The sequence below is a fragment of the Caretta caretta genome, chromosome 12 (genome assembly GCF_965140235.1).
Source record: "Caretta caretta isolate rCarCar2 chromosome 12, rCarCar1.hap1, whole genome shotgun sequence".
Lineage (NCBI taxonomy): Eukaryota > Metazoa > Chordata > Testudines > Cheloniidae > Caretta > Caretta caretta.
The window spans coordinates 33,028,373-33,268,390 of record NC_134217.1 but is presented as its reverse complement, the minus strand read 5'-3'; the positions used below and the strand labels follow the sequence as shown (position 1 = coordinate 33,268,390).

At 43.4% G+C, this 240,018-nt stretch overlaps 6 protein-coding genes and 1 long non-coding RNA gene across 11 annotated transcripts; 4 read left to right on the top strand and 3 right to left on the bottom strand.

The window, feature by feature from the left end:
• Nucleotides 1-14,268: 14,268 nt before the first annotated feature.
• BCO1 (beta-carotene oxygenase 1) lies at nt 14,269-160,044 on the bottom strand. 3 transcript variants are annotated; one of them, XM_048816584.2, is made up of 14 exons: nt 159,942-160,044; nt 86,732-86,804; nt 73,099-73,343; nt 53,065-54,244; nt 32,639-32,767; nt 28,777-28,906; nt 27,700-27,847; nt 26,495-26,642; nt 25,092-25,312; nt 23,885-24,142; nt 22,043-22,148; nt 20,875-20,969; nt 18,624-18,735; nt 14,269-16,066 (listed from the first exon to the last, which is right to left on the bottom strand). In XM_048816584.2, the coding sequence occupies exons 4-14, from the start codon at nt 53,126-53,128 to the stop codon at nt 15,894-15,896; spliced, it is 1,584 nt and encodes a 527-aa protein (XP_048672541.1). In that variant the 5' UTR covers nt 53,129-54,244; nt 73,099-73,343; nt 86,732-86,804; nt 159,942-160,044; the 3' UTR covers nt 14,269-15,893. The 3 variants fall into 3 exon arrangements, with proteins under 3 accessions (XP_048672541.1, XP_074974539.1, XP_074974540.1); XM_075118438.1 differs by lacking the exon at nt 86,732-86,804 and having other exon boundaries at nt 159,942-160,029; XM_075118439.1 differs by lacking the exons at nt 73,099-73,343; nt 86,732-86,804; nt 159,942-160,044 and adding an exon at nt 50,295-50,452 and having other exon boundaries at nt 53,065-53,081.
• PKD1L3 (polycystin 1 like 3, transient receptor potential channel interacting) lies at nt 83,110-155,703 on the top strand. Its single transcript, XM_075118447.1, has 43 exons — nt 83,110-83,418; nt 87,544-87,705; nt 92,291-92,476; nt 94,778-94,888; nt 97,207-97,354; nt 99,685-99,905; nt 101,224-101,628; nt 103,452-103,550; nt 104,908-104,975; nt 107,515-107,632; nt 108,356-108,563; nt 110,990-111,110; nt 111,555-111,696; nt 116,363-116,563; nt 117,132-117,277; nt 118,138-118,332; nt 119,554-119,679; nt 122,254-122,436; nt 124,054-124,178; nt 125,065-125,191; nt 126,869-127,003; nt 128,116-128,341; nt 128,923-129,116; nt 129,580-129,810; nt 130,645-130,746; nt 131,452-131,630; nt 131,906-132,052; nt 132,641-132,840; nt 133,021-133,247; nt 134,309-134,525; nt 135,263-135,491; nt 136,462-136,693; nt 137,285-137,381; nt 142,003-142,143; nt 142,882-143,067; nt 144,118-144,445; nt 146,289-146,422; nt 146,543-146,670; nt 147,286-147,446; nt 148,641-148,851; nt 150,587-150,688; nt 154,231-154,362; nt 155,285-155,703. Exons 1-43 carry the CDS (start codon nt 83,118-83,120, stop codon nt 155,408-155,410), a joined length of 7,458 nt encoding a protein of 2,485 aa, XP_074974548.1. The 5' UTR covers nt 83,110-83,117; the 3' UTR covers nt 155,411-155,703.
• An 8-nt stretch (nt 160,045-160,052) lies between the features above and the next one.
• Nucleotides 160,053-171,771, top strand: GCSH (glycine cleavage system protein H). The gene is made up of 5 exons (XM_048816757.2): nt 160,053-160,191; nt 163,570-163,649; nt 165,058-165,121; nt 169,633-169,764; nt 171,082-171,771. The coding sequence occupies exons 1-5, from the start codon at nt 160,053-160,055 to the stop codon at nt 171,177-171,179; spliced, it is 513 nt and encodes a 170-aa protein (XP_048672714.1). The 3' UTR covers nt 171,180-171,771.
• Nucleotides 171,772-175,545: 3,774 nt separating this feature from the next.
• LOC125645264 (uncharacterized) lies at nt 175,546-222,161 on the bottom strand. Its single transcript, XR_007359268.2, has 3 exons — nt 221,667-222,161; nt 179,881-180,326; nt 175,546-176,981 (listed from the first exon to the last, which is right to left on the bottom strand). It is a non-coding gene; the product is annotated as an uncharacterized LOC125645264 (long non-coding RNA).
• Nucleotides 193,918-203,979, bottom strand: LOC125645265 (protein phosphatase 1 regulatory subunit 3E). Its single transcript, XM_048870562.2, has one exon. The coding sequence runs from the start codon at nt 203,382-203,384 to the stop codon at nt 202,431-202,433; it is 954 nt and encodes a 317-aa protein (XP_048726519.1). The 5' UTR covers nt 203,385-203,979; the 3' UTR covers nt 193,918-202,430.
• Nucleotides 213,623-215,521, top strand: LOC125645266 (uncharacterized). Its single transcript, XM_048870563.2, has 2 exons — nt 213,623-214,374; nt 214,964-215,521. Exons 1-2 carry the CDS (start codon nt 213,969-213,971, stop codon nt 215,464-215,466), a joined length of 909 nt encoding a protein of 302 aa, XP_048726520.2. The 5' UTR covers nt 213,623-213,968; the 3' UTR covers nt 215,467-215,521.
• C12H16orf46 (chromosome 12 C16orf46 homolog) lies at nt 220,377-236,751 on the top strand. Of its 3 annotated transcripts, XM_048870557.2 has the most exons (4): nt 220,377-220,524; nt 220,862-221,101; nt 224,486-225,502; nt 230,598-236,751. In XM_048870557.2, exons 2-4 carry the CDS (start codon nt 220,895-220,897, stop codon nt 231,240-231,242), a joined length of 1,869 nt encoding a protein of 622 aa, XP_048726514.2. In that variant the 5' UTR covers nt 220,377-220,524; nt 220,862-220,894; the 3' UTR covers nt 231,243-236,751. The 3 variants fall into 3 exon arrangements, with proteins under 3 accessions (XP_048726514.2, XP_048726516.2, XP_048726517.2); XM_048870559.2 differs by lacking the exons at nt 220,377-220,524; nt 220,862-221,101 and adding an exon at nt 222,163-222,287; XM_048870560.2 differs by lacking the exons at nt 220,377-220,524; nt 220,862-221,101 and adding an exon at nt 222,207-222,306.
• Nucleotides 236,752-240,018: the final 3,267 nt, after the last annotated feature.

The window sequence follows — 240,018 nt, the reverse complement described above, 5'->3', positions numbered from 1 at the left end:
CTCAGGCCCTGGCTCTGGGGCTGCGCTGTGGGGTGGGGCGGGGCGGGGCCGAGGCGTGTTGTGATTTAGGTACGAGCCCTGTTGGTTTGCTGTGTGGGAGCCGCGCGAGCCATGGGCCCGAGTTAGAAGGGCTGCATAGTGCCGTGTGGATGTGTTAGCACCTCAGACTCAGGTGTAAACACAGGTTTACAGGGCAGCGTGGGTGCTCCAGCATGGGCTTGGAAACCGTGACTCTGCAAGCCCAGGTCCCATAGACCTGGCATTACAATGTAGTGCAGTGTAGACATGCCCTCTGAGGCCTCCCCTGAGCCCCACTGTAGGGCCTAGGAAGCAGGGACCTTCCCGCTGGCACAGGCCCTTGTAACTGCTCTGACATGGGAAGGAAAGTGATTCCCGAGGCTAGGGACTGACCATCTTACGGATCTCTGCCAAGGGCAATTCTGAATTCATGTAGCTGGTCTCATGGCCTTCCGGATGTTTGGGTGCAAGGTGCCTTGGCCTAGACAAACTGGAGAACCGTTTATTTTTGAAAATTTAGGGGGGAAGCATCATCACTTTTGCTTTTTTGACATTATCAAAGGGATGGGACTGGATGCAAAGCATTATCCATATGGGTTTGGTCTTCCCGGAAGATTGGAAAAGGGCTAATGTAGTACCCATCTTTAAAAAAGGAAAGGAGGAGGATCCAGGGAACTACAGGCCAGTCAGCCTCACCTCAGTCCCTGTAAAAATTATGGAGCAGGTCCTCAAGGAATCCATTCTGAAGCACTTAGAGGAGAGGAAAGTGATCAGGAACAGTCAGCATGGATTCACCAAGGGCAAGTCATGCCTGACTAACCTAATTGATTTCTATGACAAGATTACTGGCTCTGTGGATGCAGGGAAAGCAGTGGATGTGTTATTCCTTGACTTTACAAAGCTTTTGATACAGTCTCCCACAGTATTCTTGCCAGCAAGTTAACGTAGTATGGGCTGGATGAATGGACTATAAGGTGGATAGAAAGTTGGCTAGATCATCGGGCTCAAGGGGTAGGGATCAATGGCTCCATGTCTAGTTAGCAGCCGGTATCAAGCGGAGTGCCCCAAGGGTCGGTCCTGGGGCCGGTTTTGTTCAGTATCTTCATTAATGATCTGGAGGATGGCATGGACTGCACCCTCAGCAAGTTTGCAGATGACACTAAACTGGGAGGATTGGTAGATACGCTGGAAGGTAGGGATAGGATACAGAGGGCCCTAGACAAATTAGAGGATTGGGCCAAAAGAAATCTGATGGAATTCAACAAGGACAAGTGCAGAGTCCTGCACTTAGGACAGAAGAATCCCATGCACTGCTACAGACTAGGGACCGAATGGGTAGGCAGCACTTCTGCAGAAAAGGACCGAGGGCTTACAGTGGAGGAGAAGCTGGATATGAGTCAACAGTGTGCCGTTGTTACCAAGAAGGCCAAGGGCATTTTGGGATGTATAAGTAGGGGCATTGCCAGCAGATCGAGGGACTTGATCGTTCCCCTCTATTCGACATTGGTGAGGCCTCTTCTGGAGTACTGTGTCCAGTTTTGGGCCCCACACTACAAGAAGGATGTGGAAAAATTGGAAAGAGTCCAGCAGAGGGCAACAAAAATTATTAGGGGGCTGGAACACATGACTTATGAGGAGAGGCTGAGGGAACTGGGATTGCTTAGGCTGTAGAAGAAAAGAATGAGGGGTGATTTCATAGCTGCTTTCAACTACCTGAAGGACGGTTCCAAAGAGGATGGATCTAGACTGTTCTCAGTGGTAGCAGATGACAGAACAAGGAGTAATGGTCTCAAGTTGCAGTAGGGGAGGTTTAGGTTGGATGTTAGGAAAAACTTTTTCTCTAGGTGGGTGGTGAAGCTCTGGAATGGTTACCTAGGGAGGTGGTGGAATCTTCTTCTTTAGAGGTTTTCAAGGTCAGGCTTGACAAAGCCCTGGCTGGGATGATTTAGTTGGGGATTGGTCCTGCTTTGAGCAGGGGGTTGGAGTAGATGACCTGAGGTCCCTTCCAACCCTGATATTTTATGATTCTCTGAAATGAAAAGTTGTACTTGTTTAACTAAAGATGTGATATTGCACTGATGGGAGAGACCCGGGGAAGCCTACATACCAAATTGTGGCCCCAATTTAAGGTGTGAGAGGGACATAGATGACTATCTCACTGCCTTTGAGAAGGCTTGCAGTTTGAACTAGGTTGATCCTGTGGACCGGCACCACTGTTGTCACCCCCGTACTTGCTCCCAAGGTGATAGAGGCATATAGCCAGATGGATGGAGGTGATATTGGGGACTATGAACAGTTCAAAAAGGCTCTACTGACTAAGCTTGAATTGACACCTGAGGCTCAAAGGAAAAGGTTTCTGGGTCTGCAAAACACCAAAGGTGTGACACCCTGCAGGGATCAGTTCTGGGTCTGGTTCTGTTCAATATCTTCCTTAGCGATTTAGATAATGGCGAGTATACTTATAAAATTTGCATATGATACCAAGCTGGGAGGGACTGTAAGTGCTTTGGAGGATAGGTGATAGTAAATGGGGAGATATTCATGTGGTAGAGAGATTCTGGGGGAGAGAACTCTTGGCAAACCCTGTGTGGTAAAACTCCATTAAACGCTGAAGGGATGTACAACTCGGAGTAAGATTCCAAATGTGAAGCCATGTGCCCTGCCTGCAGCTTGCATCCCTGTACAGACACAGGAGTGATTGGTAGCAGGGTTCTTCATGATCTCGCCTTTGACATCCTCCTTAGGAATGACTGTATCACTTTAAGACAAAACGCAGCCAAGGGCTTGAACCAGGCACTGACAGGGAGCCAGACAGCTGCACAGAAGGTGTTAGCCAAAATGCAAATGGAGTGGCTGGCAGGGAGCAGGAGGGGTTTTCCCCCTTTATGGTAACACAAGGGAAAGGCTTTTAAGCTCAGGATACCTTCCTGTCTGTAAGCACACACCTGAAATTGAGTGGGGTGGTGGGAGGAAGAGCTCCCACGCATCTCCACACTGGAGGTGTGAGTCACCCTGGAGCTAAGGAGTGACCCCCCTGGAGCCCAATGCTATGACCAAAGGAGCAAGCTCACTGCCTATCCTTACACAGAAGCAGAGGAAGAGCTGAGCCCTGGGTGGCTGAGACCCCAGCTGAGTACAAGGAGACACATGCAGGGAAGGAGGACTGCCAAACATGTTTGCCCTGTCTTGGCATGAGAGAAGCCCCAGAGAAAAGTAAAGCAACCAGAATACTGCTGCTAGTAAAAGAAGCATAGTCATGTGGTGGCTATAGACATGGTGGGTTCTCTTAACCAAGAGATCCCCAAATCACTTCCTACCGGGAGGGGGCAACAGGTTGATTTCCAAAAGGGGAAATGTGTTCCTCCCATATGCACAGTCCTGGGGTGAAGACATAACTCGGGGGGGGGGGGGAGGGGAGATCTGTCAGTGCTGGGGAGCACCATGCTATCCAATTTCCAGAGTCCCAGAAATACAGCTAGGTTAAGATGAGCTTTCCAGGTGAATAAACCTATCTAGATCCCCCCAAATGCTCAAGAGGGGGGTCATTTCCTACCCCCACTAGAGCTAAGGACACCCCAGGCTGCAGCCAAGATGGCTGACACATGGAGGAATGTGGGATCACTGCCCTCCTCACCCTCTGGAAGGCGAGTGGGCAGAGGTGATGGCAGGATCCCATTCCAGTTTCAATGCTAAACTGGAAGGTGTTGGGATGGCAAAAGAGCAGAGGGATACATAAAACTCCCCATGTGCACACTACTAGTGTCATCTCAGACAAGTCCTAGGGGGAGGATGTGGAACTGCTCCGTACTGTGCTATGAAAACTGTGCTGTACATAAGAATCTTGAAAGTGCCCCATAGGATAGCTACCAGGCGGATGGGAACTATGGTGTAACATCTATGAATAATGACTGGAGGTTCAAACTTCCCTAGGTTACTGGTTAAAGTGACCCCACTCCGTTTGCTCTCAAAGGGGGAAGAGATGTGACACAGTGGGAATTTTTAATAATATTTTAAAGAATAATATGCATGCCAGTAGTAATTTGACTGGAGATTGCTATCCATTGGGTGCAGAAGGCAGAGCTGGAGACCTGAGGGAGGATGTGTGTCACAGAATCATCTGGGGTGATATGAAAGGGTCATTAGAGGACTGGCTGAAACTGACCCATATCAGTGGAGGATCAGGAAAGACAATGGAGCCCCAAGGACTGAACAGTTTGCACCTAACAACAGGAAACTCCATCAAGCAGGTGAACCCACTGTGGTCCTGCAGAAGGACAATGGGCTGAAAGGCATCAGGTGGCTTTTGGAAAAACTCAGCAGCTCTCACCTTGGACTGACAAAGAGCAATCTGGAGAGAGCCAAAATGGATTGTATAGCTGCTTGGCTACACTAGGGGCAGTTATACCACTTCAATCATACCATTACAACTTTTGTGTATAGACAAGGCCTTACATTGGTTTAGTTTGCCCCAGGACACTATCACACCTCTAGCTAAAGCATCCCCCAGAACATGTATACCTTCAATAATAGAATGTAGGGTTTGAAAGATATGCACTCAGCCCTTTCCAAACTCTGCATTCTATTATTGAAGGAATACATGTCCTGGGGGATGCTTTAGCTAGCTAGAAGCACACCACTTCTGTATATGGCTCTGGCGTGCAATGCCATGAAGGCAAATTCTATAGATCACAAACTGCTTTAAAGGGTTATTATCAGGTCACTTTCAGCCCAATGTTCAATTTGGGGAGTTGTGGGGGGAAGGATTGTGTATGTGTGTCTTGTTGTGTGTTGTTTTCCAGTATACAAACATTTCTATTGGTCTTTAGGGTTGTAAAAGTTTAAAAAAAAAAACAAAGTTAAAATGGCCAAAGTTCCCCTCGCAGAATCTCCAACCAAACAATGCCACATCCTATCTAGTGCATGAGTCCCAAAGAAGAAACTGACTCACCTACCTTGCTGAAGCGGAAAAGAATGGAAAGCAGAGTGAAGAAAATTTAGATATAAGTACTCTTCCAGGTCTAATCAAAGTGTTGTTTGCAACATAGGTGAGGAAATAGTTTAGTAAAATAAAAATAATTTTGGCCTGTATTCCTTTAAAGTGAATTTGGCTTTGAAAAAGGTGACAGTCTGTTTGACCATCGTTGAGAGACACAGGAGAAACGTGGCAGCATGACTGGGTTAGAGATCGAAGAATTCAGCTTCAGAACAGCTACAGCACAGGCACTGCTGGGCAAGCTTCACTAAATGTTCCTGCCAATGTGCCTCAACTTTGAGCTGGATCTGTCTGTTCAGTCTCTTTGCTCATACCATTCAATTCTTGCTCTTAATGCTGAAATTTGCCAAAAATGGGGAAGGGATGGAGCGTTATGGTAGTTTTTGTGCTGAGGGCGAAGTCTTAAACCACCAGTGAATTTCACACCATCCAATGCCCAATGTGAAATATATTGGTGGTTTTAGTCTAGCTTAATTTTTATTTGGGAAATGAAATGGTGGGTTTAGTCCAGCTTCAATGGACTTGTGTTCTCTGCTCAAAAGTTAAAATATAATTCCACCTCTTCCTCCTCATTGATAATCTCAGGAGAACCCCCAGGGTTTGATGTCAATGAGAATTTATATCAACACGTGAGATTGGACCTTCAGTTCTTTTCTATCAGAGCTATTGGATAGTGGAAATCCCTGAAGGCAGTATTGCTAGGGTACTTTTAAAATGGAGGGGCAATAAACTGAGGCAAAAATAAAATAAGGCTGGTGAGTCAGTTTTTCCTTTTGGGGGGGTTCAGGAAATCAGTCGCCCAAATTCAGGTTCACATCTTCAGTCTTTTTTTATTCTGCTTTTTACAATATTTATGTTTTTTCCTATAAAATCTGACACTTGTTAGAAAGACATCATCTTTTCACATTAAGAGAAACTAAAGACTAACCATTAACAAGAAAAAAATTAAGAAAATAAGAAATAAATAAAGCAAGATTTATTTGGATTCATTCATTCTTTTCAGAGCCGCAGCTGCCAGCTAAAGTAACATTCCCAGAAGGGAACCAGAAGCTGGCCCTTTTCCAGTTAGAGAGACTTTATTTAAAAAAGGACTCTACACAAGATTTTTAGGCCATATATTTAACATGCCTTCATTGCACATTAGGAAATGGCCTGATTCCAGCTGATTCTCCTTTCCTTAATAGCATTCAGTGTTTAAGTGATATCAAAATTACAATTTGGCACTGAATAAAAATGTCTTAACAACTGTGATGCTACTCTATCAAAGTTACAGTGTGTCTGATCCCCTTATATACCAGCTCAGATGCATATTTTTGTTACTCGCTTTTCTTTAAAGCGGAGATATCAGAAATTATTTTAACAACAAAAATATACTTGAAATCAGGAGGACATAAATGTATACTATCTTTTATCATATGTTAAATGTATGGCTTAAACAGCTTGATGGTGTCTTGTTCAATAGTCCTGCTACCGGAAGAATCAAAATGTAATAGCCTTAAATAAAATTTTAACATGAGAAATAATGAGTGGTTTTGCAAAGGCAACTTTCTCTTCTCCGAGCCACACAGCATCCCTAGACTATGATATTTTGCTCTTCATGAAGGCAGATCTAGTGATGGCGCTGGGAGATCTGCACCATAGGCCCTGATACAGCAAGGCACTGAAGCAAGTACTTAGCTTTTAAATATGTGAATAGGCTCATTGAAGCCAAAACTTACAGTTAGACACTTGTTCATGTGCTTTGCTGAATGGGTGTCACAGAACAAAAATATCATGCTCCAGGTTTGTTGTGCACATCTGAAAAAGAATGTTGACAGACATTGAGTATGTGCTTAATGTCCTTGTACAACATAAAAGAAAGAAACCACAAAAATAGAGGGGACTATGTGACTTAGAACCCCAGCAGTGAAATACTTTCCACTACATGGTCAGTGTGATATAAAACATGGATAAATATATATTTTTAAATATCAGCAGGCTAAATCTTCTGCTTTGGGTGCAAGTTACTGGGTGGGGCTGGGCTGGGCTGGGGAGACCCCAGGAGGTGCCAATGCCCCTCAACTGTTGAGGTGGGTGGGAGTTGCAAGCACACTTGCAGTATATATTGAAAGGGACATTATTACTCATACTTTGGGGCTTGCACAACCAAGGGAGTAGTGCTTTGAATAAATTAGTTTGAAAGCTGTCATTAAGTGGCCTGATTTATTCAAAAACAAGTAAGTTGTTATGTTTCTACTGCCACCGGCGTGGGTTATTATGTAGGGAAAACATGGTTGTGTGTCTGGTTTTCCTTCAAATTAGTAAACCATGACTTAGTTCCTCATATAGTATATGTAGGTCAATAAGGGAAGGTGTAACAAATAATACACAGTTTTAGTAGGACAAAATAATTGTCCTGCTTTGCTATTTGGGCCATTTAATGAAACGTTTGGGTTAGTTGATAAAGATCACATGAGAACTGGTACCAGTTAGAGGGCCAATGGTCACATCTTTGGAGTAATTATATCCTGACTGGCCTGATTCTGCTGCACGATAATTTCTTGTTTTTTAAATTCAATTGGGGCCAGTTAAACTACATTACTACAGTTCAAAGGCACCAGGCTAGATTCTCTCTGACTTACACTGGTAGTCTCTTGATCTATATTGGTGCAAGAGGAGAATGAAGCCTTTCAGTTTTGTTCATAGTGAAGAATGGCAGGAGTCCAAGTCATTGTGAAATACATCTGATTACCACATATCCTTTCCACAGGCATAGATTTATGCCAAGTTGCCACACCAGAGTAATCAGTGAGCCCTGTCCCAGTCTGCAAAAACACACACCCCTTGATATTTTCAGCCTAAAAGTGACAGTATTGTCATAATCAGCCACAAATTACATCTTAAAAGAAGAAACTTCTTCCAAAATTCTGCTGGAGCAACTTTTTGGGTTATTTTATTCTTGATTCCAAAGGGATCAATTTGGATGGGTAGGCTAGGAATTTAAAGAGTTGTGGCCTGTCAAGGTTCCTCCCCCACTCTGAACTCTAGGGTACAGATGTGGGGACCTGCATGAAAACCTCCGAAGCTTACTTTTATCAGCTTAGGTTAAAACTTCCCCAAGGTACAAATTAATTTTATCCTTTGTCCTTGGAATAACCACTGCCACCACCAAACTAACTAGGTTTACTGGGAAATGTAGTTTGGACACGTCTTTCCCCCAAAAATCCTCCCAACCCTTGCACCCCACTTCCTGGGAAAGGTTTGGTAAAAATCCTCATCAATTTGCATAGGTGACCACAGACCCAAACCCTTGGATCTGAGAACAATGAAAAAAGCATTCAGTTTTCTTACAAGAAGATTTTTAATAGAAATAGAAGTAAATAAGAAATAAGCAAGAAGGGTTTCTTCAGGTATGTTGGCAACAAGAAGAAAGCCAAGGAAAGTGTGGGCCCCTTACTGAATGAGGGAGGCAACCTAGTGACAGAGGATGTGGAAAAAGCTAATGTACTCAATGCTTTTTTTGCCTCTGTTTTCACTAACAAGGTCAGCTCCCAGACTGCTGCGCTGGGCATCGCAAAATGGGGAAGAGATGGCCAGCCCTCTGTGGAGATAGAGGTGGTTAGGGACTATTTAGAAAAGATGGACGTGCACAAGTCCTTGGGGCCGGACGAGTTGCATCCGAGAGTGCTGAAGGAATTGGCGGCTGTGATTGCAGAGCCATTGGCCATTATCTTTGAAAACTCGTGGTGAACGGGGGAAGTCCCGGATGACTGGAAAAAGGCTAATGTAGTGCCAATCTTTAAAAAAGGGAAGAAGGAGGATCCTGGGAACTACAGGCCAGTCAGCCTCACCTCAGTCCCTGGAAAAATCATGGAGCAGGTCCTCAAAGAATCAATCCTGAAGCACTTGCATGAGAGGAAAGCGATCAGGAACAGCCAGCATGGATTCACCAAGGGAAGGTCATGCCTGACTAATCTAATCGCCTTTTATGATGAGATTACTGGTTCTGTGGATGAAGGGAAAGCAGTGGATGTTTTGTTTCTTGACTTTAGCAAAGCTTTTGACACGGTCTCCCACAGTATTCTTGTCAGCAAGTTAAGGAAGTATGGGCTGGAAGAATGCACTATAAGGTGGGTAGAAAGCTGGCTAGATTGTCAGGCTCAACGGGTAGTGATCAATGGCTCCATGTCTAGTTGGCAGCCGGTATCAAGTGGAGTGCCCCAAGGGTCGGTCCTGGGGCCGGTTTTGTTCAATATCTTCATAAATGATCTGGAGGATGGTGTGGATTGCACTCTCAGCAAATTTGCGGATGATACTAAACTGGGAGGAGTGGTAGATACGCTGGAGGGGAGGGATAGGATACAGAAGGACCTAGACAAATTGGAGGATTGGGCCAAAAGAAATCTGATGAGGTTCAATAAGGATAAGTGCAGGGTCCTGCACTTAGGACGGAAGAACCCAATGCACAGCTACAGACTAGGGACCGAATGGCTAGGCAGCAGTTCTGCGGAAAAGGACCTAGGGGTGACAGTGGACGAGAAGCTGGATATGAGTCAGCAGTGTGCCCTTGTTGCCAAGAAGGCCAATGGCATTTTGGGATGTATAAGTAGGGGCATAGCGAGCAGATCGAGGGACGTGATCGTTCCCCTCTATTCGACATTGGTGAGGTCTCATCTGGAGTACTGTGTCCAGTTTTGGGCCCCACACTTCAAGAAGGATGTGGATAAATTGGAGAGAGTCCAGCGAAGGGCAACAAAAATGATTAGGGGTCTGGAACACATGAGTTATGAGGAGAGGCTGAGGGAGCTGGGATTGTTTAGTCTGCAGAAGAGAAGAATGAGGGGGGATTTGATAGCTGCTTTCAACTACCTGAAAGGGGGTTCCAAAGAGGATGGCTCTAGACTGTTCTCAATGGTAGCAGATGACAGAACGAGGAGTAATGGTCTCAAGTTGCAGTGGGGGAGGTTTAGATTGGATATTAGGAAAAACTTTTTCACTAAGAGGGTGGTGAAACACTGGAATGTGTTACCTAGGGAGGTGGTAGAATCTCCTTCCTTAGAGGTTTTTAAGGTCAGGCTTGACAAAGCCCTGGCTGGGATGATTTAACTGGGAATTGGTCCTGCTTCGAGCAGGGGGTTGGACTAGATGACCTTCTGGGGTCCCTTCCAACCCTTATATTCTATGATTCTATGAAATAGGAGTAAAGGAATCACCCCTGTAAAATCAGGATGGTCGGTACCTTACAGGGTAATTAGATTCAAAACATAGAGAATCCCTCTAGGCAAAACCTTAAGTTACAAAAAAGACACACAGACAGAAATAATCATTCTATTCAGCACAATTCTTTTCTCAGCCATTTAAAGAAATCATAATCTAACGCATACCTAGCTAGATTACTTACTAAAAGTTCTAAGACTCCATTCCTGTTCTGTCCCTGGCAAAAACAGCATACAGAGACACACAAACCCTTTGTTTCTCTCCCTCCTCCCAGCTTTTGAAAGTATCTTGTCTCCTCATTGGTCATTTTGGTCAGGTGCCAATGAGGGTACCTTTAGCGTCTTAACCCTTTACAGGTGAGAGGATTTTTCCTCTGGCCAGGAGGGATTTTAAAGGGGTTTACCCTTCCCTTTACATTTATGACATGGCCCAAACCATCTTGCTTTCAAGTCAATGGGACCTGGAGTACACTTTTGGGTTGGTAAGTGGCTTTTAGTTAAATCTGAAAATTTTCTTCATTTGTACTGTTTCTCTCTTACTTCAATCAGACAGTAGAAATCATGTTAACATGCCCTGCATTACATAGCCCAACTATGTATGGAGCAGCTCAGGAATAATAAAGCGATGAATAAAGAAAATAAGTCTTACAATGATTTTTGACTGTTTTTCTACCTTCAACATAAATCCCAAATACTTATTTAGAAATTAGTAGACAGATCTGAATTATTCTTGGAAAACATTTTCCTGTACCACATTTTATGTCTACCAGTGTCAGAAAGTCCCAAAGCTGACTAGGTTAAAGAAGTTGACTGGGTTAAGAATCACATTTGCTCTACATAATTACCATAGACTTGGTAGTCAAATATGAACAATGAGTTTTCTACTACAGATGGAGTCCACACCCCACATCGTTACTAAAGGGAAGCCTGCAGTGGTGGTTAAACACCTGTCTTTTTACTTGAAGGCTGAAGCCTAACAAGTTTTAAAGGTGAGAGCTATTTTACATGAATGTTTGCAGATAAAGGACAGTAGGCTGGCTTTCTTTTAAAATGGCACTCTCCAAAGAATGGAAGTAATTGCTCTTATTTTAAGTGTAGTTTTCCACACTGGTGGTGTTACTGGGTTACTTATAAAATGTGTGGCAAATTGCCAGTACGATTATGATGGGTCCCGCATTTCCTCTTCTTGTGGGGGGTGGGTGTTCAGGCACAGTTTCCTGCCCCTGAACTAGCATATTTACTGTCCCACTTGTAACCCAGAGAAGGGTAGGGGAGAGGGAGGGTCCCAGCCCAGGGGCCCTAGGGATAGTGGTAAACCACTTGAACTAGTGCTTCCTTCCCTTGGGCTACTTCCCTCTCCTGCTCTTCAGCTTGTGGGACTTCCTGCCCCTCTCTCTCTGCACAAGCCGGGTGTCTCTTTACCTAGGGTCTTGGTCTTCTAGCCAGCCACAGCACTTCTCCAAACTCTCCTTTGCTCTAACTCCTTCCCCTGCCTGATTGAAGCAGGGATTTTTTAATCAGGTGACTAGCTTCAGGTGCTCCAACTGGCTTCAGGTGCTTTTAATTAATCTATAGAAACCCTTCTTCCCTCTACAGGGAATAAGGCTTCTCCTCATCCTGGGATTTACATATCTCTCCTGTATCACTCTCCTGCTGCCTTCTGGCCATGCTGTTTCACAAAGGGTAATCAATCTGTTCCTTAGTGGGTCAAGTTCTAGGACACTGGGAGTGGAGTGGTGTATGTGTGTCTTGAAAACCTCAAAGACTACCATTTGTGCATGCACATCACATTGTGAAATGGCTCATTAAATTTTAGGGTAGAAATCTATTCGAGGGCATGCAAATAGTTGGATGCCCAAAACTGCATGATTAATTTAGAGTCTGGCTTCAAGCCATTTTGATATTGTGGGCTAGATCCACAAGAGGATTTAGGTGCCGAACTGCCACTTTAGGTACCTAAATCCCAGAATCAGGCTCGACTGGGATTCACAAAAACATTGGCATCTACATTTTTGCAGTAAACGTTCCCTCTGTGCCTATGTTTCTGCCTCTGCATATCTGCACTGCAGCTCCATGCTAGGTGTCCGAATGCCTAGGCCCCAAAGCGATGCACAAACTAGGGGAAAGTAGGCGTTCCTTTGCCTACAGGCCTGATCCCATAAGTGTGCTCATAGCTCACTTACTGAACCAGGCCCTTATAGGCAAGCTTGCACAAAATGGAGGGAGGAAGAGGCTGAACTCCCTCATCACTTTTGGCCCAATAGTTAGGGTACTCAGCTGGGATGTAGGAGACCCCCAGTTCAAGTCCCCCTCCACCTGGGTGGGGAGAAGGACTTTGAAAAGGGATCTGCCACCTGAGTGCCCTAACACGGGGCTGTGGGATATTCTCATGTGGGGCTCCCTCAGGGGAGGCAAAAGGAGCAGGGACATTAATGCGCTGCCACGGCAAAGGACCCTGTAGCGCTTTAACGTCCCTGGCCCTTTAGCCACCCCCCACACCGCCAATGGACCTGGTGGGGGCAAAGGGAGCAGCTGTCCTGGGGCCGGCGATTTAAAAGGGCCCGGGGCTCTGGATGCCGCTGTCACTACCGCAGCAGTGGCATCTGGGGCCCCGGGCGGCAAGGGCCATACAGCAAGGAAGGGCTGGCTGGAGGATGCTGACCCTAGCCCCGCCCCTTCTGCTCGAGGCCCCGCCCCTTCTGGGGGCCAGAGGCGCCCCCCCAGCCCGTACCAGTAAGTGTCCTCAGTTAATTTCACCCCTGGCCCAGTTACAGTACAAAAATAGTCATATACTACCATGCTTGTCTGCAATGCTTTGGCACTGTTGTGCTCTAACAATTTTTTAAACTGCAAGTATGGGAGGAGACAAAAGAGTTTTCTAATCACATTAGGGAATATTTGTCCTGTCCACTGCAACAACAGCATACCCATATTAGAACACAGATGCTCCAAACTGATCATGGTGCAAATGCCTAGCCAGAGTAATGATAGACAACACCTGTTAGTGCACAGTTATACTTGCCGTGCAGATAGGCCCTAAGTTATCTCTCTTCCCCTGTGTGAAAGGAGGGGGTAAGGTAGGAGCAGTGGAAATTTACCAGATATAGAACAAAGGAGGCCAGGTGACCAGGAGGGGTTTAAAATAAAGAACACAGAGGAACAGGGGTCATATGGGAAGAGGAAACACAGTGCAGGAGAGAGTGCAAGGTCACTAGGACTGGCTCTAGGCACCAGCCAAGCAAGCACGGGCAGGGGCAGCATTCCGGTCTTCCTTTTTTTTTTTTGGCTTGGGCAGTTGCGCTCTTGGAGCTTGGGGGCGGCAAATTTTTTGCTTGGGGCGGCAAAAATCCTAGAGCCGGCCCTGAAGGTCACAAAGCTGGGTAAGGGGCACCAGGAGGGAGAGGTCACATAGCATATAGAAACTGCATGGGGCCAGGAGTCCCTGCCTGCTTTCCTGAGTTCAGATGGCCCCAGGGACTCTGGACCACCCAAAGAATGGCCTAGGGCAGGGGTCCCCAACGCGGTGCCCGCGGGTGCAATCGCGCCCGGTGGGACAGTTGTGTGCGCCCGCAGGACACCGCACCGCCGAAATGCCGCCGCCGAGAAGTGTTGCCTTTTCTCAGCGGCATTTCGGTGGCAACGCTTCTTGCCGTTGCCACTTTTTGGTGGCATGGTGTCTGGTGCCCACCACAGTCTTCTGGAAATAGGAATATGCTAGTCCCACAGAAAGGTCGGAGACCATTGGCCTAGGGTAGTGAGGAAACTGAAGCAGGGACATGCATTTGTTTTGTATGATCGGTACTTTTCTGTGCTTTGTATGATTAAGTAAAGAAAAGCATAAAGGTGTTAGACTGTGCATGGTGTGTGATCATAATTGCTGCAGGCCCCTGAGAGAGTTAAACTGTCACCTGAAACTTCACCCCTTTTGGGTGGTGTTCTAGGAGCGGGGTGTGTTTAAGTAACTGGGATAGCTTGGGGGTCAGTGCTGGTTCTGAGAACCTGGGATAGGTGCCTCATTTCCAAGAGGACGGTCCCTTGATATGCATATAACAACATTACAAGTAAAGAGACAAATCATCATTTATCTTTGAGACAATACAGTTAAATGCCATATCAGATATTCCTAAGGGAAAAACAAACATAATTACAGTGCAAGGTAAAGATTAATTTAAATACCATTAAAATATAATTAAGTGTTAATAAAAGCATACGTTCCATTTGAAATTAAGTTACTTAAGCTTCAGTTTCTTTCACAAAGCTCACCACCCGCTCCCTTTTTTTAATGCCACAAAATGATTAATACTGCAAAAGTTTTCTAGGCTCCTGATCAAAAAGCTGCAACACTTTAGACATTTCGCTTTGGTCTTACTGGAGCTTTAGAAGTCAAGCACCAAAGCAACAGATTTCTATGAATCATTACTGCCGTAGCTCATACTTAAAAATATCCCAGGAACCTATCCTTGCAACAAAGCCCATTGCCAACTGTGCCCACATATCTATTCAGGGGACACCATCACAGGGCCTAATAACATCAGCCACACTATCAGAGGCTCGTTCACCTGCACATCCACCAATGTGATATATGCCATCATGTGCCAGCAATGCCTCTCTGCCATGTACATTGGTCAAACTGGACAGTCTCTACGTAAAAGAATAAATGGACACAAATCAGATGTCAAGAATTATAACATTCATAAACCAGTCGGAGAACACTTCAATCTCTCTGGTCACGCGATTAGACATGAAAGTTGCTATATTACAACAAAAAAACTTCAAATCCAGACTCCAGCGAGAAACTGTTGATTTGGAATTCATTTGCAAATTGGATACAATTAACTTAGGCTTGAATAGAGACTGGGAGTGGCTAAGTCATTATGCAAGGTAACCTATTTCTCCTTGTTTTTTCCTACCCCCCCCTCCCAGACGTTCTTGTTAAACCCTGGATTTGTGCTGGAAATGGCCCACCTTGATTATCATACACATTGTAAGGAAAGTGGTCACTTTAGATAAGCTATTACCAGCAGAGAGTGGGGTGGGAGGAGGTATTTTTTCATGCTTTGTGTGTATAAAAAGATCTTCTACACTTTCCACAGTATGCATCCGATGAAGTGAGCTGGAGCTCACGAAAGCTTATGCTCAAATAAATTGGTTCGTCTCTAAGGTGCCACAAGTACTCCTTTTTGCGAATACAGACTAACACGGCTGTTACTCTGAAACCTTAAAAATATCAGGATTTCTGACAGGAGAGAGAGAGAGAGAGAGAGAACTTTGATCATATGCTGTCTTGAAACAATCCATGGAAGTTATACAAACTGGGCAAGCCTGACTCCTGCTGTATGCCATATTGTAAATACAGTACCTCCCCTTGCTCAGTATAGTCAGTGATGTATAGAATAAAACACAGCTCACTGCACATAGTGTATACAACCTGTAAGGTGTGATGTAAGAGAGAGGAGTGGTCAGCGTTCAGCCTTGTTTTGTATTCTGTTAAATATTGCTTTTTTGCAACAGTTACTTGCCTGTTGTGCAAATCACTATTATTTGTAATGAAAAGTAACTGTATAGATGTAGTATTTGGTTATTCTTTGCCATGACATAAGGTGGTTTGCAAATGACAAAAGGGGTATTTGCCTAGGGTCAGGAGGTGGGTTGTTGCATTTTAATGTTCATGTAGTAAGATGAGTCTTCTATTCATACTCTGTGTTCAAATCCTTCTCTGGTATGAAGAGTCCATGCAGGTCCAGATGCAAGTTTACATTAACTGTGGCCCGAGCCATCTCTGTGAATGTTTTAGCATCCAAGACGAGCAGGAAGGGTGCTTTCCTGGGATCTGATGTCACAATGGAGGATAAAATAAGACCTAAAAAAAGTATAAATAAGGAATGTATTTAAAAAGAGACAGACAGACAGACTTGCTTTCCCAAATAGAAAAGGCAACATCATCAACTGATAAGTCTGGATAACAAAGGACAGCAATGAAAACTGCTTTGTGGATCAAAAACTCTGAGGCCTGGTCTACGCTGGGCGGGGAAATCGATCTATTATTGCCATGAATAATGTAGCTGAAGTCAACGTACTTAGATCTACTTACTGCAGTGTCTTCACTGCAGTAAGTCAACAGCTGACGCTCTCCTGTCAACTCTGCCTATGCCTCTCACCCTGGGGGAGTACCGGAGTAGACAGGAGAGCACTCGGCAGTCGATATATCATGTCTAGACTAGACACAATAAATTGACCCCCGCTGGATCGATTGCTGCCTGTTGATCCAGTGGGTAATGTAGACAAGCCCTAAGAATGCTAAAACAAAACAACTAATGAATGCCTCCATCTTGTTGCTGGTCTGCCTGGTGTATGCCACAAAGAAAAGACACTGAAGCAATAGTCTCAATTACACATCACAACTGGTAACATTGTTGAGCATCTCAGCTGTGAGGCTAGGGACTTGAATGGGTCCGACTGTACTCCCCACCCACCCCTGTGGTTCCTCCAGAATAGCACTGGCAGGAGATGATGTGGGAGCTTGCAATACTACTGCATCTGTTGGACCTGGTCTGTAGTTAGACAGCTTCAAGCTTCAGACCATTCAGTCTAGCAGTTTTGAAGAATTCTTTGATGCCAACCTGATAAAAGATGGCTCCACTGGGCTACATGAAAAATCCAGTTGTTTTTAAAGTCTAGCTTGGGAGCATACACATGAGCTGATTTTGGGCCATTGTTCCTTTGCAGGAGTGGAAGGAAGCAGTCATATGCCCAACTTTGAGGAAGGGTGACACAATGAAATGTAAGAACTAGCATGTCATCTTCTTCCTCATTACAGCCTATAAAAATCTTATTTTGGATACTCTTACATAGACTTATTGCTTCAAGAGAGGAAATAGTAGGAGATGATCAGTGTGGATTCTGGAAAAACAGGTTCATTGTGGATCAAATATTTTCAATTCATACACTACTCGAGGAAAAAATGGGAATATGATCAAAATATTGTGGCAAGGCACCTTCTTGGTTGGGGTAAAACATTCCCTCTTGACTGCACAGGGGCAGTCCATCCTTCTCTCAGCCAGTGTTTTGTGCTTGTTTTTCTCCCTTATGGGAGGGAATGCAGCCTCTCTTCCTGGAGAGGATTGCTCCTCCTCCCCTACTGGTAGCTTTTTTCTCTCTCCCCCCAAAGGGGAGGGTTTAAAAAGGTTTCACACAGCCCTTAGTTGGAATCAGCTGATCCTAACTGACCTCAGGTAACTCCCTCTCAGCTGATCCTAATTATTCTCTGGTAACCCCTTTTCAGCTGAACCTGATTGACCTGTAGTCACTCCTCCCCAGTTGATAGGGAGGAGGACCTTTTAATCTTCTGGGACTGCTTTCTACCACCACCCCCCCTTTGCAGTAATTTGTCCTGAGTTTATCACAATACATACATAGTTTTTATAGACCTTATAGGAAAGCACATGATTGTATAATCACAAGATGGCCTCTGGGCCTCAAGGAAAAAATCCCTGACAAAATTATTAGGATGGTACAGCTGGTACTAGCATGATCCTCAGAATGGAAAACCCACCTTATGAGAGGAGCCTCAAGGAGCTGGGCTTGTTTAGCCTAACCAAAATAAGGTTGAGGGGAGATAGGACTGCTCTCTATAAATACATCAGAGGGATAAATACCAGGAAGAGAGAGGAGTTATTTAAGTTAAGCACCAATGTGGATCCTACAACAAATGGACGTAACTGGCCATCAACAAGTTTAGGCTTGAAATTAGGTGAAGATTTCTAACCAGAGGAGTGAAGTCCTGGAGCAGCCTCCCTGGGGAGCAGTGGTGGGCAAAAAACCTAACTGGCTTCAAGACTGACCTTGACGAGTTTATGGAGAGGCTGGTATGACAGGACTGCCCACAATGGCATAATGCCGATCTGCAACTGCTAGCAGCAAATATCGCCAATGGCTGGTAATGGGACACTAGGTGAGGAAGGTTCTGAGCGAAGCATATCTTGGAAGGATAACCTTACGGTCTTTGACCTCATGGCTCACCAAGGAGAAGATGGAAGAATAATACTGAGAAAAATCTAAGAGCGCCTAACGTGAATTACCATTAACAGAAAAAATTACCATTAATGGGGAAAATATGCCATTGAGAGAAAGAGGTTAGGGCAGATGGTGAAAGAAGTTAAGGACCTCCATCTCCATGGGCTACAGAGCGAGGGAGAAGAAGTAGCAGACATCTTTGTTTGCAGGAGCACAATGACTGGGGCTAATTTTACTTTCACTGAGCAACGGTGCCACAGGGTAAGAGATTTCATATTAAAGGTCATTGACAATAAAACAGTTAAAATTTCTGATTCTTCATTGCAAGTCATCTTGACAGCGAAGGGCTCTACATACTTATATATATGTTTATCCCCAATTTATCAGAAGAGCAGTCTTCTTACCATCATCTTCTTCTTTTAAATCAGGACTGGGAACAAAGACAGGCTCGGCTGGCCAGCAGTGCTCCTCCTCCCAGCTGAGCTTTTTCTTTGTCAGAACATCACATTTTGTTATCTAAATTATTAAGACAAAAATAATTCTTCAATCTCCATTCTAGCTCTTAATTTCACAATCGTTCTGTGTACCGTACAACAGGGTGGCTGGGTAAAAAGATGGGATCAGTACTGCAAGTCAGGAAGCAATGAGATATAATTTCTCCAGCATGCCACGGATGAAATATTTGGAAAACTTTAGGCTCCTCAGTCAGGTTTAGTGCTGTATAGTCACAGAATCTTTGTATTTAATAGGAGACAATTTCACTTTAGAGCAGAAATTGATACTGTTTTACTACATTACAACTATACCTGTCAACCAAGGATCTCAAAGCATTTCACAAATATTAGTTAGTTATTTAAGCCAGATGACATCTCTGTGTCAGGTGAGTCAATTATCCCCATTTTACAGAACATGAGCCAGAGACACAAAGTTTAAGTGACCTGTGCAAGGTCGCACAGGAAGTTTATAGCAAAGCAAGGAACAGAATTCAGAACCTCCTGATCCTTAGTCCTGTGGTTCAATCATTTTTCTTTTTGGTGTGACCTCAGTCTTCACCGAGGTAAAAAACCTTAAGTAGTTAAACAGAACAAATATTAAAACAATATCAAAGAGACAAGGTGAGTGAGGTAATATCTTTTATTGGACCAGTGTCTGTTGGTGAAAGACAAGCTTTTGTGCTTACATAAAGCAGAAGAACGCATTGTCAGCTTGAAAGCTTGTCTCTTTCACCACCAGAGGTTGGTCCAATGAAAGATATTACCTCACTCACCTTGCCTCTCTAATGTTGTGTAATCAACACAACTACAACCACACTGCAAAAAACAAAGTCAGTTCATTGTGATGGTTAAGTAGCTAGTAAACCAATGGGGCCAGGATTTCACCCATGTACTGTAAATATCTCCACATCTCACCCAACGCCCAGTATGACAGAGTTACTATTTCACATTCAGCTCCGTTATCTTCTGTTTGCATCTGCATTGCTAAAGGTAAATCACTGTTCCCCTTCTGAACCGCAAATCTGAAGAGATCCCTGAAGAGATCCCTGACTTAGAACTTAAAAGGTATTTAAATAAATTATAAGAGAAAATATACAAAACGATATCAGATGTCTCCATTGCATCTACTGCATATCACAGATGCCCAAAGGATTAGGCAATGTAAAAAAAAAAACCCACCAAAACAAATTCTAACTCAACAACTATGGTTGTATTTAAGTAATCTGTAAAGGATGATTATCTTTGTTAGAAATCACAAAATTGCTGATTTGTTTGAGTTAGTACCAGATATGCTGACAAACATTTTATTGCATCATCGACTATATAATATTACATATCCAACTTTATTTTGTAATCAGCTGGGATAATTAAAAACAGGAACAAATAGTGAGCTCTATCTGCTTGGCCTTATATTCTCAGTGTAGGTTTTAGGATAGATTGTGCTGAATGAGCAACAAGCATCAAGAGCCAGCTTGTCTACAGAACTTTCTCCTACCCTCAGTTAACAGGATTTTCTAGCTTACAGTGTACTTGTGTCCTAAGAAGTCTCTCTTTAAAAATTGGTATCATGGAGGAGTGTGGGGCTGGGGCTCTTCCAGTCTAGGGCTGGTGCTGCAACATAAGTTAAAGCTTCCTGAAAACATCAGAGGGTCAGAGTGAAGGGTGCGTGGTGATGAAATAGGCATCTCTGTTTGTGGTAATAACAACCATCCGTATTCTCAGCTGGTGTTAAGTGGACATAGCTCCATAATGAAGCTATGCGGATTTACAGCAGCTGAGAATCTGGCCCAATTGGTTTTATTTTTGTCATGTGGGCAATGTAGGACTTATGTCCTTAACTTTTCATCCTTTTGCTTTTAAGTGCCGGAGTTTGTAAATTTGATACGTAAACATATTGTTGCAACTTACTTGTTTAAGAAATGTGGATTTTTTATGTTTGGAACATTCACAGTACAGAGCAGAACCACAGGTTAGTAGTGTTCCAGTTCTGACCTCACAACCAGGCAGCTTCACTATGGTTGTATGGATGTAGGTCAGGGCATAATTTGGACCATGTAGGTTAGCTAGTGAAATAAACTGCCTTCAGTATTTGAACACAGTTTAATTTGATTTGGGTTATATGAATACAGTCATGCAATATGCAATCAGTGTTATATTATACCTTTGTGGGAACTGGACTCCACCGAACTTCTGTTGCATAGAAATATCTGTATTTTTTGCCGTTATAATCATAGTTGATGCGAGGCAGCTCTATTCCTACAGGTAAAGTGAAACATACATACTGATAACAAGGAAGAAAAATAGCACAACTGTACCCAGAATCATAGAATATCAGGGTTGGAAGGGACCTCAGGAGGTCATCTAATCCAGCCCCCTGCTCAAAGCAGGGCCAAACCCCAATTTTTGCCCCAGATCCCTAAATGGCCCCCCCTCAAGGATTGAATTCACAACCCTGGGTTTAGCAGGCCAATGCTCAAACCACTGAGCTATCCCTCTCTGTAAGACATGTTAAAAAAAAAAGTAGTAAATATCGTCAAGATCTTCACTTAACCTCTGCAATTTATATGCCTTGGCACGGTCTAAGTTAAGTTTTGCTTAGACTTTATGTACAGATATATGGATATATTTTTAAAAAACTGAAAGCTGAACAAGTATATAGGTGATACAAATTCATAAACCACTAACATTTCACTCTCATGGTTTAGCCTCAGCCTCATAATCCCCCAATGTATTTATAGCCTTACTATTCAGTTACCTTTCATTTTTCCATAAATACATAGTAATATAGTGTGTTTACCTGTGAGGTGTAATTGGAGATCTCTTCCCCAAAGTAAAAATAGATAAATGTATGCATATAGATAATCTTGCATATTTAGATCCTATGATCTCAAATCTGACCTGTAACCTTAATGTCATGATATTTTGAGCATTCATAATCTACTATTCCTTGAACAGCTATTCCTATTAGACTTGCATTAATTCTTCATTTAGCCTGGATCTAGTAGTTAGGTCACTGAGGTGAACCCATGTGGCCATGCAGAACCCCACTGTTCACCTCCAGGACCTGACTGCTAGATCAGGGCTAGATTATATAGAAGTATTTAAGAGATACAAGCAGGGTGCTGGGACAATTTTTTATAGTGGGGTGCTGAAAGCCATTGAACCAAACTGTAATCCCTGTATTTGATGGAAACCACTTCAAGCCATGGGGTGCTGCCGCATCTCCAACACCCCCACTTCGAACACCCTCGATATCACACTAGTCTGTTATTATAATGCACCTACATTTGAGAAAATACAATGGAAGATTTTTAATGAACACATCTCACCCTCACATAACATTTCAGGCTGACAATAGATGTTTCCATCTTTTTCTTTCAGAGCAGTTGCAGTAGTTGATGGAAGTTTGACTAAATTAGTACCTACTTCTGCATCCTGCAAGAGAGAGATGCTAAAAACAACAAGACATTTCAAAGGACATATTTCTAATTTAGGACCTTCATCAAGGTTGATTTTACTGTATGTAAATTGCTATTAGGTTCCATTTGGCATAAGCCAGACGATCCAACTTCAAAAGGCTGCCTTCTCAGAGGCATTTATCTTGCATTATTAAACTATGAGCATTTCCATTTAAAAGCCCTTAATTTGCAGGGGATTCTAATAAATCGGCTATAGGTCAATCTTGATAAAGGTGTCAGCCCAGATGGTATTTTTGCTTTATCACAGCAGCAGTGTAAATTCATCATGTTATTTGGAAATTAGGGCTTAAGGCTGGGATTTTCACAGGCATTTAAGGGAGTGAGGCACCTAAGTCATTAGGGCTTGGGCTCTCATATCCCTTCAACTCCTTTGAAAATCCCAGTGTATAAAAAAAATAATTGTAATGGCTTCTCATTTTAAGCGTGCGCATGTGTGTGTGTGTGTGTGTGTGTATATATATCTAGCCCATGTATTATCCTCAACAGACAATGTTAAATAGACACCATGTACATTGATGCCATTTGGTGTTTTTTAAAAAGCTTAACGCTGATATTTACTTTAATGAAAATGCCACAGAGTGTTCATATTAGTAGTTCAATGAGATTTTTCAGTATAGTGTCTTTCTGTACAATGTTGCTGAATTCTTAGATTGCAAGGTAGGAAAGCAGGACAATTTGAGCGGATCCATCATAAGAATGCAAGAACAGCCATACTGGGTCAGACCAATAGTCCATCTAGCCCAGTATCCTGTCTTCTGACAGTGGCTGGTGCCACATGCTTCAGAGGAAATTAACAGAACAGGGCAATTTCAAGTCATCCATCCCTTGTTGTGCAGTCCCAGCTTCTGGCAGTGGGAGGTTAGGAACACCCAAAGCACAGGGTTTTATCCTTGACCATCTTGGCTATTAGCCATTTATGGACCTCTTCTCCATGCATCAGATGTATCCTCCTGCATTGCTGCAGAACTGTTTTCATGGCATTAACAAGACCCAGTTTCCAGGGCGTAACAAGGCAGACAGTATCAGCCATTCCAAACTGAATCAGGCTGAAACTTGCCTGGCAAGTTGCTGAGCAGAATATGAGTTTTTCCTACAAAACAATGATGTTAAACAGATAAGCTGTTTCAAAGCTACAGAAAGGTTTGATCCTTTTCCCCACTTTAGTAAAGCTCTCATTGAAATAAAAATCCCATCATCTTCATAAAATTATTATTGAAAAGCAGCTAAGCTTTTTTTCAGGGAGGAGTTTGGTGGGTAGGTTGCGGGGGTTTTGTGTGGGGGGGGGGCGGGAATAATTTTTCATAGGCTTCCACTAACGTACATCAGATTGTATGTGTAAAAACCCATGCTTGCACCTGCCAATCAAGAGCCATATTGATACATCTGTTCATGTGGGGTAGCACCTTGCCCCACAAACAGTTTCATTGTCTTTGAAGAGACAGGTCCTATTCAACTTGACTAGTCTCCATGAACAAAGGAATCAGAAGCTGGCACCAGGTAACTGCCCATTGCTTGTGCAAATATAAATTGCCCTGTGCACACAAACAATTACATACCTCCCCAAATTTTGTGGCTATCATTTAAAAAAAAATCAGGAATTTGGACGTGGCCTGGCAAACCAATGCTTCATACGCTTTTTCATTTAGTGAGTTATTCAAAATTACTGCTCAAATACAATAGATTGAACATTACCTTGCCAAACCGCAGAGGTACCACAAATCGCTTGCAGGCTGGTATGGAAGTGAGTTTGGTGTTTTCCTCAAAGCCTTCATTCAAGTTTTTTAAATAGAACATTTGATACAGGCTATTGTCTGAATAGGAAATGACATCAATAACAACATGGCCATCCTCCTCATAAGCATTCACATGGTGAAAAAGGACCATGGCATCTGTATAAATCTTGGTGGATATATCCTTTTTGGTCTGTTTGTCTATGAGGTGAATCCAAGTCTGAAAGATGGCAAACACACTAATGTTTAATAAGCAGCGAATACTTAATTTTTTAAAAAAAAGTTATTTCATTGCAAACCAGTGTTTCTAACTCAATGATGGTACATTTGGTTTATTTATAATGATGGATTTGGAGTACTCAGGTTGTGCCATTAAGAGGCGAGATTCTGGGTAAGAGGCACAGCACAGAGCATGCAGGCTGGAGGTGGGGTGAGGCGGCGGCTCTCAATCCAGCTTTACACCCTCCCAATTCAGGGCTTCTCTGGGAGCTGAAGTGGCCCCCATAAAAAAAATTTAGGACCCCTGGGAGGTGTCTAAATTACAGTCACCTGCCTCACCTGACCGGAATCTCCACAGTGCTACATTCAGAGGCCCAACATGCCCTCTCACCCATGATTCCAACTCTGGCATACCAGGGGCATCCTCAGAAGACAGCCTGCATTTGCCTTCTCCTGTTTCTGCATTAGGAGAATTCTCCCTCAGCCGAATCCAGGGTTTTTAGAGTGCCTTTATGCCAATCTGGTCCTCTTGCCTCACATAAAGGAGCCAGAATGGGGATTGGAATCTCACCTAAAGTTTCTACACTTATTGACCTAAATGTGTATACTATTATATAATATGTTGTTTAAACTAGAGGTGATTGTACGTGGTTACTTGACATGCCAGATGAGCAGAATCTCTCTGCTGGTGTGGGATATTTCTATCCTTTTTCTCAGGTACCTTGACACCAGAGATTTACTTACTGGAATTTTAGATGGGGTGGTTTAGGAGTCTTAAGGAAAGAGCCTGCTAGCTACTGAAAATATATGTAGGAAGAGAGGGGAAAACACATTCCTCTAATGGGAAGTTACTGAACTTTTACAGCCAGGGAAGATATAGTATAGAGTGAGAGTGGTTGTGGTTATTTTCCTGGCTTCCCCCACTGCTTGGCACGTAGTAGGAAAGGTACCTTATCTTCCTTATGGAAGGAAAGGCAGGATGCCCAGTTGACACCTCTGAAGTAGGCAGTTGCCAACTTGAGAATGTCCAGTTTGAATGGCTGCTCCATGAAGATGATATAATTTTCTGTAACTCCAAAGCTGTGATAGTAGCTTGGGTGAAGGAGAGACTGGGAAGGGATAGAGCACAACACTTCCAGGTGTTTGAGACAGGACAACTTCTTTTCTTTCTCTGAACATAAATTAGAAAGATAAACTATAATTATGTACATAGTATTTGCCACCCAGATTCCTTTGCATTCTCCTCGTAGGGGCAGAGTTCCTTCCCTTCTCCAGGATTATCAGGGGAATTGGCCCCCTAGCCAACAACTCACACAGATAAGACCAGGGCCATCCATGCAGAGGACCTGAGCCTTTGCAGTTACTCCCAGCCACTGGGGAGTTACTCACAGGCCACTGCCCCTGAAGTTCCAGCATGGAGGGGGACAGAAGATAAGTACTGTACGTACTGATAGCTGTACAGAAGTGACTGTATGCCCCATGCTAGTGTAACCTCCTGGTGAGCTTATGCTTCTGGTCACCCTGTGTGCCACAGATTATTGGAGTCTATTACAACCCTACCTATAGTGCCTGGCTCTTAAATTGTAGCCGTTCATTCTTTTCACTCTGGAAGGCTCAAGTTCAGTCCTGGTGTGTTGGCCATTAGCAGCCAGGCCCTGCTCCACTGCTACATTTAACAGAAATGCACAGATAGTAGATCATCGTAAAGAAGAAAAGGGGAGCAACTATATGAGCTGCGACACGAGTGCAAAGAAACCAATGAACAGCCTTTGCTTTGGTGAGGGCTAGCATTGGCAAAGCTGGTGAGGAAACAGTTTCATGTATTGTGCCTCACTCTAACCAAACACTGTCTGTCCCCACTTTTATAGGCATTTTCACCCACTGTCCTTTTCCCTGAAAGTATATTTATAAAGAGACACATTTTACAAATTCAAATACTACATACTGGATACATTTTTTTTTCTGTGCATCATCCGCTAACATATCTCACAATGCAGAGAATGGCAAGCTAGGAGTAGGGACCAATCCTTCTGAAACAACGACATTCTTTGGTACTGAAATATGAACAGGATACAGTGATAAAGATGAACCTGTTCAAACACCAAATACCCAACTAGGCCGAGCAGCTAGTTCAGGAGTCCCATCAGTCTTTTTTCAGTGTAATTTACATGCAGTTAATTACCACCTGTCACCTTAACAGTCAAATGTCAAATGTCTTTGTACAAAGAAGTGATGTTAAAAAACAAACAGTGATTCAGTTGGTTTCTAGACCGTTTGTGGCACAGCCCTCCACCCTCAAAAGAAAACAACTAACTAACAAGGAACTCGGACACTAGCAGAAGCCATCTCTTACCTGGCACTGAGGAAGGAATCTTAAATATAACATATTTTGTCTTCCCCTTGTCAACTATAGAGGTGCCCATATTGAGAACATTTCCAGCGCTGTCATAATGGGGATGAGAAGTCGTCAGGTTCACCGCTACATATTTATTGTAGTCAACCTAACCAAGTGACAGCATAAGGATGTATAAAGAGTACGTGAAATTACTTAACCTATATCACAAAAACTCTCTCTACCTTTGGCACTAGTGGCCTTTCCACTGGCAACCCCAGCACGAGACCAAAGACTCAGGCCCTGTTTCAGGAAAGCCTTCCAATTCAGGAAACAATTTTAATTTTTAAGTCTTGAAGTTAAAAACATTGAACTCAGTGGGACTTAAGCATGTGCTAAAAGGATTTCCTTATTCTGGGCTTGAATGGGTCATGGATGCTGAGCATTTAATCCTAAAGGTCACCTCCAGGGTGAGGCACATGGGAAGAAGGTTTGTGTAACCAAAGGTAATTGCCATTGCCAATCCCTTACTGAATGGGCTTCACACAGCAAGGCTGTTAAACCAGCAGCTTTCATAAGCAAAAAGATTTCTAAGTTATTTAAAGTCGATAAACCGTATTATAGCTGGGGATAGGGACTGGGAGGTTATACATAGTAGAAAAGGTTAACTAAAAACATGTCTTAATGTATCTAGACTCACTTTTTTAGAAAATTAAAGAAATGTGTTGCATAAGGAAATTCAGATGGTCTAATGACTGAGAAAGTTGTGATATAACTGGCCTAGAGAATTAATTACACATCATATAAATTGTTGCATAATAGGGGGGATAGCTAGTAGGATCATTAATCAACCAAAAATAATCAGATGCCATAAACACAAGACCTGACATTATGCCTACAGCCAAGTAGGATTATGCACAAGTTAAAACTGCAAAAGCCAATACTTACCCTAAGACACCGGGAATTTTGTAGTTTGAAAGAAATGAAGAATAAAATATTGTAAGTTAAAATAACTGACATTGTAAGTTGGCAACAACAACCACCCCAATCTCCATGGCTCCCAAATGGCCTATTCTGACACAGGAAGCACTGGCTAAAAAAACATCTTTTCACATTTACTTATGTCAAATTTGGCCGCCTTTAACCTGACACCCCAGGCTGTAAAGGTCAGCATGACACTGTATTCATTAGCAGATAAAACATGGTATCCAACATGGATGCTTTACCTTCTCTAATGTCTCCAGGGTGTGAGGATTAATTTTCCTAATGAAGTTAGTCTCGCTTGTAGCATAATAATCCTCACCAGTTTTCATAATATTGATCAGGCAGTTGTCTGTGAACTCAGGAATGGTGTGGGACAAGTAGCAGAATGCTCTGTGGGGATGAAAATGTTATATAAATACATTAATCTTTGAGAAGTTGCTTTCGCTCTCAAATGGGACAGACGTGATCATGGCTCTGTTTGTTACTTGTTTAGTGTTATCCCCCCCGTGAGCCACACCTAGAACTGGAAGTTGTGCCTGCTATTGGAGAGCAGGATGTGACCTCTATGCGGCACAATCATTGGAAGTGGGTTTATTATTGAATTTGTACTCTCTCTGCTGGCTAGTCCTACAGCAACAGTCTTAACCCAATCTGGAAGTGTGGACACACACAACTGCTGCTTTTACATGCACAAACAGTTCATCTAATATCTGGCCCATCCTGCTCCTATTGGAATCAATGGCAAAACAACCATTGCCTTGAATGGGAGTAGACACTATCGTGTGTGTGCGTGCATGCTTCTGCATGCAGTTAGAGATCACATTTTGAAAGTCTGGCCCAGTAGGTCATAGATATTGATAACTTTTTCAATAGGCTTTGGTAAGAAAGTGGTGGATTAATACTTCCTCTGACAATACGTTTTTATTCCCAATAATATTCCCTATGGTATCACCACAGCGTTAAAATAAAGACTTTGGGCATAAACTGCTTGATTGTTTTCTGTAATTCTTGCTTAAAGAAATCAAAAGAAATAATTGGAGTACTGCAAGTAATAACTCCAGCACACAGAGGCAGGACTTAAATTTGTAGTTGTTACTTGCAATGTGCCAATAAATCCTTTGATTTCTATAAGCAAGTATTAATTTTTTTTAAAATGTATAGAAAGACTGGGAATTAGATCCCTGGCCTTGCCAATGGTGTGTCAATTCTAAACTTACATACAAACATTGGGGCTTATTTTGTATATGCAGAGGGGAAATTGAAAAGCAGTTGTGTTGGAGAAATAGATAGCAGAACCTCGTTAGAAAAACATTGCTTACTTGGCAAATAGGTTTTTGCATGGATCTGGATAAGCCATAGTTCCAAACTCTGACACCACAATTCTGTTTGCTTCTATATTACAATTGTATGCGTCACTGCGGAGGTATTTACTTCTGTAGTAAACTTCGCCTGACAAAGGGCAAACAAAATCTTTGTATTACATGCATCCTCAGAAGATATTTATTTTCCTTAGAAAATGAATATAGAACACCTGTCAGATAAAGAAATTACAGCAGAACCTCATCTGGTTGGCCTCCAGTTAAGCAGACTATGGATTGCTTTCAACCCCTAATTTTTCAGGTGGTGTTCTGGGTCTCTGAAAAAATTTCAGGGGAAAATGGGGCTGTCTGTACTTTATTCCCATTGTTTATACTTATGGGCTGTCAACATTGATAGCCCAAATTTTGACTTACCCATTTTCCTTGGTTCACAAAATGTTTAGGCAATATTTTGTGTATCGGATGTTGAGAAGGTGGTTTTAAACTAAAAATGCCAGCACTCGAAAGCAACTCTACATTAACTATCTACATGATGGAGCGGGAAGAATAAATTGTAAGTTTCAAGTTCCTAAGGAATTGTTAAAACAAACATTGAGGGAGTTCTAAATTTATGAAAGACAACATGGCTTTTTCCTTTTTAAAAATCCCACTTTACTAAATTTGACCACTTAAGCTTTAAAGGCAGTTTCTTTAAACTCTCAATGATGCTGTCACTAAAACAGTCCCCAAGAAGAATCTGTAATTTCTCTGATGATGATTACAGAGCAGGAAGAGTCCTATTAGGTCATCTAATCCACCCCTAGTCCAGAATAACCCTTTGTTACATTCCTAAAAACCTCCTCTCTAGAGCTGGAATACTTGCAGGCAGCTGTTCATGGGCATGTTTATGATACTCATCACTAACATATTTGAACACCTGTAAACAATGAATTACACCTCACAGACCCTTGTGAAGTAGGGAAGGATTATTCTCATTTTATACACTAGGAGCTATCACAGAGAGGTGAAGTGACTTGCCAGTCATCACATAAGTCTGTGGGAGAGTCACACACAGAACCCAGATCCCAGAACTCTTATTTCTGTGCTTTAATCACCAGCCCATGGTTCCTCCATCAGGAGAACAGTATGTATCCCCAGGCAATGGGGGAGGGGTGGTGGAAATTGATTTTCTTGGCAAATTTCAGTCTCCAGTATTTGTAAAAAAAACAGCACTCTTCTAGGCCTGAAGGAATGCCTGTATAGAGTAAGCCACTTCAGGCATATGGGCTTGTGTGTCTGAACAAACACAGCTCCCTTTGCTTTAGATGGTGCAATAAACTGGCGGTTTCAATGTCTGGCCATTTCTGTTTATGGCTGCATTCTTAACAGGCACTGAACTGGGCAGGCAGACAGGAAATGTGTTTCTGGAATCTCTCATCCCAACACAGCAATGGAAAATAAAAAAGAAATGGGGGCAGGGAACCCAATTCTCCTACAAAGCTAGTATATTGTGCAGCAAATAAGCACAATGAAAAACAGCCCCCATTATATTCTAAAGCAGATGAAATAATATTCTATTTCCATATTTTACGGTCAGGTTCAGATTAAAAAGAATATGGACAGAGGAAATATTGCTTCTGATCATTTCCAGCACCTTGCCTGAGGGTAGTAAGTAGGATTTGGACATTCATTTAAGTATTGTTTATATAAGCACATTAAATATACATGAGACCTGATTTGCAAGCTAAGTGGCACAGTGGCCTAGTTTCACTCTTGGCTGCTGTCTTAACTAGGTTCAAACCCTAAGAAGGGCGTTTAACCCATAATGTAAATAGGCTGTTTGCCCATGTCCAGGAAACCTCTGTACATGATGGTACTATTAGCTGATTCAGTTTGGAATCATGCAGGTGCTGTGGCTCTGGAAGGAAGCATAGTAGCAAAGTCTCTATACCTCCTGGATGCGCCATGGTTACCTTCAGCTGTGGTGGAGGCAAAAGCTGCTACGTGCTTCCAAACAGCTGCAGAATGGAAATTGTAAATGGAAATACAACTCCTATTGTGAGCTGCATTTCTTAATCCTTTACTTTAATGACAGGTTTCAGAGTAGCAGCCGTGTTAGTCTGTTAGTTGCCAACTGTGTCCACATATCTATTCAGGGGACACCATCATAGGGCCTAATCACATCAGCCACACTATCAGAGGCTCGTTCACCTGCACATCCACCAATGTGATATATGCCATCATGTGCCAGCAATGCCCCTCTGCCATGTACATTGGTCAAACTGGACAGTCTCTACGTAAAAGAATAAATGGACACAAATCAGATGTCAAGAATTATAACGTTCATAAACCAGTTGGAGAACACTTCAATCACTCTGGTCACTCGATTTCTGATCTCAAAGTGACTATCCTTCAACAAAAAAACTCCAAAAACAGACTCCAACGAGAGACTGCTGAATTGGAATTAATTTGCAAATTGGATACAATTAACATAGGCTTGAATAGAGATTGGGCGTGGTTGAGTCATTATACTAAGTAAAACTATTTCCCCTTGTTTATTCCTCTTCCCCCCTCCCCCCCACTGTTCCTCAGACGTTCTTGTTAACTCCTGGAAATGTGCTGGAAATGGCCCACCTTGATTATCACTTCAAAAGGTTTATCTCCCCCCCACCCCACAGTCCTGCTGGTAATAGCTCATCTTATGTGTATTGTTTCATGGTCTCGGTGTATATAATGTCTTCTGCAGTTTCCACAGTACGCATCCGATGAAGTGAGCTGTAGCTCACGAAAGCTTATGCTCAAATAAATTGGTTAGTCTCTAAGGTGCCACAAGTCCTCCTTTTCTCTTTACTTTAATGTCTACTCAAAACCATGGTATCTAGACCAGTCAACCAGAAATCCTGGCCTAGAGTGAAATCTTGATCCCACTGAAATCAGTGGGAGATTCGCCATTGGCTTCAGTGGAGCCAGGATTTTACCCCAGTGTAAATATTCTGTATTGCACAGCTCTACGCTTAGTACCCACAGCACAAGCCTGAGAGAGCCTCAGACGCCCCAGCTCCCATTGAAGTCAACCTCAGGAAGGGTCAAAAGACCTGGCCCTTTAATGGGTACTAACATCCTTGAGGAAAACATAATTGATTTACATTTTTAAAATATTTCAATGAGTTACTATGAGCCAGCTTTTTCTCTGCATTAGGGCAGGTTTGTCTCATGCCACCAGCATAAATCTGACCTAAAGCCAGTTTAGCTATCCCAGGGAGGGTCACCCCAGTGTAAGGGGGGGATCATCTTGTGCCACTGAGCCACTACAACAGCTCCTAGGCACCCCTTTCCCTGCAGCCAGAGAAGGGCTGTAGCTGGAAGAAAAGGGCATGGCTGGGCATTCCTGCTGCCCAGCAATCCTAAGGTTCTCGAATGGCTTTTTGGGGCCAATGGTAGCTGGTGCAAATTAGAGCAGCCTTTAGAAAGACTGATCCAGCACAGAAGCCCCAGGATGAGGGGAACATGCAAGGCTGACTTTAAGCCACCTTTGCACATTCCCCTTCTGAGGTGAGCACAGCATTTCCACCTCAGAGAAGGAAAGTCACACTGAGAAGGGCAAGACCAGCACCTGTTCTCTCTTTGGCAGCTGTGTCTGTAAGACTGCATTGACTGTCCTTCCCTTCATTTGATGCTCACTAGCTACACAAGCCCTTGTTAGTCTGATGTTTTGCAGGACTCCTAACCAGCCGTATGTCCGACAGGACCTTTAGCTAAGCATCTGAAACAATTCAATATACGAGTATTGTAAGCAGACTCCACTCACATTTATAAAACCTCACACTCCTGTTTAGAGACCAAGACTTGGTTTGGGTGCTCGCGCTATAAGGCTGCAACCTACCATTTTTAAATGTAAAACTGTGCATCAGAGCCAAGCCATCAAACCAATGATTATAGTGGGTTTCCCCCACTGTGTGCATGCCTGGACCATTGCGAAGAAGAATCCCCTGCAGCCAGCTTGGTAGCTCACCTGTAAAGAGAAAGGACACAGTTCACTTCCACTCCAAGTCAAAGGTGACCTTGTGCACTAAAGGACTAATTTCCAAAGGTAAGCAAGTCCATGGGTGATGCAAGTCAGGATTTTACAATTACGTATTTGCTCGTGCCATTTAGGTTTGCCTAACCATGTGGCCCTCATTATACGCAAACCTGAAAACATGAAATTACCTGAACATAATTTATTAATTATAAGAGATTGATGAGGGAGGAGCATTTTCTTCCTGAACTTTCATTTTAAAATTATCCATCTAATCCCATTTGCTATTCCCAGCAAAAGCCAGGCATTACCAGATATAAATTATAGGAGTTATTTACAGATCAAATGCTTCAGTGGCCAAGATGCCATTGTAAACTGAAGGCTGGTTGAATTCCAGTAACAATCCCACTAATGAAATTTCACAGTGTAATGAAGCGTTGTGATGGCAGCACTTTAGAACACTAAATGTCAATTCTCAGAGTGTAAATAAAGATTATAAATATTGTATTGATGCTACATAAGTGCTGTCCAGGGTTGAATACAAGATATAGGGATTTGGTGATTTATGACACATGAGGAATAAGAAATCAGCTAAGTTACTACATGTTATTCACAAAAGAAATCTTTGCTAAAAAAGCATTAAGGTTGCCAAGTCAAGCATTCACAAGTTAGGAAATGCCAGAATTAAGCTTGCCTGTTTTTCCTTTGTCATATGCATATGCTATTGTCTTAAATTACTTTATCACATTCTATTTTTTCCCCACAAGACCTCAGCCAGTGCACAAAATGGATGGCACTCATTTAATGAAAAGCTCTTCAATATTTTGTGTCTTCCTCATTGTTCAATGGGAGATCCCACTACACTCTGTTCAAACCCTGCTCCAAAGACAGAATTATTAATAGAGCTGATCAAAACACTTTCAATGAAATGTTTCGGAGTAGCAGCCATGTTAGTCTGTATCCTCAAAAAGAACAGGAGTACTTGTGGCACCTTAGAGACGAACAAATTTATTAGAGCCCATGAAAGCTTATGCTCTAATAAATTTGTTCGTTTCTAAGGTGCCACAAATACTCCTGTTCTTCTCTCAATGAAATGTTTGTCAAAATATCTGGGTCCATCAAAGCTGAAACATTTTGCAGGGATGTACTGATTTTGACTAAGTTTTTGATAGGAAGATTTTTGAGGTCCAGGATGGTCTTTCTGGTCACTTCCACCGAGAAGCATTCCTGATCTTTTCTATCCAAAAAATGGCTGTTTGAACACAGTTTTGGTTTGTGAAAGTGGTTGAAAGGTTCTGGTTTTGTTCCAATGCAGAATGAAAACAAATTGTGAAACCTTGAAGGTTGTCTTGAAACTGAATGGTCATCCTCTAGTCAGCTCTAATTATTCATTGCCTCATAGGCTTTTTTGTGAAATGTATTGCTCTAGTATCTGACTGCTTCATAAACATCAATTAATGTATTTTCACAACACTCCTTTGAGATGAGGAGCTATTATTATCCCTATTTTACTAATGGGAAACTGAGGCACAGAGAGTAAGGTCAAAATGATCCACCAATTTTGGGTGTCCAATTTAAGATACCTATGACCTGATTTTTCAGCATACTTAGTATTATATAGCACTTTGTTAAAAGCACAGCTCCCACTGACTTCAATTGCAGCTGTGAGTGCTCAGCATTTATTTTTCTTTAGTAGGTATAAACTTTAATTCTTTGTAGTTTAAGTAGGATCTGTTATTAACAGGCTCTAAGGCCACTGTCTCTCAGCCTTGATGCAAAGAGGAAGGTGACCCTTCACCTAATTAAGCCATTAACAACTTGTTCCCTAATTTTTTGCTGGTAAAAAGGGCAAAGGGCAGTTGAAAAGGGACCTCTAGGAGTATTTTAAGAAAGGCTAAGTGGGAATATGAGTGGGTGAAAAGCAATGGCAGTCACCACTAGGTCATAAGTCACATATAAGAATGTGTCAAGGCCCTAGTAAATTCAGGGCCATGTGCACTCCCAACTGTTACCCCCACCAGAGGAGCAGAGGGGGCTGAGATACTTCCATGAAGCAATCTCCTGCTTATCACATTTTTGGAGTAGCCTACGCTTGTGGTCTAGTCTAACACCGGTTATTAGAAGAGAACTTCCAGTTAAAGGAGGAACTTTCCAAACTGACCAAGAGCCAAGCTTGTCCATCCGTGACTGGGAGAGGACCATGTTTCTGGGTTATTAGATTTGTGGTCCCCTGATTGGCTCCAGGGAGGTGCTATAAGTTCGGACAAGCTAAAAATCACCACCATAAGGATCAAGGTAGATGTGGAGAATGGCATGTTCCTCCTACTCCACCACAATGTCAGGAAGGGCTGATGCCTTTGCTTTCTGTAGGCAAGCTCTAACGAGGAGGAGACTAAGACCACCACTGGTTACGCCAGCTTGACTAGCACAGAGAAAGCCCACCGGTCAGCATGAGATACCAACCAGAGATATCATCTGTTCCCCTGACCTGCAGCTCTGTGCTGATGCTCTGAAGGCCACGAAAGCTGAAGAGCATATCTTTTTCTTTTATTAAGAAACTTTCTTCTCCCCCCCACCCTATTTTGTTATTGGCAGGTGTCTCCATGCAATATTTCTGATTTTTCTCTAACCCTTTTAAAGGGTGTATGGTGTGCATGTGTACAAACTGTGCACATGTAAGCAAAAGCGTAAGTAACAGTATATGCCATGAATCATTTCCCAACCAACATGCTAAGTGAGTCCTCCCTTAAACCATTTTGTTACCTGGTTTGTGTCTGTATGCACCGCTCTACACTAAGAGGGGAATGGAGAGTTGCAGATCAGTTCAAAAAGCAGATCCACATGGCCTGAGCCAGGGTTTAAATTAATGAAAGGGGAGGTGAGGGACCAGCCAGCTCCCTTCATCCTAAACGAGCCCCTGAGTGCTTAGAGACTCTAAAGGGGATGGACATATGTTCCCCTCTCCTATTCAGCTGGGGCCAGCCCAATTGCCAAAGTCTCATGAAGTTTCCCACCGGGTTGAGGAGGCACATCAAGGACGGAGAAGGAAACACCACCTTCTTAAGCTTCCAGCATTTAGTATTTGAAATAATTGACCTGTTGTCTTAATTTTATGATTTGATTACTGGCAGTGTTCATTTGCTACTATAATCAATTGGTGATTCCATTCCATATCATTGTTAAGGTGCTTCATTCCAACTGTGACCTTGATGTGATAATTTGTATTGTGTGGTCTTAGTTTAGTAAAAGTTTAAATAATTACCCATAGTGAGAAGTTAGTTGACTAAGTTTGCTTGTTTATTAATTTGAAGGGGTGTGTGTGTTTTCCTCCCCGAACAACCTAAAGGGCAAAAGTAATTTCGTAGAGTATTTGAGGGCTCTTTGGCTCTGTTTCCAAATAAATATTTATCTTCCTTACAGCAGGAGGCATGGACTCTCCTGGGCTCTCAAACACCCTACTTTCAATTCCAGGGGGATCTGGACCTGACACAGCTCTCAGCAGCCCAGAGCTGCAACCTCAGGGACAATTCTGCTCAGCCCAAACTGGAACCTGCTCAGAATAGATGGAATCTTCAAGGAATCTGAATACTAAAATCCAAGTCTCTACCGAGCATGTGTGGACTCAGCTGTTTTCAAAGACTTATAACTTGGCCAAATTTGCGTGGATTTTCACAGGGATAGCAAAAGGCACATCCCTGACACAAAGGCCAAACCCCTGTCAAAGTTCAAGTCCTTGCTCCAAAGCATGGAGACAGGGAGCAGGACAGGCCTAATACAGTTTTTAAAAAAAACAAACCACCAAAATTTTTGAAAATACGCAGAACGTCTTGTCCCACCAGCCTTGTTCTCAAAACTGGCTGAACAATTCTGGCTGACATTTTTCAAAACACATTCAGCCTGAGGCAGACACCCGGCATGGAAAATTTCAGTCCAAATGGGTAAAGTTTGGCAAAGTTCTAAGCAACTGAAAACAAGCTAGTATAATGGAAAGAGTCAGGCAACCTTAATAAAAGGCGATTTTAACAGGCCCGCCTTTAATACATTCCAAGAACATTTATTTAACTAATACTGGATACACATTACTACTATTTATATTATAATCAGTCCAGTCATGGACCAGGATCCCATTGTGCTAGGCACAGTACAAACATACACACCTTCCTATGGTATTAGGTTTGCAATTCTGTGCAGAGGGAGAATAAATGGATGAAGATAACAGATGCACATTTGACTGTTCTAACAAGAGCTACAGAAGAGTCTAGACTCTGACAGCATAAAAACTCTTGTTACATGTTGTCAAGGTTCCTCCCCCACTCTGAACTCTAGGGTACAGATGTGGGGACCTGCATGAAAAACCTCCTAAGCTTATCTTTACCAGCTTAGGTCAAAACTTCCCCAAGGTACAAAATATTCCACCTGTCGTCCTTGGATTGGCCGCTACCACCACCAAACTAATACTGGTTACTGGGGAAGAGCTGTTTGGACGCGTCTTTCCCCCCAAAATACTTCCCAAAACCTTGCACCCCACTTCCTGGACAAGGTTTGGTAAAAAGCCTCACCAATTTGCCTAGGTGACTACAGACCCAGACCCTTGGATTTTAAGAACAATGAACAATCCTCCCAACACTTGCACCCCCCCTTTCCTGGGAAATGTTGGATAAAAAGCCTCACCAATTTGCATAGGTGACCACAGACCCAAACCCTTGGATCTGAGAACAATGAAAAAGCATTCAGTTTTCTACAAGAAGACTTTTAATAAAAATAGAAGTAAATAGAAATAAAGAAATCCCCCCTGTAAAATCAGGATGGTAGATATCTTACAGGGTAATTAGATTCAAAAACATAGAGAACCCCTCTAGGCAAAACCTTAAGTTACAAAAAAGATACACAGACAGAAATAGTTATTCTATTCAGCACAATTCTTTTCTCAGCCATTTAAAGAAATCATAATCTAACACATACCTAGCTAGATTACTTACTAAAAGTTCTAAGACTCCATTCCTGGTCTATCCCTGGCAGAAAACCAGCATATAGACAGACATACAGACCCTTTGTTTCTCTCCCTCCTCCCAGCTTTTGAAAGTATCTTGTCTCCTCATTGGTCATTTTGGTCAGGTGCCAGTGAGGTTACCTTTAGCTTCTTAACCCTTTACAGGTGAGAGGAGCTTTCCCCTGGCCAGGAGGGATTTCAAAGGGGTTTACCCTTCCCTTTATATTTATGACACCTGTGCAAACACAAGAGCCAGATAAGAAATCATCGCTGAAATATGAGGGGGTATATGTTATTATTCTAGTCTTCTCATGTACTTTCCTTTAGTCTGTAAGAGTTAGCCATATGAAGAAAGTGGCTCTCTTTAGTATTGCCACTAGAGGGCTGAGAGTAGATAAATAATGTATGTTTAATATATTCAAAGGGTTTTTCAGATTGCAAAAGCTTTATTTCTTGTTACATGTATAACAGAATTGCAGGGGGAAAACCACAAAAATTCACTAACTCTCTCTCTCCCTTTCCACCTCAATCCCCCCAAAAAGGATTCGTACCTGGAAGGGGGGGGGGGGGGAACAACCCTATAATCTAAACACCTTCCCTGCTCCATAAGATGCGTTCGTGCAGAGTTTCCCCAAGGCACGGGACTAGGCAGACACAGATTAAGTAGGTCTCTAACAACACATGGTGGGATTGCTTTCAGCCTTCATTAAGTGGGGCTCAGCTGGAAGACATTGTTACTGTATGTACACAATACTGTATACAATAGAAGAGTTACTCTGCACACAGTGAAAAAGACTATTTCTAACACTGATCTTGTATGTATTTTCATTCTCTTAGCGAAAACAGCTAGAATCCTAATTAAAATATTTCATCATCACTCCCATAACCGCATTGGTTGTTGGAGCACCCTATGAGCAATTAACCAATTGTCTCCTTCCCTGACAATTGTGTGTCAGTGCTTGAGTCTCTGAAGTCCATTCCTGTCCACTCTTTTATGTTGTCATTCCATCTCTTCTTCGCTTCTCCTGTACTATCCCTTGGAGGATGATCTTGCATAGGCCAGAGTATCTTGTTACATGGCCATGCCACTTCAGCTTGCGCTTCTTTACAGTCATCAGGAGGTCTTCGTATGACCTACTGCATTGGGTGATGATGTTGTGGACCTCTTCATTAGGGAGGTGGTAGAAGTAGGAGATTCCCAGGATCTTACGGAAGTATCTCATCTCTACTACTTGTATTTTCTGTTCAAGTTCTGCCATAAGGATTGTGGAAGTATAACACTGTATAAGTATAGCGTTGTATAAGGGGACATGCTGGATACATTGTATATGAGAGGGCATGCCAAAACATGTTACTAAGTATCTGAGGGAGCACATGTAGGGACAGTTAGCTTTTGAATGGAGAAGCAATTAAGATAGAGCCAGCACGTCTAAGAAGCAGGCATCAGAATGGAAGGTGTGAAGGGCAATTAGTTAAGTTAACTGGAAGCTGTTAAAGGAGATTGTTAAGGGTGGCAGGTAATTGAAGATACGTGACTGGTCTCAGGGATCTCGAAGGGTGGTGACTAAAATCTTTTTTCTTCTTTTGTCTGTAACTTCTCTGTAACTTGTTCTCCAAAAACTGTATAAATTAAGAGACACAAGCCCCACTTGGGGGGCTCACTTCTAAATGTATTAGCAGAGCAGCTTTGCTAATAAAACAGAGTGGTCTGATAAACTGTGAGTCTGAGTCAAACTTCGACAGGGTCCATGTCTCACACATGCAGAAAAATGGAGATGACCAGTGCGTGCAGCAGTTTCAGTTTGGATTCCAGGGAGATGGTCTTACTCCTCCAAATTGGCCTTAGCTTTGCCACTGCTGCTGCTGGCGCAATTCTTGCCAGAATTTCTGCTTTGGATCCTTCATCAGTGAGGACTGTCCCCAAATACTTGAACTATTTCACTGTCTCCAGCTCGTCCACCGAGTGATATGTGAGCTGATCCCATCACGTTTGTCTGTCATCAGCTTGGTTTTCTCTGCACTGATTTCCATGCCGTATTTTGAGGAGGTTTCATCCAATCGTTTCACAAGGTTGGCAAGTTCATCTTCACTGCCTGCCAGGCCATCAACGTCATCAGCGAACCGAAGATTTGAGATTGTTCTCCCCCAAGAGCTGACTGTGCATATGTGATCTTCTAGGGTATCAGTCATTATCCACTCCAAGTAGATGTTGAACAGTGTGGGCGAAAGAAGGCAGCCTTGCCGGACTCCAACGTGGTGTGAAACCACTCTCCTATTGTGCCATTGACGAGAATGGCACTGCTGGCCTTGGCACACAGTTGTCTAACGGTAAGAATAAGCTGCCACCAACATTGTACTTCATGGTTCCCAGAGAGCTTCGTGCTATACTCTGTCAAACGCCTTCTTGAAGTCAACAAAGACGTGGTTGATGTCCTGCTGGTGTTGTAAGTACTTCTCACATAGAACACGAAGGTTGAAAATCTGTTCTGTGATACTTCTTCCAGCATGAAAGCCAGCCAGTTCTTCAGTGATGATGCTCTCCGCTTGTGATTTCAATCTGTTCAATATGACTTTCAACATCACTTTGCTGGGATGGCTAATTAAGCTTATGGTCTGGTAATTTTGACAATTGCAGGTGGCCTTTCTTTGACAGAGAGATGATTAGTGACTGTGTCCACGTGGAGGGCCACTCACTGGTCTGCCAAATCTTGTTGCAGATCTTGGTGAGTATATCTATTACTATTTCTCCTCCGAATTCCATAAATCATCAAGAAAAAGAAGGGAACAGTCTTACAGAAGAAAGGGACAAACTACTGCTCTGATCTATACAACCACCAGACAAATGGAGATCCTAGTGTCTTAGGCAGCCCAGATTCGACAGAGGAGGATGACTTTCCAATACTGCATGAAGAAATGGAGACAGCTGTGAAATCACTCAAGAACGGAAAGGCTTGACAACATAATTAAAATATTTACAGACTATACAAACTTCACGGGACAAACTTCATTGGCCTTATTCACACAAGTAGTCCCAGTGGAGAGAACAGATTTACTTTTTGGAGTAAGGTGAGCAAGATTTGGCCCTAGATGCATAGAATTACCTAAAAGGTGAAGAGCACTGTAGAAGATAAATGGGGAAAGGGAAGATGATAAAGCAAGAGAGTGAACAAGAGAGTGTTCAGAGGGAGTAGTAGTACTCAAGAAATGACATATGGTAAGAGATCCAGCCTATTCAAGTTAGATACAATACAACATTTTTGCTCAGTAGTATATTTAGTTGAAGTAGCCCAGTATAAATATCTGGGAATAGGAATTTTATCTAACGCTCTTATTTGCACAACAGAACACTTCAGGTTATGCAGTCTCCAAAGACAGTCTAGGTGACTGTGGCCCTTTGTGGGCCCCTCCCAACCCTAAATGGGGCATTGGAACAGGAATCTGTGCAATGAACTTGGCCCACTGGCCATGTCCCAGCCAACCCTCATACCCCTAAGGATCAGGCTAACCTGCCTTTCCTACCATGCATCCAAAAAAAAAAAAAAAAAGGGTAGTATTTCTGCAGCATTTGGGGCTTTGTCGATCGGCAGAGGATTTGGCCTTGGTAAAGCTATGCTCTGCCCTTGGATATTTCACATAAGAAACGGCACAAAGAACATCTAGATTCAAGTTAAGAGAGAGGCCTAATTAAAACATGTTCTCACATCAGATTAAAAATACTCTAAAGATATCTGGAGAGTCAAACAACAAAGACAAAACTCTTTCAGTGGCATATATAATGGGGCAAGGATGGTTTTGTGGCTAAGGTATTGTATAAAGCTTTAGAATACCTGGTTCAATTTCTAACTCTGCCACAAACTTCCTGCATGACCTTGTACACATAACCCAGGGCCATATTTTAAAGGTATTCCGGCACCTCAAGGTGTATATAGGCACCTAAATACCTTTCAGGATCTGGATACAGCTACACTGCAAAATAAACCCATGTCAGCCCGTCTCAGAGCCTGGGTCAACTGACTCAGATTGTACGGGGAGACTTTGGCAAACCAGTAAAGTGCCTGAAACCACTATGGCTTATTGCTAAAAGCAGCCAAGTCAGCAAGCTGTAAATTGGCCATTCAGCAGTCTCAGTTTAACCAAGGCAGGAGGGGAGGGAGTTTTCTGGGTGCCACAGAGAGGACAGTATGCCCCCTGCCCCCCACCGTCCTTCCTGGTAAGAATTGTGTTGAAGTTGCTGATACAAGCATTTTAGAAGAGCAGAATGTGTCCCAGGAATGTCTATTGGGGCCTCCAGGCTTCAAACTCTGGAAAAACCCACACCTGGTTAATCGATAATCAGAAGGAACCTCTCACTTGACCATTGAAACTGCTTTCTTAACAAGTTGCTTTAAGGGACATGTCATTCTATTACTAATGTATAAATAAGGGGGAAGTTTGAGGTGGTGGGACTCTTCAGGACTGGACTCTCCCTCTGGAGGCATCTTGTGTTCCCCAGCGGCAAACAGGCTGCCGCTGTGCCACTCAAGAGCCACACTCAGCTTTGGTAATTATCAAGGGTTGGGGGTGTTGTGGACGTGTGCATAAGTGCTTGAGACTAAGTAAAGTTTAGCTTTAAGTGAAAGCACTCGTGTTGTTCTGTTTGTGCCAGCCATCTATCGGTTGGACGGCCGGCCGTGTCTCCCCTGATTTATTTCCTGACACCACCTCGCACAGAGTAAAAGTTACCAAGAGCTTTGGGTTGAAAGAACCCTGGGTAACAAGATTTGTGAGGCTTGCGCCACGGGGCTAAAAATCACAGTGTAGACATTCCTGCTCAGGCTGGAGCCCAGGCTCTGAGACCCACCCCTGAGTGGGAACATCTACACTGCTATTTTTAGTCCCCTAGAGCAAGCCCAACACAGCAACTCGCTGCCGTGGGATTTTTAACCAGTGTAGATCTATCTTAAGTCCACCCTTTTGGCACCACTTACATTTTCAGATCTGCTGCTCAGCTGCTGCCTAACCTTGTAGGTTTTTAAATTTCCACCAGTCAACATTTGCAAAGCTGCCTATGCACTGAAGCCACTCCACAGGTAACGAGCTGCTTGCAGCCCTAGCTCAAGCCAAAGCCCTGAAGCAGGATTCTCAAACTAGGCGGGGGAAAGCCTATCTTGCCAGCAAAGGCCAGTCAAGTAGGCAAGTTCTGAGTACACCTAACATTTGCTTCCTACCAGCGCCCTGCAACAGAAGGAAGCCACTGATGCATGGAGGCGCAGCAAAGCTTCTGCACAAAAGGCAGCCCGGGGCACTGGGAAACATAGGTGAGAGACAGACACAGTTTCAACTGCTAGTCCATGGGCTACATAAGCAGATGACCTGTCTTAGGCACCTAGCTCCAGGAGAGGATTCGCGGCTGAGGCTCCCAAGCAGAGGTCAGCCACTTAGGTGCCTAAGCCCCTCTTTTCTCTCTACCCCTCACCTCAGCATACCGCTCTAGGCTAGTTTAGGCAGCTTCCTGCTCAGCCGTCCAGATTCTGAAGATCCCTTCCATACACGAAACTCTCTCTCCTCATGAATTATAATCCCACAGTATTCTTACCAGCAAGTTAAAGTAGTATGGGCTGGATCAGTGGACTATAAAGTGGATAGAAAGCTGGCTAGATCGGCAGGCTTAATGGGTAGTGATCAATGGCTCCATGTCCAGTTGGCAGCCAGTATCAAGCAGAGAGCCCCAAGGGTCGGTCCTGGAGCCGGTTTTGTTCAGTACCTTCATTAATGATCTGGAGGATGGCGTGGACTGCACCCTCAGCAAGTTTGTAGATGACTCTAAACTGGGATTGGTAGCTACGCTGGAGGGTAGGGACAGAATACAGACGGACCTAGACAAACTAGAGGATTGGGCCAAAAGAAATTTGATGAGGTTCAAGAAGAACAAGTGCAGAGTCCTACACTTAGGATGGAAGAATCCCATGCACTGCTACTGACTGGGGACCGAATGGCTAGGCAGCTGTTGGACGAGAAGCTGGATATGAGTCAACAATGTGCCATTGTTGCCAAGAAGGCTAACGGCATTTTGGGATGTATACGTAGGGACATTGCCAGCAGATCAAGGGACATGATCATTCCCCTCTATATTCGACACTGGTGAGGCCTCATCTGGAGTACTGTGTCCAGTTTTGGGCCCCACACTACAAGAAGGATGTGAAAAAATTGGAAAGAGTCCATCAGAGGGCAACAAAAATGATTAGGGGGCTGGACCACATGACTTATAAGGAGAAGCTGAGGGAACTGGGATTGTTTAGTCTGCAGAAGAGAAGAATGAGGGGGGATTTGATAGCTGCTTTCAACTACTTGAAGGAGGGTTCCAAAGAGGATGGATCTAGACTATTCTCAATGGTACCAGATGACATAACAAGGAGTAATGGTCTCAAGTTGCAGTGGGGGAGGTTTAAGTTGGATGTTAGGAAAAGCTTTTTCCACTAGGAGGATGGTGAAGCACTGGAATGGGTTACCTAGCGAGGTAGCAGAATCTCCTTCCTTAGAGGTTTTCAAGGTCAGGCTTGACAAAGCCCTGGCTGGGATAATTTAGTTGGGGATTGGTCCTGCTTTGAGCAGGGGGTTGGACTTGACCTCCTGAGGTCCCTTCCAACCCTGATATTCTATGATTCTATACTAGGAGGAATGGAGCCTAACTCATGGCTGAAGATCCCACTGAGCAGCAGGTCAAACATTGCAATGCTGAGCAGAGTAATGCCTAAAGTACCCAAGGATCAGGGCCCTAGTGAGATTTTTTTTCCCCTCCATCTGCAAAGACTAGATGATATTTCTTATGTCCCCTGAGCGATGTGAAGATGAATCCATAAATGTTTGGCAAGTGATCAGACATTACAGTGGTAAAGTCATGTTAAATTAGCATGTTATTAGATAGTGTCAAAGTCAGATTCAGGACTCACATAATTTGTCAGATCACTCTGTTTATTAGCAAAGCGCTTTGCTAATGCACCCAGATGTGAGCCCCTCTCTGAGGCTCAAGATAACTTATTTATACAGCTAAGCCAAAGCCAATTTAACATAAGAGACAAAAGAAAGCAGAAACTGACAAATATACATACATATCTTATTTGCATACTAACGTTTACCAATCTCCTAGCTCAGTAAGAGCTCTAAGTAAATTAGTTTGAGGACCCATTGTCTCACACTCCTTAATGTTTCTCTTCCTGACAACTATATTTCAACAAACCCTTCAAGTAGCATTTCTTTAATGAATTATAATTTCAATATAATTCATTCTACTTTCACAATCCCTCCTTTTGGTCAAGCTATGCAATGACCAATAATGACTGGGTTCCACATATCAATCGTTCTTTATCTGTTTGTTCATCAGTGATATTTAAAATCATCAAATTAGCACTCTGGTTTGGGGCAGCTATCTGTGTAGCATGCCTGACACAATACAACAGGAAAGTAACTGAAAACATACAAAAATTATTAGGATTCCAAACAGGAGAGTTAGGGCTCCCTGAAACAACCAGTTTCCTATGCCAGAGAAATTGAAAAGGTTACTTAGCCACTTCCATAAAGAACTTGGCTCTTCGTGGGGAAGATATGCGATTTGTTCTAAGTGGCTAGCACGATCTATTACCTCATTGGTGTTGTCTGGTATACACACAGCAGTCTTTTCCAATGAGAGCACAAGTCCCTCCTTTTGCCACCAGCACTATGTCCAATGCCTGACGGTTTTGGAGGGCCATCTGTCGGATTGCCCCTGTTTCTTTGGCCAGGGCTCTTAAACTTTCTCCAGTTTCATTTGCCATTATTTCAACTACTGCTTGTAACCTAAGGAGCCTTTTTGTATGATGTATTACTCCCCCTAATGGTATGAAGGAACCGCCAGTAGCCTCTTCCCAGGTTAAGGGGCTTATGTTATTTACATACCATTGGGCATCTGTTAAGTCCCTTCGATGATTTAACTGGGAATTGGTCCTGCTTCGAGCAGGGGGTTGGACTAGATGACCTTCTGGGGTCCCTTCCAACCCTTATATTCTATGATTCTATGATTCTTTTTCGCCTGAAATTGAGGAGGCGTTCTCGAGGGAAGGTTCCTAACACTCGGAATTGTGGGAAGAGTCGGGTGGGATAACAGATTCCTGACCAATTAGCTGGTAGTGTGGTATAAGCTCTGGTCCCACACACCCAGTGGTGGCCTATTAAGGCCGGGAAGGGTCAGTTGCACCCATTTGTCATATAGGTGTTTGCAAAGGAGGAGTAGTATCCCCCAAAGGATACAGGGTAATTCTCCTTACGAGGAGTGGTGTTATTTGCATGACATTGAAAGATTGTATTGTTTTCACTAAGGTTACTGTAGGGGGAACATGAGATTGATTTCTCTGTTTGATCCCAGGTTGAGAAAAAAATTCATATCTCCATACCCGGCCCGCCACTTTTTAGTTTTGTTTGAATAATCCCATACACCATTGGCCACAATATGCTGAAGGCAAAGGCTTTTCCCCAGATCCAGCCCTGTCCGATTACACACCCAACACCAATGATCTTTTCCCTCCACCACACTTATCCATTTAGATGCATTTATTCCCACCGCTTCCCAAGTGTCACTGCTGATCCATACTTTGTTAAACTGATGAGGCCCTCCAGTGAGGTCTGGGGACTTGAGTGGGATAGCCAGGACAGGAACACCAGTTTGAGAGTGGGCTGGGATGTGGCTGCAGACCCAGCAATTAGAAATATTAAGGGTCCGAGCTATCCACACCTGCTGCTGGATAAAAGAATTGTCATTGTGGTCTCCCCAGACCGTAAGATATCAGCAGCTGAGGAATAGGCAGAGGCGCATGTTGGAGTCAAGGCTCTTCTGGTTCTGACAACCTCAACTAAGGGACTAAGGGAACCGCAGTCACAGTTTTACGCCCAGCAGGCGCTAGGCTCGATACTGCTTTTTTTTTTTTGTTCGTCATCTGCTTCTGGCAACCCTTATGAGAGCGTAGATTGTAAGGTATTGCAGACTGTTCCTCTACACCTTCTTCTGGAGTCAAAATAGACTCTGCGTTGTCCTGAGGTGATGATTGGTTCTCTGGGGATGGTGCCTTCTTACACTGTGAAGCATGTATCCACGCTGCGATGCCAGATAGTTTAACAGCCGTCTGTGTAGTAAGCAGTACCTGATGAGGACCCTTCCACCGGGGCTCCAAGGTGTGCTTTCGATGATGGCGCCGTACATAGAGACCCAATCACCTGGCTCAAGTTTGTGCAAGCGTCGGAGGTGGGTTCCGTGGGCCAGGCGGCTCGAACCTGTGAATGGAAGTGACTTACAGCTTGCATTAGTCCCTTGCAATACTGAAGGAGCGCACTGTGAGTCAAGTTCAAATCTGGAACGGGAGTAATGGTAGTCATAGCTCGCATAGGGCGTCCCATAACAATTTCAAAGGGACTTAATTTATGCCTTTGGGATGGAGTGGATCTCATGTCCATAAGGGCTACTGGCCAGCTTAATCCTGTAGAGTCACAAATTTTAGCAAGCTTATTCTTACGTACACCATTTCGTCTTTCAACTGCACCTGCACTCTCTGGGTGATAGGGACAGTGCAATAGGTGTCTGGTATGCAATATACGGTCCAGGTGTTGAACAAGTTGTCCAGTAAAATGCGTACCCCGATCACTGGACAGAGTAGCAGGAATTCCCTTTGGCAGGCATAATGAGATTTAACAAACATTTGGCAACAGACAGTGAGTCAGCCTTGCGACAAGGAGAGGCTTCAATCCAACCGGAGAATAAACATACCATAACCAATATAAATTCATATTGTTGACACTTAGGCATTTGTGCAAGAATGGTGCTTGAGGCAGGCCCCGGAACCCCTGGGCCACTTTTACAGGTTTACCAATATTATGGCTTTGGCAAATGGTACAGGCTGCACAGTGGCGGGCTGCAAAAGAGCTAAAATGGGGGGCCCACCATCCTGTCTTTGTTACAGCAGAGACCATCCCCTCCTTTCCAACATGCGAAACACCGTGTAGCAGGGCGGCCAGAGATGGGCAGAGTGAAAAGGGGGCTACAAAGGTGCCAGTAGGCGAGCGCCAAAAGGAATCGGGATGTAGAGAGCAACCCTGGGCAACCCAGGATTCTCTCTCAGTTTCTGGGGCAGAGTCTTGGAGCAGAGTGAGGTCAGCGAGGGACCAGGAGGGTAAGAGGAGAGCGGAGAACAAGGGCATCAGACATTTCTACTAGGCACGCTGCAGCAGCCACAGCACGCAGGCAGGGGGGTAAGCCTTGGGCAACAGGGTCTAAAGTGGCAGAGAAATAAGCCACTGGGCGGTTCTTTTCTCCGTGCATCCGAGTGAGAACTCCAAGTGCACACCCAGATTGTTCGTGGCAGAAAAGGGTAAAAGGCTTAGAATAGTCAGGCAGCCCTAAGGCAGGGGCAGAAGCCAAACCCTGTTTGAGGGAAACAAAGGCAGAATTGGTCTCAGGGGGCCACGGCATGGGGTCAGGCACAGAGAATCGAGTGAGCTCCTGGAGAGGTTTTGCAAGGGAGGCATATTGGGGAATCAATTGTCTGCAAAATCCAGCCATGCCTAAAAACTTCCGGACCTGGCGTGGGGAGCAGGGTCGGGGAAAGCTAAGGATAGCTTGGACGTGGGTGGGAGAAAGTGCACAGGAACCCTGGGAGAGGAGAAAGCCAAGGTATGTGACAGAAGCTTGACAGAGTTGTAGTTTAGAGCGAGAAGCTTTGTGACCCTTATTTGCTAGGGCAGTAAGGAGCACTAAAGAGTCAGTTTCAGAGGCAGACAATGAAGGGGAACAGAGGAGTAGATCATCTACATATTGGACTAGTGTGAACCTGGACGGGAAAACAAGGTCAGCAAGGTCTCAGGCTAATGCTTGGGAAAAATATGACGGGCTTTCAGTATACCCCTAGGGCAGTGTGGTCCATGTGTACTGTTGCCCCTTGTAAGAAAAGGCAAACAGGAACTGGGAGTCAGGGTGAACCAGGACAGAAAAGAAAGCAGAGCACAAATCAACAACAGTAAAATGAGTTACATCTGGTGGGATAAAAGCCAGAATCTTTGAGAGAGGCTTTGAGAGAGAAGTTTTGATTCTGTCCACCTATGATTTGCCTCTTCCCACCACTGCATGAAACAATCAACCTCTCCCTTTGCCAATTTAGTTTTAGGTTGGCTGAGTTTGTCTTTTAAGACGTCTACTCAGTCTTTGTCCCAAGATCCTAACAGTGGCTACTGAATTTTGGGATTCTCCTGAGTTAGCCTTTTGCATTCCCATACCTATCTTTCCCCCTCCCCTCCCCCCCAAGGTCAGCCTTTTGAAGCCATCCCCCACCCATGTCATGAGGTTTTCTGTTCATTAAAACACAACAATGCTAGCAACAAGACAAACACCACAGACAAACAACACAAAACCTAGATCCATGGTATTCTGAATTTTTCTTCCACTGGCGCCAGCTTGCTTGTAGAGTCTAAAAACAAAAAACAATTTCCAGCCCCCTGGTGGGGACAGATTATTGCTTCATAATAATACCACTTTCTTTTACAAATTTCCTTGCTAATTGCAGGAAAAACAGAAGAATTACCTCCAGGTTCTCCTTATTTTGTTCTATAGTCAGGCTAGTGAATTACCCCACTCACTGATCATTTATGAAATTCATGAGGTGGTGTACCTCAGTTTCCCCTCTTGTGCAACAGACCATGTTTGCAATAGTTTCTCTGCTGTACCAAGCTATAAGTTTATTCTCAGGTAATAGCTGAGACAGCTTCAGATTTTAGCACTATACACACACACAAAATTCTCTTTTGCCTAACATCCCTTGCATTGTGATTACTCTTTTACACAACTGTACCCCGATTACACTTCCATCTTGTACAACTAGACACAACCAGGAGCAGCCAAGTTAAGTTCCAATAGAAACTCCTTACATCCTTTAGTGATTTTGATTACATTACCCAATCGTCAAACAATTTTGATCAGATTCTCTCTCTGCCTGCAGCAGTCCCTTATAGACCATTTCTGTGGGAAAAGGGCCCATTTTCCCTCAGAATAGCTGTAAAGGCTTCTGGGGACAGAAGCGTAGTGGTGGTAGTAGCCACTCTACCTGACCCCCTTAGCCTAGACCATTTTTCCAGAAATTTACAGGAGTCCAGACTCTTCCTAAAATACATAAACTGAGCCGGCGTTCCTTTAGGGAACTGTCCCGACTTAGACGCCTGGTTACCCATACAGGAGGACTTTACACACCAATCACACAAGAAGGAAAGTTGGGTTCGTCAGAGCGATGCCCGGTGCAAACACAAAAGGAGCCCACAGGCTACTGCCTCAATCGCCCTTGCTTTCACACCAAGGGTTTTACCCAAGGCGCGGTGCGGCTGCGATTGTGCAGATTTCACTCACTCAGACCGTGGGGACAGGAACCCTTTGGTCAGCCGATCCCCTGACGGAGACGGCACCCAGACTCAAACACACCACAGGGAGGACGGATAGACACAGAGACAAGACAGTCCTCAGTCCGGACAAAACACAGAAATAATTACCTGACCATATTCCTGATGTCAGATCCCGGGATCCCTACCAGAACAGAGTGGGAACCAACAGGTTCGATGGTGTAGACTTCACTGTGGTCATGTACCCTTCCGTTCCGGCAGAGGACCGCTCGGGCCAAATGCCCAGGTGCCGGCTTGCTATGGCCATCCTAAGAACAGTCAGGAGTCACACAGCCCCGGAGAAGACGGTTGCCATCTCAGTGGAACCTCCAAATTGTCAAAGTCAGATTCAGGACTCACATAATTTGTCAGACCACTCTGTTTATTAGCGAAGTGCTTTGCTGATGCACCCAGATGTGAGCCCTCTCTGAGGCTCAAGATAACTTATTTATACAGCTAAGCCAAAGCCAATTTAACATAAGAGACAAAAGAAAGCAGAAACTGACAAATATACATACATATCTTATTTGCATACTAACGTTTACCAATCTCCTAGTTCAGTAGGAGCTCTAAGTTAATTAGTTTGAGGACCCATTGTCTCACACTCCTTAATGTTTCTCTTCCTGACAACTATATTTCAACAAACCCTTCAAGCAGCATTTCTTTAATGAATTATAATTTCAATATAATTCATTCTACTTTCACAATAGGATAGCACAGTGAGTTGCGAGTTAAATTCCTGGAAAGAAGGAAAGCCAAATAAAGGCCTCAGATGCAGACTGAGATCAGTACATAGAGTGAGTGATAATAGAAGCCACTGAAAAATACAGAGAAGGGGAGGTGTGCATAGCTGACTGAAAAAAATATTGAATGTTTAAAGATTTTCTTTGTTTCCTCAATCAATAAGTAACTGGACCATCATCTGTTTTAAGTGTGTTCTATTCTGAAAAGTGACTTTAAAAATCAGCATTGTGGGATTCTGTGTTCATTGTCTCTGCACCATGACCTAAACCTGGAATCTGAGAGTCAAGTTGGGTCCTCTGAGGCACTGCATCTCTACTAACAAAGATTTTGCAGGTGAGATTTTAAGCAATTCTGGTTGAGGATTGCAAGCCAGAGAACATAGAATCCAGCTCACCCCTTATCTGTGTTAGCCATGACTACAGGAGTGAAAAGCAATAAAATCTTGTTTTTGTCTCTAACATCAGACGACATGATTCTGAATTCACACCAGGGGCAGATCTGTTGATTCAGAAGGTGCCACTTTTGCCTACTTGCTGTTCTGACAACCAGCACTCTTTATAAATCATTCTTCACCTCGCTGCATCACAAAACTCTTTAGAATGAGATAAAATGTGGCAATCAAATCAAGGCAAAAATACTAACCATGGACACAGTATCTACTGAAATGACTTCTGTCATAAATATAAAGGAAAGGGTAAACACCTCCTGGCCAGAGGAAAAACCCTTTCACCTGTAAAGGGTTAAGAAGCTAGGATAACCTTGCCAGCACCTGACCAAAATGACCAATGAGGAGACAAGATACTTTCAAAGCTGGAGGGGCCGGGTGGGGGAGGGAGAGAAACAAAGGTTCTCTTGGTCTGTGTGATGCTTTTCCCAGGAACAGAAAAGGAATGGAGTCTTAGAACTTAGTAAGTAATCTAGCTAGATATGCGTTAGATTCTGTTTTGTTTAAATGGCTGATAAAATAAGCTGTGCTGAATGGAATGTATATTCCTGTTTTTGTGTCTTTTTGTAACTTAAGGTTTTGCCTAGAGGGATTCTCTATGTTTTGAATCTGATTACCCGGAAAGATATTTACCATCCTGATTTTACAGAGGTGATTCTTTTACTTTTTCTTCAATTAAAATTCTTCTTTTAAGAACCTGATTGCTTTTTCATTGTTCTTAAGATCCAAGGGTTTGGGTCTGTGTTCACCTATGCAAATTGGTGAGGATTTTTATCAAGCCTTCCCCAGGAAAGAGGGTGTAGGGTTTGGGAGGATTTGTGGGGGCGGGGAAGACGTTTCCAAGCGGGCTCTTTCCCTGTTATATATTTGTTAGATGCTTGGTGGTGGCAGCAATAAAGTCCAAGGGCAAAAGGTAAAATAGTTTGTACCTTGGGGAAGTTTTAACCTCAGCTGGTAAAAATAAGCTTAGGGGGTTTTTCATGCAGGTTACCCAAGAATTTCATGTACCCTAGAATTCAGAGTGGGGAAGGAACCTTGACCTTCACCCAAAATGCATTCTACAAATATATATATATTTTTTCATTAAATCACCCACTTAAATCACATGACTTTAAATTATCCTGACTCAGGAAAACCGTTCTTTTCTCTGGTTTGTTCTGCTCTCTTTGTAATAAAGCCACTTGGCATTAATTATGTCTGCCTTTCTATTTGTCTTTAGAAACAGTTCTACAAACTGTTACAGTGTCCCGCTCTGACTCCAGGAAGTGAAAATGACAATGTCAGCCACTTCTCTGAACTGCAACATGGAGAAAGTGACTAGAGGCTAGTGACGGACTACAGAAAGAGAGAAACTGAAAGGACAAAGAAAGGGGGGGAAGGGGGGTGGCACCAGATCTGAATCTACCTGACTTTGTCGGCAACCACCAGTTTCAGTGACTCCTTTTCAAACTTACTTACAGGAAACATACATCCAAAAATGTCCATAAAGTGAGAAAAGTCCTGCAATTAGGGGATAGAAATTCGATCTGATCTCAATCTTCTAAACAGCCATTCACCTCTCTCTCATAGTCTCCCTTTCATTAGACCCAGCAGTTCCCCTTTTCAGTGTTGTCTTGGGGAAACAAGTGCTAGATTATTAACTCATTTGAAAACACAAAAATACCCACCCAGTTTGGACGAGATTTTCCTTACCTTTCACCTCTGCCTTTATGGGCTCTGGGTGCTCCTCTTTATTTCTACCAAAGATCACATCCATGTCTGCTGCACTTAAACTTCTTGTATATCCGCTGCACAGCTGGTGTTGCTCTTGTGGTATCCCCTCTGACTGGGCTGAGAACAGTTCTTTCCTGTTATTTATAGGGCCAAAGTGCACCTCCAGCCAGCTGCTGGTGACTGATAGCACGTAATACTATAATTCTCTCCCTCCCTCTCCACACTTAACTCTTAATCTCAGCTCCTTTGATGGACAGAGAGAACTAATTCATTTGTCGTGTTGCTCATGATTGAACAAGAGATCAGTTCGGCAGGGAGTTATTGTCTGATCCCACCTGAATCCCAGGGATTCTGAGAAACTTTAGATATTGATTAGATAGGGATCCTTGCCCATATGACAATGTTGAAGGAAAGAGCAAAAGAAATCTCCACCTGCTACTATGATCCTGTTTTTAGAAGCTAATAAAAAAAAAGTCTCCAGAGTTGATCACATCCTTCTCTCTGGAATACAAGCTTGTGCCATTCTAAGAATTAGCAGAAAATGATCAGTGCAGTGCTCTGTGTTTTATTTTTTGACCAGACTGTTGGAAAGTAAGCTAAAGGGCACCTCTCTGAATGACAAATGGCTGTCTTCACAAACAAGGGTTGTAACATACATACCGTTGTGTGATTTGAGTGAAGTGGGGTTAGAGATCTTTTTTTTTAAAAGGAGTTTTAACTTCACTGCTTTTGTTTCAAGATTAGGTTCTGAGCTGATTCCAGTGTTGTTCATTTTGAAATCCTCCCGTCAAAGAATTATTTCAATATAAATCATGTGATTGCTGAGCAAACCAAGGGACTACATTTAACATGAACGATAAGACTCCTTGTACAACTGAATATTATACAACTTCATATGAGATTACCTTGGAAGTCAGAGACTTATTTGTTCCCATAATATGTATAAATCACCTCCTAATAGCTGATTAAGCAATGAAAATATTTACATGCTTATTTTACGTAAAATGTAGCTTTCATTACTTATGACAGCTCTTGCTTCCTTGTGGATATTGCTCCTTTTATCCTTACTCGCAGTCTTCCCACAGGTCTGCCTTCACACTGCACAGTTCCTCAAGGCAGTTATCACGCCTTCTTCTCCATTTGGAAGACACCTCACACACTGTGGGATCCACCAGAAATAAAGGATAATACATTAACACAAAACAGCTTCTAAATATGGAAATAAAGGTGCTTTGCTGGAGTCTGTAACATTAGTGAAGAAGCACAAGGATTTTAACAGTGAGGGCTTGAGAGGGGAGGAATCAAAGGTTGAGTAATGGGTTTGTTAGCAGTGATAGAGAATGGAGAGCATTTGGGAGGAAAGATAAGGGGCCTGATTCTCACATTACACCCATTTCCCCCTGTGCAAAGAGCCTCTCTTGCAACATAAGGCTCTCCACTGGTCCTGTTCCCTGCCCTGGTGAGGAGGGCATGGCCAGAGTATACTGCACAGGGCAAATAAGGGAGCAGGGGAAGCAGAACATAAAGCAGAGTCTGATCTAAATTACATCAGGAGCCAAACAGGTCCCTGCACAGTCCCAGAAAATGGGGAGCACAACGATGGCTTAAAACCACCTTTTCTCCTCACCTCCCAAAGGTCAGGAAGGAAGTCACTGAGAATCAGTCCCAAGGAGTCTGACGCCTTGTCAAGGTTCCTCCCCCACTCTGAACTCTAGGGTACAGATGTGGGGACCTGCATGAAAAACCTCCTAAGCTTATCTTTACCAGCTTAGGTCAAAACTTCCCCAAGGTACAAAATATTCCACCCGTTGTCCTTGGACTGGCCGCTACCACCACCAAACTAATACTGGTTACTGGGGAAGAGCTGTTTGGACGCGTCTTTCCCCCCAAAATACTTCCCAAAACCTTGCACCCCACTTCCTGGACAAGGTTTGGTAAAAAGCCTCACCAATTTGCCTAGGTGACTACAGACCCAGACCCTTGGATTTTAAGAACAATGAACAATCCTCCCAACACTTGCACCCCCCCTTTCCTGGGAAATGTTGGATAAAAAGCCTCACCAATTTGCATAGGTGACCACAGACCCAAACCCTTGGATCTGAGAACAATGAAAAAGCATTCAGTTTTCTACAAGAAGACTTTTAATAAAAATAGAAGTAAATAGAAATAAAGAAATCCCCCCTGTAAAATCAGGATGGTAGATATCTTACAGGGTAATTAGATTCAAAAACATAGAGAACCCCTCTAGGCAAAACCTTAAGTTACAAAAAAGATACACAGACAGAAATAGTTATTCTATTCAGCACAATTCTTTTCTCAGCCATTTAAAGAAATCATAATCTAACACATACCTAGCTAGATTACTTACTAAAAGTTCTAAGACTCCATTCCTGTTCTGTCCCTGGCAAGAGCAGCACACAGACAGACACAGACCCTTTGTTCCTCTCCCTCCTCCCAGCTTTTGAAAGTATCTTGTCTCCTCATTGGTCATTTTGGTCAGGTGCCAGCGAGGTTACCTTTAGCTTCTTAGCCCTTTACAGGTGAGAGGAGCTTTCCCCTGGCCAGGAGGGATTTCAAAGGGGTTTACCCTTCCCTTTATATTTATGACACGCCCCCCAAATCTCAGCTAGGGTGAAACACTGGCTGGGATTTCTTCCTGGAGCTCTAGGAAAAACAGAGTTAATAAGACACATGCATCTCTAAATATACTACGAAGTACATAAAGACTAACAATATTTTCCACATCTCAAGGACGATTTTAACCAGTTGATTCTGGGAAACTTTCACGGGAGAGTGCATCAGCCACTTTGTTAGAAGCTCCTGAGATGTGTTGGACGTCAAAATCAAAATCTTGGAGAGCTAAACTCCACCGAAGAAGTTTTTTGTTAGTTTCCTTGACGGTGTGAAGCCACTTCAGTGCAGCATGGTGAGTTTGCAGGTGGAAACGCCGTCCCCAAACATATGGGCGTAGCTTTTCCGGAGCGTAGACAATGGCGTAACATTCTTTTTCAGTGACTGACCAGTTGCTTTCCCTCTCAGACAGTTTTTTGCTGAGAAACACTACAGGGTGGAATTCTTGATCAGGTCCTTTCTGCATTAAAACTGCTCCCACACCACGCTCGGACGCATCTGTGGTTACTAGGAACGGTTTGTCAAAGTCTGGGGCCCTTAGTACAGGGTCAGACATGAGTGTCGCTTTAAGCTTGTTAAAGGCCTTCTGACACTTTCCGGTCCACTGAACAGCATTTGGCTGTTTCTTTTTGGTTAGGTCTGTCAGTGGGGCAGCGATTTGGCTGTAGTGCGGTACAAATCGTCTGTAATAACCAGCCAAGCCTAAGAAGGATTGAACCTGTTTCTTTGACTTTGGGACAGGCCACTTTTGGATAGCATCCACTTTGGCCTGTAGGGGGCTGATAGTTCCTTGACCCACCTGGTGTCCAAGGTAAGTCACTCTGTTTAGGCCTATTTGACACTTCTTAGCCTTAACAGTTAGTCCTGCCTCCCTTATGCGCTCAAGGACTTTTTGTAGATGTTCCAGGTGGTCTGCCCAGGAATCCGAAAATATGGCCACATCGTCAAGGTAGGCGACTGCATATTCTCCTAATCCCGCTAGGAGACCATCTACAAGTCTTTGGAAAGTGGCGGGTGCATTTCGCAGCCCGAAAGGGAGTACATTAAATTCATACAGCCCGAGATGTGTGATGAAGGCTGACCTTTCCTTGGCAGATTCATCTAGCGGTACCTGCCAGTACCCCTTGGTTAAGTCCAAGGTAGAGATGAACTGGGCCCGTCCCAGTTTCTCTAATAGTTCATCTGTGCGTGGCATTGGATAGTTGTCTGGGCAAGTTACAGCATTTAGCTTACGGTAGTCCACGCAAAAACGTATTTCCCCATCTGGTTTGGGAACTAGAACCACTGGAGATGCCCATGCACTTTCAGAGGGGCGGATTACACCCATCTGTAACATATCCTGGATCTCCCGTTCTATAGCAGTTTTAGCTTGAGGAGACACCCGGTAAGGTTGGACCCTAATTGGGTGAGCATTACCTGTGTCAATGGAGTGGTATGCCCGTTCAGTCAGTCCTGGGGTGGCTGAGAACGTTGGCGCGTAGCTAGTGCACAGCTCCTGGATCTGCTGTCGCTGCATACGCCCAAGGGTCATGGAGAGGTTCACCTCTTCCACACCACCAGCACATTTCCCTTCGTAGTAGACACCTTCAGGCCACTCAGCGTCGTCTCCTCCCTGGGCTGTAAACTGACAAACCTTTAATTCTCTGGAATAAAAGCGCTTTAGAGAATTAATATGGTACACCTTAGGCTTTCGGTTGGAGGTGGGGAATGCTATGAGATAATTAACAGCTCCCAGGCGCTCCTGGACCATGAATGGCCCTTCCCACGATGCTTCCATTTTATGGGCCTGGAGCACCTTTAAGACCATGACCTGGTCTCCTACTTTGAAGGAACGCTCTCTGGCATGTTTATCATACCAGGCTTTTTGCTCTTTTTGAGCATCCTGTAAGTTTTCTTTAGCAAGGGCTAAAGAGGTTCGGAGGGTGTTTTGTAGGTTGGTTACAAAGTCCAGAATGTTAGTTTCTGGAGAAGGTGTAAATCCCTCCCATTGCTGCTTCACCAACTGCAATGGCCCCTTAACCTCACGGCCATATACAAGTTCAAATGGGGAAAACCCTAAACTGGGATGTGGTACAGCTCTGTAGGCGAAGAGCAACTGCTGCAATACTAGGTCCCAATCATTGGAGTGCTCATTTACGAATTTACGTATCATGGCCCCCAAAGTTCCATTAAACTTCTCCACCATGCCATTTGTTTGATGATGGTAAGGAGTGGCAACCAAGTGATTTACCCCATGAGCTTCCCAAAGGTTTTTCATAGTTCCTGCCAGGAAATTAGTCCCTGCATCTGTGAGGATGTCGGAGGGCCAACCTACCCTGGCAAAAATGTCTGCTAGTGCCTGGCACACACTTTTAGCCCTGGTGTTGCTTAGAGCTACTGCTTCCGGCCATTGGGTGGCAAAATCCATGAAAGTCAGTATGTACTGCTTTCCTCTGGGTGTCTTTTTCGGAAAAGGACCCAGAATATCCACAGCTACTCGCTGAAATGGAACTTCAATGATGGGGAGTGGTTGTAGAGGGGCTTTGACCTGGTCTTGGGGTTTTCCCACTCTTTGGCACACCTCACAAGACTGGACATAGGTAGAAACATCCTTGCCCATTCCCTCCCAGTGGAATGACCCCCCCAAACGGTCTTTGGTCCTGTTCACCCCAGCATGGCCACTAGGGTGATCATGGGCTAAGCTCAAGAGCTTGGCCCGGTATTTAGTTGGAACTACCAACTGTCTCTGAGGATGCCAGTCTTCCTGGTGTCCCCCAGAAAGAGTTTCCTTGTATAAAAGTCCTCTTTCTATAACAAACCTGGATCGATTAGAAGAGCTGAGAGGCGGTGGGTTGCTCCGTGCCGCCGTCCAAGCTCTCTGGAGGCTTTCATCTGCTTCCTGTTCGGTCTGGAACTGTTCCCTTGATGCTGGAGACATCAGTTCCTCATGGGATTGTGGACCTAGGCTTGGTCCCTCTGGAAGCGATATAGGGGATGGAGCTGTTTCTGTTGACTGTGAACCGCTCTCCGCTGGTGCACTATGTTGGGATTCAGGCTCCGGCTGAGCCTCTTGTGTAGGGTTATCGGCTGCTGCCAGTTCAGGTTCGGTGGGGCCCTCTGGTGTTGAGGTGGCAAGTACTGGATTCAGTGCTGATACGGGGTCTGGTGTTGGTTGTTCGGCTGGTTCCGGTTCTGGGACTGGTTCCGTCTGGGTCTCTGGGACTGGATCCACGACTGCTGTTGCAGACATTGGCCTGGGGTCCAGGTCCATCACCTCTGACCAGGTCCTGATAGAAGTTTCCGGAACAGAGCTAGGCCTCACGGCTTGTTTAGCCTGGCTGCGGGTGACCATTCCCACCCTCTTGGCCTGCTTCACATGCTTGGCCAAGTCTTCCCCCAACAGCATGGGGATGGGATAATCATCATAGACTGCAAAAGTCCACATTCCTGACCAGCCCTTGTACTGGACAGGCAACTTGGCTGTAGGCAAATTGAAAGAGTTGGACTTGAAGGGTTGAATCGTCACTTGGATCTCTGGGTTGATTAAATTGGGGTCCACTAAGGAAGCATGGATAGCTGACACTTGTGCTCCGGTGTCCCTCCACGCGGTGACCTTCTTCCCGCCCACACTCACAGTTTCCCTCCGCTCCAAGGGTATCTGGGAGGTATCTGGGCCTGTGGACCTCTGGTGTGATTCCGGTGCAATGAACTGTAATCTGTTGGGGTTCTTGGGGCAGTTGGCCTTTACATGCCCCAGCTCATTACATTTAAAACATCGTCCAGCTGACGGGTCACTGGGGCGAGGAGGGTTGCTGGAGAACGGGGTGGTGGGACGATAAGGGGTCTGGAGGGTTCTTTGGGAGGTAGGTGGGGCTTTGGGCGGCCCCCGGTAATAGGGTGTGGTCTGGGGTGGTCCCTTCTGGTCTCCGCTCCAACTGCTACCAGTTTTCTTCTTCTCTGCCACCTCCACCCATCTGGCTCCAATCTCTCCTGCCTCGATTACAGTTTTGGGTTTCCCATCTAGGATGTATCTTTCTATTTCCTCAGGAACACCCTCTAAGAATTGTTCCATTTGCATTAGGAAGGGCAAATTTACTGGAGAGTCAACACTTGCTCCTGATATCCAGGCATCCCAATGTTTCACAATGTGGTAGGCATGTCGGGTAAATGACATGTCTGGTTTCCACCTTAGGGCTCTGAACCTCCAACGAGACTGCTCGGGTGTTATCCCCATTCTGACTCTCGCCTTGGATTTAAACAGTTCATACTTGTTCATGTGTTCTTTAGGCATTTCAGCTGCCACCTCAGCTAAGGGTCCACTGAGCTGCGGCCTCAGCTCTACCATGTATTGGTCAGTAGAGATGTTGTACCCAAGGCAGGCCCTTTCGAAGTTTTCTAAGAAGGCCTCAGTATCATCACCTGCCTTGTAGGTGGGGAACTTTCTGGGATGGGAAGTGGTACTTGGAGAAGGATTGCTAGGGTTTGTTGGGATATTCCGCTGAGCCTTTATCTTCTCCACCTCCTCCACATGCTTCCTCTCTTTTTCCTTCTCCTCCAGTTCTTTGGCCCTTGCTTCCATTTTCAGCCGCATGAGTTCTATCTGTCTTTCATGTTCCCTTTGTTTTTCCGCAGCCTGAAATCTGGCTAGTTCCAGCTTTTGTCAAGCCGTGGATTTTGTCATTCTAACCTCTCTGTTTTTAACTAACTTTACACCCAAGGTTTAGAAATAAACAAACAAAACTTGGCTGTAAAATTTTGCTGTGCTGGAATAGAATACCTATTCTCTGATAGTGATTGTCAGCCTACAGAAAAAGACAATTCCCTTGTCTCTGCTCTGGGCCCAAATCAAAGCAAAAAACCTCCAACTACTTGGAAACCTGCTTACCAGCAGCCAAAGGAAAAAAAAATTCCTTTTCAAACCTGTGCTCCTTGTAAAACAAAAAAATCAAAATCCAAAAAAAAAAACCCTGCCACTTTTGTCTCCAGGCAAATGGGTAGAACACACACCCCCTATTTACTTTTAGGAAGAAAAGAAAAAAGAAAACTCTGGGTTGGAAGACTGTGAATTTCCCTGCAGGAGTTAAGTACCCTGCCTCCAGGCAAAGAAAACCTGCAATTCACAAAGATAATCCCCTTTTGTCTCTGCTTGGCCACAAAGCAGAGAAAAACCAAGCTGCTTTCAGTTTCAGCTGCTTTCTGGACTTCCTTTCCAAAGGAAAAAAAAATTTCCTTTTTAAAATCTGTATTTCTAGTTCAAAAAATCTCAACTGGATCTCAAAATGATTTCAGGTTAATCCCACCACTATGCCACCATGTCAAGGTTCCTCCCCCACTCTGAACTCTAGGGTACAGATGTGGGGACCTGCATGAAAAACCTCCTAAGCTTATCTTTACCAGCTTAGGTCAAAACTTCCCCAAGGTACAAAATATTCCACCCGTTGTCCTTGGACTGGCCGCTACCACCACCAAACTAATACTGGTTACTGGGGAAGAGCTGTTTGGACGCGTCTTTCCCCCCAAAATACTTCCCAAAACCTGGCACCCCACTTCCTGGACAAGGTTTGGTAAAAAGCCTCACCAATTTGCCTGGGTGACTACAGACCCAGACCCTTGGATCTTAAGAACAATGAACAATCCTCCCAACACTTGCACCCCCCCTTTCCTGGGAAATGTTGGATAAAAAGCCTCACCAATTTGCATAGGTGACCACAGACCCAAACCCTTGGATCTGAGAACAATGAAAAAGCATTCAGTTTTTTACAAGAAGACTTTTAATAAAAAATAGAAGTAAATAGGAATAAAGAAATCCCCCCTGTAAAATCAGGATGGTAGATATCTTACAGGGTAATTAGATTCAAAAACATAGAGAACCCCTCTAGGCAAAACCTTAAGTTACAAAAAAGATACACAGACAGAAATAGTTATTCTATTCAGCACAATTCTTTTCTCAGCCATTTAAAGAAATCATAATCTAACACATACCTAGCTAGATTACTTACTAAAAGTTCTAAGACTCCATTCCTGTTCTGTCCCTGGCAAGAGCAGCACACAGACAGACACAGACCCTTTGTTTCTCTCCCTCCTCCCAGCTTTTGAAAGTATCTTGTCTCTTCATTGGTCATTTTGGTCAGGTGCCAGCGAGGTTACCTTTAGCTTCTTAACCCTTTACAGGTGAGAGGAGCTTTCCCCTGGCCAGGAGGGATTTCAAAGGGGTTTACCCTTCCCTTTATATTTATGACACACCTGGTCTACAGTACATGGTTATTTTGGAATTAGCCTAGTTAATTCAAAATAAAACTGAGTCCATCCATACAACCAAACTGGTTTTGTTGATTTAAAGGGCTCTTTAATCCGGTTTCCGTACTCCACCTCGACAAGTGGAGTAGCGCTAAAATCGAGATCACAGTTCTGGGTTACAGGTACCGTGGATGCAATTTGGCGTTATTGGCCTCCGGGAGCTATCCCAGAATGCTCCCGTGACTGCTCTGGACAACACTGTTCACTCCAATGCACTAGCCAGGTAGGCTGTAAAAGCCCCGGGAACTTTTGAATTTCAATTCCTGTTTGTCACCGTGGCGAGCTCATCAGCACAGGTGACCATCAGCACAGTCCACCATCACAGGCAACCATGCACAGTCCACCATCACAAGAGACCACGCAGTCCCAGATTTGCAGACAAGCTCCAGCATGGTCCAAACGGGAGGTACTGGATCTCATTGCATGTTGGGGAGGCTAATCTGTTATGGCAGAACTACGTTCCAAAAAAAGGAATGCAAATACATATGCTAAAGTCTCCAGGGCCATGACAGAAAGAGGTTACTCCAGGGACATAGCGCAGTCGTACAAAAATCAAGGCGCTCAGGCAAGCATACCAAAAAGCCAGGGAGGCGAATGGGTGCTCTGGGTCACAGCCCCATACATGCTGCTTCTACCGTGAGCTGCATGCAGTTATGGGGGGTGACGACACCACTACCTCACCACTGTCCGTGGACACCTGCAAGGGGGGGGAGTTGCACAGAGCGAGGAGGATGAGTTATTGGAGGACAAAGAGGAGGAGGACAGTGCAAAGGCGGCAAGTGGGGAATCCGTTTTCCCCCCTAGCCAGGAACTATTCTTAACGCCGGAGCCAATAGCCACCCCCCACTCCCAAGGCATGCTCCTGGACCATGACCCTGGAGAAAGCACTTCTGGTGAGTGTGCCTGATTGGAGCCATGCGGTGGGGGTGAGGGGAAACCCAGCCGTGCTGGGCTGTTCGCGTTTAGTTTAAAGGGTTCATCCCTGCTCAGAGCCTCATCGGAGCCATGTGGTGGGGGCGGGGGTTGTGTGAAGCAATCATCCCAGGCAGCCTGCAGGCCCTCCTTTTATATCGCAAACCCACCAGGCATTGCTTGCTATGAGAAAGGGGGCCCGGCTGTTTGAAAGCATTGAAATGAATGTGGAAGAAGCAGAACCCTGCATGCCCCTAGGGCTTACCATGACTGCCTCAAGCTGAATTCTGTTGCCCAGCTGCATGTGATGGCTTACTCAAACCAAAGTGGCAGGCACTTCAGTATAAGGAAGCAAAATACAACCTTGTACAGAAAGAACATGTGGTGTGTACTATGAATTGCCTGTTTCACTGAGAAAGAGTGTCCCCTTTGTTCTCTAAAATTTATCTTTTAAAATACTACCCTCCCTTTTCCTCCTCCCGCAAGTAAAAATGTTTCAACGCCCCTATCTACTCCGTCCCAGAGGCTGGTCCAGGTTAGAAGGTGGAAAAAATGAACTTGAGACTACATGTCTACCGAGCTCTTGCAGTCCCCCAGCAATGATAGGGCCCAGCTGAATGCGTGGAGGCAAACAATTGCCGAGTCCTATACAGCATTACATGAACATGAAGAGAGGAGGGACGCACGCGATGAGAGCAGGCAGGATGCTATGGTCAAGCTCATAGGGGAGCAAACTGACATGCTCCGCTGTATGGTGGATCTAATGCAGGAAAGGCAGCAAGACCACAGACCGCTACTGCAACCCTGTATAACCGCCCTCCCTCCTCCCCAAGTTCCATAGCATCCTCACCCAGACGCCCAAGAACACAGGGGTGGGGAAGGCTACGGCGACCCACACACTCAACCCCAGAGGATTGTACAAAGCACCAGAAGGCTGGCAAATCCTAAATTTTTATTTGGTTTCTGGACTTGCCCTTCCCTCCTCCTCCACCCCTCTAACCAAATCCCGCCCCCGCTCTACCTTCTCATTTCTCTCAATGTGTTGTGCAACAAATAATAAAGAACGGTTTTTAAACTATTGTGACTTTATTTCCTTTCATGTATCTAGCTATATAGATATAGGGGGCGGCTAACTTCAAGAGAAAAACAACTATCACACTGTACCCTGGCCAGTCATAAAACTTGCTTTCACAGCTTCTCTGATGCGCAGCGCACCCTGCTGTGCTCTTCTAATCGCCCTGTTGTCTGGCTGTGTGAAACTGGCTGTTAAGCAAGTTGCCTCAACCTCCTACCCCACCATAAATGTCTCCCCCTTACTCTCACAGATATTGTGGAGCACACAACAAGCAGCAATTACAATTGGAATATTCGTTGTGCTGAGATCTAACTGAGTCAGTAAACTGTGCCAGCGTGCTTTCAGACACCCAAAAGCACATTCTATGACCATTCTGCATTTGCTCAGCCTATAGTTGAACTGCTCCTTACTCCCGTCCAGGGTGCCTGTGTACAGCTTCAGGAGCCACGGCATTAAGGGGTAGGCTGCACCCCGAGGATAACTATAGGCATTTCATCATCCCCAACAGTAATTTACTGGTCTTGGAAGCAAGTCCCTTCCTGCAGCTGCTCAAACAGACCAGAGTTCCTGAAGATGTGAGCATCATGCACCTTTCCCAGCCATCCCACAGTGATGTCAGTGAAATGTCCCTTGTGATCCACCAGTGCTTGCAGCACCATAGAAAAGTACTCCTTGCAGTTGACGTAGAGGCTGCCCTGGTGTGCTGGGGCCAAGATAGGGATATGCTTTCCGTCTGTTACCCCGCTGCAGTTAGGGAACCCAGCGCATTAAAGCCATCCACAGTGGTCTGCACATTTCCCCATAATTACTACCCTTGATAGCAGCTGGTCAAGGATTGCGTTGGCTACTTGCAGCACAGCATCCCCCACAGTAGATTTGCCCACTCCAAACTAATTCATGACTGACTGGTAGCTGTTGGGCATTGCAAGCTTCCCCAGGGCTATGGCCACTTGCTTCTCAATTGTGAGGGCTGCTCTCATTTTGGTGTCTTTGCACTTCAGGGCAGGGGACAGCAAGTCAAAGTTCCATGAAAGTGGCCCTACGCATATGAAAGTTTCGCAGCCACTGGGAATCATCCCATACCTGCCACGCTATGTAGTCCCACCAGTCTGTGCTTGTTTCCCGGGCCCAGAATCGGCGTTCCACGGCGTTCCATGGCATGGCCCAACACCACCATGATCTCCCAATTGCCACATGCCGTGCTTCTAGGAACACCTGTGTCCATGTCGTCATCAGTATCGTAATTGCACTGTTGTCGCTTCCTCGCCCGGTTTTGCAGGAACTGCACGTACTGCTGGATAATGCGCAAGGTATTTACAATGGTGAAAACTGCAGCGGACACCTGAGCGGGCTCTATGCTTGCTGCGCTATGGCACCTGCATGGGTAATCCTGGAAAAAGGGCGCAAAACCTAGGAGAGCAGAGTGGCAGCGGAAGAGGTGCTGTTCGATTCATGATAGCCAAAAAAAAAGGCAGGAAATGGTTGTCTTCTGTAGCTTCCAAGGAGGCGGGAGCCCAGGGCAGACAACATGGAGAGGCTCGGTCGCGCAGCAAGAGCAGGAGAGCAGAGTTGGCGGCAGAAGCTGTGCTGCTTGGTTCATGATGGATGAGCAGAGTTGGCAGCAGAAGCAGTTGAAGAGAAAGAGTAGATATTATAGAGATCACATAGGAAGAGGAGAGGAAATGCGAGGTGGATTCACAGTAGCAGGAGAGCTGCGGTGCACCATACTGCACTGTCTGCTGAAAGCAGTATGGCATCTGCATACCAAAAAGGCGCGAAACGATTGTCTGCCGTAGCTTTCATGGAGGGAGGAGCGACTGATGACACACACCCAGAAACACCCGTGAGAATGGTTTTGTCCCATCATGCACTGGGAGCTTATCCCAGAATTACAATGGGCAGCGGGGACTGCAGGATAGCTACCCACAGTGCACCGCTCCGACGTTAGATGCTAGATGTGGACGCACTCCGCCGAATTCATGTGCTTAGGGGGACACACAAATCCGAATGTATAAAATCACTTCCGAAAATTCGAATAGAATAATTTTGAAATAATTTCATACTGTAGATGTACCCTGACTGTGTTGCAGTTAAGCTCATGATGTGACAGCACTAGGTTGACCAAACAGCAAGTGTGAAAAATCGGAGATGGAGGTGAGGGAATAGGCACCTATATAAGAAAAAGCCCCAAATATCGTGACTGTCCCTATAAAATCAGGACATCTGGTCACCCTAGGACAGCCTGTGATGTATATGAAGATTTGCAAATCACCAGTATGCAGTTGGCAGTGGCAATAATGAGAATAAACCAGAGAAAAGGTGTAAAGGAGGAAAAGGAGGCTGCCAAGGACAGAGCCACGTGGGAATCTCAAACCGTGGGAAAGAAGAGGACCCACTCAAAGAAATGCTGAAGGCAGAGAGGCAAGAGGAGAGCCAAGAGAGAAGAGTCATGAAGGTCAAAGGAGAGGACAACATACTGAGGAAAGTTTGAATTTTAAGAACAGGCTGGAAAAACACCTGTCAGGAATGACTTACTTTCACTTGGCACCGCTTCAGCCCAAGGGGATGATGGACTAGATGCCCTCTCAGGGTCCCTTCCAGGCCTATATTTCTACAAGTGACAATGTAAAATCAGCATAGAGATCCAGGGGCGGAGCTAGGTTTTGCAATGGGTCATTGGGCTGGAGAGCAAGCCGACCCCACACTCACCCAGCATGCAGGGCTCCAGTGCATCACAGGGCTGGGCCCAGCTCCCCACTCCACATGTTGAAACCTGGCACATGAGGTCACAGCACCTCTCAGGTTTGGCCTCGGTGCCCCTTCATTATGACTGAGGGGTGGCCAGGCCAAAGTGACCTCATGCACCACGGTGCAATGCCCAAAGCAGAGAGCCGGAGCCAGGCCCAGCCTGCAGGACAGGGCTCACTCTCCAGCCTCCAAAAGGTGCCATACATACACTAAAGGCTGCCAGGGAGCAGTCACCCCCTGGAACCAATTACCGCTGCCACTGGAAAGACCTAGGATGATGTGGATGGGGTACAGGCCTTGAGATTTGTCTAGGAAGAGCTCATGAGAAAACTTGGTGAGAGTAGTTTGAACAGAAGACCGTGCAGCTGCAGGTGCTCAGACCCTCTGAAAAATCAACCCACATGTGTATTTTGCTGCTTAGATTTAGATTTTGATAGTTAAATTTTAAAGAGCCATGTTTCAAAGTTTTGGCAAGTTTATTATAGCACTTAGCTAATACAGTATTTTCAGCCTTACAAGGGTCTATTCTACCACTTGCCTGGGGTAAGTAAGTTTTTCCATGGCAAGCTAAGTGTTTTTAGTTTGCCTTCATAGATCATAGAATATCAGGGTTGGAAGGGACCTCACAAGGTCATCTAGTCCAAACCCCTGCTCAAAGCAGGGCCAATCCCCAATTTTTGCCCCAGATCCCTAAATGGCCCCCTCAAGGACTGAACTCACAACCCTGGGTTTAGCAGGCCAATGCTCAAACCACTGAGCTATCTGTCCCCCTGTCATCCTGCCCCATCAAATTAGCCATTTGAAAAGTATCTTAAGTTAGCCAGCTTTTTGGGGTTTGCTATACTGGAGTAGCATATAAGTCAAATATTTCAATACCTTTTCCTGGTACCTGACGCTCCAGAGGAAAGAAAACCCACTAACTTCACACTATACCCGATAGTAGTGCCATGCTATACATGGGGAAATGGAGAACTCCTTCCTGAAAACAGTGAGCAATCCCCTTGCACTGCATTGGATTCAACTTCCCAGTTATATCAGCATATCGCTGTCTGAAATGATGTACATGTACAGATGACCCCAACTTCTGAGCAGCAACAGACTGACATGGGGGTTGGGAAAATGAAGGAGGTGGGAAAGGAGTTCTGCTTCTCGCTCACTAGGATCGTGTCTCTCAGAGCAATTTCAAGGCATGTGGGTGCAACATAACCTTGGGTTGCCCTTCTGTATTAAGACTTCATCATCATGCTAATGATGGCATTTGAATTTGGGGTGGTGAATTTTCATGGTATTTTTACAGAACTGTATTTTTCCTCCCTTTATGTTCAGCCAGTAATATTACATACAGTATTATTACATTTATTTTAAAATAATACTCAGTTAGCAAAGGAAGAAGGTGGGAATTGGATCAAATTTCTGATTTCCCCATCACTTAATAGATTTTCTACCTCTCTGGTAGACAGAGTCCTCCGCTTTGGGAGTTTATTCACCCTACAGCAAGTGCTTTCTAAACAGGTGTAGACAGTAGATTATTTCTTGGTTGATAGTTTTCTACAGCAAATAGTTTCTTGGCCAAATATGGATGGTGGCGGGCAGTCAGAGCATGGCAGGGTGCGATTTCAGTTTCTCTTTTGATTTATTTTGAAATTCAAAGAGAAGAGTATACAATTTTACCAATAAGATCCTCCCTGAGATCTAAGGCTGTTTGTCAGCACAAAACGGTGCATGCTCAGAGTTCCGCTGGGAGCTTGCCCTGGAAGCGTTTACACTGCTGTACTCTGGTTTTGGATCAAACTCTCTTTGTAAAATGGAAGACAAAGAACATACCACAGGACTACACCCTTGCCTGGCTCTGTGGTAGGGACACCCCGCAGCTCTCATATCTTGGTTTGTCAGAGGCAGGCGAGGGCACTGAAGTGACATGAGATCAGTACACAGGACTATAGTTGTCAGCCTCAGCAGACTTTGTAAGCCAAGGCAATCAAGTTATCACTATGTTGCACCTGGGTAGACCACGTTCTACAGCATTCATTTTAAGTCACCTTCTTTGAAGATGTAAGTGGACAGTTCACAATGCAGGGAACAGAGATAACTAATGGGTATGGAGGAGGTCCACAGGAGGAGAAAGTGAGGAAATAGAGGGTTTTTTTAACTTCAAGATAAAATAATGAATCAGGCCAGTGGTTACATATCAGCCATACCTCAGTACAGCCTGCCACTGGCAGCGTGAGCAGCCATTTTGCTGTTCCTTGAGTGGAGTGGAAAGAGGCCCATACTACTGAATGCTTGAGCTGATGTGCACAGGTTCAACAAAAGAGCCTGAAAGCAGGCTGAGCCCAGCAGGTCTCAGGGGTGGTGCTTTGGTAGCTGCATTGAGAACACTATTGCTTTGTGTTTTCTGTTCACTGTCTCTCCCAGGCCTGTGGGTACAGAAAGTTTGTATAATTTGCATAAAACCTCCATGTCCTAATTTGAATATATACATTACCTCATTTACAAAAGTTATCCTCACAAATTCTTCACTTCCTCATCTCCCACCCCTTGCCAAATCCATCCTCCCCCTCAAGTTTCTGCTCCTTCCCTTCTCCCTGGATTTCCCCAACTCACCACCCCACACTGGCTCCTGTCAAGTTTCCTCCACATCCCCCTTTTAAATTCCTTGCCCACATCATCTAGAGCCCCCACTTCAAGATTCCCCTTCAACACACTCTCTCCCTCCCCCCCCACCCCCCAGCATCCCCACTCTGCCTCTTCCCACCCCTGAGTGTCTCTCCCACCTACAGCACAGTCCCAAACTACACAGTCAAAGAGCGATGCACTACACATCACACTGCCTGGCATTGCACTCACTGTATCTCTGTGGCCATGAACAGCTGGGAGCTACACTCAAGGGGGAATCTTTAAGGCTAGTCCTGTAGGACTGCCTAGAGCAAGCTATAGCCATAGAAATGCAGCCGAGAGCTCTCCAAATGTAAACAATATTTGGGAGCCAGGTGGAAACCACTCAGTCAGATCCCTCCCAGCCAAAGGGAGGCTTTATATTTCTGAGCACTTTTCTTGGGAATAGAGTTTAGCAGACATTTAATACTCAGTTCAGTGCAGACTGTTGCCGAGGGGAGCCAGACAAATAACATACATCTATATTAGACAGTGGTGCACTTCTTTTCTAGCACTGCTGCTAATAACAGTGAAAGATACAGCACTGACAGAACTCGGGACATTTTGTGCCTGTCTCCTGTCAAGACTAGCAATGACACAGTTACTAAAAATAGTACCACTGCTGACCAATGGAAACAAAATTTTCCAGCCAAACAAGGCCTAGTCTTGTTCCTTTATTATAAAATAAATATAAAAGTCAGACTGTAAGCACGTTTGCTTTTGTGTATGGAAAAACAGTAGTGAATGTTTCACACAGTTCTCCGTATAGCTGCATGATAATAAAAACATAATGAAGCAATCTGTTTATCTTTGGACTTTGTGTGCGTGTCCTATCAGGTATAATTCGTAACAACTTGTAGTTTGTCTACTCAAGAAGTAGATTAATACCTTGCTAAGCAGATAGGCAATGATATTATTGCTTATATGTATTTTCAAACACAAGTACTTATCAAAATGACCTTTACTACTGAAGGACCTTGAAATTAAAGTGAAGTTATCATCAATGCTTGTAAGCGAAGGTACAAATTGTTGGATTCAGTTTCTATAGTACCCTGACTACATTTTCCCATCTATTATTACTTTACCAGGTATGGACTGTTATCTTACTGAAATTATATTGACTGATATCTCGCTGTGCCAGGAGATGTAAGCTGTATTTTTTTAATCTTTGTTAACGATTGCCTTGTGAACTTGATCTCCTTTTAAAAAAAAGTCAGATTTATCATCTATGAATAATTCCTATATCCAGTGTAAATACTTATAAACAATTATTGACATCTACTGATAAAATCCTTAGCTATAATATCAATAGCTAAATTATAATAATTTACTTGTTTACCAATGTTTTGACCAAAATAATTGTTTCTATAAGGAAAACTTTGTAAAAAATGATGAGACTTGTCTTTTCCTACATTCATCTTCATTCATTCTAAAGATAGATGTTATCAGCAATATTAAATTAATCATTTAAGTAAATACTACACAAAACTGTTAATTAAGGATATGTCGACACAGCAAATAAAAGGTTTATTCTTAACTCTGATTAGCTAAGCAGCCTTAGCTAACCTGGGTTAAAAACAGTGAAGATACAGCACCTCCGCTTTTAACTCAGGTTAGCGGCTCAAGCTAAGTCTTACAGGGAGTTGGGGTTGAACTCACACTGCTAACCTGAGTTAAAGGCCAGGTAGCGGTGTTTTCACTGCTATTGTAACTCAAGTTATTTGCAGCATAGACATACTGAGAATTAAGGATGCTCAAGTGGTTTCCTATCAAGGGAATTACCAATTGAGCCAACATTAATATCCACACCAACCTCAACTCTTTCAGTCATCAAAACACCCTAACATTCAATGACTGCTGATTCCACAACAGCCTCCTCCTCCTCCATTCCAGTGTGTAACCAAGTACGATCCACACTTTCACTTACTCACCATCACACTCAGCCACGTAATCGTAATGACAACGACAACACAATGGTGGAGGTATAAAGGGATCTACAGTAGGAGAGATCAATGGGATTCCACTATATTTCCTATTATCTTCTGGTTTACGTTGTTTAGTGAATTTTAAAAGCCTAAAGTGTTTTTTTTCCTTCTGTGCATTTTTAGTTTTTCACTCAGACTAATCTGCAGCTGTTTTCAGGAACCCTGCTGCCTAACCCAGTGTGGCCAAGTGGCTAGAACAGTGGACTAGGACTCAGGAGGTTTGGGTTCTCCTCTGTTCTTGGTCATGGGTCTGTTGTATGACTTTGGGCTCTGTGCCTCAGTTTCCCCATCTGTATAATGAAAATAATGATATTTATCTACTTTGCAAAGTTGCTATCTACTGATGAAACATACTGTAGAAGAGCTTTATTATATTATTATTAATGAATCCCACCTGTTGTAATCCTTTTCTCCTGTAGCAACTGACTTCCTGGCCTCATGTCAGTTGCTTTTCTCCTCTAAGCTCAGCAGCAGCTCAATAAGCAGAAGAAAAACTAAGCACTAGTTTAAACATCAGAAACAACAGGTCTGGTTCTGCTCTCACTTACACTTGTGAGAACTAGGAGTTGCAATGGCTGGACGTTCTGAATCAACCCAACTTTTTTGCAGCTCTGTCCATGCTATGGACAACTTTGTGTCCAACCATTCTTGTCCAACACTGAAAAGATAGTTAATGCTTTACCCAAGGAGGTTTAGAATGATAAAATCGCAGCCCAGGTCTCTAATTAAGATACCATCCAACTGTACCATTAGGGAGCTGTCAGGACATATCAGCAGGTATGTCATACAGCCCTTCCACATGCTATCTGAGTTCAAGACTAACCCAGATGCTCAGTGCAGGGGACATCTGACCAGCATGATCATGAGACACTCTTTGCACAGGTTTCTCCCAGTGACCTTGGCAGCAATCAAGTGTAGGAAGGGGCAAGAGATGCAGGAGTCTCAGCTGGGGAGGGAATAGAAGACTGTAGTTGAAGAAACTTGTATTACTAGACCCTAGACAATTTTTAAATTTCCTCTAAAAATATGCTGAGGGCTGAATGGAAGACGGGGAGGCCAGTCTGCCCCAGAGAGCAACAATGTCCTATTCTCCAAACTGCCCCTTGTTACAAGAGCACTCATTTAGCACTATGCAGTGTTGTAGCCACAAGGTGGGTGAGGTAATATCTTTTATTCTTTATCTGTGAAGAGCAGCTCTGTGAAACTGCAACACTTGTCTCTCTCACCAATAGCAGCTGGTCCAATAAAAGATATTCCCTCCCGCATCTAGTCTCTCATTTGGCACTCACATTTATGCTCACCCCACACAGGCCTGTTTTATTCACCTGTCTGTGATGGTTTATCACTCACTTGTAGAGATGGGTGAATAATTCCCAACAAATGATGTATCGAATGCATTGCACCTCTTTCGGTCTGCAAATTGTCCATGAGCAAATAGATTTGCTGTTTGAACTTTTTCCACCAAATACATAATTTTCATTTATGGCAAAGGGGCCTACAGCTTTTGACTTGTTTAAAAAAACAAAATAACCCCACAACTGTCAGCCAGGGACCCAGTCGGATTCTGTGCTGTGCCTCTCAGGAGGTGCAGAGACGCAAAGGAGCAGGCGGAGGGAAGGTGGCTGCAAAATGGTGTTGCTACTTCCTAATACTAGGCTGCTCTCTGGGCTGCATGGCCTTTGCACAAATTAAAGCAGCCCTAGATATTACTCTCATTTAGGGCAGCCTTACCTGGTTCCCTGTGAGCTGTTCTGTAGCCCCTCTTGCTTTCAACGTATTCCGATCTCACTCCCAGCCTGCGCCTAAGGGCAGCATAGGGCTGTCTATGTTGCCCCTGCTCCACTGGAGGTGTTCCCCAGAGGATTGCTGCAGCCCCTTCACGCCACTGAAGCAGAGTAAAGTGGATATAGCAGGGCCTCGAATCCATCTCAAGGCCTTTTCTTCGAGGTTCTTTATTGAGAACGAGAGGGTGGTGTCTAAAACAAGAATGAAAAACACTTGAAAGCCATAAAATAGACAGAAAACTGCCCAGCATGGGGTTCAACCCAGCCCTGCAACCCATGTGCGTGGAGCCTGTCTTCCCAAAGTCATTCTCCCCACCTGAGTGTACGTGGAAGGGTTGGGGGAAACTAAGCTAGAGTTAACCCCTCAGAGACCAGAGCACCACTATTCCCACTCAAACTTAGGTTACTTTGAGCCTTTTCAGGGAGCAGCTTGACCATTATTTATAGGTTGAGTCAAAAGCAGATAATATAATAGAGTTTGCTAACAAAGAAATGTGGGAAAGGCACATTTAGAAATAAGCCATCGTATCAGAAAAGCCTTGTTACTGTGTCACAAAAGTAAAGCAACTTCTCTGGCTATAGATTATGAAAGAACAAATTCTGCACATGCTAGAGTAATTCTCCCTGAACGTTTTATAAGCAAGCAGTTAAGTAGAACTTATCCTAAGTCCTGCTTAGGTATGTGAAGCTCTCATTGTCTTTAGCCTAGGTACAAGGTGAATACCATATTTTACATGCGTGAACAACAAATAGGAATCGCATTTACCAGGAACTACTTCAACTTGGTGTACATCACACCCTTGACAGTTGATATGTAGGTTGGTTTTAGAAGGTACTTGACAAATATGGCCCAAGGACCGATCCTAATAAAAAGCCTAATACTAAATTTGAGTCATCACCTTAGCTTGAGGTTTAACCCTACCCTGTTCCCAGGTTGGCCTGAACCATCCTCCCAGCATGAGCTATGGCCACAGCAGGAGGCCAAATACATCACCAAAGCAGAAAGCATTCAAATATTCACTGATTCCATGAGTCTGTGCGTGTGTCACAAATACTGACCCTTTGGTTATAGATTCAATTTATTTTAATGGGACTGTTTTTGTTCTGTGTTTGTACAGCCCCTAGCACCTTGTGGTCCTGGTCCATGACTGGGACTCACAGATGCTACAATAACACAAATAATTAAAACACAAAGCTATTCTTGAATAGACTTAGTCCCATACTGGGTCATGGGAACAAAGAGGACACCTCTTTCAGGTTAGCACTGAATTTTATTTAATTCTTTCTGCCTCCGTGGTGATGTAGCTAAGATAACATGGACACTAATCTCTTCTCTACAGCCCCTTTTCACCTACATAGGCCTTAGTGTAGAATGCATTCCAAGCCACATCAGGCAATTGCTTACAACCCAACCATTCTCCAGTGCTGCAATAATCCATAGTTAGGGCCCTACCAAATTCATGGCAATGAAACATGCATCACGGATTGTGAAATTTGGTCTCCCCCTGTGAAATCTGGTCTTGTGTGCTTTTACCCTATGCTATACAGATTTCACAAGGCAGGATGAAACCAACATTTCTCAGACTGGGGGTTCTGACCAAAAGGGAGTTGTAGGGAGGAGGGGGTCGCAAGGTTATTTTAAGGGGGTCACAGTATTGCCACCCTTGATTCTGTGCTGCCTTCAGAGCTGGTGGTTGTGGGCCGGGCGCCCAGCTCTGAAGGCAGCACCACTGCCAGCATCAGCGCAGAAGTAAGAGTAGCAGTACCGCAACCCCCCCTACGACAGCTTTGTGACCCCCAACTCCTCCTTTTGGGTCAGGAGCCCTACAGAAGGTCAGGACCCCTACAATACCGTGAAATTTCAGATTTAAAAAGCTGAAATCATGAAATTTACAATTTTTAAAATCCTATGACTGTGAAATTAACCAAAATGAACCATGAATTTGGTAGGGCCCTACCCATAGTAGAACATCATGGCTGCTCTAACCCACACTGGGGGCAAACCAGCCCATCCTGGGTTAATGGAAGCATATTTCCGCTCCTCTTGGTCCATGTAGCACAGAGATCAACTCCCCTGTAAGACTTTGGAACTGTTTTCAGCACAACTAGGAGACCAAAGTTCAAAAATATGAACCTTAAAGAACTGTAAATGCTTGGATGAGTCAAGCTTTCCTTACAGGAAAGTTTTGTAATAGAACGGAGCTCTGCAGTTGTTTGAACGTAACTCTGTGCTGTGGCTCGAGGGCAGCACATCTATTCTGAAGAGGAGTAAGGCTTACATTTTCAAACTGTGACTTCCAGTTGTGGTTGCTCAACTTGAGACCCTAGGGCCTGATTTTCATGGGGCCGAGCACCCACTGAAGTAAATAGGAGATGTGGATGCTCAGTACCTCTGAATTATCAGGCTCAATGTCAAGCTGAGGTTCCAAAAACCAACATGCATTAACCAGCCCCAAGCATGCAAAAATAAGGAGTCAAGCCACAAAGTATCAAGAGGTTGGCTTAAGTATAATGAGATTTTAAAACTAAATGTTGGGTTATTTGTGTGTGTCTTGTTTAGCCTTCAGGGATCATATGTTCAAGCTGTGCTCCAGAACCACGAGGGCTAGAAACTTTTTTTTTGGCTGGGGTGGGGCGGGGGGGGGGAATGAAAAGTAAATTGTGATGTTCTCAAAATGCCCCGACTCTAGGAACTGGGGATTTAAGTAAAACACCAAATATCACAAAACTTGTGATAAAATTGTGAGAGCAGGCACCTCTGGTCTGTCTATAATGATTGACAGTTTCTGGAAACCAAGGCCTGACTCAAGCAAAATCTCACATAGAAAATCAAGGGCAAAGTGGGGAACAGAACTCAAAAGTGCTGATCCCCAGTCAATACTCTAGCCACTAAACCACATTCCCTTTGCAGTCTCCCATGTATATTAGTTTTTTGTTTCTATGTGTTTATTGCATCAGCCTGTGGTCAGGCCCCAGTTCCAGCCCCCGCATCAAAGGTCAGCTGGGGCTTATTTGAAGCCAAAGAAAATCCTTCCTTCTTAGAAAACCATCATTTACTTTCCTGAAATGCCCCATCTCTGCCTCTGGGATGGCTTCTCAGATAAACCAACATACACAGAAAAATAAAAAGAAAAGGAGTACTTGTGGCACCTTAGAGACTAACCAATTTATTTGAGCATGAGCTTTCGTGAGCTACAGCTCACTTCATCGGATGCATACCGTGGAAACTGCAGCAGACTTTATATACACACAGAGACCATGAAACAATACCTCCTCCCACCCCACTGTCCTGCTGGTAATAGCTTATCTAAAGTGATCATCAAGTTGAGCCATTTCCAGTGCTGATAAGCTATTACCAGCAGGACAGTGGGGTGGGAGGAGGTATTGTTTCATATTCTCTGTGTGTATATAAAGTCTGCTGCAGTTTCCACGGTATGCATCTGATGAAGTGAGCTGTAGCTCATGAAAGCTCATGCTCAAATAAATTGGTTAGTCTCTAAGGTGCCACAAGTACTCCTTTTCTTTTTGCAAATACAGACTAACACGGCTGTTACTCAGAAAAATAAAATGCCACCCTGCACCTAAGCCGGTTTTCCAGGATCTACACACTGATATTCCCCACACTCTTGAAGAAATGGGAAGCGGCTTTCTTTGCCTAGGACGTTGCCCTCCATAGATAGGCCTCATTAGGCATAAAACACAGCTACCTGGGCTCCAGAGGGATCCACTTGTCCCATCTCAGCTCCCTGGAAACTCTCCTGAGGCCTAGCTGCTCCTGGAGCCTGTCTAGGCCAGTGTTGTGTCCCTTCATTACGAAAATTGGGGCAAAGGTGTGGTGACTATGTAGAACCCCTTTGGGGCCCGGAAGAGTCATGCAGCCCCTGTCCAGGTATACAGACTCATGCAGACTCAAGCTAGCATACTAAAAATAGCAGTGTGGACATTGCAGCTCAGGCTGTAGCTTGGGACCTCAAGACTAGGGGGCTGGGTGGGCTTCAAAACACAACATAACATCCACCCCATTAATTTTAGCACACTAGTTTGAGTCTGTCTATGCAGGGAGGATGGCTCCCTCCCAGAGGTAGTGTAGATATACCCAGACATTTCAGGACAGCAATTTGCTGTCAACATTTTAACACAGTATCCCTCAAAAACTTTGTGCAGCAGTCTGTGGTACGTACCCTCTCTGCAGGTGGGGCTGGAGATGTCCCTAGATTGAAGTGTTTCTATTGTACCCCATTATTGCTGACTAGTCCAGCATTTTTCTGCTGCTGAACTGGACTCATCCTTCTAACTGGTTTTCCCGGTGATGTCACAAATCCTGGACTGTGACAAGTTTCAAAGGGATGGCATCGGCAGGGATTTGATACGGCTGCTGCACATCAGATATTCTATTCTCACGTCACCTGAACTGGCCTATTGACAACATATAAAGCCATTGCCAGGAGAGTTGAGTCTGAGTTGTAGAAATTAAGACTAGCCAAATAGGGGCCAGATTAACAACCACCATCATTTAGGGGAAAAGGCCAAGATTTTCAAACACAACAAGTGATTCTGGGTGCCTCAGTTTTTGGCAACTGAACTTAAGACACCCAAAAGGGGCCTGATTTTCAGAAAGCACAGAAACCCTCTGAAAGAAAGGGCCCTTTAAAACATCACAAGCTTGGCACCCAAACTCACTTTTGAGAGTCTTGGTCATAGCTTCTGATCTCTAGAGAATGTCAAAGACTTCTCCCACTGCTGGTACACTCTCTCTTGGCTGGGTACAGCAGAGCAGGCTCATTCTCCATGTAGCACCCAACAGCCACACCAGCCCTGCCATGGTCCCTCTTCCAATAACTCATCCACATCAGCATTTAGTTGCACCCCTTTCAGAATAACAAGAAGTCCAACAGATAAGCGTCCAGTCTCTCCATCCAGCCCACAGCCCTTGATCTAGGCCCAGTGGGTCATATGCCCCTTCCTCAGGGCTTCCTGTCATCCCTTCCCTTCTCAAGGGCTTATGCCACCTCACCCATGGCAGACAGAAGAGCGCAGGTTCACCCTCAACACTGGAATCCAGTCAGGGACCTTAAGACAGACAGTCAAGGTTCAATCCCTCCAGCACCTTGCTGCTACCTTCCTAGACTTCTTCCAATCAAGCCTGCGAACAGGGCTCTCCCACAGCTTCTTCAAACTTACCCTTCCTGCAGGGGCTTGGATTCACAGGGCTCTCCTCTCAAATCTCTCAATAAATCCCCGAATAAGAGTATTAACATAACCCCTATTCTGCCCTCCTCAGGCTTGACTTTGCATCCCTCTTTTAGCCCTCAGTAGAGCACCTCCAAGGTACTTTCCACCTCTGATCCCAGAGAGAGACTGTAAAACTCCTTTGTGAGCCACACTTCCTTTCTTTATAGTAACCCCAGCTCCTCTCCCAGCTGGGATTCATCAGTAATTGGGGCTAATCAATCCTTCAGGTGAAACCAGGTACCTTAATTGAGACCTCACCTCCAGTTAACCTTTTTTGGGCCAGTGTGGTGTAAACACCCCATCACACTTCCAAACAGTCTAGCAGTTGTCTTTCAATTCAACATTTACCACCTGCAAAGGTAAAAAAGGGGAAACGTTTTGCAGGGTGCTTTTGACAATCAGGTCTTATTTCATTGTGGTTTGTACCAAGGTCTTTTCTGATGTTTCAGACAGCACAGTGATTTCCCCCAGAAAACTTCACTTGATGGCCACCATCTTGTATGAGCTATAGGACAGGTTAAGACTCTGTAAAAGAGCTGGAGGACCCCTAGACACAATTCTCAGAAAGATGATGGACTTATTCCAATAGGAGTAAGGGAGTTCACAAATGAAGTAGTTATTATATGGCATCTTGGAGTGACGGTTTGAAAATATGGGAAAGCTTTGTCACTGTTATAGTTAAAGCTACAAGACACAATCACTTTGCAAAGTCCATTTCATTTGGATTAATGTGCTTTAGATTAGCAAGTCATTGGGACAGAACACATGCTATAGGACTGGCTGGTCTCAGACAGCAGATACATTACACAACAAGGATTAACATGTTCTGCCCTTTCTTTTACATTTTTTAGAGAGTTTGTCAGAATGCCTCAGTGCTTTGCAAAAGGCAAACAAAAAACAGAGTGAATGGCTTTAGGCATACAAAAAATCCAGACATCTGAAATGCTCCATTACGGCTAATACTTTCCTGCTGAAACCAGAGTGCTGTACAGTGCTTTCAACATCTAGGGGTGATCAACTGCACATCCAACAACCTACCTGGGACAATGAGGGAGAGATTTAATTAAGCATTTTTATGTCTCCACATCAAAATATACAAATGCAGATCAAGCACTCATATGCACCAACATGATCTTTTGTATATATCAGAAGCACATGGCTATTTGAACTACTTTTGTTACCCCTATGTATCCCCATTTCATACAGTCCAGGAAAACAACAAACTATTGTATCTCGGTTCAATGAAGCCTCCATACTAACTTCTATCTTGAGGAAGCTATCTTAAATGAAGATGAGTTTATATGGTAAGAAAAATGTAAAAAATCATGTTTTTTACAAAGCATTAAATTCAAGGGGCACTTTCCACTTGAAATCTAGTCAGTTTCCAAAAATTAGTTTAAAGGAGTTTCAGGTACTGCATCTGCCCCTGAAAAAACCCCTGCTGATTTTGGTTACTTTACAGAGATATTTTGCTGTCTTTAAATGTTTTTCTCTCCTCTGTTACTGTGTGAAAGACCCACACAAATACTAGAAAAGTAACTGACTGTTCACGAGACAGTGAAATGCACAAAGTCAGCAAACTTCTCTAATCTCTTTCACTTATAGGCGTTTGACGGGTTACTCGTGGCAACAATAGATTTAAAAAAAAATCACGCAGCTGCAGAAACTGTTAGCTGGGGATTCGTCTGGAGAACCTGCTTTATTCTTTAGGCAGTTCTACTCACCACTGTGCTCTTACAGGCCTGATCCAAGGTCCACTATAGCCAAAGAAAAGACTTCCCTTGACGGCAATGGACTTTGGATCTGCCCCATCAGTTCTTCCTGTGGCATCTCTAATTCTGGCATTTCTAACAGGATCTGCATGAAACTAGATTCTCAGCTGCAGAGAAAGGATCAAAAGATATGAAAGGATAGATCCATATCTCACAAATATGGCACTGTGTATCATTTGGAGGAACCGCATATTCTCATATCACTGAGTCAGACTCACGTAATAAAGCACAGCCTTCTGTATCTGGGCCTCCTCTCTGAAACCTGTGCTCTCAGAAACAGCATCTGTTCCAGGGACTTAAATCAAGTCCAGCTTCCACAAGGCCAGCCAGATCAACAGGGTATGGGCAGATTAAAGCCCTTTCAGAGAAATGTAATTAAAATATACAGTATTGAACCAAGTAAACAATGCACACATTCAGCTCTGCGCCTCATGACAAACTTTATAGTGCATGATTTGACCTTAAAATACCTTAATTCTTCTGTGCCCTGCTGAGCTAGTTGAGTGGCTGGGAAGGGGAGTTGCAGGACAGTCTTTGAATTGGTAAAACAACAACGAGGAGTCCTTGAGGCACCTTAGAGTCTAACAAATTTATTTGGGCATAAGCTTTTGTGGGCTTTAACCCACTTCATCAGATGCATGGAGTGAAAAATACAGTAAGCAGGTATAAATATATAGCACGTGAAAAGATGGTAGTGGCCTTACCAAGTTGGGGGTCAGTGCTAATAAGGCCAATTCAATTAGGGTAGATGTGGCCCATTCCCTCCACCTGCAACAAACCCCGTTGCCAACTCTGTCCACATATCTATTCAAGGGACACCATCATAGCACCTAACCTCATCAGCCACACCATCAGGGGCTCATTCACCTGCACATCTACCAATGTGATAAATGCCATCATGTGCCAGCAATGCCCTTCTGCCATGTACATTAGCCATACTGGACAGTCTCTACGCATAAGAATAAATGGACACAAATCAGACATCAAGAATTGTAACATTCAAAAACCAGTAGGAGAGCACTTCAGTCTCCCTGGACACTCAATAACAGACTTAAAAGTGGCCATTCTTCAACAAAAAAACTTCAAAAACAGACTTCAGCGAGAAACTGCAGAACTGGAATTAATTTGCAAACTGGACACCATCAAATTAGGCCTGAATAAAGACTGGGAGTGGATGGGTCACTACAAAAAATAATTTTCCCTCTGTTGATACTCACACCTTTTTGTCAGCTGCTGGGAATGGGCCACATCCATCATGATTGAATTGGCTTCGTTAGCACCACAAAAAGTAATTTTCCCTCTGTTGATATTCACCCCTTCTTGTCAACTGTTGGAAATTGGCCACATCCACCCTAATTGAATTGGTCTCGTTAGCACTGACCCCCCCCCCCAACTTGGTAAGGCAACTCCCATCTTTTCATGTGCTGTATATTTATACCTGCCTGCTGTATTTTCACTCCATGCATCTCATGAAGTGGGTTCTAGCCCATGAAAGCTTATGCCCAAATAAATGTGTTAGTCTCTAAGGTGCCACATGGACTCCTCATTGTTTTTGCTTATACAGACTAACATGGCTACCCCTCTGAAGTCTTTGAATTGACACTCATACTGTAAGTGCTCATGGGCTTCAGTGCATATGGTTTTCTTGGTAAGAAAGGCTTGAAGCATAAGACTTAAAAGTGTCACATTTTTGTAAGACATGATTTATCATCAAACATCAGAGCCTGAATCTCCTTGCACTTACACTAGTGTAAATTGAGCAACCACACTGAATTCAGTGGAGTTACACCATGTAATACCCAGTGCAAGAGGAAAATCAGACCTGGAGACTCTAGGGTAAAAAGAGCTCTAATCCTATTGGGTATGCAGAGCCAGCAGACTTTGGGAAACCTGGAGGACATCCTTTGCATGAAAGCTCAAAAGCACGTATGCAATTTAGCTCATAAAGACTGTGGTCTAGCTTCCCAAAGGCCATCCCACTACTTCTTATTACAGTGTCAGATCCACAGGCTTACAAATGTAAACTTAAGGTCCCCAAGACATTCTGATAACCAAGGAAATATTTTAATTTGAAAAACAAGTTTGTTTTAACATTAACTCTCTCATCTACTTTCTCTTAAAGCCACAGGCAGCAATGATAGTATAAATAATGGAGTTCTGTTTAGCTTCACAGGGGATCATGCAAGCATTTTCTTTTTTGTCACCAGATATGGAATTCACCTGGGTTGTTTACTTGTTTTGAATGGAATGCATTAAAAATCCCAAAGTGAAACTTAACTGGAACAGCTGAGAGTCTCCTGGCTGTGTGTTAAAACAAGAACAGAGTGAATATCATATGATAATTATATATATCTTACACTAGCACCCCAAATCTGAAATAATAATAAGAGAAACTCAAGACAATTAGAGAATCTAGATGAGCAGCTTGGCTCTTTCCCATCTCTATAATTCCCGGTCCTCCTAAATTCTGATTTTTCTCCTTCTTCATTCATTCCTACTGATTACAGCTCTTTTTGTTGTTGCAAAGCACTCACCCACAAATGTTCAGTACAATGAATCCTTTGACGGCGAGGCATTATCTTAGCATACCATATGCCCAATGACAACATATATCAACTTTATCTTTTCCACTCATGGCTGAGGTGAAAAGTCTAATGACCACTATGCAAACCAGCTTGATTTGGAATGGGACGTTTACACAATGGTTCTCATATCGCCCACTGCAGTGACTTAGCATCAACACTTACTGCATGTAGCCCCAGACGCAATAACCTTTATTTATTAGGAGCAATCTGTTCCCCATGCTATTGCTGGTATTATGTGACAAACAGCAAGGAGGAAAAAGAAAGATTAATGGTGTAACAGGATGACAGCCCAAGCCTTTGAAGAGAGAGGGACAAAAAGGGTGGTGATGTGGTGCAAAAAACCAGTGCTATGGAGGGCTCCAATCACTAAGTTAAGAATGTGGCTTCTAATCACTGTTCTCTCCTCTCTTGTTCTCTGCTTGGCTTTGGAGAAAATTGCTCTTGAAGAGGGGATACCTTGTTCAAAGTACCAGGTGGCTTTCAACCTTTCGTGCTACGAGTTTGTGAGACTCCAGCGCACTTTCACGAGTGCCCAGAGCTGGTGCGAGAGAGGAGGGGGGCACCTCATTTTTATTGAAAATGAGGAAACTCAACAGTTCTTGCAGAAACATCTCTCCGAGGACAGGGAGTGGTGGATAGGACTGACCTCAAGTTCCCTTCAGAATGAAACTACAGAAGGTAGGTGATCTCAAAAGAGAAATAGTGCCTTCTTTTAAGTTGGGTTGCAACTTGAAAGAGATAGTACCTCACTGTAGTAATGCAAGGAAACCCTACTGTAGGGTTCTGCTGATGAGTCACTCTTTTGTTCTACTATCATCAGAGGACATCTAGGGGCATATACCGATGTATTACAGAGCTGCTTCTATTATGAGAGGCATCATGACCCTCTGGACCAGGAGTCTGGGCGTCTGGGTTCTATTCCCACCTCTGCTACTGACCTTGGACAAGTCACTTCACCTCTTTGCACTTCTTGTCCCCCTCCCACTCTTTGCCTGCCTTGTGTGTTTTGACAGTAAAATCCTTGGGGCAGAGACTGTCTTCTAAGATGTATTTGTAAAGTGAGTAGCCCAGTAGGACCCAGATCTTTGGCTGGGGCCAGTAGATACTATTGCAATACATAAAAAGAAATGGAGTACTTGTGGCACCTTAGAGACTAACAAATTTATTTGAAAATAAGCTTTCGTGAGCTACAGCTCACTTCATCGGATGCATTCAGTGGAAAATACAGTGGGGAGATTTATATACATAGAGAACATGAAACAATGGGTGTTACCATACACACTGTAACCAGAGTGCTCGCTTAAGGTGAGCTATTACCAGCAGGAGAGCAGGGGTGGGTGTGGGGGGGACCTTTTGTAGTGATAATCAAGGTGGGCCATTTCCAGCAGTTGACAAGAATGTCTGAGGAACAGTGTGCATGTGGGGGGAATAAACATGGGGAAATAGTTTTACTTTGTGTAATGACCCATCCACTCCCAGTCTTTATTCAAGCCTAAGTTAATTCTATCCAGTTTGCAAATGAATTCCAATTCAGCAGTCTCTCGTTGGAGTCTGTTTCTGAAGTCTTTTTTTTTTGAAGCATTGCCACTTTTAGGTCTGTGATCGAGTGACCAGAGAGATTGAAGTGTTCTCCAACTGGTTTTTGAATGTTATAATTCTTGACGTCTGATTTGTGTCCATTTATTCTTTTACGTAGAGACTGTCCAGTTTGACCAATGTACATGGCAGAGGGGCATTGCTGGCACATGATGGCATATATCACATTGGTAGATGTGCAGGTGAATGAGCCTCTGACAGTGTGGCTGATGTGATTAGGCCCTATGATGGGGACACCCATGTATGGTAACACCCATTGTTTCATGTTCTCTATGTATATAAATCTCCCCACTGTATTTTCCACTGAATGCATCCGATGAAGTGAGCTGTAGCTCACGAAAGCTTATGCTCAAATAAATTTGTTAGTCTCTAAGGCTCCACAAGTCCTTCTTTTCTTTTTGTGAATACAGACTAACACGGCTGCTACTCTGAAACCTGTCACATTGCAATACATATAACTACTATTGTTATATGGACCCTATTTGGAAGACCTTACTGAGGTCCTATTCAAGCTGATGGCCCATTTTAAACACGCTCACATATCCACACTCATGTAGACAAGAAAGACCATCTCAAACACAAGCCAGGACCTAATTTAATGGCTAGGGCAGGAAACTGTAAGCAAGGAAACCTGAGTTTTATTCATAGCTCTGTTACTGATTTTCTGTGTGACCAGGGGTAAAATCATTTTATCTCTCTCTGCCTTAGTTTTCCCATCTATATATTGGGGATAGAAACAATATTTAATATCTACTGTCCCAAAAGCTATAGGAATGTTATGCTTGTAACAGAAAAAAAACCCCAATGTCATGCTTGCTTTCTGCTTAACTCATCTCAAATGACTGCAGGGTTGTTCATCAGTTGTAATAATGGGCTAAATCCTGCTCTCCGTAACTCCAGTGTAAATCCATTGTAGACTTGCTCTATACTATAAAGTTAGAGAATGGAATTAGTCCATTAGTCACTGGTATAGCAGAGCAGAATTTTGCCCTTTTTTATCGATATATATACACATGATATATACATATACACACACAAACAAGGTAACTGAGTGAAATTTAAGGGCCTGTGATGTGCAGGGAATCAAATTAGATGATCAAATGGTCCCTTCTGGCCTTAAACTCAATGAATTTATGAATGAATATACATGATCCAGTACCTAAATGCGATGCAAAAGGAAACATTTCCTCAGTGAAAATCACTGAGACTTGGAAGACTCTGTTGTGAAAGGTGCTAAGCATTTAAAAATACAATTTTAAAAGAATACATCCAGAGTCTCTTTCCAGGTCTTCATCCCCCACCTCTTCCAATGGCACAAGCCGAGCTCTGTAATGTACTAACAATAAATTCCATAGGCTTTTCAGGAATAGGGTGACCAGATAGCAAGTGTGAAAAATTGGGATGGGGGTAGCAGGTAATAGGCACCTATATAAGAAAAAGCCCTAAATATTGGGACTGTCCCAATAAAATCAGGACATCCAATCACCCTATTCAGAAACTGCATATGAGCATTTCCATCAAAATGCAGCTTTATATAAGTTTGTCTGACCAATACTGGTGTTTCTCCCCTCAGTCATGTTTATGAGAATGTATTCTTATTTAAATGGCGATATAATAGACTAGAACCCCCAGTCCACCTTGTGTGTCCATGGACCCCTGAGACATAGGGATTGGCACAGGTTGAGCGGTGCATTTTTGTGGGTGTCCTATGTTAAAATGTTGGAAGCACCTCACTGTTAATATTATTATAACTCTAATCCAAGGACAATTCAGACACATCTTGCAGTGGCTTGAATTTCCATGGACTCAATACCTGCTCAGGAGGAAAACCTGAATCTCTGTCAGAACAACATGCCTACATTACTCCAGCATAAGCATTTGAGAGGATATACAATGTTGGTGATATTGACAATAGCCCACATCTCCCACGAGGTGTGGCTTGAGCCTCTTCGTTGGAACTCACTACTTGGAGTGGCTGTTCCCCTCTCCTCTTATGGTTTGGGTTCTGGGTTCTTTTTTGTGATACTTGGTTTCTCCCTCCAAGGTGACTTCCTCATTGTGCTGAGATATAAAAGGGTGCTGTCCCTTGGGAAACTGAATAAGTTGCCACTGCTGGCAAGGAGTATAAAACCCAGTATACAGGAAACAACAAAGTACATCAATATAAACCCCAGCAAAAAATGCCACCAAAACCAACAGTATAACAAAGGTGAACGTTCCTGGGAGCAGGAAATTAGGATCTGGGGAAGGAAAGTGTTAGGATTAATTAACAAGTAGTAAAAACATCACCAAATTTCTCACCTCCCACCTCTTCCCAACCCCCAGCTGCCCGCATGAGGGGTTGCTGCAGCACTGAGAATGTTGGCTGGTTTAAACAAAAAAAGGATCCTCTTACAGTGTCTTTGCCTTCAGTTGGAGCAAGGGCCTCTCCTGGCTCCCTGGGCTGCAGTCTTGTGTATGGTGACCACCTTTGTTAGATGGAGGAAAACAACAAGAAAAATAAGGCACAGTGCTTTATTTTAAGGGATATTTTAGGGAAACACCATTTCCCTTAGCATATCACAGATTTTTCTCTCAAGTGTACATTTCTACTGCCCTCAGTATGATATAATGCAATTATCATGCTTCAATTTAATGTTTAAAATGGTACTTACAATACATATCAATAAATCTTAAAATCAGTGACAGGTGGTCACCCTCAAAGGGACAAACCAATGAAATACGGGATGGTCCCTGAAAATAAGGGATGGTTGCTCAACTTACTCGGCTGGCTCTCGGTAGCCGAGTCAGGTCTCTGCCACTCAATGCTGGTCTCTGCAGGGCTGGAACTGCCTGACCCATGCCCTAGATCCCACAGAAGTTCAAAGACTCTCTTTGTGGGGAAGGGGAGTTACTCAGAGACTGATTCTGAACTGTTCTGCTTCTCTCTGAGCTGCTCCCAAACTCCAAATTGAAACAAAAACATGCCTTTATATCTCTGAGTCAGGCCGTCCTCTCCCAGAGCAGATGAGCATCCCTGACTGCTTGACCCTATCACCTCCCTACTGACCTAAGCAGGAGTTTCTAGTCCATTCTGTCCCAAATCCAGACTCTAGTAGTCTTAATTGTTGTAGTCTAGACTCTGGAGGCTCAGTCCAGAGTTCCAGGAGCTGGCTAATTCCAAGTGATGGTTACAGACATTTTTGATGTGGTTTACTTTGTTCACAGGATCATTGATTTGGTTGGACACTTCAAATATAAGCTACAGCAACTGGCACGAGGATCAGCCGTCTCTCTTAGCCAATTGTGGGTACATCCTGAAGAATGCTGGCTACGAATGGGGCATGACAGAAAACTGCAGTCAGGAGTTTGACTTCATTTGTGAATTTGGTAAGGTGCACAGCAGATGGTGCTAGAACTTAGCATGCTGCATTTCAGGCAATGTTTAATTCAGCCAGGATTCATTAAAAGTCATCATTCAGTAAATAAATATCAAGCTTATTTAAAAAAAAACATAAAACCCAGGCAGCTGTCCCCTTTGCCTATCTGCTGGCAGAGGGAAAGATCCAGAGAGGGGTTGAGCACCAGAGTCAATGGGAGTTGTGGGTACTCAGCACTTCAATGGTACAGGTTCTAATCCCGACAAAGGAAGTGGTTGTTGTATGATATGGATCTTGATTGCAACGAGGGGCAAGGATGGGACTACCCAAGTCATTTCCACATGTGCCCAAAGCGAAGAATAGAAGCAGGTTCCAGAGATGAAAGGCCACTGCATTCGCTCACTAGGCAACTAGTGACTGGTTAATTTGGTCTCTAAACTCATAGTAGTAACTGGAAATCATTATCTGAGCATGTTCCTCTTGTCTTCTCTCATACCACATCTCCTGTACAGCACTGCAGCCTGCAGTTTCCCCTAAGGTAAGGAGAGGGACTAGACCCAATAGTCCCCTCTGGCTCTCCAGCAGGAGACCAAACAAATGTAGCCTGTGGTGCCTAATATTACCACCCAGGTAAATCCTGGCTTGGATCCAGCAGCCCTGGAATGGAGTGCTGACTATACTAGTTCATCCAATATACACACCCACATATAAGGAGAATTTGTGCTTCTCATCGGTTTCATGTGAATGAGGCATTTTAAGCTGCTCATTTGCATAAACTAGAGCTAAGGTCACAGGATCTTAGTATTATTCAAGATAGTTAAGTCCAAAGCAGACTGCGAGGAGTTAGGGGGGGATCTCACAAAACTGGATGACTGGGCAACAAAATGACAGATTAAAATTCATTGATGATAAATGCAAAGTAATGATATTGGAAAAAATAATCCCAACTATACACATATAATGATGGGTTCTAAATTAGCTGTTAGCACCCAAGAAAGAGTTCTTGGAATCCCTGTGGATAGTTTTCTGAATATTTCTGCTCAGTCCACAGCAGTGGTCAAAAAGGCTAACAATGTTAGGAACTATTAGGAATGGGACAGAAAATAAGACAGAAAATATCAGAATGCCATTATATAAATCCATGGTGCACCCACACTGCTTTTGAATACTGTGTCCAGTTCTGGTTGCCCCATCTCCAAAGGATTTAATGAAACTGGGAAAAGTTCAGAGAAGTGCAACAATGATGATCAAGGTTATGGAACGGCCATAAAGGAGAGACTAAAAAGGATTAGGGCTGTTCTACTTAATAAAAGAGACAACTAAGGGGGGGTGGATTATGATACAGGCCTATAAAATCATGAATGGTGTGGAGAAAATTAATAGAGAAGTGTTATTTACCCTTTCCCACGCTACAAAAATGTAGGGTCACCCGAGGAAATTAATAGGCAGCAGGTTTAATACAAACAAAAGGAAGCATTTTTTCACACAACGCACAACTAACCTGTGGAACTCATTGCCATGGAATGTTGTGGTGGCCAAAAGCATGACTGGATTTTAAAAAGAACTGGATACGTTCATGAAGGATAGGTCCATCGACGGCGAATAGCTGAGATGGTCAGGGATGCAACCCTACGCTTAGGGCAACCCTAAACCTCTAACTATCAGAGGCTGGGAGTGGAAGACAGGGGTGGATCACTTCAGAAGTGCCCTGTTCAGTATACTCCCCCTGAAGCTCTGGGCTACTGTCACAGAAAAGATATTGGACAAGATGGTCTGACCCAGCCCGGCAGCTCTTTTGCAGCAGAGTCTGGTTGCAGGTTGACTAATATACAGTCTCTGAATCCAGTATTCAGGCAGAGGCTGCAACAAGCTCAGTATTTTATGTATTGAAAATTAAAACAGGAATTTTTATTTACAACCAGAATTATCACCTCTCTCTTTGGAAGGAAGTCACTGTTCATTACCACAGGGCCTAATCCAAAGCCCTTTAAAGTCAAAGGGACTCTTTCCACTGATTTCGCTGCAATGGGGTTTAGATCAGACCTTTAAAGAGCAATATTAGGGTTCAAAACGGATTAATAACAATGGGTTCCCTTACATTATTTGAAGCATAGAAACTCCTGGCATCAATCAACCATTTCAGAGACCGATCCAAATCACTGACTTGTTTTCAATATCTCCAGTCCATATCCACCAAGGCACAAATAAACTTCACTAATAGTTAGAGCAGGGGAGTGGGAGAGAGAACTATGTTCTTTTACCAGTTCTGCATGCTCTGAGTCTGGTCCTATGTCCACGGAGGTCAATGGCAGTCTTTTCATTGGCTACACTGGGTGTTGGCTTGAGCCCTATGTGATCTTTAGCCGCTCACATAACCGCATTGTACGTCAGTTTGCCCAGGTGTAAAACGGGAATCACAGTATTTAGTACCCGCCTCACAGGGCTATTGTACGGGTTGAATAATACTTCTAATATGCTTGAATCCTCAGCGTGAATGTCTCTAAGGTCTAACAATCTAGTATAAGTGATCCTGTGACTAGATGTTCAGATACAATGTTGGCAAGTGCAGTATAAAAGCACAGATAGATAGATGGACTTGTAACTAAGCTTTCCTCCCTTCTGTCGTTCTTCCCAGAACTTTTCATGCTTCTCTGTCTGCAGTTAGAGCTTCACAGACCTTGTGGAATTTATTCTTTCCATTTCGCTGTTAGATGCATAATAAACCATAGCACCATACTGTAGTCAAAATACACATTTCTAAACAGATTTTGAATGGATAGTGTTAGTCAATGCGTTACCTGGGGAGGTGGTGGAATCTCCTTCCTTTGAGGTTTTAAAGGTCAGGCTTGACAAAGCCCTGGCTGGGATGATTTAGTTGGGGATTGGTCCTGCTTTGAGCAGGGGGTTGGACTAGATGACCTCCTGAGGTCCCTTCCAACCCTGATATTCTATGATTCTATGAATTAATCCTACTTTTTTAAAGCATAAATGCCATGCAAAAGTTGCTGAGGGAGCAGCTATAATGACAACATTCTTTGTGGAAGGAAAAAAAAAAGCACTAGATAATAACCCCAATTAGAATTTGACAGCAAATTATGTTACAAGCTTATTTAGACAGCTCTAATCTGTAATCTGGTCATGTTGCTATAGATACAGCTAGGCTTAGATTTAGCCATTAAATAAGGATAGCATACAATTACCACAGTGTGCACACACTGGCACTGCTAATTAAGGCTTTCAAGAGGAATGGTCACAGTTCCATTGGAGAACGATGTACTTAAATCTGGGGCAATTGAAACAATGTTCTTCTGTGGCTCCCATAAGTGACACCAAGGGTTTTCAGGCATCTTCTTTCTTAAATAATTCAGGTCACTGGAAGAATCCTAGACAGTTATCATCTTGCCCCTCAAAGAATAAGGTATGTGTGTTTAGGGGCATGATCTTGCTATGTTTACTCACCCACACAGTCCCACTGAAGTCAATGGGACTTCACATGTGAGTAAGGGGTGCTCCCATGAGTAGGCTGCAGTCAAGCCCGCTATTGAATAAGTAGGCTTTTCTCCTGGGCAGCTTCCTGAGCCTAAAGCAGATCACACATCACCTCGGGGCTGTTTCTGATCTTATAAGTAGCCTGAAACCTTTAACTTTTAAATGAAAAATTTTTGAATGAATTTTTTTTCAACGTTCTTCATTTTTAATTCACTTTTAATTTTTTAAGAAATGAAGTCTGTAAAAATGTTCTTTTTTTGGTTTTCAAAACCAAAAAAAAAGATGGTTTTTGTTCTTTGCCTCCTCCCCTTTTCCTCTCATTTTCCCCATTTTCTTCTTGTTTTTCTTAGTTGTTGTCATTGTTCTACTGGGTGAGAAGAAAAAAGGGAGAGAAAGGGGGAAAACAACAAAAACTGAAAATTTTTGGTTTACTTTTTTTGTCAAAAAAACCCAGACATTTCAATAAAATGAACTCAAAACAAAAGGCATTATTCATTAAAAAAACTTGATGAAAAATTACAGCCAACTTTACCTTTTTGTTTTCTATCCCAGTGTCACTTAAACTTGTTTTTTTTAATACACACACTCTGCAGAGCCTTCCATCCCTCACTTCCTTCATATTGCAAATACAGCTTTTTGCTCATTCTAAGAGGCATTGAGGAGCCAGCATGCTAACAGTTGAGACTAGAGCAAGAGCTGATCAAAAAAGGGGGAGGGGGAGGGAACTGCAGTTTCCCCCAGCCCCCCGCCCCCATTTTTTCAGAAATTCACAGTTCTTAAACATTTCAACCAGCTCTGTAGTTGTTCAAAAATGGAGAAAGTTTCATGAAAATTCCATCTGCATTCCTCCCCTTTTTAAAAAATGTTGCAATTTTGTCAACATTTCAAAATTCAAAAAAAACCAACCCCACTTCAAAATAACTTTAGTTGAGACCCACCTTCAGGATTCACCTTGGGGGGTCTCATTTCCTGGGCAGGATAAGACAACACAGATTCCTGGTAGCGGAGAAGCTGTTCCTAGTCCCTGTGGCAGAGGATGAAAATAGGGCAGAGCCTGCACTGTATATCCTTGTCTGAGATGACATCTGCTCTTCCTTTTCCATCAGAATCTGGCCACAGCATTGCTTGTGATAATTTCAATGCCACCATGCAATGTGGATCAGGAGAAGTCATTCAGATTGCTGACAGTTTCTATGGGCGGAAGACCCCTCACTACTGTATATTGGAGACTCCCCTCCAGTTTGACATGGAAGAGGATTGTAGCTGGACCAGTGTCAAGGATGAAGTAGCAGGTAAATATCTCATTGCAGCATTTGTCAGAGTTCTACAGTAAACACTACAATGTGTGGTACCTAAAACAACTTACCTTGCTTTATTTCAATGGATGTTCATGGGTCAAATTCTGCTCACAGTAACACCAGTGCAAGGCCAGAGTTGAGTTTTATATTAGTGTTAGTGACAGCAGAATTTGGCCTATTAGTGGCAAATAAAAACTACATATATGCAAGCTTGATTCTAGCTGCCTTCTCCTATATAGCCCATTGTCCAGTGGTTTCAGCCACTAATCTAGGATTTGGGAGATCTGGATTCATGTCCCTATTCTGCCAGAGGCTTCCTGTGTGACCTTGGGCAAGTCACTTGACCTCTCTGTGCTTCAGTTTCACATTTGTAATGGTACTTTTCTGCCTCACAGAGGTGTTGTGAGGATAAATACACTAAACATTGTGAAGACCTGATGCTGTACTGATGAAAAACCTCTATACAGAAGCCAGGTGTTATTACGATTCAGCTGTGCACTTCTTATGTTTTTAGCTTTACTCGTTTTTTCACAGCATGATCAAAAGCTTTCACTGTCATTTCATTGCAGTTTTCTCAGCAGAATTTATGTTCATGCCTTGTTCCTTCTTTCTATCAGACTAAGATTTTATGGAACACATTTAATTGTTTATTGCTAAGGCAGAGCCCAGTGGCAGTTGAAGTGAAACCTCATGGAAGAAAAGTACACGTATGTAGATGAAAAAGACTGGTATTTATCCACCAGATTTTAGGCTACAAAGTCTTCTATTCACTTGGGACTTTATTCATCCATTGTTTCCTTTGCACAAATCCCATTAAAGTCAATTTCTTCCCACATTTCTCTTGTCTCTCTGGCATGGAACCTGCATAATATCATTGACTCTAATTCATTGTTACATCTTTATGTTTATCTTTCCATCCTATTTAGGATGTCAATTTCATCTACTAAATACCTAAAAATTGGGTTCTACTTTATAATTGACACAACTATAAATCCAATGCACATCCTAGTTCCTTCCACTTTTGTAATAGTAATAAGGGTTTTTTTGCTGGTCTCCATCCAAAGCATGACTGATTCAAAAATCATGCAGCTTGTCTGATCATCTGTTCCTTATAGAATCATAGAATATCAGGGTTGGAAGGGACCTCAGGAGGTCATCTAGTCCAACCCCCTGCTCAAAGCAGGACCAATCCCCACTAAATCATCCCAGCCAGGGCTTTGTCAAGCCTTAAAAACTTCTAAGGAAGGAGATTCCACCACCTCCCTAGGTAACGCATTCCAGTGTTTCACCACCCTCTTAGTGAATTTTTTTTCCCTAATATCCAACCTAAACCTCCCCCACTGCAACTTGAGACCATTACTCCTCGTTCTGTCATCTGCTACTACTGAGAACAGTCTAGAGCCATCCTCTTTGGAACCCCCTTTCAGATAGTTGAAAGCAGCTATCAAATCCCCCCCTCATTCTTCTCTTCCACAGACTAAACAATCCCAGTTCCCTCAGCCTCTCCTCATAAGTCATGTGTTCCAGTCCCGTAATCATTTTTGTTGCCCTCCACTGGATGTTTTCCAATTTTTGCACATCCTTCTTGTAGTGTGGGGCCCAAAACTGGACACAGTACTCCAGATGAGGCCTCACCAGTGTCGAATACAGGGGAACGATCACATCCCTCGATCTGCTGGCAATGCCCTACTTATACATCCCAAAATGCCATTGGCCTTCTTGGCAACAACGGCACACTGTTGACTCACATCCAGCTTCTCGTCCACTGTAACCCCTAGGTCCTTTTCTGCCCCTCTTTTCCCCATTTTTCCATTACAGAACTACGTTTGGTCATTTCCTTTCACCACTTCCACAACATGAGTGTAAGGTTCTGTCTCAGGCATTTAAAGTCCTTCTCTCTGGATTTACATATTATCTGTGTAAACTGGTTTCTGAATATGTATTAGACAGACTCTCCACTGAGTCCCTTGTTGGTCCATATAGCTATATTTTTACTAGTTGCCAATTCTAAATGTTGGGCTGTTGCTGAGATTCTGGGCCAGACAAAATCAAAACTAGTTCTATCCTTCTTAACTTTGTTTTTTGTTTGTTAAGCACTTCAGTGCTTTTGAAAAGCAGCCAGTTAACTACATAATGAAGTAAAAAGTAAAATGGGACTTTGCTCAGAAACCGATGGCATGAAAATGCCCCTTTTTTACTTCAATACCTACCTTTTCTTTGAGTTGTTGTGAAGTTTAAAGTTTCGTACTTTAATATATCAAATGCCAGTGCACATGAAACTGTGATGCCTTCCAGGGCAGTGCCACGGACTCCAGGCATGCCAGGTGGCATCAGACGGGACCTTCTTTGGAGATCCTTGTCCTACATTGGGGAGCTACTTGTCTGTTCAATATCACTGCATGGAAGGTAAGTATTAAAGTTGTAGCCATAGTGCCCATGTACAATGTTTTAACATTGTGACTGGTGACATATCTCCTTAAAATAGCTTTAGAAGTTAGAGACAGGTCTGAACCAAGAATATCAGTCATGGATCTGAAATTCCCCAGTGTCTGAGGAGGTTCAGATCCAGCATTCAGGTTGGGATCCATCACACAGAGAAAGCCCCAAGTGGAGAAGTTCAGGTCCAGACCAAAATTTCCCCCAAATCCCAGGGGTTCCAATGGTGCTGTTCCAAATTCAGGTCCAACTTTAAAGGCAGACATTTGCTTTCTTTTATAATTTAATTATATGTGTGTGAGTGAACTCAGTACTTGTGAAAGATGCTGGCATGTTAGCAGTGGATATTTTAATATATCCACATGTAACCCTTCTGCCAATGGCATCAGCACCAACAAGGGCCAGATCCTTATTTTAGGAGATTTTCAATAATTCCTTAATTCTTGGTTCAAGCCCCCATCCAGTAATCTGGGAACCTAAACCACTCTGGGGCCTTTGCTAGGCAAATCTGTACCCACGCTCAAGTACAGAGGTTTAAACAAATTAATTTTATTGGGGCCGGGGGAGAGAAAAGGAAAGTCCAGGTTGAACTAGGACAAATATTTCCAGTTCAATACCTTCCACCATCATTTACCTCAGGGTGTATAAATCACAGTCCCAAATAATTAGACCCTGAATGGTTGATGCAGTTTGTTCTGCCTCCCAGCCTCCCATCTCACTTTGTGGGTCCCCAACTTCCTCACTCATAGTTTGTGATTCCAAGAGTCCAGGAGGACAATCAGGGTCCCTATTTTGTAGGTAGCTCTCTGATTTCAGCAGCTAGGACAGGGAGACCTCACCAGAGTCACTAGGCTGACAGACTGTTACTATGAATTCCTCTGTTCCCGCTGTAGTGCATTCAACTACTCTCACTCTGTTGTGACCTACGGGGGAATGCAACTACTACTTTGCTCTGTCTGCTGCTCACGTGACCAAAACTGTTGCAGGGTTCTGACCTCTGCTTGCCACTGGCTAGACAACTGAAACCTCTGGTGATCTCTGCTCCCCTAAAGCAATTACAGCTCTTAGCTCAGCTCTTCTAGATATAAGGGGACCAGTGGTGTTATGAACCCCTCAGAATCCCTACCACTCAGGAACAATGCATTCTCTCTGCCCTTTCTCTCTGGCTTTGTCCAGGGCCTCTTACTGGACTAGGGTTGCCAACTCTGACTGAAGCTATTCTGGAAGATTTTTTCCCCCCAGCATGATGTAATGTCATTTTCTTAAAATATCCTATTAAAATCTTCTGGATTGCTTTCACTAGTCACGAGGAGATGGATACCAATTCCAGGAGACTCCAGGCCAATCCTGGAGGGTTGGCCAACTTATACCCCCACCTCAGAAAACATCACTTTCATCAGGATGACCTCATACCCAGTCATTGTCCAGGCTTTGCCCAGGGAGGCTCCCAACAGGGTAATCTCAAAAATATGGGCCCTAAGTACAAAACTTAGTCAAATTATATATCCCAGTGTCCCCAAACTACTTGCAGTTAATATGTAAATAAGATACTGCCTCGCACAGTTGACTCCCCTGGCTGTCCAGTTGATGACAGCAGAGAACAGAGTTGATAGTTAAATGAGGTACTGCCTCATTTAAACTCTCCTTGCTCTCCAGCAGATGCCATCAGAGATCTCACTCAGTTACCTCCCATCTCTGGTAGGTATCAAGCCACAGGGCTTACACAGAGAATAGGTGTAGCTGAGGCAGTAAATAGTACAAGTATCCTCAAAACTGCCTCAACAAAGTGGCTCAGCTGTGACAAAGAAGGGCTACTCCTAAATTTCCATGCCCATTCAATCCTTGGCCTCTCTGCTAAGAAGTTATCAGTTAGTGTGACACAGACACTTGTCCCCCCAGAACTGAAATGAGGCCACCAAACAGCCCTCAGATAGTCTTGAACTGGACTGGAGTAGGACCAGTGATCCAGAGGTGAATCTATAGCCTACTACCAGTGCCCTGAGCTACACAGTCCCCCAATTTTTTCTTCCTTCAGCTCCATATTCTCAAGGAAGGCTAGGCTGCAATAAGGATATGGCTAAATACAGATTAATTGCATAAGAAGAGTATGCTTAACAAGAAAGGTCACGTCAGATGACAGCTGTATAGGGCTTTGAATAAATACATATGACTAGGAATTTCAAGTATGTACAAAACACTCAAGAGTATAATTATGTTTCAACAAGAATCATGACAAGCAAAACCACGAGCAGGTGATGACGCTGTGCTCTGTGCATTATGTTTTACAGGTTTGCAGCTGGCCGTGACTGATACGTGCTTTATCTTTGAAAATATTACAGTTTCTCTGAAATGGCTACTCTCTCCCTATTCTGGCAACCTCTCCTGTATCATTAGCACTGGAGATGGACACACTATTGATCCCTATTACCCTCTAACGTAAGATGAAGATTTTGTACATGATTTTACAGAAAGGCTAAGGATTTTTTAGTTTTAGAGGTTTTGGGGGTATTTTGTGTTTCAAGTCACTTAAAATGAGACGCTGCAAATAAAGCAGTGACAGGACATGCAGGCAAGATGGGTGGATTGTGCTGTAACTTGCTTTGAAATTGTTAAAAGCAGCAATGCCTATTCTGCCAAGCTGCCAGGCATGATCTTTCATCTGCTCAGTATGAGTGAATTCCTTTTCCTTCCTAAAGTGAGCTTTAATGTAGATTCTGTACACACACAATTACTGAGAAACCTGTTGCCCTTCTAAGGAGAAACTGGCAAGGAGCTTAAGGCTAATATTTTGTTGTTTTTTTTCCAAAGAGTATTTTGCCATATTATTGAAAATGGTCCCATGGTGCTTTATTTTTCTTTATTTTTTTTCTAATTCCATGAAAACCTGGATTCTTCATTGCTGACAATTTTAAATCAAGACTGGATGTTTTTCTAAAAGCTATCCTCTAGGAATTATTTTGGGGAAGTTCAATGGCTGGGATTACACAGGAGGTTAGACTAGAGGGTCACAGTGGTCCCTTCTGGCTTTGGAATCTATGAACTTTTTCTTTTAACAACCAAATATTTTTCTGCAGTATTTGAAAATCACACCTTGCTGCATTGTTCTAGTGCAGGGAAATCCAGAGAGAGAAACAGCCTAAAAACTCATCCATCTACTTACAAATCCAAGATGAGCAAAATGAAAAAAACAAAGAGCAGAAAGGGCAAAAAGTAAAGTGGCTGTTCAATATTCTTTCAGTGTTAATAGCTTATGGTGTTATTAATGACACAGGTAAAGAGCTTTATAAAAAAAATAGTATTATTTTTAGCTTGACCGTGTCTCAGCAAGTGAACATTTTTTATTGTTACCTCATTCCCTCACTCCCCCACTAACCTGGTTTGTCTGTTTCTGCCACCCGTTGTGTCTTGTTTGACATCTAGACTGGGTGCGCTATAGGGCAGGGATTGTCTCCTAAGGCCATGTATTACTCAGAAAAAGTGGTCCAGCTGAGATTGTGCTTAACCCACCTCAGCTAATGCATGTTAGCTAAACCCTATCTAAACTCAACCTTTTTCATAGTCAAGATAAGACCTTTATTACATGTCTATACAATGCCTAACATAACTTGGCCCTGACCTTTGACTGAGCTTCCTAGGTGGTACTGTAATAAATAAATAGTTCATAAATAATGGTCCCAGGGATATTTATTTTCTGCATTTATTTGCATTCCATGGTTTATCTCACCTTCTTATTCTGCTGTGGGCTTTGAGCTGGGCTAGACAGCATGGGGAGAGATTTTCAGAAGCCCTTAAGGGAAGTAATTGGGACTTGTGATCCTAAACCCCTTAGGTGCTTTGGAGGCTCTCCCCTGTGTTATTACAAACCCCAGTGGCTACAGGAGCCTTTACTATAATAGTGTGCCTACCAATGATGCTGCTAGTAGAGCTGCAACAGTGTTAGCAATGAGGAGACATTTTTGCCAACAAATCCAAACTGTCATGAGCAGGGCATGGGCAGTCTGAGCTAGTGGCTGGAGCAGGAGTTGGGAGCAAGCTCAGGGCAGATATCAGGAGATCAGATTCCAGGGCAGACTGACAGTCAGGAGACGGGCAGGGTCAGGTTACCAGGAGATCAGAGTCAGACAGTAGGAGTAGGTAGCACCAGGGAAGCAGTCCTGGGAAGGGGAGGGGGCACTCACTTGAATGGACAACTTCCTATTCCTGGTTTAAATAGAAACAGGGAACCAATCAGGACCCCCAGCGTTCCACCAGTCAGATGGCAGCATTGGAGTCGTCTGTTGGAGTTCAGCTTTTAGTTCTGAGAACTTGTTAGCAAGTCACTGGGTGGCAGGTTGGAAGTTACTGGTGCCTGTGGACTGGGCTTCGAGACCCGCATTCCCCGACACAAGCATAGATAAGACCATGCTTAGGGAGAGAAAAATAGGCCAGCACTGGGATGATCTTGCAAGATGCTGAGTATCCTCAGCTCCCACTGACTTTAGCAGTAGGTTAAATATGGGGATGAAAAATTGGGAGGGAAGAAATGTAGTGTGACCATCCTCGACATACCGTGTTACAACATATGAGCTGGGGACAGAGAGACAAACTTAACCTTGGAATAATATGCAAGCAAAATAGGAATCGCTGTGGTTGCAGGAGATAACAATCTCCCTTAGAGCCATAATTCAGGAATGGTGGCCATTGCTTTCAGATCAGACAGCTATAAACCTCTCAATGCAACCTTCCATGACAATTGGATGTCCCGTTTGCATTTTAAGCTTGTCCAGCAATGTGACACACCAGTATATCTCTCCTGGAGAGTTTACTGTCTTCGTGGAATGCACAACCAGTGAATGGCACGTCACAGCACAAAAACTGGTGACAGTTCAGGATAAGATGGACCAGCTCAGCATTACTGGGTGCTACAGCAAGTATGAATCAGGAAACAGTTCTCACTGCAGGACCCTGTACGGGGAGATGTTATGGATCCAAGTTGAACTTAATGGAGGTGAGAGTAATCAGTTTGCACAGTTAAGTGGCAGGTTCAGTGGGTACAAGCAGAATCTCCACTAAGCAAATCTGTATTTCTTTAAATGAAAGCTTTCACTAAATGTTAACTTTTTCAAACTAACTTCACCGCATCCCCGTGCTATGGAGTCTATGTTATAGCTTCTGCAACATTTCAGATGTGAGCACAAACCTTTTTCTCTTCTGGATATGTCTGACAATCAAGGAGCACACAGGCCTAAAGAATATACCCTGCTCTTATTGGCACTGTGTTTAATAGTTAGAGCAGGGGCACTGGGAGTCCCATTCCTTGGTTTCTGGCTCTGCACAGACTCATGTGGCCTTGAGCAAGTCACATAACCTGGCTGTGCCTCAACTGCCCATCTGCATAAAAAATATAGCAATATTGACCTACCTCCGATGGAGGTTGTTAGGATTAATTCATATTTGTAAAGCATTCTGAGAACCTTGGGGAAAGCTGCTAAATAACTGCAAAGGATGATAATTATTATATATTAGAGCTGGGTGAATAATTCATTACAAATCACTTATTAGATGAATTTGTCACAAAAAGACCGATTTTTCTCAAATCATAGAATCATAGACTATCAGGGTTGGAAGGGACCTCAGGAGGTCATCTAGTCCAACCCCCTACTCAAAGCAAGACCAATCCCCAACTAAATCACGTGTTTGTTCAAAATTATTTATGGAATAATTTCTATAAATGGTTCTTGGTCTGCAGCTTGTGTTGAACATTTTCAATAATCAATATTTATGCTGTTTTGACTGGACACATAGTGCTTGATCCTGCCAGAGAGCCGGGTGAACACTCTGGCTCCAATCCAGCAAGGCACATAAGCATGTGCTTAACTTTAAGCACAAGTCCCACTGAAGTCAACAGGAATACTCAGAGCCTTAAAGTTAAGCATGTGCTTAAGTGCTTTGCTGAATCAGGGCCAAAGTGCTCAGCATCTTGCAGGATCATGCCCCATGGCACGTCTCTAGTCCTTAACTGGGTGTTCAGACCTCTTAGAATAAGGCTTCTAGTCTACATGCTCGTGATTAAGAATTCAATATTATTTGCTTGAATTTTGTTGTTTCACCTTACATTTCTTCCTTCATTTGTTAGAATAATCATAAAAAGCAACCACAAAAGGAGCACAAAAACAGATGAAGTGAATGAATTGAAAAACTGAGATGAATGTTTGCAGAACATTGTTGCAATAGTTGCCCAGCTTGGTTATTTATGCCCCTGAATGTGACACGGAACAGGTAGAGTTGGATGATCTGGGACTAAGTTCTGAAATCCTACTTTCCAGGTGCTGGAGTGACCTACACTGTAACAGCTGACAACACAACTCTGATTGACTCCAGCGCAAAGGAAGGAATTGTCCCTCACAATCTGACGCTTGATGGTACCTCTCAGCAGCTGATTGGCCCAGGGGTGCATCAACTGGAAATTCTGGCAACCAGCAACACAACAACGTCCGAGATTTCTGAAAGCATTGTTGTTCATTTAGTTGAACCTATATCCAGTCTTCAGGCTGCATTAGCCTCTCACACACTGGAAATGGGAAAAGACCTGGAAATAAATGTCTCTGTGGCTCATGGTGCACCAGATAAGCTGAAGTTTGAGGTGGTCGGGTCTAATGAAACTTACTCTCACCAGAAAGACAGCCCTAAAGGAGAACCTAGAATATACAGTATTCCTGTTCATTCTGAAGGTACAGCTCACTAGCATGTTACTTTTTCCCGTACACAAAGAGTTTGAATTTTTTTTTTTACTTTAGATTAAGGAAAGCAAGAAAGAACAAAAGTCAAAGCTCCATGCGAAAGAGCAGTGTCTGTATCTCCTTTGCAACAGGCTGCAGCAGTTCTGAGAACAAAATAGCGGCTGTCTCTGCACACAGACTAAGTTCAGATAGACGGAAAGGTGTCCTACATAGAAAACACGAGCATCGCCGTTTCAGAGCTATATAGGCCACATAGCAGATACTGTATTTTTTTCTCTCCTTTAATATTTCTTTATAATTCTTTAAGAAGGCAAATCAATAGTTACTGTCAAGTCTCAGTTTGACAAGAGGTTTATTGTGTGTCTGTAAGCAGGGTGGGACATGCAGCTTGTTGCGCTCTCTGTGTGGCTGCTGTGCAGTTACATATTTTCTGTTTTCACTTCTTTGATACAAGCAGTTATTTTTGTGCAGCCTAAAGGCTCAGGGCCAGTTCTATACCAGTGTGACTCCAATGATTTGACTGGTGTCAGGTCAATGCAAACTTGGTGTAACAAAGTGGAGAACTGGGCCTTCAGTCTTTTATTTTTCTAACAGATACAAGATCCAACACTTAGCAGCTGTGTCTGCCCATGAGCATTAGTGCCTGGTAATGACCAGAGCTGGGCTTTCTGGCATTGCAAGCCATTGTACACCAGGCTTCGTATCATGACAGTGGTAGCACAACTTTCAAACTCTTGATGTGAGTCAGTGCAGTTAAAGTGTTCTGCCTGGTACCTGGAGTTTGGAGGGGGCCCCACAGTATCTGCAAGGCAAATGAGGGGCACACACTGTGCAAGCACATTTCTCTGGGAGAGTGAGGGGACAGTCCTAACAGACTCGGAGTGAGACTTGAGGCAGAAGCCACATTGTCTGGATGGAGTTGCTCTGATGTGAGTCGTCTTGGACTGGCAATCACACTGGAAGGGTTGTTGTTGGCCCTGACTCCAGATATTCTGTCTCCCTCGTGGGGGTATTGTAAAAAGCTGCAAGTGTAACACTCACCCACTCACTGTAGTGCTCTCTCCCCCTCTAGTGGTGGCTGGGCCACGCATAGAGGTTGATAAGTCTGCCACAGCTTGGTGAACAGTAAATTTTGCCTTTTAGCTCAGGCAGGAGAAGCTTATGCTTTTTAGATTCAGAGGTCACAGGTTCAATTCCCACTGCTGCTTACTCACCCAGAGGCAAGGTGTTAACAGAACCCTAGAATCTGGGTTCAGAGTAGCAGCCGTGTTAGTCTGTATTCGCAAAAAGAAAAGGAGTACTTGTGGCACCTTAGAGACAAATAAATTGGTTAGTCTCTAAGCTGCCACAAGTACTCCTTTTCTTTCTAGAACCTGGTGGAGTTTGGGATCCAGTGAAGTTCAGTTTGGAAGCAGGCAGGTTACATTGTTCCTGGATTTGTTAACAATACCCTGGGATAGTAGGTGCTGAGCTGTTTTCTGGATTTGAAATTGGTGTAAATAAGACTGTAGTTGGAGGCTCAGAAGAGGGACAGAAGAAAGAGTTCTTTCCTCTGGAGCTAATTTGACTGAATTTTATGGGCCAATAATTGTAATTCTTGTAAAATCCCAAGAGCTCAATGATCAAATAACCCCTAAATAACTTATTTTAAAGAGGTAGTTTATTCCAGTATTGCCTAGTAATTCACAAGGGAGGAAGAGGATTTCTTCGTGAAGGCCTGGAACACAAAGTTGGAGATTATGACTCAAACATGTAGGTCTAGTGCACTGCTGCTGCTAATGCCCAATCTACGTTTGGCACCCTGTCCTTCCTAGGTACGTTTGTGGTCAAGGTGCTAGCTTTGAATGCCTTCTCGAACATGAGTCTGGAGATTGGGAGCATCACCGTATTGGCCAACAATTCTCTTAAAGAAGGTAAGAATGCTTACCTAACACTGCTGTCTGCAGTCATATTCTGTGACCCTTGCAATAAATCAGTTCACTGCACTGAGTGTTTGCATGGTCTGCACATACGACTCTAATAATTGCTTCCCTCCAGAGCCAGTGCTGATAATCCTCTTGGACACTCTGGGGAAAGAAACCAGAGCCTACATATATACTAATTATATACTAATATATATACTACATATATACTAATCTCCGTAGAGAGGCAAGAGACTGACTAGGCATGGAGAAGTAAAAACATGCTCCTCACCCAGTTCAGGTGTCCCCTTATATAGGGGAGAAGGCATGTTGGCTACGCAATACAAGGAAGCCGACACTACTCATTCTGTTATTGTCTCATTCAGCCCCAGTTGCACTACAGAACCATTGGAAGTTTTGCCACTGACTTCAGTAGAGCAGGATCAGGCCCTATGTGAGAAAATGGACTTCCAAGGACTGTCCATTTTGCACCTCTTACCAGCTCTCAATTCACTTTAAAAATAAAGTGAGAGATACAAGAATGTATAACCATTCTCAAGTCTAAAAATCCTTTAAAAAAAAAAAAAGGCCAGTAGCTTCTTATTACTTCTGCCTAATGAAGAGAGCTACCCTGGCTTTGAAGTGGTCCCAGCTTGGGGTCTCTCCACATAAGGTTACACATTGCACATGTGCTGTCTGTGCTAGAAAGAATTAGCTATAGATGTGGCCTGTGAAATACCTCCAGATGTTGTGTAATACCTGAATCTCAGCATAACGTGAACTGCTGTTGACAAATAACATGCTGCTAGATAGTTCAAGTCACAGCTACATTCCTACTAGTGTAAAGATAGTGATACATTCGATCCCATGAACAAATGGGCTATTGTAATAACACTGAGCCCTTAATTTCCACTGTTCTTTCTCAAATTGTCTTTGCACCCCCACTTAGGCTGTAAGCTCTTTGGGGCAGAGACTCTCTCCTTGCTCAATGTTTTTACTTAGCACAATGGGATCCCAGTTCATCATTAGGGCTCCTGTGGATCATAATAATACAAATAAAGTTCTGATTTTTATTTCACTTGCACCAGTTTAACTCCATCAACTTCAATGAATTTACTCCTGATTTGCCCCACTGTAAGTGAGAGGAGAATCAGGATCCTCCTCTTTATATTAGTTGCTTGTTGTTATTATTTTGTCCATTGCAACATTTCTGCTTATCATAACCAGGGAGTTTGATTCCTGTAACCCTGACTTTCAGACAGATTGCAGGCAAATCATGATTTATTTAAGTCATAATGCTCAGTCACTGCTGTCTGGCAGCCTCACAAATGGCAGTAAAACATTCTGTTGTCTTTTTTATATTTAACAGATTTGTCTCAGAACAAAGGCAAATCCAAAGCAAACAGCCGAAAGACAAATGTGAGTATTGTTCAAAAGGTATAACCTTAGGTGGAAATGCTAAGAAATACCTCTTCATTGTTAAAGTACTTCCTGAAGAACATTTGCCACGCACATAATTATGAACCCGATTTTTCATGTTGCTGAGTACTATCAACTCCTGTTGACTTATTGGGGTTAAGAACATAAGACTGGCCATACTGGGTCAGAGCAAAGGTCCATCTAGCCCAGTATCCTGTCTTCTGACAATGGCCAATGCCAGGTGCCCCAGAGGGAATGAACAGAACAGGTAATTATCAAGTGATCCATCCCCTGTCGCCCATTCCCAGCTTCTGGCAAACAGAGGCTAGGGACACCATCCCTGCCCATCCTGGCGAATAGCCATTGATGGACCTATCCTCCATGAATTTATCTAGTTCTTTTTTTAACCCTGTTATAGTCTTGCCCTTCTCAACATCCTCTGGCAAGGAGTTCCACAGGTTGTCTGTGTGTTGTGTGAAAAAATACTTCCTTTTTTTGTTTTAAACTTGCTGCCTATTAATTTAATTTGGTGGCCCCTAGTGCTTGTGTTATGAGAAGGAGTAAATAACACTTCCTTATTTACTTTCTCCACACCAGTCATGATTTTATAGACCTCTATCATATCCCAATCTTATTACTGTCTCCTTATACAGCAGCCATTTCATACCCCTAGCTATTTTTGTTGCCCTTTTCGGAACCTTTTCTAATTCCAATATATCTTTTTTGAGATGTGGCAACCACATCTGCATGCAGTATTCAAGATGTGGGCATACCATGGATTTACATAGAGGCAATATGATATTTTCTGTCTTATTATCTATCCCTTTCTTTATGATTCCTAACATTCTGTTTGCTTTTTTGACTGCCACTGCACATTGAGTGGATGTTTTCAGGGAACTATCCACAATAACTCCAAGATCCCGTTCTTGAGTGGTAACAGCTAATTTAGACCCCATCATTTTATATGTATAGTTGGGATTATGTTTTCCAGTGTGCATTACTTTGCATTTATCAACACTGAATTTCATCTGCCATTTTGTTGCCCAGTCACCCAGTTCTGAGAGATCCTTTTGTAGCTCTTTGCAGTCTGCCTGGGACTTAACTATATTCAGTAGTTTTGTATCATCTGCAAATTTTGCCACCTCACTGTTTACCCCTTTTACTAGATAATTTATGAATATGTTAAATAGGACTGGGCCCATTACAGACCCCTGGGGGACATCACTATTTACCTCTCTCCATTCTGAAAACTGACAATTTATTCCTACCCTTTGTTTCCAATCTTTTAACCAGTTACAAATCCATGAGAGAACCTTCCCTCTTATCCCATGACTGCCTACTTTGCTTAAGAGCCTCTGGTGAGGGACGTTGTCAAAGACTTTCTGAAAATCTAAATATACTATATCCACTGGATCCCCCTTGTCCACATGCTTGTTGACCCCCTCAAAGAATTCTAGTAGATTGGTGTGGCATGATTTCCCTTTACAAAAACCATGTTGACTATTCCCCAATAAATTATGTTCATCGATGTGTCTGACAATTTTGTTCTTTTGTGCTTTACTATAATTTCAGTTGAGAAGCTTAGCACATCACATGACTGGGCCCTCTAAATCTGAGGCATTGCTACCTAGAATGTTAGATTAACATAGAACCCACACTGCATATCTTTGAGGCAAATACAGTCTTTAGATCTGTTCTAAAGCTCTTAGTAAAAGCAGGCCAATAAAAATAAACAGACTAGAAAACTCATTTCTCCCAATGACTGATCATGCTTGGACTGAAACCCTCTTACAGTTTTTTAAAAAGTCAACTAAATTTTTTTTTTAAAATCCAGCTTCTGAGAAGGTATTCATTAAATAGAATGTCCCAAATTTATTTTAATGCCTTTTTACATTGTTTCTGAAGGTTTTTCTGCTCCCCTGTTGATATTTATAAGGATCTTTTCAGCAAAGGAGAAGCTAACAGTCTACTGAGAGTAAAGGATGAAATTGATGATACCCTAAGTGCAGTCAAATTCACAACATTAAATGAACTGTAAAAACTAATTAAAATAATGGTTTTGTTTTCTTTGCAGTGTAATAATCTTAAGGGTTACTTGTAACGATAGCAAGTACAGAATTTCACACGGACATGATTTTCAAGACAACAGTATCCCTTAAAAACAGACTTCACTCAAAACAGAAACTATGTCAGAAGAACAGGAGACATTACTCGTCTTTATGACTAGAGCCATTATGTGTCAGAACGCTGAGAAAAAGAAAAACCACATCATTATTCATGTGTGACCTATTGTAAGAGGAAGGATTGTCTGGTGGTTACAAGCACAAGACTAGAAGTTGTGACATCTGGGTTCTAGTCTCAGATCTCCTATAGACTTTCTGTATGATCGTGGACAAACCATTATTTAAGCTGATTGGGGCCTAATTTTTTAGCCCTGGCTCTCTCTGCTAATAGCATACTGCAAATCCCTTTTTATTATTCATTATAAAATAATGAAAGGTTAGACAGCTGTTAACACACATTGCTGCTCTAATTGGTACTTTCACTTCTTGTTTAGGATGACAAAAGGAAAAATAAAATATACATTAAACCTAGTCGCCATGTGGATCCATTCACAACAGTTACCCTTGACTGGCCAGATGACAATGATAATTCTACCTTCACCTGGGCATGTGGTATGTGCAGTGCATGTTTTGACTTTTTCCTCCCATTAGCTAGCTGCCTAATGGTAAACTCACCATCATACTGGATGTGCTGTGCCAGTCTGACTGTAAGAGGGTATAGAACCCACCTGGCTTTAAACAAAAGCTACATGCTCGTTGTACGGTCAAAATATAAACCTTCATGCTAATTCCACAATACTACTACATGGACCCCAGTCTAATCTTCTCCCTAGGGATGGTTGCTCCTTGAGCTCCATCTCTCAAGATGTGTATCCCCAGCCCTGAGCCTCCTCAGCCGTGGATCTACTTCCACCTGACCCATATTCCGAGTCTTATGAACCCGCAAAAATTAACTGGCAGATCCCAGCAGAGTTCCAACACCTGACAGCAGAGGGTCAGTGCTGCCGGAGTATGATATCCCCTTTTTACACTGAGGAGAAGCAGGCCTGCTGCATCTGAAGCTGGGGGAGGCTTCGGTTTTTCTGCAGCAATGAAAAAGCATCAAGGTTTAAAATTGGACCGGGACTCAGGAGATCTGGGTTCTTTCCTCTGCCACTGGGCAGGTGGGCCACTCTGGTTAAGTCACTTCACCGCTTTGTGCCTCAGTTTCCCCATCTGTGAAATAGGGATAAAGAAGCTTGCCTCCCTTGTGAGGCATTTTGAGATCTACGGCTGAAAATCGCTACAGAAGAGCCAGATATTATTACCAACATTAAAAAGGAAATGTTTGTGCAGGGGCTTGCTGGCCTGGGTGGCAGGAATGTGTGCAGCAGCAAGTAATCCCCACTGACCAGAGCATGGCACAGATCCCGCCTTCCTGCCTGCCCCCACCAAACTCAGCGGTGACCCTGCAAGTGATAGTCAGAAACCATGGAAAAGAAGAGAAGCAGGACGAGCAATGTCTGTACGTGACTGCCAGACAAGAACTGCACCCAGAAATCAGGTCTGCCTTGGAACCGTAGTACTTATTCCCCATTATTATTGCTACATTTCCTCTTGCAATCATTGAAATCAATGAGAGTAATGTGCCGATTTTCAAAAGCACCAAGGGGTCTATCTGCGTCTTTAGGCACCTTTGCAAATATGGCCCTTAGGAGCCCAAGTTTCATGAGACTTAGGCCTGGTCTACACTACAGACTTAGGTTAATGTAATCTGCTTCATGTCGACCTCACTGTTAGCATCTACACTAAAATGCAGCTCCCACCGATGTAACTCGCCCACTACACCAACTTAATAACTCCACCTCTGCAAGAGGCATAGCACTTAGATCGATGTAGTTAGGTCAACACAGTGACAGTGTAAACACTGCATTGTTTACATAGACTGTTGCTGCCTTTCAGAAACCGTCCCACAATGCCACACACTAGCAGTTAAATTGGTGCAAGCGCTCCTGGTGAGGACGTGCAACGCTGACCAGGAGCGTAGTGTGGACATGTAAAACCAATTCAGTTACTGCAGGGGCTGTGTATCGTTGTAACTTAGGTTGATGTAATTTTGTTGTGTAGACTTGCCCTTAGTCTTCGAAAGCCTGGTCGACACCTAAAACTTAGGTCGACTGAGCTACATTGGTCAGAGATGTGAATTTAAGCCAACAAAAGCCCCAGTGTAGACACTGCTAGGTTGAGGGAAGAATTCTTTCACTGACCTAGTGACCACCTCTTCAGGGGGTGGATTTAGTACAACAACAGAAAACCCTCTTCTGTCACTGTAGCAAGTGTCTACACTACAGCTGTGCCACTGTAGCATGTGTAGTGTAAACTAGGGCTGTCAAGCGATTAAAAAAATTAATCGCGATTAATCGCACTGTTAAACAACAATAGAATACCATTTATTTTAAATATTTTTGGATGTTTACTACATTTTCAAATATATTAATTTCAATTACAACCTAGAATACAAAGTGTACAGTGCTCACTTTATATATCCCTTCATACTTCAACCACCGTTCCAGAGGACATGCGTCCATGTTGATGATGGGTTCTGCTTGATAATGATCCAAAGCACTGCGGACTGACGCATGTTCATTTTCATCATCTGAGTCAGATGCCACCAGCAGAAGGTTCATTTTCTTTTTTGGTGATCTGAGTTCTGAAGTTTCCACATCAGAATATTGCTCTTTTAAGACGTCTAAAAGCATGCTCCACACCTTTCCCTCTCAGATTTTGGACGGCACTTCAGATTTCTTAAACCTTGGGTCGAGTGCTGTAGGTATTTTTAGAAATCTCACATTGGTACCTTCTTTACGTTTTGTCAAATCTGCTGTGAAAGTGTTAAGTGAGCTGTAGCTCACGAAAGCTTATGCTCAAATAAATTTGTTAGTCTCTAAGGTGCCACAAGTCCTCCTTTTCTTTCTGTTCTTAAAACAAACATGTGCTGGGTCATCATCCCAGACTGCTATACCATGAAACATATGCAGAATGCGGGTAAAACAGAGCAGGAGACATACAATTCTCCCCCCAAGGAGTTCAGTCACAAATTTAATTGACGCATAATTTTTTTAACGAGCATCATCAGCATGGAAGCATGTCCTCTGGAATGGCGGCCAAAGACTGGAAGGGGCATACGAATGTTTAGCATATCTGGCATGTAAATATCTTCCAATGCCGGCTACAAAAGTGCCATGCAAACGCCTGTCCTCACTTTCAGGTGACATTGTAAATAAGAAGCAGGCAGCAGTATCTCTTGTCAATGTAAATAAACTTGTTTGTCTTAGCAATTGGCAGAATAAGATGTAGAACTGAGTGGACTTGTAGGCTCTGAAGTTTTACACTGTTTTGTTTTTGAGTGCAGTTATGTAACCAAAAAAAATCTACATTTGTAAGTTACACTTTCACGATAAAAAGATTGCACTTCAGTACTTGTATGAGGTGAATTGAAAAATATGACTTCTTTTGTTTATCATTTTTACAGTGCAAATATTTGTATCAAAATAATAATATAAAGTGAGCAGTGTGCACTTTCTATTCTGTGTTGTAATTGAAATCAATATTGAAAATGTAGAAAAAGATCCAAAAATATTAAATACATTTCAGCTGGTCTTCTATTGTTATAAGTGCGATTAATCGTGATTAATTTTTTAAATCACGATTAATTTTTTGGAGTTAATTGCGTGAGTTAACTGTGATGAATTGACAGCCCTACTGTAGACACATCCTCAGTACCTCTGTTCCTTTTGAAAACAGGACATAGGCTTCAAAGTCACTTGGGAGTTTTTGAAAATGTTGCTGTTTGTGACTTCTGTGTACCACCTGCCTCATAACCCATGAGTTTGGCAGATTCCATCCAAAAGACGGAAAAAATAGGGTGGGCTTTTAGCTGGGATTACTGTCATCTGTTGGTTCATAACTATTGTCTTGCCTTCCTTTTAGGTGTGAGACAAACTGCAAGCTAGTGAATGTCACTACAGAAGTTGCTTTGAGAGCCACTGTGCAGGAAGGCTCCCAGGCCGTACAGTATAACTGGTATTTAGACAACACATTCCAGTCAAAGGTGAGATGAGTGGGTTGGTCAGGAATGCTGCACCCTCAAAAAATAAACACCCAGATTGAAAGGAAGCCCTTTGAGGTAGGGGAGGGGATGTCTCCCTAGGTACCTTTAAGGCATTTGCTGCCAGTAGAGATAATCATGGTAATTGCATGTGTAAAAGCAGGCACACAGTTGCACATGCATTTTTCAGACAGATTTCCAGCCTTATCATGTATATTCAGGTAGATGAATGTTTCACCAAATATAATTCATTCTTTGTCACTATTAGTGCACCGTACTCCCATGTATCATAGTTGGGAAAATCTCCTTCTGATGTCAACAGGTACATTTTTTGAATAAAGGCTTCAGGTCTGGGTCTATAAACAATGTAGCACACCGAACTCTCTGGATGGAAATCGCAGTAAACAGCCTCTTCTCCTTTGTTAATTTTCCTGTTGGGTTTTCCAGCCTCCCTCCCTCCCTTCAGTCTGCAATCTGAAGGGTTTCCGACAGAGCTCCTTGACTTTGCTTCAGAGCAACAGATCTACATTGGTATTGAACAGCTCCTTTCTGCAGACACACGGAGAAGCATTTCGGATTAAAGTAACAGGTGGGGAAAGCCAGAGTTTCGAAAACTCCACCAAGATACAATCTCTTTGCAATCTGGAGTCATCATAGAATCATAGAATCATAGAATATCAGGGTTGGAAGGGACCTCAGGAGGTCATCTAGTCCAACTCCCTGCTCAAAGCAGGACCAATCCCCAACTAAATCATGCCAGCCAGGGCTTTGTCAAGCCTGACCTTAAAAACTTCTAGGGTAGGAGATTCCACCACTTCCCTAGGTAACGCATTCCAGTGTTTCACCACCCTCCTAGTGAAAAAGTTTTTCCTACTATCCAACCTAAACCTCCCCCACTGCAACTTGAGACAATTACTCCTCGTTCTGTCATCTGCTACCACTGAGAACAGTCTAGATCCATCCTCTTTGGAACTCCCTTTCAGGTAGTTGAAAGCAGCTATCAAATCCCCCCTCATTCTTCTCTTCCGCAGGCTAAGCAATCCCAGTTCCCTCAGCCTCTCCTCATAAGTCATGTGTTCCAGCGCCCTAATCATTTTTGTTGCCCTCCATTCTTTTTGATTTTTGCACATCCTTCTTGTAGTGTGGGGCCCAAAACTGGACACAGTACTCCAGATGAGGCCTCACCAATGTCAAATACAGGGGAACGATCACATCCCTCGATCTGCTGGCAATGCCCCTACTTATACATCCCAAAATGCCATTGGCCTTCTTGGCAACAAAGGCACACTGCTGACTCATATCCAGCTTCTCCTCCACTGGAACCCCTCGGTCCTTTTCTGCAGAAGTGCTGCCTAGCCATTCGGTCCCTAGTCTGTAGCGGTGCATTGGATTCTTCTGTCCTAAGTGCAGGACTCTGCACTTGTCCTTGTTGAACTTCATCAGATTTCTTTTGGCCAAATCCTCTGATTTGTCTAGGTCCCTCTGTATCCTATCCCTACCCTCCAGCGTATCTACCTCTCCTCCCAGTTTAGTGTCATCTGCAAACTTGCTGAGGGTGCAACCACACCATCCTCCAGATAATTAATGAAGATATTGAACAAAACTGCCCGAGGACCGACCCTTGGGGCACTCCACTTGATAGCAGCTGCCAACTAGACATGGAGCATTGATCACTACCCATTGAGCCCGACAATCTAGCCAGCTTTCTATCCACCTTATCGTCCATTCATCCAGCCCATAGTTCTTTAACTTACTGGCAAGAATACTGTGGGAGACTGTGTCAAAAGCTTTGCTAAAGTCAAGGAACAACACGTCCACTGCTTTCCCCTCATCCACGGAGCCAGTTATCTCATCATAGAAGGCAATTAGATTACTCAGGCATGACTTGCCCTTGGTGAATCCATGCTGACTGTTCCTGATCACTTTTCTCTCCTCTAAGTGCTTCAGAATTGATTCCTTGAGGACCTGCTCCATGATTTTTCCAGGGACTGAGGTGAGGCTGACTGCCCTGTAGTTCCCAGGATCCTCCTTCTTCCCTTTTTTAAAGATGGGCACTACATTAGCCTTTTTCCAGTTGTCCGGGACCTCCCCCGATCGCCATGAATTTTCAAAGATATTGGCCAATGGCTCTACAATCACATCCGCCAACTCCTTTAGCACTCTTGGATGCAGCACATCCGGCCCCAGGGACTTGTGCTCGTCCAGCTTTTCTAAATAGTTCCGAACCACTTCTTTCTTCACAGAGGGCTGGTCACCTCCTCCCCATGCTGTGCTGCCCAGTGCAGCAGTCTGGGAGCTGACCTTGTTCGTGAAGACAGAGGCAAAAAAAGCATTGAGTACATTAGCTTTTTCCATATCCTCTGTCACTAGGTTGCCTCCCTCATTCAGTAAGGGGCCCACACTTTCTTTGACTTTCTTCTTGTTGCTAACATACCTGAAGAAACCCTTCTTTTTACTCTTAACATCTCTTGCTAGCTGCAACTCCAGGTGTGATTTGGCCTTCCTGATTTCACTCCTGCATGCCCGAGCAATATTTTTATACTCTTCCCTGGTCATTTGTCCAATCTTCCACTTCTTGTAAGCTTCTTTTTTGTGTTTAAGATCAGCAAGGATTTCGCTGTTAAGCCAAGCTAGTCGCCTGCCATATTTATTATTCTTTCTACACATCAGGATGGTTTGTCCCTGTAACCTCAATAAAGATTCTTTAAAATACAGCCAGCTCTCCTGGACTTCTTTCCCCCTCATGTTATTCTCCCAGGGGATCCTGCCCATCAGTTCCCTGAGGTTGTCAAAATCTGCTTTTCTGAAGTCCAGGGTCCATATTCTGCTGCTCTCCTTTCTTCCATGTCAGGATCCTGAACTCAACCATCTCATGGTCACTGCCTCCTAGGTTCCCATCCACTTTTGCTTCCCCTACTAATTCTTCCCAGTTTGTGAGCAGCAAGTCAAGAAGAGCTCTGCCCCTAGTTGGTTCCTCCAGCACTTGCACCAGGAAATTGTCCCCTACATTTTCCAAAAACTTCCTGGATTGCCTGTGCACCGCTGTATTGCTCTCCCAGCAGATATCAGGGTGATTGAAGTCTCCCATGAGAACCAGGGCCTGCGATCTAGTAACTTCTGCAAGTTGCCGGAAGAAAGCCTCGTTCACCTCATCCCCCCGGTCTGGTGATCTATAGTAGACTCCCACCACGACATCACCCTTGTTGCTCACACTTCTAAACTTAATCCAGAGACTCTCAGGTTTTTCTGCAGTTTCATACTTGAGCTCTGAGCAGTCATACTGCTCTCTTACATACAGTGCAACTCCCCCACCTTTTCTGCCCTTCCTGTCCTTCCTGAACAGCTTATATCCATCCATGACAGTACTCCAGTCATGTGAGTTATCTCACCAAGTCTCTGTTATTCCAATCACATCATAATTCCTTGACTGTGCCAGGACTTCCAGTTCTCCCTGCTTGTTTCCCAAGCTTCGTGCATTTGTATACAGGCACTTGAGGTAACCTGCTGATCGCCCCTCTTTCTCAGTATGAGGCAGGAGCCCTCCCCTCTCATGCGCTCCTGCTCGTGCCTCCTCCCGGTATCCCACTTCCCTCAGGGCTTTGGTCTCCTTCCCCCGGTGAACCTAGTATAAAGCTCTCCTCTCTAGGTTAGCCAGCCTGCTTGCGAAGATGCTCTTCACTCTCTTCGTTAGGTGGAGCCCGTCTCTGCCTAACACTCCTTCTTGGAACACCATGCCATGGTCAAAGAATCCAAAGCCTTCTCTCCAACACCACCTGCGTAGCCATTCGTTGACTTCCACGATTCGACGGTCTCTACCCAGGCCTTTTCCTCCTACTCGTACATAGTAGGAGAAGAAACACTGTAAAGGACAAATATACTGTTAAATAATTTGATACACTGAGTGCAATGTTTACAGTAACCCTTTTCTTTATTTTGCCAGAATATGATGTATAGTATGGTACTCACACACTCACACACACACACAAAAGCATAGAGTAGAGGTATGGCAAAGCTGCTACTGAAACACGTCCCTAGTGGCTATATGTGGTATTGCAACAGCTGTGCCTCAGTTTGTCCCGTGCCTTCTATGGCTGATTTCAGCCATTGGTGTGTTCTGGCCTTCCTGCTAAGCCAGGTAACAGAATCCAACCTTTCTCACGGCCTCAGAGTACTTCATTTAACGTCCACCAGAATGCAGCAAAACAACTGAGTCTTCAGCCCAGCTGGGCTCGACTGGTCGCCTTCTTTTCAAACCATTCCAACACCAGCCCCAGGTCCTGGATTTGACTGTTACCACTGAAGGTGGTCAGGTCGCACTCTCCCTCCACCCACGGTTTCAGGCAAGCTGCAGTCCCTGATCAGCCCCTATTTCCAGTCAGACTTCCAGCTCAGGGCTCAGCCACCCAGGCTTCTCTCAGCCCTCAAGAGAAAGCTCTCAGCTACCATTCCTCCCTGGCCCCTCCTCTGGCATACCTTTTTTCTTCCTTTATGAAGACTCAGCAACCCTAGCTGTGTTTGACCTCCAATTAGGCCAGAACCCCCTTCAGGCAGGGATGCTGGAACAATTTGCATAGTGGGGATGCTGAGAACCATTGAGCCAAACTGTAATCTCTGTATATGATGGAAACCACTTCAAGCTAGGGGGTGCCTTCAGGTGCAGCCTGGTAGGTTAATTGGCCTCTCAGGCCACTTTAACCCTTTTGTCACCTGTATAGCAGTAATTTGAGGTGAGTGAAGGCTTGTCTATATGAACACTTAGTTTGTGGCAAAATGCAGCGGGAGGGGGAAATCTACCCCACAATGGCATGCTGTGCATCAGGGGTCTATGTGGACCCTGTTGCCATGTGCTAAAAGTATCCTAGTGCACTTTAGCCTACTCCCATTTCAAAGAAGTGTAGTGCCCAGCCACAGGGTCGTTACAGACACTTAGTGCACAAAGTGTTCGAAAAGACAAGCCCTGATTCAACAACCCTAATCCAAGATTATGTTAATCATCTGATTTAGACACATCTGGAAATAGCCCTATGATGAATATTCAATTTTATAATCCAGCTTCTCTTTACAAGGGAAATAAATCTGTGTTTGCATAGTGCTGTCTATGCTATAGATTAGCCTATAAAGGTATCTCAGCTCTGGTTAGACAACATGCCATTCCCAGAGCCTGAACAAACTGCATCATTACTAGTGTATGATGCTCAGTGCTGGTGAAAGTCATCAGATGATCATCACTGATGTTTTCCCTCTGAACTTTCCAGCAATGACTCAGCATGAATATGGCGATGAAACCTACGTTGTCAGCATGGTGCCCTCACCAGTGGTCCCAGTCTGTGCTATATCCCCAGAGGAGGGATCGGTGTGCACCAGCTTCACAATCTCCTGCAGTACTGCCTGCTCAGAGGACTCCTGCCCCCCTGCACACAGCAGTCTGCTCACGTACTGCTTCTATCTGAAATCAGGTAAGTTCTGGGGCTGGTTTGTTTGACTGGCAGCTTCCCTGTGTGTGCACCCAGCCTTGTACTTCCACCACTAACGAGCAAAGGCTTAACCCACTTCCACTGCTGGCCAGATAATAACTGGACAGATTCTCATACCCTCAACTCAGACAGAGTAGCCCCTTGTTCTGCACATAGGGTTGTTCACTTTAAACTTGTGGAGTAAGATGCAGCCCTTGCTCAGCCTGGCCCTATGACAGCAGAAAGAAAAAACATGTACAAACAGGGCATATATGCATAAGAGGTCCATGAACTTTACAATAGTTTCCCTTTAGAAACTGCAGGAGATTTTTAAAGAATCCCTTTAAGGACTGTGGAATCACCTTAGGCAAGGAATCTGAATTTAAGGGTCATTATCTATTTTTCCCCAGAGGAGCTATTTTAATTTAGCAAATCAAAGCAAAGAGACATGATTCCATGGTGATAACTATAGGCCCAATCCTGTGCGGTGCTGAGTGCCTCTTTGGAGGATGCTGAGCTGCTCAGTAGGGTTTGAAGTGTATGACGGGTAACACTGTCTTTCCTCTTTCAGGTTCCCTCCTGAACTGTGGCCCACATCCTGAACTCCTGTCAGTTTATCTTCCTCTTGGAGAAGAGGAAAATAACTTTGTTTTACACATTACAATTACTGTCAGCAATAAGTTTGGTGACACGGTTCAGACTGATGCTACTGTCAAGGTACATGGAAAAATCTTTTCCCTTCTAGCCTTCTGACTGCCAAAAGCTAAACCTGTGATTCTGAGGGTTGGGCCACCTTCCAGAGCTTCCTCTCCCCATTTTATACCCATTACTCTCCTGCGATCCACAGCCACCATCCTTCTGACCAAGGAGGACTAGACAAGCTTCCTTGTAGAATCCCATGTGCAGCCAGCAGTTTCTTCCATCACAGTTTGTTCAGGCCAGAATTTAGGGAGACAGTGAACAGCACAGGCTATGTTTAGTTAGTCTTGGAGTTAAAAAAACCAGAGAAATACTGGAACCTGTCTCCAGGGGGCCCAAAAATAAATCTTCATACTTATTAAAAGAATGTGCACCATTGCTTCATTAGTGTTATTCAATGGAGTTACTCATCACTACGCTGATTACAATGGCATCATACTGGAGTCAGACTGAAATACTGCAGAGGTGAATTAGGCCCGCTCTCTCTCTTCTCTAACATGAAGGATACTACTACCTATCAGTATCTTTCTTCAGTCAGTCAGGTGGACCAAACCAGAGGCATCTCTAGAAGAGACTGTAACTGTTTTGTAAGTTAAGAGTTGGAAACTTTTGATCAAAACATTTTTTCAGATGAAAACAGAGATTTTTTTTAAACAAATGCTTCTGCAAATGTTCTTTTCTTTTTCCTGGGTGGTTCTAAAGACGGTTGGAAAATTTTATTGGAAAAAAAAGATCCTTGGAAAAAGATGGAACAAACTCAGTTTCTTTATCAGCTCTCATTATGAACATTGTTAGGATGATAACGGAGGTTGTGAAAGGGTAATAATACCAGCAAGCAGCAGTAACAATGCTCTGAGCATGTCTAATTGCATCATCAGGTTCGACGTGAAGATATGAACACTGGGAACCAGACCCTGCAGGCCACTCTGGCTGAGAAAGCTAATGCTATCCTAAAAGAAGGAAACAACAGCATGTCCCTGTTCCAGCTGTATAAGTCAGTGTCTTCAGTCCTTAATCAGGAGAGCCAGGGAGACACCTTTAATACATCTCTGCAGACTGACACCCGAAGGGAGGTCAGCCAGCTGGTTTATTTTCTTACACTACAACGATGCATTTTCCATTTTCTGTAAAGACCCTGGACCATTTCTTGAGTAGCACCAAGGGCTTACATACCTCCTTCCGAAGTCAATGGGAGTTGTAGGTTCTCAGTATCTCTCAGGATTTGGGCCAGCATTTGCCATAGGTTTCAGCTAACAAGAAGCAGCTGTTCATTTTTCACCACTGGCCCTTTTGAGTCATTGACTTTTCATCCCTTCCATGTCAACATTCTCCCTCTTGGCTATCCCAGCACCACCTCCCTGAGTGCTGCTCATGGCATTGCACTTACCCAGAGACTGACTGCGGGCAGCCAATCCCTACTAAAGCTAGGGCACTAGCCCACCAGCAGCCAGTGGGGGATGCTCAAAAGGGGTGAAATCTCTTCCCTTCCCTACCCCAGGCCCCTTAGAAATAAGAGATTCCCTCTGTGATTCTCCAAACCCTCTCCCCCTGAGCTGAGGTAATAGAGTCCCAACATCTGTCTTGCTTCTGCAATCCCTAAGTAAACTGCACACGAAAAACATCATTCATGTTGAATGTAGTGGGGATCTCTCAAGGGTGAGAGTATGGCTGGAGCAGGGCACTGGGAGTCAGGACTCCTGCATCCTATTCCCAGCTTGGCCACTATTTGTGTGGTCTTGGGCAGCAAAGCACAACCACACTGGACCTGTTTGCCTGTGTGTATTACACACCTCGCAGCAGTGGGATAAGGCTCCATTCAGGTGTGGTATGAGGCTCAATTAAATGTTTCCACTGCCTTGAGCTCCTCAGGGGGGAAAGAGGCTAGAGAAGTACAACATATCCTGAATTCATCAGCTATGATTCGTTGTTCTTCTGAACCAATCGTCTGCAATTCTGCTTTCAGTGGAGGTGGTATTTGTACACTAAGGCCTATACATTCATCCCAACGGGTAGGAATTCACACAAGTTGCTTTCATTACTGTTAATGGATGTTATATGTGTAAATCCCCTGTGTCTCAGAGTGACAAAATATCCCTGTGATTATACAGTCAATAGCTACAGAAAGTGGCAATTTGTAAGTAGAGCTAATACTAGCTTGAATTATCCATCCTGGGGAGCTTGTTTCTGCCATTAGATCTATAGCAAACTAGACTGTCAATATTCAGCACTATTTACATTTACAGTCTTAATTAACATCTTTGTTCCTGTCTCTAATTATCTCCTTTCATCCCAAGCTGAGAGAGCTGATGCTGACAACTCTGTCTGCTGTTAATGTAACATCAATACAAACTGCTCTTACGATGTCAGAGGTACTGAAAGAAACCACTTATAGGAGTGAAGAGCTCTCTTCCTCAGCACAGGTAAGCAGAGCTTTGATACACATCTTCACCCACTGAACCACACCTCCTGGCCCCTGGCCCTGGGAGAGCATCACTACTTGCAGTAGCCTGTTCTTTATTTAATGTTTCAGAGACCAGGGATCAAATCAGGAGACAGTATTGTCTAGAGTGGGAGACAGGGAATCAGGACTCATGGGTTCTATTCCTGCTCTGCCACTACCTCACCAACAGTGAATGGCCATTTGGGTTAAACTTAGTGACAAAGCTATAAAATAGGTATAATAATACTTAGCTGTTTCACAGGTGGGGTAATTCATTCATGCCTATAAGACACTTTGAGATCTTAGGATGAAAGGTATTGCTATAAATGTGCAAAGCTGAGTTATTCCAAAATCCATTTGACTTCATGCTTGTAACTTCCTGGCATTTGCCTCACTGTCATGTACATGCTCTCACTGAACTACATGTTACAAGCAACTTTCCACAAGAGGAGTTTCACAGCAGCAGTACCTGGGCATAGCTGTTCAGCTTTACCATAAGAATCCCTGAATGTTACTTGAACAACATTATATAGTCAAACAAATTTATTTGAGCATAAGCTTTCGTGACCTACAGCTCACTTCATCGGATGCATGCTGTAGCTGTAACTCACGAAATCTTATGCTCAAATAAATGTGTTAGTCTCTAAGGTGCCACAAGTACTCCCTTTCTTTTTGCGAATACAGACTAACATGGCTGCTACTCTGAAACCTGTCATTATATAGTCAGTGGATGGTGCTATTTGTTTCAATTTTCATCCCAGTGTTTTTTGTGCTGTGCTGTTAGGGAAGTGAGTCAATGGGGAAGGGACAGAATAATTCTTTTTTGCAGGCTGTGTTTTCCCAGCACACAATTTATTCACAGCACATTAGCAATAAAAAAGCAGTTTCTCCTGATTTCTGAGATTGTTTCAAATGCAGCCAGCAAATGATGATGGAATATTTCAGCAGTGGCCAGGAACCATAGTCAAGACAATGTAGTTCAGTCAGATTCATGAGCAGAAGCTTAAGATTGAAGTTGCTGGGGTAGCAGATCTGAGGGATAGGCAGCAGCTGCACTGTGTAGTAAAATTTGCACAGCCCCTTGACCACTCTGGGCCAGGCTCCTGCCCGGGTAATTATTACCTTGGTTTCATGATCACAAAATACTCAGTGTCTATACTTAGGCATAAATGGGAATGCACAACACCCTTCTATCTTCAGCATGGAGCACAGGACATGGAGAGAGGTAATATTTGTTGATAAACTGACAGTTTTCATGGAGAAAAAAATTGAAATACGTTAACTACATACACTTAACAATATAGTAGCATTTCTTGGGTACCGTGACAGGGACACTCATCTCTCGTGGGTGCTTCCTGTCACCTGGGTGGGATGCTGCAATCCCTTTTCTCCCGTGCTCTTGGCACCCCCTGTAGGTTGTTCACCTCACTGGGTGGGTCTTCAGTGGCTCAGCCCTCCAGCCAAGTCACAGTCCAACAGTGAATGGACCCCTTATGGTAGCAAAGAGTTCAACACACTGTCTGCCCTCACCAGTGTCTTCAACCCTGTCTCAGGGCCCCTTTAAATCCTGCCTTGCACTTGGGCTTCCCAGCACAGCCTTGTCCCCTTCTTGGGTCTTAGGCCACTTTGCTGGAGGGCCAGTGGAGGGGAATAGGCCTGCCCATTCATATGTGTGCTCACCCAGGGATCTTACTCAGAGCAGCCCTGTATGGCTTCCTTCAGTTTGCTGCTGCTGTTCCCTGGGCCTTTTCCCCTGTAGCCCGTTTCTCTTCACCCTGACCTCAGGGCTGAAGTTTTCAACTCTTCTTCTTCCTCGCTGAATGCAAGTACCACCAGAACCCATCTTGTGGCACTCACGTGTGCTCCTGTGACTAGACTCTGCCATTGGGCCAGGTTGTGATATGCTCTCTCACACTGAGCCATTACTTAGGTTGTAAACTGTGTGGGGCAGGGAACACCTGATTGTTCTGTGTTTGTACAGCACCTAGCACAGTGGGGGTCGATGTCCATGACCAGGGCTTAGGCATGACGGTAATACAAATACATAATGATGGCAATACAAATACATAATAACAGTAAAAATACTTTTCTCTGCAAACAGCCCCATTGGACTATTCATGTTGTTTGGCAGTGTTTCCCAAACTTGGGACGCCGTTTGTTCAGGGAAAGCCCTTGGTGGGTCGGGCCAGTTTGTTTACCTGCCGTGTCCGCAGGTTCGGCCGATCACGGCTCCCACTTGCCGCGGTTCACTGTGCCCGGCCAATGGGGGCTGCAGGAAGCGGCAGCCAATATGTCCCTTGGCCCGCACCGCTTCCCGCAGCCCCCATTGGCTGGGCACAGCGAACCACGGCCACTGGGAGCTGCATCAGCCGAACCTCTAGACGCGGCAAGTAAACAAACTGGCCCGGCCTGCCAGGGGCTTTCCCTGAACAAGCGGCGTCCCTAGTTTGGGAAACACTGCTGTAAGGGACCATATAGCGAGAACAGTGGCTTATTTTAATGCGTATTATTTTTAATACACACACACAACCATTTCCCCATATCTCCTGTTCAGGTGGAAGCCAGTAACTCTCTCAAAGATGTCAGTGAGTTCTTACTCACTGTAAGCACAGAGGACAGTGAGGATTATCAGAAGCGAAAGGATGCAGCTGGCTACCTGTTCAACGCAGTGAGCAATGTGCTCACAGCTTCCATACAAAATGGGACGGAGGACGCTTCACCGTCAGAGGCTGGACAGGTTGTTTTCATGTGGTTCAGTTTCTAATGTACAGTGTGTGTGTGTCTGCCTGGCGTAGAAGATAAAAAAAGCCCTTCTGACTTGGACATGTTTGAAAGTGGCATTGCTTAGAGTGCACGGGGGAGCTACTCAGTGCAAAGGGGTTAGGCTGAACATCAAGGTAAATAGGATGGTGAGATCTGTTAGACTATGGAATAGTCCCTTAAGGGAAGTGATAGCAGCCTCTTAAAACATTACTTGAGATATATGAAAACAGACTGGCCAGAGTAGTATATTACAGAATATACTGTAAGGAGTAATACTTCCCTTTGTGGATAAATTAGATCACCTACTGTAATAGGATTTTTCCATCTCTGATTCTATCCTTCCCTACTGAACCAAATCCTAGGAAGTTACATGTGCTCAGCACCTCTGAGGCTTTAGCTCCACTGATTTCATCAAGGGACTAAACTGAAATCAGTTACCTTACTTGAACCTTCTGAAAAGCTTCCACCTGATTTTCTATTCAGATTTATGTGGTGCGGGTTTTTCATACTTCTACGTGAATTATTTCAAATGCCTTTGTATGCTTCTTATGGGGAACAAGCATTTTAATTCCATCACTGTGAGTAGGGTGTGATATTAATCTAACCTGAGAAGTGAGGATATGAATACTTTATAGGGACAGCACAGGGTATTCAGTATAGAACATTAATACATTAATGGGAGGCTGAAGATACTAATTTTGACAGAAGGAAGACAAAGTGATCTGATGACCAACTTAAGGGGTAGAGTTCGCTAGCGGCTAGAGCACAGGCTTAGCAGTCAAAAGATCTACATTCTAATCCCAGCTCTGACACTGGTCTACTGTGTGATCTCCAGACAATTTCACTTCAACTCTCTATGCTGCAGTTTTTCCATTTGTAAATTAGGGATGATAATGCTCCCCAGGCCCAGGGTAGTGTGAAGGGTAAGCAATTGGGCCCTGATTCAACAAAGTATATAAGCATGTGCATTAAGCACAGAATACTCCCTTTGAAGTCATGTACAAAAGGAACTATTCACATACTTTGGCATAAGTAACTTCTTCTGAATCACAGCCATAAAGTTTGTGGTGCTTTGAGATCTTTGGATAGAGTAGTACATTATAAGATTATAATTACTATTATAATATTTAATTTATTCACTGTATGCATTGCTCTCATGAGAATTATGGATATGGACTACACCAAGATACCCTTTGCATGCTTTCATAATAGACTGACCTTTAAAACATCTAATCTAATCTATCTATCATTTTGCACTATTCCATCACTTTGGTATCTGAGCACCTGATACTTCACTCTTTCATTCACAATCAGTACTTTTCCAATTTCTCCAATTTTCTCCAATTTTCCAATTAACACTAAGGCATGTTAATTATTTATTAGAGTCATTTTATTGTTTATAATAACTTTATCAGAGGTTACCAAGATTATTACCCAGTCTGCTGCCTTAAAAAGAAACACTGAAAATTGGAATTAGGGAAGTATGGTTATAAATTCAGACAGATCACAAATGGAAATTAATACAAAGAATGCGTTCCCTGCTCTTTTCAAATAACAAGTGCATATCAGGAGACACCCTTGTCCTTTCCAGAGTTTGGTCTCACACCAGCTGTTGGACACAGTTGAAAACCTGCAAAGCACACTCCTGATTGGGAAGCTGCCAGATGATGAACCAATGGTACTGATCGCTCCCTCTGTTGCAATGTACATAAACAGGTAACAGTCAGCACATTTCAGTTATGGCCTGTGCGTCTACACACCTGACAATCTCCAATCATTCTCAAGGAAAATATCTATCATTTTCTCATTAAATGGAGTCACCCAACCAAATATTATACAGGTGGTAAGAAATCCATAGGTGCTGTGATGTTGTAACTGGTTATCCATTGTAAAAACAGTTTTAACTCCAACTAATTTCAGTAAGACTAGACTGAAAATTCTCATATATGATCTGTAGCCAGAGAACGATTCTCTGGGATTACATAGCTCAAGCATCACCCACTTAAATTTGTAGGTATGTGGAAAACACTTGTTGTAAAAGGCTAATTTTTCTTTCTTGCTGATGCTGCTCTAGGTAAAAAATTGTCACAGGTTTGGGCAGAAGAAAACGTGAGTTCTCAGGTCATAAAATCATCCCCAAATCTGTTTCTTAGAGCATGATTTTCAACTATGCAGATCACACTTGACATTCAATTGCTCATCTAATTTGTGCAGATGCAACAATAGTGCATAGAAATCAAGTATTTGCTCATGTAAATGGATATTTAGATGCACTTCTCTCCCAATTCACAATATGAGTATAACTGCAAGCCCAAATTAAGTGCGCAACTGCAGGTGGACATTTTTAAAAAATCATGCCCTTTAATCATTCATTACCAGTGGCATGCAGAGCGTTACAGCAAGCAGAGACAAGACCTGAAGTATTTGCCACTGGAGTTAGAAATGGTTCTCCAGCACAGTTACACTCACTCAGCCAGGAAGCCTTTCTGGATGTAACATCAACTATGCTTAGCAACCCTGCACTGGGCTATTAATACTTCTCTGTCTTTGTCTCCATCTGTTCTTATTTTCTCTGCTTGCATCTGACCCCAATTCTGGACAGGTTACAAACAGACAGTATGGACAGCACATCCATTAACATCTCCAATTCTAGCTCGGCCAGCTTTACTCTCCCCTCTGCCTCCTCTCTCAGTGTCTCAGGAGACAGTGATGAGACTGTGGATATAAGGGTAAGTGACTGTTACTCTGACTTGATGTATTCGATGAACACATTCATTCTCTTGTTCTGATGAGTTTGGAGCCTTTTCTCCTTTCACACTGATCACACTGGCACATGTGGTGTCCTGGTTCTTGGCCTTCCAATTATGTCAGCAAATTCACTTGGAATTTATCAGGCTAGAGTAGCCTTTTCCATTTTCTTATTGCATGGGATTTGGTGCAGGTAGTTGAAGGGACCTGGGAGCTTACTGGAAAGGCACCTCACATCACAGCCCCTGCCTGATTCACTGCTCTCTCGGCTGCCCACAGCAATGGACTCAATTGATAACTCTAACCCATTCACCATTTGGTTGCATTCACGGTCACGAGGAGTCAGCTGATCACAGTGTCTATACCATTATTTAACCAGCAAGCCTGAAACACTGCTTTCCCCAAGCGGCATATGAGTCAGTTGGAGCTACTCAGATCTTATAGGGGACAATAGGGGCCCAGGTTTCCTGCCAGTTGGGTGTCTTCCATTGTCTGATCTAGGACACACGCTATTCCCTAGTACATTTTTGTGTTGTTATGATATTTTTATATTCCTCTTTCTAAGGGTCTCCCAGGCTGATTCAAAACAATCAGCCTGGTGAAATCCTATATACTGCTGCAGGCTAAGTGTCTCCTTCCAATTCCCCCTCTCTATTTCAGCTCTGTTACGTCATGACCCAAAACTTACTTACATCAGTGGAAACACTCCCATTATCTTCACAGGCTTTGGATGTCCCTCCTTTTTCCCCCTGCATCTCTGTACTCATGACTCTAACATACTCTGATATGCACCCCAGGCAGTAGATTTATATATGTTGTCAACTCCAGTAATTTCAGGAGAGGCACAGCAATTTGACTTTGATGGAATAACTCTGGATTAACACTGGTGTGACTGAATTTGGCCCCAAATATCTAAATCAATGGTTCTCAACCAGGGGTACACATACACCTGGGGAAAAGCAGAGGTCTTCTAGGGTGTACATCAACTCATCTAGATATTTGGCTAGTTTTACAACAGGCTACATAAAATGCACTAGCGAAGTCAGTACAAACTAAAATTTCATACAGAAAATGACTTGTTTATACTGCTCTATATACTATACACTGAAATGTAAGTACATTTATATTCAAATTGACATTTTAAAATTATATGGTAAAAATGAGAAAGTAAGCAATTTTTCAGTAATAGCGTGCTGTCACACATTTGTATTTTTATGTCTGATTTTGTGAGCAAGTAGATTTTAGGTGAGGTAAAACTTGTGGGAACGTAAGACAAATCAGACTCCTGAAAGGGGTACAATAGTCTGGAAAGGTTGAGAGCCACTGATCTAAATGACCCATGAAGAGGATTACATATGAACGGAAAGTGATTGCTGCATGCTAGAGATACATTAGAGATGGGTCTGAGCTGCAATATTGATATGCAGATCACAATCCAAACTTTCCCACAATGTAAGGTCTGGGATTGGTCCATTATTGAGATATGGGCCAGCTTCAAACCTGGATCTGGATCTGAACTTCCCTGAAGTCCAGGGTTGTTTGGCTCTTGGGTTTGGTTCTGACTTCATCTCCAATCTACATGGAAATCTAAAAATTGTGACTATAATAAAGTATCTTGTACAACTCAAATGCTGCTTGTCATTCATGTCTCCTTGTAGATGGTGAGCTTTTCAGTGAATCCCTTTTCCTTAAGTGACACCAGTTTTGAGATCAGTGGAACCGTGGGAGGCCTAAGTCTTACTAGTGTGGATGGATTGGTCATACCAGTTAATGACCTTACTGAAAACATTGAGGTAAATCCAATCCTCTCTTTCAGTGTGAACTGGAGTCTAATTAGATCCGTGGGTGGCACGTGCTCTATAAATGTCAGTTGTGTTATCATCATCATCATCATCTCTCCAAGTAGCAAGCTCAGTAGAGAAATGGTAATGTTGTGTTTACTGCCAACACACAAAGAGAGAGCATGGTGTATGCACATGCTAGGAAGGACTACATGTGGTTTGCAGGGTGAACACAATAAGCATCCCTTTCATGAGGTCTATGTGTGGGACCCTAAAGTGCATCTTACTTGTACAAGTGATTCAGCCTTTCCTTCTCCTTCATCATGTGGATGAACAAGGAGAAACATGAGAATCCTACTGGCTAAGGAAGATGGCTGCTGGCTATGGTCAGCCTGAAACACACTGTGATGTCTAAATAATAAAACCATCATAATCCTGCCTCGGGGTAGGGCAATGGACTTAATGACCTCTTAAGGCCCCTTCCAGCCCTACATTTCTTTGATTCTATCATCCCAATATTGCATGCCCATATTACTATTTCCTAGGCCTCCTAGCCCGTGTGTAAAATCATTAAACTAATGCCTAAATCATTCAACAATGCATTTACATATCAATTTGTGTTTCAGGATGACCATAATCTCAACTCTTTAGATTTAGCAGGTATCTGTATTGTTACTCATCTGGAAGACACAGTCTGGAATCGTTTTGATGAGTAGCATGCCATTCATTTCCTAAAAACTCACATATGGAACACTTGCAAATGTACTTCAAGCCTGCCCACATTCCTCTCTAACCCATGTATGCACTCAGCAAAAAGAGCTTTGAAATGAACCAATGTAGAGTTGATATGGACTTTTCAGAAGCTTGTTCTAAGTATCAAGCAAATTGCATTTGAGCAGGCATGCAATAGGGAAGTCTTATTTACGATAGCTGTCCACCAGGATGGATTTGCTTGGGAATGCTTTCCCCACAGTATGTTTTGAAAGAAGAAATTAAACGGTTTTTAGAAATAAATCCCATAAAATGTGCTTTGATCTTAGCATGTAGCCACATCGTGTTACTATGTAATAGGATCCAGGCACTGTCATACATTTTTAGGAATGAATTTCTGTGTTCAAATATAGATAATGCTGCCAAGACTTTCAGCACCTCAGGAAGACAGAAGCCTGTTGAATCTGGGCAATTTTAGTGCTCTCCAAGTCAATGTCACCTCAGAAAATACATCTCTAGTGATCCACCTGGAAACTGAACAGGATATTCCACTAATACTGTACTTGGGATATGGCTACCATCCAAATGAGACTAACTATGATATGAAAGCTCATCTGCCCCTTAAGAAAAACACTGGAGGTAAGATCATTTACCGAGGACATTTGATTCTGGGCACTCTAGGCTCATCTGCAAACTACATGAGCACCCTTAACTCACACTTTCCAATAGAAGCTTAGCACACTCAATATGAGCTCTTAGGCCCAGATCCACAGAGGTACTTAAGCTCCTAACTTCCACTGATTCAAATGGAAATTAGGATCCTAAACACCGTTGTGGATCTGGGCCTTAATTCTCACATATAGTGCTGTCATCCACATTTTTGACAGATAAGAACAAATATAAATTGTAGAGATGAGCCCAAGCTCAGAAGTTTGGATGTGTAAATGGCAATGAACAGCCTCAAAGACTGAAAGAGTTCCAATCTGTGTCCTGGTTCAGGCCATCTCTAGTAAACACTATGCACAAACAGAAGCAAAGAACAGGTGCTTTGAATAATTAACCTAATAAATTAACCAGAATAAAAACCTATACTGACAGTTGTTCTGATAACTGTTCTGTTATTCTATTTAATTTATTTATTGGCATGTATACAATATATCTGTACATTGCTGAAACAAATGCTTTCTTACATAGCCTGCAACTAAATATTTCTGTTCAAGATAAGTCAAACACATGGGTTCTTAGCCCAGAAGAACTCATTTTCGGAGAAGGGACTTACTATCTCATGATGGAACAAGACATGGAAATGGATTCTACAACCAACCGTGATCTAACCATAGCTGTCACTTCCTTTGTATCACAGTGTGTGTTCTGGGATGAGCTACGGGGCAACTGGAATAGCTACGGGTGCCATGTAAGTAGAGAGAAGCAGAAGAATGTTGTCATGGATCTTTCCTCAATACATTTCAAAGCCAGCCTAGACAACAATAACATTTGTTAAAACGAGTGAACATGTTTCTTTGAACTCTTGATAGCACCATGAAACAAGACCAATTTGGGACGGGAGAAGGTCATGAAGCTCAGGTTAGTCCAATATAAAGGGGAACTTAGACACGTTTTCTCTAGGATGTGCTTCTAAGTGAGAAGTGGTTGAAGCATTTTGAATGGATTATGTTTAGTACTGTAATACCCACTTCCGCTTAGGTCTTAGAATCACTGTCCTCTACTGGATTTTGTAGGATCTGCTTACATATAACAATGCTTCACACCTAGCTCAGCTAGCTTTCCTGTTTCTTTAGCTTGGTAGGTAAGTAAGCTGTAAACTTTGAAGCCAAAAGTTGAGAATGTTTTGAACATGATCGTTCTTTGGCTTTCAGGTAGGTCCAAAAACAACCCCCAGCAGCACCCAGTGTCTCTGCAACCACCTGACCTTCTTTGGCAGCACCTTCTTTGTCACGCCCAACACCATTGATGTCAGCAAAACAGCGGAGCTTTTTGGCACATTTGTGGACAACCCCGTGGTAGTGACAACTGTGGGCTGTATCTTTCTTGTGTATGTGCTGGTGGCTATTTGGGCTAGAAGGAAAGACATTCAGGATGATGCCAAAGTAAGCATTGTGCTAATAGATAATGTGATAGGAAGTATTTCCCCTCTGTCTGGCCTGCTCTGCTGTGGTCACATTAATGCAGTCACTTAGGACAGAGCGAGCAGTCAGCTCCCTTTGGAGCTGATGCCACTAATTCTCCCTAAAGGGATTGTGATCCAGGAGTGATTAAAGAGCTAGCATTGGATTGTGTAATTTTTGTGTAATGTCTTTCTCTGTCATCTTCAGTGTGTTCCCGACAGTATACATGAAGAAGGAGGGAGTCTAAAGTTTTAGTGGTTTGTTTTCATTAAACTTTTACATCAAGAATATAACACAAGACTGAGTTTATCACTCAGGGTGTCCCCAAATGCTGTTCATTTCTATGTCTCCCTCTAGCCTACTTCTAGACATAGCCAAAAAATGGAGGGGAAGTCCTGTGGAAAATACTGACAAAAACAAAAGAGTTTTTGTCTAAATATTTCATGGAAAATTTTGGCTTTCTGCAGAAATTTGAATACTGAAAAATTTGGGGGTTTGGCCAGTATATCTCAGCTTTCAAACATTCAGCTTTTCAACAACAAAAATCAAAATTTCCCATGGAAAGTGGACTTTAAAAAAAAAAATTAATTACATCATAAACCTAGTTTTGTATCAAAAAACAATTTTGACGAAAAATTTTCTACCAGCCCTACCTATTCCCCTTGCCTCCACACTTCCTGCTAGGTATATTCAGTGTTCACAAGATGGCACCGTGTCACATTTCCCATCCAGGAGCCTGGAGAAAGCCCTGCTCCAGGCACTGTTACTATTTTACCATTCATAGGATTCTCCTGGTAGTGTTGTCTCTCTTTCCAGGTGAAGATCACAGTGTTGGAGGATAACGACCCCTTTGCGCAGTATCGTTATCTTGTGACAGTTTTTACAGGGCACCGTCGTGGGGCAGCCACAACCTCCAAGGTACTGATGGAATTACAGATCTGTAGGTATCTTCTGAATGTTTAATAGACCGTGAACATATAGAGCTCCAGCTTCAGAAACATTTGTCTCATCAGGAAATTGACCATGTCATATTTAAACCTAGCGTGTAAGGGAGCCAGCAGGCTACCAAAGAGAGCTTTGGCTCCCCCAAGGGAAAAAGCAAGTAATGAAGCATTTTCTCTTCCCCTCCCTAGGCCTGGGAAGGGGACCTCTGGATCTGGTGGCAGAGGTAACAGCAGCAGTAGGCAGTGCCTGGCTCTGGAGGAGGAATGGGGAAGTCCAGAGGATTCACTGGGCACGATTAGATCTGCAGCCTCACTCACTCTGCTGCAAAACAGGCCGAATGAGTGAAGCTCTCCCTACATGCACAACGACGTAAGAGCAGTTGCTCTTATGCTACTCAGCAGCTGCGACAGCTTCCATTACACTCAGTTCACAGGATATGGCAAGGCTGTCGTGGCATCCTGCCAACTGTAGGCCAACGCCTGAGCTCCTGACTCAGTTTTCACTAAGTCCCTTTGGGGGGCAGCTTGGCTTCAGTTGGAATTTGCCAGAACAGAGGCTCAGTAAGGAGTTCAGGATTGGAACCCATGTCAATACAAAGTATCCACGTCCAAGCCATGAATGCAAACAAATGGTGCCTTGCTGTCAATTATCAATACACTCATCCGGTATGTCTTTCAGGTGACTCTCACGCTTTATGGCCTCGAAGGAGAGAGTGAACCCCACCACCTGACTGACCCTGACACACTAGTCTTTGAGCGTGGAGGAGTGGATGTTTTCCTGCTCTGTACCCTGTTTCCTCTTGGGGAACTGCAGCATATCCGACTGTGGCATGATAATTCAGGAGACAGTCCATCCTGGTAAGCAAGGGGAGAGGCTATGAGGAGACAGAAGATTATCCTTTCTGATAACACTTTGCCCTTCTGTTGCACTTGTCAAACATTCATGTATTTATCCTCTCCCCACCCTAGGAAGTTGGAATGAGTTATCTCCATTTTGCAGATGGAGAAGCTAAGTCACAGACAGGCTAAGGGTCAGAGTCTGACACCCAAACTCTCAGTGAGTTGCACTTCCAGTGACCTGAATTCCATAGCGTCTTCCCCACATGAGTTAGTTCTTTATTTTTATGGCACAGGTATGTGAATCGCGTGCTGGTCCATGATCTGGCTCAGGATCAGAAATGGTATTTCCTCTGTAACTCTTGGCTGGCCATTGATGTTGGAGAGTGTGTCCTAGACAAAGTGTTCCCAGTTGCTACTGAGCAGGACATGAAGCAGTTCAGGTAACTTCTGCCTTGAGTTTGGTTATTGGCAGCAATCCATTTGAAAAAAGAAGGGATGCAAAGAGGGCCTAACCCAAAGCCCTTTAACGTCAATGAGGTCTCAGCCTTGACTTCAATGGACTTTGGACCAGAGCCAGAGTGAGGACTGCTTAGCTGCGTCTGACTGTTAAAGTGTGGTATTACTGCTCTGCAAACACTGAGGAGAGGGGAGAAAGACAGTTGGAAGTACCCAGTACAAACCCCAGCGCCAAATCCGCTTTACTATGTTTTTTCCCTGACAGACTAACAGAAATTGCTTTTGATGTATTTGGTCCTCACCCTACAATTACAGGGACAGGAGCTACCTTTTAGGCCTCTGCAAAAGGCATTGGTCTCGTGGATTTTGGGGGACTTGGCTATATCCAGTGCTAACACGACCATCTCACACAACCCAAACAATGAGAATCCTGTTGAGTGTCATCTCATTGTTATTTAAAATCTGTATTGTGGGAGCACTTAGAGGTGTCAGCCAGGGTGGGGACCCAAACTGATCTCTCTTTCCCCCTCTCCTTTCTAAGCACTTCCTTGCATCCCCCTCCTTCTTCCCAGTAACCTGTTTTTCATGAAGACTTCCAAGGGTTTCCAGGACGGGCATATCTGGTATTCGATTTTCAACCGCTCCCCACGAAGCACCTTCACACGAGCTCAGAGAGTGTCGTGCTGCTTCTCCCTGCTGCTCTGCACCATGCTGACCAGTATCATGTTCTGGGGGGTGCCGAAGGACCCAGCTGAGCAGAAAATGGACTTAGGTAAGGCTGAGTGACTGCTCGGGCTGGGCAGGGGGGAAGGGGAGACACAGAGCCAGGAAGCAGTTTCATTGGGGGATCACTCAGCAACAAGGTTTTTCCAAAGGGGAGGGGCTCTAAGTCTGGCATTTTCACTTTGCTCTGGGACTATTTTTACCCTTCCTCTCTGCCTGACGATGGCAGGTAAGATCGAGTTCACATGGCAGGAGGTGATGATCGGCTTCGAGAGCTCCCTCCTCATGTTCCCCATCAACCTGCTCATCGTGCAGATCTTCAGGAACACCCACTCCCGGGTGACCAAGGAGCAGAAGGAGAAGAAACCAGGGAAAAGTGGCCGAGTGTCTCCAAATCTGCCCCCTCCCCCTCAGGCAATCCAGAGCATCACACTCACCCCTGAGGCTGTGATAAAGGCAAGTCCCTCTGCGCATGGGCTGTTACAGGGAAATGGTTGAGAGTACTGATCTGCCCCAACGGTGTATAAAATACAGTGCACTGCCCCCTGCTGGTGGCTGTGTGCATCAGCATGAACTCACTGTTTACTATATGTGGCAAGTTTCAGAGTAACAGCCGTGTTAGTCTGTATTCGCAAAAAGAAAAGGAGTACTTGTGGCACCTTACAGACTAACCAATTTATTTGAGCATAAGCTTTCGTGAGCTACAGCATCTGATGAAGTGACCTGTAGCTCACGAAAGCTTATGCTCAAATAAATTGGTTAGTCTCTAAGGTGCCACAAGTACTCCTTTTCTTTATGTGTGGCAAGAAAGCACTATTTTGTCCTGTACCAGATGTGCTTCATAATTCCTTAAGTAATAAGTAAAACATTCACGGAGGGGGTATCTCTTTGTTAGAGGTCCTCTTGACTCTGAAGGATGGGATTAAAGAATGAGGGGTACTTAGCTAGGATTACCATTGTCAGGGTCAAATTCTCCATGTAGGGGACTCTCGCTGATTTCATGTACCTCCCTTGGCAGATATGGAGCCTTATGGGTATGTACTGAGGGACTAATATCACTGTGTTGTGTGGTCACAGTCTAACATCAAAGAAATGGATAACATTTGTTCCCATGATACAACTAACAACATGAGACATATGTGTAGTCATGTTGCTTAATGCACAACTGAAAGGCACTCCACTCCTGTCATGATGAGCATGGTATAAGAACCTATATAGAATAGAATAGAATAGAATAGACTCCCCAGCCCTGGTGAATTGTGTATATTTTCACATCCTGCAAGCTTATATTGTTGGACTTAAACCTGTCAGATCAGGGCTGTCCCATGGGACTGTCTAAGCCTGTGAGAGTCTAAGGCCTTATCCACACGGGGGCAGCACTGTAGCTACAGAATCAGTGCAAACCCCCATTGTAGATGTGGTGCACCCACCAGTGAAGCTTACCATGGTTTTAAACTACATCAGTGCAAGTAACCAGAGCCACTAGGTGACTGCCATGCTGTTGCTGCATCTTCCAGGATATCAGGAGAATTGCCAATTCACTGTTTAAAACCCTGAAGACTCCGCTACCCTCCTCAGAAACAGACCCTGGAAAATCTACTGACATCAACACACTCTTGGCCTTGGTTGAGGACATCATCTGCCAGCAGAACAGAGCTGGGCAAGAGTTTTATGATGAGAGTAAAAAGAAGGATGATCCTATTATCATCACACTAGGGTCTGTAGATATACAAGGTAAATCGCAAGCTAAGAAAAGCCTCACAGAAATGCCTGTAAGTGAAGCCACCGCAGTCGCTAGATATGAGGACCACTCTCTTACTTCATTTTGAGTTAAGGACAGTTCAGTGTAAATACTTTGTTTCCTTTGCGGTAGAGTGAATGGTGGCTCTCAGCTGTCCTGCTTTTAAAACCAATGCAGGCTTTTCGGTGTTTATGACGAGTCAGTGTCCATCTAGCATCAAGAGCCTCATGTCTCAGTGATTCCATAATCATGTTGTCCTTTCCCTCATCCTTCCTCTCTCTGTGCTGTTGTTCCCTACAGTTCCAACTCAGGAACACTGGGCTTGATTCTGCCACCAGGGCTCACGTTGATTATTAACTTAGTCTGCAAATTGCCCAATGATTGCAATCCCAGTTTGCCATTGGCTTTTTCAATAGATTTATGCAGTTACAGACTGCACAGGTAGCCTATGAACAAGGATGTTTGGTCTTGGACTCATCTGTTGAGGTTCTGAGGTTATTGTCATAAAATATTGTTTGCCAGGTGTGAGGAGAATGCTACTGCTACATGGTTGTATAAGTTATGAAAGCTAGATTATTAGTATTAGCAGTCACCATAGATGTGCATCACCTTCAGAGTAATTCCCCGCCCTGAAAATCCTAGGCCCTGATTCTGCCACTCTTATTCACACTTTATTCCATGAGCAACCTCATTTATTTCCCTTTTCCCGCCCTCCCCCACTTCCCTGGAGAAAAAACAAGAAGTCAAACTCCGGAGAAAGGAATGGGTGAAAGGCTGAAACACAGTGACTACAACCGCTACTTGTACATGCAACTCCAGCACGTGGAGATGGAGTTGGAATTACTGGGACCTCATAAATTCCAGAAGACTCAGAGTTACGTCCAAGCTGTTAGGCAGGTCCAGCACATGAAAGGCCTCCTGGAAAGCCACCTCTGCTCTTCAGGATCCATCAGTGAGAGGTAACAATCACCCTCATCATTGGTATACGTAGATGCAGGTCACTGGTTCAAATCCAGCCCAAGCTGGTGGTGATTGAAAGTCATTACCATCTGATGACTCCTTGATAATTGTATAAACACTCTTGGAGGAGCAGCAAGGGAATTTCAATTGAATGATTGCTGCATACTAGAGATGTAGGGGCAACTCATCACTCTTTTGTTTATACCAGTGGTTCCCAAGCTGCTTCCTGCAGCTCCCATTGGCCGAGAACAGCAAACCGCGGCCACTGGGAGCTGCGATCAGCCAAACCTGCAGATGCAGCAGGTAAACAAACCGGCCCGGACCGCCAGGGGCTTTCCCTGAACAAGCAGCACCCCTAGTTGGGGAACCACTGGTTTATACATTTATACCTCCAAAACTAAATGTTCCAATGTAGTAAAACATTATAGTAAAGAGCTGAGGACAAGCTCTGAGCTCCAAAGTGCTCAAGGGTCTGTAAAATAATGGATGTGTGGAAACCTGTTAACAAACAACAGAGACAGAAATGGGTCAGAAAAATCTGATTTTTAAGTAGGAAGCATTCAACAATTTAGTGATGCTACTCTTCATGGTCTCTAAGCCCTTTTTTATAGGGGCATCCAACAGCCACAATGTAGTGGTGGGTCTGTCAGCATTTACATTAGAAATCCTATTATTCTGGGGTTTTAGAAATAAAGCCCATAAAATGTGCTTTGATCTTATATCTATATGCCTGTTTGTATCTGTATACCTGTGATTTGTGTACCTGTTTTTGCCACTTTCTGAATACTATTTATATCATTGTATCTATCAAAATAATTTGAAAATAGTTAATAGTTTTTAAAATCTGACTTTCACATAAGGTGTTTCTTATCCCTGTTAAGTCCAGAGTTTGCACTTTATTTTGTCTTATTTGTGGTTTGCTTCTGTCTCACCGGTAAAATGACTTTCTCACGATGGTTGACTCTCCAGGTGCTCCCCCACTCCAAGTTTCTCTGGGGATGGCAAGAAAGGTTCCTCTTTCAAAGGCTTGCCCTGGTGGTTTGTTTTCATTGGCTGGTTCCTCATAGCTGCCACCAGTGGTGTGTCCGGATTCTTCACCATGCTTTACGGGCTACATTATGGCAAGGAGAACTCCATCAAGTGGCTGATCTCCATGGCCATCTCCTTCTTTGAAAGTCTATTCATCACACAGCCCTTAAAAGTAAGGTCACTATCAATACAAAACATTGGCTAGGGAAGGGTTGATCCTGCAGCCCTCTCAGGCACATCACTCCCATTGAAGTGAACTTGAGTTTTACATTCAAAAGGACTGCAGGACAGAGCTCTTAAGCAAGAGATCCTTCCTGTAAGTTAGGGGTTTTGTTACAATTGAGTTATAATGTCGTGTTGATTTGTCTTGGCAGGAATCTTGTTCCCGTTAGCTTCATTTCATTCTTATTTTGCAAAAAGAAAAGGAATACTTGTGGCATCTTAGAGACTAACCAATTTATTTGAGCATAAGCTTTCATGAGCTACAGCTCACTTCATCGGCTGACGAAAGTTTCCAGTGGGAAAGGTATGGCCAGAGGCAAAAACCAATCACATTTAGTGGGATTCACACAGCATCTTGGGGTCCACTCTCTTTCTGATTTCTTGTTCATGGAATTAGCCTGTGTTTATAGAGCAAATTAAAAGGCAAAATTCTCCTCCCCAATCTGCAGTGCATGGATCAGAGACAAGCATTTAAGGCAAGGTCTAGACCTCTCCTCATGCAGAATGTGCAGACTCTGAACAAATAGCTAATGTCTTCCAGGTGTTGGGATTTGCTGCTTTCTTCGCTCTGGTTCTGAAGAAGGTGGAGCATGAAGACGAGGAAAACACTGCTATTGCTGGACCTCTGTCTGCACCAGGTAATTGTGTGTCAGATGTAAAACATGTGGGGACTAATTAATTAATGTGAAATGTCTTATCTGAGACTTTGAAGTGCTTTATTCATGCATATGGTCAGGATGGACAAATGTGACCAACCGCCTATAACCTTTGTCTGCTCCTGATCCCTAGACCAGCTGCTCTAATTTACACCAGCTAATAATAACACAGGCCAGGGACCCCTGGAGTGCCCAGCGGATCTAGCTCCATAATTTCCCCTGAGCATGTCTCCAACATGCCCTCTAGATGGGGGGGGGGGGGGGGAAGCAGCTACATTGGTTCTGTTAGTTAGGGATTTCCCCTTGCTTGAGGAATTCTCAGGTGCCCCGTGAGGGCAGCTTTAGGGCCCTTTTGAATGTTTAGAGCATAAAAATCTATTGGAGTACAGAAAAGCTGCTGTAGGCACAATGAAAAGGAGAGCATAAAACCTGATCATACGTTTTCTTAGGAAGAAACTCTACATAGCACATAACAGGAGGGCCACAGAACCAGAAAAGGAAAAATCTTGGATCAAAAAGAACTGTCTATCCCCATGGGCCTTTCTTCTATATCTCAACTCACACCCCTTTGACCTAGCACTGTTGTGAGATTGCCCTTGTAACTGGATGGGTTTAATCCTATTATTTGGGACTCGTCTACTTTCAGGACTCTGATGTCAGACCCTTCCTCCCCACCATCACTTGCTCTGTCCCCTCTCAGAAGTGGGAATGAACAATGTTCTCATTCTTAGTAGTAACAGGTTTCAGAGGAACAGCCGTGTTAGTCTGTATTCGCAAAAAGAAAAGGAGTACTTGTGGCACCTTAGAGACTAACCAATTTATTTGAGCATGAGCTTTCGTGAGCTACAGCTCACTTCATCAGATGTTTACCGTGGAAACTGCAGCAGACTTTATATACACACAGAGAATATGAAACAATACCTCCTCCCACCCCACTGTCCTGCTGGTAATAGCTTATCTAAAGTGATCAACAGGTGGGCCATTTCCAGCACAAATCCAGGTTTTCTCACCCTCCACCCCCCACACAAATTCACTCTCCTGCTGGTGCTAGCCCATCCAAAGTGACAACTCTTTACATAATCAAGTCGGGCTATTTCCTGCATAGATCAAGGTTTTCTCACATCCCCCCCACCCCCATACACACACAAACTCACTCTCCTGCTGGTAATAGCTCATCTAAACTGACCACTCTCCAAGTTTAAATCCAAGTTAAACCAGAACATCTGGGGGGGGGGGGGTAGGAAAAAACAAGAAGAAACAGTAGCCTGTTTCTTCTTGTTTTTTCCTACCCCCCCCCCCCAGATGTTCTGGTTTAACTTGGATTTAAACTTGGAGAGTGGTCAGTTTAGATGAGCTATTACCAGCAGGAGAGTGAGTTTGTGTGTGTATGGGGGTGGGGGGATGTGAGAAAACCTTGATCTATGCAGGAAATAGCCCGACTTGATTATGTAAAGAGTTGTCACTTTGGATGGGCTAGCACCAGCAGGAGAGTGAATTTGTGTGGGGGGTGGAGGGTGAGAAAACCTGGATTTGTGCTGGAAATGGCCCACCTGTTGATCACTTTAGATAAGCTATTACCAGCAGGACAGTGGGGTGGGAGGAGGTATTGTTTCATATTCTCTGTGTGTATATAAAGTCTGCTGCAGTTTCCACGGTAAACATCTGATGAAGTGAGCTGTAGCTCACGAAAGCTCATGCTCAAATAAATTGGTTATTCTTAGTAGTAGTAGACCAAGAACCGTGAATGGGTCCTGTTGCTATGGCTGACTGCTATTGCCTCCCGCACTCTCACCTGCATGCTGCAAACTTCAGTTACAGTTTCAATATCCAAGGAACAGAATTCAAAAGAAGGGAATAATATTTAGCAGACTAGCTGAAAACTTAAGAACTAAAATAATGGAGTAGGATTTCAGAGAGATGCATATATGAAGAAACCAATTTAAATGATTCAGCTCTCATCCAAAATATAAAAAACAAAATTGCATATGGAAGAAAGAATGCACACAGCTTTCCATTCCTGAACACAATGCAATTTACATTAGTGCTGTGCTAACTTCCCAATGTTTATATCATGGGTTGTTTTGCAACAAACTCCACAACAACTCCACAACTTAATGAAAATGCACAGGGTGATATGCTGCACTTTTCACTAGATTTTGTAAACCCGGGCCTGCAAAAATATCAATAAAACCCAGCTTCTATCTTAGACAAGTTCCCTACATGTTCTTCCTTGCCATTTTATGTAACTCCTTAGTTTACTATTGGTTTCACTTCTCAACTGTTGTTCTACCCAAGATGGAACTAATGTGCTACATTTCTCATAATGCAACTGGTGGCTCATGTGGCCTTACTACACTTTATTTAAATAGTGTGTATAAATAAAATGTATTGTAGTCAGTGGGGAGCTCCATTGTCCAGTGTGCAGAGTACTGCCTTAATACTAGAACTCGTTACCACAGTTCTCAGGCTTCTGATAGGCACCTCCTACTGAGCAGACCCTGAAGAGTCCTTAGGACACCTCCGTTTGCCTAAGTAGGAGTCCCAAATGAGACAATGAGACATAGTCTCTTTGTGTTGATGAGGACGGGGCTCTTAGCTCTCACTCCCCTAGTCCCTTTGGCTACTCTCAGATTCTCTAATCTCAAAAGGGGACAAGGGCTTGGGGCTTGCTGGACCTATCTTACCCAGCCAGTACACCCGGGTTGCTGTCTCCTTATAAGCATGGGGCGGGGGCAGAGGGGAGCTGGTAAATGACCTTCCCAAGGGCAGATCCCCCCAAAAGCTTCCAGGAGTCTCCTCTGCGAGCGTAGAACCACCCTGGACTCTCTCCTACAGCTGTTCTGCTACTGCTGGGAACTTCCCATTTTTAAGACCTTATTCCACCCTTGACATGACTGACAGGGCCGAGGGGCAAAGCCAGCCTTCCCCAAGGCAACTCTTAAACCCCTTCCATCACTGAGCAGGGTTTATATACCCCATCACACTCCCTCCCCAATATATCACAAGAAAGACATCCCAGTAAGGAGTCGTGGACCTCCCAAACTGGTAGAATGAAGGAAATGGTGCTATTCCCCAGAGAGAGGGGCTTTGTGTTTGATTTGCTATTTTCTTTCAGCCGGATCTTAAGAGGCCAGCAAGTTCTAGGCCTGCTTTAATTTATTCACCAGGTGGGGAAGGGGGGTTCAGTGGGTAGAGGAAGCAGTTTTCACCTGGAAAATTGCCTTTTGCCGTAGCAAATGCACCAACCCTCTTACAATTTCCGGCACTAGACTGGACGTCTGCCAGGCTTCCCTGTATCTTTCTGAAGTGTAAATCCTGCTGCCTGTGATCAGCCCTGCAAGCCGTGCGCAGGTCATTCCCCATTGTGTTGAGATCTATTTTTATCTTTCTCTTCATCTGAATCTTCTTTTTCCCCTTCTTACAACCCAGATGGGTGTTAAATCATTTATGGTACTTGATATTTGTAGCCTGTTTGAGCTAAAATCCTCGGTTCCTTGTCCTAGCTAGTCGGTAAGTTTCCATTATTTTCCATTTTCTGGATGTTCAGCCTTTGCTGCTAGGCTTAGTTATACATGTATAAATATACCGTGTAAGTGTCTGCATGTATGTACCGTATGTACATACGCTCTGGGCCAGAGTGTGGGGCAGAACCTCAGTGGGTGGAAATTGTCTTGGCTCAGTGAACTCTGATGGGACTATGACAATTTACACTGGCTGAGGGTCTCTCCCATGGCTTTACCATTTACTGCTGTGTGAGATGGGTGCTGGGGGACACGCTCTCCTGGCAGTTCGCAGAGGCACTGTGGGAGTGCACACAGGGACTGGAATGGCAGAATCTGCTGCCCTGTGCTGAAAGGGGCTGGGACCAAGGCCCCGACCTTCCCAGCTGTCTTTGAAGCCTGTGCTGCTAACCCCGGCCCCATTGTACTAACTGCACAGGACACAAAGACTGGGGACATGCTGCCTACCCCCACCTCTGTGGGCTGGCGTAGGCTGGTAGACAGAGCCATTTCCTTTCTGGCCCTTCTCTCTCCCCCCTCCCTTTGTTCCTATTTGTCATTTCTTATTTTTATCTATTTTTTTCTTTTTTGCTCTTCTGCATGTTTTTTGCTGACTTTTCTCACTCAGCAGAAGGCTTCATGCTGCTGGGCATTGGATCTGTTGGGGTGGGGCATCCTTTGGAGCCACCCCAGGCTGGGCTGAGAGCCGTGGGAGCAGAGAAGAGAAGCCTGGACTGTTGGGTTGTGGCCTGAGCCTGCAGCCCCGTGTTTATAAGCTGCCCCCACACAGCTATCTACATAAGGGACACAGTGGGAGCGTGAATGGAAAGTCAGCAACTTTCAGACTGGTCACTTTACCTGAAGAAGTAGCAGCATGTGGATCTGGTAGTTTCCCCCCAGCACTGATCCTTTCCTCAGCCCTTCACCTCCATTGTCCTTTGAACTAGCCTGTTGCCCCAGCCCAGGGTTAGTCTCCCCCACCCCAGATGAGAAATTCTGTATAACTAGAAATGTTTCCCTGAAATGGCTGGGGTTCCCTAAAAATAAAAAGTAGGACTTGGAGGAGCTACTGACATGTTGGCTTTTATCGCTCTTGCACACAGGCGACTCAAACCCTCTGTTTGGAGCTCGAAGGGATAGCAGAAGCAACATCTACCAGCCACCCCCTGCCACAGACATTCAGAGAATGAAGAACAATCACATCAAGGAGCAGAAAGCGTTTGCCTTAATCAGAGAAATACTGGGTCTGCAATCTGCCCACAGATGATCTTCTTGTTTTAGTGACAAAGCTCTTTCATGTGTTTGCAAATCAGTGCTAATATTATCCTGCTGGACTCCTTGGGTGGGGAAGGGAGAGCTTTACACAGGCATACCTATTGGATATATGGATTGTAAATAGTGCATTCAGAGGGTGAAAGCGATAATGGGGTAATAGCTGGCGATGCCAGTGGGGTTAAAGGTGGGTTTTCTGAGGAAGGGGTGAACACAGCTTGCTTGTATTTTAAGAGAACAGGCCAGAGGAGTGTGAGAGTTTATGAAGAAGGCCGAGGGAGAGGATGAAGGAAGTTAGTAGCTGGGAGAAGATGGGTCTGCTCCTTCCTGTGAGCAAGAATTACTCATAGTTACTATCCTAGGCGCCATTCTTCCTCCCTCTGAAGGCAAAGAAAAAAAAATTGACTTCACTGAGAGCATCTTTGAGCCTCAGGTCCTTTTTATAACCTGAGTTACTGCTGGTGTCCTATCCATTTGCCTGTTCTTTTCTTGAACCCTACTCAGATTCTGACTGATGTGATGTGGGAAAGACACAACAGTCTAAGCCAACCCATGTAAATTCAACACTGATCTGATATAGTCCAGAGAGAGAAATTTTTCTAGACATCTTCTTAGCCTAATACTAAGTGATAGCAATAATTGTCATGTTGTTCTGTACTAGACGAACGATATCAATTCTAACCTAAAAGCATATTTGCTGTTCTTTCCAGCCTACCTGGGATTTTTATGGATGCTACTGTTGGTTGCCTATGGACAAAGAGATCCCAATTCCTACTACCTGAACAAACACATTGAAAGCAGCTTTACGGATGGGTTTCGGGATATCTACTCTTATCAGGACTTCTTCACATGGGCAAGAACTACCTTAGTCAACAAGTTATATGGCTCATATCAAGGTGCAGAGTTCTGACTGGATTTCACATTGTTTGACTTGGCATTCAAAACTCTGACTTTTGTGCATGCCCCCAACTTGTCCATGTGTATTGGGCTTCTGGGGAGGGACATTAGGGTCCAAGTCTGGTGTCCTGATAATTTACACAAGTTAGTGTCATCCAGTACATTACCCTATCAGCTGATCAATATCTGCATAGCTGAATGGATACAACTCAGACTGTGCATTTAAACACAATGGGCCAAATTCATCTCTGGTGTAACTCCATGGAAGTCAGTAGAATGGCCTCAAGTTGATTTTGTCCTGATACTTTAATTAACTTTTTTATGTAATGTACAAGATCTGTGTCTTATTGTAACGCTACATAATCTGTGACTAGTGTTGTACTAAAATATATGTCTGATGGTTTTTCCATGAGCTTCTGTCATTTAAAACAAGGCCAAAGAGCTAGATGGCAGGAGTGATACTGCCAGCTTTTCCCCCAGATCTGTGCTCGTGGCTTAGGTCACCAATGAATACAAGTATTGGGGTTCTCGTCCTGCTCCCCATCAGGGCAAATCCCAGAACATACATTCAGCCCATTTTTGGTGCTCCACAGTATCTCTGTGCTATTGAAGTGCGTTGGCAGAGTTGTGTGTAGGGTAACTTTGATACAATAGACCAAGACTCATGAGTTCTAGGTTCTATTCCTGGCTCTTGCCTATGTGGTGACCTTAGACAAGTTGCTTCCCCTCTCTGACCCTCAGCTTCCTCAGCTCTATAATGGGGATAATGATACTGACTGCTTGTGAAATACTTTGACATCTATGGATGAAAAGCTCTAAATAAGAATTAGCTCTTATTATTACATTATGCCTGACTCAAACCAAGTCAATTAATCCTTTGTTTTCTTGAGGATTAAATTCAGATTGGTTTTGTTTTATTTAAGAAACAGAATCAAATAATAAACAAGACAAAAAAAATCTTTCAGTGAGGAATAAATGGGAGTTGAGACTATGGTGATTATTGAGCCTGCCATAATGTCAACACTGACTCTTTTACATAACTCTTTTAGGCTTCATTACAGATGGCAACTCCAAGTTGGTAGGCAGTGCCCGAATTCGTCAAGTGAGAGTGAAGGGGAACACCTGCCCGATAGCTCCCAAACTGCAAGGCTCAGTCCAAGAATGCCATGCTACGTATTCTCCCCAAGCGGAAGACACGTCAGACTATGGGGAACACTGGAATATCTCAGCCTTCGATAACTCCTCTGCCTTGACTTCTGCATGGAAATATCAGAGCCAGTCCAAACTTAGAGGGCATCCAGTGTGGGGCAAACTTGCCATCTATAGGGGAGGAGGATATGTGGTTCACTTGGGAACTGATCCAAAGAATGCAACCAGGTAGCATTTTTATTGTATTTGGGTTTTGCTACTGTTGTGATTTTGATTTGATTCATGTTTTATGTCTATTGTCACCATGTGTTAGATCATGTATTAACCAAAATCTAATCCAGGATTATAACCTGATTTTCTAAGATTAGAACTATGTGCATGCACATGGATTCCAGATTTACACAAGCAATTACTAAACAATCAAAAAAATTAGAGCTGGAAAAGACCTAGTACTTCCTCCCACTCAGTGCAACATTACTCCCTCTTCCGCACACTCCAGCATTTGGTTTAGTCTACTTTTCAATGTCTAAAGCAATAGGTTTTCTACCTCTTCCATTGACAGATCATTGCATAGTTTAACTGGATGCCATTGTTAGGAAATATTTCAGCCTAATCTTTCAGCCTAATCTTCCCCTGCTCATGTTCGTCTTAGTAAGATCTTCTTGGTCAACCCTATGCTTTTCATTTCCCTCCTCAGTGTTTATGCTCTTCATAGATTCATAGAGTCACAGATACTAAGGTCAGAAGGGACCATTATGATCATCTAGTCTGACCTCCTGCACAACGCAGGCCACAGAATCTCACCCACCCACCCACTCCTGCGAAAAACCTCACCTATGTCTGAGCTATTGAAGTCCTCAAATCGTGGTTTAAAGACTTCAAGGAGCAGAGAATCCTCCAGCAAGTGACCTGTGCCCCATGCAACAGAGGAAGGCAAAAAACTCCAGGGCCTCTTCCAATCTGCCCTGGAGGAAAATTCCTTCCCGACCCCAAATATGGCGATCAGCTAAACCCTGAGCATATGGGCAAGATTCACCAGCCAGATACTACAGAAAGTTCTTTCCTGGGTAACTCAGATCCCACCCCATCTAACATCCCATCACAGGCCATTAGGCCTATTTACCATGAATATTTAAAGATCAATTAATTACCAAAATCATGTTATCCCATCATACCATCTCCTCCATAAACTTATTGAGTTTAATCTTAAAGCTAGATAGATCTTTTGCCCCCACTGCTTCCCTTGGAAGGCTATTCCAAAACTTCATTCCTCTGATGGTTAGAAACCTTCATCTAATTTCAAGTCTAAACTTCCTGGTGGCCAGTTTATATCCATTTGTTCTTGTGTCCACATTGGTACTGAGCTTAAATAATTCCTCTCCCTCTCCGCTATTTATCCCTCTGATATATTTATAGAGAGCAATCATATCTCCCCTCAACCTTCTTTAAGTTAGGCTAAACAAGCCAAGCTCCTTGAGTCATTATACAATCATTATATCCACCCTCTAGCCATAGTTAGAGATGGAGTGAATTGTCCATTACAGGAAACAATCTACAGTACTGTGTTTGTGAATAACAACAGAGATTGCTTCTAGGAATGAAATAACAGAAAATGGAGGCCTTGGGACCCAAGGCTTGGAGACAAGTTGGCAGATAAGGGCCCTGTGTATTACCAACAGGAAATAGTGTCCACCAGTGTTGGAAACCCACGTGTACCTATTTGCCTACAGGTAAATTAGATTGTTGGAGATAGCTGCATAGGAACTTAGCTTTTGCCTTGCCAGGCTGGGTGACTGATCCAGCCAGTATCTTGGCTTCAGTACTAGCCAACACCTGAAGCTTCATAGGAGAGTAAAAGCACTAGACTAATTGTGTAGTGTAGTCCATAGAGGGACAGAGAAATTCCTCCCTGTTTGGACTTACACTTCAGGTGTCCTTTGAAAGTCCCTGCCTCTTGTTCCCACTTTCTGTATGTAGTTTCCAAACACTTCTACTCCTCATGTAACACCACACACCTCTAATATGAGTCAAAAGTGATTAGTCACTCTCTCTTTTGTGCACTCTTTGGCAGAATTCTCCAATATCTCTTCAACAACGTCTGGCTGGACACCTTCACAAGAGCAGTATTTGTTGAATTTACAGTCTACAATGCCAATGTGAACCTGTTCTGTATTATAAGCCTGATGTTTGAAACAAACGCATTAGGTAAGAGCCCACTTTCAATTCTAGCACTTTCAGCTCTTGCACTGCAGTACACAACAAGGAACAGACTCAGGGAGGAATTTTCAAAAGAGCAGAGAGCTGAACACAGCTTTATTTTTTCAGGGGCCTTCTTCACGCATGCAGAACTGCAGAGCATCCGGCTCTACCCCTACACAGATGGTCTGCACATCTTTGTTGTTGCAGCAGAAGTGATTTATTTCCTATTTGTCATCTACTACATGGTAGCACAGGTAAAACCGAGCAGAAGCTTCAGTTGCCATGTGTCACTAGATCCGATTCTGATCTCAACGACAAGGGTTTTACATCAGTGTAATTCAAACCACTTCATTGGGGTTGCTCCTGACATAGGTGCTGGAAGTAGGCATGCTGGGGGTGCAGCAGTACCCCCTGGCTTGACGTGGTTTCCATTATATACAGGGTTTACAGTTTGGCTGCATGGCTCTCAGCACTCCCACTATACAAATTGTTCCAGCACCCCTGCCAATGTGAGGTCTGAATCAGATCCTGTACCTTTAATAAATAAAGGAAAGGGGGGATTTCACTTGACTGGAGTGCATGCTGAGAAGGTGGTAACTAGAGAACAGCACAAGAACTGGTTGAGCAGGTGTGCAGGGGTCTCTTCTTGTGCAGAGGGGACCATCTGAATCCCAAATGTTGGACTGAACTGTCTGTAGCTCCAGGCAGAGCTGGGGGCTGGATCAGCAGCCTTAGCAGAAATGAATGGAATCAAAGTTTGTTAGAGTAACATGGCAGTGATATATTTGATTTACCCTGCTCACTTTATACAGTCATATTGCCGAGATTCTAGCCAAGGGCTGTTGGAACTGAAACTCCTGTTTTCACAGGGAAAGCTCATGAGGGCTCTGAAATGGAGGTATTTCCACAGCAAGTGGAACCTGCTAGAGCTGGCCATTATACTGATTAGCTGGAGCACCCTATCAGTGTTTGTGAAGAGGACAATCCTGGGAGCACGCGATATCAGCTACTATCAGCATCACAAGGATGAGTAAATGTTCCATGACTCTGCCTTTCTCTGCTTTAGCTTGTACCTCCCTTGTTTTCCCAGCACCTCTGCTGCCTGAGATATATGCTCTCCAGAGGTAGCTACATTTCACTGGTAGATGAAGTGAATCTGTATGGCTGTATTATGTAATCCATGTAAGGATTTTAGGACTTGGATTTATGTCAGTGACAGAAATTAAAGCTACCTCACTTGGGGAAACGCTAAAGGACAGCAGGCATTAGCACCACCTCCCCTAACATGGTGTATATGGAACTGATGGGCCTTGCTGGTGCAGGCCGTATATTAGTATCATCTGCCTTTCCCTCATCTCACTGCAGCCACCCTGGGTAGGTACATGGCTACTGTTTAAGAGCTCAGAGCAAAGCCAGACTCAGCAATATCCTAGGACAGAAATTAATAACAAACCAGTCACAACAGAGAAGAATTCAACAGGCCCATGCAGATTTTAGACACCTTTGTGGTATGCTCTGTTGCAAAACAGAGTAACAAACATAACGAATGTGCAGCCCCTTTAAGCAGCAAAACACAAACATAAGTGGCTTCTCTCAAAGCCAAGCTTTTGAAGGATGGCTTACTTCAGCCAAGAATGCCCCCCTAACCCATCCTGCTCCAGCCCTATTGCTAGAAACCCCTCCCCCTTTCACTGTTAGATTTTTATTACCCAACTTCCTGCAGCACATTCTTCTTATAGAATTTACAGGGCATTAGTTATTTCTCCACAGCTGGCCCAGCCCTGCTATCCTGCAGACATAGGAGGAAACTGGGGTCCTTTTCAGAGCAAGATAGTAAATGCCATCCCAGTCAATCTCCAGAAAGGGTCTATGCACCCCATTACAATACCCAACAGTAAACTCTAAGCATTTGCATTAGGTGCCTGTTACTCCGGGATTTGGTGAGTATCTGGCCTGACTGAGTATTAGAAGTACTCAGGCTTTAGTCTATACTGCAGATAGGCCAGCCAACTCAGATGTAAAGCATCACCATGCACAAGAGACTCTTGTGTGAGGATGGGATGGGAGGGGAGTTAGGAGCAACAAGTTCGTAAGAACCTGAATTAACTTTGCAGTGAAGACAAACCCTGACCGACCAGTGCTACCAGCATGCTCATTAATCACAGTGCACAGAAATGTTCTGAAAGTTTTTCATGCATTGTTTATTAATCTTCTTTTCTCATAGGTGTGTAAGTTTCAATGAAACAGCAACAGCTGATGCAGCTCTTGGCTACCTAATTGCTTTCCTGGTGCTTCTCTCTACTGTGAAATTGTGGCATCTCTTGAGGCTCAACCCTAAACTAAACATGATCACCTCCACCTTGAGGAGAGCTTGGGGTGACATCTCTGGATTCATCACTGTTATTTTAATCATGTTCCTTGCCTATTCCATTGCTGTGAGTATCTTTGTGGTTCCTGTTTGCAATCTGCTAGCTGCAGATAAAATGAATAATTTCTGAATAGTGAAAACAATGTGGCTCTGAAATGTAAAATGAAATAAAGCTGTCCACCTAGATCTTAGGTGAGCAGTTTGATGGCTGCAATATGCTGCAGAAGGATCCACTCTCCAGCATATATGAGTGGCAAGTTAAAATATCCACTTGTCTGCCCTTTTGCAAACTGAAATGAAGTTCAATAAACAAACAAGATGATAAAAAAATAGAGATTTCCTGTGCATGGTGTATATGTGTCAAAGAGCAGAGTACAAAAATATACTTAGTGGGCAAAGATCTTACAGGACAACCAAACAGGGGAGAGTGATTGACTGACAGCACCAGATATGATATGGTCTGGAACATGTAAAATAAACATAGGGAAGATTTTTTGGGTTTCTGCCCATTGCTGGTTATACAGGAATAAAGTTCATTATTGTGTAAATATACTAGTTTATTCAGTCAGGTTAATTAATTACAGCACTGTAACTATTTATGTGTATTTATTGTTTTATTTGAAACACTGTATGTACATTACCATGTAGTGAGCAGGTGGGATATAGAACAAATATGTTCAATCTGTCACTGAAAAGTTTAGGTAGTAATTAGAACTTTTCCAAAATAGCAATAAATCAGATCAAAACAGTAATCTCAAAGAAGGATAAAGCACTGAACTGGAACTCGGACCAGGGTTCAATTCCCAGCTCTGCCACAGGCTTCCTGTGTGGCCTTGGCCAAGTTAGCTAATCCCTCTGTGCCTCAGTTCCTCATCTGTAGACTAGAGATAACAGGTCCAGTTTCTCACTCTTGTCTACTTACACGGTAAATTCTTCAAACTGAGACCCCCTTTTACTAAGTGTGTGAACACCCAGCGCAGTAGGGCCCAGTGTAGGTTGGGTACTATTGTAAAATAAATAAATCTCCTGCAACCCAAACCACTATTTGCATCTTCCCTTACATTATTTTCTATTTATATTATGGTAGCATCCAAAATGCACTCAGTACTGTACAGGCAGAGGAAGATGTGGTCCTTATCCCCAAAGAGTTTGCAATCTTTGTTCATTAACAAATAAATTAATCGGAGAGACATAACTAAACAGTATTATTCACTTCCTTCCCTACAGTGCTCTTTAGTATTGCTCTGTATTAAACACCACAGAGGTGACTGCATTTCAGTGATAGGTGAAGTGATTTATGTATATAGTTTGTAGAATACTTTGAGATCTTTCAAGAAGAAAGGCACCATTGATCTGATATTGAGAAATGCTGAGCACTCACAAGGCCACTTGAAGCTAATAGGAGCTGCAGGTGCTCAGCATCACTGATAAATCAGGTTATGTATGGATGCAAGATATTTTATTGCGGTTATGGCCATCCACCACGTGATTCCTTGCTGCTGAACTAAACCCCAAAAGCTGGTTCCCACATCGTCTCCCTTGCAAACACTCCTGTTATTGACATAGAGAAAATCAGGAACTGAGTAAGATGACTTGTCTGATGGGCCCATTAGTTTGCATGTGCATCATGACCCAAGTCCCTGTCATGAAGGAGAAGTAACTCTCAGATCCTAGGTTCTTGCCTGCTCCATGTAACTTTGATGTCAGACCAGGACAACTTTTTGTGAACATAAAAGTTGTGAACTAAATGGACAACAAACCGGTGTGATTATGACGCAAGATCTGCCTTCTTTCCTTTGCAGACAAATTTGATATTTGGCTGGAAGCTGAACTCTTACAAAACCCTCTTTGATTCAGCAGAGACAATGGTCAGCCTTCAGCTGGGAATCTTCAACTATGAGGAGGTACCAGATCTACCCTTCAGAGACTTATTATTAATTACTTGTATTGTGGTAGCACCTAGGACAGTGGTGGGCAACCTGCGGCCTGCACGTTCCTGTGGCCCGCGCTGCTTCCTGCGGCTCCCACTGGGAGCTGTGGGTAGCTGTGCAAATGTAAACAAACTGTCTGGTGGCCCGCCAGCGGATTATCCTGACAGGCCACGTGCAGCCTGTGGGCCGCAGGTTGCCCATCACTGACCTAGGAGATGACCATCTTTTGTACAAACACAGCACAAAAAAAATATAGTTCCTGTCCCACAGAGCTGTCAGTCTAACTAAGTTGTTTTTATTTGCAGACAAATAAAATGAAAAACCAAACCACAAAATCACGTTATGGTTTTCTATACTTAGGGCTCAATCCAGCTCCAATTCAAGTCAACGAGAGTCCCTCCATTGAGTTGAATGGGAGGTGGATCAGGACTATAAAGAGCAGCCATGTGGTTTCAGAGTGATTTATTTTAAATTAAAGAAAATGAAACATGAAAGAAAAAAAGTACAGTAAAGGCTCCAGGAGGGAGAGCACAGTGTGTGTTTTGTCTGTAACATGCTACATTTGCTCTGCTCCGCAAAATGACAGCAACCACTGCAGACAGCAGACTTCTAGAAATGTACAGGTGTAAAAACAGAAAAACCTAACCTCCTAGAAGGTTGTATTTAAAAAAAAACCACTTTAAATATTAATTTTAATACAAATTCATAAAAGTAGATCTGAACCCAAATCAGACCTGAGCAGTCCCAGAATTTGGGGAAGTAAGGGTACAAAAAGCCAGATCAGAATCTTAGAGCAGCACCCATGATTACTATTATTTCTATCCCCACCAAAATGTGTGGTGGTAGGTGCTTATCCCTGTCCAACAGAGATTACAAGATAGCTGAGGCACGACCTAACAAGGAGAAAACAAGACTATAGTGAGGAGCTGGAGCAGGATGGGGAAATAGCAATAAGAATACACAGTTACTCTGTGAAAGCAGTACACAGTTGAGTGGAGTCAAGAGAGTGGGACTCATGATTTTTTAATGACTAAGTGAATGTCTTATGTAGGTTTCAGAGGAACAGCCGTGTTAGTCTGTATTCGCAAAAAGAAAAGGAGTACGTGTGGCACCTTAGAGACTAACCAATTTATTTGAGCATGAGCTTTCGTGAGCTACAGCTCACTTCATCAGATGAAGTGAGCTGTAGCTCACGAAAGCTCATGCTCAAATAAATTGGTTAGTCTCTAAGGTGCCACACGTACTCCTTTTCTTTTTGTCTTATGTAGCTAATTTCCTGTAGAAATTTCAGCAGCAGTGGGGTTTCTTATAAACAACAGATGATCTCATTTGCGAAGAAAAAGTGCCAGCTCTGAAATGTATTCACAACTGCAGAAAAGCAGATAAATAACTCAGTGGGGCACGATGAAACTATTTTGAGAAATTAACACAGCTGTATTTGAATGTTTTCCCTTTCTAGAAGAAACTCAAAGAAAGAACATTGCTCATGACAATCTCGAGTTCTGTCCTGCTGAACTCAAATCCGAGTATTACAGATAACACTTCTTCATTTTTAAGAAAACATTTAATATTTGATGCTGTAAAGGGAGAAGAGCTTAATGCTCTAAGCAAACAGGGAGACTTTAGATTAGTGTTAGACATGAGTCTGATTTTAAAAGCTCAACTGCCTGCTTTATATCTGAGAGCATTTTCTCATCAAGCCACGAAAGAGAGACTAGGGTGCAATATATTTCATACCCTATTCTCCATTTCATTTAAACCCTCTTGAACCCTTCACTAAGAAATGTACTCAGGTTTTAAATAGCCACCTTCCCTGCTAGCCAATACAAAATTATTGTATGGTTCATCTATGCAACAGACATTACTATCAATAGTCTATATGCACCCCTGAAACACAGACCAACCGTCCTCTTGGGGAAGCTACATACATATACCTTCTGCTCTCCAAGGGGAGTTGTGTTTGCAGAATAAGGGGCAAATGTAATGTCTGGATTTTTAATAACGTTTTATTTATTCCTGACTTCCCAAGAAAAATTCTTCCATGTTACAGTTTTTTTAAGCCAATTCTTTTGTGGATTAAATTAGTTCCTCTTTGTCATCTTTCATCACGCGTGGGCTTCTCTTCATTTGGTACTGAAGGTTACCTTGTAGTCATATTATAGCTTTAAAACTTGTTTGTGTGCTGCTAATCTCTGTGACTCTTCACCTTTGATATAGTTATCTTGTGCACACCATCCTGTCCTTGTATGAAACATTTGTCAATCAATAAATATTTGCGCAAGCCTGCAAACAGTTACTACCATGTGTTATATTTGCCACTGTGAGAAATCTCATTGAAGAATTGTAAGCATGAATCCCAGTAGTAAGTGTTTGCAGATGTCTCTCAGCCTAAAAGGAAAAAAACAAGTCTCTTTCACATAAGGAAGCACATTTTCAAAAGGAGTTAAACTTGTGGATACAGTAATTTATAACAATACATGCAAAAGCCCATGCTTTTCTTGTGCATTTTTGTGCACTATTTGAAAAACTAGTCCAGCAGGAGACTGGATGGTTCAGAGGACTGGCAATGGGCTAGAAAGGTGTTTCACATCTTGGTCCTAGGTTCAAATCCCACCCAAGTTGCTACATATGAAAAATTGTTGCTAGCTGACTCCTATTTTGTAGTTCTGATTAAATGAGTTTGGTGGGTCTCACTACAGGCTCGGTTTGACAAGTGTCCACATCACCATAATTAACCTCAGCAAAGAGGCCCATGATTGAATACATATGGGGGCTGACCTGTCCTTTCACTGCAGGAGCAGACTCAGGAATGCATGGTGAAGATTGCACTGCCTCTGCTATTTTGTTCTAGGGCAGTGGTTCCCAAACTTGTTCCGTCGCTTGTGCAGGGAAAGTCCCTGCCGGGCCGGGCCGGCCAGCCCAGCTTGTTTACCTGCCGCGTCCGCAGGTTTGGCAGAGTGTGGCTCCCAGTGGCCGCAGTTCGCTGCTCCAGGCCAAGGGGAGCTGCGGAAGCGGTGTGGGCCGAGGGATATACTGGCCGCCGCTTCCAGCAGCCCCCATTGGCCTGGAGCAGTGAACCGTGGCCACTGGCAGCCACGATCGGCCGAACCTGCAGACACTGCCAGTAAACAAACTGGCCCGGCCTGCCAGGGGCTTTCCCTGCACAAGCGGCGGAACAAGTTTGGGAACCACTGTTCTAGGGATAAGCAGAAGCCTTTGGTCTCCAGGTCTGTCAAACTGACACCTTCATGATCACTAAATTCGCACACAAACATTTAAAAAATAAAAGAAAGCATGGCCCATAATACATATGGATGCATCACATGCATAAAAGTGTGTTCTATCAACTCTGATGTATAGTGCATCATGGCATGAAAATCACTCCTGGAGAGAGAAAATACATATTGTATACTCTATCAACAACTTGGATGCCCTCTTCAGGGTTTTAAGTTGACCCTGCTTCCAACCTTTTTCTGCTATAATAAACATAATGCCTTATTTTATTTATTCTCCAGGTCTTGGACTATAATCCAATTTTGGGCTCCTTTTTAATTGGATCCTGTATCATTTTCATGACATTTGTGGTGCTCAATCTGTTCATTTCAGTGATTCTGGTTGCTTTTAGTGAGGAACAGAAACATTATCAGGTATGTTCATCTAAACTGTTTTATTATTTAATATTTACATTACAGTAGCACACAGAGGCCTTAATCTGGATTTGGATATCCTACTGTGCTAGGCCCTGTACAAACACTGATGAGGACACAGTCCCTGCTTTTAAGAGCTCACAATCTACTCCAATTAAACACATTTTAGCTTTTATAAAGTTACACTGCTCTTTTCAACTCACAGAACTAAATTTTCTAAGTCAGCCTAAATTTTATTAATAGAAATATATACACTCTCAAAACAACTTGTGCACACAAGTCAGGTAAGCATCTAACTACCTACTTTTTGTGCATTAATCTTAGTTTTATCTGTAATTTCTATCGTATGCACCCACACCAAATCCAGCATAAAGGTTGAAATTCACTAAAGTCCATGGCAAAGCTTCCTATTAAGATATTGATACTGTGATATGAAATCCTCTTTGATACTATACATGAAGCCCTTGATGAATCTATTGTATATAAAACCAAGGGAATGGAAAACAGAACAGATTGTTAATGTAAGCACTAGATGCAAGTATGCAATGTCCACTCATTTTACTGTGGGAACTGTCTGGTGCACAGCTAGCTGATGCATTTCTGACCCCACTGAAGTCAATGGCAAAACTCCCATAGACTTTGAGTGGAGCCAGATTTTCACCTAGCATGTTGCAACACACTGAGGTATTGGGTTTTTTTTGTTTTTTTTCTGAAGTGATGGTGATATTCTGCCTCATCCACCTGAATCCATGTCTGTTCTACCTACAGTATTTACATTCTCTATGTGTAATCTTGGCTCAGTTGAAGCCAATGGTAGTTTGCCATTTACATCAATGGAGCCAGGACTTTACTCCATTTGTTTAAACTAACAATCCATACACAGCTGCAGCAGCATGGGGATTTATTTTTGTCATTTTTTTAGGCTTCAGAAGAGGAAGAAATTGTTGATCTAATGCTGATGAAAATTTTCAGTTTCCTTGGGATTAAATACAAAAAGGAAGAGAAACCGACCAATGTTGAGCAACTGAAAGAAGCTGCTAGCACCTGACAACTATAATGACCAATTGCTTTGTGTAAAGTCTTTCTCTCTATCCATTTTAAACTACAGCTGCTGTGGCTGGACTTAGATATTATGGCTCCTATGTGTAAAGTGGTGTCGTCTGCAGAGCTGTGACATAAGCAGGAATATGTTCAATAATAAAATCTTGTGTTGTATTATGTTATGGGATATTATCTGTGAACTAGTAGTAAACAAATCTAGAATAATGTGTCCAATTATGTTTATTGTCTTATTATTTCTGTAAATTTACTGTCATGTACTTAATAAATGCTAAGTGTTCACTGCAAAGTTTATCTAAATTATTTGATCATAAAATCACCAAGCGATAGTGTCCCACTTTTCCAGTCTGTGATTTAAATGTCTTAGAAGGAATATGCATTTAAAATTCAGCATTTCTCTTTGCATATTCAACATGGGCCATATCATCACAACAACCAGGTCATCCAGGGCAGTACTAAGGTCTCCTTCCCTGGAGCCATTATAGCTTGGGGACCAAAAGAGATCTTTCGAGAGACAAGGTGGGTGAGGTAATATCGTTTATTGGATAAGTATCTGTTGATCCAGTAAAAGATATAACTTCCCACCTTGTCTCTCTAATATCCTGGGACCAACAGGACTACTACAACACTGCATACAGCACAGATCTTTGTTTTTCTTGGGAAGTGGTGTACTTAAGGATCATCAGACTTAACGGCCTTACAACTTGTGGACAATAGCTTCAGCCTGAGTCATTATCTTACCAAGTATCACTGTATCCCCACTGACTAAGGCTATGTTTACACTGCCACTGTGAAAAAACACACCCCTGAGCGACAAAAGTTTTAGCACTGAAAAGCACCATGAGCCGCGCTTTAGAAAGCACTTTATTGCCAGGAGTTGCGCTCCTGGCGATAAAGTTACCACCCCTCGGCTCTGCCCACGTCACATCGCAGAAACACACCCTCTCCCCCTTATATGTTATGAGTAACAAGTAACATCAGAGTCTGCAAAAGTATGGTAAGTAAGGAATAGCACTTGACATGGGGTACAGTTGCTATGAGTTAACCACACACCTCAGGTGTACAGGGAAGCACAAAGGCCAGCTCCTGAGAAGAGCAGCTAGGCCTGGTTTACACTAGGAAATTAGGTCAGTATAACGTTGTTGCTCAGGGGTGTGAAAAATCCACAGCCTTGAGCGAGGCAGTTAAACCAACCTAACTTCTGGTGCAGACAATGCTAGGTCGATGGGAGAATTCACCCATCGACCTAGCTACTGCCTCTCGGGAAGGTGGCTTACCTACACGAACAGGAGAATCCCTCCCTTTGGCATAGACAGAGTCTTCACTGAGGGCTTGGCAACACTTACACTTTATAGTGCTCTAATTCGCTGGCTCAGGGGTGTGAAAAATCACCCCCCTACCCCGAGCGCAGCAAATCAGAGCGCTTTAAAGGGCTAGTGTAAACAGACTCCCAGCGCTCAGAGCTAATCCCCTCGAGGAGGTGGATTACCAGAAGCAGCTGGGAGAGCTCTCTCCCAGTGCTCGCACACGACCACACTCGCACTTCAAAGCACTGCTGCTGGAGCGCTCCCGCGACAGGGCTTTGAAGTTTCCAGTGTAGCCATGCCCTGAAGCACTACAGCGGCACAGCTGCAGCATTTTAAATGTAGGCAAGCCTTTGGTTTACATCACCTGAGCTTCTAGTGAATTAGTCCACTCCAAAAATGGCATAGCTAACTTTTAGAGGCAAATTTCCAGAAAACTTCCTGAATTATTCTCACCAAATTTGCAAGCAAATCCGTTTTAGATAAGTGCACACCTAACAACCCACAGGGACACAGTTACCTGATTCACATGTGCAAATGACATGCTTCCAAATAAGCCCTTTGAAAAGGTTGTCTTCAGAATAACAAAAATAAATTATGTGGGCAGGAACCTTAGTTGCCTAATCCACTTGCTTCCTCAGTCCTGCCCCTTTTCTAGCTCTCTATTATAATAATAAAATCACAGTGTTGTTAGTGTGATATACACATCTTTAAAAAGAAAAGGAGTACTTGTGGCACCTTAGAGACTAACCAATTTATACACATCTTTGCATCTCTTAAACTCTGAAAAAGTCATTACTAGCTACCTTACATTATTTTATTGATACAGTTATTGCATATGAGTCATATTCTCTGATTGATTTTGTTCACAAACTAAGCAAGTAAGAAGTTACCACCAGCTTTCCTTCTATAGGTTGATTCTGAACATAGTACAATGGACACTCACAGTCCAAAACATACAGCCAATGAAATGAAAATATTCAGTGCCATGCTAAAGTGGTTACACAGGATTTTAAATAAAAGTTTGTCTACTCAGTAAGTGGCAATCACGTCTCATTATTAGCATGTCATTGTGATAGTGTCCAGAGGCCCCACTAAGAGATCATGGCCCAACTGCATGAGGTGCTGAACACAAATAAGAGTAGCAGCCCCGGAGACCTTGCAATCTAAGTATAAAACAAGAGATTACAGATGAATAAAACAAAGAGATGGGGGGTGGAGGGGGAGAGAGAGACCACGAGAGAAGAGACAATTATGACAAGTGCCTCCACTGGTGCAAGTTGCTGAGGGACAGACTTGGAAGGTGCATAGGAGGAAATACCAGTCGTCTGATCCTCCCACACTACTGAGGGGGATTCTAGCCAAGCACTTTCTTCAAACGGTGAAGAAAACAGAAAATTATATCACTAGAACAGAGAAAAAAAACCCACTAGAGACCAGTAGGTTCTGCAGGGGATCAGCCCCTCTGGATATCTAGTCGTTACTGTATTGGTGATGCCCATAATTTTTGTTGTTATTATTTAGCTCTCTAAGGTTCCACAATGAGAACCATGCAGATGGTTCTCTGCACCTACATAGAGCACAATTTCTGCCTGAGCACATCTCCTCTGATAGTATGTTATCTGCTGGACTCTACTGGGGATCTCAGCTGTCCTCACACATCTTTTCACATACTGGGTCACGGCCTACAAATATGGGAAGAGATTTATGATAGCAGACAGCAGAAAAAAACATAATAGCCAATGGAGGGAAGCTGAAAGTAGACAAATTCAGACCAGAAATAAGGCACAAATAAATGAGGGTAATTAACTATTGGAACAATTTTTCTAAGGAAACCAACTCTCTATTTAGGAGATGCAGTTTCTGGTTACGGACAGACTATCTTTCCACTCTGTCCCTCCTTGTCTTTGTATTTCAAAAGAGACAAGCATCCCTATTTATATTTTTCACCTGTTATCTTGTTTGGTTTTGTACCACACTGAGGCCATTACAACTATTCTGACAGGTAATTCCAAAGTACCCATAATCATAACATTTAGGCTCTGTTACACAGACACTTCCATGTAGAAGGCATAACATAGACAGGAGCAGGGCTCCCTGCCCTTTCCCCCCACTCCTGCAAGGCCCCTCACCAGAAGGGCTGCAAATCTGTCAGATATCACAAAGTTACCCTTGGTTTGATTCCACATACCTCCCCCATATCAGTTTTTGGGAATTTTTCTACATTCAATCCCACTGACCCTAAAGCAGTGGTCCGCAAACTCCTGGGGGTCCGCAGACTATGTCTAAGATTTCCAAAGGGGTCCACACCTCCATTCAAAATTATTTAGGGGTGTGCAAATGAAAAAATGTTGAAAACCACTTCCCAAAAGGAATCTGGAGAACACTGGGCCCTTAGCCCCCTCCCCCAAGGTCTCCGCTCCAAGACTGCACTGGTGCCTAAAGTAGAGTAGTGCCTGATGCGTCTGTGCAACCCAGAGCCATCTTATCTGCCCAGCTACTGGGTGGGGAGGGGGGCAGGAGCACAGAATGTTTGCTCCAATTGAGTGTGTGTAGACAGCAGGGTCCCCCAGTGACCCTGCTTCCACCCTGCAGCCTCAGCACCATCTCACACACCCTCCCACAACAACAAGCAACCTCCCCTCCCAGCTTCTCTTACCCCACACACCTCCCCGCCTCACACTCTCCTGCCTACATACCTTCCCCTTCCCCCCAGGCCCCTCCCAGCCCCACCCTCACTCCCCAGTTCTGTCCTTCCCCCCCACACCCTCCCTCTCATAGCCCCCATCCCCTAGCCCCCTCTCACACCCATTCCCCAGTTCTGTCCTTCTCCCACAGCCACCCTCCCACAGCCCCCTCACACCCACTCCCCAGTCTGTCCTTCTCCCATCACAGCCCCCTGCCCCCCTCACACCCACTCCCCAGTTCTGTCCTCCCCCCACACCCTCCCTCTCTCACAGCCCCCCTCCCCTAACCCCCCCTCACAGCCCCCTCACACCCACTCCCCAGTTCTGTCCTTCTCCCACACCCTTCCTCTCTCTCTCTCTCACAGCCCCCTCACACCCTCTCCCCAGTTCTGTCTTTCTCCCAGAGCCCCCCACAGCCCTCTCCTATCACAGCCCCCCACCCCTCTCACACCCACTGCCCAGTTCTGTCCCGCCCCCGCCCCCAGCCCCACCCCTCCCTCCAACACGCCCCGCCCTTCCCCAGACGTACCCCCAGGGCGGATCGCGTCGGTTAGTCCCGGCCTCGGCTCCGCCCGCCGGGTCAGGCTCAGCGCGTCTCGGGACTCTGCGGGGCCGGCGGGCGCCGCGGCTCCGGGCGGCAATGGCGGCGTTGCGAGCGCTGCGGAGGCTTGGGGCCAGCCTGGCTCCGCGCTGCCCCGGCCCCGTCATCGCGCCCCGGGCGGGCTGGCCGCAAGCAGCCTCTGCCCGGAGCCTGGGCACCAGCGCGCTGCTGGGCTCGGGTGAGTCCGGCCACGGGCAGCCGGGGATGGGAGCAGCGAGGGCGAGCTGCGGCCGGGCCCACAGGGCGGGAGGCCGGGCCGGGGCCCCGGTGCACGCGGGCTGCCTGGGGGGCCCCGGGGCGAGTGCACGGGGGCCTGCTAGTCGGGGGTGCGTGTTGGGGCAGGCGCGGGGGGGGGCCTCCGCGTGCCTGGGCGGGGCTGGTGCGTGCGAGTTGCGGGGCTGGCGTTGGGGCGCGGGGCTTGGTGCACGCGGGAGTGGGAGCTGCTGCGTGGAGTGTGGGGTGCATGGACCCGTTAGTGTGTGGGCAGCAAGCTGTGTCCTACAGCAGTGTTTGACCTCTCGGGAGAGCAAGGCTTCCCGGTGACCGCAGTGGTTTTCAACCTTTTTGCTTTGTGAACCCCTGGGAAGTTTTCAGATGGAGGTGCGGACCCGTTTGGAAGTCTCCGGCATGGTCCGTGGACCCCCGGTTGACAGCCGCGGCTTCGAGGAAAGGGGAAGGGTCTTGTTCTAAATGGCATAGCAGATCACTTGCAAAGCGGCCCGTCTAATCCAGAACGCCGGACTCTCATTCCCACCCTCTGAAAGCTATAAATCTGCCTGAGTCATTAATCTGCGGAAAAGGGGATTTATGCCTAAAAATCACACATTTTTAAAGACGTAATTTTTAGTGACGCACAAAGTGGGCTTGGAGTCAAGTTAGTAAATCATGTTCCACTGTATATAGCCTGGTTTAAAAACAACACATCACCTTTTGCAAAATGGACAGTGACCCATTATTTTGGTCACAGATGCCTTCTCTGCAATACCAAACGTCTCACCTGTTTTTATCAATAAGTAACGCTTCAGTGGGGCTACTACAGGTATAAGCATTAGGTAGACGTGGTGCAGCCATTTTCATCACTATGGCATAATCCGACCACTCGTTAGCATTGCTACCCAAGTGACCATGTGGTGCTTCCCGTTGACGTTAGTGGGTAAGAAGTTTGCTAGTGTGCCTTAGGTGGTTTTACTTTACTATGCATAGTGTGATACAATAGAAGTTTAAATGTTTACCGGATCTAAAAGAAGGCATTGGCAGGCTTTTTTGTAGACACAGGAATTGAACATTGTTACATATTCACTGATAGCTGTCGTAAACGTATAGGTAAAGATGACAGATTAGGTGCTGATCCTGCAACTCTTATTCAGTGTAGATCCTTAGTCATCTAGCAGGTGTCAACAGGTGAAGTTTTGATGACGCACCAGCCAGTGTGATTACAAGTTTAAGGTGAATGAATCACTCAGCTTGCCTCTCAATGGACTATATGAATTTAGGACTGAATGAGCTTTATGCAGGCACATTCACAAGGGCACAGGAGTCCACTTTCATAGAGCTACTTGCAGGATCAGGACCCTGAACCCTGTCTACATTAGGGAACTTGGACCAATGTAACTATACTGATGTAGCTATGCTATACACTGATATGAACGCCTCGTATAGATGTGCTGCACTGGTGCAAAACTGGGCCTGCAGCAGTCTGACTTACTCCACTTGTGCCTAATGTAGGATAGGTACTTTATCCTGTAAGACAAAACAGTGGGATATGTTTCTCCTTTTGACTTGATTTACCATGCTAAAAAAGATTTCTGGCAAACAGCGTATATTACCCAGGAAGTTCTTAATCAGAAGCAGGCTTATAGTTTAAGGCAGAGGTGGGCAAATGTCCTGCCTGGCCCTTGAGCTCCCAGCCAGGGAGGCTAGCCCCGGGCCCCTCCCCTGCTGTCCCCCCTCAGGGCAGGGGGTCAGGGTGCAGGACGGGTGTGGGGTGTGGCAGGGGGTTGGGCTGCAGGAGAGGTTTGGGGGGCGGGCTCCGGCCTGACGCGCACCAGGGTCAGGGCAGGCTCCCTGCCTGCCTACCATGCCCCCGCGCCACTCCAGGAAGCGGCCGGAACCTGGTGGCAGGCGGGTGGGTGTAGGGGCGGCCACAAGGGTCTGTGTGTTGCCCTGGCTGTGCCTCCAGGCACCGCCCCCCACAGCTCCTATTGGCTGGGAACGGAGGAGTAGAGGGGAAAAGGAACAGACTGGAAGTTGAAGGAATAGGATTGTGGACCTGTTTGTTAAGAGGAGGTTAGGGATTAAAGGTCATGGAGAAGAGATGTCTTCAAATGGGATTCAAAGAGGGAGAATTAAGTATGAGGAGGTAGGGCATCTGGAACATCAGCATGGAAAATGGCGCACTCTGGAGAGAATCACAGTAGTATTTGTAGAAATGTGACTAGAATACGTGCAGAAGTATGAGTGAGAATTGCTGTGAAGTGATCAAACTTTAACTGGGTCTTATATATAATTGTCTCTTAAGAATACAATTCTCTGGTGATCTGGCAGTAGTTGCACAACAATTATATAAATGTCCCAGAAATTGATCCTGCAACCTTTATTCCTGTGGGTAATCCGTACTTGCATGAGTAGTCTGATTAACTGTAATGAGCATAGGGTGCAAAATCAGGCCTCTTATCTGGATTTGCAGAATAAAATGCATTCAGTAAAATATGGACAGTTTTGGGGATTCAGTGATCTTATTTCCATTTTTTAAAACAAAGTGTGAATTATTGCAATAATGAATAAGTGAAAAATAAATGTACTTAAAAACCATTATGGTTGAGTTTCTGCAAGCTGAAATAGTTTTTCTGCAAAGGGATAGCATGACATCTCCATGTCATCTAAGAAAGTTAAAATATAGTGCATTGCATGAGGCACTGTGAAAGTTCCAGTGTTACAGAAATGTCATTAGGGCTGGCTTTAGTGGGAATAATGTGGAGAATTGGCTTAATTAACCAATTCTGAATTTGAGGGGAAAACCTTTTTAAAGTTGTATTAGACACACATAACAATGAATAAAATTCTTAAACTGTAATTTTAATTAATAATACAATCAATCTTTTTTTCAACTAAATCTCATTGGGTGGTGGTTCATGCTGCACGCTTTGATTTGGTAGCTTTAAATGTGGTTTCCATGGCATATTTAGATTATTCAGGGCCAGATTTTGCCATCTGTTATCAGCCCCCTACTGTGTAAATCAGGCAGTCTTTTTTTTTTCTTTAAATGGATCTAAATGTTAATGCTTTAGCAATTCACACTTGCTATTTATATATTTTGGCATCTACAGGTAAATGATGTGATTCTGATGCACATTTCAACACCTCACATGTGGTCTGTGTTAATATAAAGCATAATACCAGTACCTTCAAAAAGCGCCCCATTCATCCACACCATAGTTGAACAATACTGTTCAAAGCCAAACTCAAGAGAAAAGTGTTTAGGACTTCCAGTATATTAGTGTATTTATAAAAGTAAAATGTCAATTTTTTCTGAAATATCAAGTCTGTTTCATTTTAGCCCGCAAATTCACAGACAAGCACGAGTGGATATCAGTTGAAAATGGTATTGGGACAGTAGGAATCAGCAATTTTGCACAGGTATTGATTTTGGGGGAGGGGGGTGTCCTTCAATATTTACTTGTACATTCCTGCTCTTGTCTTTGATCTTTGGGTTGTTACTGTGTCCTTTTATTATTGTTGCATATACTGTACACTGAAGCATATTATGGATTTAGATCTCAAACTATTTCTAAAGCACATTATGCCATATCAACATTTGTGGATAATTTTTTGATCATGTTAGTTCTCCATTGGATTGACTTAGACTTGATGAACTTCTTAGTTGTTAAATCAGAACAGTAGCAAATCAGATTTATTACTCTTACTGTTTTAATCTTGTTTTTTACTTTCTTTATAGGAACACTAGACTGCATAAGGAAACTATTGCATTGTGCATGTTTAGGTCAAATTCTGCTCTGATTTTTACCCCTTTGATTTAAGTGGAGTTGTGAATAGGAATAGAATTTGGTGCAGAGAGCATCTGTAATGTGTGTGATAGTCATTAGCATCCTCATCTGTGATGCTTACCAAAGAGATTGGACTATTAGCTTTCAAATCCTTGGTCAAGGATATTTTTCTAACTTCAGTCCCTGTTATGACTGGCTAATAGGATGCTAGTTAAAGATGTGCATTAAAAACGAAACAAAAAATCCAAAGACACATGCCTAAACCTGCTAACAACCAAACATGGGACATTGATGTACAATATACAGGACAATGTCAGAAGCTTTGACTGTAGTGGGATTATTGTTCTTTAGGATAAATAGCCTTTTGGTAATTTCAGCTTTCTGAATGTGTAAATAACATATATTATTATAATAAAAGATCCCAAGGTTTATGTGGGGTAGTTAAATTTGGGCCTTAAAGGGCTTGACCCTGCTCTTGTTGAACTTAATGGCATAAATCCCAGTCACTGAAATGGCCCAAAACCAGACAGCTGATGCCTAGTACATAGTACTCAATATGTAAATTTTCTGCATTGGAAAGATTAGGAGTCAGATATTGCATGGTCTTTCAAATGACACAAACAGTAAATGTTTCATGCTTTGAGGGTCAAACCTTAGTTCCCTGACATCACTGGGAGTTTTGCTGTTAGGACCCATTTTGGTTCTATAAAGATCAACAAGAGTTCTGTCACATTGTGCCTGGAGGAATGATTTCTTTCTCATGGACTCACAACAGAGCCTTAAGCTTATTTAAACCCTAATATATGAACACATCTTGCAATTTAGAGGGCATGAGAAGCTAAGTAGTTTGCAAGTTGTTTATCAGAAAACATGATTCCTGTTAAAAGCGTGCAGACTTTGAGTGGGATGGGCACCAACATTAAGCAGAGGAATATAATTTTAGTCTAATCAGTTGTGTAGTTACAACCTTAAATCCCTCCCCCACATGCTCACTTAGCCTTTACTAGTATATATTCCTGATGCATTTGGTTTGTTTTTAGGAAGCATTAGGAGACATCGTTTATTGTAGTCTTCCGGAAATTGGGACAAAGTTGAACAAACAGGGTAAGTATTTTTATTTTAAGCTGTTAAACTATTGCTATAACGATTGTCTTAGGTTTTAATATAAACTAACGTTATGCCACTTCCTCAATTCTTGTTGTTTTTCATATAGTTGAACATTGTTTGTTTGATGTTACCCTCGGATCCTGTAAAATTTAATTTCATTTATATGGTTGCGTGCTTGTTGGATGTAAAATATGGATTGCTCACATTTTTAAGAGGGCTAAAGGCCTTATTTCTAAACTCTGAATGTTAGAACAGAGCAAATAGAGTTCTCAGATCTTGCTTAATGGGAGAACCTGCCTTTAAAATTGTAAAGAGACACTTAAAACCAGTTAAAAGAACAGGAGTACTTGTGTTCTTTTTGCGGATACAGACTAACATGGCTGCTACTCTGAAACCTTAAAACCAGTTGTTTAATTTAAATGTTTGCTTAAATCTTTAATTATACAAATTTAAATAGCATTGCTACAATAAACTTTTAAAACTGTACAATTTTCCATACTGTGATTTGACAACCTGCCAGTACTTCTAGGTGGCTTATTTGTTGCTGTTTTGCAAGTTTCAGAGTAGCAGCCGTTTGTCTGTATCCGCAAAAAGAACAGGAGTACTTGTGGCACTTCAGAGACTAACAAATTTATTAGAGCATAAGCTTTCGTGGGCTACAGCCCACTTCATCGGATGCATAGAATGGAACATATAGTAAGAAGAGATCCACCTTCTCTGTATGTATGTGTGTAAGTTGCCATACAAACTGTAAGCAACTAATTAATTAAGATGAGCTATTATCACTAGGAGAAAAAAACTTTTATCGTGATAATCAAGACGGCCAATTTAGACAGTTGACAAGGTGTGAGGATACTTAACATGGGGAAATAGATTCAATATGTGCAATGACCCAGCCACTCCCAGTCTCTATTCAAACCCAAGTTAATGGTATCTAGTTTGCATATTAATTCAAGCTCAGCAGTTTCTTGTTGGAATCTGTTTTTGAAACTTTTGTGTTGCAGAATTGCCACTCTTAATTCTTTTACTGAGTGACCAGAGAGGATGAAGTGTTCTCCTACCGGTTTTTGAATGTTATGATTCCTGATGTCAGATTTGTGTCCATTTATTCTTGTGTAGCGACTGTCTGGTTTGGCCAATGTACATGGCAGAGGGGCATTGCTGGCACATGATGGCATATATCACATTGGTAGATGTGCAGGTGAACGAGCCCTTGGTGGTGTGGCTAATGTGATTAGGTCTTATGATGGTGTCACTTGAATAAATATGTGGACAGAGTTGGCATTGGGCTTTGTTGCAAGGATAGGTTCCTGGGTTAGTGTTTTTGTTGTGTGGTGTGTGGTTGCTGGAGAGTATTTGCTTCAGGTTGGGGGGCTGTCTGTAAGCAAGGACTGGTCTGTCTCCCAAGATCTGTGAGAGTGAGGGATCATTTTTCAGGATAGGTTGTAGATCTTTGATGATGCGCTGGAGAGGTTTTAGTTGGGGGCTGAAGGTGACAGCTAGTGGCGTTCTGTTATTTTCTTTGTTGGGCCTGTCCTGTAGTAGGTGACTTCTGGGTACTCTTCTGGCTCTGTCAATCTGTTTTTTCACTTCAGCAGGGTATTGTAGTTTTAAGAATGCTTGATAGAGATCTTGTAGGTGTTTGTCTCTGTCTGAGGAATTGGAGCAAATGCGGTTGTATCTTAGAGCTTGGCTGTAGACAATGGATCGTGTGGTGTGTAGGATGGAAGCTGGAGGCATGTAGGTAAGAATAGCGGTCAGTAGGTTTCTGGTATAGTTACACAGCAGCTGATGTGGTGCTTTACAAATTCAAAGCTTTGTACAAACCTTGACCCCTATGGCAAGTAACCAGAGCTGGAATTAGAATTTGATAGTTTCCAGCTTCCAGTTCCATGCTTGGCTCATGCTACTTGTCAGTAATTTAATTATGTATTAAATTATTAAGAGTGTAATAACTTGTAAATCACTACAAAAGAGTGAGTGTTAGCAAGCAGAAGGAGGCTTTTCCTTTGTTTTCATGAGGAGTGCTGATGTTCTGGTACACGTTCCAGAAATCATTCTTGCTTAGAGATATAAATAATCCACCTGGACTACAGATGCAGGAAATTGCAAAACAAGATGACAAAATATGTAAAGCAGCAGGACCTCTATTCTGAAATCCTTGTAGTGTAAAATGTCCCCAGCAGATTATTTAGCCACATCGTCTACACAAGGCTTGAATGGTAAATGTTGGAGAAAGGCCCTTTGCTTTTGGGTTCTAATTAACAAACTCAAAATTTTTGTTTTACTTTATAGTGAGAAAATTCATTCCTCCTAGTTCCTATCTGCTTCACCACTTCTAATGCTGATTCTGCACCGTGCACATCTAATTCCAAATTCCCGGACCCATTTCATTCTGTGCTCATACCAACCTGCTGTTCTGACAATTCCATGTTTCTCCAGACTCTTTCTCATTTCATTAGTTTATGGCTGCTTTCAATAGCATTGTCCCATCTGCCATTTTAATAACTGTATAAAAAATAAGGAGAAGGGGGTGAGCAATTCAATGGTCCCACTTCCTGATTCTGAATACTAAGGCATTTGTTCTTCTCCCATGCATGTACATTAGCTCCTGATGGTGTTTCTGAAAATACCAGGTGCACTCTTAGGCCTTGTCTACACTACCAAGTTTTGTCAGCAAAAGTTATGCTGCCTTAATTAAAACTGCTGTTGCATATCAGCACTGCTCCTTGTGTCGGCAGAATGCATCCACAGTAGCGTAGCAGCTCTTGCATCGATACAGAGAGCAGTGCACTGTGGTAGCTATTTACTCTGCAAGTGGCCGCAGGGTGCTTTGGGAATGGTTTGCAATGCCTCATGGGGCAGGGACAGTGTCACATGATGCAGGTTTCTCAATCCCATGGTTCCAGGGGCATCCTAGTAGATTATCAGCTGCTTTTTCAACTGAAGTGTTGGGGAGAGGAGAGGAGAGTGGTGTGTCTGGGATGGGGAGACAGCAGACTGACCAACTTATCCTGAGGCAGGGAGAAGGAGATGACCCCCACGTCAGCACCTGGCTCTGCTCGGCACAGCAGTTTCCCCCCAAGCAGCCTGCTCTGCCTGCCTATGGTTCTGAGATTCCCTCCTCGCAGCCATCTCAGCTGCTGGGAGCGGCATCCTGAGCAACTCTGTGAGAAATGTGCTGAGAAATGTCAAAGCAGCACAGCAGTCCCCCTGCCTGCTCCCCACAGCAGGCCCCTGTGTTCCTACTGCAGGACGGAACAGGAGCATTCCACGGTAATGATCTGCTCTCCCTTCCCAGAGCAGCATGCTCAGCTGTCAGATACCCAGAGCTTTGAAAGGGGAGGGGCACCTGTCTGCAGGGCAGCAGAGATTGACACAGTGAGTAGAGCGGTCACAGCATTGTGGGATACTGGTGGAAGCTGGTTCTGTGGACAAAACAAATAGTAGTGTCTACACCGAGGCTTTGTCACTTTAACTTTTCTGCAAAAAGCTTTATGCCTCTCGTTGAAGTGATTTGGTTTTGTCTGCAAAACAGCAGAGTTTTGCCACCAAAAGTAGCTGTGTGTGTGAACACCTCACCTGTTTTGTTGGCAAAAGGCAGCTTTTGCCAACCAAACTTTGTAGTGTAGACAAGGCCTCAGCATGGTGAGAAATCAGAGTTCAGGAGACTAGTGCTTTGACTGTTTCACAGGCAGATTTATTGAGGTAAAGGCTAGTTAGCAGCTACTCAGAATGGATATATATACTCTGCAGCAAAGGGCTAGATGTGGCTCCTGGTGCCTAGCCCCTCTTTGCTGGTCAGAAGTTTTGCTGTAAAGCATTGGAAGTAGGCTTGGCAGAATTCAAATTTTTTTTTTTATATTTGACAGATAATATTGATGTTTAAACACTTTCTTATTTTGATCTATTCAGTTTTGCACAATTACACAAAATTCTGGGTTTGAAGGTTTATGTTATATCAATTTAAATGTAAAATTGCAGAAAATTATGGGTGGTGGGTCAGAGGTAGCTATTTAATGACAGTAGATATCCTTAAATCAAATTCTAATAAGCTCTCAAGCAGCATTGGTCTTACCTGGCCTATCTGTACCTTTCAGTTATCGACGAAAATATTTTTTGTTTGTGTGCAATGAAATCAATATTTACTGACATTTACTAATAAAAATTGAATTCTTCCAAGCCTAATTGTAAGCAAGGCACCAGCCCGCAGGATGAGCTAAGTGACAAATTCCCATCCTTTGTGCAGTAGCAGGTAGTGTTATCCCTCGACTGCTGTTTCATCCAGAGTACATAGTGCAAAAAGAAATTTCAAACTTGAAGCCGCTAGTCGTTGTAATGAAACCAGGACCTTAACTTCAGCCTGTCTGAAAGTCTCATCCTTTCTTCCTTGTTTCGTTTCCAGAGACTTATTGGGGCTGGGTCATCTTTAAAACCTTTATTTACAAAAGTAAATCATCAATGTCTTTTTTTTTTCTTTTTTAAATGAACACAATCCTGTATTTCAGATGAGTTTGGTGCTCTGGAAAGTGTGAAGGCTGCTAGTGAACTCTATTCTCCTCTCACGGGAGAAGTGACTGAAATTAACACCACCCTTGCAGATAATCCAGGACTTGTCAATAAATCTTGTTATGAAGATGGTAAGAAGCTATTGTTTCACTTTCAAGGAGTAAATGGCACTTCTCTGATTAAGATCCAGATGGTGTTTCTATCACAAGCAGATCTTTTGTTGTCCATGTCTCAAATTAATTATTTGGAAGCTAAAAACGACACGGAGGGAACATGGCCTGCTCCACACTACAGAGTTAAATCAACATAAAGCAGCTTATGTCAACCTAATTATGTCAGTGTCTACTCTCATGCTTTGCTCCCGCTTGATGTAAGTGCCTTACTACACTGACATAACTCCACCTCCATGAGAGGCTTATGTTGGTGTAGTTAGGGCGACACAATGTCCATATAGACACTGCCTTACTTACATCAGTTGTTGGCTATCATTCTTGTCAATTTCACAGCTTCCTGCTGGGGTCGTGAAATCGACCAGAGAGGCTGGAAAGCTCCCTACTGTGAACCCTATGCCGGGATTAGGCTGTTGCCCCAGGGCGGGTGGAGGTCTCCAGCTAGAGCCTGGGCTCCCCTCCCCCCTGCTCCGAGCCGGGCAGCAACCTAGGACTCCCCCCAGGAGAGTGGTGAGCCAGGGGGGCAGCGGGCTCCTGAGCTGAGCCCACTACCCGCACGGAGCTGAGAGTCTGGGTGGCAGCCTGGCTTCCGGCAGGGGGTGGGGAGTTGAGAGCCCTGGGCTCCCTGCAGGGAGCAGAGCTGAGAGCCTGGGCAGTAGCTGGGCTCCCAGAGGAGAGTTCTGCTCAGAGCTGAGATCCCGGGCTCTGAGCCCCCCACACTGCCCTTCTTAAGTCAGCAGAAATGCTTCTGGTGAGGACGCACACCACTGACCGAAGGAGGGTAGTGTGGACATAAACAATCGCAGTAACTACTGCAGTGGCTGTAAGTCCACCTAACATAGGTCTACTTAAGTTTGTAGTATAGACATGCCTCATGTCTCTGAATATCTCCAGTTTCAATAAACCCCATAGTATGAAATTGTTAAACATTTTAGTCCTGTCTTCACTAGGAAATTGACATGTTGCTTACAGCTTCCAGAAATCTTCAGAGCTAAATATACTGTGGTTGAGTTTAAACCTCCTTTTAAATAGCGAAGGAAGAACATATTTAGAGTGGTTATATTTCCTCCTCTAAATTTAACAGAACTTAAAAGCATCTGAAAATTGTTTTGCCCATACTAGACGACCAAGCCCTTGAGTCCACTACAGTTTTAAAGAGCTGTAGGTACATGGGGGTGAACTTAAAAAATTATTTCCTTAATGTTTGGATTTAGATGCCTTTATTTTAATAGGTCTAATTAATTTTTTTTAAAATGTAATTTAATTTCTTTCTTACAGGTTGGCTTATCAAGATGACTGTGGACAACCCTTCAGAACTTAATGAACTGATGAATGAGGATGCGTATGAGAAATTTATAAAATCCATTGAGGACTGACCTGGAACACTAAAATAAACCACTATAAAACACTTACTTCAGCGTAGTTTCATAGATTAGTGGTGTACAGAAGGTCTGACAGTGGGCAGCTTGAAAAAATTGCATATTCCAGGAATTTTGGATAACATTTCAAGACAAATATGCTGCCTCTGAATCGTGTTGTACTAAAGATCAATCCTGTGACAATAAGAGATTGCAGATAGGAAAAAGAAAATGCTTAACATTTGCTCCCTTTTGCTAGTGATTTTTTTAGCCTACTAAACTTAATTATGTAATTTTCAAAGTTTGGAATGTCATCTAGAGGAAAATAAATTTAGTTTGTAAAAATACACACTTAAAGCATAGCATTGCAATATGCAACAGTCTTAACAGCAGCATGGTAACTGTGTTGCTTTTTTCACCACCGTAGTTAGCTGTCCAAATACATTTACATAGCTAACAGGGTGTTGTGATAGAAAAGCTGCATCAGGTTTCAAGTGTGCATAACAATATAATCTTTAAAAAGTTTAGTTTTAGTTAAGATTTTCTACAGATAAGGCTACAGCCTTGCAGAAGACTAGATAACAGAAAATAAAAAAAAAAAATGACTTTACCATTTATGTTTGCTGTTGTTTTGTACCATAACCCGTTTTACATATTTTATATAAAGTTGGTTATCCCGTTTGGAACTTGCAAGATTAACCTACCACTTGCACAACTTGGGATTCAAAATACATGTAATCCTTCAAAGGCTCTGGATCTGTATATTCTAACTATGCATTTGCGTGCTAGAATGACTAATATCTCATTGTGACACATACGTGATAGAAGGACAGCCCTCTCTAATGCTTTAACACAATCTTATGCCCTTCTCAGGCAAAACTTTGATCAGTTCATTGATGGGTGAAGAGGACCTGAAGTTTCAATGAGAGGCCAGCTGTGCCTATTATGTATACAAACTGAAGGATAAGTCCAGTGTACTTTAGGATTGCAAGGGGGATGGGATAAATGGAAGTGATGGGAATGAATGGTAGTCTCCTGTTGAAACGTTTAATCTGGGAGGTGAGAAAAGGATACAAGCTCAATTTGATTGAAGGACATTACCTGTATATGTCACTCTTCATATGAGTTCTAGAGCTGTTTGGATTTCATTGTTTTTTCTCTAACCCTTGTGCAGAAAGAAACTGAACTTTAACATGATTTTTAATAGAAGTAAATGCTATCAACTGATGGTTAGGAAACAGCGGGTTCTACCCATTCTTGAATGTGACCCAATTGGGAAATGGTTGCTGTGATCATATGTGAATGTTCAGGATCATGTGTGACATCCTCTTCTGTATCTAAGTGGCTTTTCTTCACTACACAAATGTCAAGCTTTTGGAAAGTGGGTAGGGAGTGCCATCATAAAGGGAATTAGTAACCATTTAAAATGTATTCAACTGCAGGAGTACCACTTGTTATAGTCAGTACTGCAAGGTGGCTGAGAATGACAAGAGTTGTGCAGCCTGAGCCTAATATAAGTAGGCTGTGAAACATAGTATATTCCCTACAAGTTTTAATTTGCCATGTCAGAATATCCTGGGTGTATTATTGTGAAGGGGTCTTGCTTGGGTGTACTACTGCTCTTGTTCCTGGAGTTCTGCAGGGAAATTCTTTCACTATGTAATCAGTCTCTTTCTGTTCATACTTCATTGCTCCCTCATGGATGGCGCTGGTAGTGACATCTTTCATTAGACAATTGTCGTGTCTGACTCTCTCAAACTTTTAGCCCTGTATTATAAGGACTGTCCTAGGAGGCTGGATCTAAAATTCCGTACTTAAAACCTTTTTAGGTGATCCAGATACCAAAAAGCAAACTTCCTGATTCTTGACTATATCATCTTCAGCACATCTTAGTATAAAATCAAGAAGTTTGTCAAGAATAGGGATTATATTACAGCCAGAGAAAGAATCCCCAGTCTGTATGTTTTCATACCTCAAACTGCATCTTATAAGGACTGTTGCTGTCTTTCTTGTAGATCTGTAATGACTTTATAGAAAATTCTGTCCAAGAATCATGCCTTTGAAATAGTAACACTGTGATAGACAACACTATCAACATGTACATGAACTTAGGACTGCCTAAAACCTACTTTTTAGGAACTATTTGTTTTAAGCTTTTGAGTAGTACAAGTGAGAGAGAATGCCACTAAAGCCAACTGCTCTGAAATGAGTCATTTCCAGGAATATATGGAAATTACACAATCAGTGTCCTGCTTCCATGTAACTATTCATGAAAGAGGTTCTAGCTGGCAAACTATTATTTCATAGTTCAATCTTTGTTTATGTGGGATTTTTAGAGCATCTTGACTTTCCTTTCAGCATGAACTGCAGTCACAGAGATGTCCTCTAGTGGCTTGATCACCTATCTGGGACTAAGGCAGTCTATATTTTAATCCTAGCTCCTTGGCTGACTGTGACACCTTGGGTAATTCATTAAATATTTAGGCTTCAGTCTCACCATTTCTAAAATGGAACTACACACACAAGGGTATTGTGAGGATAAGTAACAAATGTTGTCAGAGTGCTTTAAAAATGAAAAACCCATTATGCAAATACAAAGTATAACTGGGTCTCAGTAGGCCTACCTTATTGTTAACCCAAATCCACAACAGTCATAACCCATGTGCTAATGTAGTGTTTCCCAAACCTGGGACACCGCTTGTTCAGGGAAAGCCCCTGGCGGGCTGGGCTGGTTTGTTTGCGTGCTGCGTCCGCAGGTTTGGCTGATTGTGGCTCCCACTGGCTGCGGTTCGCTGCTGCAGGAAGCAGCGTGGGCCGAGGGAGGTACCATCCGCCACTTCCCACAGCCCCCATTGGCCTGGAGCTGCAAATTGCGGCCAGTGGGAGCCGCGATCGGCCGAACCTGTGGACGCGGCAAGTAAACAAACCGGCCCACCCACCAGGGGCTTTCCCTGAACAAGAGGCCTTCTAAGTTTGGGAAACGCTGTACTAACACAAGGTTTTAACTTGCATAAAAATTGAGGGCAGAGAGGAAGGACAGAATAAAGTAATTCTGAAATATATGGCTAATCAGGATTTACTAACACAAAGGGAATATATTCTGAGATACGTTTCCCTTCTCTTACCCGCTTTCCATAATTGGGAAGAAACACGCTACCATGTTTTGTGAATATGACATCTCAAGTGTTCTGTTATAGGGGTGTCTATTACATTTAGAACACTAAAAACAAATTACTAACAGCAGTTTATAGCCAAAGTGTATATACATTAGGATACTAAAGTCTAGTATTATATAAGATTTAGAGATGGGAAGGACCCATTAAATTGTCCAGATTTGTTTGTTTGTTTGTTTGTTGTATTTATTTGTATTTATTTATTTAGGATACATTAGGATACTAAAGTCTAGTATTATATAAGATTTAGAGATGGGAAGGACCCATTAAACTGTCCAGATTATCCTGCTGCCAATACAATATGTCCATTGCCTTGTCTAGGTTATTATATGATTTCAGAGAACCCAACACTTCCTTTGGAAGACTAGCTCAAATTGTCCAAGTACATCATGCTATTAGAGCACGGAAATACTGTAGGTGTCATGTTGAAAGCTGTGCCTTGGAATATGTAACCTTTATACAGGTCTGACTGATTCTGTGGGCTTGTCTGGAAATTGAGTCAACAGCCAATAAGCCAGATTTCTCCATGCCATCTTTCTGAGAAACTTAGGTATGCTTGTCTTAGTGAATTAAGCTTCATAAAGCACTGATTTGACCAAAATGGAGGCAGGGGGAGAGATGACTGGTGTTAGATCTGTCAGCATAAACTGATTTTTTTCACAGTGTCTAATTCCTTAAAAGGATTATTTTTTATATATATATTTTCATTCAATGCTTCACCAAATCTGTGAGTGTCCTACTAAAAAACAGTCATTTTTACTCAGAGCGTTATGGGACCATTAGAAAAAAACGGTTAATCACAGAGTGGGTCTAAAGCTAGATCTAGGATATAATCCTGCTCCTGTTGAAATCTAGGAATTAACCATTTACATCAATGGAAGCAAGATCTGGCTTCTGTTCTGTACAGCAGTGTTCCCTGGAATGTTCCCAACCATTCCCAAGAAAGTTCTCCAGCCATTAGAAAGCACCAAGTCCCAGGATTTTCTGACGAGCTGCCCAGTCAATCTAAATGAACAAACTCTTGTTTGGCTATCTTTAATACAATTCCTTGCATGCTCACGTATTCAGGCTCCATGGTGAAATTCCATTTAACCACTATGTAATAATTCCAATATACAGTTATATCCCTGTGTATTTTTATCTCTTACTATTTACCCTCCATTTTGCTCCTTGACATGAGAAATTCATACCACAGAACCATTTTCCTTCCAGTTTCTTTAAAAAAATGGACTGTGTAAGCCATATGTTTAGAAATTTATATATTCAACCTTCACATAACAAAATTGCCACAGTCCAAAGAAGCAAGAAACTATTGCTTAGCTACTTTAATAGTTTTAGAACAGAAGATGCTCTTGCATACAATATGATCAGCAATACTTAGGCACGTTATGCTGAGTCAAATGCAACAACATGTAGGCACAAATATATACCAGTCACCAGCATGTGGCAACAGGTGTGAAAATTGAACTTTTATCTACCAAACCTGTGACCTAGGAAAATCAGTTCCACTAGCTCAGAACCTAGGCACGTACAAATACGTTTGACATTCCATCCACTAGAGGGCAATGGTGATTTATACACAAACCAGTAGATTATGAAAGGATGGTTGATTTGCAGCCACAAAGATATAACAAGTTTTTAGTCTAACGCTTCCTTTCCTACTTCAAAATAATGATTTGAAAATAAAAATAAATCCACAACAATAGAAAGAGAAACCAAATATCACTGGTGGAAGATGACATAAAAAAGGCTTATTCATTATAAAAAGACAAATAAAGGCAAAATTCCGGTTCATGTTCCTTTGAGGGTCATTTTCAAAACCCCAGTCATTCTTCAGGTTGTAAAATATGCTAGAAGCTAGCCAAAAGACTCATATGAATACTTAAATGTCATCTCCCACAAAAACTGGAATATAGGGAAAGGTACAAGTTTTTTTGTCTTAAAAGATCTCAAAAAGAGTTTAAACCTGACCAGCAGAGACTGGTTCAGCTACGGCAGGGCATAGGAAAGCCCATATCTGATAGCGCCTCCAGCTGCCAATGTATAATTTTGCCCATTTTCTTCATGGAAGCTCCACTGGAAAACAGGGATAATTGGAACCTCAAGATCCTGTGTCTTTATTAATGCAGGTTTGTCATATACACACAAATCTCTTCTACACCAGAACACTGCAGCTTTCACAGCTACCGGGCTCCTTGGCAAAGATGCCTTCTTCTTTCTCCTTCCCTTTTCAGCTCTGTTTATAGACTTATTTGCAGGTGAGATCTCCACTAAGAACAAACACAGTTATCCAAAGAATACAAAACACAATCTTCAGGCTCCGGTTAGCCATGATATGCACTTTCTATAGCTATTGACAGTTGATCAGTCTCATAACTTTTCTGAGGACATTTTACATTATCAGAGCAGCTGTTTTTCAAAGTCCATGAAGATGTCCAGTTTTCATTTTTGCTCTTTGGTGCTGAATTCTGGGCCACAGCAGCAAATGAAAGTTTATTGGAGATGCTTTGATTCACACTTAGAAATTCAGGGTGAGTGGTAGATGAGCAAAAATTCCCAGAACATACTTTGGCTGAATCAGCCTCCTGAACAGACAAAGGTAAAGGTAGTTCCAGATCTGTCTGGAGTCAAATGAGGGTAGGAGTGCCTGAAAAACATGGAGAATAAAAATGTGCTCATTTGACAAGTTAAGGCATTTTACCTTCCAGCATTATCCCTTAATCTTTACAGTGAAGCGTTAAGTATCCAAGCATTACCTGCCCTTCATTCACTGTTACACTGTCACAGATGACATGTACCTTTCTGAGTCCAGGTATGAAATCAGTTAGAGACAAACCACATTTATTTTTTACCCGTATTTTCTCCTTAAAATACTAGTTTTCTTTCCTTTAAATCAAATGGGTGCAAAACAGTCACCACAGCCTGGAGAGCATATAAGAGACACTTCTGACATTACCTTACTCACCTTGTCTAATACCCTGGGACTGACACAGCTACAAGTACATTGCGCACTTCTGACATTGTCATTACTTAAACAGGCTGCTGGGATGTAGTCAAGTGTGAAAAAGTCTGTGTCCTCTCCCTCAAGGCTCTCTTGGCCTGCATTATAAAAGTCATGCGCTTGCTTCCAGATATGGGTAGCCAGAATGACAACTTTCTGAGCTACCAGCTGAGCCAGAATTTAACATTTCTTTAATGAAATGCACTTATAAAAACGATATGATCCTGTGATTAAAGCACAGGACTGGAAGTCAGGGCATCTGTCAATTCCCTACTGTATCATGGGTTTATGTGTGATCTTGAGCAAGTTACTTAGCCTCCTAGTTCCTCTAAAAAATGTGGGGACAATACTTCCCTGCCTTGCATGGTTTCATTAATTAATGTCTGTAAAGTGTTTGAGATCATTGGATTGAAATACCTATGCCCAGATTATTATCAGAGAAAAAGCTTCCATACACCACTCACCAGTGTGACATTCATCAGTGTGAAACTAAGCTAAAGTAATAATAATAATGCTCTGCAGCTCTGTAACAGCTTGTACCTGGAGATCTGAAAGTACTTTACAAACACTTATTAATTAAGACTCAAAGCGCCCTGGGAGGTAGGTGGCTTGATATTCATTTTACGAATGAGGAAACTGGCATAACACAGAGAGACTGTGACTCCATGGCTATACAAGCAGAGCCAAGAAAAGAACCCAAGAGTCCCAACTCACAGTTCCCTGAGCTAACCACTAAACTTTTAATTATTTTTCTATAATTATAGACTTTAGAAAGTTCATCCACGGAATTTTGTTTTTGCTGCATTAATTTAATTCATCTCATTTCCAAAATGTTGCATCTACAGTACTGAAAAATGGAATCAGGTTTGCATGATAGTATTATTCCTTTTGAGAGCTAATGCTGTAATATTTACCGATGTACTACTGTTTTTAATTTGTCAGCAAGGTCATCAGACGTATTCAGTATCAGCTTCACTGTCAAATTAAATTAGCAGTAAGACAATTACTTAAGCAGCTCTGATTACTGAGCTACAAAGATGGCACATCTCCATTTCTTAAATGCAGCATGTGTTTAAATTTTATAATGCTCTCTTTGACTGGTGCGTCCAGTCAATCGATGACCTGTAGATAAGGATCCTCTTTCCTTGTATTGATATATCTGGAATTTACAATCTTCTTGTATTAGTATCTCCCCATACAGAGTTGTAATATACCAAGCTGACATTTAAAAAACATGATGGTTATCTTCATGTCACCTTAGTTATCTGAGAAACAGAACTAAAGTAATAAATCTATCCAGAGCCATCCTCTGCTCTTCAACTGGAAATGTGAGCTTTCTGATTCTTTGTGCTGATGGGAAGTGTCAAAGAGTGCAAGGAATATGCTAGGACTGCACTGGGTTTTTTGGAAAGGAGAAGTATCTTGGTTGCATTATCACTATTCCATGACATCTGGGGCTGGGTGGAGTTTCATCTCTGCTATTCAAATAGTACACTTAATTGAAATACCACATTTCCTGTTTAAAACCTCAGTGCCACAAAACTGGAACCAACATGATATATATGCAACAAAACAAATTATGTGAGCCTTATTTGTTGTACCCATCATCCTTCCCTGCCCTCTCCCCAATAGGTTTTTCTCTTCTTCTGCTGTGTTATATCTAACTGAAACTGTAAGCTCTTCATGGCCAGGACCTTTTTTTTTTCCCCATGTGTCTGGAAACCATCAAGATTTACCACATTTAGGGGCCAATCCAATTTCCACTGAGTCAATACAAATCTTTCCATTGACTTTGACAGAGATGGTTTGAGTTTTCAGGCCCTACTATCGCTTCCCTTGAAGTCACTGGCATAACTCCCTTTAACATGAAAGGAAGCTGGGTCAGGCCCTGAGAGAGCAGAGCAAGAACAGCCAACTTACATAGGGCCAGATTGTTCCACCACCCTTACTTATGCTGAGCAGCGATACCTTTTTTATGCAAGTAGTCCCTTTGATTTCAACAGAATTACTTGTGTAGTAATGTAAGAGGGGTACAATCTAACTGTATGTATTTCCCAACAGTCAGGGCAGGAGTATCCCTAACAATGCTGACCTGGGGATTTCCTGCCAGGATTGAATCATTATAAGATAACTTTAGCAGAGTGAATGCCGGTACATTCTCCCATTTAGGAGGATAATATATCTCAAATTTTTGTGGGGCACCCAGATTGTATAGTGATGGGTGCATTAAAAATGTGCAATAAGCTGAGATGCCCACAATAAATAAGTTGATAATACTCCCTATTTCTGTTATCCTGACCTGTATCTTAAATAAACAAAAAAGAGTCACCAAGGTGTGCACATGCCTAAAGTAAACAAGCATGTTATTGTGTGGTCCTAACCCTTATCCTTTCTTGTCCCATCTCCACCTACTATTTACAACCCTCACTAGGATTGTTACATCTAAAATGTATATTGTAAGATCACTGAGATAAGGGCTGTTCTTGGGTGAAGCAACTCGTACACTTTGGAATCTATAAAATAAAATCATAAATAGTAATCTTACCAGAGTGAAATAACTGCAGTAAATGTCCTGCAGCTGAGAGTGCTGATGTGCATGATGCCACCTCAGACTTTTGATAATCTGCAGGAACTGAACTTGTAGTCTTATGATGTTCCAGTGAGGAAAGAACCAAGCAGAAACACTCCTCAGCTTCCTCGTTCCTTCTCTCCAATTCTAGCTTGTGTACATCAATCTGAAAGTCTCTCTCACTGGGGATCCTGAACTTATCAGTTTCTACATCCTCCATGGTCCTTCAACAGCAGGTACTTGTCTGTTCCCAAAGCAGCTGTTATACAATCTTGACAACTGCATGTTTTGTAACATTGCTGAATTCACAACTGTCCTTTGTGACCCACTGTGCACATGCTCAGTCAATGTGTTTGAAGGCAGGGCTGCTCCTGGATTCACCTGGGCTGTGCGTCTAGCAGTGATACAACCTAGTTCTGCGCCTGCAGTGGATCAAACAGCAGAGCAAATTATCTGTTGTGTCCGTGCACCCCCTTCACCACGACCATCTCTTCTGAAATTCATCATTTTTCTCACAGGTTTATAAAATAAAGAAAACTGTAAATTTAAGGCTTCCTTGTCCTGTGATATCTGGGGTTAAGTTACTTGGAACTAGACAGCAACATTCCCCTGAGATTAACATGTATTCTCCAGGAAGGCTCAGCCATCTTCAAAGTACAGTTCCCCTGCCTGCAGTCCTCTCCCTGTTGTCTTGGGTCTGTGCCGATGGGTGGGTGGGACTGAATGGGCCAGATGAAAGAATTGGAGGCTCAGGGCTAGGGGATGCAAATAGTTCCCTTTCTGGCCCTGCAGAACTTACTCAGAAGAGGAAATATACCTCCAGAACCAAGGGTCATGGTGGCAAGGGGTAATTCCATTTTAGGATGGCCCCATTGCTGCTCTGCTACCATCGTGCTGCGTGAGGCCCCTGGGGTGCAGAACTGGTGTGGAGGCAGCAGGCTTCTGTGTAACTGACCCTGGCCTTCCACAGATCCTCTGGGGTCTGCCAGGTTTGGGGATAAACTCTAAACGTGTGTGTGAAGTAGCAAAACTGAGCTTGCCTCACCCTGTAGCTAATTTTTGTGAATGTTCCAAAAAGTCCCCTCCTATGAGCTATGATTTGGCCCTTGACTGCAAGCAAGCCCTGTGGGGCAGGAGCACTGCTGTGCCTTTTCTGTGTTGTGCAGTATCAAGCAGTTGGCAGCATGTTATAAAATACAGAAACAAATATTCTGGCATATACACAAAAATAAAAATCCACATAATTAACATCAATCCAACATTATTCAATATTTTTTATCAATGATCTGGAAGTAAATATAAAATCACAGCTGATAAAATTTGTGGGTGATACAAAAATTAGTTGAGTGGTAAATGAAGAGGACAGAGCAGTCATTAAAAGTGATCTGGATTGTTTTTTAAGCTGGGCCCATTCAAACAAAATGTGTTTTAATACAGCCTAATGCAAGGTCTTAGCTCTAAATATGAAGAATGCAGACCATATCTACAGACCTGAGGACAATATCCTGGTCAGCAGTGACACTGAAAAAGATGGAAGGGATCATACTCCACAAACAACTGAACAGAGCTCCCAGTGCAGTGCTGTGGCAAAGAGAGATAATAATGCAAACCTTGAGCGTATGAACAGGTGAGAAGCAAGTAGAAGTAGGGAGGTTATTTCACCTCTGTGTACAGCAGTGGTGAAACCAAAAATTGAATACTCTGTCCAGTTCTTGTGTCCATATTTTAAAAAGGATGAAAAATTGGAGATGGTGCTGCAAAGAGCCACGAAACTCATTCGGGAGCTGGAAAAAAATGCCTTACAGTGAGAAACTTAGAGAGCTCAATGTTTAGCTTGTCAAAAAGAATATCACGAGGTGACTTGATCCCAGTGTCTAAGTACCTTCATTGGGAGAAAATACCAGGTACTAAAAGGGCTCTTTAATCTAGCAGATAAAGATATAACAAAAAGCAATCACCGGAAGTTAAAACCCGACAAATGCAAATTAGAAATAAGGCACAGATTTTTAATTGTAAGGATGATTAACCGTTGGAACAGATTGCTAGGGAAGTGATGGATTCTCCATCTCTTGATGGCTTCAAAGGAAGACTGGATGCCTCTCTGGAAGACATGCTTTAGTCAAACACAAGGAACTGGGCTCAATATAGGGTAACTAGGTGAAATTCTATGGATGGGTGTTATACAGGTCAGACTAGATGATCTGATGATCCCTTCGGGTCTCAAAACCTACACATTAACTAGCAGTCCAGAGTTAAAGAAGGAATCTGCAACATAATGTGCTGAATTTGAAGTTTGCATATTTAATTTTCAAGCTATATTTATGTTCATCTTCACTTAACGTCCTTGTTCAGATCTAGTCCTTGTATTGCTATTATTTGTTATCCTAATATATACAGTTCTTTCCTGCTTTTCCCATCATGTATATTAAGCAGGATGGTTACATTTTGTTCCTGCGTGTACACCTTATCTTTTGGTTTTGAACATGTTCCACTATCTTGGAGGAACTGTCCTTGGTGGGAGAGATTATTCAGTGGTATTTAGGTTTGGGTAGGTTCCCTCACAATATCCCTGCCCCATCTCCCTGCTAATGCAGAATTTGATCACTTGAGCTCTAATAGTGCTGCTCTGTTCAAGTATTGAACATCATTTGCTCTCAGACCATTTTCTTGTACATTTGTTTACAATCTTTATTCATGACATGGAATATGTTTTGCTTACAGATATATTTTCACACAGATACAGAACTTGATTTAGATTATTTTCTAACTATGAAAATTATTCCACAAACTCGGAGGGTGATTCTGTATTTTTTATATCAGAGAAGTAGTCTTGCACAAGAATTCCCCATATGTAGGGGATTGTCATGGATTTGCCACAGAAGCTCCTAAACCACTACTCCACCTTGCAGCCAATGCTGGGTTTGAAATTTGGGTAAAGGATTAAGGTTGAGACATTCCTATGCCCTGGAAATCCCTGGCTGCTATAATAGCCCCCTAACTTGTGCTGCTGACAGGCCCAACACAGAGCAGCCTGAGGCTCAAAGCTGGGCAACTGTATCTGTTCTTTGTTACCATGACAAAAGGTATCATTCTTATAGCAGATTAATTTTTGTCTTGATTATATGGTGTGTTTTGAATGACAGTCATTCAAAACATTCACAGGGAACAGTTTTTTCACTTCTCCACAGACTTCCATAGATTTGTCATCGCTAATAAATATCTCATCTTGTGTTAATACATACTTTCTGCTCCCTCATGCTATATGGATCTTACCTGATTTCCCTGAAAACAATCACACAAGTGTCTCTGGTCACGTCAGCCAATCAGGATTGTGTGTGCAGATTGGTTATGGGAAAGAGCCTAGTGCAGTGCTGGTGAACTAACACTTGCAGTTCTCGAGGTAACAAAATGTGGCTGCTGAGGGCAACTGTATTAAGAAGAAAATTTGTATTTGATTAAGAATTGAAAATATGTTCCCTGAGCTGTGACTTTAAAAATGAAATATTTGTATCAGCTTAATCACTATAGGGAGGAGGTAGAGGACAGACAATATCTTCCTATCTGTCTCTCATCTTCCCTGCAGCCTCTGGTGTGAGCCAGAAGTGCACCTATCAGCTCCCATCCCTTCCCTATTGTAGCTTCTCTGGCTGCCTGCTGCTTTGCAAGGAAGGGAGAACAGTAGCTCTGGTTGCACCATAGCCTGCTCCCTTACCAGGTTGTGGGAGCCCCTGCAAAACAGGATGGAGATCAACTGGTTCTGCCTGAGTCTGGAGGAAAGTTTAATAAGGCTGTCTCCCTTCCTCCAAACTGCCACCAAAGGATAGCCCAGGAGAGGGTAGAAAGACGAGAGACTGAGAACCAACAAACAGGACAATCCTAAGCAATGGACTTGCAGTGCAATGCAAGGAAAGGGAGACAATCAAGTCTCTGCCCTACAGTATTACTTGTAACCCCTTCATCTTTCTGAAATAATAGATTGGGCCTTCAGGCTGAAATTGGACCCCACTGTTTTAGATCATGAACACATTAACTCTAATTGCTCTATGCTTGGTAAAGCTAATTTTTCCTTTCCTAAATATAACGGCAAGATGGTGAAAAACACATTTAACAATGGATTGTTGTGGCTCTCAGTCTGACCACAAAAAGTGATGTTAAGAGATGGACTCATTAGTAACCACACTCCAAAGGAGCGTTTCAGTCTGTAATATCAGTGTGTTTGAAATTATGCTGATTTAATCTAGACAACAACAATCTAATTTGTACCTAGTGCTGGAAAAATCTTTTCCATACAGAACTCTGAGTAATTCTTTGCACTCCTTTTAGAACCATGTAGACAAGAGTTATTCTTCAAAATACAGCAAGCCATGTCTACGGGAATGTTACCTAAATCAACCAGATATTAAAAGATTGAGAAATTGGTAACTTGCCTGGATACACAGCTACAGAGTTTTATAAAACAACAAACAGCTTAATGGAAAGGAACCAGAATGCCAATCCAGTGTTCAGGAGAGGACAAAGCCTGTGGGCTTACAACAATGCACAGCAGTAGCGTGTAACTGCTATAAGCCTTAAAGCAAGAGGAAAGAATCTGACAATTTAGTTCCACCTGACTAGGCCCTGGTCTACACTAGGACTTTAGGTCGAATTTAGCAGCGTTAAATCGATGTAAACCTGCACCCGTCCACATGATGAAGCCCTTTATTTCGACTTAAAGGGCTCTTAAAATCGATTTATTACTCTACCCCTGACAAGTGGATTAGTGCTTAAATCAGCCTTGCCGGGTCGAATTTGGGGTACTGTGGACACAATTCGACGGTATTAGCCTCCGGGAGCTATCCCAGAGTGCTCCATTGTGACTGCTCTGGACAGCACTCTCAACTCAGATGCACTGGCCAGGTAGACAGGAAAAGAACTGCAAACTTTTGAATCTCATTTCCTGTTTGGCCAGCGTGGCAAGCTGCAGGTGACCATGCAGAGCTCATCAGCAGAGGTGACCATGATGGAGTCCCAGAATCGCAAAAGAGCTCCAGCATGGACCGAACGGGAGGTACGGGGTCTGATCGCTGTATGGGGAGAGGAATCTGTGCTATCAGAACTCCGTTCCAGTTTTCGAAATGCCAAAACCTTTGTCAAAATCTCCCAGGGCATGAAGGACAGAGGCCATAACAGGGACCCGAAGCAGTGCCGCGTGAAATTTAAGGAGCTGAGGCAAGCCTACTAGAAAACCAGAGAGGCGAACGGCTGCTCCGGGTCAGAGCCCCAAACATGCCGCTTCTATGATGAGCTGCATGCCATTTTAGGGGGTTCAGCCACCACTACCCCAGCCGTGTTGTTTGACTCCTTCAATGGAGATGGAGGCAACACGGAAGCAGGTTTTGGGGACGAAGAAGAAGATGATGATGAGGAGGAGGTTGTAGATAGCTCACAGCAAGCAAGCGGAGAAACTGGTTTTCCCGACAGCCAGGAACTGTTTCTCACCCTGGACCTGGAGACAGTACCTCCTGAACCCACCCAAGGCTGCTTCCTGGACCCGGCAGGCAGAGAAGGGACCTCCGGTGAGTGTACCTTTTAAAATACTATACATGGTTTAAAAGCAAGCATGTGAAAGGGTTACTTTGCCCTGGCATTCGCGGCTCTCCTGGATGTACTCCCAAAGCCTTTGCAAAAGGTTTCTGGGGAGGGCAGCCTTATTGCGTCCTTCATGGTAGGACACTTTACCACTCCAGGCCAGTAACACGTACTCGGGAATCATTGAACAACAAAGCATTGCAGTGTATGTTTGCTGGCGTTCAAACAACATCCGTTCTTTATCTCTCTGTGTTATCCTCAGGAGAGTGAGATATCATTCATGGTCACCCGGTTGAAATAGGGTGCTTTTCTTCAGGGGACACTCAGAGGAGCCCGTTCCTGCTGGGCTGTTTACCTGTGGCTGAACAGAAATGTTCCCCGCTGTTGGCCACGGGGAGGGGGGAGGTTTGAGGGGGTAGCCATGCGGTGGGGGGAGGCAAAATGTGACCTTGTAACGGAAGTACATGTGCTATGTATGTAATGTTAACGGCAAGGTTTACCCTGAAAGACTGTAGCCACTGTTTTATAAAATGTGTCTTCTTAAATACCGCTGTCCCTTTTTTTCCTCCACCAGCTGCATGTGTTTCAATGATCACAGGATCTTCTCCTTCCCCGAGGCTAGTGAAGATTAGAAAGAAAAAAAAAAACGCACTCATGATGAAATGTTCTCCGAGCTCATGCTATCCTCCCACACTGACAGAGCACAGACGAATGCGTGGAGGCAAATAATGTCAGAGTGCAGGAAAGCACAAAATGACCGGGGGGAGAGGTGGCATGCTGAAGAGAGTAAGTGGCGGGCTGAAGCTCAAATGTGGCGGCAGCGTGATGAGAGGAGGCAGGATTCAATGCTGAGGCTGCTGGAGGATCAAACCAGTATGCTCCAGTGTATGGTTGAGCTGCAGCAAAGGCAGCTGGAGTACAGACTGCCACTACAGCCCCTGTGTAACCAACTGCCCTCCTCCCCAAGTTCCATAGCCTCCACACCCAGACGCCCAAGAACGCGGTGGGGGGGCCACCGGCCAACCAGCCACTCCGCCACAGAGGATTGCCCCAAAAAAAGAAGGCTGGCGTTCAATAAATTTTAAAGTTGTAAACTTTTAAAGTGCTGTGTGGCATTTTCCTTCCCTCCTCCACCACCCCTCCTGGGCTACCTTGGTAGTCATCCCCCTATTTGTGTGATGAAAGAATAAAGAATGCATGAATGTGAAGCAACAATGACTTTATTGCCTCTGCAAGCAATGATTAAAGGGAGGAGGGAAGGGTGGTTAGCTTATAGGGAAGTAGAGTGAACCAAGGGGCGGGGGGTTTCATCAAGGAGAAACAAAGAGAACTTTCACACCGTAGCCTGGCCAGTCATGAAACTGGTTTTCAAAGCTTCTCTGATGCGTACCGCGCCCTCCTGTGCTCTTCTAACTGCCCTGGTGTCTGGCTGCGCGTAACCAGCAGCCAGGCGATTTGCCTCAACCTCCCACCCCGCCATAAACGTCTCCCCCTTACTCTCACAGATATTGTGGAGCACACAGCAAGCAGTAATAACAGTGGGAATATTGGTTTCGCTGAGGTCTAAGCGAGTCAGTAAACTGCGCCAGCGCGCCTTTAAACGTCCAAATGCACATTCTACCACCATTCTGCACTTGCTCAGCCTGTAGTTGAACAGCTCCTGACTACTGTCCAGGCTGCCAGTGTACGGCTTCATGAGCCATGGCATTAAGGGGTAGGCTGGGTCCCCAAGGGTAACTATAGGCATTTCAACGTCCCCAACAGTTATTTTCTGGTCTGGGAATAAAGTCCCTTGCTGCAGCTTTTGAAACAGACCAGAGTTCCTGAAGATCCGAGCGTCATGTACCTTTCCCGGCCATCCCACGTTGATGTTGGTGAAACGTCCCTTGTGATCCACCAGAGCTTGCAGCGCTATTGAAAAGTACCCCTTGCGGTTTATGTACTCGCCGGCTTGGTGCTCCGGTGCCAAGATAGGGATATGGGTTCCGTCTATGGCCCCACCACAGTTAGGGAATCCCATTGCAGCAAAGCCATCCACTATGACCTGCACATTTCCCAGGGTCACTACCCTTGATATCAGCAGATCTTTGATTTTGTGGGCTACTTGCATCACAGCAGCTCCAACAGTAGATTTGCCCACTCCAAACTGATTCCCAACTGACCGGTAGCTGTCTGGCGTTGCAAGCTTCCACAAGGCTATCGCCACTCGCTTCTCAGCTGTGAGGGCTGCTCTCATCTTGGTATTCATGCGCTTCACGGCAGGGGAAAGCAAGTCACAAAGTTCCATGAAAGTGCCCCTACACATGCGAAAGTTTCGCAGCCACTGGGAATCGTCCCAGACCTGCAACACTATGCGGTCCCACCAGTCTGTGCTGGTTTCCTGAGCCCAGATTCGGCATTCCACAGCATGAACCTGCCCCATTAGCACCATGATGCATGCATTGGTAGGGCCCATGCTTTCAGAGAAATCCGTGTCAATGTCCTGATCACTCACGTGACCGCGCTGACGTCGCCTCCTCGCCTGGTATTGCTTTGCCAGGTTCTGGTGCTGCATATACTGCTGGATAATGCGTGTGGTGTTTAATGTGCTCCTAATTGCCAAAGTGAGCTGAGGGGCCTCCATGCTTGCCTTGGTATGGCGTCTGCACAGAAAAAAGGCACGGAACGATTGTCTGCCGTTGCTCTGACGGAGGGAGGGCGACTGATGACATGGCTTACACGGTTGGCTTCAGGTAGCTAAAATCAACAAAGGGGGTGGCTTTACATCAAGGAGTATTTCAGGCAGAACTTCACGGAGGGTTCCAATAAGAAATGGTGCACCTAAGTTTTTGTTCTTATTGGAACAATGAGGTTAGTCTGGCCTCTGATTGATACATGGCTACATTTACCTTGCTGCACCTTCTCTGTGAGTGACTGCAGTGTGACCTAGAGGAATGAGTCCCCTAGATGGGGGAGGGGGAGGAAGCAAATGAGTACAAAACAAATCTGGTCTATTTCTTGTTTTGATCCACTCCATCTATCTTTTACATCTTTGGCTGGCAGACGGTGCAGAAGGAGTGCATGCCATCCACATCTCATGGCTCCCCGGTAGAAGATGATGCAATAGGACTGCTAGCAATCCATATCGCCTGCCTGCTCACCATAAGATGGTTCAATAGGACTGACTGCAGGACTAAAGAGAATGACCTGGTCGAGTCACTCCAAATTTAGTCCCTGCGCCCATGTCTGCCCAGGCGCTCATGGCCGACGTGGCCAGGAGCACCTCGGACATGACGATGACGGCTACCAGTCATATTGCACCGTCTGCTGCCAGAAGGCAATGGGTTGCTGCTACTGTGTAGCAATGCAGTACTGTGTCTGCCAGCACCCAGGAGACATACTGTGACGGTTACCTGAGCGGGCTCCATGCTTGCCGGGGTATGGCGTCTGCACAGGTAACTCAGGAAAAAAGGAGCGAAACGATTGTCTGCCTTGCTTTCACGGAGGGAGGGAGGGAACGGGGGCCTGACGATATGTACCCAGAACCACCCGCGACAATGTTTTAGCCCCATCAGGCATTGGGATCTCAACCCAGAATTCCAATGGGCAGCGGAGACTGCGGGAACTGTGGGATAGCCACCCACAGTGCAACACTCCGGAAGTCGATGCTAGCCTCAGTACTGTGGAAGCACTCCGCCGAGTTAATGCACTTAATGCACTTAGAGCATTTTCTGTGGGGACACACACACTCGAATATATAAAACCGATTTCTAAAAAAACAACTTCTATAAATTCGACCTGATTTCATAGTGTAGACATACCCTAGGATAGTAATGGTGACTGTGAAATGCTTAGGGAGATTAGAGAGGCTACAAAAATAGAAAACTCAAAAATAATGGGGGGATTTCAACTATCCCCACATTGTCTGGGTACATGTCACCTCAGGATGGGGTGCAGAGATAAATTTTCTAGACAGCATTAATGACTGCTTCTTGGAGTGGCTAGTCCTGGAACTCACAAGGGGAAAGGCAATTCTTGATTTAGTCCTAAGTGGAGCACAGGATCTGATCCAAGAGGTGAATATAGCTGAACTGCTCCGTAATAGCAACCAGAAAGTAATTACATTTACCATCCTTATGGTGGGAGGGGAATACCAAAGAAGCCCAGCACAATAGCATTTAACTTCCAAAAGGGAACCACACAAAAACAAGGAAGCTAGTTAAAGAGAAATTAAAAGGAACAGTCACAAGACTGAAATGCCTCAAGTTGCATGGAAACTTTTAATAGAGGCTCAAATTAAATGTATATCCCAATTTAAAAAAATTGGAGAAAAAATTTAAAAAAGGACAAAAAATGCCAACATGACTTAATAACAGAGTAAAAGAGGCAGTTAGAGGCAAAAAGGCATCCTTAAAATTGGAAGTCAAATCCTACTGAGGAAAATAGAAAGGAGCACAAACTCTGGCAAGTCTAGTGTAAACATTGAATTAGGTTTCAGAGTAGCAGCCGTGTTAGTCTGTATCCGCAAAAAGAAAAGGAGTACTTGTGGCACCTTAGAGACTAACAAATTTATTTGAGCATAAGCTTTTGTGAGCTACAGCATCTGACGAAAGCTTATGCTCAAATAAATTTGCTAGTCTCTAAGGTGCCACAAGTACTCCTTTTCTTTTTGCATATAATTAGGCAGGCGAAAAAAGAATTGGAAGAGCAACTAGCAAAAGACACAAAATCTAGGAGGATATGTGATACCAATTTTTTAAAAAGGATCCAGAGGTGATCCTGGCAATTACAGCCCAGTAAGCCTAACTTTAGTACCAGGAAAACTGATTGAAACTATAGTAAAGAATAGAATGATCAGACATATAGATGAACATGATTTGTTGAGGAAGAGTCAACATCGCTGTTGTAAAGGGAAATCGTGCCACACCAATCTATTAGAATTCTTTGAGGGAGGTCAACAAACATTTGGAAAAGAGTGATGCAGTGGACATACTGTACTTGGACTTTCAGAAAGACTTTGACAAAGTCCCTCACCAAAGGGTCTTCAGGAAAGTAAGAAGTCATGGGATAAGAGGGAAGGTCCTCTCATGGATCAGTAACTGGTTAAAAGATAGGAAACAAAAGGTAGGCATAAATGGTTAGTTTTCAGAATGGAGGGAGTCCTCCAAGGATCTGTACTATGACCAGTGCTGCTCAACATATTCATGAATGATCTGGAAAAAGGGATAAACGGTGAGGTAGAAAAGTCTGCAGATGATACAAAATTATTCAAGATAGTTAAGTCCAAAGCAGACTACAAAGAGTTACAAAGAGATCTCATAAAACTGGGTGCCTGGACAACAAAATTGCAGATGAAATTCAGTGTTGATAAATGCAAAGTAATGCACATTGGAAAACATGATCCCAACTATACATACAAAATGAGAGGGTCTAAATTAACTATTACCATTCAAGAAACAGATCTTGAAGTCATTGTGGATAGTTCTCTGAAAATATTTGCTCAATGTGCAACAGCAGTCAAAAAAGTTAACACTGTTAGGAACATTAGGAAAGGGATAGATAATACGACAGAACATATCATAATGCTACTTTATAAATCCATAAACCTTGAATACTGCATGCAGTTCTGGTCTCCCCATCTCAAAAAAGATATATTAGAAATGGAAAAGGTACAGAGAAGAGGAACAAAAACTATTAGGTGTGTGGAACAGCTTCCATAAGAGGAGAGATTAAAAAGACTGGGACTACTGATCTTGGAAAAGAGATAACTAAGGAGGGATATGATAGGGGTCTATAAAATCATGAATGGTGTGGAGAAAGTGAATAAGAAAGCATTATTTACCCCTTCACATAACACAAGAATCTGTGGTCACCTGATGAAATTAATAGGCAGCAGGTTTAAAACAAACAAAAGAAAGTACTTCACACAACACATCTCTGGAAGTCATTACCAGGGGATGTTCTGAAGACCAAAAGTATAATGGGTTTCAAAAAAGAATTTGATTCGTTCATGGAGGATAGGTCTATCAATGATTATTAGCCAAGATGCAATCATGCTGTGGGCATCCCTAAGCCTCTGACTGCCAAATGCTGGAACTGGACGACAGAGGATGGATCACTTGATAATTGCCCTGTTCAGTTTATTTTCTCTGAAGCATCTGGCATTGGCCACTGTTGGAAGACAGAATATTGGGCTAGATCAGGGGTGGGCAAACTATGGGCTGTCAGGGCTTTGGATCTGGCCTGCAGGATCTGGCCATCCCACACCCCAACCCACTGTCCCAGCCCTGCATACAATTTCCCCACCCAGATGTGGCCCTCAGCCCAAGAAGTTTGCCCACCCCTGGGCTAGATGGACCATTGGTCTGACCCAGTATGGCCGTTCTTATGTTATTAGATGAATGATTAACCACAAAACACATGCATACACATTTGAAGAGATGAAATTAGTGGCAATAGTTTGTTTTCTGCCTTTCCAAAATGACAGTGAAGAGAAAATGAAAAAGTGAAGACAATTCAGTGTACACTCTTGTAAAATGATATACCCAATGCTACAGATCAATCATGGAACTTTTGTTATCACACATAAAAAAGGCCAAACTACTGCTGCTTCTGCATCCAGCAGCTGCCATTCATTTAAAGTTACAAAAGAAAAAGAAAGACAAATTAGACTTATCCCATTCCCCCTCCTTTTATCTTCTCCCCCCCCCCCCATGTACAAAAAAAGCCTGAAAGGTTTTTCTCAAAGAAAGGTTTTTATCTGTATTTTACATTAGAAATTCTGGTCCTGGCTACCACAGAAGACTGTGAGACTAGTGAAATCATGACATTACAAGAGGCAAAATTGAGAGCTGAGCACTTGAGACGGAAATGCTTAATCAATACTTGGAGGAAAAGGATGTGTTGGTTAAAGCTTCAGCACCCTTGCCTCTTCACAGCTGAAGTGTACAAGCTCAGTATATCCTCCACCAAGTGGTCCTCCAGCAGTTAGGGTAAATTATACTAAATATTACTGATATTTCTAAAGTCAAAACAAACAAAGCTCACACCTTCAATCCTTACCCCTTCCAACCCTCAAAACAAAAGTGTTCCTTCACTTTCTAGCACCTAGAACGGGTTGGGCAAAATATGGCCCACGAGCCGGAACTGGCACATCTAACATTTCTGTCCAGCCCGCCATGACTAACATTTCTGTCCAGCCTCCTCTGCCCTCATGCAATCTCCGAGTCCAGGCTGCTAGGAGTCCCGCGGTGCAGTGGGGCGCTCAGGCAAGCTGCCTGCCTGCCGTGGCCTCACACCGCTCCCAGAAGCTCTGGCTGTTGCTGGCAGGTCTCTGCATGCCCCTGGCAGGGAGGGTGGGGCGATGGGAGCAGTAGAGGCTGTGCTTGAGGGCATAATCAGCACACGGAGACCCGCTGCCCCCATCCCCCCAAGGGGCACAAAGAGACATGCCAGCAGCAGCCACTTCTGGGAGTGGCATGGGGCCACAGCCTGAAGGCAGCCTGCCTGAGCCCTGCTGCACCGCCGGCCGGGAGCGACCTGTGGTAAGCGCCTCCTGGCCAGAGTCTGCACCTTGCACCCACTCCCGCACCCCAACCACCTGCCCCAGCCCGAGCCCCCTCCTGCACCAAACTCCCTCTCAGAGCCCATATCCCTCACCCTCTCCAGTACCCCAGCACTCTGAAATAGCCCAGAACTCCCTCCTGCACCCAAACTCCCTCCCAGGCCCTGCAGCCCCTTCATTAATATAGTAGAAATGTGCGGCCCATGATGATTTACCAAAATTCATGGAGGGGTCCCCCTGCAAAAATTATTGTCCACCCCTGAGCTAGAACATGCCTTGGCAGCTGGAGAAGCTGAAAGCAGCCACAAGGCTTCTCCAAACTTATGCTGGGGGCTGTCTCATGCAAAACCAATCCCCAGGATTGAAAAGACACACAGAGCCCTTTTGATGCCTCCCCCACCCCAATCTGTACCCATAGCTCACTGAGTGAAGGTGAGTATCTGACCTATGGAGTGAGAAAATGCTGTATAGAATGTGTCTGTAAGATGTGCTGTGATACATGAGTATGAGGGTAGCTACATCAATTTTTTACAAGCTTAGAACCTGGCATGAGAGCTCCTTGCAGCTGGTGATACTTAACATTACTTACAGTAACAGAAAAGGTCAGATTTTCAAAAAAGAGCTCAGCACACAACAGCTCCTTCCTCAATGGAAGCTGCTGGATAACAAGTGCCTTTGGACGTCTGTCACCAATAGTAGGTTCTGGGAACTTTTGAAAATCTAGGCCAAAGAGATAAGTCTGCCCTCACATGTGCAGATATATTGCCCATTGCCTTCAAACAGGTTGTATGGACATATAAGAGCACAAACATTGGCACTTTTTCTACACCCTGCAACTAATAGAACTTCTTAGCTCATCAGTTCAACAAATAGGTTTATAATTATCACACTCACAGTTTGTACCACACATCTTTAATTACAATTAGTAGTTACATGTTTATAAATATACTTTTTCCATCATAGTGACACAATCAGTGACTAGGTATGATTTAAGTAGACAAGATATGTAATGTTGTTGTAAGGCAAGATAAATCACATTTTTATTCACAGGCTTCAAAAAGAGAAAAGGCATTAAACCCCAGAATCAAAGTTTTATATTACTGACAGGAAATAATTTAAAAAAAAATTAGGAACAGCAAACCAAGATTAACTTTTGAAGTGCAAACATTACAGAAAACACTAATATCAAAGCCAATTTACCAGTCCATGTTCAGAAAAGACAACTTTTTTTAAATAATGTCAAAGTGAATCAAAATATATAACAAAAGTTATTACAACAAATTGCATATGTTGCTAAAAGAAGGCAGTCTTGAACAGCTAGTGTCTTCATTTGTGATTAGAGAGAGAAACAATTTATGTAACACCGTAAAAGCAAAGTTTGTTTGGTTCAAACCATTTTAAGAATGGAAGACACCTTATAATATAGGCCTTAGTCCTGCAATTGGATCCATGCAGGAAGGCCTTTCCATTCAAGTAGAGCTTCTTGGATTATCAAGGGGTGAAGTCCTGGATCTACTTAAATAAATGGATTTCACCACTGCTCACATGGATCTGACTGAAGGATCAATGCCACAATTTGTTAGGATCCACACCAGCAAAGCACTTAAGCACATGCTTAAACTTTCAGTATGTGAGTAGTCCATCAACCTCAGTTGTACTACTTGTGTTTAACTTGAAGCACAAGTTTAAGAACTTGGTGGATCAAAGCCTTAACACTACTTAGTGTATTTTTAAGGTATAAAATAAGAAATATGACCATATTAGTAAATAATAATAATACCATATTTTGGGGGCTCAAACCAAGCAGCTTATTTGAACAGCATTGCAGAAGGGATTTTATATACCAAACCTTCTGAAATGCTATTTTTTTAGTATCAACTATAAAGGGCCTGATCCTGCCCTACTGAAGTCGCCTAAAGTTCTACCACTGATTGCAGCAGGAGCAGGATAAGGCCCACAATGCAAACATTATTTAAGACATATGTTTTTCTTACTAAGCCCTTTCATATGGTACTACAGATACAGTAGACCAATGCAGGAACATTAACTAACATTTCAAGTTAATCTCTAAAAAAATAGGTGTACCACAATATTGCATAGAAAAAAATCCCTGGTATAAATATGCTTACACTGGATATGGAGGCTTTTTGCCTGCATTTTACTAGAACAAAGCCCATATATTTTAAGTAGTACAATTCACATTTAATGATGATTTCCTTGACTATGTTCTTTGGAATTGCTAGTGTATGTATTATTTCAATAACATTTTTTATTCTGCATGCTATTGTTAAGTATAAGACAATACACATTGTGTGTTGTTGAGTTTTACAGCAAATTTAACTATTTCCACTCCCTAACTTTATTGTGAAAATGTGTGTAAAGCCTTAGAATAACTTCAGACCTAACAAGTTTTCATTTCAATATGTAATTAGTATGTTAACTGGTGATCCTTTCATATATCAGAGGTTGCACAAATGAGTTGCTGACAGTATACAAACTCATTAATATTCTGCTAAAAAGCCATGTGCATTAATTTAAAGCTAGAAAAAATTTTATTCAGAGACAGCATGTTTCTTATATTGAGCACTTGAATCTTGTGGTAAAGACTGTGCAAAGAAATGAAATCCATCCACAGATATCATGATGTGTATTACGCACCATACAAGCAACTGAAACTCACATTTAAAGGAGGGGTAAACACTACACACATCAGCCTTGTAAAAAACTAGAATTTCTGATTCCACTGAGAATATACACTTAGAATTCTATCTTTATAAAAAGGTACACATGTTGAATAAATAAATATAAATTATGGTCACAGTATTACTTTACTTTCTAGACAATGACATGGGTTATAGGGTTACCAGGAAGACACATTTCTCACCAGAACACCTTTCATTACAATATAGGAAAATAGTACTTAATCCTTCTGGCTGCTGCAGACTGCTGGAATGCTCGCACAGTAGAAAAAATGTCACCAGATTAGTATGAATTCTTAGGTTTTTGTTATAAAATGCATTTTAATGGGAAAGCCATGAATAGATTGTTCAAAAAATAAGAAACCTAATTAAGGAACACATTAAATTTCTTATTAGTCATTCCTGAAAGGCACCTAAAAACTCATTTTATGTTTGAACATATGTTATAAAACAAATTATGAATGTTACTATAAATTAATTTACATTTAGAATTATATAGATTTAACAGATTTTTGCCTGTAGGCTCTACCAAAACATGCTTCAAGTATTTGATAAAAAGACCAAGGTTATGCATGAACAAACATCTGTTCATTCTAGTGATTCATTTTCCCCATACACAAAATCAATTGTGTGTTTATCCTTTTGTTTAACAACATGTTGTGGCACAGATATCCATACTCAAAAAAATATTTTTATGATCTGACCATTGTGACTAGATGCAGGTAAAAATTAGCTTATCTTAAATAATTACATTGAAATTGACTGTGCCAATGTTTCAGTCATTGATTTTAAATACTAATGGGCATTACTATGATTAGCTAATTGAGGTTTAGTTTATAGTTACCTGAGTGTCACATTTCCTGGCATTCCTGTTAAGGATTTCTAATAATGACTGAAAGAGCTGGAAAATATAGGCATAAAAGGCATTAGAATCACATGTAACAAATTTACAGAGTTAAATGTGAAGCAGCAGACATCGATGTGCATCATACATACAGTACAGTTTGACTTATAATACCATTATATTGCACAATACATAACATGGCACATTTCATAAAGCTACAGTTCTTGCACTGTAAACAACAGATACATTTTTACAACTATGACAAACAAAAATAATGAATAATTTTACTTAAAAATAAAATATGTCATTAAATGTTATTGCCTTGGCAAGGTCATTTTAATATCAGTTGGAAAGGATGCTGTGATAGATTGACACAACTCATAGCTGACAACTTTTCTAGAAAATATCATCTTGCAAAACATTCATGTATTCCTAAAAAATAATTTTAATACTTTACCTTGGCAATATAGTATTCTCTTTATTCTGTGAGACTGTACACATTTGGTTTTAAAAAGTGGGCCTGATCCTACTCCCATTAAAGTCAATGGAAGTTTTGTCACTGACTTCAAATGGAGCAAGTTCAGGCCTAATTTTTTTCAGAGCTGTCTTATTTACAAATATTACATCAACTGCCATTCTGTAGCTAGATTTTTTCATTTTTACCTCTCCTACGTATCACAGTGCTATGTAGCAACCCAAATATGGTATTAGACTGAGCATATAAACATATGGTAAGCATACATAAATGTTGCAGCTGGGAAAAATACTCACTATCAGTGCAACAATAAAAGGTTAAAGGAAGTCTAAATAAATCCTCCTTAAAAATAAATTATTTTAATAAAAATTAAACCAATTCAATACACGATTAAAATAGTGTAACTTTAGCATATCACTGAGATGATTTAAATACCCAACAATGCATTGTGAGCGTGCTCCTGCTACCACTGAAATCAATAGTAAAACTCTTCAGTCAAAGCAGAAATGGGCCCAATATCAGCTTCCCAAAATTTGGAAAGATACACAAAATGTAGGTGATTGTTAATAACTAGATTTTAATATAAGCTTTTAGAAAATTACTGCCTATCCTTACAAATTTGGATCCAATCATGTAAACACACACATATTTAACTTTAAGCACATGCATATACCTACTGAAGTCAATCTGCCATCTGTTGAAGTCAACAAAGTTACGGAGGTGTAGAGTTAAGCATGTGCATAAGTGTTTGCAGGATCTAGGGACTGGTTTTGCAAAAACACTTCTAGCTTTGCCCTGCTCTGAAATGCAAAATGAATTGATAAGAAACAGCTGGCTTGCGAGTTGGCTCTCGCAGTGTACATTTTAAAGGAGGAAACCCTGCTAATCTGCTATAATGCGTTTACAATACCTCTGCTGAATAACATACACCTAGTTTTCCTGACTGACTATTTAAGAAGTTCACCTTCCAGATTTTGATATGAAAAATAACAGAACAAAATCAATAACATAAGTATCTCAGCAGTATTACACAGTTTACACATTTATACCCCAATTCTGCAAGCAAAACTCCACTTGAAAGCAACAGCAATTTCACCTACATTAGGACAGCAGTTCAAGTCAGAACTACTGTGTGCTGATTATTAAACAAAGTAAAACTATAACTTGCTCATAAATATTTGGTATATGTGCATCCTTTATAGGCTTTCTGAATTTAAAAAAAATTAAGATACCGTTTATGAGAATAGATATTTTTAACAATTAAACATCTACAGAAACTGAAGTAATCAAACAGCACTCAGATGCAATCCCTTTAAGACAATTGTTTCAAATCACTATAATTAAAGTCCTTCAGAGCTGAAAATGGTTGTCATAGTTTTCATATTTCCAAAGCCATTTAAAAACTGTATTACAGTAAATCTTTTCAATCTCCATAAACAAATAATAGCATGTTATGTTTTATATGGGTAGATACTAGTCATTTTTTTCCAAATAGCAGTGCTTTAATTTGTTTCATAATCTGAATAACATTTGTATAACTGCATCTGTTACAAAAAGTATAAGCAAAAATATGTCAGAAAGCCATAACACATGCATAAAGAGATATTTGCCAAGTGTTTCTTCAATTTTCAAAAAGTGCTCCTAAATGGATAATACTCTCTCTCTCTCCCTCTCATACTAAGGCTCTTAGGAAACTGGTTAACTGAAAAATATTTAGCATTTCCTTATCAAAATATACCTCCTTATATAATTTAATCATGAACAATATAAGGCCTTGATTCTACAAGCATATGCACGCTTAGCTTTGCACACAGTGCATAGAGTTAAGCACATGCATAAATGTTTGTAGGATCAGGGCCTAAATATTCCAAATTGTGAAATACACAATAGGACTTTGATAATATGTCTAAGTATTTATTAAAATTAAAGGTATTGGAAAACTGGTTTGGAATAAACAACAACACCACCACAACCATGAGAAATTCTGTATTTGCTATTATTCCTCATGGGACTAGAAGCAGATGTAACTGAAATCAGGTGAGCAATCCTCTTCTCATGACATTTCGAGCACAGTGCTTACAGCATAACTCTCTTGAGTCTGAAGAAATCAAACAAACATTTGGACCCTTATCTGAATCAAACCAAAAACTAGAAACCTTGGGAATCATCCTGCAAGATGTGGAGCACAATCTGAAAGATGCTGAGTGCTCTTAACTCCCACTAAATTCAACAGAAGTTGAGGGAGCTCAGCATCATGCTAGATTAAGTTGCTTTGGAGATTTGACTATTATTACTAAGGTGAAAGTATACCTAAAGAACATATTCAAATGCCCATAAAACTCCATCCTAATGCAATAAATAAAGGATCCAAAACACTTAGGGCCTGATCCCAAAGCCCACATTCACATGAATAGTCTCCTCTAAAGTCAGTCATACCACTCACATGAGTAATATGTGTGGTGGGCCCCATTCCGACACACACACACAAGCATAAGTGTTTGCAGAATCAGGGCCTTAATTTGGCCCCAGTACAATTCATATTCAGCTAAACTTCTCAATAAAATTTATTGTAAAATGAAAAAATATACTGACCTTGTTCACAGTTAATAAGACACTAAATGCTGATTGAAAGGTAGATATTAACATATGTTTTAAAGTAATTTCACATCCTCTATGGCAGTGGTGGGCAACCTACACTGCTTCCCGCAGCTCCCATTGGCCAGGAACGGCGAACCGCAGCCACTGGGAGCTGCAGGCGGCCATGCCTGCAGACGATCAGTGTAAACACTGTCTCACAGTCCACCAGTGGATTATCATGACAGGCTGCGTGCAGCCCACGGGCCACAGGTTACCCACCACTGCTCTACGGTGAATTGGCATCTGGAAAAAGAACCAAAGGATGGCCAAATTGTGTTTCAAGGATGTGTACAAGCGAGACCTCAAAGAAATGGACATGGATGTGGACAAATGGAAAGATCACACTCAGGATCACAGCCTTTGGAAACAAGAGCTCAATAAAGGCCTCTGGAGTTACAAGAGGAAGAGGTCCAGCTTAGTAGAGGAGAAAAGAGCTCTCACAAGGTAGAGCCAAAGGGTTGAAACACCACCTTTAAATGTGACAGATGCGACAGAGATTCTCTCTCTCTCTCTCTCTCTCAGGTCTCCTTCAGCCACGGCTGCCATAAAACCAACTGAGTAAATATTTTACCTCTCAGGGATGCATACCCATGGTCTCTCGAGATTGAAGGATGCCTACTACTAATTTCACATAATCATTTTGTTAATATTTATTTTGCTCTGTCTAGATTTAAAAGAAAACATGTCTTGTCATAATGAAAGAGATGTAGGGCCTTTATGAAATCAGTGGGTTAGTGGAGTTATTTCTAATATTTTGGGCAACTTTTTTTCAAAAAGGCAGAACTCCTGCACTGGTACGTCAGCATAAACGATTCAGTTCAAACTGAAAAGCATTAAAAAGGATAGGGATGGGATGCAAAATATAATTATGAGATATTGTAATGTGTACTGAGAATAGGCTCAATTCTCAGTTTTTACTCAGGCAAATCCCCATTTGCTTCAGTGGGATTTAACAACTCAATCCTGCAAATAACTTTACTAATGTGAACAGTCCCACTGAGCCACATCAGATTTTTACATAAATATTTACAAAAAATATATTATGTAGTTTTAAAAACAAATATCAACTGAACACAAGTTTTTGAAAACCAGTTACATAGTCCAACATTTGTCAAAACGTACACACAATTAAAAACTATTTAAGAGTAAACTGGTAACACCAAAGATGGAGGTTTGTAGCCTAGATTTTCACATGTACCAGTTTTCATGTGCCTGATATGAGGATGCATACTCTATAAGCAAACATGGACTTGCAAGACTGCATTTGGACTTACACTTGCAAGCACATCCAATTTGTGTATTTGCAAATCTATTCCTTAACTGACTGTGTTTTAATGCACAAATCACAGTGCAATGGACTGTGTGGACACACTGGAATTGACACTTAACAGTATTTTGCTTCCTCAGCACTCGTCTAAACATTTTAAAATAGACAAAACGAAGTTCTAAAATGAAAACCTTTATTCTAAATTGAATTATTTTTGTAGCATGAGAAATAAACCCATGCAAAGTATCTTCTGGGCTCCACCACTCAGCATTGGTTTGGGCCCAATACTGAAGTCTTTGCTCACTGAAGTAAGGTCCCAATCTGGCAAAGTAACACACTTGAGTGGATTCCTGAGCCCACATAAAACTACACTGACATCAATGGGGCACTGAGCAGGGGTCCAAACTGTTTATGCATTTGTTGGATTGGGGGCTTACTTCAGTAGGACTATTCCAGTGAGCTAGGGTTGCAGGATCAGGCTCATTATCATATTCATCCTCTATGCTTCTAGGGCCTGATCCAAGTCATACTGGTTTTAATGGGAGCGGGACTTGGTCACCAAATCACTGGAGCTGGCTTGCTTGCTTGCACTCCAGGTTCCCAGTGATGACTAGAGCTAGAGGCCATATAAATACAGAGTTTGCTACAGATTATTCTGCAGTTGTCCAATCCATACTTTACAACAACTTCTACTATAACAACAAAAAATGTAGCAAGCTTGAGGTGGAAGATATGGTGGAACTCACAAATTACAGTAAAGGACTTGCACACTTTACTTCTTATGCTTTTTTGCCTTTGCAAAGAAGTTTGAAATGTTTTCCCCTAAATAAAGTTAGTTAAATAGAAAATATAAATGATTTATATTTATTTGTAAACAAAATTCAAAAAAATATCTTCTAGTGAAATATAAACAAGCATTTTTAAAACTAAGACTGTGACTAACTGCAGGGCAAACTGTATCTGTGAGAAAAGTGGCAAGATTACAGTGGAGCGGATAAATGACAAGGCAGAAGAGGATAACTGTAGATAAAATCTCAGATTCCCCGAGATCTGGTAGAAAAGCTCCTTAGTAATATTTCCAGTATGCCGAGTACAGTTTTTAGCGGAATAAAAAAAAGAGATTTGGATGGACGGGCCACACCGTACTTGCTTGCTCCTATTCCCCAGTCCTGGCCACAGAATTCCTGGCGGGCGGGAGGTCCCGAAGTCCGCCGGTGGCAGCGCCCTGGCGAACAGGAGCCCCCTGGGCTCTACCACGATACCCGCTCGATGCTCCCAGGGTCCCTGTCAGGTTCATGGCGGGAAATTCCGCCCCCAGCCGCGCGCGGCCCGTGTGCAACGCGCCCGGCAGCCGCTGAACCGGCGAGGCGGCCGAGTCGGGGAAAGGTGCTGAGGCGGCGAGGGTGGCCTGGGTCCAGGAGGGAAGGGGGCGAGGGAGCACGGGTCTCCCCGGGAGAGAGCAGGCGACGCACAACGGTCCCGCCGCAGGCCGCTCAGATGAAGTGGATCCAGGCGCCGCCCTCGGGCTCCTGGGCCGGGGAGGTGGCGGCCCGAGCGGCGCACGGGCGGCCCCGCAGCTGGTAGTTGAGCCCCTCGTTGTTGTCCCAGTACTCGGTGCCGGCCACCCGGTAGCGCACGGCGAACTCCAGCGTGCCCCCCGCGGCCGCCGCCGGCAGGTGGAAGGAGAAGCGGTCGGTCAGGCCGTCGGCGGGGCCCGGCGACAGGTAGGCGGCCGCCACCTCGGCGCAGCTGACCCAGCGGTTGAGCGTGTAGCGCACGGACACGGCCTTCTCGTAGGCCAGGTTGAGGACGCGCACGGCGCCGCGCAGGCCGGCGGGCTCGGCCCGCACCCACTCCAGCTTCACCTTGTGCCGCCGCACCCGCTCCGCGAAGCCGGGGCTGGCGCCGGGCTGCGGCGGGAAGAGAGGCTCCAGCAGCGGCGACGGGCCGAACAGCACCGGCTCCAGCTCGCCCAGCGCCGGCGGCTTCCGGGTCTTGAATAGGTCGGCGGCGCGGGCCGGCAGGGGCAGCGGCACCTGGGGCAGGTCGGCTTCGCAGAAGTGGCGCACGGAGATGAGCTCCAGGCCCAGCGAGTCGGCGAAGCGCACCGTCTTCCTGCGGGACGGGCTCTGCTGCAGGGCCGGCCGCAGGCCGCGCTCGCCGGGGGTGGGCAGCGACTTGGCTCGCCGGCGCAGCGTGGGGCTGGGGGGCACAGGAGGCACCGAGGGCTCCCGGCCGCGAGAAGGCTGGGGCTTCTCCCCGGCGGCTGCCGCTTCTCGGACCACCGGCGTGGGGGACGGCTCCCCTTCGCGCTCCGGGCTGCAGTCCCCCTTGCAGTGCTCGGCCAGGCTGCCATAGAGGCAGGCGCTGCAGCTGAAGTTCCGAGGCAGGTAGAGCCGAGGGGGAGGCGTGGGCACTGAAGTGTGCAGCGAGGTCGCCTTCTCCATGGGGGGCGAGAGGGCGACTAGGATGAGCGGGGCGGCTGCTGCTAGGGCTGAGCCGGGGTCTAGTGCATGGCCAGAGCTCTCCGTTCCGGCGGCGGCTGCTGGCTCTTCCGCGTAGCTCAGGGGCCTTGCCCCTCTGCTGGTTGTGTCGTGCAGCCTAGTGCACGATGCCAGCACGATGCCAACTGTTCGAGCCTAGTGCATGGTGCTGGCCCGCGAGTCCGGCTGCTGCTGGGACGATGTCAGAGTCTCCTGTATGATGCTTCTTGGGGAGGCTGGTGCTCTCCTCGCTCCAGCTGCTGGGTCTGGTCGGGGTCTAGGAAACGACGAGGCCCGATTATCTCGGAGCTCGAGCCGAACCTGCTGCTTCTCCTTTACCAGAGCCTAGCGTATGCTGCTGCCGGGATCTGTTCCCAGACAGCGGCATATGCCTGCGTTATACCGGTAGCACTGCGGTATCCGTTAAGATTGGGGAGAGACTCTCTGTGACGCGCTCCGGCTCCCTAGCCGCTGCTGACGCACTGGAGTCATGCAGCAAAATACGCATCTCCGTCCCCGTGTCATCCTTTCTCCCCATCGCTACTCTGCTCTCCGTCCCGTCATCCCTTCCCTCCCACCGTCTCCTCCTACTCCACCTTCTCCCTTGTCCTCTTCCCCTCTATCATCCACCCCCTCTTCTCCGGCTATCCCCCCTCTTCCCTGGGTTGCAAGGTTCTTCCATCCACCCTTTTCCTATTCTGGGTCTTTCCTCAAGGATCTGATCCAAAAAATAAAAGAGGTGGTAGGGTTTCCCCAGTGGCAGCATTACAGTGCACTGCTGTACCACTCTTCCTATCCGATCTGTTACAGAAATAGCAGCGCCAAGAACGATACAAAGCGCAGCTCTGACAGGCAAAACGAATTGATAAAAAACAGCTGGCTTGTGAATTGGATCTGGCAGTGTACATTTTAAAGGAGGAAACCCTGCTAATCTGCTATAATGCGTTTACAATTCCTCTGTTGAATAACATACACCTGCTACAGTCCAGCTAGACATTTGCGTTTGTAATAAAAGCTAAGTCCCAGTCTAAACAAGGAGATTGATTACAAAATATGAACAGTTTGATCCTTTATGAAGTTAATTAGATTAGTAAACGGTATTCAAACGAATTATACTTTAATGACGACCAGCTAGCAACTCTTTCTCACAAGAGGTTCAAGGAGCTAACGGACTACTCACAAAGATGTTTCCAATCCAGACTCTTCGCAGTACCGATTTTAATTAGTAAACAAACATTATTAAAAGTAGCAACCAGGCAACAGAATAAACAGGCAATGCAAAAAACCCCTGACACATCACTCTTCAGTTTCATTTCTAAGCTGGGTTGTTTTCATCAGTAACTCCAGCACAGCTCTATTTCTAGGAAGTCTAGACAGAGGACGCTGTGGGTGATGACATTAATAATGAGACGTATCAGTGTGACAAGGATTTAGAATCTAAAAACAAAAACATGCCAGCAGAAGACAGGGCATGGTTTTCCTATTGGCTTAAACTAAAACTGTCAGCACCTCAAAGGGGAGTCATTTTTAAATGACCTCCTAGGGTTATATCCAATTTGTCTAATCTTTTTTTATGCTGGGTGAGTCATAATTAGGGAACAAAAAAAGGACTGTCCAACAGTGTTAAATGTGACATTGAATTTGCTTCATAATGAACTGAAGTAGCCCTGTAGTCAGAATAGGAGGATCATTTTGGGCAGTACTCATGTGAAAGTAAAACGATAACAGCAACCATTACATTTGAATGCCATTACCATATACACCAGTATATTGACATTGTCTCCCTTTCTTGTCCCTCATGCTGCCTTCCTGCACTGGCTTCCCTCCCTCCAGTGCAATTAATGTCTCAAGGAAACAGTATGAACCCCTGCATGCTTTTTCTTTTTGCCTGAAGCTGGGAATGGGGGACAGGCCTTGGATCACTTGGATTACCTGTTCTGTTAATTCCCTCTGGGGCACCTGGCATTGGCCACTGTGAGAAGACAGGATACTGGGGTAGATGGACCTTTGATCTGATCCGGTATGGCTGTTCGTAGGTCCTTATGTATTTTGATCTGTGAACTTAAATTTTGGAGTAAAGATTATAGAGCCAATGCCGTGATTAACATGCATGTTAGTTCCATAAAGCTTATATATACTCTGTTCTATTTATTTTTACTAATTCTTATCCCCCCCATCATGGGAATGTTCATTTGTTGTCTGTAATTCTATAAGAAATTAAAATGATTGCTGTCATGCTTTTGCTTATGTTAATTACTTTAATTTCACAACCACTAAATTATACACATTTTATTTGTAAGATTAATAATGTTCAGTAAACTAACCCTATGCATTCATATCACCTTCAGGAGCCTCAGATTTGATAAACTAAAAGCTTAGATCTGTTAACTACTTGCACAAGGAAAACCTCGACACAAGAGGATGGGGTGATTCTGTAGGTGGCATTTTTCTCTTTGTAGCAATGTCCCAGCAACCATTCTGAGTTTGGAGATGCTGTTTATGCAATATGATATTGTCACATTCTGTGGTGCAATTCAGACCAATGAAAGGTTATGTCATTGCTTGTCCTGTAACTCAGAGTATCTTAAAACACTCAGAAGCTGTAGCTCCCTGTCTGGATGCTCCCAGCCAGCATACACTATGTTGAGCAGCCCTGGTCCAGCAGCTCTGAAGCCAGTAGTCTGCTTGTTACATCATAGTCACACTGGTTACTACCAGCTATGTGACCACAAAATATCCCCATTCTGAATTTCCCCAAATTGCCCTGAAATGTTCAAACCTCTCCTGGAATATTCAGAGGAGTTGCTCCTTTACAGAGACAAAAGCACTGTTTATTATTTTAGCTGGAATTAATAATCACTTCAGTTCAAACAAGGACGGGGCTGGTGTAAATTAAAAGTAAAACAAAACAAAGAGGTTTTAAGGGAGTTCAAGTACAAGGGATAGAGACAAAGTGGTTACAAGCAAATACAAGTAAAATACACTTTCTAATGGCTAAGACTGAACAAAGCTATAGAATTGGTTTGAGGTATATTTCTTATCAGTCTTTCTTCTTTCCAGCCGTGGCTGACTTTCTCTCAGTAAGGATCTTACACAGAAGTACAAGGTGCTGGTTTTCCTTGTCTTCCAAGGTGAAAGATCTTTGCATAAACTGGTTTCTTACCTATATTCAGTTCCCAGAAATTTAACCTGCGTTGGTTGAAGAAACCATTTTTTCAGCTTGCAAGAGATCTGGCCTCTTGAATGTCTGTCCAGTGATGGATGCCAAAATGGAGTTGTCTTGATCTTATATCTTCCAAAACTCACTGTTTTGTCCCCAGACTCAGGATGACCCCATGCTGTTCTTCCCTTCTTGGGGACTTCCCATCCCCCTGCTGATTCATATGTAAATAGGACTGCTATTGTTTTTGGTCACACCTGGCTTAATTTCATTGGAGACCAGTAGATAGCTGCCTTCCCACCTGTCTGGAAGAAAACCAGTTTCTCCCTTTCTTTGGTCACAGATTTTAAAACGTAATATCAATGAGTATTAATTGCTCATATAGTGTTAGTACATACATGTTACAATGATATTAATTGCCACTGCATCATTAGCTTTCATAAAAGACCTTACTTGATACACTTTTATAACCCAGTAATATTGCATACAATCAATTGATTCACTTAATTATCTTTTGAGGTTCAGACCCCCACAAGTGGCTATTTCTCCCACTCACTAGGTTGATGGCTTTCTTTACCTTTTATGTAAATACACCTTCACTTACTCTGCCTGATGACCAGGCTGGTCAGCCAAGCAAATACACATTTCATTGTCTAGGACAGACTGGTCTTATGCATTGCTTGTCAAAGACATTGTAAGAACAAACAATTCTCTACATTCCCCATACATTCATTATGCAAGAATATTAATGATCAGTGAGTTAGTTTTCCAATGATATATTACTCGTAACCTTCTGGGTACATATCTTGACAACAGTGTGTTAGGTGTAGTAAAGTATGTCAGGCCTGACAAGCGTTGTTGACACAGAGTAGTGAACCACCAGTGAGCCATTGTGTTACAGATATAAAGAGACCGTGACTACTTGAGGTCATCAGAGATCGTGTAATACTTCACATGGCAGGTGTACTTAGGATTTCACCGCAGCTCTTGAAATCTTCCAATTTATTCCTCCAAAGTAAATAACCCAATCACAGAAATGAGATGAGTGAAAAAATCAGTGCCGCAAAAAAATAAGAAAAATGCCAACTCAAAAACAACTTCAGGCCAACCAGGTCATAGCAAAGTGAGAAGGAAACAAACACTATTTTAAAGCTGTTCCTCAGTGACAACGCTGCTCAGGGAATGAGTGTTAAATAAAACATTTTAAGTTCTTTTACTCTTCTCCATATAGAACCCCAAAGATCTTTTAAACTTACAAGAGAGTGAGAAGGGCTCACAAGGATGGGCATGTGGATGTTGGGGGGGGGGGAATGGTGGCAGTACAACAGACTCAATAGGATAGGCTCCTGCGCCACCTCTTCCCCCGAGACCGAGACCCAGCTCCACCTCTTCCCCCCCAAGACCCTGCCCCCCGCACACCCCTGTCCTCCCCCTGTCACTCACCCCCCGTTCCAGCATCCCTAATCTCAGGCTGTGTCTACACTTAAAATGTTACAAGCGGCTGTAGTAAATACTTACTACAGCGACAGGAAGGGTTCTCCCACACTGCTGTAGATAATCCACCTCCCTGAGAGGCAGTACCTACGTAGACAGAAGAATTCTTCCGTTGACCTACCGTGTCCACACAGGGGGTTAGGTTTGGCTTAACTATGTTTCTCAAGGGCATCGATTTTTCCACACCCCTGAGAAATGTAGCTATTCCAATGCAACTTTTCAGTGTAGGTCAGACATTAGATGAGTTCATAGTGCTACCTTTTCCTCCTAAAATTAGATATAAGGTGAAACAGTCATAGCCTGAAGATCACTCAGTCCACAAACTGAGATCGCTGACACCAGGAAAATGACCTTCCTTTTAGGAAACTTGAGTTCATAGGTACTAAGTAGCTCAAAATGAGCTTTAATGAGTTGTGTCTGAATCACATTAATATCCTAGGAACTTCTAGAAGTGTCAAGTAGCGCATGGAATGGACAAGGGGCTTCAGAGACATTGACCTATCTTTGATTAATTTATGGCTGGCCAAAAGAACTGCCAAATGAACCTGGCTGGAAATAAACTTTAAGGTAGATTCAGACAGATGAAGAAAGATTTTTTTCACGAGGCAAGAAAAGGATCCATTTGGGCTTGCTTGCACCATGCCAGAGACCTTTTCTACTTATAATTTTAAGACTTTCTAGTGGCTGGCTTTCAAGAGGCCACCAGAACACAAGCCAGCTTCTTGAAGACTATGACATCATGCTCAGGACCCCGAAAAATGTGAGCTATTGTGTTACCCTTCTGCCAGAGCAAGAGTGAGAGCATTGCTTCTGCTAAGCTATATATCTGCCCCCAAATACATCACCCTGCGTGTCTTGCCAGCAAACTCTAAGACTCAGCCAATCTAAACCTTATCTTGCAGGAAACAATCAGTGAACCCCAGTGTAAGGATTATTATGACATTTTAAAAAATGAAGTTTGCTTAAGTTTGGTTAAGAAAACAATATATATGCTAGTAAGAAAGAAAAGGCCCTAATTCGCTAATAAAGGAAGACCATGAGAATAAGAAGTTAAGACTACAATGTAGTGTGGGAGGGATGTATGGTTCAAAAAGTAACTAATAAAATAAAGGGCAGCAGTAACAAGACAAAGAAAACCTGTCTTACAAGAAATAAACAAACCTCTCCACTGCCTGCTGGTTCACAAAGGATGGGGGAGGAGATAAGAAAGGAAAGCCTTAGGGAAAAGGAAAATAACGATAAACTGTTTCAAACCAGGTTTTAGCAAATCAGTTGAAGGGTATAAAGAAAGCCATCATCTCTAGCCCTCCAGATGAGGGATCCAGCTTTAAAAGTGCTATGCCCTCTCTCCTCTCAGTGATGGATCAGTAAACTAGCCATTTTGCTCCCCTTAAATTACTCAAAGTCCATGGTCTCCGCCTGAAGCCCCAGAAAGGGCTTCCTGGGGTGCAGTTTCTGTCCCCCAGCCTGATTATTAAACTGTCTTCTCCCACACTTGTAAACAAAACTATCAAGCTAACCTTACCTGTAAATGTATTTCTGCTTTACTCTGCCTGTAACCAACCTGGTCAGACATGTAAATACACATTCCTTTGTCTAGAGCTGGATGGATTTTATGCTTTGCCTCCCAAACACATTTTAAGAACATACTTGCAGCACACATTTATAACTCTTTGTACAACCCGTACATACAGCACACAAAGATTTTTTGGGACCAGCGTATCACCAGGTATATATTATGATGTGTTGGGGCAATGAGTGTGTCAGGCCTGATGTGAGTGTGAAAGTAAAAATCAGGCCACAAGACCTAAGTTCCAGAGCTCTCCAGAGATTGGCACTCCCAGACCAGTGGCAATGAAAGAGCCACATAAAATAAATAATAAATAATAATAATAATAATAAAAAAGAACCAGATCTGACCAGATGGTGGGAGAGCCCCTTTATCTTGTCCATTCATGATTCTGTCAAGAACGGACAAGATAGAGAAAAGATGCAAAGCACATACCCTGCGGAGAGCTCCTTTACTGACCTGTCAAGAAAATGCAGACTGGAAGGTTTCAAGAGTGGTGGTTTTAGTCTTGAGTGGCACAGTCACCTTAACAGGACGCTTGGCTTATGCCCTGACCCACAGCTGAAGTCCTCAGGGACCTTAAAGTTTATAACTTAATGAGTTCTATCTGTCTCACACTAAGGAGCACAAGAATAAGAATCCTGAACAAATAGTATCTTTTCATCCTTATATATACACACAATCTGTAGTATCTATGGTCAATTCTTCTGGATGACAAGTGCCATTTTAAAATAAGATATTACTATTATGACTACCAACAATTTGGTCAATAATATTTAATTAGCTATAATATAAAGACAGTATTAAAAAATCTGTGAAAAGAACATTGTTAAGGTCGCAAAGTCAAGCAGTCAAAAGCTTTGAAATGCCAAAATTAACGTAGTGGGGTGAGCCGGTCATTGAGAGCACAGGAGAGACAGTCTCCCTGCTTTCCGTTCTGGGGCCAGACATACACCCTGCACAGCCCACAGCAGCCCATAGTTTCAGTTGCTGCAACAAGCTCAGTGCAGACATATTCTTTGGGGAATTTAACTACTAAAATCTAAGATGCCTCAACTGTGCACATGCAAATTGCAATTTTCCAAGGCTTATAACTTGGAAAAATTTGGAAAGATCTTCACAGGACCAACAAACAGAATATTCCTGACACAAAAGACACCTCTCACCTAAATTTCAAGTCCCTGCTCTAATGCACAGAGGTATTGGAGCTTTCCAAAGAAAAGGTCACCAGCATTTTTGAAAGTGGGCAAAACAAATTATTATTCCCTAGTCTTGCTCTCAGAAACAGTTGAACCTTTTGGCTGAAATTTTCAAGAAAAATTCAGCCCAAGGCAGACACCTGGCATAGAAAATTTCAATCTAAAAACAGTTGAAGTTTGACAAAGTTAAAAGCAACAGATGCCAGGGTTGTATAACGGGAACTGTTGAGCAACCTTAATAATAGGAAGCGGTACCAGTTCTGTGAATAGATACATATCAAGGCTCAAATTCTTAGACACATGCATGTACTGTGGCACGTACAGGAACTGCATATACACAATCTGTTGTGTACACACCATTTAGGGTTTGTGGGCATAAATCCACAAATCTGTGCAAATCCTGACTTGTTCACAACTGTTGAAGATTTGAGCAGTAAGGGGTTCAAGTGTGAGATTGTATTGCTAACAAGTGGTCTGTGTCACTGTAAAGGTCAACTGCTGAACAAGCACCTTTTATAGTGATGTATTAGGACATGAGCCAGGGCACTTTTCTAAAGGATAATGTTATCAGACTAATTATTCAGTCACTTGTCCTATCTTGGCCCCCTTGAAGGAATGATTCATAGGGGCTAATATAGTATGTTTTTATATGAAAATAGTGTCTTTGTGGAAAAAGCCATTTTAAAAAGTTTTGAATGGAACAGACCATTCAAAATACTGCAATGATTGCCAACGGTATGACAAAGAGGGTGAGTTAATATCTTTTATTGGACCAATGTCTGTTGGTGAGAGAGAGAAGCTTTCAAGCCACAAAGAAATCTTCTACAGGTCTGGAGGTGATGATCTGGTTGTATTACTCCATTATGTTCCTCATTCTCCTTGATTCCAGACACTGCAGAAGGCATCGGGTGTCAGCACTAGGGAATGGCTGCAGGATGACGCCATAGTGGGTGAGAGAAAAATGTGCCAGGACATACCGAAGCGGTCACTGCTTCATGGGGGTGCCCATTTTCAATATGTAGAATAGATTTAATTTTTGCAATTAGAATTGTAAGAAGATATACTGGATTAATGTACAAATTAGATACAGCTCTGAGATGTCACATCCCTGCTACAGACAAAGTACATTGTGATTATTTCGGATTTTGAGTTACAGTTATGGCTCTCAATATGCAAAACCAAGAGATGAGATTCTGCTCTCATTTACATCTGTGCAACCCTAGTGATGTCAACGGGTTTACGTGGGTATAAAAGATTAGAATTTGGTCAAAGATCTTTATAACCAGAAGCTGATCAGTGTCTCTCATTTTATATGGGTTTAATATTGATATTTACATTAATAAATTGTAGATTTGGCAATGATATATTTGTACTGTGTGTGTTGGCATGTTTTTTAAAATTTCACTGGATTATTTCATTCTGAAGATTTGCTCAGGTTCTATATTGTTCAGAGAAGCATCGAGCACTGTTAAATAGTAGAATTGCCTAAGATTTTACCAGATTATGCAGCCCTATCAGAAGATGAACATTGTGTGAAACATTGTGCTGTAGTAAAAACACGTTACCCCAAATGTAGACTAGTAAATAGTTTTTTTCTAGAGGGCTACTGTAATCTAAAGAGAAATGTAGCAGATTTTTTTTAATCAGCATCCAAATAAACCAAGGAGTTTAAAATTGTCTTTTCTTATTAGAGTTAAGCTTAGCTTATACCACTGTAAATCTACCACACTGTTTTGCTTAATGCACCCTGCACAATTTTACTAGCTAAGCATTAACCCTCTGTGTCGCTTCTAAGTGATTGGCCTAAGAGTTCAGAGAGAGAAACAAAAATTGTAAGAGGTAACAAATAAGATCAATGGGGAAAGGACTAAAAACTGAGCATATTAATTCAGGAGAAAAGATCATACAGACCCTGATTTTATAAGTATTTATGCAAGCAGTTCCACTGATTTCAAAAAGACTGCTTGCTTGAGTAAGGACTAACTTACGTGAGCAAGAGTTTGGCAGGATGCCGTCCCTTACTAAGGACAGCTGCTGTACAGATTTTCCACACCCAGGCCTGAACAACTTCACCTTGATCTTGCCATCCTGACATAACAGTCCAGGGCATCCCTTGAACTGAGGCTGACATCACAGCAAATCGTCTGATGATTTTGTAACCAAGGATGGGTGTCTCCAAGTCACATCCTCTGGTAATAGTGCCTCTGATTCAGAAACTCCAAGCCATACAGTATTTATCAAACATCCACATGATGCAGCAGCTCTGAATGCCTCACTAGAACAAATTAATTATCTTAGAAATAAAAAATATACTCAGTTTGGAACCAAGTAGAGTTTTCACTTTCATATTTTAACAAGACAGGTCAGGCAGCAATTCAAAACTTTCCTACACCTCACCGTGGTACAACAAAATGCAAAAAATCATTTACCTTTTCAGATTAATTTCTTAGTCTCTTCATCTTCTCATTTTTGTCCTTTGTTCTTTTCTTCTACTCTCTATTTTCCTCATGTCGTCTTGTCTGGCGCTGTTTTCCCCATACGTTACTCTGATTTTCTATTAATCTTTTCTCTCTTATTATTCCCTGTCACTCTTTGCCGTGGTCTACACTAGGACTTTAGGTCGAATTTAGCAGCGTTAAATCGATGTAAACCTGCACCCGTCCACATGATGAAGCCCTTTATTTCAACTTAAAGGGCTCTTAAAATTGATTTCCGTACTCCACCCGACAAGTGGATTAGCGCTTAAATCGGCCTTGCCGGGTCGAATTTGGGGTACTGTGGACACAATTCGATGGTATTGGCCTCCAGGAGCTATCCCAGAGTGCTCCATTGTGACTGCTCTGGACAGCACTCTCAACTCAGATGCACTGGCCAGGTAGACAGGAAAAGAACTGCGAACTTTTGAATCTCATTTCCTGTTTGGCCAGCGTGGCAAGCTGCAGGTGACCATGCAGAGCTCATCAGCAGAGGTGACCATGATGGAGTCCCAGAATCGCAGAAGAGCTCCAGCATGGACTGAAAGGGAGGTACGGGGTCTGATCGCTGTATGGGGAGAGGAATCTGTGCTATCAGAACTCCGTTCCAGTTTTTGAAATGCCAAAACCTTTGTCAAAATCTCCCAGGGCATGAAGGACAGAGGCCATAACAGGGACCCGAAGCAGTGCCGCGTGAAATTTAAGGAGCTGAGGCAAGCCTACCAGAAAACCAGAGGGGCGAACGGCCGCTCCGGGTCAGAGCCCCAAACATGCTGCTTCTATGATGAGCTGCATGCCATTTTAGGGGGTTCAGCCACCACTACCCCAGCCGTGTTGTTTGACTCCTTCAATGGAGATGGAGGCAAAACGGAAGCAGGTTTTGGGGACGAAGAAGATTATGATGATGATGAGGTTGTAGATAGCTCACAGCAAGCAAGCGGAGAAATCGGTTTTCCCGACAGCCAGGAACTGTTTCTCACCCTGGACCTGGAGCCAGTACCCCCCGAACCCACCCAAAGCTGCCTCCTGGACCCGGCAGGCGGAGAAGGGACCTCCGGTGAGCGTACCTTTTAAAATACAATACATGGTTTAAAAGCAAGCATGTGAAAGGATTACTTTGCCCTGGCATTCGCGGCTCTCCTGGATGTATTCCCAAAGCCTTTGCAAAAGGTTTCTGGGGAGGGCAGCCTTATTGCGTCCTCCATGGTAGGACACTTTACCACTCCAGGCCAGTAACACGTACTTGGGAATCATTGAACAACAAAGCATTGCAGTGTATGTTTGCTGGCGTTCAAACAACATCCATTCTTTATCTCTCTGTGTTATTCTCAGGAGAGTGAGATATCATTCATGGTCACCCGATTGAAATAGGGTGCTTTTCTTCAGGGGACACTCAGAGGAGCCCGTTTCTGCTGGGCTGTTTGCCTGCGGCTGAACAGAAATGTTCCCCGCTGTTAGCCACGGAGAGGGCGGAGGGTTGAGGGGGTAGCCACGCGGTGGGGGGTGGCAAAATTCGACCTTGTAACGAAAGCACATGTGCTATGTATGTAATGTTAACAGCAAGGTTTACCCTGAAAGACTGTAGCCACTGTTTTATAAAATGTGTCTTTTTAAATATCGCTGTCCCTTTCTTTTTTCTCCACCAGCTGCATGTGTTTCAATGATCACAGGATCTTCTCCTTCCCAGAGGCTAGTGAAGATTAGAAAGAAAAAAAACGCACTCATAATGAAATGTTCTCTGAGCTCATGCTATCCCACTGACAGAGCACAGACGAATGCGTGGAGGCAAATAATGTCAGAGTGCAGGAAAGCACAAAATGACCGGGAGGAGAGGTGGCATGCTGAAGAGAGTAAGTGGCGGGCTGAAGCTCAAATGTGGCGGCAGCGTGATGAGAGGAGGCAGGATTCAATGCTGAGGCTGCTGGAGGATCAAACCAGTATGCTCCAGTGTATGGTTGAGCTGCAGCAAAGGCAGCTGGAGTACAGACTGCCACTACAGCCCCTGTGTAACCAACCGCCCTCCTCCTCAAGTTCCATAGCCTCCACACCCAGACGCCCAAGAACGCGGTGGGGGGGCCACCGGCCAACCAGCCACTCCGCCACAGAGGATTGCCCCCAAAAAAGAAGGCTGGCATTCAATAAATTTTAAAGTTGTAAACTTTTAAAGTGCTGTGTGGCATTTTCCTTCCCTCCTCCACCACCCCTCCTGGGCTACCTTGGTAGTCATCCCCCTATTTGTGTGATGAATGAGTAAAGAATGCATGAATGTGAAGCAACAATGACTTTATTGCCTCTGCAAGCAATGATTAAAAGGAGGAGGGGAGGGTGGTTAGCTTATAGGGAAGTAGAGTGAACCAAGGGGCGGGGGTTTCATCAAGGAGAAACAAAGAGAACTTTCACACCGTAGCCTGGCCAGTCATGAAACTGGTTTTCAAAGCTTCTCTGATGCGTACCGCGCCCTCCTGTGCTCTTCTAACCGCCCAGGTGTCTGGCTGCACGTAACCAGCAGCCAGGCGATTTGCCTCAACCTCCCACCCCGCCATAAACGTCTCCCCCTTACTCTCACAGATATTGTGGAGCACACAGCAAGCAGTAATAACAGTGGGAATATTGGTTTCGCTGAGGTCTGAGTCAGTAAACTGCGCCAGCGCGCCTTTAAACATCCAAATGCACATTCTACCACCATTCTGCACTTGCTCAGCCTGTAGTTGAACAGCTCCTGACTACTGTCCAGGCTGCCTGTGTACGGCTTCATGAGCCATGGCATTAAGGGGTAGGCTGGGTCCCCAAGGGTAACTATAGGCATTTCAACATCCCCAACAGTTATTTTCTGGTCTGGGAATAAAGTCCCTTCCTGCAGCTTTTGAAACAGAACAGAATTCCTGAAGATGCGAGCGTCATGTACCTTTCCCTGCCATCCCACGTTGATGTTGGTGAAACGTCCCTTGTGATCCACCAGAGCTTGCAACACTATTGAAAAATACCCCTTGCAGTTTATGTACTCGCCGGCTTGGTGCTCCGGTGCCAAGATAGGGATATGGGTTCCGTCTATGGCCCCACCACAGTTAGGGAATCCCATTGCAGCAAAGCCATCCACTATGACCTGCACATTTCCCAGGGTCACTACCCTTGATATCAGCAGATCTTTGATTGCGTGGGCTACTTGCATCACAGCAGCCCCCACAGTAGATTTGCCCACTCCAAATTGATTCCCAACTGACTGATAGCTGTCTGGCGTTGCAAGCTTCCACAGGGCTATCGCCACTCGCTTCTCAGCTGTGAGGGCTGCTCTCATCTTGGTATTCATGCGCTTCACGGCAGGGGAAAGCAAGTCACAAAGTTCCATGAAAGTGCCCCTACACATGTGAATGTTTCGCAGCCACTGGGAATCGTCCCAGACCTGCAACACTATTAGCACCATGATGCATGCATTGGCAGGGCCCATGCTTTCAGAGAAATCTGTGTCCATGTCCTGATCACTCACGCGACCGCGCTGACGTCACCTCCTCGCCCGGTATCGCTCTGCCAGGTTCTGGTGCTGCATATACTGCTGGATAATGCGTGTGGTGTTTAATGTGCTCCTAATTGCCAAAGTGAGCTGAGGGGCCTCCATGCTTGCCTTGGTATGGCGTCCGCACAGAAAAAAGGCGCGGAACGATTGTCTGCCGTTGCTCTGACGGAGGGAGGGGCGACTGATGACACGGCTTACAGGGTTGGCTTCAGAGAGCTAAAATCAACAAAGGGAGTGGCTTTACATCAAGGAGTATTTCAGGCAGGACTTCACAGGCAGTTCCAATAAGAAATGGTGCACCTAAGTTATTGTTCTTTTTGGAACAAGGTGGTTAGTCTGGCCTCTGATTGATACGTGGCTAGATTTACCTCGCTGCACCTTCCTTGTGAGTGACTGCAGTGTGACCTAGAGGAATGAGTCCCCTAGATGGGGGGGGGAGGAAGCAAATGAGTACAGAACAAATCTGGTCTATTTCTTGTTTTGATCCACTCCATCTATCTTTTAAATGTTTGGCTGGCAGCAGACAGTGCAGAAGGACTGCATGCCATCCACATCTCATGGCTGCCTGACAGAAGATGATGCAATAGGACTGCTAGCAATCCGTATCGCCTGCCTGCTCACCATAAGATGGTTCAATAGGACTGACTGCAGGATTAAAGAGAATGACCTGGTCAAGTCACTCCAAATTTAGTCCCTGCCTGCGCCCATGTCTGCCCAGGCGCTCCTGGCCGACATGGCCAGGAGCACCTCGGACATGACGATGACGGCTACCAGTCGTATTGTACCATCTGCTGCCACAAGGCAAGGGGTTGCTGCTACTGTGTAGCAATGCAGTACTGCGTCTGCCAGCACCCAGGAGACATATGGTGATGGTTATCTGAGCGGGCTCCATGCTTGCCGTGGTATGGCGTCTGCACAGGTAACTCAGGAACAAAGGCGCGAAACGATTGTCTGCCTTTGCTTTCACGGAGAGAGGGAGGGAACGGGGGCCTGACGATATGTACCCAGAACCACCCGCTGCAATGTTTTAGTCCCATCAGGCATTGGGATCTCAACCCAGAATTCCAATGGGCAGCGGAGACTGTGGGATAGCTACCCACAGTGCAACACTCCGGAAGTCGACTCTAGCCTCAGTACTGTGGAAGCGCTCCGCCGAGTTAATTCACTTAATGCACTTAGAGCATTTTCTGTGGGGATGCACACACTCAAATATATAAAACCGATTTCTAAAAAACCGACTTCTATAAATTTGACCTAATTTCGTAGTGTAGACATACCCTTCTTAAGGCAGTGGTTCCCAAACTTGTTCCACCGCTTGTGCGGGGAAAGCGCTGGCCCGGCCCGCCAGGGGCTTCTCCCTGCACGAGCGGCGGAACAAGTTTGGGAACTGCTGCCTTAAGCTGTTGTCTACACTATCTTATTTTCTCCTCCTCTCAAACTGCCCAGTTACAGATGCTATTCCTAAATGCCTTGTTCCAACATCTCTACTGCCATTCTTGACTTCCCATTCCCAACTGCACCACCTCATTGACCAACGTGAATGGATACTGATCTGAACATTCTCCATGTTTTCTCATCCAAATGTCAGTTTCCAACTACTTGGTCCTAATTGCCTGTTCACAATTGCCCAGTTCCGGCTGCCTCTCCTAGATGTCTAAAACTGAACTGCCATAGACCCTTTTGCACTCAATATTTTTTATCTAATTTCTGGCCAAAGAGGCACTATCCGAAATTTTCTGCTGTCTGTGTGAATGACAGAGAGGTAAAGGCTACCACCCTTCGTGTAGGCCAATTACAGATGGAAATGTTTACTAGGGACAAGGATGAGGCCACCAAGTACTTTTTCACTTCTGCCCTACATCAAGTTTTGAACCCAGCTCTTCAGAGGTGGAAGGCCCAAGTGCCCACAATGAAGGAATGGGACTGGAAAAAGCTGTTCAGAAAAAAAGTTGATCCCACAAAGAGTCCTTGGCAACAGTCTGCGAAGTCTTGCCTATTGGGAAGGGGAGACTTCATCCCTGGACAGTCATTCCAAGGAGTTTTCTAAGTATCCTTCTCTTGCAATGTGGGATTTTGCTGCATGTGTTTCAGTGCAGCATTTACATGGCATCATGATTTGCTGAAATCTTTACCCACAGTCACAGCCTGAGTCAACCCTGTGCTGGGCTGAGGTGACATCACGCTATGGGGGCATCTGTGCAGCTGCCCATCCTGCAGCACAAACAAGGAATAATGGCCAGCGGGATGGCCTAGGACTATGACCTGGAGCATGGTGGGCTGGAGGTGCAAACTTAGCTTTGACAGGCCAAGCAAGCATCTCTCAGCTAGACCTTTTGGCCCTTTCTGTGGTGGTTGGGAAAGCAGAAGCAGACCAAGCTTCAAACCAGCATCCCCCTCCACCTTCTCCTCTGTTCTCTTGCTTCCTCAACCCTCCATCCTCTACCTTACATGCCACTGCCCCCTTCCTCAGCTCTGCCAACTACTCCAGCCCTCCCGCCACTGCCTTCCCACTTCTCCTGCTTCATCCCTCCATCCCCTACCCCTCCTGCCACTGCCTCCTCCCTCAGCCCTGCCAGCCACTCCAGCCCTCCCCCCACTGCCTTCCCCCTTCTCCTGCTTCCTCATCCCTCCATCCCTACCCCTCCTGCCACTGCCTCCTCCCTCAGCCCTGCCAGCCACTCCAGCCCTCCTGCCACTGCCTTCCCCCTTCTCCTGATTCCTCATCCCTCCATCCCTACCCCTCCTGCCACTGCCTCCTCCCTCAGCCCTGCCAGCCACTCCAGCCCTCCCCCCACTGCCTTCCCCCTTCTCCTGATTCCTCATCCCTCCATCCCTACCCCTCCTGCCACTGCCTCCTCCCTCAGCCCTGCCAGCCACTCCAGCCCTCCCCCCACTGCCTTCCCCCTTCTCCTGCTTCATCCCTCCATCCCCTCCCCCTCCTGCCACTGCCTCCTCCCTCAGCCCTGCCAGCCACTCCAGCCCTCCCCCCACTGCCTTCCCCCTTCTCCTGCTTCCTCATCCCTCCATCCCTACCCCTCCTGCCACTGCCTCCTCCCTCAGCCCTGCCAGCCACTCCAGCCCTCCTGCCACTGCCTTCCCCCTTCTCCTGATTCCTCATCCCTATCCCTCCTGCCACTGCCTCCTCCCTCAGCCCTGCCAGCCACTCCAGCCCTCCCCCCACTGCCTTCCCCCTTCTCCTGCTTCATCCCTCCATCCCCTCCCCCTCCTGCCACTGCCTCCTCCCTCAGCCCTGCCAGCCACTCCAGCCCTCCCCCCACTGCCTTCCCCCTTCTCCTGATTCCTCATCCCTCCATCCCCTCCCCCTCCTGCCACTGCCTCCTCCCTCAGCCCTGCCAGCTACTCCAGCCCTCCTGCCACTGCCTTCCCCCTTCTCCTGCTTCCTCATCCCTCCATCCCCTTCCCCCTCCTGCCACTGCCTCCTCCCTCAGCCCTGCCAGCCACTCCAGCCCTTCCCCCACTGCCTTCCCCCTTCTCCTGATTCCTCATCCCTCCATCCCCTCCCCGCAGGCTGTTTGTGTCGCACCTCGCACCCCATTGCTCATGCGCTCATTGCCGCGCTCCGCCCCCCTCCCCCCCACCGCGTCGCCCAGGGTAACGGCTTCGGGGTGGGAAGGGGGCTGCGAACAACCGCAGTGGCCTGCGCGGCTCCATCTCCCAGCGCCCCGGGACCGAAAGGTGGCGGGGGGGGGGGAGCAGCACGGGGGGCAGGGTAGAGCCCGGGAATGGGGGGAGGAGAGGGGAGCCTGAGAATGGGGGGGGGGGAGGCCGAGGGGGAAGCGCGGGAAGGGGGATGTAGGTGGAAAGGGGCTGGGGGGAAGTGGCTCAAAGAGTAGCCTAAGCTAAGGGACTGGCATAAAATACCCAATTCTGGTTCTTTAGTTAAAAAAATCCTTTTGGGATTGGGTCTTCAGGGAGCTCAGTGGTGCAGCAGCCCTAAACTCCTTGCATTAAAATTAGGATATCTGAACAATAATTGCCAGATAGATTATCTAAGACATAGATCTTTTTGCAGCTTTAAAGGGTAGAAGCTTGGGGTGCTGGGACCATGATGAACTCCTCCAAGAAGAATGAAGTAGATTTAGAAAAAAGCATTACCAATAAAAAAGCAGAGGAAAGCAAGTGGCAATGTATCTACCCAAATGAGAGGAGAGAGAGGAATCAAGTTTATACTCTTCTTGACATCAGCGAGAATGTATTTGAACAAGATGAAAGGTCCTTGGAATATGTCATCAGGACAGGATGGGAGGAAGCTGTAAGTTACATTTTATGTCTTGAAAAATGACTTAGCCAAAAAAAATTCTCAAATGCAGTTTTGGAATATTAGCTAACAATGGCTATTTAAAAATTCATTTGTTTTGATACAATGTAGTTTGAAAAGTCAGCAGATACTGCTCTGGATACCTTAAAGCCTCTAAACCAGAGTCAAAGTTGAGAATGGGGGAAAAATCATGACAAATCAACAGTTGATTGTTTTAAACAAGATATTTAACACTACAAATGTTTAAAAAAAACACCAAAAGGCTAGGAGCTTCAAAATAGTTGTAGGGAGCTGTTTAAAAAGCAGAGGTAGCTATGGAGTAACTTTAAGAACATACTGAAAATATTGTTTAGGGTTTTATTCTTAAACTAAACAGAGATCTAGTTTGTTACAGCTGCAGATTAGTCAGAATGAAATGGAATGTCTGTCACTGTCTTGTAGCATAGACATATGGAATACCGAAAAACCTCACTAAACCTCCAAGTAAGTTCCTCTCCTGTAGCTCCAATGAAGTTGAATAGAAGGAATATTAATAGTGGTTAGTATAAATGGTACTCACGTTTGAAGTAATCCTGATTAAAGCTGCTTGTTGCCTTTTTACCTACAAAAAACAGATGAGATTCTTGAAGAAAAGGCAAGTAGGGTTGTGATGGTTCAGATGCCTTAAGAATTTGGTGTACAGTATTGATTATATCAGAGTAGTAAATAGTTCATCTGGGGGGACAGTTCTCTTGTGTCACAGAGGGAAATGGCTTTTGAGGCTTCTGGTTTCTGTAGTTTTAAGATTATGAATTTTTTAGAATGACTGTGTGAGTACAATAGGTTCAGGTCTTCCCATTCTAGGGTAGGGTTACCATATGTCCAGGTTTTCCTAGATATTGCCTCTTTTTTTGAGCCTCCATCCGCTGTCCAGGTGGATTTTTCAAAACAGGAAATATCTGGGATTTTTTCAGAGCAGATGCTGCAGCTCAGAAAGAGCCCTGATTAGACCGCTTCCTGATTGGTATCTCCCCTGCATCAGCAGCTGTTTGGTCCATTCCCTTGCAGACAAAGCTGCCAGATCCTGTCCACCCAGGCCTAGGGAGGGGGTCCATAGGGAGGCACTGTCTGTGGCTGCATCCTGGGCTTCTGCCAGCTGTCCTGCCACCATGACAGGGAGCAACTCTGCCCCCCACCTCCAGTGAGTACCACTGACACAGGTATCCCCTACTGCTCCTCCAACTGTACCTCCCGCCAGTTCCCCCTTCCCCCTCCCAGTGTCCTCTTTTGGGGAACCTGAAATATGGTAACCCTATTCTAGGGGGGCTTAGAAGGTTAAAAATAACTAAGATAAACAACTGTTTTCTATCCAATGTTAGGTGTGGACATACACCAAAGACATTCTTGTGTTAAAGTTGTCTTCCTCCTCCCCCTGCAGTAATGCAGTCTTCTAGACTGGTTTCTTGTAACCTATATTTAGGGCAGGCATATCTGTATAGAAAAGCGGTTTTTGTGGTTAGGAATACAGTTAGTGGGGTGAGGATGGTGTTGGATAGTCCGATTATTTTGTTGTAACTTCTTGAGTTGAGTAGATATTTCTAGGTCTAAGTTCTCTGGTACCTGCTGATATAACTGAAAAGCTAAGACTTTCTAAACTTTAAAGGTGTGATCTACAAAGCTTAGGTGTCTACGTCTTGTATGCAGCACTTCTGCACTCTATGAAATTCCTGCTTGGCTGCCACCTAACCCTGGAGACTAGTGGTTTTCAACTGGGGGTCCACAGACTATGTCTCAGGGGTCTGCGATAGGTAACTATGAAAATTAAATTTCAGATCCCAGGAAAGGCACTCTGTTTTTCTGACCAATCAAAAGTATGTGAATACCCGCACCCACAGGTCAAAACCTGGAAGTATCATCATTACCATAGAAGCTCACAGTTCAGCGCCCTTTCTCACGCTGCATCAAATGCTGTGCTGAGCATGTGCAACGTTTATAATTGAATTCTATTCAGTCAGTTTTCAGTCTAAGACTTCTATGGTAGGGGTCCGTGGACCACAGGTTGAATTTCCAAAGGTGAATTTCTAAAGTACAATGTTGGGGACTAGGAGAGAGACACTTCCATTTGAAAACTTGTAGGGGGCTGCAGATGAAAATAAGGTTGAAAACCACTGCTGTAGATGCTTAAGCCAACTCTGCCTAACTTTCCACTGTAAAAGTTCCCTAGATGCTTAAGTTTTTAGACTCTGGGGCATCCAGGTGCTTATCTCCTACCTCGGCCCCAAAGTGATTCACAAGCCAGGGGAAGGTAGGTATTTGGCTGCATAAATCAGGTCTGGGGCCTAAGCAGCTAGGTGGCCTTTGAGCATGACTCCCAGATCAGGTCCCATTCAAATTCATGTCTCTTCCCACTCATTGCTTTTTAATGTAAATGGTTCTCTCATAATATAAGCAAGTCTTTCCCACTTCCTTGCACTTTGGACTGTGGCGCAAAAAGAAGCTTTTCTCTTCTCCCAGATTGGTTGCGAAATCACTTCTCTGTGTAGGTGATGTGCTTTTTGTGTCCTGTTTCCACCTCTAGTTTATGGTCACTACTTCTATGTTTGGTAAGAGTCTGTCTTAAATTTTCAAATTTAATTATGCAGAGATAGGCTGCTAGTGTAGAGCTCTGAAGAGGGATCTTGTAAAATGGTATTTAAGTTTTTGAGCTCTTAATTTTAAGCAGTCAGTAGCAGGTGATGTGGTTTTCTCCTCTCAACTGGAAGGTTGTCCTGTTGAAGCCTGCAAGAGATTAATATTAGTGAATCAAAAGCTAAGTAAAATCCACTCCTAGTCAGCAGTCTAGTTGTCAGCAGTGGAACGTATGTTGTTTTGATTGTTTGATTGAAATGGCACTAGAAATGCATTTGTTTTGTACATGGATCATAAAAGAAACATCACAATTCTGTTCTGTACTCAGTTTAGTAAAGAAGTGGAAACTAAGGAAAGCTATAGTAATCTCTCAGATCCAAGACTTTTGGAGAAAGAGAACATGTTTTTCTTTTAAAGTTAATATAATGTAATAGAAATTGGATTTTTCATGGTCTTAGATATCGTCTCTGAGGCTTGCAGTGTAGGACTCTGTAGAACAGCACTGCAAGCATAAAACTAAAACGGGGATGAAAAAAATCTGTGGAGTCTACTGGTTTTCCTGTCAATAAAAAACTTCTTTGAATACAGGGTTTTTTTAAGTGGGCCTGGCTAAGAATAAAAAACTACTTGTTAATTTGGCCCAAACAAGAAACCTAAGTAGCATCATAAATGCTATTAGTTAATAATTACTGTTACATTGTACATAGTTAATTTTTTTTTTTTGTGAAGAAGCAACTAGTATTTAGATTTAACATATTTCTCTGTTCCCAGGTACAAGGCTGGGGTAAAGCTGCTCCGTTTGCTTGCGTTCAGTTGCAAAAGCAAGCTAAGAAATCAAGGGCAAATGAAACCGTCAACAGTTGCCTGTTTTGCTTAGATATGAGGCAAACTAATGACAAAAGTGAGAGCCAAGAAACCAAGACTACAAGAGATCAATCAAAATCTGTTTGCAAATTAAGCACATGTGCTATAGATGATACCGTTTCAGAAAAGAAAGAGGTTCCAGTCCATTTTAGTGAGTCTTCCAATTGTTCTACAACAGATGGAACTAAGGGAGAAAGCTGTAATGGCAAGTTGTGCTCTATTCAAACATTTCAAGGTGAAAAGAAAAGTTTGCCAATAAAGGAATACAGTATATGGCACCCAGAAAAAATGAAAAACCCAGAAGCCCTGAAAAGTAAAGCTGTAAAGACCCCTGAGCCTACCATGCCTGCTCCAGATAGCTCTGAATCTTCAAACTTAAAGTCTTTGCTGGTATTGCCACCAGTGAAAGATGCAACTCCAAAAGATAGTGCAGATCCTTCTTTTAAGAAGGATAAAGCAGCTATCTCCCAGGCAAATCAGAAAATGCTCCATGCTACTTCAGCTGAGACTGCTTCCAGTAGTAAGGGTACTAAAACAATAGAACAAAAGGGGGAGAAACAAACTGACTGTATCATTCATGATACAGTGAAGGAGAAACAAATTCACGAACCATCATCCTTTGTCCCAAAGCTTCCAAAAGCATCATTCCTGCAAGAAGGCCCTGAGCAGTTACACTGGCCCTGTGCTCTTTGGCCAGATAGAAAAATTATAACCACTTCTAATTCTGTTTCTTTGAGAAAGTACAGTCATCTTGGTAACATGCAGTATCTGCATACAAAAGGAATACAGTACACAAAATATGATGAGATCAGAGGTCCTTTCACCAACAGTATTAAAAACAGAAGTCTCTCAGAGGCCAAGCAAGGAAATGAATCAAACACACAAGCGGTGCAACTGCTTCCTGGACTATTCCCTTCCTTAACGGTCAGCCATGTTGCAATAACCGCAATGTCTTCTAGACTGACCTAACATTTTTATACTGTAACTTCATGTCATTTTCTTCTATTTGTTTGAACTCATTATATGATGAGAAAAAGATTGAAGATACATTGTACTTGGGCTCCTTGTGAGCAGAGACTGTCCATTTGTTAATTTCTGTAGGTGGCTACTTATATGTATCAGTTATAATACTATGCGTTACTTCCAAATAATTTAATTTCCAGTTTATAGATTAACTATCTCTGTCTATGGTAGACAGTATGCTAAATCCCCATTGCCCCATATTAATTTATTTAAAGTTCTACTGGAACTAAATGCATTCACCTCATTCAGGTGCAGCCCTCATGAACAATTAGACTGTGGGGCAAGCTGGGATGCGAATCTATCCCACACCAGTCTGCCCTGCTCTAAACTATCCATGTACACCCTGCTGCTATATGTTAAGTTTGTCAGAGTGCTTTGAGTTAGTCCTCCTTAGCTCAAAGCACTTTAACAATCGTTAATGCACACAGACAGTTAAGAGCATGGCAGGCTAGTGTAGCATAGATTCAGACTGTGGCAAGCTGGGATGTGAATATATGCTACACTAGCCTGCCATGCTCTTAACTGTCCATGTACACCCTGCTGGTATATGTTAAGTTTGTCAGAGTGCTTTGAGTTAGTCCTCCTTAGTTCAAAGCACTTTAACAATCGTTAATGCACACAGACAGTTTAGAGCAGGGCAGACTGGTGTGGGACAGATTCGCACCCCAGCTTGCCCCACAGTCTAATTGTTCATGCAGACAAGGCCGAAGTATGGTCATGGGGTACCTGGCTCAACAATGCATTTTAGCACAATCTTGAGTTCATCCCAATTCAGCAAGCCATTTAAGAATGTTCTTTATTTTAAATATGTGCTTCAGTTTAATAGAGATCCATGGGGCTGAATATTTGCTTAAATGCTTTGCAGAACTGGGACTTAAAAGAGCAGCAGAACTAGTCAAGTAGCCCCAGGAACAGCAGCTCTTTCACAGTGGCATGGTTAAATGTTCACTTACCACCTTTCTACTTATTGATTTAAGTACTATTAGTATTTTTTTGGGTATGCTTCCTTGTTTTGTTTTCATGTTTTATTAACAGAGGCCAGACTCATCTGTTATTAAACAGAGGGACTTGGATATCAAGTTTTGTCTGTGTTAAATGTACATTTCATTTTGATTAATTAGCTGTCACAGTTTCCTCCATAAAATACAGGTTAAATTTGCATTCACAATTTAGAATAGCTTCGATAAAAGTTATCCACATTCAAAATGACTGCATGTTTCTCAGTAGTCAAAGATTTCCTGTGACTGGCAGCCACTTACTTATTCTCTCCCCCTTTTTGATGCATTTGACAGTAACTTGGAAGTAATAGGGACGATAATACGAGTTCCCAATTATCACAAGTTCCACTCTTACGCCAGAGCTCTAAACTTACCATCTAGCTGATTTAAGATTCAGAGAATCAGTCATAGGAGATTAAAGTTAAATCCAGAATTCATATTTTTATAGTATGATACTTTCAAAGCAGTTTACAGACTTCTACATATTAACTATTTACTCACCCTCATGTATGCACTGCTTTAGATCCAGAGAGAGAAAGCAAGCTCTTTCTAGGCAGTAACTAGAAGCAAAGGCTAAGTAATGAAAGGACTTCTTTATTTTAAAAAACTACATGAAGAAATTGCCCACTATTGATGTGCAGTAACCTCTAGGGGAGAAATACAGCAGCCCTTCAACAACACACATCACTGTTGCATAATAGTTTAGGGCAGATGTGAATAATGCTGTTTTCCAATAGAAGTTATTGTGGGAATTAAAGCAGAGTGCAATGGCTTATGTCACTACTGTTTATTTGCGAAGTGGTCAGGCCTTCTATTTGATCTTGAACAGCTGCAAGAGATCACTTGAAATACAATATAGTGGTTCTAGTGTGGAGGGAAGAGTGCCACCTACTGAATGTTCAGCTAGTTGTGGTGAGAGGGGAACCCATACCACACTAGGTGTTAGGTATTCAGCTGTAACTGGAGATGAATTAATGCCTTTTTAAAAAAAAAAATTCCTTTATTTTACTTCCTTTTCCTGAAGAGTGATTGTGAAAAATAAGCCCCTTTGACAGCAGTCACTAGTGGCAAATTCAATACCTTGCGATAAATTTAGAGAATACATAGTTCTAAGATAATTATTTATATGAGTTTGGGTCAGGAGTAGTGGGGTCATCCTCAAATGGGAACAAAATCATCAGTTAGATAGCCTGGCTTTTGCAGAGTATACTAGGGCAAAATTACTGAGCCATTATCTCTTATAAGACCTGATGTTTTATTTCAACCAGGCTTTAGCCTGAATATTGACTATAGGGTTTGTCCCTGTATTTCCAATGTAAGATTCCTTCCTTCCTCCCTCACCTTTCCTTAAACATTTAGAAGAGTTCTTTTTATAATGGCTAGTTTTGAAGACATCTGATATGCTGTGGTGCTTGTTTACTGGTAGAAGTTGTAGACATATGTGAACTACCACAAGAAAGATACATTTAACTAGAAATCTAGCCAGGACAATGAAAATAAATTCTTCTTACCTACATTCCATTCTGTGAAGTAATGGATTTTTTGGTGCATCTGGCATAACAGAAGATGTGAGTGCTTTGTATTATAACTTTAGATCACAAATACTGTAGCAAGATAGTTCATTTTTCCACTTGGTGCTCTCATGCTTTTAAAACAGGAATGAGAATACACTGTTATTTATTCAAAAACAGAACTGGCTGTAAATAGTCTTAATGATTTCCACCACTGTTTTTTAGAGGAAATATCTATTGTATTTTGTTTACAAGAATCAAGGCAGTAGAAAGTCCAGGGGTCTGTCTTAACTATGCAATTTTATCACAGTACTACAGTTGCACATGTATGATAATAGCGGTCAGAATAGAGACATCATTCGGTAGGTCAGTTATCTCTCTCTCCCCCCAACATCCATTTTATAATAGACTAACTCATTTTACAATATGTGCCCTGTTCTATATCTGCACTTGTCTTGTGCTTTTAGGTAGAAACACCCTAGCCAGAAGGACAACAGATGCAATCTGCCTTATTTTTATGGTCTTAATTAAAAGTAGCAGTGGTAGTAAATTCTCTAGTGATTTATACCATAACACTGTATTTAAATGTAAAATATCCTTTTCTCTAGAAATAAACTGACATTTATGTGAGCAGAGATATTTAAGATATATTTGAATAAGCACTACAAGTAGGATGCTGGTGTCTCTCTACTAGTCCCCAACATTGTACTTAATTTTAAAAATATGCTGTAAAAGAAACATCAGAAAACCATTAAGACTAAATTAGACCCTTCACAAATAACCAAAACATGTAGAAAGAGCGAATCAGTCCAAACATCTGCTTTCCAGTCTTCAGACAGTACTGTGTACACTTTTCACTAGATAGCACTATTTAAACATTATATAAGGACCTGTGAAATTACTGACATTTCCATGGCCTGAAAAGAGAAAAGGTGGTGTCTATCAGACAATTGAAAACACTGACGCTTCAAAGAGAAAATAGAAAAATGACTGATTAGAAGGAGAAAGCCACACCATCCATGTTCAGTATAGTAATTAAATAAACTTGCATTAACTGGATGTCAGCACTACTGATAGTAATTTATTTGACAGATGATAGGAAAAAGACACTGGTTACAGCAGAAAGTTATGAGCCTAGCTTCTGCAACATCTAAGTTTTATGGGTGTATTAGATAAAAAATGACTAAAAATATCTGTAAATTCATTTTTAAACACCCTGATTTTTTCCTTAACTTTTGTATTTCATTTTCAGCAAGAGTATTTATTGTATTTGTGATAATTAGTTTCACATTCACACCACCTCCCCATTCTTGTAGATCTAATTTAGATTTTATAAATTTATTAGGCATTTTAATTGCAGCTTTGGTAAACTACATGTAACACTTATGAATGCAAATATTTAAAAACTCCAAACAAAAACAAAGTAAAGATCAGAAAGGCAAAAGGACATTAATTTCCTACAGTTAGAGAGTTTGACTAGCACCTTCCATTTTGGTCAGAGAATTGAGACAGGGAGAAAAGGGGGTAATAAATGTGCCAACCAAACCTCAGGATAACATCAAACTGTGTAGAGGCCAAAAACTGCTCAGTTACTTATTTATATCATTATAAACAGCAAAATTTGGCAATAAGATGTTAAGAATTGTTACAGCTACTTTATAGCACTCATTTTTCAGAGACAGCAGGCCAGATTCCAATGTCAATTACCTCCAACTGAAAAAAAAATCAAGAATTTTTTACGTTAGAAGTATTGCACACTGTAAGCCTGTGACAGAACCAAGACTAAAACTCAGCTCTTTTGCCTCTAAATCCTTTTCTCCAACCACAGAACCACCCTTCCTTCCCTCCACTGTCTTCTGTGGAGTTGTTTTGGATTTACGGTGGTAAGGCTGAGATCAGAATTTGGCTCAGAGAGTAGAATGCAATTGTAGCTGCGTGGGTGAACTTGGAGACTGTGCTAAGGTGCGGAACACCACAAGAGTTTCTCTGAGTGAGTTTCAGCTTCCTAGACAATTGCACTTACAGGTGAGGATTTCATGGCAGATCAGAAAAATTCAAGCGAGCCTTTGCAAAATTAACCTCGGGTTGATTTGGGTTGGAAGGAAAAGTTTTTCTTTTGCAGGACGATATGAGATGTTGAAAAGTCATGGAAATCTGTGAAAGTCATGTCCCTACATAACTGCCCCAAAACGTGCACAACAGTCATCTCTTTATATGACCACAAAAAGGATGAAAAGGACCACAAAAATGTCTCTGCAGATTTAGGACTTGCAGGAAGAGCTGAAAATAACTTTTATAAGGGAGGTCAAGAGTAAAAAAGTCCTTAGTAAATTTCAGGTGCTTTGGTTCTAAAGAGCATTTGAAGAATTATAATCAATTAATATCAACACCACAAATGTACTTAGCTACTGCATTAATGATTTTTATTTTTACTATTATAAAATCCACTTATATTAATGTGCATTTAACATGCTTTTGTACCTCCAGGTAAAAGGCTGCTGTAAAGATGCTCCCTTCACCTGCTACCAAGTACAAAATAAGTCTAAAAAACCAAAGACAAAGGAAACAGTCACTCACTTACCTCACATAGATATAGCACCATCTACCAAAAAAGAATTGGCCCAGGCAACCAAGTCTATAAAAGATCGATCAAAGCCTAATTGCAAATTAACTACACATGCTGTAGGAGATACAGTTTCAGGAAAAGAAAAGGTTCCAGTCTGTTGCAGACACTCTCTCAATTTTGCTCCTATGACAGATAGCACTAAAGGAGAACGGAGTAATGGCAAATTGCATGCTACTCAGACTCTTCAAGGTGAAAAGAGTACCAAGAACTTGCCAAGAAACAAGTACAACAAAAGGCAACTGAAAAAGATCATAAAAAAAGCCCTGAAATGTAAAGATATGAGCCTGCTACATGTAAGCCATGGTAATCCTCATGAAAGCCTGAGATGTATGACCTTAAAGACATTACTGGTTCTGCTTCAGCTGAAAAAAACAGCTCCCTGTTTCTATCTAGAACCTTCTGTTAAGAAGAGGAAAGCAATGTCCATCCGGGGAAATGAGAGAAGTCTCAATACTGCTGCAACTGAACCTGCTTCCTATATCATAGTACTAAAAGCAAGAGGGTGAAAAGTGACTTGTTGACAGCATGAACAATACAGAGATGGATCAAATAAAAATCAATGCACCACCTTTTTTGGTCCCTCACTTCCAAATGTCTCATTCTTCGAGAGATTTCACATGTCTGTTCTGCAGTAGGTGTTTGGGTGCTCCAATGCACAGTTTTTACTCTGTGCTTTCTCTCTCACACACACACCATGTAGGCATAAAGAGCTAAGCTGCCAGAGACCCTCTTCAGTTCCTTCCTACCACCCGTGACAGTTTAAAGCTCCCGGTCCTTGCTTCTGCAAGTCTTTACTTGATATCTGTATATAGGACCTGTAGATAGTGTTGTGAATTTAAAAAATAAGTTTTTGTGGTTTTGTGTGGTTCTGGCAACCAGTTTGGTGCTGGGCCCAGTATTGGTGATATGCCATGTTCTCCAGATTTCAAGCTCTGCCACTCTTGTGGCAAGACAATGCCTAATAGTGACCTTCACCCCAACTGCCTTGAGTGCTTGTGGGAAGCTCATGTGAGTGACAAGTGTGGCGTTTGTAAGGTTTTCAAACCCCATTCAAAAGATAGACCGGGCAGCCAAATTAAAAAATCCGCCTACTGAATTGGCACTACGGCCTCCATCTCACTACTCTACCTCGGTCAGGGTACCCATCACAGCGGCGTCAGTCAGTAGTATATTTCCAGTCTACTGATACTGACAGGCAGATCGGCCTCACAGGTGCCAATGAAGAGACATTGGAAATTGGACTTGGTACCAGGGTCCTCAAGAGACTCAAACAGGATAAGGTCCTCTAAAGACTGAGGAGGGTGTTTAAAGGAGGAAGCACTTCTAAACAGGAGAGTTCATTGAATCCAAAGCCCAGTGTGGGCCTGTTGAGACCAGCTATTGGAGCACCTTCATTGGCATCTCCTTGTGCCATGTGTCTTCCCAGTACCATATACTCCTGAGGTGTTTGATGCCATCAGAGAGTTGTTGAAACTCTTGGTGCTGCCATCACCGGTTCAAGAGACTCACCTGACACCATTGGCTAAGACACCTTTCAGCACCTTCACCTCCTCACTGAGCAGCTCCAGGGTGCCAGTTAGGCTAGCACCATCTAGGGGAAAGCCACAGATCTCCCAGGCACCCCTGTCTTTAGGGTCTGAACTTCTTCACTGGCACCAATCGGCATGGCATCAGCTTGATCTCAAGAAGCAGCTTCTTCCTCACGAGATTTTGAAGTGAGATCCTACGTATCCCAACCTAGTCGGTCCCATCCGGAGGAGGGCCCTGATTTCTGCATCAGTATCAGCTGGGAACTTATAGAAGGGACCTTTGGACTATGCCTGTTTGAGGACTGGGCCATACCAATGGCCCTTTTGGAACCCCTGGGACGTCCTCCCTACAATCAAGAATGTCCCTGGAGCCATCTCAGCTGGCTTCATCTGCTGGGTATCAGGAGCATCATCCCCATAAGCACTATAGTGTCCGTACTGAGCCTGGCACCAAGCAGAGTCAGGATCCCTTTCATAAACAGCCACAAGAGAAGCGGCACTGGACCATCCCCTGTACTGTTAACATCTTCTTCCTCATCCATGAATGAGGCAACTGTAGCGGAGCCTATTTCTTCACCTCTGGATGATTTTACGATTCCTCAGGAGTTGTTGAGGAGATGGCTATGGCCATAGATATCCACTCAGACGTGGTCTGGGAAAAATCCACAAGCTGGTGGACATTCAGACATCTGCGGCTCAAGCTAGAATAGCTCTGCTGATAAATGAGGCTTACAGCGTACCAAGGTCCTCTGGCAGACTCCAGCGTCCCTACTACTGACTGTGAAAAGAGCAGAGAGATGACACTATGTCCCCTCCCAGGGTTTGAGCACCTATATAACCATCATCCTCCAGGCTCCCTTGCAGTGCCAGCAGCTAATGAAAAAGACAGACCATGGCACCAGGCTTCAACCCCAAAAAATTCAGACGGAGAGAATCCTGACTTATTTGGGAGGAAGCGTCATTCCACAGGCAGATTACGGCTTTATTCCAGAAGGGTATTGCAAACCAGCAAGACTTGCTGGGATGCTACAATTTCACCCTCTGAGATACTGTTCTGAAGTTAAAAGAAGCTCCCAGATGAAAGGTGTGACTAGTTAGACTCTCTTTCAGGGAGGTCACCTGATGTCCTGGGGTTTCACTGGGCCCCTCCTGCTCTACCAGCCTGGATTCCCTCTCCCTGTTTTGCTGAATTAGGGTCTCCGGCCTCTTGCAGCGCACACACACACAGACACAGGCAGGGGCACACCCTACTTTCATGTGGCAATTCATCAGGGACACAAAGTTTCTGAGATTGACTATCAGTGGCCACCATTATCAGTTCACGGTCCTCCCCCCTTGGGGTTCTCAACAGCCTCACATGTTTTTACAAACTGTATGGCACTGGTGGCAACATTCCTCCAGAGGTTAGGGGCCCATGTATTCCCTTACCTGGGCAACTGGCTGATAAGTGGTCGATCCAGGTCACAGCTGGTGTCCAGCATTCGCAAAATCTGATCCACCTTTGACATGCTAGTCCTCCTGATCAACTCAGACAAGTCAGTCCCATCTTTAGAACAGAAAATAAAATTTATTGGAGTGGTCCTGAACTTGACAACAGCCAGGGCTTTACTGCTGCAGACAAGATTTCATACAATGCAAAGCCTCATTCTGGACTTTAAAGCAAGGCTTATCCTCTCACCATGATGAGTTGTTGTTTAAGGCTGCTGGGGCACATGTCAGCATGCACTTATATGGTCCAGTATGTCAGACTGCACCTCAAATTCCTTCACAGCCAGGTGGCAGAAGTATATTCTCCAAGAAAGCACCACACGGACATGTTAATGCACGTACCAATTCACATCCAATATTCTATGGATTGGTGGATGGACTCGACCAATGTATGCATGGGAGTTTTTTTGCCCCATCTCACACTCTTAATTTAGTCACAGATGCATTGGACCTGGGATGGGGAGGGCTCAGCTGAGCCACCTGCAGATGCAGGGTCTCTGGTCTCCCGAAGAGCTCAGTATGCACAAACATCAGGGACGTGTGGGCTATCCATTTAGTTTCCATGACGTTCCTTCCTTGCATTAGGGGAAGGGGCATATTGTTGCTCACCAGCAATACAACCACCATATTTTATGTAAATATGTAGGAGGAGCCCAGACCTCACTATTCTGTTGGGAAGCAATCCTGCTCTGGGACTTCTGCATCAGTAACTCTATACTTTGAAAATGGCCCACCTCCTGGGGACTCAGAATATGCTGGCAGATCACCTGAGCAGGTTGCTTATCCATGACTGCTCCCTTTGCCCAAACATAGCAAGGTCCATTTTCCAGCTCTGGGGAACTTTCCAAGTAGATCTATTTACAACAAGGGACAACACAATGTCACCAGTTCTGCTTCAGAGCAGGACACAGCCCAGGTTCATTGATGGATGCTTTTGTATTGCATGCTTTTCTCCCATCCCTCTTCTGACAAGAGTTCTGCACAAGGCCAAACAGGACAAGGCCAGTGTTATGCTAAAGGCCATCGCTTGGCCCCACCAATGCTGGTTTTCACAGCTCTCAGACCTCTCAATCAGTCCCTGTTACTCCTCCTTCACACAGACCTAGTTTTGCCAAATCACAGCCACCTCTTCCATTCCAACCTTCATGCTCTTCACCTGACGGCCTGGAGACTTCATGGCTAACATCAGCAGAGAGGTCCTGCTCCAGAGAAGTGCAGGAAGTAGTGCTGAATAGTACAAAACAATCAATGAGGACAACTTACCTGACTAAGAGAGAATTTTTCCACTTGGTCAAGGCTGAAAGGGGTCGCCCCCATTCTTACTTCTATTCAGCAAGTGTTGCACTATCTTTTCTATCTGAAACATCAAAGATTAGTAGTTAGCTCCATTAGGGTACACCTAGCAGCTATAACAGCATTTCATCCTTGTGTGGATAGCCACTCCTTTTTTTCCGACCTGATTTTGTAAGTTTTTTAAAGGGTTTGGATAGGCTGTTTCCACATGTACAGAGTCCTATTCCAGCATGGAGACTGAATTTAGCCTTAACAAAGCTGATGGGTCCCACCTTTGAGTCTCTAGCAACCTGTTACACCTTTCAAAGAAAGTAGCATTTTTAATAGCCATTCTATTGGCCAGGTGAATAGGGGAGTTCAGGGCATTAGTATCAGATCCTCCATATGTTTTTTTTAATGCAGACAAAGTCTACCTTTGTCCACAGCCAAGGTTTTTTTTGTTTTTTTAAATGAGACAAAGTCATCTCCTCTTTCTATACAAGCCAACCAGTTTTCTTAACCTTTTTCCCAAAGCCTCATGGTAATAAGGGAGAGGAGTCATTCCAAACTCTAGATGTTGGAAGAGTGTTAGCATTCTATTGGAACAGACTAAAAAGCTTTTCCAGTCTTTGTCTCAATTTATTGTTGTATTTGCGACAGAACGAAGGGCTGCCTGGTTTCCATGCAAAGGATTTTTGTTGTAGATATCTAGTTGTATTCGCCTAGGTGACCAGTTGGCTAACATGAACCCTCAGGATAGAGTATTGGGTCATTTGACTAGATCCAAAGCTGACTTTATGGCATTTCTGGCTCATGCACCTGTACTTTGCAGAGTAGTAACCTCTTCAGCATTGTCACACATTTGCCTCCCACTATGCAATCTCTCCGCAGTCTCTAGATTGTTAAATCTGGACGAACGGTACTTCAGTCCCTGTTCAAATTGACTCCAAACCCACCTCCAGATGGGATAGCATGAGTCACCTGCAGTGGACCGGACATCAGAATGGTTCTTTCCAGAATGGTTGTTCTTCTAAACGTGTTGCACATGTCCATTCCACAACCACCACCTCCTCCTTCCCCTCTCTATTGGAGTCATTCCAGCAGTAAGGAACTGAGGGCGTTCTGGGGCAGCTTGGCCTTTTATGCCTGCATGGTGTGCAAGACACAATAGAAGGTGCTTGGGCCTCCCTGATGAGTACTGCTAAGAGTAAAAACTGACAACTGCGCACTGGAGGCCCCAGACACCTACAGTGGAATAGACATGTGCAAAGCACCTTGAAGCACAACAGTTACAGAAAGTTACACAACAGTTGCTAATTTAGTAACTTTTTTCCTGCAAGATGACTCCAAGAAGCATCACTGGCATTGTGTTCTTTGTAAGACAAACACTGCAACTAGTTCTAATGCTATTGCCTTGAGAGAACAGTCAACTTACCAGCATGCAATTTCTACAAAGAAGGGGAGTGCAGAACACTGAACACAACGTGGCTAGGGCTGCTTTCATTAACAATAACAGAAAAGACCAGACTCTCAGTGAGGCCAAGCAAGGTAGCAGGTCACAAATTACAGGTCCACTTATCTCAGAAGAGTTATTGCCTTCCTTAAGAGTCAGCTAACTCACAATCCCTATGTTGCCTTTTAAACTGGCTGCCCCCTTCCACACTTCTTTTTGGGACAATGTAACCTCACAGCAATAAACTGATTTGAGCTCATTGGACCAAATCTATTCCGTTTAGCAGATATAAAACTGGAGTAACTGCACTCGTCTAATTGAACAGAATTTGACCCCACAAGACATATCGTGGTCATTGGTAGCAGGTGAGGGCAGCCGATAGATGTAGGCATATATAATTATGTAAAATAGTTAAAATATTTTAAACTAGGATTTAAAATCTAGCTAATGATTGAGCATTGACTTCAGACTATACATGATGATTTCGGAGAAGTTCCAACACCATCTCTAGAACAAAGGGAAGGTTACAGGTAGTCAGGGCTCCAAAATAACACACTTTTTAAAAGTTGACCAGACCCATATTGTGTTTCATGAAAACACTCAATACAATTAATTTCAATTTATTGGAGTAATTGAAAGGCATCGCTACGCACTCTGCATTTCCTTGCAGAGGCTTACAACCAAAATATTGCATCCATGTATTAGGGCATGAGAACAAATGGTAATTATATATATATTTTTTAAAGAAGTGTATTTCCAGCCATAGCATGCCTTTAAACAGATAGTTTGACATGGGCAAAGGGCAGCCACGCTGGGCAAATGCAGTGCTAACACTTCAGGGGTTGAGCACTGTCCTAACTTACAAGAACAAGATCTGACCCCATTATGGCCGTCTGTGTAGGCAGAAGTTTCACATACATTCACAGCCCTGCTAACAGCATCTGTACTAGAGCAAAACAGTTGAACATTTACTTTCATTTGTTCTTAATGCTCTACGTGGGGACTTAGACAGGATATTGGTACAGAATACTGGGGCAAAAACTGGAAATTAAACTGTTTTACCCCCCCAAAAAGTACTAAGTTGGTGGAAAACCTGCATTGGGCATGTGAGAGAAAGAACAAGTGGTCCAAACCAGCATCCAATTATTCCAACGCAGCTCAATTTGTATGTAGAATATCATAACAGTTTCTTCTTCACCAGAGGCTGAAGGATGTGGAATACCATATAGATCTGTCTTCTTTCAAAAACAGCCACCATTTTTCATTTCTTTTATAGCTCTTATAAGTGATACTCTACTGCTTTCCCAAACAGCATGTACTTTCCATTGCCAATTTAGGCAGAGTCATACAATAAATACAAGACAAAAATCAGATTGAAATTAACTTTACTCCAACTATTATGCATCATTTACAAGATTACTGAAATTCTTCATTGGTGAAAAGCATTGTAACACTTACGAATAACTTACTTGTAGCTTTATGTATGTAACAGTACAACTTTAGAAGGTAACATGAGACAAATGCAAAAAAAAAACTTTTGGCACAGGTTTTTTTTGCATGCATTATACTAAACAGTTTCACCACTATTAAGACATTTCTTCTTTGGGATGCCACTTGTAAATTTTATATAAAACAAAAAAACCACTTGTTCTGGCTGTTTATTACAATTTAATTGGCTAAAATGGCAAAAGCCAAATAGGAACATCCTTCTGAAACAGAAGTTTGTCCACTAGAAGCTAGGGTGACCACATGTCCTGATTTTATAAGGACAGTCCTGATAGTTGGGGCTTTTTCTTCTATAAATGCTGACCCCCACCCTGCATCCTGATTTTTCACACTTGCTATCTGGTCACCCGACTAGAAGCTCAAACATCATACAGTGAGGGGATGAAACAGACTCTTCTGATGATATTTCAAATGTGGTTGACAAATCTAGCTACTCCATGGATGAGTCTGTTCCAAAGCATATTGGAGTTTTGTGCTGATCCATTCCAAATAATTTTAAATGTAAGTGAAACATAATCAGTGGCTAAATTCTAATAAGTGGTTAAAAATGAAAATAAGGCCTGTTGAAAACATGGCTCATAGCCCACCCCTTCCATATGTGCTCTTGCAAATATATGTAGAGTACGGTCTGCTCTGCAACCCAGTGCTTGAAACATGCATTGGCAAAACTGCACATTCCAAAATGGAGGCCACTGTTTGAAACTTACTAATCCACTTGATGTATTGCTTCTGAAGTTATCTAATGTTTTCCACCTAAAGGCAGTATAAAGGATGATTTATGGGACTGTATAAATCAGAAACTGCTCAGCAGATTGCTGATATTTTTAAGTAGCAGAAAACTCATTTGGGGATGTCCACTACTCTAGTTCTTGGTGAACTGGAAGAGTGATGCACATACCAAACAGACAAACTTTACATCAACCTGAATGCAGGTCAATACAGAGTTGAACAATCTGGCCCTTTGAGTCTACTAATTGCATAGCAAAGGAATTTTAATAATAGTACTCACTCTAGCTGTAGGCTGGCAAATCCTTCCACTGACTTGTTTGCCGTTCAAGCATGTAGACTTTAATTCACATCAACTAGTTTAAAAAAAGCTTCAGAGATTTTGAGAACCACTGAAATTCCTGCAAATATGCTCCATGCATGGAAGTGCATGGTCACTAACATACCCCCTACCCCTGGATATTTACTACCTAGGTTTACAGAGAGCATTAGGAATGAAAGCCTGTTTGCAGTAGGTTTGTTGAAACACAAGCACAGCAGCATATTTCAACAAATCAAAGTGAGACTCAAAGGCCCACCTCAAAATTGACATTTTGGAGTATGTTTATTTGGAACAACAGAAATCTTCACGTGCAGATTGTGTTGTCAAAATGACAAAGAGCATCCCCAAATTAGATTAAAGCAAAGGAAACTGGAGAATTACTCTGAGCAACTTTCATGATAAAAGATCATTTAAATATAATTTGGTTGACCTCAGTGTTGTAATTTCAGCACCAGATATTCCTTTAGCAAATGAAGAATGATTTACATTGACCGAACAAAGCATACTCATATTATGCACATCCATGCTTTATTCAAGTACATTCTACACCCGTGATTTTATATTAGATAACCTTTTAATTTAAAACCTCAACCTTTCCAACACATATGCACTTAAAAGTTAAGAATGTGAGCAGTACCACTGAAATAAATTACATTATTCACATGCTTAACGTTAAAAATGTACCAAAATGTACCTGGCAGGACCAGGACCTAAAATAGCAGAACACAGTCATTTTGTTAAGTTAGAAACATGCTCTATTACCTTATGCTCAAATAAATTTGCTAGTCTCTAAGGTGCCACAAGTACTCCTTTTCTTTTTGCAGATACAGACTAACATGGCTGCTACTCTGAAAGGTAATTTATATGTACACATGAGTAACAGCAGAATTTAGACTTTTAAAAAAGGCATGGCACGTGTGTACTTGGAGGTCACATTTTCAAGGGAAATTTATAAAAAAGTAAATTGGGAAAAAACAGATGTGGAT

Coding starts and splice junctions, on each gene's coding strand:
- BCO1 (XM_048816584.2), bottom strand. CDS start 53,128: ATGGATGTGATCTTTGGTAGAAATAAAGAGGAGCACCCAGAGCCCATA. Junction 20,970..22,042: donor GCCTGAAATGTTATGTGAGG/GTGAGATGTGTT, acceptor CTTTACCTGTAG/GAATAGAGCTGCCTCGCATC. Junction 18,736..20,874: donor GGAGTCCAGTTCCCACAAAG/GTATAATATAAC, acceptor TTAATAATTTAG/ATAACAAAATGTGATGTTCT.
- PKD1L3 (XM_075118447.1), top strand. CDS start 83,118: ATGTGGCTTCTAATCACTGTTCTCTCCTCTCTTGTTCTCTGCTTGGCT. Junction 144,446..146,288: donor GATCCAAAGAATGCAACCAG/GTAGCATTTTTA, acceptor ACTCTTTGGCAG/AATTCTCCAATATCTCTTCA. Junction 146,423..146,542: donor GTTTGAAACAAACGCATTAG/GTAAGAGCCCAC, acceptor TTATTTTTTCAG/GGGCCTTCTTCACGCATGCA.
- GCSH (XM_048816757.2), top strand. CDS start 160,053: ATGGCGGCGTTGCGAGCGCTGCGGAGGCTTGGGGCCAGCCTGGCTCCG. Junction 163,650..165,057: donor GAATCAGCAATTTTGCACAG/GTATTGATTTTG, acceptor GTTTGTTTTTAG/GAAGCATTAGGAGACATCGT. Junction 169,765..171,081: donor TAAATCTTGTTATGAAGATG/GTAAGAAGCTAT, acceptor TCTTTCTTACAG/GTTGGCTTATCAAGATGACT.
- LOC125645265 (XM_048870562.2), bottom strand. CDS start 203,384: ATGGAGAAGGCGACCTCGCTGCACACTTCAGTGCCCACGCCTCCCCCT.
- LOC125645266 (XM_048870563.2), top strand. CDS start 213,969: ATGAAGGACAGAGGCCATAACAGGGACCCGAAGCAGTGCCGCGTGAAA. Junction 214,375..214,963: donor AGGCGGAGAAGGGACCTCCG/GTGAGCGTACCT, acceptor TTTCTCCACCAG/CTGCATGTGTTTCAATGATC.
- C12H16orf46 (XM_048870557.2), top strand. CDS start 220,895: ATGATGAACTCCTCCAAGAAGAATGAAGTAGATTTAGAAAAAAGCATT. Junction 221,102..224,485: donor GGACAGGATGGGAGGAAGCT/GTAAGTTACATT, acceptor CTCTGTTCCCAG/GTACAAGGCTGGGGTAAAGC. Junction 225,503..230,597: donor GACTATTCCCTTCCTTAACG/GTCAGCCATGTT, acceptor TTGTACCTCCAG/GTAAAAGGCTGCTGTAAAGA.